This window comes from Myxocyprinus asiaticus, chromosome 22, assembly GCF_019703515.2.
Source record: "Myxocyprinus asiaticus isolate MX2 ecotype Aquarium Trade chromosome 22, UBuf_Myxa_2, whole genome shotgun sequence".
Classification (NCBI taxonomy): domain Eukaryota; kingdom Metazoa; phylum Chordata; class Actinopteri; order Cypriniformes; family Catostomidae; genus Myxocyprinus; species Myxocyprinus asiaticus.
In genome coordinates, this window is record NC_059365.1 from 36,173,917 (window position 1) to 36,462,274 (window position 288,358).

General features: G+C 39.1%; 3 protein-coding genes across 10 annotated transcripts; 1 reads left to right on the plus strand and 2 right to left on the minus strand.

Moving 5' to 3' along the window:
• Positions 1-2,518: 2,518 nt before the first annotated feature.
• LOC127413414 (nuclear factor NF-kappa-B p105 subunit-like) lies at positions 2,519-42,125 on the minus strand. Of its 2 annotated transcripts, XM_051650559.1 has the most exons (24): positions 41,805-42,124; positions 40,957-41,000; positions 40,325-40,421; positions 36,004-36,044; positions 35,663-35,761; positions 29,500-29,648; positions 29,222-29,385; positions 26,985-27,143; positions 22,913-23,017; positions 19,144-19,235; positions 18,463-18,601; positions 17,469-17,609; positions 17,190-17,285; positions 16,847-16,993; positions 15,201-15,342; positions 14,872-14,986; positions 14,028-14,229; positions 13,760-13,929; positions 13,466-13,568; positions 12,865-13,001; positions 11,865-11,925; positions 11,589-11,755; positions 10,469-10,595; positions 2,519-4,453 (listed from the first exon to the last, which is right to left on the minus strand). In XM_051650559.1, the coding sequence occupies exons 2-24, from the start codon at positions 40,993-40,995 to the stop codon at positions 4,359-4,361; spliced, it is 2,787 nt and encodes a 928-aa protein (XP_051506519.1). In that variant the 5' UTR covers positions 40,996-41,000; positions 41,805-42,124; the 3' UTR covers positions 2,519-4,358. The 2 variants fall into 2 exon arrangements, with proteins under 2 accessions (XP_051506519.1, XP_051506520.1); XM_051650560.1 differs by lacking the exon at positions 40,957-41,000 and having other exon boundaries at positions 41,805-42,125.
• A 990-nt stretch (positions 42,126-43,115) lies between these two features.
• On the minus strand, positions 43,116-67,179 carry LOC127413422 (ubiquitin-conjugating enzyme E2 D2-like). 3 transcript variants are annotated; one of them, XM_051650568.1, is made up of 8 exons: positions 63,555-63,632; positions 49,804-49,902; positions 49,285-49,348; positions 49,161-49,192; positions 48,977-49,054; positions 48,650-48,755; positions 48,411-48,504; positions 43,116-43,993 (listed from the first exon to the last, which is right to left on the minus strand). In XM_051650568.1, the coding sequence occupies exons 1-8, from the start codon at positions 63,615-63,617 to the stop codon at positions 43,948-43,950; spliced, it is 582 nt and encodes a 193-aa protein (XP_051506528.1). In that variant the 5' UTR covers positions 63,618-63,632; the 3' UTR covers positions 43,116-43,947. The 3 variants fall into 3 exon arrangements, with proteins under 3 accessions (XP_051506528.1, XP_051506529.1, XP_051506530.1); XM_051650569.1 differs by lacking the exon at positions 63,555-63,632 and adding an exon at positions 63,152-63,157; XM_051650570.1 differs by lacking the exons at positions 49,804-49,902; positions 63,555-63,632 and adding an exon at positions 66,829-67,179.
• Positions 67,180-91,985: 24,806 nt separating this feature from the next.
• On the plus strand, positions 91,986-227,064 carry LOC127413218 (transcription factor COE3-like). Of its 5 annotated transcripts, none has more exons than XM_051650163.1 (16): positions 91,986-92,663; positions 108,418-108,574; positions 111,998-112,061; positions 113,243-113,298; positions 116,097-116,170; positions 121,708-121,776; positions 182,255-182,336; positions 182,427-182,544; positions 183,895-184,028; positions 184,542-184,668; positions 197,642-197,730; positions 215,809-215,874; positions 216,312-216,486; positions 220,300-220,482; positions 223,509-223,724; positions 224,335-227,064. In XM_051650163.1, the coding sequence occupies exons 1-16, from the start codon at positions 92,530-92,532 to the stop codon at positions 224,364-224,366; spliced, it is 1,776 nt and encodes a 591-aa protein (XP_051506123.1). In that variant the 5' UTR covers positions 91,986-92,529; the 3' UTR covers positions 224,367-227,064. The 5 variants fall into 5 exon arrangements, with proteins under 5 accessions (XP_051506123.1, XP_051506124.1, XP_051506121.1 ...); XM_051650164.1 differs by having other exon boundaries at positions 183,898-184,028; XM_051650161.1 differs by having other exon boundaries at positions 91,989-92,663; positions 183,898-184,028; positions 223,635-223,724.
• The last annotated feature ends 61,294 nt before the right edge of the window (positions 227,065-288,358 follow it).

Below are 288,358 nucleotides of genomic sequence, written 5' to 3' on the forward strand. Positions count from 1 at the left end.
GATCCTCCGAGTATGCTCCCATGTTCTCCTTGAAATTATCAAGATGAGCATGAAAGATATGGACTTTGAGGGACATCCTACAGCCCATTGTGCCATGTTTTCGGCCTTGTGATTGCCCAGGAAGCCCCGAACCACTGCGACAAAGCTGTTCCAAGCCGCTTTCTCCTTACTAGTGAGCTTCTTGGGGAATTCATTGCACTCCAGGATCTTCTTTATCTGTGGTTCGACGAAGACTCTGGCTTTGACCTTTGCCTCAGACAGCTTAGGGAAGATGTCTTGAAGGTACTTATCTAGAGCTCTGACAGATTGTTTCATAAGGCCCAATTTGATGTGCAGTGGTGGCATCAGCACCTTCCGGAGGTCCACCAGTGGATCCCACTTGACGTTGTTCCTCCCCACAGATAACTTGGTCCGCTGTGGCCAGTCCCACCTGTGGTAGTGCGCCTTGGTGTCCCTGCTGTCCCAAAGGCAAAGATAGCAGGGAAAATTGGTAAAACCGCCTTGGAGTCCCATCAGGAATGCCACGATTTTTAAGTCTCCTATGACCTCCCAGCCGTACTCATCATACTTCAAGGCATCCAGCAAGGTCTTGATATGTATCCACTTAGGCAGCTGGAACTAAACTTAACTGGTGGGCTTAAGGCCCCTGTATTTATCCTACTATTTATATTACTGGAAAGTTCTAGAAAGTTCTAGAAGTTACTCCAAGTTTACTCAGCACTGAATCTATCTGAAATGTCCTGAAAAATAGGAATATATATATATATTTTTAGAACAAATTGTGGCTTCTCAATTATACACTCATTTCACTGTAAACAATCTTTTTGAGCCCCTTCAGTCTGGCTTTCACAAACTCCACAGCACTGAAACGGCATTAGTTAAGGTCACAAATTACTTGTTAATAGCTTCGGAATCTGGCTGTCTTTCAATTCTTATCCTTCTTGATCTCAGTGCCGCTTTTGACACTGTAGATCATTCTCTTCTACTCACTTGTCTTGAGACAGTATTTGGTGTTACTGATACTGTATTAAACTGGTTCAAGTCTTATCTCTCAGATCGTCGGCAGTTTGTTTCCTTGGGTGGATGTAGGTCCAAAGTTGGTTTGGTTAAATGTGGTGTTCCTCAGGGATCGATTTTGGGCCCCTTACTTTTTAGCATTTACATGTTTCCCCTTGGTCAACTCTTAAGATCTCCTGGTCTTAATTATAATTTTTATGCAGATGACACCCAGATTTACATCCATTCAAAATCTGGTGATTGTGTGGCTGTCACCTTTCTTGCACAATGTATTACTGAGATAAAAAAATGGATGTCCCTAAATTTTCTTTGTCTCAGCCCCACCAGCTTCGTAAAGCTGATTCTTTAACCTTAAATATGGATGGCTCTGCTCTGGAGTTTCAAACAAAATGGAAAAATTTGGGGGTGATATTTGATGCAAATTTAACATTTGATCCTCATGTCAAGAATACTGTTAAAACATCGTTCTTCCATCTCAGAAACATTGCAAGACTGCGCCCCATGTTATCTATCTCGGTGGCTGAAAAACTGATCAATACTTTTGTATATTCTCATATTGATTATTGCAATGCTTTACTTGTTGGGGTCTCTACAGCTACCTTAAATAAGTTGCAGTATGTGCAAAACTCTGCTGCTAGAATCTTGACTAGGACCAGGACAAGTGATCACATCAGTCTTATCTTGGAGTCCTTGCACTGGCTCCCTGTCAAGTTTTGTGTAGACTTTAAAATTCTCATGCTTACCTACAAGGCTTTGCATGGTTTGGCCCTTCAATACTTGTCTGAACTTTTAACACCCTACACTCCAATGCGTGATCTTCGCTCCTCCGAATCTGGTTCCTCCTACTCGTCTATGTTCTATGGGTGACAGGGCCTTCTCTTCTTTTGCGCCAAAACTCTGGAACTCTCTTCCCTCTGAGGTTAGACATGCTGAATCTTTTAGTATTTTTAAATCTTCTCTTAAAACTCACTTTTAAAGGGTTGCATTTCTGTGATTATTATTGTATTCTTTTTAAATTGTCCTGATTGCATGTTTTCTTTTTCTTTTTTGTATTTTAATGTATTTTTATTTTTCTCTTGTAAAGCGCTTTGAGATGCAACTTTTAAAGGTGCTATAGAAAATAAAGCTTTATTATTATTATTATTATTATTTCCCAAAACCGATGGATCGCTTCTGAAGACACTGGAGTCGTATGGATTACTTTTTTGTTGCTTTTTGGAGCTTGAAAGTTCTGGTCACCATGCACTTGCATTGTGTGGACATACAGAGCTGAAATATTCTTCTAAAAATCTTCATTTGTGTTGAGCAGGAGAAAGAAAGTCATACACATCTAGGATGGCATGAGGGTGAGTAAATGATTTGTTTTTTGTTGTTTTCTTTGGGGTGAACTATCCCTTTAAAGAAACACCCATACAGATAGAAAGATGGATGGATGGACAGATAGATAGATAGCTAGATATTCAATATGTGCACCATTAAAGATAGCAAAAGTTATACATCATTTCAAAAGTATGATCAATAATTTTATTATAAAAGTATCACAAAAACACCAGTTACAAAGCACACACATTTATCCCTCTGTACAACATTGTTTAACATGGTACAGACATAAATACCAATTTACAGCCAAAAATACATTACAGTGCCTATCAAACCTTTGGTTTGGGGTTTTGTTACTCTTATTAGCATTCACCATAATGTAAAAACATCACTATATCTAAAAGCATTTTGGTGTCACAAGTTCCCGTCAGTTCAAAGGTCAAGTCTAGAAAATTTCACAGAGCAAACAGAGAAAGAGAGACGATCTAGAATCAGTTCTACATTTCATACTGTGATGCATAAGTTTGAACGAACATTCTGGAACTGATCCTAGATATTATCTGAGTGATATTCTGTCCTATACAGCCTGAGTTCAAAGGGTCAGTTCACTCCAAAATTAATATTCTATCATTGTCTTCTGTATAACACAAAAGTAGATGTTATTCTGTCAATTCCAAACATTCTGTCTAAAAATATTTGTTATGTTCCACAGAAGAAAGTCACACAGGTTTGGAACAACACGAGAGTGAGCAAATGATGACAGAATTTTCATTTTTGGGCATCTGGTTATTCTGATCCCCATACACACATCCCAAACACACATCCCAAAAAAATCTGTATGAAACACACACACACACACACACACACACACAGTCCATATCAAACACGCTCTTTTGACTACAATTAATTCACACACTAATTAACTTAGAACCGGCAGATTTAACCTTCCCATTTTTATAAATGAATTAAATATGTGGAGATGAACGAGAGAATATCCTCTCAAAGCTTATGACGTTTCTTGCTTGTTTTATCAGAACACATGAGCAGAAAGTAGGTATTTAAAGTAGCACCACTAAACAATTTAAAAGAAATCCCATCCCAAACAATGTTCTACATCACAACTGGAAAAGGACAAGAGACAGCAGTTGAACAAGCTTTATGTTTTTTTGTGCTTCAGAGGATGAAGGGAAGGACTTTTTACACCATACGACACATCCGATTGGTCCAAAGAGTCATGATAATCCAGTAGACCTTCTCTCCTCTCAGGATGAGAATCAAATTGTCCTCCACACTTGGAGAAAAGCCTTTGCAAACTGGATTACATCTGGAAGTTTGCATAAGAAGTTAGCTAAATTGAAAACTGTGAGAAGTGTGCTGTTCCTGAATTAGATTTTTTGCTAAAAACAAAATTAAAAATAACAAAGAAAAACACTTGAGAACAAACCAACAAATGAAAATGCAATGAAACTCTTTTCTTATTTGTAAATGTTTTTCATGCAATAATGTTTAGCAAATCAGGCCCAAGAGAGTAAATATTGCGTTTCTTGAAGAGAGTGTCAAATGTACATTTGCACACAGATGTAACATCCGGGCTCAGTCAAATCCTCACTCAGCTTAACCACAAATGAAAACACAGCTACTTAGAAAAATTAAAAAAAAAATTGCCAAGTCAATATAGCTCTTATAAAAGGTAAAATAAAATGTTCATATAAGTGCTTTTTGGTACTTATTCATATTAAAAGCTAAAAAAACAAAACATAAAAGTCATTCCCCTTGGTCATAAAATTTGAGGACTCCTCATTTAACATCCTCAAAGTTCTCTTATTTGCATTTCGGGTGTGCCTGAGGAGTGTCTGCATTGGGCTGCTAAACATCCACCAATCAAAGAGTTTGGAGGCGTGTCCTGAGGCTGAGTGGCAATGCTGCTGTAGTGGGAGGGAGAAGCTGGCCTTCAGGGTCACGCCTGAGTTTGTGTGGTTGTGTTTGGAGACAAGAGTGTCAGCGAGACTGAGGCTGTGGTTTTAGAAAGAGGTCTCCACCCCGCTGTCGCAAACCCCACTCTCCTCGTGATGGGAGGCCAACATCAAACCCTGAATGGTCTTACACAGCCCTGCACCTGAGAGAAGAAACAGGGAAATTAGTCATCTGAATTATTATTTTTTTCCTTTCCTTTCCTTTTTTTTTTTTACATTATCTGTGTTCATTTGGAGTGGGGGTGGGGGACCAGCAGAATTCTATGGAAGAGATTTAGACATGGTAAAACGTGTTATATGGAGCTGAGAGTACTACAGTCTTACTGATAGCTAACAGCATAATCAAATTAGCCCAGATGGGACTGTCAGCCTCTGTCCCCTTTTGTTGTACAAAACAAGCTCAGATGGAACTTGTGATAGAAATCAATTATTTTTCATCCTATGTAAGTCAGATTTTAAATACCACAGAAGCACGTCAAGTCTTAACTATCACCAAAATGCAGAATGAGGCGTTGTTTACAAGTGCTTTTCATATGTAGTTCAAAGCGGCACCTGATGCTGGCGCTGATGCCCTGACACAAATCATGAACGCGGCTTCACGATGGCTGTAACAAAGCGTAAAGCCACAATCTGCAGGCAGATTAATATTGTAGAGGATGAGAGTTTAAGAGATTTAATGACCACTGCAATGAATATGCAACCTATGTGGAGACTAGTTCTTTCAATTAGTTGAACTCCCACTTTGACTTTAGGAAACGTTTAATGTTACTTGAATTGGAGCTATTTTAGTGCATTTATATCTTTATACTGTGGAAGGCTTTGTTTGGAAAATGATAATAAAGCATTATTGTTGCATAATGTTTTGTTTTCTTTCCTAAGATGGAAATAAGAACATTTTGACAGAAAAGGAGTATACATAGAGTAAAATTTTAGCAATTTCAAAATGTGCGATTAATCATGATTAACTATGAAAAACTATGCGATTAATTGCGATTAAAATTTGAATCGACTGAAAGCACTATTATATAACTAGCGAATATCATCACACCACAACACATTATGTAAATGTTAATATTTTACATTATTTTTTTCTCCCCAATTTGGAATGCCCAATTCCCAATGCGCTCTAGGTCCTCGTGGTGGCGTAGTGACTCGCCTCAATCCGGGTGGCGGAGGACGAATCTCAGTTGCCTCCGTGTCTGAGACAGTCAATCCGTGCATTTTATCATGTGGCTTGTTGAGCGCATTACAGCAGAGACATAGCGCATGTGGAGGCTTCATGCTATTCTCCGCAGCATCCACGCACAACTCACTATGTCCCCACTGAAAGCGAACCACATTATAGCGACCACGAGAAGGTTACCTAATGTGACTCTACCCTCGCTAGCAACCGGGCCAATTTGGTTGCTTAGGAGACCTGGCTGGAGTCACTCAGCACGCCCTGGATTCGAACTCGTGACTCCAGGGATGGTAGTCAGCGTCTTTACTCAAATATTTGACATTATTAATGTTTTACACCTTGTGCTAGCTTTTTTTTTTTTTTTTATACAATTGCTGTGATTTTCCCCCATAACAGAGTTGAAATATTGAGCTTGACAAGGCCAGTGTACGTATAATGAAATACTGATAAACTGTAAGAGAATCTTTCTTCCATTTGTACCATGTGCTCATAAAGCCTTTTACTTCCTCAAATATGATGTTAAAAAGTGAAGGGACAAAGACAAAAACCTGTATTTCAGAAAGCATTTCAGAAAATGATATAGACAGTGAAAGCAAGATATTTTCATTTAAAATAACAGCTTGGTCTCATGAAAATAATGTGACAATGGCAAAATATTTTGCAAACCAAAATAATGTGCTTCATTAAACATTTGGCTGCAGTTTCTCAGTGAAATGTCCAGTGGGGGGGGGGGGGGCATTATATTCATGATTGGCCCCCACAGTGAGCCTGGTTTCTCCCAAGGTTATATTTCTCCATTAACCAACATCTTATGGAGTTTTGTGTTCCTTGCCTCAGTCGCCTTCGGCTTGCTCACTGGAGTTCTAAATACAATTATGATTTAATTATTTACTTATTTATTTTTAAACACAATTCACAATCGTATTTAATCAAACCACACAATGATGACTCAAAGACATTATAGATATTACAGTTTTCATTTTCTATAATGCATGATTTTCTGTAATGCTGCTTTGAAATGATGTGTGTTGTGAAAGGCGCTATACAAATAAAAATCACTTGACTTGACAGTGTGCAAGTAATAGACCGAAAATAAGTGTTTATAAAGTCATAAACAGCCATAGTATATGTGATTTGTGTGAAAGTGAATAAAACGCAGTTGTTGTAGTGCTCCAGTGTTGATTTCCCCAAGAAACTGCAGCAAAACGTAGAAAGCTGCACGTAAAACGTAGTTTGCAAAAATGTAGTTATAGTAATGTCCATTCTATGAGACTAGGTTGCCAAATAATGTGACAAAGTTCTTGAGTAAAAAGTATCCTGTTAATCATATCAGTAGTTAGTCATGGGGAAACAAATAGGACAAAAATGGTACATGTCATGAGACTTACCCTAATACCATGATAAAAGCCTTAAAATCTTAAAATAAGTTTAAAATCTTATCACTAAACATTTTTTTTCCGTTGCGTTAAAAAATTCCTGATATATGCACACCTATGACTGTATGTCACGTGAATCCTATATCAATGCAGTAATTTGCTCTCTTTGATTATGACATTGTTGGCAATCATAAACTGTCCGCAGTTAGACTAATGAACTACACTATATTGCCAAAAGTATTCGCTCACCCATCCAAATAATTGAATTCAGGTGTTCCAGTCACTTCCATGGCCACAGGTGTATAAAATGAAGCACCTAGGCATGCAGACTGCTTCTACAAACATTTGTGAAAGAATGGGCCGCTCTCAGGAGCTCAGTGAATTCCAGCGTGGTACTGTGATAGGATGCCACCTGTGCAACAAGTCCAGTCGTGAAATTTCCTCGCTACTAAATATTCCACAGTCAACTGTCAGTGGTATTATAACAAAGTGGAAGCGATTGGGAATGACAGCAACTCAGGCCACGTAAAATGACAGAGCGGGGTCAGTGGATGCTGAGGCGCATAGTGCGCAGAGGTCGCCAACTTTCTGCAGAGTCAATCGCTACAGACCTCCAAAGTTCATGTGGCCTTCAGATTAGCTCAAGAACAGTGCATAGAGAGCTTCATGGAATGGGTTTCCATGGCCGAGCAGCTGCATCCAAGCCATACATCACCAAGTGCAATGCAAAGCGTCGGATGCAGTGGTGTAAAGCACGCCGCCACTGGACTCTAGAGCAGTGGAGACGTGTTCTCTGGAGTGATGAATCACGCTTCTCCATCTGGCAATCTGATGGACGAGTCTGGGTTTGGCGGTTGCCAGGAGAACGGTACTTGTCTGACTGCATTGTGCCAACTGTGAAGTTTGGTGGAGGAGGGATTATGGTGTGGGGTTGTTTTTCAGGAGCTGGGCTTGGCCCCTTAGTTCCAGTGAAAGGAACTCTGAATGCTTCAGCATACCAAGAGATTTTGGACAATTCCATGCTCCCAACTTTGTGGGAACAGTTTGGGGATGGCCCCTTCCTGTTCCAACATGACTGCGCACCAGTGCACAAAGCAAGGTCCATAAAGACATGGATGAGCGAGTTTGGTGTGGAAGAACTTGACTGGCCTGCACAGAGTCCTGACCTCAACCCGATAGAGCACCTTTGGGATAAATTTGAGCAAAGACTGTGAGCCAGGCCTTCTCGTCCAACATCAGTGTCTGACCTCACAAATGCGCTTCTGGAAGAATGGTCAAAAATTCCCATAAACACACTCCTAAACCTTGTGGAAAGCCTTCCCATAATAGTTGAAGCTGTTATAGCTGCAAAGGGTGGGCCGACATCATATTAAACCCTATGGATTAAGAATGGGATGTCACTTAAGTTCATATGCGTCTAAAGGCAGATGAGCGAATACTTTTGGCAATATAGTGTATATTACTTGGCTGAAGAATTGTTTATTATTAATTATATTTAATTCAGTTTACTGAACATTGGTGATGTTGATCATATAGCTTCATCTTTTGCATATCCTAACAACATCCCCATAGTAAAATCACTGTAAATGGTTAAAACACTGTAATGCACTGCCTCTTGTGACTTATTGCTTTATTGAACCTAGAATTGTGAGCTAATTTTAACAATATAATTTTAACATGGGCGACCACGAGAAGAAAACTGAGATGAATATTTCCCCTGCTGGCTTAAACACACTTATTTGCCCCTGCGATGACTGCGGCAACTCTTCGAATCAGACAGCAAGGTGGAAATACTAGTTTCAAAGAAACGGCTCAAGTGTTTGAGACAAAAACCAGAACTCCTGTATCAGGCTTTCAGTTCATTTTTCCTGGGAATCCCCTTCTGTAGTGCTCGCTTCCCCCTGAAAAATCACCATCACTGCAGAGAAAATAAGCAAACACTACCACAGTGTGACAGGTCACCCTGAGACCAAGGGGAACTCCCATAGAGTGCAGTGGTAGTGCTGTTTTGTTGACATCACAGTTGAGTTCACATGAGGTAATATCGGATCATCACAATGTGAGTGTGATACTATTGTTAAGGAGACGGTGAGGTTGGGGACAGAGGCTGACAGTGATTTATTCTGGGGGTTTTACAAACCATACTGTGGGCACCATAAAAAAGACACCTTATATAAAGTGTGACCAAAAAAAATCTCACTAGTAGCCTACTATGAACTGTGACGCAGTAGTGATGATGTGCTCTTGGGGAAACATCCGAAATGAGTCACTGAATGAACACTCACCACTAAGTAAAAAAAAAAAAAATGTTTTGAGAAGATATTGGAGAGTTGTGTATCCAGGTACACAGAACAAAATCAACTATCTATTAAAAAGCATTTGAGAGCAAATGAAAAATAAAGCAACAAGCCACCGGAAGCAATGCGTCACCATGATTTTATAATGGGTAAGGGATGTTTCTTAGGCACAATGCAAAGTAGAGTGCCTAAAACCTCCAAGAATGTTCAATATAATTTGTTTTTTTTGTTAATCACACTTGTTATTAATAATATTTAAGATAAACAATGCTTCCGTTAAGTAGTTTACTGGCCTAACTGTAAGGCTGTATATGGTTTCCAAACAACTCCGCAATTAGGCGCATTAATATCCACTCACTCTCTGATTCCTTATGAATAGGCCATACTAAATGAAAGGTGAGAATCTTTTAACATCGTAATGAACAAGATCACTATAACATATACACAAAGGATGGAAAGCATGGCACAGGAATCAGCTCGTCCGAAAACATCGCCAGATTGATCGACAGCTGGGTGTGCAGTGCAAGATATCCAGCACATGAGGTAGGACTGTACAAAAGTTACACACTTCACCATTAAAGTGTGGGTGATGACATGAAGCTATGAACTGAGGTTAGTTACGTGGATATCATTAACTACTTCGAGTTGTTATGACAGCCAACAACTGCACAAGTTGAGCCTGAACTAATTTTTTCTTTAACTAACCCTTAAAATGGTTGTTGTTCTTCGTCTGTAACGGTCGTATTGGCATTTTTAAAAACCTGTGTCAAGATAAACATAGAAAAACATCTCGAGACCCCTTGTGCTCCATCCAGCTGTTTTTTTTAACGCAAGAACGTGTCCTCATCTTGTGCCGCCTGCTGTCGGTAGTGGTTTGTTGCCTGTACAGCTGGAGTTGTGCTTACTGCCCCCTGCTGAAAACATGAAGGTGGTACTTCAAGCTTGAATTGCTCAGATGGTAGGAAAATTCTTTATTACGGTCCAGGGGCATGATTAATTTTGTTTTTTAACACTTAATGTTTTATATAATTAATCACACTGAATTAACATGTTAAATCGACAGCCCTATTCGGAAGTATCCATTTTAAATTTATTATCCAAATCAATGTACAGTAAACTTACTACAGGGACAGTACCCTGTACCCTTACTCAAAGGCATAATGTTGATGGTTAATGGATCACCCCTTGTGGGATTTGAACCAACAACCTTCCAATTACAAGCCCAAATCTTTAACCACTTGGCCATATCACCCTTCACAAATGAACATGTCAGGATGCCAAATAACATGAATCTCTATGAATTACCTGCGAGCTGAGGTGTGGTGTGGATGGCTTCAGTCTCTTTACACAAAGCCTGTAATAAACTGACAGCACTGCTGTTCCCAACATGCTTCAGTCCCTCCACCAGATCATGCACCGTTCCTCCAGAAACCTGCAGATAAGACAGATCACCAACAGCTGACTACAAAATGCAAGTGTGCATGATAAAAATATGTGCTGCTTGCTGCTACAGTTCTAATATGATGACAGAACTAAATGATATGCACATTTTAAGAAAAATGTGCATATAGGTTTAGTTTCAAGTTGAGGTCAACCGATAGTGGATTTTGCCAATACCGATAACTGAGTATGATAAAAGCTGCTGGAAAAGGCTGATAACCAATTCATTTGCAGATAGTTTTTAAAAACAATTTGTAGAAAGTTAATAAGGAATAAGGTTTATTATTATTCACAAGATATGAAGCTGGAGACAAAATGTATGTGCTGACAGGGCACGTTTCCATATAGTCACATTTTTCTTTGCATGCCCTCGCTTCAATTTTGAACACTTAATTTTCTAATCAAAATAACAAAATATGCATTGAAGTGAGGCTAAAAATATGGATGAATATTGTCAATGATGAAAGATTTAGATACAGAAAATCCCCACGAGATTGTTAATCATGGAAAAAATCACTATCGCTATAGATTTTTGCAGAAAACCGATAGTTCCGAAAGCAACTATCCGCACAACTTATAGTTTCAAAATGTATGTTAATGAATAACCAAATCATCCAATGAATACATTATTTAGAATGCTGATATTCGTATACTACTGGCAAAAATCAGGAAAAACTGTACACACTGCAGCTAAAATTGCTTGACAATTATAGGTCTCTGGTTACTAATGTTAGTTTGGTCAAAAACAACTTGGTTAAAAAAATTATAGGTTATTGCAGCGTGTATGTGGCTTTCTTTTAATATAACCTATTTGGTATATCTGTTTACTACGTGTTTAAAACACGGAACTGCAGACAATTAACGCTATAATTAAGATAAGAAAATGATTGCTGCGCAGTTGTGGACTAATACCATCTTAATAAACAGATTTATCCTTTCTTACTATTCTACAGTGTCCATGCAAAAAGGGTGCGAGTTTGTTTACCTCGTAGCTGTCCAGCAGCTTTCCAGCAGGGCAGGAGCTGACTTTGAAAGCGCTGGTCAGAATGCCGAGCCCCAGAGCATAAGCCAGACTTTCCCAGCCTCCTTTTTGCTCCTCCAGAGCCTGACAGAGATCCTGCTTCATCTCAGAGCTCAAGCTCATCATATCACCTGCCATCACAAATAAAATCCACAAATACTGTAATCTAGTGTCACACCATATGTCAGTGTGTATTCAATATACAATGTACATCAAAGTGTTACAAAACACAGTTCATACCTTGTGGTGGAACTACAACAGTGGTGGGTTGATACTCTTGTCCATTTAGAATATCATAAACCTGACAACACAGAATATAAATCATGTATTACATTCAGAACCAGTCCTTGAGTACCCCCAACAATGCACATTTTGGTGTCTCCCTTTAACTGACACAACCAACTGACCCTTTGCTAAGCTCCTCCCTCTTAGTTACCGTTGCTAGCTTTGACAAGCTTCCAAGAATTTCCCATAGGAATGAATGGGAGATTGCAGTGAACGGTGTGGTTTTTGGCAAAATACTGTATGCTCATAAACTAAATGGATATTATTCTTACGTGGGCTGTAATGAAGAGTGACATTGCAAAGCCTTGCTATCTGACATTTGTTTGTAAAAGAAAGTTAACTTACGATTAAAAACTGAACACTGTGAATTTGAATCGAGGCAAACCATTAATGCATTCGTTTGAAAAGAGAAAAGCGTCATTTGATAGTGATTACACATTATAATATTAGTATAGTGAACAGAACATCCCATAACGCGTATACAACATACTCACTATGATGCTGTGAACTCTTTATTTACTAATCACATATATGATGACCTGAATCAATACATAAATAAATTTACGTGAAGTTATTAGATAAAACTGACCTCGAAGCAAATGTAGGTGTCCTTGCTGATGTTGTTCATATTCATTTTGAATTAAGGACTGACACACAGTTTAATCCATCGCAGGCTCTACTCATTTTATTTATAGATTTTTTTAAAATAAATGTGAAAAAAAATACTGTCTGTGTCCTCTCTGGGTACCTTGTGCCACTTTTATACTGTAAGCAACCCAGCAAAAATATTTAGTTATTATTTTTTTTTTAACATATTTTTGGATAATTTCGGTAAAATTCCAATTAAAACTACTCAAACACACATGATTTCCATAGACTTTCACTCATAAATAGCAAATGAATGAAGTGATGAAAATGGACTATGGCAGAATTTGGTCAGTAACATCAAACCCACCTCTGGGCAGGTGGCCATGTTCATCGGGGTCGTCCCGGGAATATAGCCTTCATCCTCCTCCTCATCCTCACATGTAGCACACCACTCATCATCTCTGAAGAACAGTGGTTCAAAGTTCTCTTTATGAGGATCTGCTCCTAAAAGCAGAGAAAAGTACAAGACACTTCAAAAGGCAGAGCATGAGATGACACACCAAAATGACTAAGGTTTGATTATAAGGCAACACTTAACTTTCAAAAAAGTTCTAGCATCATTTGTTTACAAATGCAACTTGTTTTGATAAGTTATCTAAATCAAATCTATCAGTTGAAACAAATCTCTTAAATATAATCACAGATATATCAATTCTAACTTGAGATGAATGGTGGAAGATCTTCAATAAATGGATAACGTAGTCCTTTTCTTTTTGATTACATTCCACCAGACACAATCGCAGAACATTGATGACAACAGGAGATGAGATGTTTTAAATGACGAAAGACAGATAATCCTTATTACAGACAAACCAGTCATGTAAGTCATAAATATTTCAACACTACAACCCTTGTTGGCGGGTGACATGTATCTGCAACCCGCACATGTAATTCATGCACACACACACCTGCTGCGATGAGGAGCGCGCACAGTTTGGTGGAGCCCCGTCCTGCAGCAATGTGCAGAGGTGTTGAACCATTATAGGTGACACTGTCTACATTTGCGTTACCCTGCACAGACAAAAGGTTACACATACACACAAAAGATGTAATTTATCAACAGATCATTACAATTAACAATAAGCACATAATTCTGCTTTACAAGCACATAGCTTCATTCATTGTTGGCTGTTGTAAAAATGTGAAACTGTACAACTCTGACATATATAGTAGGAATCTATTCACTATAGTATTTGAAGTACCTCAAGCAGGAGGCAGCCAGCAAGGGACAGGTTGTCCTGCTCTGTGGCCAGGTGAAGTGCGGTGCGGCCACATGTGAGCTCCTGAACCTCAACATCTGTCCCGCTCTCCAGCAGGACCCGCACACAACTCAAACTGTTCGCCTGCACAGCCATGTGGAGCGGACAGAGACCTGAACATATACAAAACACCCCTGAGCACATGTGCATATAGGTAGTATGTAATTTTCTCTAATTCACGCATTAATGGATTGCACAGAGTGCAGTGTACCTGCTGTGTTATGGACACTAGCTAACTGCGTCAATGATTTGTGCTTTAGCAGCAATCGCAGCACGCTGCCCTCTTTATGCTGAGCAGCCAGGTGAAGTGCCGAGTTTCCATGGCGATCTGTGAGGGTGATGTCCACTTCGGCCTCTAACAGGGCCTCCACTGCCTCTTTCTGCTGTGTGACCACAGCTAGGTGTAAAGGAGTCTAGGATGATATCACAGGATGTCATTAAACACTGAACAAAATGTCCTTAAAATCCCATTGAAATGACTAATATCACCATAAACTGCATACAATTAATAATATGAAACTGAACCCATATTTAATGCAGTCTTGTCTTGTTCACTGATTTAAAGAAAAAGAGCATGTCATACAACCTGTCCATATTGACATCTGTGTTATTTGATTGACATCACCTAGTAACAGATGAGCTTGTGCAAACATACCATCGAGTTTGATTGGAGGAACAGCCTTTGATGTCAACAACAAAAGATATGGGAGGCATTTTCTTCTCTCTTTTAATCCTAACCCCAACTAACCCTAACTAACCCTGACCCTAACTAACCCTAGCCTAAACCTAACCTAACCCCCCAATTATCCCTATGCCCCCCCAAAGCGCAAGTGAAGCAAAAGGTCGAATTTTATCATCATGGCGCTAGCCCTAACAAAATGTGCTTGAAGTTCAACGCCCCCTCCATTATATGTTATTGCTCCCCTACTGTAACCATTCTAGATCTGGGCCTTTGTCTGCAACCCTATCAGTATAGACCTGGAAACCAATTTTGGGTCAATCCCGCCAGTTGAGAACTACTGATCTAATGTATTGTACATGTGTTTGTGATATACCTGGTAGAGATCATTCCTCATGTTCAGAGCATCCTCTCCGGGGAGAGCAGCGATGACTTGTGCTAATTTTCTCACTGCATCTGTCTGGCTGTGGATTACTCCCAGATGCAAACCCCTAAAATCAGACACAAACCCATAAGATCAGACATCGAAACAAACTCAACTGGTAAAGCTTCGATCTTTAGGGGGAAAAAACAAACACACATCTGAAATATTTTTTTTACTGTTCACGTGTAGGTGGGAACAGTTTTTCTTTTCTTGTAGAAGTGGGAGGTTTCTGAAAATAGAGCTTCTACTCCAGAAATGTGAGGTTGTTTTTTCTGACTTACGTGTCTCCGTTTTCATCCTGAGTGGTCATGAGGGGGCGCTGTGGAGCCAGAAGCATTCTGGCATCACCGCTTAATGCGTATTGAAAGAGAGCATGAGCCTGTCTCTCAGCTAGTTCAGCCAAATGGGGTTTGAACACACACCCTGAAAAGAAATCATATTCAGAACATATTTAGGGAGAGATATCCAAGTAGTTCCATTATATCATGTTTGGATTTGAATCTGGTTTGTCAAAAGCTAAAAACTTTGCACATTCTCAACACTTTAAGAGTCTACACTAGGAAGTCAATGACTTTCAGTTTGATTTTGAATGATGCACATAGCATATAGTCTTAAAGAGTTACTTCACCCAAAAATGAAATCGGAGTCAAAAGGAGAAATTTTACAGAATGTTTTCTAGGCTTGGGATCCATGCCTTTCTTACGCATGAATAATCGGAAGATTTTCCACAGTATTATCGATATATATCAGGATTTTTTCAGCTATAAATAGGGCTACCCGTTGCACAATAGTCTTTGTCTTTTCAAACATATTTCTCAACATAACTTTGGTTAATTAAAGGGGGTCGCACACCGGACATGTCTGCCGGACGACATGGCACTTTCTAAAATCGAAACAATTATTTTCTATGATGGTACGTGCACAGCGTGGGCTCACCGTCTCTGGAGGCTGCTCAAAAATCTGAAGTGCTACGGAGCATAACTTGCATAGTTTTCCATTAAATTCGATCCAAATCATTAACAAAGGACAAAGATTATTTACTCTAGCCATCAGTGGATGATTTACTGTGTATACGCACCTTTCATAGAGCCTACACAATGTATTTTCAGTTACAAGTATGTCTTTTTGTGGTTGCCATCTTGAATGAAACCTCTTCAAAGATACATTCTGGAAATTACATAATAATGTCTAATCATTCAGTTTGCGCAGTTAAACAAGTTTCATACACTAACCTGCAAACTCATCAACGTCACTTTCATTCTTGAAGTACAAAAACCTTTGTAAATTTTGTGTGTATGCATCCTGTGCAAGGAGCTCTAAAATACCCATCCTATGTTGCGGCACATGTGCCTTGCGACCTCAGTAAATGTTATATCACCCTCTTGTGGTCTCTTAACATTATTATGCAAGACATTAAACAGAAGCCCAACTGAGTGAATTGGAAAGCAAGCAAATTAGCCTAAATCAGTGATTCTTCCCCTTCTCTCTCAAATCTCATTTGTGTATTTACATATTTAAACTTGACGCATGAAAACACGTTGTGTCAGGTTTAACGGCATTGATGCTAAATGTCATTGGTGTGATGGGTCAACTTTGAATATGCACATGCATGAATGAGATTTAAAAAAATAATGACAAAAACATTATCGTATAGCTTAAGAGGACTTGGAATACAGTGCATAAGTCATTTGGACTTCTTTCATAAGCATTAAATGGTGTTTTTGTCCTTGACAGCCCCTGGTCACTGCTGCTTTCATTGGATGGGAAAAAGCTATGTAAACGTTCCTCAAAATTTCTCCTTTTATGTTCAACTGAAGTAAGTAAGTCATATGGGTTTGATACGACAATGATTTCTCATTTTTGAAGAACTATTCCTTAAAGTTGTAAGTCATCAAATGCTTTAAGCTAATAGTCCTAGTATGCTCACCTGTGGCTTCCGTGGGATCTGTGTCCTCACAAGCTACCCTCCCATCAACAGTTTCAGGTGGGGCACAGATTCGCACCACGCCACCTGCTGCTGGATCATCATCTGTATCACTGTCTTCATCACTGTCTTCCACAGGGTCTTGAGATGCTATAAGTGGAGAGAGTCCCACACTCACTGTTGAGAAACTGGATTTTCTTCAGCCAACCATAACCTTCTCTCATATGACTTTGAAAGCTGGAATTTACGGAACTGGGAAGCTTTTTTAGAGTTTTGTTTTAATTGTTGAGTGTATTGTCAAAGCCACTGCATTGAGGGTAGGTCGATTGACAGTTTATAAACTCACCATGCTTTATGGTGGTCCCACCTCCTCCCATTCCTGCAGAGAAGTTGTATCCAGACCCATAATTGTTATAGGTTTGATAGCCCTGGAAGTAATGTCCTAGAAGACAAAACCGCAAAACAGTTTGACCTAAAAATTTATCCACAACAAAAATGGTTTGGAAATATTTCAGCCAGCATACATGACCATTTCTGTTTTAAAGCTTTGTTGAATCTAAACAGTGCAATGTGGGATTATAGGCTTTTGAATTGATTTATTAAGTGAAATGCCATGTTGATATACCTCCTCCTCCACTTGGACCGCCCCCTGCTGTAGACCCACCCCCTCCTCCTCTGAACATGCCTCCAGCTCCACCTCCCGCTCCACTGTAGTCCTGAAAGTTTGGCAAGGTCTTCTGTCTCTTTCTCTGGACCTCTTCTTTGTCTAAACACAGTTTTAGAAGAGAGATTCAGTGGAATAGTAAGCCTACACAATATGGAAATAAGGATATGTATGTCAAAAGTTTGAAAAACATTCAAAAAATTTTAGAATAATAGTAAAGTCATCAAAACTATGGAATAACATAAATGGAACTATGGGAATTATGTTGTGACTAAACAAAATCCAAAATAAATCAAAACTGTGTTATATTTTAGCATCTTCAAAGTAGTCACCCTTTGCCTAGATTTTGCAGACATGTACTCTTGACATTTTCTCAACCAACTTCTTGAGGTATCACCCTGGGATGCTTTTTAAACAGTACTGAAGGAGTTCCCATCTATGTTGGGCACTTATTGGCTGCTTTTCTTTATTATTTGGTCCAAGTCATCAATTTCAAAAACTTTTTTTTTTTGTATTAAATTCTAGTTTTATAATGAAATAAATTAATATGGTGGCACAATTATATTTTTGTCTACAAAACTAATTTCAAACATTTAAGCATACGCCTTCAGATCAAAAGATTTTTAAGATCATGAGAAACATTTCAGTCAAGTCTTTCAAAAGTTTTGACCAGTAGTGTGTGTACATATATATATATATATATATATATATATATATATATATATATATATATATATATATATATATGAAAAAAATCATCGTAGTCTAAAATAACAATTTTAGGATCTTTGCAGAAGGAAAATTCCTAAAAAATACAGTTGATGTTGTATAGCCTGCCATGAGCTTTATCCAAAATATGGGGTGGTATTATAAATTTTAACAAGCTACAATAGCAAAGGAGAGTTCAAATCATGCAGTGCACAGCTGGCTTTAGTGAGCTGGATAAGTACTGTACCTATGATCTGTGGATGGTAGGTAAATGGCTTGGGTTCACTTGTTTCGTTGTCTGATTTCCGCTTAAGCTGCACAAATACAGAAATGGGCTTCTGAAGGTTCTGGTCCCGATATTTGGGCGTTTTGAAGACAATGGCAAACTATGGGATGGAAATGAGAGGTGGAAAACCCATTCATTTTATTAATCATAATAATAACACCATAAAATCACTTTTACTTAAAGTCAACATGAAACTGCATTCTGAAGGTCAAAATCTGCAAATGATCATCGGCATTAGATTATTGGCAAAACTACAGGCAAAAGTTTAGAAAGGCCACATTACCTAAAACAGTAGCCTAAAACAAAGCCTAAATAGCTATAAATGGTCATAACTACATACACTAAACAAAACTACTTAAAACAATACTATTTTTGGTAACATATATGGTAACACAACATTCTTTTTTTTTTTATTAATAATTTCTTAATTTTCATTTCTTACAACAAAACAATTTATTTTGCCATGGCGCTGTAGATTAAGTAGTAGTATTTTAATATGGTGTTCTATCTGCATCAGTGGAAAAATGCAGACATTCAAGAACTGTCATAATAATCATTCAAATAAAAATCAGCAGGGCCAAAATGAGTGCCACAGTGGGGTTGCAGTACAGCAGTGTGTCTAGACAGGAAGTCTGTGCTGACCTGTCTGTGAACGTCAGTGGGGGAAAAATCCCCATACGCTTCCCAGGTAAAACCTGAATCATCATCTTCATAAAAACGCACCTGGATATCATCTATCACAACAACAAAAACAATGACATCATCACATATGAGTATGTGTTACAAATGAGTAAATTACATTACTGAGAACCAACAGGGAAAGAGGAAACTACTTCTTACAAACATACATGCAGTAAAGCACACATTTTACTTCCGTAAAAGCCATGGTTTACCACACAGCAGAACAACTTCTTTTAGTGGTGCACCTGACATGCACAACACATGATCAGAAAGAATATTTTTAAAGATTAATTTACTATGACTATTGCTGACAGAGAAAATGACATCAGTAATGGGTAATGAAATTGCCCTGATATGGATTGACATCCTTGTTGAAAACATTCAAGAGCTTGCATTTAGTTTTTGTAAATGCTTCAGTGAAGTGTGTTTGTGTAGAACATTTATGTATATGATGTATTTCAGGTTTAACCCTTTTAACTTTTTATTAATTGAAGAGACAAGAGAACACAAGAGACAGGACAAGACTAGATGAGAAGAGAAGAAACAACAAGAGTCAAGAGGAGATGAGAAAAGAAGAAATGAGAAGAGGCAAGATGAGACAAGAAAAGAAAAGAGGGGGGGGGGGGCTAGGAAGCTCAGCGAATATTAATGCGGACTACCACCCCTGGAGTCGCGAGTTCGAATCCAGGGTGTGCTGAGTGACTCCAGCCAGGTCTCCTAAGCAACCATATTGGCCCAGTTGCTATGGATGTTAGAGTCACATGGGGTAACCTCCTCCTGGTCGCTATAATATGTGGTTCTTGCTCTCGGTGGGGCATGTGGTGAGTTGTGTGTGGATGCCGCGGAGAATAGCGTGTAGCCTCCACACGCGCTACGTCTCCGCGGTAACGTGCTCAACAAGCCACGTGATAAGATGCATAGATTGACGGTCTCAGACGTGGAGGCAACTGAGATTCGTCCTTCGCCATCCGGATTGAGGCAAGTCACTACGCCACCATGAGGACTTAAGAGCGCATTGGGAATTGGGCGTTCTAAATTGGGGAGAATAGGGGAGAAAAAAAAAGAAAAGAAGATGCCAGATGAGATCAGACGAGACAAGATGAGAAGAGAAGAAAGAAGAAGAGTCAAGATGATATAATAAGAGGCAAGAAAATTTAAGAAGAGGCAAAATGAGATTGGCGAGAAGAGGCAAGACAAGAAGAGAAAAGAAGAGGCAAGATGAGATCAAATGAGAAGAAACGAGAGGAGGCAGGACAAGATAAGACGAACCAAGAGAAGAAACGAAAAGAGGTGATAAAAGTAGAGAAGAAACAAGATGAGACAAGAAGAGATGAGACCAAAAGAGACAAGTTTAGACGAGAAGAAACAAGAGGAGGCAAGACAAGACAAAAAGAGAAGAGACAGAAGAGAAGAGATGAGATGAGAAGAGGCGTGATGAGATGTGAAGAGACGAGCAAAGAAGGGAAGAGGAGAGATGAGACCAGAAGAGTCAAGATTAGATGAGAAGAAACAAGAGCAGGCAAGACAAGACAAAACAAGAAGAGAAAAGACAAGCAGAGAAGAGGTGAGATGAGATGAGAAGAAATGAGACAAGAAGAAATGAGAAGAGGCAAGATGAGAAAAAACAAGACAAAAAAAAAGGCAAGAAAAGACAACACAAGAGAAGAGACAATGAGAAGAAGCGAGAAAAGCAGAAACGAAATAAGATGAGATGAGAAGAGATTAGACAAGAAGAGACAAGAAGAGAAGAGGTGAGTTAAGATGAGATCAGACGAGAAGATATGAGAAGAGTCGAGAAGAGATAAGATGACACGAGAAGAGATGTGAAGAGATGAGAACAGAATGGAAGAGGTGAGGTGAGATGAAAAGTGAATAGAAGAAATAAGAGATGACGAAAGTAGAGAAGAGGCGAGATGAGACAAGACAAGAAGAGATGAGAAAAGAAGAAACAAGATGAGAAGAGAATAGGCGAGACATTAAGAGGCCAGAAAAGATGGGAACATGCAAGAAAAGATACGATTAGATGATGAGAAGAAATTAGAAGAGGCGAGATGAAACAACACAAGAGAAGACCATGAGAAGAAATGAGAAGAGACAAGAAATGAAGAGAAGAGATGAGACAAACAGAGACAAGACAAGAAGAGAAGAGAAGTGAAGAGGTGAGGTGAAATGAAGTGACGGGCAGAAATGAGGCAAGATGAAACAAGACAAGAAAAGAAGAGATGAGAAGAGACAAGAAGAGAACAGAGAAGAAAAAAGGTCACAACAGCAGAGAAAAAGCAAGATAAGACAAGAAGAGAAGAGAGAGGAAGATAAGAAATGAGAAGAGATGAGACATGCAGAGGTAAGAAAAGAATGACATGAAAAGAGACAAGAAAACATGAGAAGAGGCAAGATGAGACAAGACGAGACAAGAAAAGAAGAGATGAGAAGAAACGTGAAGAGGTGAGAAGAGAAAACGAGAAGAAAAGAGAAGAGGTGAGACAAGATAAGAAAAGGCGAGAAATGCAGAGAAAAAGTATGATGAGATGAGAAGAAAATAGATGAGATGAGAAGAAATGAGAAGAGACAAGTAAAGCCAAGAAAAGAAGAGCAAAAATGAGATCAGATGAGAAGAAATGACAAGGGACAAGACGAGATGTAAAGACGAGAAAAACAAAGAGGGGAGATTAGTTGAAAAGAGACGAGAACAAATGAGAAGAGACGAGAAGAGGCGAAAGGAGACTAAAAAAACAAGAGGAAGTGAGAAGACAAAACAAGAAGAGACAAGAGAAGAGGTGAGATGAGAAGAGAAGAAATGATACGAGATGAGACAAGAAGAAATAAGAGGAGGCAAGACAAGAAAAGAAGAGGCAAGATGAGATCAGACTAGAAGAGATGAGAAGAGGCAAAAAGAGACCAGATGAGCAGAGAAGAAACAAGAAGAAACAAGATGAGACGTGAAAACACGAGAAAAGAGGGGAAGAGGCTAGATGAAATAAAAATAGAAGAGAAGAATGAAAGAAGAAAGAAACAAGATGAAAGAATAGTAATGCAGAGTAGGTTTGTTAATAACTGATATACAGCACACTTTTATTTAGCTCTCTCCTGCCCCCTGATTTACATATGAGATGGGGAATTCCCTACAGCTGGAAATATACAGTAAAAACTTCCTTTATGAGAGGACCAGAGCGTCCAGCATACGACACAGGAAAAAGTGGCTAATCATCTGTAGGTTAAAGGCTAAAATAATTTGAAAGAGGTTTGTTTATAGGTGGTTTCATTCAAAAATACAAAACTTTATTTCAGAGATAAAGTCAAGTAGACTGGAAAATATGAATCCTACATCTCACACGTCACTGAACTTTAAAGGGGCCATATTCTACACTTCTATACAAGTTAAGCAGGCTGTTTTGCTATCTTTAAGACCTCTTCACATGTTAAATAAAAACAATCCCACAAAGTTGCTGAACAGGTGCAGACATGTAAATGTGGGTGGTTATATGCTCATGTGCTTATTGTTATGACATCATAACACAACGATTTCTGAACATGCCATTTCCGTAGCTTAGTTTCAATAAATGGTCTCGGTGGACAGGGGACAGCTTTGCATTGGGAATGTTAGCATATGCCTACACCATACACCAAACTATTTTCTTTAAAATGAGCTTTCCATGATTTGTCCCCATTATATTTATCCCCTTTATGTCCCCCTAAATCTAGTTAAATTACTTATTCAGTGCTTTCTAACCTTTCTGGACTTTGTCACACAGCAGGTAGACCTCCTCTCCACCCGTCACACAGCCAGCAGTCCGATCCATCCGCACTATCTTCAGATTGGAGGCGTTCGGGGCCTCTGAGAAGCCACAAGAAAGACAGGTGTTAGAAAAGAAACAAGTCATATAATTATTTATTGTGGGTTGCTCTGTTTTTCCTTTCTTGGGAACATTGGCTGTCTTTTTTTATGAGCATAAACAAGTGCCGATAGTGCTGAGGAGAGAGGCATAAACTGAGAGAGAAATTATGAGAAAAGGGAGGGGAAATTGAAGAACTGATTTCAGTGTGAGAGAGGAAGCAATACTCACCTGTTCTCCTTCAGAGAGTGAGAGTACAAAGAAGAGAGAGACAGAAAGAGAAAGAGAGTGAGATCGAGAGTGAGACTCAAAAAGACAACACTCACAGTGATTACCGTAGGATTTTTTTCAGCAGTGGGGCTGTTGTGTGCGCGTCCACGAGCTCACAACACCAGACACATATTTACAAGCATCGGTGGAATAACAGCTAAAAATGACCTTAGAATCATTATAGATTGTTTATTCATGTTCGCTTATCATGTGTTTCTTCTCGTCTCATCTCGTCTCATTTCTTCTCTTCTCATCTCATCTCGCCTCTTCTCTTGTCTCTTCTTGTTTTGTCTTGTCTCACCTCCTCTTGTTTTTTTCGTCTAATCTTGTCTTTTGTCTCATCTCGTCTCACCTCTTCTCATTTCTTCTAGTCTTTTTTCAACTAATCTCCCCTCTTCTTTGTTTTTCTCATCTCTTCACATCTCGTCTTGTCCCTTCTCGTTTCTTCTCATCTCAACTCTTCTCGTCTGAGCTTTTGACCCTTTAAGGGCTCTGGAAGCCCAGACAGCTCTAGTAATAATGACGTGCCTCTACTCAAAAAAATTACTTGCACTATTTTTATTAAACATAAATACAGAAGAGTCAAGACAAGAAGAGGTCAGAAAAAAGGGAAGAAACGAGGTGAGAAAAGGAGAGATGTGAGTTGAGATGAGAAGAGACAAAAGAGAAGAAAGGAGGAGAGACAAAAAGAGAAAAGAAGAGAAGACAAGGAAAAAAACAAAAGAGAATATAGCTGCAAGCAGCGATCACTGGGGTCCAAGCACATGTGGAGAGATGACCAAAATAATCAGAATTGACAGAAATTATTCAGTGGATGCGAACTGACAATAGATCCTGCCTTAACTAAATTTGTTGAAAAGTGAACTGGGTACCAACATTTTGAAGCTGCAAAAAGCACATAAAGGCTGTGTAAAATGTATCCATATGACTCCAATAGTTAAATTCAAATCTTTAGAAGCAAAATGATTCATGTGGTTAAGAAACATCAATGTTTAAGTCTTTTTTTACTATAAATCCGGTGGCGATATGCACGATGAATGTGAATCGAGGAGAGGGTCTCTGATTTTATTACTGTATACACAGTCGAGGCTTGTCCATATGGGCAGGTAGGGCAGAGCCACAACTAAATATTCATCCATTTGAAAACATAGATCCATACTAGAAATGTAAAAATGTGCAGCAAATGTGCAGCAAATCAATGATTCTCTTCCCCAATCAACAATTCATTTGATTTTAAAATCTGAATTTCCATGCTCCACATTCAACCAATCAGACAACCAATCAATCAACTTCCACGAGAGTAGGACCAAGTTTGAAAACTGCACATTTAAGGATGACACAGCAAAATGATACCAAAGGTAATTTCACTTGGATATAAAGAGTACAATATTTAAGGCAACAAAAGTATTGCAACATGTACAAGCTGTGGTTCAAAATGTACAGTTGCTTCGTCAACAACGTCCAATTTTGTGAGGCATCTGAAAACTCACAGACAGAGATAAGTTGAAATTGATAATGGTTACACGTCAGCTATGGTTCGGAAGCATTTAACTTATCATGTTAGCTGGGTTAGCTAGCTAGATACTTAGTTTCACAGAGCTCAGTGCACTGCAACTACAGTTTTGGTGTTAATTATTTTGCATTCCTCATTGCTGAAAACAACTAAAAGATGCACTGTGGACCAGTGGTCAGATGGTGTCAAGGCAAAATCTTTCCAAAATGTTAATTTAAGTTAATTTAAGGGTAAGGGGTTGTCTGAAAAGTCCACACATTGTGCTAAAATGTGCAGATGCTGTGGAGGGTGTGGTAAGGGACTGCCTGAAAAGTCCACACATTGTGCTAAAATGTGCTAATACTGTGAAGGGTGTAATTACTATATTGATTAATACTTGACAACTAATTTAGGCAAAGAGCACTAATGACTTGTTTAAAGTTGCACTACGTAACTTTGTGCTCTCTAGCGACATTTGTGGTTGAAATTTAAAATTGCAAGCAATTTGTGGAAAAATACATCACGTCAGTCGTGTTTTAGCACTGTTCTTCTGGCGGATGAATCTCCCAATTTGAGTCACCTGGACATCGACTGTGTGTGATCACGACTGGAGCTGGAGTCATAACGTGCTATTTTCATGTTGATATTATGTTATACAATTAAACATTTGAAACTTACTTACTTACTTGAACGAATTTTACACTTAAATCACTTTTCTGACACTACACTCAAAGCACTTTTAAATAGAACAGTGGACTCTCCTCACGCCGTGCCTAACCAGACGGGACAAGATGCCGCGACACGCGATAAAAGGTACAGTATCTTTTCCATGTTAATCAGAGTTTTTGTCCTAACCAGCCGTAACACATGACGAGCAACATCGCTTTCTATTTTTGAAATGGTTTCTATTTCTGCTACGTCATGCTGGCCAGCACAGTCAACAAATGGATCTAAAATTATTGTTATTACAGTATATTAATGCTGAATTACACTAGCCGGTTCACAACAACTTGATTTTGGCCGAGGGTGTCACACCTACCAAATGTTGTGCTTGAGGTCTTGTTCTCTTTAGCCGGAGCTCTGTCACACACACATCACACACACACACACACACACACACACACACACACACACACACACACACACACTTGTTCAGAACGGTAGTGGGGAGACATACTGGCTCATTCTTACTTTCTCTCCGCTTCCTTATCTTATCTAATCTTATTGCGTTGCATTGCGTCTGGTTAGGACAAGCTGTCAGCCACCACCAGTAGATCTTAATATGATTATTCAAGTGTTTTATCTACTATTAATGTTTGGATTGTACTACTATTTTCAATTTAAGCGGTTCAACTCGTGATATGGCTGATATGAGTTCAACAGAAGACTTTATTATTTTTATACTATATTTTTATACTAAAATAGCACGTCTATGCAATGCACACAATCACACCGTGAACTAAAAATATAAAATGAGGATTCAATAATGATGGGGATAAAATATACTTTATTAAACGTAAAAATAATATGCTTAAATATGTAATATAATGATTACAAGAAGTCAATTTCAGAAGTCATACATATTAAGCATGTCACAGTAAATTCACTGGACAACGTAGATACATCGCGATCGGTTAACACCTGTGTGAGTGTTACTGAACTGAGTTAAACAGCATAGTTCGTTTCTCCATCTGTGTGTGCGGACATGACGTAATGATGCAAGGATGAATGTCATAAGCCAGCAATTTTGCGCCAAATCGAACTCAAAATCAATTCATTTTTATAGGTTTACCATAGTGAATCACGGTAAGGTAAGGACATTGTTTTGAACACTGATTGTTTATGTACTCGATCAATAATGGCAATTTTTACATTTTTAACCAAAAAAATCCTACATTGTGCAGCATTAAGGCTTGACACTTTAAGTTGAGGACCTGGGACTTGACTTGGACCTCTCTGTCTTGACTTGGGAACTGACTTGGGACTTGCCTGTCTTGACTTGTGTCTTGACTTGAATGCAAAGACTTGAGACTTACTTGTGACAAGCAAAACAATGACTTGGACCCACCTCTGGGAAGAGGTTAGGGGAGATGAGACGAGACAAAAATCGAAGTATACATTGGACTTTACTGCCAATTATGTACAGTATTTCAACTTTGTAAATTAAAAACAAAATGTTTTAAAGTTGAAAAGGTTGAGACACTCACTGCTGTCGAAGATGGGCTGTGATATTACTGGGTCCAGTCTACGAGAGAACCCTCCATCGCTGTCAGGCAGGAAGGCCGTAAACATGAGCCGCACCACGCTCAGATCCATCTCCTTGGCCTGATGAGCGGCCGCACTGCTGATCAGGTTCCTCTCATGATCTGAAATACATTCCGACTGATATGGTCAGGATATATTGAGGTTGGTTATAGTTGGTTGTTAATAGCTCTGAACCTCAGGCATTCCTTTAAAATAATCAAGGATCATTAGGCCTTTCTGTGAACCAAAACTTTAGAGCAATTAGTTCATCAAGAGATCAGCCATACAGTCCATCCAGAGTAGAGGTCGACCAATATATCGGTTTTGCCGATTAATCGGCACCGATAATAGATTTCTGGAACTATTGGTTATCGGCAAAAATAAACACTGATAGTTTTTCCCTGTTGCGTCCGGTGCTGGAGCAGCAGGGATGGGTCCGTTGTCATTATACAGTATGAGAGCAGCCTCTAGAGGCGATCACTTCACTTATGCCTTGTGGTGTTTGTTTTGACATGTGTGACTACACACTGCATGGAGCGGAACACTTGAGATGTGGATTTAAAACTTAAACAACGAAAAGGTATGTATACAGTACACTACAGTACATGTTGTCATTTCATTATAAAGTAATTAATTTGTTGGCTAGATGCTGCATTAGTAGAGAACAGCAGTATGTTTGCCAACAAGGCTGAGAGGACACTAACATTAAAACTAACCTCAAGCGGTTAGAACAATGTGACAAAAATATACACAAGTCCCACCCAAATGTTTAAATGTCATGATTGTTACCATTTATTACCATCTATTTGCATTAGTTTATATCCAGCTGGTCAAGTTTATGCATTCGTTAGCCAGCAAAGTTGCATATTTATAGCTAGTGACATGAGAAAGCAAACGAATATCTTCATGCAGCCAAGAGAAACGTGTAAACAAATCAGAAACAATTAATGATTTCAATTAAAAATTTGTATCCTCACTGTAATATGATGACTTCAGTTCGATCACATTCTTGCGCTAAAAAGGCTAGACACAGCGCAACAAATACAGTTTAACAGAAAGCAGGTGTCTCAATATGCTATTAAAGTTCTTTTTAATTAGACACATCATCTAAAAAACAGTGCCCCAGCACGAGACGCTGAATAAACAAAAACAAAGAGAAACAAAGTCATTCGTCTAGCATGCGTTTACACAGAAAAACAAATGGATGGTTGCAAAAGTGTTCGGTGTGAACAGCCCCTTACAATTGATGGAGGTCTTTGGCTGTTGCGTCTTGCTCTCTTATAAGCGTTTCTCAGGTTAAGCAATGAGATGTTTAAATGCTTTGTCAGGAAACTGTTAAACTTGAAAACGTGTGTCTTGAGATCCAGTCTGTTGTGTTCCATCTGTTTGAACAGCCCCTAGCCTGTGCTCATAGTCTGAGCCGCTTCACCACGAGTTCAGCTGAATACCACTGCTATCTGTGAATATTGCTACTCTACATACAACTGTACTGAATAAAAAACAATGTGGTATTTCGCTGTTATTATGAAGCTTGAGTCTGGAATAGTAGGAATCAGTGCAAGTGTAACCATGTCAACTGTCTACTGAAGCGTTTCCCCCCTCATTTTACTTTTGACTTAACATTTGAGAATATGGACCAACTTAAACTTTTTATTTATTTATTTTATGCACATTAGTTGAAAATGAAATGCTCTTTTTTAACAGCCAGGATAGAAATGTTCTATGCAATAATATAATGGTGCTGAATGGTTTATGTATTTATTGCGCCCTCTTGTGGACTAAGTGAACAATGTCAATTTAAAATTCTGCTGATTTTAAAATTCAAACAGTAGTTCATAGATATTAATATTTATATATTTATTTCATTTTAAAAAGTAAATACATTTTCATGGTTCAGTCAGTACTGGTTACTTTTGGAATAAAGTTCAGCACTATTTTACTTTGAGTGTTACTTTTTCTTTCAGTATCAATTTAAAAAAATATCGGTTGATTAATTGGTTATCGGCAGGTACTGCCCAACTTAGTTATCGGTAAAATCCACTATCGGTCGACCTCTAATCCAGGGATCAGTATTCTTATTACAAGGTTAGTCCCTCTAGAGTAAACCACCAAACTCCACATGCAGTATGAATGTAATCAATGTCACTGCCAAGTCTCACACACACACACACACACACACACACACACACACATTTCCTACCTGCGAGATCTCTGGGCATCCGGACCTCTCCTTGGAGGGTGTCTATGTCAGGATGGATGAACACACCATAGTTATATCCCATCCTAAAGGCCTCGATCATTCTTTCCTCCAGAACTTTACTCACGTTCTTCTTTGTCACGTGCAAAATACCCAGGTTAGGAAAACTGCAAGTCATTTGAAAGAAAACATTGATTATGACTATTAGCATCATTATTATAGGTACCAAGAGTGTTATTGATCTGAATTAGCTAAATGTATGTTGGGGAAAAAATTCTGACCTGATGCATGAATCTTTCGGCTGCAAGTCAGCGATGCAGATTCCTTTATCGCAATGTTTGCCAACCAGGCTGTGAGCGTGGAGATGGGGCTCCGGAGTGTTGGTCACCAGCTGAACTACCACTCGCGCTGCACCCTGGTAGTTACAGATCTGTTATCCCACAAACAAAAAGAACAAAAACAAAAAAGGATGACACATCACAATTATAAAATAAATAAGTTCCAGTGCTAAAATCTGACTGGACTAGCCAGATTCAAAGCGATTGTAAAATAGCCGACATGCATCTGTTACCGCACACTAACTGAATTCTATATTAATGCATAGAGAGCCTTAGAAAGCCTGTAAACTACTGACCTATCTTACTCAGTGGAAGAATTCCTCTTTATAATCGGGAGGGATTAGAAACTAAATCTTTCCAATTTGGTTCTTTCTGTGCAGAAACAGTATTTTTTCGTTCTGGCTACGGCATTCCGCTGCCTCCTGCCATGTGGTAACCAGTTAGAACTAAATAAAAGAATGGGTTATAACATTCCATTTAAAACGAGACTACATTGTGCTAGCGGTGAGTGATATACAAGTTGAAACGATAGAGTTCCAATCAGTTTTAAATCCCCGCAGGGGAGAAAATGAGGAAGAGCTTGCATCCTCTGGATAAAAATAATATAAGCAGGTCATCCGTCCCTCACTCCCTTAGTTACTGTTGCTGTTACCATCAGTGTCAAGTTTTCTTAGAACTGTTTGTTCTGTCGCTGGCAAAGATTGAGAGAGAAGTGTTCGGGTTAAATGAATTTATCTAAAAATTATTAACCTACTTTATGTAGTAATGTTCTATAGCTGTCAAAAAGGTCTCAACACTAGGGATGTTAATGATTAATCGATAATCGATTAACCTGCGTTAATAATTTGATCGATTAGGCTTATCGATTGTCGATTAATTAATTTCAGTAATCATGCCAGCAGTCTTTTATAATGCTGTCTATACAGTCTGCATGTCATGTCTTCTCTGCATAAGAAGAAGAAGATGCACAGAAGAGGATGAAGCAAGCTTAATGTAAACCGTGTTGGAGCGCTTCTCTATAAATTAACATTATGTTTTGTGCATACACCGTAATAGTGTGTTAAAGTATAACAAGCACTGTTGATCCGCTGGTCTCCTTGTTTCATCCCAACCTACTATTACGTCAGTGATCGCTGGGAAAGCAGATTCAGCTGACACTCATCAGCACAAGAGAAACGGTATGTTATACTACGGTATGTTATGTAGGCTACTGTGTTTATGCAGCGTGCTCTGATTTAACTTAATTTCAAATAAAAAAGGTCCAAAATATTCTGTGATCCACAATGTGAAGTTTTAAAGAAATCAAATATGAATACAAGTTATACATCGTGAATACAAGTTATTATTAACAGTAATTCATTAGCTAATTAAACAATTCACAAAATCATACTAAACATAAATGTATTCAAATTATACTAAAATATTTATATAAAATATAAAACTAAAATATTTTAAGGGGAAAATGCCAATACTTGCATTTCTTAAGTGTATTAATTTAAATTATATTTCAACTGTAGGCTACATGCACATATTATTTGGAGTCCTCCATGTGCATTTTGCGGTATTAATGTTAACGATGAATCAGTTCATTGATTGTTAATTTCCATGATGATCAATTATGAACATGTCTGAAAATTGAGATCCCTACTCAACGCTGTAAATAATGTTAGTAATTTCAACTGAAGAATAATGTAAAAATGCTGCAGTAAAAACTGTTAATTGGTTAACTGATAGTTACCTTATAATGTACAGTGAAACATATTTTTTATCAAGACAATACATGCAATTTTATAGTAAAACAAAATTAAGTTTTTTTAGAAGTAAACACTATGATTTACCTGATAGTTAACAGTCAAAATGTATATTATGTTTGACAACAGGAAACAAGAAATGGTGTAATTCTGAAAGTTTACAGTGATAAACAATTGGTGTTTGGTTTCATGGAAAATTATCGGAAAAAAATGATAACGTTACTAACTACCAGCATTTAACTTAAAAACTGAAAACAGTTTCTAATCCCTGATTGTAATAAAAATATTAAATAATAATAATAATAATTCTCTTTAAATGTTAAAATGATATTATTATAAAAAATAATTATAAATAATCATTAATGTTCTATCTTATTCTTATTAATAACAATCATAAGCTAAAATATTAATAAACAATAACACCAACGATTATTATATTATTAATAGAATATAAATTTATAATAATTATAATATTACAGGTAATAATAATAAATTATTTATACAATAATTATATCATTATAATTAATAGTTATAAGAAGTAATTATTATTATTAATAAGATAAAATACTGTATCAGTAAATAACACTAATAAATATAATTATAATAATAATGTTATAAATAATAATAATAACAATTATTATTATTATATTCTATAATTAATTAGTCTCTAATATTATAATTATATTATTATCATAAATAATTACAATTAATAATTAATGTTTAATCTTATTCTTATTATTAATAACAATCATTATAAGATAACATATTAATAAATAATAACATCAACGATTAGTATAATATTATTATTATAATATATAATTATAATACTACAAATAATATTACAGGTAATAATAATTAATTATTTATACAATAATTATATTATAATTAATAGTTATAAGAATTAATTATGATTTATTATTATTAACATTAAGATAAAATATCAGTAAATAATAACACTATCATAATTATAACATTACAAATAATAATTATTATTATAGACCATAATAATAATAAAAATTATAGTAAAATTATAGACAATAATTTTGTAAATACTGGGATGATTTTCAGAACAAATCTAAAAGGCAAACCAGAAGACATTAAAAGGTAAGGAATGTCACAGGTATGTAATCTCATTTCGGTGTGGGAATCCCCTGCTTTCACGGGGAAAGTGGGCGGACTATTTGTGAACTTTTCCACAATATAATTCGGTCTTTATTATCAAGAGAATCTCTAAAGCTAAATAAAGACAAGAAAGAGCAAACTCAATAAAAAAACAAAAGCGCTCATCCCTTCCGTGGTGACCTGAAGTACAAGTAAATCACAATCATTGATGAGAAAAGTTAATCATCCCTTCAAATTAAAATAATCCCTTTTTGACTCATATACAGGGCTGTGGTTTGACTGTGGTGGTTTCTATAGGCCCAGTTCAAATGTTGCTCATAATACGTATTCTCTAGGACAAAATTACTCATGCACATAGAAATATCAACCCCCAGAAAAAAATACCCAGCCGATATCAAAGAATACAAACACAAGCCCTCTAGAAAGATCAAAACGTCATACGATATCATGAAAGAATTGATGCCATACATAAAAACATACATGACCAATTATACCCTACATCACTCAGATCTGGCTGTGGTTCAAACACTGAAGCTATTGACAGCTGAGCAGACAGTTAATGTGCAGTGTGGGCAACAAATGAGCTAATTTCCCTTGGTGCGAGCAATAATATATATAACATAAAACCTGAAATCCATACAATAAACCTGTATGAAAATAAAAAAGGGCTCATTTCAGGAATCAAATTTTCCTTCATCTTTTGAAGTCAAAAATTCCTCCCCAGTCCAATATTTTTTATTTTATTTTTTTGTCATTTTGAAATGCCCAGGATTCTGAAATTAGCATACGCCTGCCCAAATTTACAGGTCAACAATGCTTATTCATTGTTCCGAAACTTGCGCCACCCAGTTACGGTAAGGTAATTTGTAAAACATTGGACTGAAATAAACCAATCATTTGGCATCTCAGAGTCCACAGCCCATCACTCAGAAGTGTATGTGGAAAGCGCGCGCACACACACACACACACACACACACACTTTACATGTATGTTTGTTGCATGTCAGTCGGAGTGTGTTGGAGTGAGAGGGGGCGAGCTGCCACACACTTCATTTCCCATCTCTGACACCGCATCACACAGAACGAGTCTTCCCACTAATTACCTCAGTGACACATTAAGGAAATTCCCAAACTGACTTTCATCATAAAGGAGAACATATTAACAGAGAACAGAGTCTTTCTTTCATTCTTTTCTGCCCTCTCTTTCCCTTTTGTTTGCTTCTTTTCTCTCTCTCTCTCTCTCTCTCACTTCCCCAACTATCAGCCAATGAGTGTCCAAAATAATTGACCTGACACAGATAGGCAGCCACTATTTTTAGCCGAGTGATCCAGAAGATACTGCATAAGCTTTATTTATCTGCTGAAAAGAGCCACAGTGAAAACCACGTCACACAGGTCTTTCTAGACCTGCATGGCAAAAAAGATTTGCATTTCCTGAAGGAAATAACCATGTGCAAGCAAAGAGTTTGTCCAGTCAGTTGGCCATTTGTCAAGTGATTTTAGTAACTGCAACATTGAGATCACTCACTGTTGCACCTCACCTTGCGCATCTTCTAATAGCGTTTATCTCAGTGAAAAATTTCCCATAAGAAGTATATGTATCTAGAATGCCTACATTTTTCTTTCCTCCAGAACTCCATGTGGCAATAGATATACCCAAAGCTATCATATCTCTTCAGAAGACATGGATTAAACCACTTGAGTTGTACAAATTGTATGTATCATTGTTTTAATGAGGTGTAGCATTTCACACAGAGACAGGCTAATAAATGAACTGCGCTCATTGGCGCAAATATCGAAAGAAAAATATTTCCACGGTCATAGGTGCAAAAATATATGATTTTTAATTAAAATGATAGTATAGTTTTATGCCCGGTAAGAAACATTTCTGTCCAGCAAATATAAAAAAATTTTTTATTATTCACCCAAATGGCAGGTTTGGAAAAAATAAGAAATAATTCTTAGACCCCGCTTGCAAAGAGCAATTTTTCAAAAAATAATAAATAAATAAATAAAAAATTGCGTTAAAGTTTTAGGTAGGCTTAAATTTTATGCTTTGGTTCTACATAAATTAAATGTTGCATTATGTGATACATGAATACATAAATTAATACTAGAGGTCGATCGATAGTGGATTTTGCCGATACCGATAACTACGGTGGTGGGAAAGGCAGATAACCGATAAATCTGTCTATAGTTTTTAAAATAGATTTATAGAAATTTATACAAATCTTTTTCTTTCTTTTCTATGTCAGGTAAAGGCAAAGAGTCCAAAATAGATAAAATCCAAGATACAGATTTTATACCAAAATCCCATAATGACATGCATAACGCAGGACTTTTAAGTATAAACAAGCCCGAAACACCGGGGACTCTTATTTTGAAATGACGGAAAACCTATCGGCATAGATTTTTGCCGAAAACGAATAGTTCTAAAAAGCAACTATCAGCACCAATTAATTGGTAAAACCGATATATCAGTCTACCTCTAATGAATACGCTTTTCCACAGACATGACACTCATTACGCATCTTGTTTTCCGTTGGCTGTACATGAGTCACAAACACAAAATGTGACATCGTCTTTGCATAAACATATGCAAGACAGAAAAGACCAATCGCAATTTAGTATGCAAATGAATGCAAGAAAGAACACTTCAATTCAGAATGCAAATATTAGAGTGACGTCATTGCTGTCAGTTAGATTTTGAATGGCGGACATTCTAACAAAGTAAGTCAATAGAAGATTTTCAATCTTAAACGTGAAGTGTGTAATTTTTTCCATGTTTAAATACTTTCTTTTATCCCAGCCAGACATAGTATAAACACTGGATCAACCAAAGGCATAGGTTTGGGGCGTGAATATCTATTTGTCCGACTGAAAGCATACACAAGGAATGTTGGGGAAACCTGTTTGAAAATAGGTATTATTTGCAATTCCGTTTGGTGCTGCTAGGGATACAGAAATTACCCACTTCACCTTGAAATTTCTCAAAATTATGATAGAATTAAAAAATAAAAAAAATACATATTTGCTTCAAGTATAATCGAAATGTTTAAATGTTATTTTTATTGCAATGATCAATATGGTTAATAATCAACTAAGAAGACAGTGAGCTGCTTTTTTTTTAATAAGCACTAAAGAAATAGCAAACATTAAGGTTTATCAATGTCTTAATCTAAACTTCATAAACCAACCACTGCAAACTGTAAGAAAATGGGTCATTGAAGCTACCTTCACTTGTGGGTAAGACTTCCTGTTCTTCTCACTTGAGGCCCCTGGGAGTCCTCCATGGGAGGGGCCCTCACATCCATAGCGGAACCTGAAGCCCCTCTGGAAATTAAAATGATAATGAGTTTGTTATTGTCACTGCCCATTGCCCAGGCAACCAGTTCCTGCCCAACCTTTTTTCCATTACTGTGTGTTTGTATCTGGAGTTTTTTTTTAACAACACAATAGAGCATGAGTGACTTACTGAGACCAAACTTTGCCAAAACACTAGCAAAATCTACAGAGAGTCTCAATGATGAAGTTGTCTGACAAATTAATGAGAAAAAAAAATCCATGTCCATTACCTGTTTTGGTTCTTCGATAATTCGCACAGAAGGTCCGTCGACTACAAAAAGAGAGATAGGAAAAACATAAACAAATGACACTCGAAATTGAAATAAAAACTGAACTTATTTACTTTCTTAATACACAATCCTCATCTTATTGTACATAGTTAATTAGTGATTCAACAACTTTCATTTTCAGCTGTTTCAGCCAACCTGGTCTCAAAGAATCTTTACCTACATTTTGGCAAAATGATTTTTACGTGCAACATTGTAGGTATCGCATCACTTACCTGTTGAAATGAACACTAGAGGCGCTACAACAACAACAACTTTTATTCATTTTTTCACAAATCACGAGTGAAATGGCAGATTATAGGTTCATAAACATTTACTTTTCGCCCTGTTCCTCACACAATGATATATTATGACATCTAAACACTTTCACGATAGTGCATGACTTGTAAGGTGACACATTTTAACATGTGCATTACATAACCAACAACTTTTACAAGCTTGCTCAACTGCAATCAAATTGTCTTCAGGATCGGGGTACGAGTCCTGAAGAGCACGCGAGCTGACATGTGAGCCAAAAGCCACAATCTGTTAGGTTTAGGGTTGGGAGGTAGATTTTATTGATTAAAAATTTGATTAAATTTAAATATCTGTTTCGGAGAATATTTTACTCGCTTTTAGCGCCACACAATGGACATTTGACCTTGGAACTGCCACAATACTTGTAAGGAACTACGTAATATCATTTTGCAAAAATGTCACTACAGTCGACGGGGAGCTGTCCTTCAAAATGTAATGTAAACTCTGGTATGGAACAGTCAGTTTCCAGGATCCAATCAATTCCTAATGGATAAAATCAAGCCCCGCCCTACATTTTGTTTTTAGTTGAGTATCCTGTTTGAATCAGAAATACATCCATTACGAATTGGTTGTGTGAATGTTGTTTTTATGTTGAACTAATAATCTGATGATAACCACATGATAACCTGTTTTGAAGCTGTCCTGGTTGGTAATTGCTGCTGGATCTATGGTTCATTTAGACAGTATGCTATTGTTTTTGTGTATTTTTCCATTTTTCTAGTAATCTTCTATTACAATGTCAGTGAGATGCAATGCAAACAGCAATAAGAGCAAACATGACTAGGAAGTTAATTCAACCAGAAGCGGGAAAATCAAAGGGACTTGAAATTCCAATTAAATCACAGAGACATTTTGGAATGTTTGTTTAGCAACTGGTTTTCTGTATATTCAAGGCTTTAGTTCTCGCTGTACCACGTGTTTCAACAGAAGCGTAAGCCTCTTCCTGTGCTGTACAGGGACTGATACCACATCCTTCGCGAAGCAGAGCTAAATCAATCCACGTCAGACCTGTAGAATTTAACCTCCTCCAGCCCAGCGTCACTGTGTCCACCAACACAATCACATTAGGAAACAGTCCAGATCTATGTGTGTATATGATGTGAATAGGTACAGTCTACAACATGATCCACCTATTATGGTCTTGATGAGATGGCGTCTCAAGCCTAAAACAGATCTCAAAACCACAGATGCAGTGGTTTTGAGATCTGAACTCAAATTTTCAATGCATTATTCTATCTTCAGATTGAATAAACAGCATCAAACCAAAGTAGTATGCCTGATGACTCTCAAATGACTTTCAGGATATTGGAACATTGAAGCTATAGAGCATTCACACTGACAGCATTTAATCGCAATAGGTCAGCAAGTCGCAGGTCTAGACGTTTTTACTTGACTGCTATATCCAACTGTAAAGACCGGAGCTTCACTGTCTGCTTTCCCATTGGTAGTCACTAGGGCTGCCCCCTGATAGTCGACCAAATGTTAGTCAGTGAGAAGAGTCTTGGTCAACCAAGTTTTGATTGGTCGGTTGGTTACAGAAAAAACAAACTCCACAGGAAACAGACGAACACCGGTATTCCCGCTGGTTGGATGCTAGGTGGTACTATGGGGTCATTTTCGTTAAGCAGGGTTAGGATTACGCCTACACAATAAAGCAAGACACCTTGATTTCAAACTTTGAACTTTATTTTTTATTTATTTTAACGAAAAATTCGAATGAAACTGGAAAAAAATTAAGTGCAATTAAAATGTGTGTTGTTCAACTTTTTGAAAGATGGCTTTACAACAGTTGTGAAGGACAACATCTCTCTGGCAAAGAACCTACTTCATCTGTGCATTCTCTACCGGTCGGGTATTTCGTTGTTCGGGAAAATACATCTTGTGTGTGAATAAACTGTTTTGTTCCCTCTGTCACGATATATATATATATATACACACACACACTACCAGTCAAAAGTTTTGAAACACTTACTCATTCTTTATTATAATTTCTTTCTTTTTTTTTTTTTCACATTTTAGAATAATAGTAAAGTCATCAAAACTATGGAATAACATAAATGGAACTATGGGAATTATGTTGTGACTAAACAAAATCCAAAATAAATCAAAACTATGTTACATTTTAGCATCTTCAAAGTAGTCTTATAATTTTCTCGTTACTTGGAACTTGACAAACAAAGTAAAAAACAAAAACAAAACAAAAACCACCCAACTTTGTTTTAAATCAACCTTACATTTCGCATAATGCCACATTTCAGTCTGATATGTTGTTGACCAATATTATTATTATTATTATTACTATTAACTTTCTTCAAGAAACTCAACATCTTCTTAGAGCAATGCAACAAATAAAAAATGAAATCCAACAAAAATAAACACTTACATAGGCTTTTAATGACTTAAGTCATCTCTATAGAGAATATCTGAATATCTGTCGGCAAACATGGCAGGTTTTTTTTCCTAATATCAAACATAATTGAACATAATTTTAGTAAATGTGGTGAGTAGTTTAAAAACCCTTTATTTTGGAACATGACACAGTGTTGTAGCTGTTTTCTTGGTCAGTGGTGGTTAGAATGTCGGGCTGTCTAGCCGTTTGAGTTGTAGGTCTTCCTTCAAAGAGCTTTGAGGCAAAAAAACTCAGTAGAATTCCAATGGGTCACGTTTTGTTGTCTGCGCCGCGAAATCGAGAGAAGCCATATTGAGTAAGGTGAGTGATTCCTCTCTGCGCTCTTGTCTCTGGAGCACAAATATCAGGAACCCTGTTGGACCCGTGCGTACTTGCGTGCTCCAGAGACAGCACGCGCAACACTCACATGAAACAGAGATGCGCTTGAGAAGATGACAAGTATATTTAGCGCTTATGAAGCGCAGAACGCAAGATGAATGTAATTGAATTTGCCGACATTTTCAATGCTGAAAAACCTTGTCCATGTCTCTTCACGTGAACCCCTGCCCACTAACAGAAACACAAACATGGATATTTATTTACATATCGCGATATACACGATATAGCAAAATCTCTATCAATTAACACTCTAGATCATCGCCACGAAATATATCGTCTTAATGCCCAGCCCTACCCGAAATGTACGTAATTTTTCAGTGAAAATCTTTTTGGCTGTCTTTTCATGAGCGCTATGACAGATGCTCGTTCACAGTGGCATGTTCACAGAACTTGCACTATTTTTAGTGCTAAAAGCTTAGTTACTCAAATGTAACGCCTACGGAAGACTTGGAACATGACACACGAGTCGCATGGAATACTTTTATGACACTTTCGGGTAGCTTTTTTTAAGCTTTAAAGCGAGTCCGTATCAACTGCCATTGTATTGGAAAGACGTGCTGGAATATTCGATGTTTTTATTTTTTCTGTTGTGCATAAGAGAGAAACTCATACAGATTTGGATTCAATTATGACAACATTTTCATTTTTGAGGTGAACTATTCCTAAACCAAAAGTGAATCTAAAATTAAAGTCTTCAAAAGCTCCAGTGTGGTTGTAGTCTGTTCTGAGCTCTACATGCACACTCCGGTAGATCAAGAGAGCATGTCGAAAGCTGCCAGCACCAAAACTACTTATCTCAGAGTTGGTTTCTCATGCAACCACACAGGTGAAGAGTGGTTCATGTATCTGCATTCCAATGAGGAAGTGAAACATGGGAAAAAATAGATCTGCTCCTGTAGTTCAAACCTATTCAATACACGAATGACTGCGTATGACATCACAAAACCAAAATCTGTTCAGAAACTGTGATGTTTCTGTGATCTTTACAGTGTTTGGCATCACCGAGCTACACTGCATGGTGTATTGGAGTTTCTGCAGAGTGCAGTGTTTCTTGAGAAAGGAATAGGACATGAAGAAAAGAGGAAACAAAGGCTAGTCTTTCCTCATCCATTCTGCAAGTCATTATCAAGACCTTGATTGTCAGAAGAGTCTGAGAACTCAATTGTAGGAAACTCTTACCTGCCCTCAGTGCATTATTGTTGTGTTGGATGGCCTGAAACTGGTCCATGGGCATCCATAGCTGCTCCTCTCTGAACGCGTCCAAAGAGTCCATGTACTTCAGAGAGAATATAAATACAAATGCAATGACACACATTGAAAGATCTGTACTGAACTTGAGCAACAATGCACTTCATCAACAGCTCCATGACTTTTTAGTATAAACACAGATGAGGGAATTTACTAAGAATGAATCATGCTTGCTATTTCAGAGCGATAGTGCCTGGTAAAACTGGATTATGGCAAATATAGCTTCAAAAGTTTTTGGTGCTGAGTAGAGGGAGTCAAAGTTGCAACCACAGAAGGCAGGAAAAAAGAAAACCTCCTCAGCTTTCTAAGAGGCACTTCCTGTCTGATGCTGTGGTATTTACACCAATTAATATGTCCTGTTTCAGATTTAATCATTTAGTATCAGGCTTATATGCCATATGTGTTAGAAACAACTCAGAAAGCATGGTACGCAGAGCTCGGATGTCTATTTTTGTCTTGTGAATGTAATTACAAGAGCTTTATGCAGTGTTATCCACTTCCTGCTAATAATAATAATAATTTCAAAAGTGTTTCCACATAAAACAGTGCAGAAAATTCCTCACCCCTCCATGAGCCGGGAGGTATGGATCTTCTCCAGCCATGTTTCCTGAAGGGAATAGTAAAATCCATGAAATCCCTCATAAGCTCTGATATTCACTCAAACAAGGGCTAGAAAAGTGAAGTTAGCTCTTGAGAAAAGCTCTAGCACCATTTGTTTGCAGCTTTGTTTCCACTTTTAATACGTGACTACATTAATACAGGGAACCATGGAATAATTACTTTATAATATTTACATTTTCTTTATGAAATATTTTGTGGCTACTGAAACAGTCTTTCAAATGATGCAAACACCTCATATGTTCGTCCAAGTTCAAACTCAACCCAAAAGTCTGAAAAACTCATGGTTTACCTCAGATTTTATTAGTTACATATGTATTACACAAATTAAACGCTGACAGCAGACTCGAGCATCTCTTTCCGCTCATATAAAACAAAATGTCACTGTAACATATTAGAAGAATCATAGAAACGTTTGTTTGGTTCGAATCAAGATTCGATGAATCGTAATTTCGATTCGAATTCTGGACGCGCCAACGATGCCCACAAATGCTGTTTAGGTCGTAGCTCACTAGGCTTTCGGACATTTCACCTTATATCTATTACATATCTCATAAAACGTTCTTCTGCTGGACCTTGAGTCACCTTAAACAAATAAGCATTATCATTAACATAATGAGATTGTATTACTCACCCAAACAAGCTTATTAAATGGCTGAAATGTGCACTTGGCCTCTGAGGCACAAGTAGGAAGTTCAGCAGCACTTGATACAAAGTATCACAACAACCTTTAGATGGTAACATGAGCAGCAACTCAAGCATGGCTCGATCTCCAAGGTTTTGGGTTGCTTACCTTTCCTGATAAATATCCGATGGTCAGGATCAACATCAAGCAGCTGGGAAGTTTTGTTGATGTTGTTACTACTTATTTCGCCATGTTACGTTGAAGTCAACTACTGTAAGCTGATAGAAAGTAAGTTCAAGGCAGGTTTCTTATTCACGATGGTGGTTGCGTCAGCTGGACATAATATGCATAAGATCCGCTGAGATTACACAGGCCAAAGGATCAATCGATTTTAATCTCCAGTTGTAAATTAGCGCAATAAATCATGCCGAGTTCAACACGTTCGTTTGAATAGACAGTTTGACTTCCTTACTGGAAATTCCCTGTGACGTCACTCGTGTTCAACACGTCTTGAGTTGAAAGCGTCCTCCTGCGCCTACTAGTGGACACCACTGGAAGAGCATGTAATACTGTACGTTTTACTGTAATAAAGCGAAAAATTTTTGAGAGATCTCAGCTGGTTGAGCAGGAATATTCCTGGTAAAAGTAAAATATAAATAAAAGGTTTAAATGAGATTGACTTAAATATGCTTCACATTGCTAAGTATAATTAGTTTAATGCAAATATAGGTACACCTGGACACAGTTTTTCTTGGTTGTTGGCAGATAGGATGTTCCAAGCTTCTTGGAGAATTCGCCACAGTTCTTCTATATATTTAGGCTGTCTCAATTACTTCTGTCTCTTTATGTAATCTCAGACTGACACAATGTTCAGTGGGGGGCATGACATCTGTTGCAGGGCTCCCTGTTCCTCTATTCTATTCTATTCGCAGAATGTTTGAGAGTCTAACATTTATATGTCCTATTGACACACTAAAACTGAAGATATAAATAACCATCTTAAGACAAATGTTTTGTGAAGCATCTTATGTGCCCAAGACTTTTGCACAGTACTGTATATACACAGTATATATATATATATATATATAAAATTTAATTTTAACACGACAATTTAATTTCAGAAACGTCTTAATATCACTTTTTTCCCTTAGAGACTATAAACGGGTTGATGTACGTATATGTATAAATGTTTACTGTAGGTATTACAGTACTTTATATTTTAGGAACAGGGTCCCTCGCAAGGGAAACATCATATTTGGGGGTCCTTGGCATTAAAAAGTTTGAATTTCCCTGCTTTAGAGAACTAATATAATTCTATCTATTCACCTCGTGTTTTTGTACAAGATTTGTGACCCAGATTGAATACGCAAATGATGACTGCTGGTAGGGACGTGTGATTATGTAATTACAGGTGCAATTATTTTAAATAAAATCATTTTGAATATTTACAAGATATACATTTTGCATTAAGACACCAAATGATAGTTTAGCAACTTTATTGAGCAAACAAAATCAACAGCTAGTAGAGCTATTAGTTGATCGGTCATCCACCAAGAGCTTTCAATCACATATGTTCAGTGCAATGAGAGAACAGTGTTTAGGAGGATAGACGAACTAATAGCTCACCTTTCTAAAAACATCAAAAGGAGGAGAGAATAGGAGTAACAAAATAAGTTGTCAGACTCTAAAAGTGGACGTGTATTCGCTTAACATCATCTGCAGATATTCATTTTCGGCAGACCACAGACCAATTACTTTAATTGTTCCATTAACATGCAAAATCTATATTTTCGTAATTGCTGATACAATGACGTGACTGATTCAGTAAGAAACAGTCAGTTATAAGCAAGAATATATTTCACAGACCATAGTTTTCATTACTATTGTAAAAGCATATAAAAAACATGAAGGCCAACCCAGCAACAGACTTTGAGGTAAGCTGGCACCTGCAGAGCCATTATATGCACCTTAAATAGCACCTCTAGCCAGTGGTGTGAGTTAAAATTGGCCGATGGTTTCACCTTAGTTTTTTTTTTTTTAACAATAAAAAAATGTCTGAGCTCGTAGTTAAAACATGCTTCTTTGACATGAGCTTTTTTTCTGAAAAAAGTTGTGGATCTTTGCACTGTGGTCTTTTTTTACAGCATGTGAGTGAATATTGAAAGGGGGCAAAATAACCAAGCAGAACCGATATGGTCTGAACACATGGGGAATTGTCAATTCAGTTAGGGTAAAGGGACAAAAAACCAAAACGTTTTAATGGTTTTTTTTTTCCAGCTATACTGCAGACTGGTCTGATTTTCCTCTGGTATCACATGGCATACTTTTGAGTCCATTCCCGAGCTATTCTGTTGTACCTGTGTGAGAGAAAGAAAGAGAGAAATTGAAGTGTGGCACTGGCGCAAATTCTATTGCAGAGACATCATCACACGTGCTGTGTAAAAGGATTGTCTGCCAACTCGCCTCAAGCCAACGCAAACACACAGCGTGCAGAAACAGCTCAAGGTCAAACACAGTGGCATCCTCTCCAACACTCACTACAGTTCAAACATTACCTTTGCTGTTTACTTTAATGTGAGTGTAAGCCATCTGAACTGTTTACTACATCAAACCTTTTGACTTCTCAAACCTTTACAGATTAGAACGAATTGTTGTATGCAAGGTTAGACAGTTTAAATGACACTAATCATGTTTCAAAACACTAGATCACAGCTGGATTGTATTTGTAAGAATTGTGCTTCATTTTAAAATAGGAAACATTTGTCAGGTTGTCTTTTTGGGCCATGTAATCTGCTGGTTTGCTGCTGATTGGGTACACTGGTCATTCTTTATCACAGCTAGTAAGTCTTTTTCAACATCAAACAAAAACATGCTCCCTTTTTGGTTATACACTTTTCCATGATGCCTAGCTCACCTTAACCTCTATAACATGGCATATTTCTCTGTCCATTCTCTGGCTAGTTTATTATACCTGAGAGAAGACACCAAGCTAACTAACAATCATACCATGTAAACTTCTCCCAGAACAATAATTATGACAGTTTTGTGCAAACATATTTTTATTAGAATGGAGCACAACCGTGTTCGCCCACTTTTTCAGACGTCATAGGTTCGGAAGTATTTTTCCCATAGGGATTTCATTATAAAATCCTTCATAAGAATTCTAAGCAATGAACCAGACCAACCAGATCTGAGGTGAATCACAACATTACAAACTTTGAAGCAAAAAAGTATTTGAAAATCGGACAAAAAGTCAGATCCCAGACCGTGTACTTTACGTCCTTCTTTCACAGGGGCATGAACTACAATCCCACGTAGCATTGTGAATGACATTTGAAATAAAAATGATGGAAAAATATATAATCTTTATTTATGGTTTTGATTACAAGTATATAATCAATATATTTGAAGTTAATTGCAAAATATTCAGATATATACACAGGGATGCAAACTCATGATGGGGCAAAAAAGGTGAGACAATCACTGGTCCACGAACATGTTTTCTGGGGATATTTTTTAAAAAGAATAAGCTAAAAGCACCAATTCCATCGATTTACATGATTCAAGTTTAGCAAATTAACGGCACAGTTGAGCAGAATTAGAAGCAAAAATAACAGGTATTTTAGTGTGGCTTGCTTCTGTTTCACAAAATTGTTCAGTTTCATAAACTGATTAGTTCAGTGACCACTTCTGGAGATGCCACTAGGTAGCCACAAATGAGCATCTCTGTGAGCCATTGAATCATTTTGAGTCGTTCACGACCGAAATCTACCAAGAGACTTTATAGTGTTTAAAAGAATATTCCGGGTTCAATAAGTTAAGCTCAATTGACAGCATTTGTGGAATAATGTTGATTACCACAAAAACTAATTTCAACATCCTTCCTTTTCTTAAAAAAGAAAAAAGGGAAAAAAAAAATCGAGTTTACAGTGAGGCACTTAAAATGGAAGTGAATGGGGCCAATTTTTGGAGGGTTTAAAGGCAGAAATATGAAGCTTATATAATTTTATAAAAGCACTTACATTCATTCTTGTTAAAACTCGTATTATTTGAGCTGTAAAGTGGTTTAAATCATCATTTTTACAGTTACTTTAGGGTTTCAAGGTTTGCTGACATTACATTTATAATTTTCTTTCAGTTTGTGAACTGCTGAGCCTGACATTTCATCCAAAAATACAGCAATAACAGTCTAATAATAGTGAGTTTCAATAACATCCTTCTCCTTTATCAAAATTTTCATGTCTACAAATCTACTAACTTAAGTGGAATGCTTAAGAATTATAAGAACAAAGCAGGTCTATCATTTTCCTTCAATATTTAAACTGCTGAGCATGACTTTTATCAGAAAAGACAACAATAATAGCCTAAAAATAATAATCATAAGTTTCAATGATGTCATTTCATCATTGTAAAGCACCTTTCACATGACTTGCATCAGGGCGGTGAAGCGCCGCTTTGCTCTCCACATGACAAACGTTGCGGAAAGTGTCACGGAGGGGCGATTTTACATGCAAGAAAGCAGGAGATGTGCACAATAAAAATTAAAACATATTTGGAAGAGAGAGAAAAAAAAATAAAAATAAAAAAATAAATAAAAAAACTGCCAATTGCTTTGATTGCGGAAAGTAATAAGTGGACTTGTTTATGTTAAGCTCTTAGCGTTTTCTTTGTGAATGTAATTACTCTAGTTCAATAACTGGGTTCTCAGAATACTTGGAAACGATAAAGTAATACTTAAAAGAAATTATGAGACATTCAATAGCTCTTCATAAATTTAGACGATCTTTTGAATGAACATTACATTTATATAGCACTTTTCTGACACTACACTCAAAGCACTTTACACAGTGAACAGGTGTGCAGCATCTACCTGGATGATGCAACAGCAGCCATAGTGTGCCAGTACACTCACCACACACCAGCTATTGGTGGAGAGGAGAGAGTGATACAGCCAATTAATGGATGGGGATTATTAGGAGGCCATGATTGAGAAGGGTCAATGGAGGGAATTTGGTCAGGACCCTGGGGTTACACCCCTACTCTTTAAGAGAGGTGCCCTGGGATTTTTAATGACCACAGAGAGTCAGGACCTCAGTTTAAGGTCTCATCCGAAGGACGGTGCCTTTTTACAGTATAGTGTCCCCGCCACTATACATGGGGCATTGGGACCCACACAGACCACCAGGTGAGCCCCCCCTGCTGGTCCCCTAATATCTCTTCCAGCAGCAACCATACTTTTCCACAGGAGGTCTCCCATCCAGGTCCTGACCAGGCTCAACCCTGCTTAGCTTCAGTGAGCAACCGGTCTTGAGCTACAGGGTGATATGATTGTTGGTTTTCAAATATTTCTGTTGCTTTGTACTCATTGTTAAACATCGTTGTAAGTCATCGTTTGCGAGGCAAAAACATGTGTGAAAAACACTTTGGTGTAAAGTCGGAGCCGAGGTTGCGTTGACGTGTCACTCCACAGACTTCAATGTATTTGGCAGCGCTAATGCAAGTCATGTGAAAATAAATGAGTGTGACATCATTTAGAACAAATCTGGCAAAAAAGAAAGTGTTTTTGCATTCATTTCGGTGGTTCGTAACAGCTCGCCTGGGCGAATTTTTAGGAAAACTTCTTACCGGCTGCTCAACACCTTACTGCCATTGGTCCACATCATCCATAAGTGTGACCTGGAGCTCCACCTACTTTGAAGCCGACAACTAATTTTGTTTACATTGTTCAGTCAGTCAAGATCAGTCAACATGAGCGTGCAGCGTTATTAGCGAGCTGGTGTAAATTTACCTACATCTGTATGATCGATTGTGTAGAGACATTTATACCATTTATAGACATTTTCAAAGAACATGTCATGCTATTGTTTTGTTCAATTAGTGTACAAAAGGAATCAAATCTACTCAAATACTCTCAGGTGCCCATTCACTCATGTGCCATCTGCAGCGAAAGCCATTAACACATTACGTCTCCCTTTAGATGTTTAGGGGTATAAGAGCATGTAACATATAAGTGATAAGGTTAACTAAATTAAGAAAATAAAATGAAAGAAACAGGTTCAGTTACCAATAACTTGCGTGATGGAATGAATCAGGCAGAGACAGATATGGGTTACTGCTAAATATAATTTCTTTCTTTTGTAACAAATCGTAACAATAATACACCCAATCGTTTTTAAATTCCCAAAGTAAGCTATGCCTCACTTACCATCATTCTTTTGTCTTTATTCTGCACATTAACACTTTTATACACTCATCTTTGCAATAGTATCAGTGTCATCATAAATGATAATAACAGAGTGTAACCGGCGCATATTATGGCCATGTCATGAATTCAAAATGTAAACAAGACAAATTAAAAATGTTCTACTCCATATGTATTACTTTAAATCATTATTGAGTGGTTAAAACAACTTCTTTTACTGACCTCATGTGAATTCATTGATAACACATATTAATGTCACATTAGTAAAAGAGCGTCCTCATATTTAAATGCTCCTCTAAACGCCTCCCACAGCGTTGTGGCGGATGTCTGAATTTTTCACAAACAGTACACCGTTGCTCAGCTGTTTAGAACTTCTTTTTACCCCTGAACGAAGAACAAAGAACTTCTCTGGAAGTATATCAGGCCTTTTTCATTAAAATCAATTCCCCAATTGAAAACATGAATGGGATTTTTATTTGTGGAACCAGATTGTTGTGCTCAATTAGCTTTTAAGGGAAAATTTTTTTTTTTATTTGAGTTATAAAGATTTAAACACATACAAATATACTTACTTTTCATTGTCTGTTTTATAGATACGTGCTATCTCTGGCACTAATGGATCATCTGGGTTTGGATCACATAACAGTGAGCAGATGGACAATAGAACTGCATTGTAAAGAAGAGAAAGGATATAGGTTAGCACATGGTATAAATAACAAGACTGTATATAGTAAAAAACCTAAAATTCTAAGAAGAAACACTTACGAGAAAAAGGTCAATGTTTTGTTTTAACACATTTTTGTCAGCTTACCTTTAGAGATAGTTAAAGCAGGGGACCACTGCGACCTTAGAATATCCAAACAGATGCTGCCGTTACTGTTAATATTTGGGTGATAAATTCTTGTGGTGAATGCAACCTGTGAGAGAGAGGGCGAGACAGCCGATCAGAACACACACACATTTCAAATCCACCTAATATTTTAGCGTAGATCTAAAATCTAGATCTAGTTCTATGTGCAAAACCTAGGTCAAATGCTAGCAAAGCAAATTGCCATGACACAATGTGGTCTTTAAACTGTGACAGTCACTACAGAAGAATAAACCTGTACGTTGCTTTTAAATTATGAATGACTCTTGCCTTAGGTGGTTTGAAAGGGTAGTCTGTAGGAAAATGAATGGTCAAGAAAAACACACCCCCTTGATATGGACTGTCATTCTGTAAGGAAAAAGACCAATCCACAGAGATCAGATAATGCCGTTAACTCGAAAACAATGAAGTCTGTGTTCATGCATATAAAAATGCGGTGCGTATATCCACTTACAGGTCCCATAATTGTTGCTTGCCAATGAAACACTGCGAATAAAGAGCAAGAAACGTCTCATTATGGTGAACATAGTGATGTGTTGAAAAGATGGGTAGTGAAAATGAAGAGTGAAATAACTCACAGTCATCTCCAACTGGCCCTGCTGAGCACTGTGCTGGGGGGTCTCTGCCCAGATCAGTCAGCTCCTATACAAACAGAGAGATATAATGTATCAGTACCTGCCATTTAAGGACAGTTCAGATTCAGAGCAGTGGTTTCCCCTTAGCAATCCATTACACCTTTCCCCTTCCATCCATTACCTTTACTCATTTCATTTAAATGCCTTTGCATTACCACAAAAACCACTAAAAATGTTCACCAGTTAATCAAAACACTTAAGCCACACTTAATGCATGAATGTCACTGCATTAAATAACAACACATCAAACCAAGTGCCATTTATTATACAGATAGATAGCACAAGCATACATTTCAAATGAAATATTTTACACGTTCTGGTTGTTTAAGGAATGTTGCAATACAAGTTAAGCTCAATAGACAGCTTTTGTGGCATAATGTTGATTACCACAAAAATGTATTTGGACTTTTCCCTTTTCTTTAAAAAAAAAAAAAAAACTCTAGGTTACAGTGAGGCACTTACAATGGAAATGAATGGGGCTAAAATGAACACATCCTCTTTGATCATGATTTGATGAGGCTTTTCATTTTGATCCAGATTTCGGACTGGCGAATTCCTCCTCTAGATGGACAACACAAGTCAAGAACTGTCACAACTAGACAGCTCTTCGGTCTCTGAGACCCAAACTATGGATTCTGGAGAACAATGAGATCAGACACTCATGTGTCGTAAGGATTAGAGAGAAACAGAGGACAGATCATCCTTAATTTCACTTCTGAACAGTCACTGACTCTCATTCTCACTGATGAAGAAACTGACAGCTTTCACAACTAAGAAAATACACTAGCAGGAAATGACAAGACTGTCTTTGTCATGTAATGCAACTATAAGAAGAAAAAGTATTAGAGCTAGACTGAACAAAATGTTCTTTGGTTTCATCAGTCACGTGAAAGTCACACCAGCAAGTTCAGTAAACAATCTAAGGATCATGTCAAACTGTTTTTCAAAAAGTGTTGCAATTTGCATATCAGGATAAGTAATTACGGGTCAGGAGCTTCAGTTGATGTTCACATCAACCATCAGAATGGGGGAAAAAATTTGATCTCAGTGATTTCAACAGTGGCGTGATTGTTGGTGCCTGATGGGCTGGTTTGAGTATTTCTGTAACTGCTGATCTCCTGGACAGTCTCTAGAGTAGTGATTCCCAACCCTGTTCCTGGAGGCCCCCCAACACTACACATTTTGGATATCTCCCTAATCAAACACACCCGACTCAACTCATTAGCTCGTTAGTAGAGACTCCACGACCGGAATTGGGTGTGTCAGATAAGGGAAATATACAAAATGTGCAATGTTGAGGGGCCTCTAGGAACAGGGTTGGGAACCACTGCCAGAATGGTGCCAAAAACAAAAAAACATCCAGGTTAGCAGCAGTTCTGTGGATGGAAACGCATTGTTGATGAGAGGTCAAGTTTCAGGTTCAGAGAGAATAGCATCTCAGAATGCACGTCAAACTTGAGGCAGATGAGCTACAACATTAGAAGACCATGTTGAGAAATTTATTAGGACCATAGTGTTCCTATTAAAGTGCATCAATAATACAATTTAAAGACTACTAAATAAATGTGCAAACTTAAACTACATTGCTGAAACAATTATTTTACTCAATTTTTAATCAAAATCCACTGCTGAATTTGAAATCATTAAACAGAAAATGTTTATCATCCTTTCACAAGGCTGTTGGTAGATTTTGAACTGCCACATGAGAACACTTCTGTTAATCGGGCAAGAGGGCATGGTTACAGCCACAGATGCCAATAATCTCAAAATGGATAAATATCAGCTGATTAATCAACATGGACAACATATTGGTTTATCACTACAAGTAAGAGAAAAATATGCATCCTTTTTAAAGGAATAGTTCATCCAAAAATTAATAAAGTAATCACCCTCATTTAGTTTCAAACCTGTATGACTTTCATTCTTACTAAATTAAAAATAGTAAAGAATATCTCAGTCCATCTATTCAATACAATGGCAGTTGATCATGACACCCTTCAAAGCTTAAAAAGCACCCACGTTTTAGGAAAGTAGTCCATGCTTCTTGTGCGTCATATTTCAAGTTATCTAAAATCATATTATAGGTTTCAGTGGGAAACAACCCGAACTGAAAATCATTTTTCAGTGAAAAATTAAAAGTCATCATGATGTTTGTTACGCATTCATAAGAGCTACTGTGAGAAAAGCTCGTTGACAGTGGCTTGCTTCTCCACGCAAGAACTTCTTTTTACTTTTAGCAGTAAAAAGCGTTTTTTGCACTTTTGCGTGAAATGTTTTTAGTTTCAGTTGTGAAACACTACATGGCACAAGCTGATATGTGCTTTGAACATGAAATCTATTAGCTCGCAACCTCTATTTTTGTCTAGCATTTAAATTGCCTCAGTTGTTAGCAGGTAAGCCGGTGTCACTGTTCACTGTGTTGATATATTATTATAAGAAAGAGGAACTGGTGTGCAACGCTTGACCCCTATATCAGCAACCAAAGTGTTTACGTGTCCACTTGCACTGGTTAAAGTAATAACAAAGGACACTGGCATAATAAATCCATCTGCTGATTTCTGTCACACCCTGACATTAAGACAATTAGGCAGTAACTATCGCTCTTGATTGTTCTCTTTCTAAACTGGAAAATAGTGGTACACTGTCACTAGGCCTATATAAACCCCTTCTCAGAAAATAGTACAGGTTTCTGAGAATTCACGTATATGAAGTGCTGGCAACCCTCTGGCAGTGCATGTCTGTGCGTGTGAGCATGAGCGTAGACAGGAAGTGGAGGTCAGAGGTTTCTTTGATGATGAGGGCGTCTATGGTTAAAACGTCAAAACAAACACCAGAAAGACTGTTTAGCTGACAATTTTTGTGACATGTTGCTCCTCTCTGAACCTACAAGAGGTTGACAAGTGCATATATAGTCCTGTGAGATTTAAACAAACCAAAGACATGAGAAGTGATTGTGGCTAAAAAGGTAAAACCATAACCTTTGGGAGCTTTGTGTTTGAAGAATAAAACTGATAAGATATCAGTTTCAGTTTTGTTCTATGGGAATCTGAATGATCTTAGCTCTCGCACAAAGCTCTTTCAACATTAAATCATATCAAGGATATAAATTATAGATATAACAGCAATGGAATTACTACTTGTGAAAATGCAAATTTTTAATATATAGTACTGTGCAAAAGTCTTAGGCACATAAGATGTTTCACAAAAATATTTGTCTTAAGATGGTTATTTATATCTGCAACTTTAGCGTGTCAATAGGAAATATACATTTTAGACTCCCAAACATTCCTTCTGCAAATAGAATAGAACAGAAGAACAGGGAGCCCTGCAACAGATGACATGGCCCTGAACATCGGGTCAGTCTGGGATTACATGAAAAGACAGAAGTAATTGAGACAGCCTAAATAAATAAAAGAAATGTGGCGAATTCTCCAAGAAGCTTGGAAAATCCTATCTGCCATTAACCAAGAAAGTGTACCTAGAAGAATTGGTGCTGTTTTGAAGGCAAAAGTGTTCACACCAAATATTGATTTAGCTCTTTTTCTGTTTACTGGACTTTGTATGATGTTAATTGATTGATGAAAACTATCTGTCATTATTTAAGAAATCCTCACTTTGAAAGTTTTTCACAAGTGCCTAAAACTTTTGCTCAGTACTGTAGTAATTATGTTTGCACAAGTAAAACTTTAATTCTTGAAATAAAAAAAGCGTAAAATGACGTACTCAGAAATTCCCATTCTTTACATACAAAATGGAATGTCAACAAGTCCTAATTTTTGATATCTGTAACTGCATTTTCACTAGTATAATTGTACAATTTGTCCTTTGTTTAAAATGCAATTACAGGGAGTCATGTGACGCCATGCGAGGTTCAGACGTGTGAATGGCGAGCTCTGCGCACTTTGCTAGTTTTAACACTATTAATGACATAAACCAGTGAGATTCAATATGTTCCATAACTGTTCTAGGAGGACAATGTGTCAAAGAACTCAAAATTCTTGGGCTCTGGAGACATTAAAACACACTTACGTGCTCAAGCTGACACCCCTGAGCAGGCCCCGAGCCCGGGAGTCAATTTGGTTAGAGAAATGAGGGAAATTCTGCAAGAAATGTTGAACATGTCGGCAATGTTGACGAAGGTCATTGCTGACTTGGAGGATCTTGCTGTAATATGTAGATCGATCACTGCCATGGGAGACGAAATTCACTGAGGTGGTTACAAGAGTGGGGGATGTCGAGAAATAGATTGATTATCTGGAGTCATCGGAGAAGGAATTATCTGTTAATCCGCTAGCGACCAAGGTGGATTTGGAGCGTGACTGGGAGAAGCAGGAGGACATGGAGAACCTTAGCAGGCGGAATATCGTCCGAATCATCGGAATTCCTAAGGCCGAAGACGGTCAGGATATGGTGAAATTCCTGGACAGGCTCTTTCTGAATCTGCTTGACATAACAGGCCACAAGTTGGAAATCGAGCGAGCTCACAGGGTTCCGGCTCGGCGATCCGCTGAGGGAGACAGGCCCTGATCAATTCTGGCCAAATTTCTGAGATCATCCGATAAAGACCTTCATCCGATGAAGAACCTCAGCATTTTCTTGTTCCCAGACTATGTGAATTCGACTAGAGAGAAACGTGATCGATTAAAGGAATGCGAGAAACTCTTACATCAACGGAAGGTCGCTTTTGCACTGATGTTCCCGGCCAAATTGAGAATAGATGCTAAGGATGGCCGTAAAACATTCACATGTCCCCAGCAAGCAATGTCCTTCATTAAGTCAATGGAGTAAGTTATTTTGTGGTACTCATGTTGCAGCCGAGTGGACCGACTCACTGAACATTCACTTGACTGTTCAAGGAAACCGAGCACCATTTTTGTTTCTTTTTGTGCTGGTTCCACCTAACGGCTGGAGTCTGTTTTGTGGAGTAACACTCCTTCGGGACAGTGTTGTGGATGAATCTGCACGTTCATTTTGTTTATGCCGCCTATTGGCTGGAGTTTGTTTTGTGGAGTATTTCTTGCAAGACATTGGAGTGATTAGGTCATTTGTTGCCCTTATGTAGCAGCCGAATGGGCTAGCTCACTGAACATTCCTTTGACTGTCCGAGGAATCCGAGCGCCATTTTTTTTGTTTTTTTGGTGCTGGTTCCGCCTAGAGGCTGGAGTTTGTTTTGTGGAGGATTACACCTTCGGGACAGTTATGTGGATGAATTTACACGTTCTTTGTGTTTATTCCACCTATTGGCTGGAGTTTGTTTTATAGATTATCTTTTGTTGTGTAATTCTGTCTCACAAAATTTGTATAGGAACACCGGACTAGAGCAATCCGACTGCAAAGTTGTCACGGGGGCTCTCGTAGGCGTACATGGACTGTTTGAGTTTAGAAGGATGGACGCCAGTTGGCACTGTCGTGCTGGGTTTAATGTGTTTGGTTCTAGGGGAAGTTTGGGGTTTGATTGTTGCACTAATGTTGGAATGTGGTCTTTATAATTTTGTTTTTGACACACAATCTATTTTTTCTAATGTGTCAAAATGTCAAATGTTAATATGAGTGTATTGTCTCTTACCACGTGGGATGTGAATGGTTTGGGACACCCCATAAATAGAAGGAAGGTTATTTCTCATAAGCGTAAGAAATATGATATAGTGTTTCTTCAAGAAACACATCTTTCCCTGCAGGAAGCTGAAAAATTTGGGAAGATATGGGGCGGACATGTTTTTTTAGTGCTGGCAAGAGCAATAGCAGGGGAGTCATTACACTGTTAAGTAAGCATCTACAATTCAAATGTCTCAAACAGATTAAAGATAAATTAGGAAGAGTCATTATTGTTTCAGCAGAAATTCAGGGGCAAAGTCTTATTTTGGCTAATATTTACGCACCTTACGTTGATGATCAGGGCTTTTTATAGATCTTGAAGGGATGTTGCAACCTGCTGGCACTCCTCATGATATAATATTGGAAGGAGACTTTAATCTTTTGATAGACTCAGTCCTTGATCATAGTGAAGCAAAAGTGTGCAAGGCCCCTAGAGCAAAACTGATGCTTCACAGGATATGTAAAAATCTTGGTCTTACAGATATTTGGAGACTTTTGAACCCATCTGGTAGGGACTATACATTTTTTTATTTTATTTTTTTTATCAGTCCATAAGATTTATTCTAAAATAGTTTTATTTTTTTTTTTTTCTTCCAAGTCCCTCATTTCATCTGTTGGTGATTGCTCAATTGGAAACATTTTAGTCTCAGATCACGCCCTGGTGAGTTTAGAGGTGTTGCCACGTATGGAGAAAAGGAAATCATACAGTTGCCGCTTTAATGTATCCCTTTTGCAAAATCCTGAATTCCAACAAATGTTAAAGGCTGAAATCAATGTTTATATGGAGACCAACTGGTCCTCAGCATCCTCTGTGGGCGTGGCTTGGGAGGCACTTAATGGCTTAGTTTCTTATGGGCCGGATCATACAGTATGCCTTATTCACCAAAAAATCCAAAGCACGAGAACTCGTGGAGTTAGAAGTGAATATTGTGCCGAGGCAGAGCTGAAGCGCCGAATGTCGTCTGATGGCCTTAGTGAATTGACCCAACCGAAATACAGATATAATACTATTTTGTCGCGGAAGGTGGAGTTTAGGCTATTCAGGGGAAGACAGTCATACTTTGAGTCGGGGGACAAGGAGAGAGTCTTTTTCTACCATTCCCTCAGTGAAATCTGCTGGTGGTGAAATATTTACCTCAGCTATTGATATTAACAATGCTTTTAAAGAATTCTATCTTGATCTCTATAGTTCCACATCTTCGTCTACTGATGAGGATATTAGAAACTTTGTGGAACCATTAGAACTTCCTAAACTGACGGCTGAGCAAACAAATTCTCTTGATTCTGAGATAACCTTGGAGGAGCTTGGGGAGGTAATTAAGGCCTTGCCTACAGGCGACGCCCCGGGGCCAGATGGCTTTGCTGCTGAGTTTTTTAGATCTTATGCTACAGAATTGGCTCCAATTTTGCTAGAAGTTTATACGGAATAATTAAAGAATGGAAGGCTTCCGCCAACCATAACGCAAGCCCGGATCAGTCTGATTCTTAAAAAGGACAAAGATCCAAGTGAGTGTAAGAGTTACCGTCCAATTTCCCTGATCCAGAAAGACGTTAAAACATTGTCAAAAAAAATTTACATTTTAAAACCCGGCAGGGTTGCCCTCTTTCCCCATTATTGTTTTGTCTTGCCCTGGAACCATTAGCAGCCACGATAAGAAAGGAGGATGATTTTCCAGGATTAGTGGCGGGAGGTGTGGCGCATAAGCTTTTGCTTTACGCAGATGATATTTTGTTATTCGTCTCCGACCCTACTAGATCTATGCCTTGCCTCCATAGAATTATTCATTCCTTTTCTAAGTTCTTGGGATACAGAGTAAATTGGTCTAAATTCGAAGCTTTGACTCTGACAGCGTACTGCCCGGTAACGGCTTTTCAGCCAGGCGCCTTCCAGTGGCCCAAACAGGGCATTAAGTATTTGGGTATTTTATTCCCAGCAAATTTGTGTGAGTTAATTTTGACTTTTTAATAAAAAGGTTTTCGAGCGATGTGGGCAGGTGGGCTTCATTACATTTATCTATGATTGGGAAGGTTAATGTTATTAAAATGAACTGTATTCCTAAATTCTGCTATAGGTAGATGTCCCCCTCTCTTATTTCAAGCAATTTGATAGCAGAGCGAAGTCCTTCATTTGGAATGGTAAATGTCCCAGATTACACTTCTGTAAGTTGCACAGGCCGACAGACAAAGGTGGGCTAGGCCTACCCAAGATTTTGTTTTATTATTATGCATTCGGTCTCAGACATTTGGCTCATTGGTCGCTTCCACCTGAGAGACCTGGTTTTGTATTGAACAGGAAGTTCTTGCCCCTATTTTGCCATTGCAAAGCCTTTCTATCAAACTAATCAGAGAAGTTAAGTTACACCCACTTATCTCGCATTTGCACTCAGTATGGACAAAAGTGTCCAGAGTGTTTAATTCGGACATTTATTTAAATGTTGCCTTGAGAATATGGCTGAACCAAAAATTATGTATTAATAAGTTCCCTTTCTGCTGGTCAGAGTGGATTGTGAGGGAGGTTAATACACTCGTTGACCTATATGAGAGTGGAGTGTTGAGATACTTTGAAAATTTGGTTCAACATTTTTTTGGATTCCCAGATCTTAGTTCTTTAGGTATTTACAGCTGCACCACCTGCTCTGTACTATTTTTGGGAGTAGCATACACCCCCCTAAAGTGGCAGATATTATGGGAGTAGTGATTACTGCTTTTGGAAAAGGTCATGAGGCATCAGTGTATTACTCCGTGCTAATTCAGAGTCTGGGGAATGGAGCTTTAACTTCTATCAAGAGATTATGGAAGAAAGATTTAAACTTGATATTGGAGGAGGGAGTATGGGCTAGGATTCTAAAAAAACGTCATGTCTGCATCTAGAGATGCAAGGGTTCACCTTATGCAATTCGAGATTCTATTGGACCCCCTATTTGTGTCTGTATACTATTACAGACACACCCACCTGCTGGCGATGCCAATCAGAAGATGGAGACACAACCCATGTTTTTTGGTGGTGTGTTAAGATCCAAGAATTTTGATTGAATGTTCAGAGTTTTATGTGTAACGTATTGGGCACTCAAATTTTATTTTGCCCCAGACTTTGCATTTTAGGCGATGGGGCGGTCATCAATAGGGAATAAACACATATAAAATTGGGTCCTAACCAGTGTTATGATCGCCAGACAAATTGTTTTAAGGGGATGGAAGTCGGCTGGAGCGCCCCCATTTCAGGAGTGGTGCACGGAGATGGGGAGGGTAGCTGCTTCCGAGGAAGTGTCATCTAGAAGACTGGAGAACTTGGATTCGTTTGTTGGGAAATGGGGCAACTATTTGCTGTTCTTAGAGGGCTTTCAGGGAGGGGCAGTGGAGAGAGAGGTATAGTTATAAATGTTTGTGATTATTATATTTGTGTGACCACAGATTGTTTGTTGAGAGTCAGGGTGGGGATGGGGATTGGGAGGGGTAATAGTGGGGGTTAAATGTTGATTCTGTGTATATATATGTTTTGCTTTTCTTTGTTTACTGTATGAAATCAATAAAAAAAATTTATCACAATAAAATGCAATTACAGATCTATATAATAAAGTTCTTCCTAGTTGAAATTCCAAATTCACATTTCAACAATGTACTAGTAAACTAGTAAATACAATAATTTTTCATATCAATATAATTACATTGTTACTACAGCAAATGTCCAATTCTGATAAATAATTGAATTATAACTAATGAACTTGCGAATTTTTTATATTTGTCATTTAGTTTTCACGAGTTGCAATGTTAATCTCAGATACCTATTTTATTGTAACCAGTAAGAAAGTCTTTTACTAGGGATGCAAGATACACTATATTGCCAAAAGTATTCGCTCACCCATCCAAATAATTGAATTCAGGTGTTCCAATCACTTCCATGGCCACAGGTGTATAAAATGAAGCACCTAGGCATGCAGACTGCTTCTACAAACATTTGTGAAAGAATGGGCCGCTCTCAGGAGCTCAGTGAATTCCAGCGTGGTACTGTGATAGGATGCCACCTGTGCAACAAGTCCAGTCGTGAAATTTCCTCGCTACTAAATATTCCACAGTCAACTGTCAGTGGTATTATAACAAAGTGGAAGCGATTGGGAATGACAGCAACTCAGCCACGAAGTGGTAGGCCACGTAAAATGACAGAGCAGGGTCAGCGGATGCTGAGGCGCATAGTGCGCAGAGGTCGCCAACTTTCTGCAGAGTCAATCGCTACAGACCTCCAAACTTCATGTGGCCTTCTGATTAGCTCAAGAACAGTGCGTAGAGAGCTTCATGGAATGGGTTTCCATGGCCAAGCAGCTGCATCCAAGCCATACATCACCAAGTGCAATGCAAAGCGTCGGATGCAGTGGTGTAAAGCATGCCGCCACTGGACTCTAGAGCAGTGGAGACGCGTTCTCTGGAGTGACGAATCACGCTTCTCCATCTGGCAATCTGATGGACGAGTCTGGGTTTGGCGGTTGCCAGGAGAACGGTACTTGTCTGACTGCATTGTGCCAACTGTGAAGTTTGGTGGAGGAGGGATTATGGTGTGGGGTTGTTTTTCAGGAGCTGGGCTTGGCCCCTTAGTTCCAGTGAAAGGAACTCTGAATGCTTCAGCATACCAAGAGACTTTGGACAATTCCATGCTCCCAACTTTGTGGGAACAGTTTGGGGATGGCCCCTTCCTGTTCCAACATGACTGCGCACCAGTGCACAAAGCAAGGACCATAAAGACACGGATGAGCAAGTTTGGTGTGGAAGAACTTGACTGGCCTGCACAGAGTCCTGACCTCAACCCGACAGAGCACCTTTGGGATGAATTAGAGCGAAGACTGCGAGCCAGGCCTTCTTGTCCAACATCAGTGTCTGACCTCACAAATGCGCTTCTGGAAGAATGGTCAACAATTCCCATAAACACACTCATAAACCTTGTGGAAAGCCTTCCCAGAAGAGTTGAAGCTGTTATAGCTGCAAAGGGTGGGCCGACATCATATTAAACCCTATGGATTAAGAATGGGATGTCACTTAAGTTCATACGCGTCTAAAGGCAGATGAGCGAATACTTTTGGCAATATAGTGTATATTGGTGGTCGATATATTATTGGCCAATAACCAGAAAAATCTAAATAATATTATCGAGCCGATAATAGAATTAAGTCGATATTTTCGCAGATAATTTGTTACGATTTATTTGCTTGCAGTTGAGAATCTCTGGCTGTCTGCGGCTTCATTCCTTCAGGCAGGGACTCTGGCTGTTGAAAGCGACAGTAGCTGGGTTTCCATCACACAATTTTTGTGCATTTTCAAAATAGTTCTGACCTTGACACACAATTCTTCATGCATAGTAATGCTTTTAATGCTTTTTTCATTTAGTTTAAAGTGCAATTTGAATTTAGAAATGTATTTTAATTTTTTCGTGTTTCAATAAATGAATACAATTTTTAAAGCAAAATCAATAAAGCAAAAAAAAAAAATTCTCCGACCCTCAGCAGGTGGTTTGACGATGTAAACTGGCAATTATCACCAAAATATTTTTTACCACCCAGCCCTAGTGTATTGTAATTTATTTGTCATTCAAATCAGCATTCATCTGTAATATAGGCACATTTATGGTTCAAGTTACATCCACCGTGCCTTAAATAGCAGCATGTCCAAATTCCAAACTTTTAAATGACATTTTTCAAATGAGAAGCTTTTAATCAATTAGCTATATTGGTTCCAGGTTAAAGGATTAAAAATTAAATTAAATGCCCAGCATAGATGGGAACTCCTTCAATACTGTTTAAAATGCATCCCAGGGTGATACCTCAAGAAGTTGGTTGAGAAAATATCAAGAGTACATTTCTGCAAAATCTAGGCAAAGGGTGACTACTTTGAAGATGCTCAAATATAACAGCTTTGATTTATTTTGGATTTTTTTAGTCACAACATAATTCCCATATTTCCATTTCTATTATTCCATAGTTGTGATGACTTTACTATTATTCTAAAATGTGAAAAAAATAAAAATAAAATAAAGAATGAGTAAGTGACCCTAAACTTTTGAATGGTAGTGTGTGTATATATATATATATATATTATATTTTTATATATTGGCCACAATGAGCTGTGAATTATTGGTATCAGCACAGAAATTACACATCAGTGCATCCCTATCTTTTAAGATATCTTTAATTACTCTTTAATTTAATGATAACTGAAATCCATTTTCAGAGAAGAATGGGTGTTCTGCGAATAATTATGTAATTTTTGATATCAAGAATTAAAATTTTTACTTACTAGTTCAAACATAATTACTAATTAAAAATAAGCATTTTCACAAGCAGTACTTCCATTGCTGATACCAAGAATTTGCATTTTACAAGTAAAATTTAATTATAGACATCTACAATTCATATTTAGCACATGATATGTCGAAAGTGCTTGTGACACCCACACAATTAAAATGGCATAAATTTAGCTGCATGAGGGTGAAGAGTCTTAACTGTGAGAATTCAAGTTTAAGTTATAAATTATATGTATTAGTATGTCAGCTTAATAATTATAATACAAATCAAATCTCTAAGGCAATTCTGAGATTCACTTAGCTCTATCTCTGATACTATATCTAAAACTAATAAGGAAACAAACCAGTCAAATTAAGGAGCTAACCAGTGTCACAAGTTCACTAATGAGAACAACAAACTCATGATGGCACAGATAAGACATCAAGATCATATTTCAATTTTAAGTATGTAACTTTTTAAAGTTAAAATACTTTCATCTATCCAAGCTTAATATGCAGAGACGACTATAAGTAAGCCATGCATAGGTTAATTTTCTCAAAAACTGTAAACACTGTCTCTGTGGCACTATAAAATTCCTGTGTTTCTTGAGCGACCCGTTTAGACCCGCCCCAACTATGTTTCTCAACCAATGGCATGAGTTGGGGGCAGGACTATCTGACTGTTTGAACAACAGCAGATGAGGGTGTATTCGGAAAGCTGTTTTGAAAATATTGTTTATTTGTGCAATTCCGTTCGGTGGTGCTAGTGTCGCAGAAGTGACATACTTCAGCTTTAATTTAGTTTGTAAACAATGTTTCAGCTAATTTAATTATTTTTGGCAGGGTAATGCCAGATCAACAAAATATCCAAGTTATGAGTGGTTCGGGAAGTGAGGTGAGTGATAATTTCTTTCTCCATCATCCTTAATTAAAGCAGCGTGGACGATGTGGGTGGAGAAAGCCTTTACAAGACTTAATGTACGACACCAATATAGGCCAGTGTAAACATCAGCACTAACAGTAACAGCTATCTTTTCGCCTGCATACTTCAGATGAGGGTGTGGGGAATATACCACCCCTACCATCACTTGAGAGATATGTAGCTGGCATTTTCAACCAGAAGTCTTTGTGCCCACCTGGCATGTGCTGCCCTGAAAATCTCAGCTCAACTTTCAGTTGCTGCCATACTTGACATTTTCCTATTAAAGAACCCATGACCCTCAAAACTGCTCGACACTGATGTAACAAGCCACAGACAATTGGTACAAACTAAGTAGTATTAGGGCAATTCCAGCATTATGGATGTGACATTTGCAGTGGAAATGTGAACTTTAACTATATATATATATATATATATATATATATATATATATATATATATATATATATATATATATATATATACACACACACACACACACACATACATACATACATATACACACTCTTTACTAGTTCATCAAACTATTTTTATGTATAATCATAGACCCCTGCAAACAGAGTCCAGACATCAGAAAATGTTCAGTCTGGACCAGTTTTATTTTTTCCAGTTTAGATCGGGAAATGAGCTTGCTTTTGGATGTGACAAAAAAGTTTTGGGAGACCAGCCACTTTGTAAAAACTCTGTGAATTGAAATGCACAATCCAGAAATAATTATAGCCACAGAATGTAGAAGATTTGGCGCTTTTAAGAACATGTAATATCTTATTTTTATTAATTGTCGTTTTAACATAAATGAGGAAAAATCAGCATTACGGATGTGACAGTTGTGAAAGCAGCACTTACATCATGAGGGGATACCATCAAAACGCTTTGAAATCTGCAGACTTTGACCTCTGAGATATATTTTATTACATTATAATACCCATCAAGACTGCAAGATGAATTGAAATTAGATTAAAATTGCAATTTTTCCATGGTATGATTGACATTTTCACATGTTAACTCACAATCAATCTGCTGTGTCAGTCTAATTCAAAGAAGCAATCAAACTCAGCAAAAATCCTCCTGTCGCAAAGATCAACAAGTATTGTGCAACATTAGGCTACTTCACATTGGTACAAGCCAGATATCTCTAACTAAAGTATCGAGTACTCATAATAGCTTTCCAGGAAGAACTTCCATCAATGATGCAAGTTCTTTTGTTTTGTTTAAAAAAATTAAGATCAAGAAGAAAAAAAAAAAAAAAGATACATTGTGATCCATAAGAGATAATGTCAACATTATCTGCCAATAGGATTTACTCTTATAAGCAAAGACTGTTCCAGACATGTCTGTAGCTGTGGAGATGATTCATAAATATTATTTATCTGAATCAACACAGTGAGTTACGGTATGAGAAGTCTCACTCACAATGAAGCTCTGCCTTAATATCTGACTCACAGAAGAATCACAATCACATAAAATCCTCCACATTCACCTTTTCATTTACAGATAGACAGACAGATACTAGATAGATAGACAGACAGACACAGACAGACAGACAGATACTAGATAGATAGGCAGACAGACACTAGATAGATAGATAGATAGATAGACAGACAGATACTAGATAGATAGGCAGACAGATACTAGATCGATAGACAGACAGAGACAGACAGACAGACAGATACTAGATAGATAGATAGATAGACAGATACTAGATAAATAGACAGACAGATACTAGACAGATAGATAGATAGATAGATAGATAGACAGACAGATATTAGATAATGACAGACAGATACTAGATGGATAGATAGACAGATACTAGATAAATACAGACACTAGATAGACAGACAGACAGACACTAGATAGACAGACAGACAGACACTAGACAGACAGACACTTGACAGACAGATACTATATAGACAGACAGACAGACACTAGACAGACAGATACTAGACAGACAGACAGATACTAGGTAGATAGACAGATACTAAATAGACAGACAGATACTAGATAGATAGATAGACAGGCAGACAGACACTAGATAGATAGACAGACAGACACTAGATAGATAGATAGATAGACAGACACTAGATAGATAGATAGATAGACAGACAGACAGACACTAGATAGAAATTTAGAGACAGATACTAGATAGATAGACAGACAGTCAAGATACTAGACAGACAGAGACAGACAGACAGACAGATACTAGATAGATAGATAGACAGATAGAGACAGACATATACTAGATAAATAGGCAGACAGACACTAGATAGATAGATAGATAGATAGACAGATACTAGATAAATAGACAGACAGATACTAGACAGATAGATAGATAGATAGATAGATAGACAGACAGATACTAGATACATAGACAGACAGATACTAGATAATGACAGACAGATACTAGATAGATAGATAGATAGATAGATAGACAGACAGACAGATACTAGATAGATAGATAGATAGATAGAGACAGACAGATACTAGATAAATAGACAGACAGATACTAGATAGATAGATAGACAGACAGATACTAGATAAATACAGACACTAGATAGACAGACAGACAGACACTAGACAGACAGATACTATATAGACAGACAGACAGACACTAGACAGACAGATACTAGACAGACAGACAGATACTAGGTAGATAGACAGACAGATACTAGATAGATAGATAGACAGACACTAGATAGATAGATAGACAGGCAGACAGACACTAGATAGATAGACAGACAGACACTAGATAGATAGACAGACAGACACTAGATAGATAGATAGATAGATAGACAGACACTAGATAGATAGATAGATAGACAGACAGACAGACACTAGATAGAAATTTAGAGACAGATACTAGATAGATAGACAGTCAAGATACTAGATAGATAGACAGACAGACAGACAGATACTAGATAGACAGACAGATACTAGATAGACAGACAGACAGATACTAGATAGACAGACAGACAGATACTAGATAGACAGACAGACAGACAGATCCTAGATAGACAGACAGATACTAGATAGACAGACAGACAGATACTAGATAGACAGACAGACAGATACTAGATAGACAGACAGACAGACAGATACTAGATAGACAGACAGATACTAGATAGATAGATAGACAGACAGACAGACAGACACTAGATAGATAGATAGATAGACAGACAGACAGACACTAGATAGATAGACAGACAGACAGATACTAGATAGAAATGTAGATAGACAGATACTAGATAGAAAGATAGACAGACAGATACTAGATAGATAGACAGACAGACAGACAGATATTTAGATAGATATAGATAGACAGATACTAGATAGACAGACAGACAGACAGATACTAGATAGACAGACAGATACTAGATAGATATAGACAGACAGACACTAGATAGATAGATAGATAGATAGATAGATAGACAGACACTAGATAGATAGACAGACAGATACTAGATAGAAATTTAGATAGACAGATACTAGATAGATAGATAGATAGACAGACAGATACTAGATAGATAGACAGATAGATAGACAGACAGACACTAGATAGATAGACAGATAGACAGACAGATATTTAGATAGATATAGATAGATAGATAGACAGATACTAGATAGATATTTAGATAGATAGACAGATACTAGATAGACAGACAGACAGATACTAGATAGACAGACAGACAGACAGATACTAGATAGACAGACAGACAGACAGATACTAGACAGACAGACAGATACTAGATAGACAGACAGATACTAGATAGATAGATAGACAGACAGACAGACAGACAGACACTAGATAGATAGATAGATAGATAGATAGACAGACAGACACTAGATAGATAGACAGACAGACAGATACTAGATAGAAATTTAGATAGACAGATACTAGATAGAAACATAGACAGACAGATACTAGATAGATAGACAGACAGATACTAGATAGATAGACAGATAGACAGACAGATATTTAGATAGATATAGATAGACAGATACTAGATAGACAGACAGACAGACAGACAGATACTAGATAGACAGACAGATACTAGATAGATATAGACAGACAGACACTAGATAGATAGATAGATAGATAGATAGATAGACAGACACTAGATAGATAGACAGACAGATACTAGATAGAAATTTAGATAGACAGATACTAGATAGATAGATAGATAGACAGACAGATACTAGATAGATAAACAGATAGATAGACAGACAGACACTAGATAGATAGACAGATAGACAGACAGATATTTAGATAGATATAGATAGATAGATAGACAGATACTAGATAGATATTTAGATAGATAGACAGATACTAGATAGATATTTAGATAGATAGACAGACAGATACAAGATAGACAGACAGATACAAGATAGATAGATAGACAGATACTAGATAGACAGATAGATAGATAGATAAACAATATTGACAGAGGCCTGTTAAAAAAAAAAAAAAAAAAAAAAAAAAAAAAAAACAATAAGCAACATTACAATAAAAAAATATTGTTAAAATAATAGTAATAATAATAAAAAACAACCTAGACTCTTAATCAATCCTGATATCCTCATAGCTTTTGCTAACATGTTAACCCAGCTAGCTTTCATTTATATCAAGCGAAACCCCCAAAGGATTTGGGACCTCCATTTAAGAGTATTGACATGAAATGAAATATTTTACCTTGTGAATTCGTTTTAATGCCATTCTGTGAGTGTAAAGGGCTCTGGAGGCCGAGGAAAGAGGAGATTTATCCGGCTAGCTGCGGTTAGCTGTGTGCTCGCTAGCCAGACACTACAGATCCAACAGAAACCACGACACCGAACCGGAAACGGACAAAATGAGCCTTTAAAATGGACTAACGGCTTCCCTGGTACCCGACCGATTATATATCCTGACGTAAGTGATAGTTATTGGGTATGAACGGGCAGGCCTGTGTTTCAACACTGAACACTTGTATAGGTATGTCTCTCTCTCTCTCTCTCTCTCTCTCTCTCTCTCTCTCTCTCTCTCTCTGTCTCTCTCTCTCTCTCTCCAAAATGTCCCCTTTCTTACTCTGTCTGTCCTCCTGACGGCTACACACAACATCAGTTTACTGAAATGCTGTGTGTAATATGCTGGAAGTAGTGACTAACAGAGGAAAAGAGGTTATGAAACAGTCCTACATAATATGTGTATTCATGCTAGGGTTGGTATTTTTCTATTTCTCCTTCTGTCTTTTTAGAGGCTGTTTCTCAAAAACTTCTCAAGGCAAATATATTTTCAGATTGTAAAAGGAAACCAAAAATGTAATAAATAGATAAAAGAAAAACACATATTTCCTGATGTACATATAGAGTAATAAAAATGGAGACAGTCAACTCAATAATTAAGAACAGCAATATTGAAGAACTGCCTTGGGAACAAAAAAGTTTCCTACTCTCTTTCACTCCTTACACTTATGTGTTCTGAAATAGTGACAAGAGGTCCTCTTTGCAAAATGCCCCATAGTGGAGTATTGATGGTATCAGTTTTCCTGAAAACTTGCCTCTCAAAAATGGCAGTATCACCCTGATAATTTAGCTAGCCTCTAAAACCAGCTTCTCTAATCCAGTCATTCTTCAGCTGGAGTGGCAAACAAGAGGCAGAATTTGTAAAAATGCTTCTTATTTATTTAATAATATACTTTATTGTTGCATACTGTATTTAAAAATAGTTATTATGTTTTATCTAGTAAAATGGAAGCTTAATTTCAGGTTTTAAATAACTTGAATCAAATACTGGTGACACAACTGCTTATGTCTATGGTGTTACCGGTATTTGACGTGAAATTCGGGGTTGTTCTAAAATGAGTAGGTAAATGCAACTTTAGGGATTTATTCAGAAAATTAAATAACTTAAGAATTCAGTTGAATTGCTTTATTGAAATTTCAGTTTTTAAAAAATGTGTGGAGTTTTTTATATATTTCTGTCAAGGGAGATCTGACATATATAGAGAAAAAAAAGACTATTTAGCAGAGAAGGACCACTTCAATAAAAATGAATGGGAGAAACTGGAATGCCCAACGGTCAACGGATGTAGATAGGATGTCCCGCCTTACAGGTAAAAGAGCCAGTCACCTTTTAGATACAGACTTCGCCTGCCAATCAACTCTACAATGCGCATGCGTGTTAGCTATACAAACCGGGATTACGTTTTTAGCGTAATCTCAGGTAAAAAATTCCAGTGTTGTCAGATGTTACTGCTGATTTGAAATATGTTATTTGATAGTATTCTTGACCAACCATTTTGGAGATTTCAGTCTTTCCCCATTCAACTAGATAGGAGCTGCACTGTCATGACTGGAAAAAGCTCCCCGAGAGCAACATGAGAGGGCCACCAGTGGACTGACTTGCTAGAAAGACTTTGACTGTAGTAACTTTATACAGTAGGGTTTGTTCTGCAAGGTTCAAATCTCTTTAAAAGTCAACATCTGCAGTATTGCACTGTCATGTTCTCAATGTGTCTGGAGTAGTATAGGAGCTAGCGTAGAAGACAGAGACAGACAAGTTTTTATATATATATATATATATATATATATATATTGTGAAATATTATGTATGCATTTAGTGGAGGGGGCCTGGGTAGCTCAGCAAGTATTGACACTGACTACCACCCCTGGAGTTGCGAGCTCGAATCCAGGGCATGCTGAGTGACTCCAGCCAGGTCTCCTAAGCAACCAAATTGGCCCGGTTGCTAGGGAGGGTAGAGTGACATGGGGTAACCTCCTTGTGGTCGCTATAATGTGTGGTTCTCGCTCTCGGTGGGGCGCGTGGTGAGTTGTGCGTGGATACCGCGGTGAATAGCGTGGGCCTCCACACGCGCTACGTCTCCGCGGTAACTCGCTCAACAAGCCACGTGATAAGATACGCGGATTGACGGTCTCAGACGTGGAGGCAACTGAGATTCATCCTCCGCCACCCGGATTGAGGCGAGTCACTACCCCACCACGAGGACTTAGAGCGCATTGGGAATTGGGCACTCCAAATTGGGGAGAAAAGGGGGAGAAAAAAAAATGCATTTAGTGTGGATTGGTTAAGTGCTCTCTAAACAGATGTGTTTTCAGCTGGTCATTGAATGAGATGGTTTCAGCAGATCACGTGGAATTTGGAAGCTAATTCCACCACAGAGGAACAGAGAAAGTGAATGATCGTGAAATAGACTTTGTGCCTCTATGCGACGGGACCACCAGGCGCCGCTTGTTCATTGACCGCAGAGTGCGAGTTGGCACATAGACCTGGAGGAGTGAATTGAAGTAAGAGGGTGCTGTTCCACAGGCTGTGCTGAAGGCCAGAGTCAAAGCCTTGAATTTGATTTGGGCAGCTACAGGTAATCTGTGTAGTGAAATCAAGAGTGGGGTGACGTGAGCCCTCTTTGGCTGATTGAAGACCAGATGCGCTGCTGCGTTCTGGACCATCTGCAGCAGCATAATCATCTAGCTGGATGGCCGGCCAACAGAGCATTACAGTAGCCCAGTTTTGAGATGGCAAAAGCTTGGACCAGGAGCTGTGTATCATATTCAGACAGGAAAGGTCTTATTTTCCTGATGTTGTAAAGTGCGAACCTGCAACTTTTCTAAAAATGGAGGTTGCCATCATGATAGTTTTAAGGTTAGGGGACCTTTTGGAAATATTAATAATATTATATTTATCAAAATTTAGATTAAAATCTATCAAATCTGCAAGTTGTAACACCACAGACCCACTGTAAAAAAATATATATATATTATCCACTCAGCTTAACTTAAGCTAGCTGTCTTTTTGCTTTGACTCTTTTGCTTTGAAGTTACTCTAACAAAAAAGATCAATTTCTGTCATCTTAAAAGGTTTTGTTGAGTAAATAATATAATAACTAAATAATCCATTGACAAAAAATGTTTATTTTTTGTTTTCTGGATTTAACAGGTTTTATTCAATTAACTTTAATATTGTGACACACTAGGCTACCCAGGATGCATTGCAGCACCTGAATTGTAATGTTTAAGTTCTGATTAAAGAACTCAACAAACACCATTAAATAAAATATTAACTTCACCACACAACTATTAACTAACAATTATGACAAAAACAGCACAAATAAAGTCCACAAATTGCAAAAAATAAAATAAAATAAAAAATAGGCCTACAACACTAACCTCATTATTTATTCATGCTGCAGTGCTTGCTGGGAGCTGGCAAATCTTTGCTTTTTCAGTCAACTTTCTTAAGTGAGTTGAAATGGCAAATACGATTGTTAATCCAATTTAATTACAAGTTAATAGAATCAAAACTTAGTTTTGTTAAGTTGGCATGAAACTTTAGTTGTCAACTCAGAAAAGCTAGTTGATACAACTAAACCTTAAAACCAGTTTTTGCAGTGCTGATTTAGTGACACATGAAATTGTCAAAAATGTAGTCAAATTTATTAAATTGAATAAGAAAGTATAAACATACACTCTCCAGATCAACCATCACCTAGAATGAATTTTACACACCAGTATAGTAGTACAAACAGAATTCCCACTTTTTGTAAAGTGGCAAATTCCAATGTTGTAGCACCATAGACATGAAGTTGAGGGACACAACGTTTTCTTAAAATATCACAAATTATTTATTTTTCTTAACAATATAATTAATATATACATGTTAAATTACATCTATTTTCGTAAAAAATATACACTTTATTTGTGTTAAAAAAATGGGTTCCACTGCTGCCATTACATTCCAAGATACCTATTTAAGGTATTAGAGGGACATGCAGATTTTGTTTTTTACACCGATATCTCTCAAACTCAACTGTGTTTTAAGACAAAAATGTAACTTTTAACAATGCACAAATTGCTTTCACTATACAGAATACAAATGTGAAAATACTGTATTTTAAGATTTATTAGTATTTAAAGTTGATTTCTATTGATGCAAAGTAGAGGGACACAGTTTGCTACAACAAATGGAGAATGACCCATCTATTACAAAGACTCACTTGACTGTGTAAGAATGAATTAATAAATGTGTCTGAAATGGGATTCAGCTCATCTCCTTGAAAGTATCGTCATGGTTACTTGTGTAACCTCCGTTCCCTGATGGAGGGAACAAGACATTGTGTCGATGTAGTGACACTAGGGGTCACTCTTGGGAGCCCGAGACACCTCGGGTCTTTGATAAAAGGCCAATGAAAACTGGCGAGTGGTATTTGCATGCCACTCCCCCAGACATACGGGTATAAAAGGAGCTGGTATGCAACCACTCATTCAGGTGTTATGCTGAGGAGCCGATATAAGGTCCGGTCATTTCAGCAGGTAGTTCAGCGTTGTGACAGGAGGGACACAACGTCTCGTTCCCTCCATCAGGGAACGGAGGTTACACAAGTAACCATGACGTTCCCTATCTGTCACTCACTCGACGTTGTGTCAATGTAGTGACACTAGGGGTCCCTATACAAAACCCACAACTGGCTGAACTGTGTTATGTGAACTGGCAGTGTGTGGTGGGCAGACTGCTGTGTGCCTCATAGCCAGCACACCAGGTCGACACGTAATCTCCCCCAACATAGTTATGAGTGTCGAATGGCCCTTTTTGGGGACAAGTCGACTACCCAAAGATAGAGACAGGCTTAACCCAGTCGTGGCCTCTTTTCTCCTTCTCTTTTTCCACTCCCTGAAAAGAAGGGGGATTATCCGACTGGGCCGCCAGGTCTAGTCGGGGTGTGTCCCTCCCAAGGGGAAGACACCGCAGAGACCACACCTCGCCCAAAGAGAGGGGGGGATATTTAAGTGGAAGAATACGTCACATGGTCTTTCCAACCATGTGGAGAGCCTTCAAGGTAGATCCTGCCCAATGGGGGAGGAGTTACTACAAACATGTAGACTGGGGCAGAGGGGTTCTGCCCAAGGAAGACGCAGTTTGCCAGCAGGGAAACAAACTAGCGGAAGATATATATCGCATGGGGTTAGCCTTACAGGGAACCGCCACATGCGGAGCACCTACCCCAGAACAGGGCTCTTAGTTAGCGCGTGTACTGGGCCAGCAGCGAGTCTCTCCGAAAACTCGACTGTCACAGGGCTCGGAGGAAGTCAACCAGGGAACAAATTTGTGAACACTACTGGGAATTAATGGCGCATGTCTTCAGCTCCAAGGGAGTTGGAAGGCACTATGTGCAAGCGATACACCCGGCTGGCTATCCCGGGCTTATCCACTTGTGTTGCGTGCCACTACCTGGGACGAAACCGTTTCCACCCAGAGGTTGTAGAACCTTGCAAAGGTGTTGGGTGTTGCCCAGCCCGCTGCTTTGCAAATGTCTGTTAGAGAGGCACCTCTGGCCAGGGCCCAGGAAGCCGCTACACCTCTGGTGGAATGGGCTCATTGCCCTACCGGCGGCGGGATATGCCATAGTTATGGCGTCAATGAGCCAGTGGGCAATCCTCTGCTTGGAGACAGTGCTTCCTTTCCGCTGTTCACCAAAGCAGACAAAGAGCTGCTCAGAGATTCTAAAGCTCTGCGTTCGATCCAAATAGATGTGTAAAGCGTGCACCAGACACAGCAACGACAGGGCTGGGTCTGCCTCCTCCTGGGGCAGCGCTTGCAGGTTCACCACCTGGTCCCTAAAATGGGTGGTGGGAACCTTGGGCACATAGCCCGGTCGGGGTCTCAGGATCATGTGAGAGTAACCCAGACCGAACTCCAGGCACGTTACGCTGACAGAGAATGCTTGCAGGTCACCTACCCTCTTGACAGAAGTGAGTGCAGTCAGGAGGGCAGTCTTCAAGGAGAGTGCCTTAAGCTCGGCTGACTGCAAAGGCTCAAAGGGGGCTCTCTGTAGACCCTGAAGAACTACGGAGAGGCGCGGTCTGGAGGGATTCAGCCTCCTGGCGCCTCTTAGGAACCTGATGATCAGGTTGTGCTTCCCTAAGGACTTACCGTCGACTGCGTCGTGGTGTGCTGCTATGGCGGCAATGTACACCTTCAAGGTGGAAGGGGACAGCCTCCCTTCCAGCCTCTCCTGCAGGAAGGAAAGCACTGATCCGACTGCGCATCTCTAGGGGTCTTCGCATCGGGAAGAACACCACTTAGCAAATAGACGCCACTTAAAGGCATACAGGTGCCTCGTAGAAGGGTCCCTAGCCTGAGTGATCATGTCTACCACCACGGGTGGTAGACCGCTTAGGTCTTCTGCGTCCCGTCCAGGGGCCAGACATGGAGATTCCAGAGGTCTGGGAGCAGGTGTCAGAGGGTGCCCCGTCCCTGAGAAAGAAGGTCCTTCCACAGGGGAATTCGCCAGGGGGGAGCTGTCACGAGGAGCGTGAGGTCCAAGAACCACGTCTGGGTGGGCCAGTAGGGTGCTACCAGGACGACATGCTCCTCATCCTCTCTGACCTTGCACAGGGTCTGTGCAAGCAGGCTCACTGGGGGAAATGCATATTTGTGTAGAACAGGGGGCCAGCTGTATGCCAGCGCGTCTATGCCAAGGGGAGCCTCGGTGAGGGCGTACCAGAGCGGGCAGTGGGAGGATTCTTGGGAGGCGAACAGGTCCATCGAAGCACTTACCTGGCTCCTTGTGACCACCCCCAGAACAGCCTGGGACGGGGAAGAGGCCTGTCCTCATAACCCGTGGAGACTGCCACATCGGGGGTGGCTGTGTGCCACAGCTGGGCGCTCAGGGGCGGAAAGGGCACCGCTGGAGCGCCAATCCTGCAAGAAAAAGCCCGTGGACGGTAGTCGTGGTGATGACCGTATGCACCGGGTATGTGACCCAGGGAGGAAGGCAGCCGCTCTTTTGCTGAACTGTTGGGTTGGGAACTTTCAAACAAAAAGGCAACAAAAGATTTTCCACCCGGCCCTCCACCGGGGGATGGAATGGTCTTCCTACCAGCTCCACATGAGTGGGTTCCCTCGTCCCTGGATTGCCCGTCTCAGGGGCGCTTCGAGGACCTCCGTGGGTTCTTCGGGCCGGCTGTGAGATGGGTGGCGTCGGCTTCCTGCGGTGGGCTCCACGCCAGGGCCAGGCCGAAGGGGTGGGCTGCGGCGGAGCCGGTGCAGTCACCGCAGGGGGACGCCCTTGGTGACGAGCAGACGGGGTGCGGGATCTTGAGCCGCGCCGGGGCATGATGTGCCGGATTGCCTCCGTCTGCTGCTTCACCGTCGAGAACTGCTGGGCAAAGTCCTTGACGGTGTCACTAAATAGGCCCGCCTGGGAAATGGGGTGCAGCAAGGAACCGTGTCTTGTCAGCCTCGCCCATCTCGACCAGGTTGAGCCAAAGGTGGCGCTCCTGGACCACTAGTGTGGCCATCGTCCGCCCGAGAGACCACGCCATGACCTTCAACAGGGCTTGGACGGGAGCTTAGGGCGTCCACGCCAGGTGGCGGCGCTCTGCGGGCATAGGTGCACCGCGAGCGCCTTATCCACCAGGGGAATCGCCGTATAGCCCTTGGCCGCCCCGCCATCGAGGGTAGTGAGAGCGGGGGAACTGCGGAGTCGGGGCCGGGCAGTGAAAGGTGCCTCCCATAACTTCGTCAGCTCATCATGCACTTCCGAGAAGAATGGCACTGGAGTGGGGCACGGCTGCTTTGAGCGGTGCCGCGAGCCCAGAAACCAATCATCAAGCCGCGAGGGTTCAGGGGAGAGCGGAGGGTTCCACTCTAACCCGACGCTCGCGGCCGACCGGGAAATCATGTCCATCATTTTGGCATCGGCCTGTGACTGGGCGATTGTCTCTGAAGGAGGAAGCCCAGCTGAGGCTTCTGCATCCGACTGGACATGCTCGCTCTCTGATGCTGCGCTCGAGAGCTCATCATCTTCGCGGGCTCCGAACAAGAAGCCAGACTCCCCGTGAGACGAGCCGGCGAACTCATCCGGAAGCCCGATTGGGGCAGACGAGCGTGCTGGGGAATGGGAGGTCCGTGGGGGGATACCCAGCGGAGACGATCCCACTGGGGTCCCCAAATCGTCCCCAGTGCTAGCCGCGCTGGCCTCATACCCGTAGGTTTCTTACGAAAGCAAGCCGCGACCGCAACGTTGCCATGGTCATGTTCTCGCAGTGAGAACATGAACCATTCACAAACGCTGCCTCCATGTGGGTCGTGCCCAGACACGAAAGACAGCGATCATGACCATCCGAAGTTGAGAGATAATGACCGCAAACAGGAATAACACACAATCGGAAAGGCATCTTTGAAAAAGGCGTTCCGTGTGTGCGCTCTTTTAGAGAAATATATACTCTTTTAGAGGGGAAAAAGGCTCTTTCAGAAAATATACTCTCTAGTTTTTCTGCCGTAGCGCCCAGGGGCGTTCTCTGCAGTGCACCAGTGCAAAGGAGGGAGAAGCCGCTGAAATGCGCCATCAGATCCAGCAGAGGTGAATGAACAGTAATATTCAGCTCAATGAGCATGACCGTTCGGCTCCGAATAGAAAATCTGAATGAGTGGTTGCATACCAGCTCCTTTTATACCCATATGTCCGGGGGAGTGGCATGCAAATACCACTCGCCAATTTTCATTGGCCTTTTATCAAAGACCAGAGGTGTCTCGGGCTCCCAAGAGTGACCCTAGTGTCACTACATTGACACAACGTCGAGTGAGTGACAGATAGGGAACTGTCATTAATAAGCAGTCAAAATTTTCCACAATGTCTACAGCACAAAACATACATTGTTTGCCATGTCCGTGCTTATACATTTTTCTCATGACCTGGCTAAATTTTTGTTTCATAAGTGTGATAGGATAGACCTTTTTTCCACTATACTTATATCAGATATATCACCATAAGTTTTAAAAGATTAGACACAAACTTATCTCTGGTAAGTTTTTACTTTGAGTAAAAATATCCTTTTAAGCACATTTTATGATAAATATTTGTTTTCCTTGTTATTTTATGGAAGCTGGGTTTCAGGCAGAGTTTTCAATAAGAGCTTATTTTAAACAGGTTGGTTTGAAGCGAAATCAGCATTTTACATCTGAACGAGGCCTGAGTTTGGTAAAATCTCTGTCACGTTTAAATGTGTTTTTGTTCATGTTTTGTGTTCATGTCTTTTATTTTGGAAGTTTAGTTCCTGTTTTATTGTTATGTGATTTCCTGTTCCCTCATGTGATCCTGTCATGTGTTTCCCCTGTTCATGTGTTTCCCCTGTTCATGTGTCTTGTTTATATTGGTAAATTGTTTGAGTATCTTGTTTATTAGTCTTGTTATCTTGTTTACAGTTCTGTCTGTTATTGGTTGTCATGTTACCCGTGTCCATGTATTTAAGCCCTCATGTTTGCTGTTGTCAAGTATTGTGTTAATGTAACATTGTTTGGTTGTCAAGTCAAGTCAAGTCATTTTTGTTTATGTTTGGATTTCACATTGTTTGGATATATAACTCATCTTGTAAATAAACTGCACTTGAGTTCTTCACATCATCATCGTCTTCATCTGCCTGTCACTGCCAGCATTGTTACAATCTCAAATAACTTTGTTGCCCTTCCCAGAAAATTGTTAACTGTAGGATTTTTTTTTTTTTAAATCAAGGTAATTTATACAGTATATAGATTAATAAAGCTTAATTCTTCTGAGCTGTAAACACTTACACATCTTTTACAGTACACTTTAAAAAGGCAAAGCAGCTCTATTGAAAATATTAAACCAGTACACTTGAAATCAACATAATACATTTATGTTTGAGATGAGAACATAATTGTCTTCTGTAAAGTACAATTGATATTCAACAAAGTCATTAAAGAAGTGTTATGATCACATTACTATGAAATGTTCAAATGGATTCAGACTTCTAACGGATGGTGTTCACTCAACGTGATTTTTACTGCTTGTTCAATTGCCTTATTTAAAATGAGCTAATGCAACAATTCTTTAGCATTTGGTCTCGACTTAATTTAATTGTGGACAATCCATCTATGTTCACTTAATCCAATTGTGTTGAGAATATGTGAATGATATTTGTTGCATCAATGTATTTCTAAATCCGGGCTTGGGATTTCCAGTTTCCAGCATGCTTTGCATGGGACTGGATTGGGTGAGTGAATTTTAAAATGAAGAGTTATTTTAATGGATTTCTACGCAAAATGAAACAAGTAGGAGACTTATTTAATGTTCTGTTATGTTGGGATTTAGAGGAGTTTCTCTAATGTTGAATTTTTTTGGAGGTTACAACTTTGGAGAAGAGTGGAGCTAAAAGTTAGGTTGAGGTTGGATACAGTGCTACTATAAAATCAGCATGTATTGATTTTCTCATGAAGCATATACTGAGAGATCATCAGTTATGACTGATTAGGGATCTGTAAACTCTCAGCAGCTGTCATGGTCCTGTCACTCTGTCAGGTTGGGGTTTTGTCTGATGAGACCGTGACATCATCATTCCCTGTCTGTCTTGTGTTTCGTGTACATTATTTGTGTGAGCGCTGGGTCCGGTTGTGAGTTGCCACTGTGCACTCTTCGGTCGGTCTTTTTCATGTCTGGAGCATAGTGTCTGGATCCTGACTTCCTGTCTGGTTCGGTTTCGGTCTGTGTCGTGATCCGGACACTCATGCTCCATGTTCTGTATGTTTTGGTCTAATTGTGTTGACGTTTTCCCTCATGTGTTTCAGGTGCAGCTGGCACGTGGAATCAGCGTTTCCATGGGAACCCTGTTGCATGTCATTCCTAGCATTCGCCACAGAGCTCTGCTGAGTGTTTGATCCGGCCCTGCTGCAGAGAGGATCAGCCAGTCATGCTGTTTCCGCATTGGGGGATTCTAGAACCAAAGGAAATGTTATGGATGTCAACGTGGTCTCCAAGTGGCAAGTTCTGATGGTCCAGTTTGATGAACCTGTGAAGCTGTGAACCCGTCACTGCCCGGAGGGGGAGGAGGAGGAGCCGGGCACCTGTTCCCCTGCCACTGCCAGCATCCTCGGCCACGGAGGCCGTTCCCCTTCCCTGCCTGTGCTTACGACCACAGAGGTCATTTCCCTGTCACTGCCAGTGCCCACGACCATGGAGGCCCTTTTCCCTTCCCTGCCTGTGTTCACGACCACGAAGGTCGTTTCCCCTTCCCTGCCTGTGCTCACAACCACGGAGGTCATTTCCCTGTCACTGTCACTGCCAGTGCCCATGACAATGGAGGTAGCTCCACTGGCACTGTCTGTGCCCACGGCCATAGAGGCCTATGTTCATGACCATGGAGGTCATTCCTCTGTCACTGTCTGTGCCCACAGCCATGAAGAATGTTGACCTGTCCCTGCCGGTGCCCACGACCATGGAGGTTTGTCCCCTTCCTTGCCTGTGCTCACGACCATGGAGTTCGTTCCCCTGTCACTGTTTGTGCTCACAGCCACGGAATCTGTTCCCCTGTCACTACCTGTGCTCACAGCCACAGAGGCAGTTTCCCTGTCTCTGTTGGTGCCCACAACCACGGATGTCATTTTCCTGTCACTGCCTGTCCCTGCCTTTTTGCAACACAAAGTATTTGAGTAGAGCCTACATTTTAATTTTATATCAAAGAAACTAATTTTAATTGTGTGGAACCAATGTCCACAACTAAATTAAGTTGAACCAAAAAAAAAAAAAAAAAAAATGTCTCAGTGTATAAATACTATAACATTTTCTACTGGTTTGATTCTGTTACATTTGTGGAAGATAAGATCCAGAATAAATGTGTTAATTGAAGTTGTTGCTTTGAAGCATTCTTAATATGTTATCATAGGATATTACGTTTGAGAAGATTAATACATACATACACTCACTGAGCACTTTCTTGGGAACACTATGGTCCTAATAAAGTGCCTGACGTGGTCTTCTGCTGTTGAGCCCATCCGCCTCAAGTTTCGATGTGTTGTGCATTCTGAGATGCTATTCGGCTCACTACAATTGTACAGAGTGGTTATCTGAGTTACCATAGCCTTTCTGTCAGCTCAAAACCATCTGGCCATTCTCTGTTGACCTCTCTCATCAACAAGGCATTTCTGTCAACAGAACTGCCGCTTACTGGATGTGTTTTGTTTTTGGTAAAAAAAAAAAACTCAAGAGATTGTTGTGCGTGAAAATCCCAGGAGATCAACAGTTACAGAAATACTCAAACCAGTCCGTCTGACACCAACAATCATGCCATGGTCGAAATCACTGAGATAAATTTTTTTCCCCATTCTGATGGTTGATGTGAACATTATCTGAAGGTCCTGACCCGTATCATCGTAATTTGATGCATTACACTGCTGCCACATGATTGGCTGATTAGATAATCGCATGAATAAGTAGGTGTACAGGTGTTCCTAATAAAGTGCTCAGTGAGTGTATATAGTTGCATATTGTACAGCATTAAGATTTTCACATGAATAATGTGTTACATTATTTGTGCTTACCCTGAACATCTATAAAATATTAATGTAAATTTTGCAGATTGCCTTTGCTCCCGAACATTTATTGACATTTGTCAAGCCGAGTGTTCAGACAAATGTATTAGATAGAGATAATAAATTACTTTAACATGCCTTCAAAGAGGACAAGAGAGAATTTTTTTAATATTTGAGTGGTTACCACTGGACCATTAGAAATAAAATATATTTATTACAAAAATCCTGTTTGTATATAGAGCAAAGCAGGCAAATAACAAATCAATCCATTTATTTTTTATTTTTTTAAGAGTGTGTGTATTATGCAGTGATGAGGCATATGACTGAATGCCTTTACAATTTTTTTGAACTTCTTAATCTGGACTCTTTCTTGTTAACCCGAAAACTTTTAGTTAGTCAATTTTAGTGTTCTTCAGAGTCACTCAGGGACTGTGTTGAGCTAATGCAGGGGTGTTAAGACCAGTACCAGGAGATCTACAGTACCTTCCTACACCATTTAAATCCATCTCTAATCAAACACACCCCAACCAGTGAATCAAGGTCTTTGAATTTACTTGAAAATAACAAGCATTACAAGCAAGCAAGATTTGCAGTTGGACATACCTGCCAACGAAATACTCCCAAAACACAGAACAAAAGAACACTATAAATTACAAAATAAACTAATGACAATATTTCACATTGAATATTTTATATTTTTTTCTTTGGAAAAAATATATGGTCTTTCGAGCCTTCAGCTGCCCTCCGGGCACTAAGACCCCTAATTCTGCCCCTCGAGCCTCTCACGGCTCCACCTTCCATGGCTCCACCCGACTTCGTCAAGCCTCCCTTGGCTCCGCCCACTTTCATCAAACCTCCCTCGGTTCTGCCTGCCTTCGTCGAGCCTCCCTCACCCCCCTGAGACTGAGGCTGATGGCTCCGCCCACTCTATCTCCAGACCCATCTCCAGCTCCGCCATCGGGATCTCAAGTCCCCACTCCTGTTGCTCTGCCTCTGGTCCGCCCTCTAAGTTTCCACCTCCTTTGGCCAAACCTCCTGACCCTATCCCTGCTCTGTGGTCGCCTCCCAGGCCTCCTGACCCTGTCCCTGCTCTAAGGCTGCCTCCCAGGCCTCCCGACCCAGTCCCTGCTCTGAGGCCGCCTCCCAGGCCTCCTGACCCTGTCCCCAGACTCCTCCCTGGCCACCGGAATGTCCGCCAATTCCTCCTGGACCCCATAATCGTCCCCTGGATCCTTCCTCATCTGCGTCTTCCTGCCCTCCTCTTCTGTCTTGGGGGGGGGGTGGGGGGGTTTCTGTCACAGTGTGTCACTGTTGTGTTTTCAAGTACTCTTATTTTGATATAGTTTTTTGTCTTATCAGTTTGCCATAAACTACATTTCCCATGATTCTCTGCCCTCATCACTGTCATCTGTTCCCCATCTTCATCACCTGTTCTCCATTCCCTCATCAGCACATGTTTGTATATATATACAAATACTCTAGTTTTATTCCCACATGGTCAGTTCTTGTTTGTTGTTACTTGTGTTCAAATTGATTTGTATCTCCATCTTCATCTTCATTAAAAGCCTGCCAATAAATCCATTGCCTCCTGTCTCATCTCAACTACAACACGTGACACTTATATTGAAAGTATAATGCCTTAATTACAGCTCTGTAATAATTTTCTCCAATTGCTAACTTTAAAATCCTTTTAATATTTTATTTTTTCTTTACATTTTGCTAATATTTTTTGTCTGTTGTCTGACTATTAGTATATATTAAGACATTTCCTTGTCTCCCATATGCTGTCTGTTCTTATCCAGCATTATTTGAAATACACATGATTATTATTTTCAACCTTGCATCTGTTTCATTTCTGCTGTTATTCTCCAAGTGTTATACAATAGGTAGATCATTGTCTTTTTTTTTTCTTCATCCAGAGGACAAATTACAACCCATATCACTTAACATGTCTGTCCAAGGTTATCTCTTGATCATTGTGACCAGTGGCGGTTCTAGCTTGTATGGTGCCCTGGGCGAACCCCCCCTTCAGCACCCCCATTAAAATGAGTTCACTCGCCCTCATTTTGCTTTAAACCTGTATGACTATCTATCTTCTGTGGAACACAAAAGGAGATGTTTAGCAAAAGACTAGCCTCAGTCACCTGATTTCAATGGATGGAAAAAGATGCAAAGAAAGTGAATGGTGACAGAGTCTATCTTTCTGCCTAACATTTTATTTTGTGTCCCATGGAAGAAAGAAAGTCTCATGGTTTTGGAATAACATGAGGATGAGCAAATTATGACAGCATTTTAATTTTTGGGTGCACAATGTATTTGTATATTTATTTCCTCGAATTGCTAATGCAACATTGCAAATTACTGCCAATGTTTCACAAAGAGTATTTTGCTTTCTTGCAGCTTACGACCATAAAGGTGACACCGATGTCTATCGTAAGTTCAAAATTTGTGACATTTGATACAAACAGTATTAATCACATGTTTTTCCCTTTAAAGTATAATGTGATGTCTCTCTGTCTTTCTCTGTTACTGTATATTCAGAGAAAGCTCACTGTGCCATTAAAAGCCTGCAGATGGAATCATGAAATCACTACGCTCTGATGATTACAATGATGATAAATATAATGATGATGATAATAATGATAGCTTACTTGGTGTACTTTCAGGTAAAGATTCAGCCTAAATGTGTCCAGAACATTCACTTCAAACTTTTTCCAATTTGTTTTGAAGTCCTCTTATAGATCTTAGCTCTTAAACTTTAAAAGTGTATCAATTCATAAAATATATATATTATGTACTGCCCTTTGTCTTACTAACTTATCAAATCTCAAATTATACAGCCTTTTAATTTCAAAGAGCATTCTGTGCTATATTGCAAACTTCTAGGCAATTAAAGATTGCCTGAAAAACCGGATTGAGGTGAGTAACCGCGCCACCATGAGGGCCTACTAAGTAGTGGGAATTGGGCATTCCAAATTGGGGAGAAAAAGGGGATTAAAAAAAAACAGAAGGTCGAATTGTAGGTACAAAAAATAAATAAAAAAATAAATAAAAATCAACATGCCGATAAAAATAAATCTGAAATATTTACCTTTATCCTCTATTGTAGTGGCCAAATCTCTCTCTCTCTCTCTCTCTCTCTCTCTCTCTCTCTCTCGCTCTCGAAATAAATCATTTTGGGAATAGAAGAATGTGAAATGATTCTATTCTTGCTTGCAGTTAAAAGACACATTAGGATTTTCTCCCTATATGTGATTTAACAATGCATGCATTAGAAGGTTAATTAAGTTAATCGTTTTTACACTAGATGGCGCTCTTTACTGGGGTTACATCCCCCTGGAATCTACGCCCCTGCATACTGCTGCCAATCTTTTTGCAGAATTTTATTTTACGCATTTCACAGATGATGTCTTAGCTGGACTTAAATCTTGTACTTTCACTCTTGATAATGTAGAGGAGTTAAGAAGAGTTAAGGGTGTTTCGCAGCCTTGGCTAAATGACGTCACCCGTGCTCTCAGAAAAAAGTGCAGAAAAGCTAACTAACTATCAGAGCGAAAGCTACGTTTTTCTCTAAATTAATCTCTGATAACGCAAATCGACCAAAACTATTGACTTTTCTGGCTTTTCTGGACGCCACCCAAGAGACCTGTGAAACATTTTTAAACTTCTTTACTCACAAAATTGAACATATTAAAGGTGCTATTGTACCTTCACAATTTAATCAACCACTAATACCTTCCCCGTCCAGCTCCCTGACTCACTTTGAACGAGTTTCGTCAGCACGGTTAGCAGATGTAGTCTCCAACATGAAATGTTCCAGTTACAAGCTGGATATTCTTTCTCCTTATGATATTCGTATTCTTAAAGAAGTTTTCATAACTACCAGTTCCTGTGTAACAGCTATAATTAACAGCTCCTTAGCAAGTGGAGTTGTTCCAAGTAGTTTTAAACATGCAATTCTACATCCTTTGTTAACAAAACATTTTTTGGATCCGGTAACACACAACAATTACAGACCAATCTCCAAACTGCCTTTTATTTCCAAGATTTTGGAGAGAGTTGTTTATTCACAGCTCTACTCCTATCAAAATACAGTACATTTAACATTTTAGAACCATTTCAATCTGGTTTCAGACCCTTGCACAGCACTGAATCTGCATTGCTGAAGGTCACTAATGATATTTTACTCTCCGTGGATTCAGGTTCACCTGTCGTCTTAGTTTTATTAGATCTCAGTGACGCGTTCGACACTATCGACCATAATATTCTTCTCAATCATCTTGAGTGTATAGTTGGCATCCAGGATATGGCCCTCCAATGGTTTTCCTCCTATCTAAAAGAAAGGACATTCTCTGTAAATGTAGGTAATTTTTCTTCTACATCGGCTCAATTACAGTGTGGTGTCCCTCAGGGATCGATTTTAGGACCCTTGTTATTTTCCCTGTAAATGCTTCCACTGAGCTCTATTTTTCAGAAGTACAGCATGTCTTATTACTGTTATGCTGACGATTTACTCGTTTGAGAATGCCCTAAATTGCTTCAAAGATATGAAACATTGGCTGGCAAACAAAGTTTTACAGTTAAATGAATGCAAAACTGAAGTTCTGATTTTAGGTTCATCCATGTCCTCCTTACCTGGCCTGGTTGCCCAGTTAGGTCCTCTGACGTCAAATGTACAAGATGATGTAAGGAGTCTTGGAGTGATTTTAGACTCCTCGTTACTTTTCAATAAGCAGATCAATCCTGTTGTCAAGGGTAACTTTTTCCACCTGAGATCTATCGCTAAAATTCTCTTTCCCATAAAGATTTGGAAATTGTGATCCACTCACTTATTTCATCAAGGTTAGACTACTGTAACTCATTGTATGTTGGTCTCCCCCAAACTGTGTTATCCCGCCTACAGCTGGTTCAAAACGCGGCAGCTAGGCTTTTAACAGGGTCAAGAAAAAGGGATCACATTTCTCCTGTCTTAGCCACTCTACTCTGGCTTCTTGTGAAATTCAGGGTTGATTTTAAAATTCTGATTTATGTCTACAAGGCACTATCTGGTCTCACGCCCCAATATATCAGTGACCTTCTACACCCTTACTTCCCCACCAGAGTGCTCAGGTCTTCTGATCAACTTCTATTGAGGGTTCCTCGTTGCTGCTACAGATCTAAGGGAGACCGTGCATTTTCAATGATAGGTCCTAATCTATGGAATAGTCTCCCTTTCCATGTGAGGTCAGCTTCATCATTAGCCATTTTAAAATCTTCTTTGAAAACATATTTTTATTGTGTAGCTTTTGAACAGATCCTTGAAGAGTTTGAAATGGATAAATACATGATGCTGTATTTAAAGGTTTTTATTTATTTTATTATGTTTTATATTTAATTTTATATCAGTTTGTTTTTATATCACTCTGTCATTATTTATTTATTTGTTTGATATGTAAAGCACTTTGGGCCAACTTCTATTGTTTTTAAATATGCTCTATACATAAAGGTTGACTTGACTTGACTTAAAAAAGTATGTAGATTCATGTTTCAGTCCTGATTATGTATGTACAGCTATACTTATTTTATATACTGCTGAGTTGTTATTGACTTGTGGGACCATCTGTACAGTCCTCACAAGTTTAAACTTTACAATTATATATATTTCTTTTTGCACAGATTGTCACTAATGGTGTCTGTTCAATAGTGTGTAATACAAAAAACTAGCACTCAATCTATTTCTCAGCAGACTATGCACATGTTTACTTCTCTGCATCATGTCTTTCAAACAAAAGTTTTATTTTTTTTATTTTTTTGGCAACACTTTACAATATGGTTCCAGCTGTTAACATTAGTTAATAATATTAGTTTACATACTTTTACAGCATTTATTAATCTTAGTTAATGTTAATTGCAACATATACTAATACATTTTTAAAATAAAAAGTTGTACATGTTAACATTACTTAATGCACTATGAGCTAACAATGAACTAACAATGAACAATTGAATTTTTATTAACTATGACTAATAAATATGAATAAATGCTGTAAACAATATACTGTATTGTTAATTGTTTGTTCATGATACCTAATGCATTAACCAATGTTAATGAATGGAACTTTATTATAACGTGCTACCATTTTTTATTACCTTTTTATTACCTTTTGAGTATTCAGCATGTTTTTGAATTGTTAGATGGATTAAATGTGAATAGATAAATGAATAAAAACAGTAAAGGACTGACTAAAAGAATGTAGTGGCAGAATAAAAATAGGCAGTTGCAAGACTCAAACAAAATGACTGCTAACATTATGAAAACAAGTAGGCTTTTTAAATTCTTGTTGGTACATTTCTTTGGTTAAAATCTTCCAAGTCTTAGAAGTTCATGGTGATAAATTCTAAGCATCTGACATGTAAAGATCAATTAAGCAGTCCTCCTGTTTAAACGGATTTGAATGCATAATGGTTTAAATCTTTTGGAAGGGCTTGTAAGCTACACATGGTCTGATTGTCATTTAGTCCCTACTAAAAACTAATTTCTGCTGTCGCTCTCAAAGGCTTACGGGTAGATCATTGTTTTTGTTTCTTCACCCAGAATACATGGAGCACAAGCACTGCCCAAAATATGTGAGCAGAATATATATATAAAAAATGAACTTTAGCAAAGTTTAGGAGAAATGAGGACTACTATAAATTAAGTGTTTAGTGGGCAATTTATTTAGTTAATTACAAAAACATTCTGTGCATTAACTACTATAAATATGTGATATGGATAATGGGTGTAATTAAAGAATGTATGTTGCTCTAAACAGACTGTTTGCTAACAAAACACTGTACTTTCACATGTTGTATGACCCGGTAGTGTAACATTTTATTTCAGGTTTTACAGGTTAGATGTGCCACTCAGAGCAATGACAACCTTTATCAGACTCTGCTAATACAGGCAAAACTTTTTTGCTGTTACAAACTTTCCAAATGTCTGTCCTGGCTTGTCTCTTGATCACAGTGACCATCTCTGGCAGTTGTTTACCTTTGAGTAAAAATCTCTTTTGAGTTGCAAACCCTGAGGGTCATCATTTTCTCAACTTCATATTGTTTGGAAATCTATATTCTGTAGAACGTGCCAGGTTTGCATGCTAACCATTTTCATTTGTGCAGGAACTTTTGCTTTAGAAAATATTATTTTGATACTAGTTTGATGTGTTAAATTTACATGAGTTTATATAGAGGATACATTTCAAGCAGAGTTTTAGGAACTTATATTTAAACAGGTGGGTTTGAAGAAGTAGATAGTGAAATACTTCTGAGGTCACAAGTGAGTATAATCACAAATAGCTTTAATTTGACAGTTTAACCAATTGTCTTGATGTTGGTGGATATAATAGTAGCAAGGAAAACATGTTAAATTGATGTTTCAGAACTTTTCAAATGATCACAGCAAATATATCATACCAAAAATCCTTAACATTAATAGTAGAGCAAAAAGTCCAAAAGCATAATTAATCTAAGAAGTTTGTGTGATTACATTTGTGTACATCTTTAACCAAACTGCACTTTTGTAAACAATTACTGTAATTACTGTAGTTTTCAGGACGTAATGGTGGAAGCATTATTTCAACATGACCAAAAAAACGTCTGGAGGTACTTTTAATAATAATAATAATAATAATAATAAAGGTGAATTAGTGAAGTTGAGATATCATCCATATTTGCACTTTAACTAAAAACACAGAAAACAACTAATTTATTTTAAATATTGTAAAAATGTAAATACATGGAAAAGAAGGTTGTTTCTTTTGTACACCATTTTCTTTATAAAGAAGGTTTACCCATGACATGTTACTTTAACCTTAAATCTGAGCATTTCTTATAGCATATTGCAAATACCGCCTTTATTTTGCAAATAATATTTTTTCTCTTGCACGTGACCACATGGTTGAGTCTGAAATCTATTGTCAGTTCAGAACTTGTGATATGTAATACATACAAATCTCTCTCTCTCTCTCTCTCTCTCTCTCTCTCTCTCTTTGTCTCTTCTGCTGTCACCTTCCTGTGCCATTTAAATGTGTAAAGATTGAATAAACAAGGCACTGGATTCTTATGCACTCAGGGTGATGATGGTAGCTTTAATGGCACCTTTAAAGGTAAAGGACAATTTACACTAATTGCTACTTTTAAGTTATTTCATTTCGTCTGATTTTATTTATTCAGTAACACTTTATTTTGATGGTCCCAAGTAGATATTTAACTGACTATACAGTGACTTATCAGTGACTTATCAACTGGCTTGCTATAGCTAGTAAACAGTGTTTCAACAAACATTCAGTAGACTTTCAGTAGCCTGTATATAAATATTTATTAGTGACCTTTTAATGAACTGATGTTCTCAACAATAATGTAAGTAGGTCATTAATAGAGATCTATATACAGGCTATTGATAGTCTACTGAATGTTTGTTGAAACACTGTTTACTAGCTATAGCAAGCCAGTTGATAAGTCACTTACTGTATAGTCAGTTAAATATCTACTTGGGACCATCAGAATAAAGTGTTGCCATTTCTTCTTATTGATCTTAGCGTTGAACTTTCATAAAGCATATCCATTGAAAAAAGATACACATTTAAATGTAATTAATTTAATACACACTTCTGTTTAATCCCTACTGAATGGAATGACATTCTGTATTATGCTGAAAATACTCTTTTTTTTTCTATGTACAGCATTTATAGGGGTAATTCAATTTTGCATTTATGCAAAGAGTAAACAAACAAACAAAACAAGTTCGCATTTATTTACTGATAGTTTCCCTTCTTCAGTAAGATCATCAAACATCTTGCAGGTCATTCTGTAAACATTAGATGGTGCTCTTTGCCTTGAGAAATAACGATGAGTCTATTAGTCCTGTTCTTCAGCTCTTCAGCAACACTTATTTAACTGCTCAGTTGTCATTGACTTCCGAGGAATATTTTACAATCTTTACAACTGAAACTTTACAAAAATACTTTTATATAGGCGTATATATTGTTTGCTTGAATTGCCACCATTAGGCCTACTGTATGTTCAATAAGCACTCAGTCTGTTTCTAAGCAGTGTATTTTCTATTTGTGTTACATTTTCGGTCCTGTGTAGGTAACATGCAAGTTACCGTGATTTTATGAATGAATAAAACAGAGCTGATTTCAAATATTTTAAGTGCCTTTCTTTCTTTCTGCCTGTCTATTTATTTTATGACTAGTTTCAGTGCTATTCCAAAGAAACCTAAACTATGCTCATTCAACTCAAATATCCAGTCATTTATATTTAAACTGTTGGGATCTCAATTTAAAAATCAATCCATTAATATAAAATGTGATCTAAAAGACTGCAGGAGATATTATTTTCAGGGTGTGATGGAAAAAGAAAGAAATAATCACAAATATTAGCTGTTGCAGAACACCATAATGTAAGTTAGATGACTGGACATCTGCATTCTAGCTCGTGATGATTGGATTTATTTGTTGATTTATTTATTATAAATAAATAAACTTTTTTTTTTTACTCGATGGCCACTAGGTGGAAACAACTGCATTAAGCTGACACAAAGCAGCACATGATAATTTAGATCTTCAATTAACCTGTACCAGAGCTTCTAGGAAACAAACTGCCCATGAAGGCTACCACATATGAGTTTCTTTCGGTTTTTTTTTTCTTTTTCTTTTTTTGTTAAGATAAATTGGCGTTTTAACATATTCTTTCATTAGGCCTGAAAAAATGTCATTGCAATTATAGAATATTTTCACCCTACATAATAAGTGTCTGTTCAGAAACAAAAATAACCACAAATTATTTACTCAATTAAACTATGTTCATGGGTTTTTCAAATTATGCCAAAATGTTGGCCTTTGATGTATTATATTAGCTCAATGAATATGACTCGAATTGCAAAATACACTCAGTCATACAACCCAGCTGGGCAGCTTAACCGTGCTGTTGGTTTACCACTTTTCCTTCATCTTTCGGGGGAATGCAAGATATTAAATGGGGCTGAAAGTGCCTTAGCGATATGATGAAAAAGTTAGGCTACATGTTTTTGGCTTTCTATGATTATCTGATCTAAAGACTTTCAAACAATCAGAAGTGACTGAAATAAAGCATTCGATTTTTATTTTATTTTTTTGTTATTTATTGGATTGTCCTAAAAATCTATCAGAAGGAGCAGAAATATTTCCCAGACCAGCTCGGGAGAGTTTGGGATTTGGGATTTGGGAAAATGCCTAATAGCTTGACGCGAACAGTAGGCTATATGGCAGGGGATTTCTAAAGGCCTATGTACATTTCTATATAGAATAGAATAGAATAGAATCTTTAGAGATGTCCTTGGATTGTGTCTAACATAGTATGAGGTTACAAATGGTTTGTTCTGGATGTTGATCTTCAATATAGAATAGAATAGAATAAACTAGTATAATATAGAACAGAATAGAATAGAATGTTTGATCAGAGTTGTCATGCTCCATTAGTGTCAGTGACGGGCAGACCGGGCTTGTGTCGTTTCGTGGATGCCTTTCATGAAAAACGATTGCTTTTGTACAGCTTCGAGTGTTTTTCCTGCCTTTGAGTATGAAATGTGCGCAACGTTTTCTTTCCCCCAAGAGAGTTTTCTGACCATTTAAGCAAAATAATAATGCTATTTTGACTGGAGAAATTAGCGCCCAAATTTCCGAAGAAGAGTGAGGGATTTGTGGGCATGCTTTTAAAACAGAATTTAAATAAATGACAGTAGTGTCACGTTTAATTATTATTATTATTAATAGTTATAATAATAATAATAATAATAATAATAATAATAATCACTAAATAAACCAATGATGATGAAGATAATTTGAACAATGGTAATGTTTGTAAGACAAAAGTAAAAACATACAGCCTGCGCTCCTTATAGGAAAACATCACTACTCGCGATATGATGGTTTTATTGCAAACACAAAAGTTTTGTTACACTATAAAGACTGTTAGCTTTATCAGGTCAACTAATTTTTTTATTTGATTTATTTAGTTGTTGTTTTTAGATAAAACATTAATTTGCTTGAGTTTTACTTTTTTCTGAAATCCCATGGGAGCGTTTTCGGGCTTTGAACTCTGGAGGGCTATCTTCAATAAATATTTAATCAGCCTTGATTTGGTGGAATTCAGAATAAAGACAAAAGCGCCAGACACTGTTTTCTAATAAAAACGAAATTGTACACATTTTTCAATATATTTGGGTAAATATTCAGTATGATCAACAGGATACTTACTCCGATGAATTCGATTTAATTACATAATCTAACAATAATTATACATTTTATTTCACGTAGGCTAATAATAATAATAATAATAATAATAATAATAATAATAATAATAATAATAATGACTTATAATAATGGCTAATAATAATAATAATAATGACTTATAATAATGGCTAATAATAATAATAATAATAATAATGGCTAATTATAATGGCTAATAATAATAATAATAATAATGGCTAATAATAATGGCTAATAATAATAATGGCTAATTATAATGGATAATAATAATAATAATGGCTAATAATAATGGCTAATAATAATAATGGCTAATTATAATGGATAATAATAATAATAATGGCTAATAATAATGGCTAATAATAATAATGGCTAATTATAATGGCTAATAATAATAATAATAATAATAATGGCTAATAATAATAATGGCTAATTATAATGGCTAATAATAATAATAATAATTGCTAATAATAATGGCTAATGATGGCTAATAATAATGGCTAATAATGGCAAATAATAATGACTAATAATAATGGCTAATAATAATAATGAAATGATACTACATTAATTAATGAATAGACCAAATGTTTAATGAGATAACGTTGAACTATGCAAACAACTTCTTGGTCTTTTGAATTTAAATATGCTTCTATTCTACTTGATCAGTATGTTAAGCGGGCAAGATGAAACAGTCAACATATGACTTTGACTTCTTTACCGTATAGAACGATCACGATTAAAACCAGGAAACTCCTGCAGAGTTCAACGCATCATTCAATACTAAATGCTTTGTATTCGCATTCATGGCAACTGGCGTAACCTCGAATCAGATCCCAGATGTATGCCACTGTCTATAATCTTTTAGCTACTTATGATGAGGTATTTTAAACTGAAATGTACTGTGAATGGCTCTTTACATTAAGGACATATTTCGGGGGAAATCGCGTACGTGTGATACAAAACATGTTCATGTAAAAGCACAGCCACATGATCCACTGCCTTTAGCGAGTGCGCTCAGCCCATCTAACATCTGCTGCGCTCCACACAGTCGAGTTTTTGCGGCGAATTTTGAAAATGACGCAGGGGATGACTGCGGCCAATCAGAATCCTGAACGAAGATTGACATTTAAATGACTTTCCCTTTTAAGGGCAAGTCTCCGCCCTCGTGAAATCCACGCTTGTCCCCCCTGTGAGCTCCAGAGCTTCGGAACCCGAGAGAAGGTGCGCTCCGTTGGGACAGAGGAGGCATAAAGAGACGGGGAGGGAGGGAATGAGATTTCTTGCTACCCAATCCCTCTTTCCCCCAGGGACGGCAAGCCTTCCCTGGTCCATCCCTCCCTCTTGTTTGGTAATCATTTCATTTGACTCCTTTTTGAAGCAGTCGCCCGTTTTATCCCACTTTTCATTTCGCAATCCCGTGCGCGTATGCTCGCCTTCTTCTTCAGAGCAAGTTCGCGCTCACCCCGCTCTCTCCCCGCGACGAGAAAGTCTTCTTGATCCCGGCTGATCGTTCTCCTTTGAGATGCTCCACAGCTCGAGCGCTCGCCTTCTCTCCACCCTCTTTTAACTAGAGACAGTTTAATCTTGAGTGAACTGAACTTGGGTTTGGAATCTAAAAGAAAGAGGAACACCCAAAGGGATACGGTAACACGTCTCCGGATAAGGACCTCTATCGCTTTCCCCTTGTTGCACTTTGGGGAAGATTTTTTTTTTTTCCCCCTTTCACTTGGTTTTTGTTAATCCAGGTGGCCTTGTTCTGAAAGTGCAGGAGGATTATTCCACTCGAGCTGGTGTAGAGAGACTGTTCTCCATGTTCTCCATCCAGGACGGTCTCCCGCGGGGAGCCTTGACCATGAAAGAAGAGCCCCTCACGAGCGGCATGACGCCGGTCCGCTCGTGGATGCAGAGCGCGGGGATTCTAGATGCCAACACAGCGGCGCAAAGGTAAACATCCGCAACAAGCTCCAAGTTTCTCGTATTGCAGCTGGTTGATCGCGCAGCGTAAACCGCAGCACTGAACTCCAGCAATGCGTGCGTGGATGCGCGTTAAAGGAAGCGTTGCGCAGTTATTCGTGCTTACATGTAAAACATTTTGACTGCATAAATATCCACGCAACGACGTCAGTTTGCAGTTACTTCTTTTTTAGTTATAGACAGATAACATGATTGCGCGATCCTTACGCGTTTGAACACCCAAGAAAACGCGATTCGCGACGCTCCAGCATCCTTGAGTAAGCCATCGTTTCACCTGATTTCTGTTTAATCCATGGTTGAAAGCGGGTTGGCAAGCTCAGAGACTGTATTTGGCTAGGAGTGCCCAACTCGTGCCACGAACGCGCCTCTGTGAAAATACTGACACTTGTAAATCGTAATAATCTTGATAACTGAATGTTTACTGCGCCTCGCGGACAGAAAGGTCTAGTGAGAATCAATGACAAGCATGCGCTTATAATGGGGTTTTATGTCCTATTGTAAAATCAAGGATAGCCTATAATAATCTTTTCAGCTCTTAAAAATTCTTCGGGGTGATTAAAAATAATCAATCCGTCTGCTAATTTATTCGGATGCATCTCACATGTGATGTGATGATGAATATGACATATTGGATAAATGCTTATGAACCTTATGCTAAATGTTATTGCACTTGCGTATAAAACTAATATGAAAAAGTAGAATTGACCACAGCTTCCTTTTCTATCTCAGTTGCGTAATGCACACAAAATCAACCATCTGCGCATGAATCAAAGTTAGTTTTTGGAGTCAGCATGTACTCTCCCCTGGGCTGCTGGGATCATGAAGTGTTTGGAAATGTGTGCTGTTCTGTTTCACCCAACAAAAAGAGACCTGGGACCAAAGGAAATGCTAGGCATATAGGTTAGACTCAAGTTGACTTGTTAAAAGTTTTACGCACTTGAAAAAAAAAAAAAATGTTTGAGCACCTCAAACTCGGGTCATTTCCTTTTCCAAAAAAATAAATAAAATAAAAAAAAATAAATAAAATAAAAATAAAAAAAACCCCTGATAACAGCATAGACATAGTGATCATATATTATTTCTTACTGTATTTGCTGTTAAATAAAAATAATTTTTTTTGCAGAAAAATATATATTTTATTTAGTTTTTCTCACTTTATAAACTCTTTGAGTGATTTGGGAAATATTGGATTTGCAAATTTAGCCTCATTGAGTATTTTTTTAAGGAAAGGGAAAAACTTTATTTTGTGTTGAAAAATTAATTTGGCTTCATAATTCAGGGCCAAACACAAACATATGGGCCATAATAAATTAGCTTTAATTTCTTTAGAGTAAAGCTTTTAAGTGAAAGTAAAACGCAGTAAAACGCAGTAAAACGCACTTAATGAGACGCATACTAAAACCAATGAAAGGTCCTAAGGATATACTGGGGAAAGCTTGCTTTGTGATTTATTTATTTTTTATTATAATTTTTTTTTAATGTAAAAATAATCGTAGACTTCATTAAAACATGCACACGAGAGAGAGAGAGAGAGAGAGAGAGAGAGAGAGAGAGAGAGATAAGGAGCTCCGCTGCGTTTACATCTTTTCATGGTTCACAAAAATGTGTTCAGATATGAATCCCTGTGGAATATTAATATTGCATATTGTGTAGACTAGATCAAGAAAATGTTTCGATCTTACCACAAAGGTCAGCTGTCAGGTTCAAGTGGCAGAAATCACTTGCCCACCCGCTGCCTTTCAAATGACTCTTTTCATATCACAAACAGAGAAAAACACCAGTGTTTGCACTGGGAAAAAAATCAAATAAAAATAAAAATAAATAAATAAAAGAGGGAAAGTCTTTGAGAATAATTACCCCACATGAGATACAAACTCACTACCTGAATTATTAATTGAATGGAGAAAAGTCGCACTGCATTTATGCAATATAACACACAAACAAGCCTGTAGAGCAGTTTATTTTCCATAGTTGCTTTCTGTTTCTAATGTGACTCTGATGTGTGATTTAAAGTCCGTGCGCTAAATGCGGCTCTGCGCGGAGGACCCGAATGACAGAAGCGTCACTCTAAGATCAGATCACATATAGGCTACTGCGAATGATCCACAGGTGGAGTTGATTTTAAAACCCTTCGCATAAACCTGTTAATGACAACAAAAGAGATCCATTTGATCTGCATTTATGCAGTTCATTTATTTGTGGACAGTTAAAATAATCACAAGTATACAGTAGCAGCGCCGCAGAAAAAGAGCCATTTGTAAATGTTAATACATGCCTACAGCAGATCCCCTCATAATAAATTATTTGCACGAGCCTTAAACCTCTGCAATTAACCTCAATTATCAGCCTCACACTGAGGCTTTTTACCCTGCTGCTTACAACCGCGAACTAAACAAATGTGACACAATGCTATCTTTAACTAGGCCACTAAAGGGTTTAAAAAGGTTAGGTAATACAGTTAAATAGTTTTCAGACATACTTGTGCTAAACAAATGGTTATTTAATTCTTCATTTGTTAGGAAATACATTTCTATGTGTCCCATATGAATGATTTAGATCATTGCTCATGTCAAATACATATGCACCTCTTGTACTTTTTAAAATCTGTGCTCTCTCACTCTTTATTTTAAAATTGTCTTGATACATTTTTCAACTATTTTATTATTATTATTTTTTAATCATTGATCCATTTAAATCTAAAATATACACTGCTGGTTAGGATAGTTTAATGGATGCAGTGCAGTGTGTTCACAAAGAAGGTACATCTGAGTTGGATGAATGAAGCAGAAGATTTCAAAAAAGCTGTTCTGTTAAAAGAATATTCTGGGTTCATTACAAGTTGAGCTCAATCGACAGCATTCATGGCATAATATTGATTACCACAAATATTAATTTTGACTTGTCCCTTCTTTTCTTAAAAAAAAAAAAGAAAAAAAAAGAAAAGAAATAAAATCTGTGTTCCAATGAGGCACTTACAATGGAAGTGAATGGGGGCCAACCTGTAAACTTTTAAATACTCACTGTTTCAAAAGTATAACCACAAGACGTAAACATTATGTTTGTTAACAGGATTTTAGTGTGATAAAATCACTAACTAACCTTTTCTGTGTAAGGTTATAGCCAATTTTACAGCCAACTTTGTTTTTTTTTATAGCCAACTTTGTTGCCATGACGATAAAATGACTGTAAAAATTATGATTTAAACAATTTTACAGCTCAAATAATACACAGTTTTTAACAGGAGAACTAATGTAAGTGCTTTTATAGAATTATAAGCTTCACATTTCTGCCTTTAAACTCACCAAAAATTGGCCCCATTCACTTCCATTGTAAGTGCCTCACTGTAACCTCAATTTTTGCTTTTTTAAAGAAAAGGAGGGACGAGTTGAAAATACATGGTAATCAACATTATGCCACAAATGCTGTCGATTGAGCTTAACTTGGATTGAACCTGGAATATTCCTTTAAGCCAAGTGAAAGTATGCACTTTTACCTTGTGTCTGGTGAGAGTGAGCCCTTAATTACATTTGAATCCTTCATGTGATCCTGTAAATAATACCATGTGTTGGCTGTAATGGTGATAGGTAGCTGTCTATAGACTCTGGAGAGCAGGTGGGGGTGAACTTGGTAGACTGCGTTTCCTTTTTTACTTGGCTCACTATGTATTGTCGCCTGTGGTGTTGCAGTAAGGAAAGTCATTATTGGGACACTACGGGAATCTGTGCATTGATTTTCACCTCTAAATAGCATTCATGCTTGGACTCATGGTGTTATTTTAATATCTAATCACAGTTTAGTCCCGCTGTGGGAAATTGCACTGAACAGTGTGCAGATTTTTGTCCAGTGTGAACGTGTTTGCTCTGAATTCCAACATGATTTCAATTGATGTAGCTGTAGATAGAGTTGGCTGAACAGGTTTGTGATGCTCAGGCTGCTCGGGGGTACGTTTGTGGGGTCCATTTCCCCCCAAGCATTTCTCTCTCTCCGGGCCTAGGGGTGAGTGAGAGGGCCGCACAGCTGGGGAACATATTTTGATTGACCCTCTCACCGATTCTGTACCCCTACACTGTAAAACCTGGCAAAGTGAATTATGTCGACTGTGTTTTGTACACGGGGGGGGTGGGGGCTCTAATGAAGTCCAGACCCCCAGGCTTTAGGATGAGAAACTGAAAAAATCCTGTCCTGTTTGAGGTTAGAATTGCACATAAAATATCAAATGAGCATGCATTTCTCTACCCTTGCCATCCTAGAGTGCAATGGCAGATACGTCTTTTTTTTTTTTTTTAAGTTTAAAATTTGACAAAATACATGACATCGACAATAATGAACAAGTAACAAGAAAGGGCAAAACAGGAATGGCACTTTCCAAGTTTGTACAGTTAAGTTCCACTTTAAGAAACATTTCCGTATTGAAAAACACTTGTAGAATCAGAAACACACCTGATTTACGATGTCTTGCTCTGTTCTGTCTCTGTTGACGCCTGCTCGCTGGAATGTAACACAGAGAAACAAGTGTTCGAGAAACAGCTGCCCCATAACATGCTAGCGATTAGTGGCCGACTGCAGGGCCACCTCAGTAATGACCCCATTAGAAGCGTACAGGTGACCAGCTAATGATTTCAGCTGTAGGCCACTAACGATTTTAGAAATGACTGTAAGTTTTTTAGAGCACAGAGAGTGAGAGAGGGCAAGAGTGCCATATTTGTAGCTTGTGTGGAGGTCTGGCAGGTGCAGTCAGGCTGAACCTACAGCAAACATTCACAAGTGCAACACTAATAAAACACAGACACACACAATACAGCAGAGACTCTTGTAAAGAACTTACGTAGAGCTTTCAGAATCCAGCTGAGAGGAGACATGCATCAGTTACAACGAGGCACAGCTCAGAAAAGAAAAAAAATATTCTGTTATTTAGATTTAACCAAAATCAAGCAATTATGGAAGAGGAGTTCAATGTGGTCAAGGCAAAAAGAATGCAGTTGTTAAGCTGATTAGGAAGTAACACATGTAAATACCTGTTTCCTTCATGCCTTATGCACTTGGTACACTTGTTGTGCATCAGACAAGCTGCTCTATTCTGTGTCACATGCTCAATTAGAGTGTCCTAATAGCATGAAACATTTGCTTGTAATTTAGCCATCCAGCTCCAGGAAATAACTTCTCACTGCGCAGTGGTTTACTTGTCTCTGCGCAATTACGAGCAAATTAGAAATTAGCTGGAAGCATTTAGCACATTTACCAATAAAAAAGTGTATTACATTTCCAACATGTTGCAAAGTCTGACAATGCCGTCAGCTGTATGTGTGTGAATCTTTTTGTTAGTTACGACAGTCATTGTGTAAACAGCTATTCTTTGCAAGTTATAAAACCCTATTGTAATGGAGATTGAAAACCATTCTGTCCATAGCAAACTCTTAAAATAAAAAGATTTTGACATTTTTAGCTGTCCAAAACAACATTGTTATTTGTACATTAAAATGTACAAATAGCAACAAAAAGTAAACCTGTGAAAGTCAAGGTCAAAGGTCATAAGCGTATGTACCTCATGTGATGGATCCTCGCTTTGTCATAGCTGTGAAGTTTTCCATGCTGACGTCTAATAGCCAAAGACTACGAGCGATAAACAATCGGGACTGAATTTGATTAGATGTCTAATCTGTGAGCGAGCAGCGGGTCTATTGACTCAGATCCTCTCCTGTTGAGGAGCACAATCAGTGAGCAATGATGGCACATCAACCCCTTTGACCACACAGGGGCCATTCAGCAGAGTGCCTTCTTTCTAAATTCACACTGTACATCAAAAAGACGTTCAGTGAAGTATTGATGGCAAAAAATGCTTATTGTGTGTGAGAGATTGTTGTCTTGACAGTGTTGCATTGTTTTCAGTGTGCATTTAGGTTTTGTTTAAGGTTTATCATGAATGCATTTATAATTGTAACTTTTTTTTATAACTTTGTTATGCATAAAAGTGTAAATTTGTTTGAAATATACCTGATATTTAAACAGCATGGTTTGGAACCACTATAGATATATTTAGGGGGGCACGTCCCACCAAATTGTTAGATTAGAGGTCGTTCAAAATAGTTTTATCAATGATTGAATCAGTAAAGTTATTGTTTCTCCCTTGAATATTTGGTTAAATCCTTGTATTTAAGTAGGCTTAAAGGAATATTACAGGTTCAATATAAGTTAAGCTCAATCGAAAGCATTTGTGGCATAATGTTGATTACCACAAAACATTTATTTAGACTTGCCCCCCTTTTTCTTAAAAATAAGCAAAAATCGAAGTCACAGTGAGGCACTTACAATAAAACTAATTGAGCCCATTTTTTTTGAGGGTTTAAAGGCAGAAATGTGAAGCTTATAATTTTAGAAAACTAAATCTTCAGTTAAACATTTTCTGTGAATATTTAAGTTTTAGGGTTTGCGGCGTAATGACGTCAAGGCAAGGACGTTGTAAAACTGGATATTACTTTACACACAGAAAAGGTTAGTTAGTGATTTTATCACATTAAAATCATGTTAACACACATATTGTTTACGTCTTGTGGTTATACTTTTGAAACAGTGAGTATTTTAATGTTTACAGATTGGTGCCATTCACTTCCATTGTAAGTGCCTTGCTGTTACCCAGATTTATTTTTTTTTTTTAAAGAAAAAGATAGACAAGTCAAAATATATATATATTTGTGTGTGTTTATTTTTGATAATTCACATTATGTCACAAATGCTGATGATTGAGCGTAACTTGTAATGAACCCAGTATATTCCTTTAATGCTGGTATTTAAACCACAAGTGTAAAGTTATTCTGTTCAGCACAAAATATTCCAAATCAATGGAATTATGAACAATGATCACATGATTAATGAAACTGAAAAGTATAATCATTAAGGCTTTTTGACTGACTTAAATAAATTCTCCAAATGCAACCAGAGACACGAGACACATCTTTTAGGATGTCTGTAAAAGTGTTAGTGTGTCTATGTGTGTGTGTGTGTGTGTGTGTGTGAATAAAGCAGTGAGCAGGCGATGGCAGTGGTGCACGCAGCTGGTGATGTATGTGCCAGCTTATCACTGGGAGACGTGACAGACATGCCGTTTGTGTTTGTGTGGCAGAAGAAATCATGGAGAGATGACAGCCCTTTCTTTATGCAAAGATCCTCTCTGACACATTGGCTTTGACTTATGGCCACCCGTTCCTGTGCTGCGGTGACAAATGCTTCTATTACTCTGTGCACTCTGTCACTCTGCGAAGGTTTTGCCATGATTTTATGTCGTAATATCCAATTAGTGCTATAGAAACAAAGACGCAGAATATCCATAAACGCGATCAGCACATCTGGCACAGAGCTTTAACTTCAGATAACAGCCATGTAAAATACACATTTTCATACTTTAGGGAGATCTAAACAGCCCAAATTGACAATTTACAACACGCAAGGCCTGTGTTGAACAATTAAATCACCACATACTTGAAAAGAGAGCGAGAAAAAGTCTGTGCTCACTTTGAGATTGGTGAGACTGGAATTGAGGCACACTTTAACTGTAAAGTTTAGAGATGTAAAAGAGAGAAAACGCTCAAACCTTATTCTACATTTTCCTAAACTGTCTGAAAGAGATCAATCAATCATGCATCTGTCACAGCCAAATGTATATTTGTACCCCATACCCTCAGAAACCAACCACTGCTCTAAACTCAATACTGAATAGTACATTTATTTTCTGTACAACAGTGTAGTGTTAATGTCCATGAAGCTGAAATAGGTGATTTTCAAAAAACCTGTCAAGAAGATGTCATTTTTAATCCCAAACCAATACAAAAAATATGCAATTGTATTTTGCATTAAGAAAATTAAGCCTACATTTAGGACCTTTTAATATTTCTTTGCATTGTGACATTATTTTTAGGACACTTGAATACATTTTATCCTCCAATTCCCATTACCGTAAGACATCCAGACATTTTACTTTTACTATTCCTATTGTTTTTAATGATAATTCTCATTAACGTAACACAATATGTTGCTGTATTACAGGGGCTGAAAGTGCTGAAAGTGTATTTTATTCTAATAAATTGTATCTTGTATATTCCAATTAGATTTTTAATTAAAATTACTTGCCTCATTTTTTAATTTTCTATATTTTTCTTATTTCGATTACTTTATTTTTGTGAGTGTGTAGTGATGCATTGGCAACATTGCATGCAAAAAAATCATTTCAATAAATCACTTTGAAATTGAAATTGAGAAAGAGAGAACGAGAACTACATAGATGACATTGAGAGACCTGGTTTGACCACATTGGCATTTGGGTTTCAAAACAACCTCTTCCACTCTTTCTCTCTCTCTCTCTCTCTTCCACTAATCCCAATCTGCTGGCCGTGCTCCTGCAGCGCTTTAGTCCTCAACTCATTAAATCTTATTACACAGCTAATAAGCGCTAACCAAACATACCGCTGCCATGCTGACTGCCTGCTGCCGCCCCCCACCCCCAACACCGCATTTCCCGCCCAGGCACACACACACATACACACAGGCATGGGCAAATGTATGCCACAGTAATTGTATCTCTCTGCATAAATTACTCCTCTCCACACGTAAACACAGAGTATGTGCATATCTTAGTATCTGCCTTCCTCAAACTACTTCCACAAGGACCCTGATGAGCTGGAGAAGGCAAAAAACACTCAAGCTCCCTCCTCCTCCTCTCTCATTTAGTCCATATTGGACATTTATTAGAGTAAAGGTCAAATTAAATATGATTCCCTTATGTAAGTTAATTTAGAAAATGATCTCCCATTGCAGATCTGTGATGAAGGCGGTTGCTTTATCGACCAAACCTCAGATGATCTGTTCCAGCCGCGTAACATTTCTTGTCGACGAGACCTTTTTGAGAAAGAAACTGTCAAGAAGGAAGCAAAAGAGAAAAAGAAATGAAGTAGAAATACAAAATGTGCAATCGAGGAGAGAGAGAGAGAGAGAGAGAGAGAGGGAGAAAGAGATTTATATTTACTTGTTGGATCAGCACGTTGGCTCTAAGCCAGGGCAGAGATGATTTTTCTGCGTCACATTTGTATAAACAGAGCGCTGTTGTACGGCTCATTAGTTCGATAGTGAGAGAGAGAGTGGAGCTGTAGTTAAAGACTTCCCTCTGTCACAGTCCATCACAGGCGTGATTAATGTCACTGAGATGTAGGGCTGAGACTGTGATGCCACCCATAACCCACACACACCCACACAATCTGTGTCTTATTTCTTTATTCTGCAGACATTTTAATAAAGACCTTATGGTAAAATATACATGTACACCTTTTGGTTTATTGCATGTGCATTCCATACGACTCTTCAGTAAATGTTGGATTTTGGATTTTGGACTCAAAGCTGCACGTTTCTTTAGATTTTAAACCATTTTGTTCTTTGGACAAGGTTTGCAGATTGCCTTTTTTATTAACTTAAAATATATACATTAAAGACAAAACAAACCAAAATCTAGTATAATTCAATTCAACTTTCTTAATAAATGTCCTGATTTAATTTTTGGATGACTCATCAAAGCACTTTTTTTTAGAAGTTGAAAAAAAACTTTTTTTATTGCATTTTTAATTTTTTATCAAAATGTAAAAATACCCTCCATTTAAACAACATTTCTTTCCTGCTGATGTAACCAAGTCTGCCTGGGTGAATATAAACGAAGTATTTTCACAGACTAACAATCAACATCCAATCAAATCCCGATAGTTGAAATCAAATCCTGCCCTACAGTATTTTGCAACACAGTCTCGTGACCAGTGTTGGGCAAGTTTCTTAAAAATAGTAATCCACTACAAATGACTAATTATTTATCTAAAATTGAAATCAGATTACTTTACTAATTACTTTATTCAAAAAGTAATCAAATTACTATTTACTGTACTTTTAAGTTACTTTATAAAAAAAATTTCTGCTCAACAAATTCAAAATAATATCTATATTTCTTCCTTGTTCGTTGTTACACTCAAGTCATACACTCAGCACCTCATATTTCTCCTTCACAATGACTTGTTATCGGGCCATAATTAATGTATTCTACATAAAAAATATATTAGAAATACGCATAACCCTATAATGTACTTAAAGTAATAAAATTCATTGAAAGTCAGTAACTGTATCCTGATTACAAGAATTAAAAAATGTAATGCATTACAGTACTTTTTTAATGAACTAAAAAGTAATGTTTACAGTAACTTATTACTTGTAATTGGATTACACCCAACACTGCTCATGACAACTCATAATAATTAGCACGAGATGGCAAAATAGTAAGATATCGAATGACTCGACTAGGATGAATAGGTATGACTTTTATTCCCATAGAGACCAACCAATCAGCAAACAAAATTTCAAATCATCTCTTATCCATGGGCATCACTTTGATTAAAAAAGTGGTGGGGACAGTTTTTTTTTGGGGGGGGGGGTCGTCACTTATAACACACACGGATGAAACTGAAACTCCTGCTCAAGAACTGGCAATGTTTCTTCTGCATTAACCACTTACCTGATGAAAGATATTTCAAAAGGAAAAGCGGTAGGGACAAATTTGGCCAAGGCAAAAAGTGGTAGAGACATGTCCCACCCGTCCCACACATAAATGATGCCTTTGCTCTTATCCAACACATTATTTTAAGAAAGGAAACTTCAGTGAACAAATTTGGTTATTCTATATTTATTTATGCAATACAAATGACTGATGTATGTCAATAATCTGTAATACGCTTTCCAAGTCTCGTTTCAAAAACAGATGTTTTCGTTCTTCCGTGGAACACAAAATTTATTTCCCTATTAAAATCATGGTTAGGGTTTGGGTAAGGTGTTCGACTTTGTGGTTTGTTTCGGGGTTAAACTTGTAGAAAATTGTAGGAACACCCACTGAAAACTGTGATGCTTCTCTTTATTCCGTGGTACACAACAGTGATACTCCTATTAAAATCATGGTTAGGTTTAGGTTTGAGTTATGGGTTAGACTTAGGAAAAAATCGTTATAACAAAGTTTGTTGGTTCATTTGTTTTTCTCTATGGGAGTAAAAGTCATGCCTTTTTGTACAAGCCAACGTGTACGATTTTACCTTCTATTTCACTTTCAACATTCAACATTTTCCCTTAAATTTAAGTCTTCCAAAATTATCTTCAAAAAGAGATTGTTTTATTGAGATGTACATGTGAAGGCATGTCTGCATGCATCTAAACTCTCTTTTCCGCTCACACACTTGCACACATTAAACAGCTAACTCTTAATATCTCAGTAGAGCCTGCACCGTGTCCTGTGTATTGACAGTTTCTTCTGCTCTGCATGTTCATTAGCAGATGATTTCAGAGTTAGAGTTTCTGTGCTTAGTATCTATTTCCCTCAAGTGTTCAGACCCTTGAGCTGCGAGGATTTTAGCCTGGGGTTACTTTTTTTATTTAACATAATTAGACTTTTCTGTATGGCATTAAGCCGGCAGTGTGCAAAGGGGTGCAGACTGGAAACACTGGCTGCCGTTGCATAAACGGAGACGGAGCTCTTGTATTCTTAAACATCATCATTACAAATCCCTTCAGCTCCTGCTCTCTGAAAGGTTTATAGTTAAATTGGCTCTGTGAGAAAGTATTTATTGATTTAAATAATAGTTTCTTCAAGTGGAGGTATTATGTCCAGAATTGTGTCAGAACTGTCGTTGTTTCTGGCTTGAATGGTCTTTCCCTTTTCTTTTCCCTGGGTTTGTGACGAGAAGATGTCAAACAGTGTGTTTAACGGAGTCAGATGAAGACAAGTGTGAGAGTAACAGTTGTTGAGCTGTCCGTTAGTGACTGATTTACACAGCTCTGCTATGTATGTGTGTGTGTTTGTCACCTCGATTGCTTTTTTCCAATATAGAGCGTGAATGAAAGCAATGCAGTCGGCCTTGTCGCTGACTTATAACTGCTGGAGTGGATATGGCAGCAATCAACATAATTAAAATAATAACACTAACAAGTTTTCCAAGTCGATCGTTTCCTGCTCGTAAAGATCCATTCCTTGTGAGAGCATGCGGGAAAGCTCTCTCTCTCTCTCTCTCTCTCTCTCTCTCTCTCTCTCTCTCTCTCTCTCTCTCACACACACACACACTTCATCAGAAACATGACGCCTGGCCTCCTAGTCGTAACTGAGCTGATGGGGTAATGGTGAGGAACTCATGATGCAATATGTATGTGTGTTTGTGTGTGTGTGTGTGTGTTTAAGTGTGATGTCGTAAAGCTGTTCTTTTCTTTTCTACCCCACAAATGTGTAATTTAGTAATTATGTCGTCCTTTGTGAAGGTGATAATTTGTGTTTATATGTGCTTGTGCTTTTCATGCAGTATAATTATTATGCTGCAGCTTTTATAACCTCTTAAAATTGAGAGATTACATGGAATATTTGTACTTTTTTACATTTATTTGTCACCACGGGACCATTTAAAATGAGCTAGTGTAGGCAAAAAGGTGATTGAAAATGGGGAAAATCTCAATAGAAATAGTGACAAGTCAATACACTTTCCCTTATACATTCATATAGATTTTATCTTTAAAACTTGATGTTGATAAAGAATCTAGTTGGACACATTTTGCATCAACTACAGAACATCTTGTGGTGTGAGATACTATACTTTTTCTAAAACTACATAAGACAGCATTTTGCTAATTCTTTTATAATTATAATGCATGCTTTCATGACAACATATTAATTGAGTGTCTACATGGAATTTTTGTGCTTTTAAAAAAATCATTTGTCACACCACAGGACCATATAAATTTAGATAATGAAGGCATAAATGTGATTAATAAGGATGCACCTAAAATACGTTTCCCTTTATAACTTATAACTTTAAATCTTGAGACAAAAAATCTAGGTGGACATGTTTTGCATTAACTACCCATTAATATCAAGAGTTGTTTAAAATGATTAAGACTCTCATAGTGTTCCATAATGTTATTTCTAATATTTAAAGCACCATTTTACTGTAGAATTTTAATGTCTTGTTTGCCTTTTTGTTATTGTATTTTAAGGGCCTCCGTCAGACTTAGCGCAGTCCTGACCAGTCTGGCTGCTAAAGATCTTCAGTGCAAATCAATAACTACAAATGAACAAGATCATATTTCCCATTTATACTGAAGTCATCCGCTTTTAAAAGTGCCCCTCCCAGAATCCCCCTCCCATAGCTGCCTCTGTGAAAGCTGTTTTTGCCTTTAGTGTAGTACCTTAACTTCACGAATGAGATTTCACCAGGCTAGGATACAAATGAGGCATTAAGCCCTGGTAATAGGACTGGGGAGGGGTCAGGTTTTATTAATGTCCTATCAGGGGAATATCTCAACGAGCGGAGACAGAGAGTAGGCTGCTTTCCAAAACACTGAGCTCTCCACCCTGAGCGTAGCAGATGAACAAATATTTATGTATGAGCATATTTTTGAGATTTAAATGCATTTCAGTCCACCTCATCAGGGTAATGAGTAAATAACGAACAGACTTAACAATGACGGCTGCAATTTATGGCCATACAATCTTTTATTTAGTGGTTTAAAAATATTACAGGCTACTTGCTTTGACTTCAAAGTGATGTGTGTAATTTTCTTTTATGTAAAAATACTTGTATCATAGTTTAATATGCAAAGACAACTATGCGTTTCCAAAGTTGATTTCCCCAAAAAGTGTAAACACTATGGCTCCGTAGTGCTGTCAAAACATTGCTCTGTTTTATATGAGCATACTGACCAGCTCAACACAGCAACATTGGCTCACCCAGTGATGTGAGTTTAGGTCGGGATTATCTGTTGCCGGACCAATGGTTAAAAAACATAATTTTATAAATTATTATTTTTGTTAAACCGTTTGGTTTGCACTAATGGTGCAAAAATCACACACTTCACTTTTAAATACTTAAAGCATTCATTTATTTTAATAAATATTAGGTCTGTCAATCGATAAAAAAAATAAAAATGTAAAAATAGTTACATGACCTACTCGAATTAATCACAATAATTATCACTATTTGAAGATAAAGGCCCCCAAATTAAAATAATTAAATATATGATGATTAAATTATTAGAAATATAATATATATAATTATTCAGATAATTAAAATACATTACATTAGTGTAGCAGATGAGTAAAGCATTGATAGACAATACAAAAAGTGGCTTAAGAAGGCAATATATTGTTTGTTTCCATATCATAGAACATAAGCCCATCATTGGCCTACAGTTCACAGCAATCCATTTTGCATTTGAATTCCTCAATCTGTCTAAGGTAGATTTATTATAAGGGCTTTACTAAGGACATTTCAATGTACACATGCTTCAGACGGACACTTGTGGAGCATCTCACTTTGGTTGAGTTGCGTCATAAACACAGCGTATTTAAGACGCTGTGTCAAGTTAAACATAACGGGTCTCGAGACCCCTGCATTTGGGGTTGTGCTCCATCCAGCTGTGTTTGAATGCAAGAAAGCATCCTCATCTTGTGTTGTCTGCTGTCAGTAAGTCAGGTTTGTTGCCTGTTCAGCTGGAGTTGTGCTTAATGCCCCCTGCTGGCTGGGACTCTCAAAAACATGAAGCTGGTACTTCAAGCTTGAATTGCTCAGATGGTATAGGAATGTTCCTTATTACGGTTCAGAGGGCATGATTAATTGTGTAATTTTTTTTAACGTGTTATTATTTATTTAATTAGTCGCACTGCCCTAAAAAATATAAATAAATGTAAAAATTATATGTTAAATGGTTAGGCAGTAAAATAAAGTGTTGAGTTTGACCGTGTGCTTGTCTTCGTTTTCTGCTTGAGGGAAAGGATGCATGCATTAAAACCCTATTAAAAATACAGACCACCTGCATTTTAATCTTCCTTCCCTGACTTCAGGCCTTCATTTCGATCTTCTTCTCCCTCTGCGGCCCATGTGTCTGCTGGATAAGGTAAGGAAAGATGATCAGTGATGTTTATGAAGCAGGGGAGCAGGGCTGAAGGTTTGATTGATAGGTGGACGTGTAGGGTTGGTGTGGAGGTAAGGGCTGCACAAGGCTCCCCGGTCTCTGTCAGTCCTCCGTTTGCCACGCGTTCTAATCGATGCTCAAGTGTGAGAGTCAGGATGGAGGCTTTCTATTGGCTGAACCCTGGGGAGGCCCAGAGGAGAGCTGAGCAGGTTTGACTGACAGGTCAGGGAAAGAGAAACGCAGCAGTTGCCAAGGCGAGCTGTACCCAGTAGTGATTGGCAGCCGCAAAGGCAGACGGTGCCTTCTGGGTTCCCCCCGTCTGCGCCAAATTCCAGTTGTTGAGGTGGCAGAGCGGAGAGAAGCACACAAAAGAGTTCATGGCACGCACAGGGCACGAAATAAAAAAAAGCTAAATATCTCTTTCCTGCTATCTTTCTTTTTTCCCGTTATACCTGTATTTCCAGTTAGTCTTTTGCTGTCTTCATTATCTGAGCAATTTGGAATTCTTAATCAGCAAATATATGCATTTTCTGCATACTCCCATTATTCACATGCAGAACTTATATATTATAGGTTTTGGTGACTTTTTAATGGTACAACATTATATTTGCAATGTGATATTATTTGTACAAGTTCATGTGAAACTGCCATTCATCTGTCTACAAGTATAGTGATTTAAAATGTAATTTCCTGGAAATTAATCTCTCTCTCTCTCTCTCTCTCTCTCTCTCTCTTTTTCTCTGTGTTTCTCTCTCTCTCGTAGTGGTGTGGGTTTGGCAAGAGCCCATTATGAGAAGCAGCCTCCTTCAAATCTGCGCAAGTCAAACTTCTTCCACTTTGTCCTGGCCCTTTATGACAGACAGGGGCAGCCCGTTGAGATCGAGAGAACCTCCTACGTGGACTTCGTGGAAAAGGACAAAGTAAGCACGCTGCACAAACATACACCTCTTTACAGCACAACAAGGTTTTGGGATATGCTGGGGTGAGGCATACTGAACTTAGAGAATGTGAAGATGTGTGAAAATAATGTGTTATGGGGTTTTTTTTTTTAGATTAAATTTTTTATAGATCCAATTTGTAAATTAAAACACATTTTTCCTCATAGACATTTAGATATCTCCATGAGAATCTAAAATGTGGGACATATCCCAAAATGGTACATCATCTCATGCTTTAAGTAGGTTTATGTTCACTGTAAAAAAAAATAAAAAAAAAAATAAAAAAAAACACTGGAAACCTGCAATTGTTACCTTAAGGAGCTATTTCTACCTGATCTTACACTAAAAATTTGTTTTGTTGGTGTTACCTAATGTAGTTAGTTTGATTCAGGGATATCAAATTATATTTGACTCTAATTAAACCAGTTAAGATGTTACCACTGTATACCAAGCTGTATTCTGGCCAAAGTTATTATTTATAATATTTTCAGAGGTTTGTCTGATTTGGTGGGTTTCAGTGGGTTTCTTCTTTTTACTACATATTACATAGTTATTATCATGTAATTAAATATGTTATAAGCTTATTGTTAAAATAACAGGTTTCAAGTTATGCTTATAGATACACATGTACAAAAGTTGAAAAAAAAAAAAAAACACACAAAAAACCCTTTCCATTTCTGAAACCCCAGCAATGTCTAAAATTCTAAAAACTGTAAAAAAGAAGAAAAAAGTGTCATCTCTTCATAACTGTAGATATATTTTCTATTCTTTAAAACAGACATTTATTTACCCATTTTCTCTATTGTGTAGCTGCAGTGTGTATATGCACTGAAGGACCTGCACTAATTACAAAGCTTGACACAGACTGTCACACACACACAGTCTTGATTCTCAGTAGTAGCTTTACCAAAAACTACATGTAGGGGGCAGCAATGAGGCCAAATGTACATACACTAAAATAGCTCTTTACACTAATAAATCACTAATAAAATAAGTATTTTTTACATTACAGTACATTTAAAATATTAATAAAATATATAAAATATTCTTAATAACTTTCAAAATAATTTTAAAATATTAACTTTGCAATATCTAACTTAAAATTATATTAAAAGACTATGTTTATTTTATTTTTACCCCACATTCTTTGCCACTTTGTTTATCTACTGTGCATAATTGTTATGATAAACATCCTGGGAATACATTTCTGCCACCCTAACCCCTCTCCTCTTGTGCTCTCTTTCCCAAAGAAAAACTCTAAAAATCACCTCTCCACGGTACCATTGGCACAATTCTGCAGTGTAGTCATGTGTTTGTACCTGCAGTGTGTGCTGAGAGTGTGTCGGAGGGTAGTCCTGATCACCCCGCAGTGTGTGTGTCGGGGGGTTGTTCTCAGTAAAAGGTTACAGAGAACAGCTCCGCCTACGGTCATATGGGACGAGGTCCAGCTGGCATGGTCAGCATTCTGTCCTCACTGTCCGTTCACCTCCACCATAACCCCCTCCCGGTGCCCCTCCACACTCTTGCACTCCACTTTGGGATGCTGCCAAGACAGTACCACTAAACTTGGCAATGAGATGTAGAGAAGATAGACAACAGAAAGACTGATGACACGTGTGGGTGTGTCATGACCCTGTGTTTTATTGGATTGATGTCCAGGGTGGACGTGCTGTTTAAACAAAAACCTCATACAATCTAAGGAGTAAAATCAAACTGGGATCACATTTTATTTGGCCAAACAGATAATTTTTGGGATAGTTAACCTAAAAAAAATAAAAGGGCAGTATAAAAGTAATCCATATGACTCCAGTGGTTAAATCCATATCTTCATAAGGGAGATGAAACGTGTGGGTGAGAAACAGATAAATCTTTAAGTCCTTTTTTATGATCAGTCTTCATTTTCACGTTCACTTTCTTCTTCTTTTGTTTTTGGCAATTCAAATTCTTCATGCATATCGCCACCTACTGGGCAAGGAGGAGAATTTATTGTAAAAAAGGACTTAAATATTTACGTTTCTCACCCAAACCTATCATATCACTTCTGAAGATGTGGATTTAACCACTGGAGATATATGGATTACTTTTATGCTGCCTTTATATGCTTTTTGGACCTTCAAATTTGGCCACCATTCACTAGCATTGCATAGATCTACAATGCTGAAATATTCTTCTAACAATCTTCGTTTGTGTTCAGTGTTCTGGTTTTATTCAAGGCAAAAATAGTATTTAATATCATTGAATCAACCCAAATATAATAATTACATGGTCAAACTTTATATTAGGTGGCCTTAACTACTATGTACAAACATTAAATACATACAAGACTATGTATTTACTGTGTAACTATATGTTGTTCTGCAAACTTCCCATATTTGCTGCTACTGAGGTTGAGGTACAGGTAGGTTTAGGAGTAAGGATAGGGTTAGGGTTAGGATTAGGGGTTAGAGTTAGGTTTTGGGTTAAGGGTTGGGTTAGGGGTCAAGTTAACAGAGTAACTACAAATGTAATTAAATGCAAGTTCTTTAAATGTAATTACAATGCAACAACATGTATGTACATAATAAGTACATTGTATCAAATGGTTAAGTACATAGTAGTTAAGGCCACCTAATATAAAGTGTGTCCAGTTACACTAACAAAACTAATTAGGGTTAGATGAGAAAGAAATAGCTTGTTAAGGTAACAATCACAGGTAGCCACTTGTTACAGTGCAGTTCATGTGTTGTGATACAGTATGTGATAGAGTGAGTAACAGCAGCTTTGTGTATGATAAAGAGAAAAATTTAAATTTAATGATATATATATATATATATATATATATATATATATATATATGTGTGTGTGTGTGTGTGTGTGTGTGTGTGTGTGTGTGTGTATGTGTGTGTGTGTGTGTGTGTATAAAAAAGTTTCTAAAAAAAATAAAGCTGAAATTCTGACTGGTTTCATTAAAGCCCTCTTGAGTTTTTGGTACATTTATCTAAACCTGTGTAAACGCATAAACTATTTTATGGATAATGCGACAGTACAGCATTATAATATATTTGCAGATGTAGTCTATATGTGCAAATAAAGATGTATTTAATATATTTGGAATACGTTACCATATGCTAAATTACTGAAAGACTGCATAAAACACTGAACAAATTCAACCCACTATAATGGAAGACTTTTGCAGTTTTTGTACCCTCTAACAATGCATTTTTGGAACACTTTGCATCTTGCTGATGAGGGAAACTGAGTAAAAACTCATACAATTAAATAAAAATAATATTATTATGACCAATATGTGACGTGTTTTGAATGTAGATTGTGTTTTTGAATGCTCTTTTATATGTATTTTTCCACTAATTGTAAAGTATAGCCACAGATAAACATTCCACCTCTCTTTCTTTTGATTGCTTTTAGGAATACAATGGCGAGAAGACCAACAACGGCATCCACTACAGGTTACAGCTTCTTTACAGCAACGGTAAGACCCGTACTACTCCTTTAAACCCTTTTCATATCCCATCAATAACAAAGACATATTGCGAGGCAGAGCTAGGCCAACTGTAAATGATATGTAACCACAACCATGCAACATGCCTCATCACATCTGGAAGAGTATTTGAGAGCTCCATCTGTTTATCCTGAGAGGAGTTCATGGTGTTGAACACATTTGCCACCCTTTCACAGTTTACGCTCATGTCTAATGTCATTCCACGTTACTCACCCACACAGATATGTTAAACACAGCCTCATTTGAGCTCACAGTTCTAAGTAAAGGACATACAAGCTAGCTGTATCAAGCTGTTACTAACTGGTAGAGCATGGTGCTTGCAACGCTATAGGCCATTTGTTTGATTTACAGGGAACACGTGAACTGATTAAACTGATATCTTATGCACTGGACAAAAGTGTTTGCTAACTGCGTAAATGAAATGCATCAAAAACAGCTAGTGATGTTACACTTGTCAATATTCTTTGGCACCACAGTTTTAAAAATTACACATTTCAAGTGATTAAAATAGTGTTAAAATATATTTGTTCTTTGCATATGAAATATACAAGTACAAATACTCCCCTTCAGATCCCCCCTATTCTTCTTAGCATACTGCTAACAGGTAGTGATGAGTTTTATTTGATTTGTCTGTAGTTTGTGAATTCCCTGTTGTTCTATGGCAAAGAGGCAGCAGGGCAGGAGAGCTCTCGCACTTTTAGGCGGGAAGATAATAAATAATGAAAAACTCCAAAGCTCATTCGAGTTTGTTTTTGCTAAGAGGCGTTAGCAGAATAGCTCAGTCAGCATGACAAGCATAACAGAATGTGCATAAATATACTGTAGGGAAAATAATAATAAAACAAATTAATTTTTCAAGACTTTCCATAAGAAATTAGTCTCTTTATGTTGACTTTTGCAAAGAAATTGGACTTTACATGTTGGGTGGCTCTCTTTTATATTTGCTCAAAGAGGCTTTTAATTTGAAAACAAAATTGATTCTACTAGTATTTGTGTTGAAATCTGGTACAACAGTTGCATTTAGGGTAGAACTGAGCTGATTTTAGTATATGCAGAGCAAATAAGAACATTTTTGGTTGTTGCTTATCTATTATACTCAAAGAGCTACATGTTTTTAGTCTAAAATATGTATATTCCATTTAAATCTGCAGGAATCAGGACAGAACAGGATCTGTTTGTTCGGTTAATAGACTCCATGACTAAACAGGTGAGTACTGTTTAGATGAATAATTTTGAGTTTAAACATGTTATAATGCTCTTGATAGTCAGTTTGATTTTTTTCTTCATTAAAATTTACCTAAAAAAAACAAAAAACAAAACAAAAAAACAGTTTAAAGTGGTTTGTTGGTCTAACAGAAGCTGGTTTAGCTAGTCTCCCAGACTGGCCAAGCTGGTCTTCAGCTAATTCATCTGGTCTCCCAATCTGGCTTAACTGATGTTTAGCTGGTTTAACTGTTCTGCCAGCTGGTCTCCCAGCTTAACCAGCTAACAGCCCAAAACCTCTCTAAAACAAACAAAACAGACTAGCCTTACTAGCTTGGCCAAGCTGGGATACCGGCTAACCTTTTTAGCAAGTTTAAAGTTGTTTTTCAGCAGGGTCTTTTATTATAATTGCAAGATCCCCATATTAGCGCGTTAGATATTATTTGTTCACTTAGAAAGTTCCTCCTCTGCATTGCAGAGCACATATGTTGGACTCCAGTTCCAACAAAAAGAGTCAATTGCGATGCTTCTCATAAGCTGAACTCAATTCGGCACCTGCGTTCTGCATTCCATCATGAAATAGAGCAGAGTTCAATCCCTCCACTCTTCCTATATTTTCCATGGCCCAGTAGGTCCCACTGTCACTGCATGTCAGCCTGTCTCAGATCAATATGGCAACCGGTTCCTCAACAAAGCATCAACCCCAGAGACCAATCAATAGGCCTTAATGTAGATGCAGAGCAGACACACTGGAGACAATAATCCTCCCAATGACAAAAAAGGGCTGGAGCTATGCTCGCCCGTAAAATCCTTCCCCCCCCACACACGCAGGCTTTACATATGTGCATCAACAGCTAAGGTGCAAATATTGATCAAAGGAGACCTTGATTTTTCCTTCTAATTGAGAGTGATGAATGAGAGAGAGAAGGATCTTCATTGAGTTACAGTGCCTGGTTTAAATCCCGTCAAAATCAGCACGTTTATTCAAAATTAATTTATGAAATAATTTTGTTCTACAAATATATACTCACTGACCACTTTATTAGGTACACCTGTACACCTACTTATTCATGCTTTATGCTTTATTATCTAATCAGCCAATCGTGTGGGAGCAATGAAATGCATAAAATCATGCAGATATGGGTCAGGAGCTTCAGTAAATGTTCACATCAACCATCAGAATGGGGAAAAAATCTGATCTCAGTGATTTCGTCAGTGGCATGATTTTTGGTGCCAGACGGGCTGGTTTGAGTATTTCTGTGACTGCTGATTTCTTGGGATTTTCAAGCACAACAGTCTCAGCTTTCTATTCTTTGCTGACAGAGGTGGAACCCGATGTTGTCTTCTACTGTTGTAGTCTATTTGCCTCAAAGTTTGACATGTTGTGTATTCTGAGATGCTATTCTGCTCACTACAATTGTACAGAGTGGTTACTGTAGCCTTTCTGAAACTTTTGTGTGTGATCCCAGGAGATCAGCAGTTACAGAAATATTCAAACCAGCCCGTCTGGCACTAAAAATCATACCATGGTCGAAATCACTGAGATCACATTTTTTTCCCCATTCTGATTGTTGATGTTAACATTAACTGAAGCTCCTGACCTGTATCTGGATGATTTTATGCATTGCACTGATGCCACATGATTGGCTGATTAGATAATTGCATGAGGTGTACAGGTGTACTTAATAAAGTGCTCCGTGAGTTTATATCCTGTAAGGCGAGACAACTTAAAGGGATAGTTCACACAAAACATGAAAATTGTTGAATGTTGACAGAATTTAAATTTTTGGGTGAATTATCATTTAATTAAAGTATCAGGACAGACTGGGAGTATATTTGCTCCTGGAATTCGTAGAAGAGTTGTAACACTATTCCATATTGCTGGAGTCAGACATGCTTGAAGATGTGGGGTGGCCGGACTACTTTGGCGCCAGCAATGTGAATAAAAAATGGTATTTAAATATCGACCCGCTCCCCTCCTGCCCCCCTCCCCCCCAACTCCCCCAAATCCCCTCCCCACTTCAACAAAATTGGAGGATGGTGATGAAGAGGAAAAGACCTCCATAGGCAGGCTAGTAAAAAATCAATAGTGTAGAAGTGGTCGTTATCCTAAAAAGTATTGTTCCCCATGGCATTGGGTCAACACTGTCTGGCCGACTGACCAGAAGCAAGTAAGATGGAGGATATTTTGAGGTGGATTGTGTTCTGTGTTCCATGTGTGTGTGTGTTTATGTGGTAGTGTTATGATGGATTAATCTTTGGCATTGATGTTTGGTGGGGATTGAGAGCCTGGTAGGAAGGGGGGAGTGAGTCCTTTAACTTCCTTGATATGCACTGATCATCCGTCATTCAGGCCAGGCATGACAGCCCAATGACGGATGCCTGGGAGGAGTCCTCTCTTTTGGGGCCTGGCTGGCCATCTGTCTGCTCAGGGTGGATGTTGATGGGGAGAACGGAAAGATTGTTACTCCACATGAGCCCCAGCAGAGTCTGGATCCCCCTCGGATCATCACATACATCCAGCCGCTAATGAACAGATTTAGCTTTTAGCATATGTTAAAGTTGTCAGCATGGTCCAAACCAAAAACATGACTAATGACCAGGTGTCAGCATCCTGAACAATTATCTTGAGCAATCACTGCTTTCACTATGAGCTAAAGGATGGGTCTGCCAAGTCTCAAATCTTCAGCCCTATGATACACATATTGATATTTGCATTTCATAGATAAACTGCATAACTTCTTGTATTAAGAATTAACACCAATTGTTTTTTCTGCCTCTGTTTCTCTCTCTGTCTTATAGCCAATCCTTTATGAAGGCCAAGACAAAAACCCAGAGATGTGTCGTGTTCTTCTCACCCATGAGATCATGTGCAGGTCAGTCCATTTCAATGAGTTACAACATATATACTGTACTTCACAAGTCCATACTAAATCAAAATGGATCTTATTTACTTTCTTAATACATTTTCTTGGTCTTATTGTGAACAATTCATTAGTATATATTATTCCAAAAAAAAAAATATATATATATTATCTTTGAAACGACTTTGCAGACAATCTACTTTTCACAATCCAAACAATTCCCAATGCATACAAGTCCCGTACTAAAATTAGTTTTACTGTTGAATATCCTGTTTCAGTCTGACAAATTTAGAAATTCCCAAAAAAGTAAAATGGGTTGTGAATGCTGATTTATGTTGAGTTTAATATATGGAGCAGGATTTTGGACTAATGAGGTTGCACTGTAGACGAGGCTACCCAGCACAACCAAGTGACAGACAAAATTTACTGTTGATTGACTTGGTTGTTTAGGACAACAACATAGATGAACAATTAAGAGATTTATAGCGCAATTACAATGTTACTTTTACAGAGCTTTGAAACTTTAGAACAAGCACTGCTCTGTTGATATTCTAAGCACCAACATTCTGAACACAGCGTAACATGCAAGCTACATTTTTAAAATAACCTTTAATACCTTATTAATTCCTTTTTTATTATTATTTAATGTGAAAATGTATTACGCCTCATATTACTGGTCATGATTCACCATCACTGTGTGAGAGTGGCTTTAAAAGAATATTAACATATGGTTTGGGAGTTCAGCTCATGAGTGTACCACAGGGTTGCATAGGTGGGCCTACACATTTCTCTCCTCTCCACTGTGAAGTCCTACGGTGCTTTCCTCATTAAATTGACCTTAATACAGTGTATTTATGGCTTCACAGTGGGTTTGCATGACTGGGGGCCTGGGTAGAGGTGTCTAGTCCATGAAGTTTTGCCTGATGGCCATTGAAGGGGGATATGGACCAGTAGGGGATCAAGACTGTGGGAGTCTAGGATGTTTGGGGGGCTCACATGTGCACGTCTTGGGTGATGGGGGTGGGGGTGGGGGGGGGGGGTTGGAGGGGAGACCAGGTGGGTAACCCAGAGTTAATAATGCAACAAGGGGAAATGATTGGGCTTCCTTGGCCTCCCAAGTGCCAATGGGAGAAGCAAATCCTTCACTGAAGCACTAATGGCAAGAGGGGAAAAAAATCTGAATACTGATGCAATGCACATATGATATGTTATATATTTTATGCCAACACTCTATGTGTCTGGCATTAAAGTGTAGCTGAGATTTGCCAAGAACAGACACAGTCAATTATTATGGGATACCTGTCAAGTTATTAAAGTGTTGATGGGAATTTCAACACATTAAGATGGACTTTGCTAATTAAGCTCATCACTGAAGTGTTTCCATCTGGCAGTCACCAATGCTACATAAATCTAATAAATGCTTCGCTGTGTAAAGTGGACATCATCACTCCTAGCAAACTCACCTGCTTTACACCACATAGCAATGGATGCTGGGTACTCTGTGCTTTTTCTCCCTCAAGGAACCAGGCTTTCTCTGAGATGATTTCGATACAGGTTCCATTTCCATAATGATGGCTCAGTTTGAGTTGGTCATTATGTGATTGAGTGTGATTATTAACTGCCTCCCCTGATGAATGGTTGTTTCCATCTGCTAATGAGAGAGAGATGAGAGATATTTCCCCTGTCTCTCACTCCCAGGTGATAGAGCTCTTTATCAGGGCCCTGACGGAGTCTGCCTCACTTGCAACACCCATGAACAGACTGAGCATTGCTGAAAGCACAGCAGCTGTTCTTGACAAACTTGATGTTCTTATCCCAGATGTGAGGATGAGTGCCTGTGGTCCCTTTCAGTTTTAATAAATAGCAGTTGTCTTTGAGACCCATTCCTTGGTGTAGTAAAAGAACTTAGCAATCAACTTTGACAGATTGATTGGCATTTCTTATTAGCTGAGTTACAATATTGCCACATGAACGTCATAATCACAATCAAGAATGAAACCAAATATTCAATATCAGAGGGGACCAATGGCAAAATTTAAAAACTTGGTAATTTGTAGCAGGATAGTCAGTCACCCCCCCTTGTAGATAGCTTGAATGGTTGATCCCTTTCCTTCTAATGTGCCAATACATTGCTGCTGGTGTTCGATGAGTCTCTTTGGGAGTCGTGTAGTCCGGGTCATTTGTTTCCCTCTCTTCATAGTGAGCTGCAGTTGTGTGCTGAGGTTTAGTAGAATTCAGTCAATTTGCTTGTGTGGTTCTGGCACTGTGTATATGTAGGTCTGAGGCATGTGTCTGCCGATCACCTCCAGTTTCGAATGATGTGTGTATGTCTGCAAGGGAACGTGGACCTGGGCTGCACTGCTGTTATTTCTTTTCTTTTTGTTCTATCCATGTTTCTCTTAACTCATCTGCAGTAACCGACTGTGGTATTGATGCTTACAAATTACTGTAATTTTGCATGTTCATTGTCTGACCTTTAATATTTATTCCTTTCAGGAAGTGCTGTGGGTCTGCCCCAAGAGTATGGTGGTCTCCTTCCTCACGGCTTGCTGTGAATTGTGTGCACTAGACTATTATTTAAGTTTTTGTAGTGTGGGTGCTCTTGTAGACTCGACAAGTGGTGTTTTGGGCCTCCTCCAGTGTGGATTGCCTTCCTGGTGGTTAGCCCTTGCCTTCAAAGGGTTTTAATGGATTATTGTCTCAAGGTTTAAATTGTTATGTAGAAGGTACGTAATTGTTTGCATTTTAAGACTCCTGTTTTATCTAATGGTAACTTTTGAATAAAATGTACTTTTACTATGGAAGACATTGTCTTATCTTCACTGGGTATGACAAACCTGTGAGTCCTTATGACTTCAAATGTTTCCAGTTTAATTTAAATTTTAATCCCTTGGGTGGAAGTCCCAAGGTGGCATAGTTGGCTACATTCTAACACCTATTTAAGTTGCTCTTATGACTGCTCTACACTAATCCTGCCACTAATTGAAAAACACTTGACCACTTATCTACTATGATAACAATTAGGGTTGGGGGGGACATGTTTGGGGAGACATTCCCCTCCATGTTTGAACATGGGGGGTAAAAGCCTTGATCGCAATCATAACCAGGAACTCTAAGGACATGACTAAAAAACAGCTTACACCAGTATGAACTTCGATGCTGGTTTGGTGCTGATCTATGTTGTAAACCTGCATAGCTATGCCATTCGCCAGCAAAAAAAAAAGCTGTTTTACAAGCATGGTCTTTTTTGTGATGCTGGTTGACCAAAGAAGTCTTGTTGATTAAGGTGGTTTAGTAGTCTGTTGGGGACACTAGCGCACAAGCATCCAAAACACAAGTTCCTGAGCTCAACTGGCAGAGCATTTCAATTTTTCAGGGAACACACATACTCATAAAAGGTGTACCTTCTAGGCACTGTTGGATAAAGGTGTCTGCCACATGCATGAATGAAATGTGACATATGCTGCTAGTGTTTTCAACAGGTCAGTGTTTATAGTGTGTTCTGTAAAAGAGGAAGAAAGGTATCATGGTCAGTCTTCAGACATTCAAGGTCCTTCCTGGTCCTCCCAATTACTTGGATCTGGCACTCTGGAGTCTGCAAATGAGGCATCTCAGCAGTCAGCTGGCAAGGCACATCTACAAAATCATGGCACATAGTGCACGGTGGGAATGGACTGGTCTCTCTCCGCCTGCTCTGCTGCCAGTCTGGATGAAGATGCTGCTTTGGAGAGGTTTGCCATGGGCTTTCACCCTCCAGCCAGGCAGCCTGGTGCATATCTTTAGCCCTGGCTACAGCCTCTCTGTGCTGGGCTGGATAATTACAACACTTGCCCTTTGAAAACAAGCCCTCTATTGACTTCCTTCACTTCCACCCTCTCTTTTGTTTCATGTCTTATCTTACTTATTCAGCATGTTCCACTCTATCTGATGTTAGTCTTAAGATTCCCCCGGGAGGCTTTGAAGGCTGTTTTTTTATAAGCCCTGCTCTGATATTGCAGTCTCGTCTTGATAAACCCACCTTTCTTGTTTTCAAGTGAATCTACTTCAGGATACTGAAGGTCTGTCTGGTGGGCTATTGAGGGCTGTGGTGGAGATAGCAAGCTGTGTAGGTAACCCTTAAAGCGTCTGTTCCTCAATCTATGACTAATCACTCGGAGCGACCAGAGTTGGTGCCTCTCCACAGCAGCACAGCTTGTCCTATGCTCATTTCAGGGGATTGAGGTTGGAGCCACATTTGTTTTCGTGGTTCTGGCCCACCATCATTAGCCATGCCAGGGCTAGCCTGTACAGATCCTAGAGGGAATGCCATTAAGGCCACATTACAGACGCTCTGCCAAGGTTTGTTTTTGTGAACGGGGGCCTCAGGCTCCCTCCGGACTGGGCTGTGCTCTTGGGGTCCAGTTTGTTTAAAACACTTCTTTCGCAGTTTGAGGAGGTTGTCACCACAGCCTCACCATTGGGTTTCCAATGCTAATTGGTCTCCTGGAACTTTGCTAATGGTTCCAAGTAGCTGGGGGAATAAATTATGGTGGCATGCTCTATGGCAACAGTCACACACACAAAGAACAGGAAAAAAAAAACAATGCAAGATTTATGTTTTTTCAGGTTCTTAAAGATCAAACTATGCAATAAATTATTCATAAAGTCAGATCATTTTGCATTCAGTAGCTCTAAGTGAGGATTATTTGTCAAATGGCAATCTAATGCATGACAGCATGAAGCAAGTAGGATGAATACATCAGGAGTCTTAGCCGTCTGCAAAATCCATACAATGTTATTTGAAGTTATTGCTTAGCTAATCTTAATCGAGCATAATGATTTTTTTGTTTCAGCATCCACTTTATCATTTCATCAAACTGTGCAGAGAAAGATGCATAGGAGTAGTTACTGCCACTATGTTTCTCTAATGGGAATAAACTGAATTGGAAACCAGAGGCCTCACCAGATTTGTTGGCGAGGGCTGAATGGGCTAGGCGGAATGTATTTAGGGGAACCACATGCCACCAGATGAGGTGCCAGCCTGGGGCGAGGGCACGGGCAAGGGCAGAGGTGATGACAGTGTTGGAGAAGAGCATTTGGGAGAGAGCCGCTGCACCAGGACTTCTCTGGGTGCTGTCCAAACTGTCAGAGGCTGGCTGAGTGACCTTGGCGGGGGCCCAGCCCAGCTGGAGCACAGGGCAAGAGGAGAAAGAGGGCGACCTGTCAGGCAGCCACCAGCTTGAGCAGGCTTTGCCGGTCACCACATAACTCCATCCCTATGTCTCAAAGAAGAGAGCAGAGAAATATCTTCTGAGCACAAAAGAAACCAATGACTTCTTTCGTAAATGCAAACATAATTTCTTGGTCAATCAGACAACTAACAATATGGTTTTCTTTGGTTCCAATTCCAGTCAATGCTCTATAAAATCTAGTTGAACATCAGACTGGACAACTGAAGATACAGTCACCTTTATGAGTTGCTCTCTAAAACAAGAGTAAACCCCAATAATAAAATGATTACATAGATACAGTATGTAACTTGTCTTTTGTATGTCTTTTGTTCATTTCAGTCGATGCTGTGACAAGAAGAGCTGCGGGAACAGAAATGAGACACCATCCGATCCTGTCATCATCGACAGGTAAGAACATCTTTTATCTTTTTCCCGTTCTACAAAAATGGAATGACACCACACACCCAACACAACAACCTACTAATCAATCAATTAGTCAGTCAGTCAGTCAGTCTGTCTGTCTGTCTGTCTAGGTTCATGTGTAGATGTGGTGCTAACATCTACATATACTTTCAAGTGTGAAAGCACCATCCTATTTGAGACACTATAAATACAGTTATCAAACAATCTAAGCATTCCTTTGTTTTGGGCCTTTTACACATATTCTGGTTTTCTAACTCTGAATTCTGTTCCAAATACTAATCCTCAATCTGTTAACCCTGTTGACTGGGCTTCTACCCGCTAAAATCATCTGTAGGGAGCTTCTTTAATGACTGGAATGGAGTGGATATGATTGTGTGAGATAGTGTGCACTTCCAAACAGGATACCAGTGCGAGTGTCCTCCTAGGGCTCAGGGGTCATTACCAAATCCATGTTGGCTCGTTAGACTGGCCTTGGAGCATATCCAGCGGACAGAAGTGAAGGGAGCCGGAAATCAGTGACCCTCCCTCTTTCTCAACACACTTACAAATGCGTATACACACACTCACCCACACACAAAATCTTCTCACCTCTAGCTGCCATGGAGTGCATCTGATTGGTGTAAGGTCCAAACCTGCAGAGATGATGTCACCTTTCATGCTCTCCATGTCGTTTATGGAATGTACCATTATTTAGCCTCTCAGTAAATGACAAAACCCTGCTCCCATTATAGTGGCCCTACCGGCAAACAAACTACCAATAATACCAATTTACTAACAACCATCAGGGCGAGAGAACCATCAAAGGCACCACAAAATACGACAAAAGCGGGTAAAAGAGCGTTTGAATTTTTCATCTCTCTACAATGAGGCTGATATTGCCGTCTAAAATGTTTCCCTTGGGAATAGTCGCAATGAATGGTGCTATGTAGCGGCTGAATCACTGATGTGTAGTGTGTGTGTGTGTGTGTGTGTATATATATGCGAGTGTGCCTGCCACATCTGAACCCCTCATTATGCTGACCAAAACCCATTCAAAAGTGTTTACGGGTGACAGCAGATGCCTCTGATTTAGGACAGACTGGTCCGTACGACTGCATTTTAGCGCCCTATTAAGATGGGCAGTATTAATAGGAGTGCTGCCCTGAGCTCCTTAAACCAACAGATCAATCAGTTTGGCACGAGGGACGGCCGCCAGCCCACCATGCAAATCAGCTGTAGCACCCGTCACTGTAAAAGGCTTAATGACGGCCATTCATCCTCCCCTCCACAGTCCCTACCTTTGTTTCAAGCACAGATCTGCTGTGTAAATCAAGACCTGCTGTGCATGGGTGAGTGGCTCCATGCATCACAATCACACACAAATAAGAGACCACACACACACATGAACAAGCTTGCATTACTACAAACGCCTTGCACGCAGCTAAAGCTGGTGGCATTCTGAGGAATAATTTTTCACGCCTGCCTCTGTTAGTTTGATCTCATCAATTTTGCCCCATTGATCCCAACGTTTACCACTAATGGAAACAATAAACAACAATAACAAAGAGGTTCACTTGATTCTTTTGGACTAGAGTTTTCTCCATTATCGGCTGTCACAGGAAATAAGGTAATTACGATGACACAGTCAATTCTTAAAGTTTGACTCCAACCATAATCAAACACACCTAATAAAGCTCTTTAGGATTACTTGAAAATTACATGCCGTTGTGTTTGATTAGGGTTGGAACTAAACTCTGGTGGACGGTTACCCACCAGGACCGGATCTGAAAATCCCTCTAGTAGGTTGTTCCATTTGTCATTTTATGATTCAAGAGCGCTGTTTTGGACTACATAGTGGACTATTACCCAACAGCCCATGATGCAAAGTGTAGACTCGGAGGAGGACCACAAGCTGAGGGTGCCATTTGCGACAAGGCCACAAATGCAAGTCCTTTCTGGAGTCCGCTTATTCAGGGGTTAAGTACAGGTCAAAAAGGTCAGGAGTCGTTTCCTAGGCCCCTTACTTACATGAAGCACTTGCATTAAAGAGATTGTGCCCTTAAAAGCGCAAGGTTTGCATAGGCAAGGGTAAAGCCATGATGGGATGGGTGAAATATCACTTGCAGAGCTTTAAAACAGGTGTTATTACAAACTAATATTGCAATTAGATCGTCCAGAGAGTTCTCCCAGTTAGGCTATAAATTGTTCGGTGCTGTCAGTGCTTAGAGGTGGTTGGGGGGTGTTGGTCTAATTACCTCCTTTTGCCTCCCACCCATCTAGTCTCGAACATGATCATCATGGGTTTATAGCTCTTTTGTGCTCTTCATTTTAAGCCATGCTTGAAGAGTAAGGTATGGAAAAGAGGGAAGAGATAAGCTCTAATGTCCATTTCCGCATGACCTTCCTGACCTTACATCCATGTCTACAATCTCTGGCCTTTGCCCCATGTCTACTATCTCTCGGAAGATCTATTCATCAGCATGTTTTCATGACAGTCTTGTACAACACTGACTTGAAGTCAAAGCCATTTTTTTTTAGACATAGTGTTTGTGTGTTAAAGACCACATGAAATCATTGACGAGCGTAGTTTTCTTTCCTATGTTGACATATTTCCCATTGAAAAAAGAAAAGGAGTTGGGGGCTTATTAAAGGACTAGTCCCATTTTAAATAGCCTTTATTTTACATCTTAGCATTGCTTAGAATGAGGGACATTCTCATTCTAGAGAGAATTTTACTTTACAAAAAGTTTGATACACCTGCGAGTGCATCATCAATATTTTTGGTCCGTTTTCCTGGAAGAGAAAGACGGTAAATTTTAAATGCGAACATCTGCTGATAGATAATTTTGTTGACTTTTAGGTGCACACTAGCATACATATGGCCTTACAGCTGCTATAAAACAAAGGCCACAAAATGTAAATTTTGCTATTCTATATTTGACTTTGAGTTGATCAGGTGTTAACCCTGTTTTTTATTGTTTTTATGTGATTGTGTGTCAGAACTTAACACTGTATTTAATTGTTTGTGCATATGCTTGTTAGAATTGTGTCTACATCTATGAGCTTAACCCTGTGTTTGAGAGCTTGTGTGTGTGGATTTGTACATAAATGTGCATGTGTTTGACAGAGCTTAGCCCTGTTGGGGGGTGGTGGCTGGTTTTTGGTTATCAGCTTCTCTGGACTCTTCCCAGCAATCGCGTTCTATTGATCGAGCTACGCGCCCATCGGTGCCGGCCAGATTAAGAGTATAGATTTGCAATAAAAGAAGGACATTACTGGGCAGCCTGGGTAAAATTGACAAAAAAAAAAAAAAAAATGATGAGCTCCTGGAAGTGGAGATGAGTCATAGGCAGAAGAGAAGGGTGTTAAAGAGGCAGATTTGATGTATGTGTGTGTTAGAATCTGTGTAGGCACATTCCGTACATGTATGACAGAACACACTCAGGCCAGGAAGTTTTTGAGATGCAACTGTTTTTTTTTTTTGTTTTTTTTATTTATTACTTTTTGTTTTATGATTTCTTAACCGCTTTTTTCCCCCCACAGTAGCAGCATTTTATGATCATATGAAATCTTTTTTAATTATATATTTGCCAAATATTGTTAGAATATTTCAGGTTATTTCAGGCCTGTAATTTCTGCGCCACTAGCTGTACCAAATTACAAACAGGTTTCCTTGAACACTCCCACTTTCTGCCATTGGTCGCTAAACAGATAGTCTCGCTCCGAACTCACACCGTTGGTTTAGCCAATGTTGCTATGTTCAAACACACTGGAATTTTTTCATAGTGCCATAGAGCCACAGTGTTAAAAGTTTTTGGGGAATCAACCTACAAATATGTAAAATGGGATAGGAGAACATATTATATTATAATGACATACTTTACCTTTAATGAAGGTATGTTGTAAGTGTGTGGGTGTTTGTGTATATGTGTGTGTAAAACATGGATGATCATGATGGGTTGTAGAGGCAGGTGGCCTGTTTGGCTGGTTCAATAATTCAGTGTCTCTTGTCCCTCAAAAGGGGGTCTCCCTCCACCAACTCCTCTTTCTGAGTTTAGAAACACAAGGCAAGGATGGAAAGAAACTGAGAGAGAGAGAGAGAAAGAGAGAGAGATGGAGAGAGAAAGAGAGAAAGTGAGAGAGAGAGAGGTTGAAACAGTGCCACTGCTATAGCCCTGATGGTGGCACTCTCATAAAAACAGTGACAGATGCAGGTGAAATGAGGCCAGTCGCCATGACGATGTGGAGCGTAAACTTCCCATAGCGATTCTAGAATGGTCATCTCTCATTAACCCCAAGTCTATTGAGCCATTTTTACCCAAAGCACCCCCATCAACTAGAAGCAATTGCGTACTGTTCAAAATTACCATTCCTGCATTTTTAGCCTGGACTCTGAAATCGATCATGTATTTCTTGTGCTCTTTGCCATTTATATCAATAGTAAGAGGGGGGAATATAATCAGGACAAGATGGGATTCAAACCCACACGAGTGCCACAGCTCAATGTATCTTGAGCATGTGTGCCAAGCAATAGGCCAATGGCACCGAAAGTTTCCCATAAAATAACCGTCTGTTGCTGCTGTTTTTATCAAAAAAAAAAATAAAAAAAATGTTTTATTAAAAACGTGTTTTTATCGTAGCTGTTATAATACTGCAAAAATGACCTTAATTAGCCGACTGCGGGATGATTGAAGGGAAATACAATAGTCGCTGTTTGTGCTGCAGACCTCTCATCTTTCATGCACGCTATCTGTTTCAATTCTCACTACAGCAGCTACACAGTCAGGCCTGCAAATAGAAAGCCACAGAACCACAATCACCTTCCCTCTCGGTTCTGTTGTTACAGGCTCACCCTCTGCAACACACAAGCCTCCAATAGAAGGTTAACTGTAACTTATCTGGAGCACCAATGTTCACATGGACTGGGATGTTTATTGTCTTGTTGCTTTGGTATCATCCACGTATGCCAATTAGGGTTGTCTACAATACATGGAGACTTTTCCTTTAGAAAAAGCTGCAGAATTTGTAAGTCAGAATGCACTGTAGAAATGTTTTATGTGGATTGTTGACATAAAAACTCAAACAAACTTCTGGAGTGTCCTGCGGTGTGACGATATAATTTATCTAAAACTATTTTGAAACACATTTTTTCCAACTTCTTTAATTATTTTATGTGTAGTTTTATGACATATGATATATTTTATGATATATTTAATTGAGAAACTACATGAAATTTTTGCACTTTAAAATTTTTTTTTTTAATGAACTAGTTATGGCAAAATGGCCTTATGGCCTTAAAATAATCCTCTTGCCAACCTAGATATATATGACTTTCTTTCTTCTGCAGAACACATACGAATATTTTTAGAAGAATATATCAGCTCTGTAGGTCCGTACAATGCAATTGAATGGAGTCCAAAACTTTGATGCACCAAAAAGATAATAAAGCCAGTGTAATCCATTTCTTCTGAAGTGATCCAGTCGGTTTTGGGTGAGAACAGACCAAAATGTAAAAAAAATTTCATATACTGCAATTGTAGTATCTAGGTACGATCATGATTTCAAGCTTGATTGCACTTACTAGTGCTTGATGCATGCATAGAGCGCTAGATGGTGCTAGGAATTGTAATCGAGCTTGAAATCATGATCGCCAAGGAGACTGCTGATGTCAAGATTAACAGTGAAAAAGGAGATATATTTTAGTATGTTCTCACCCTATACCAATTGAATCGCTTCAGAAGACATGGATTAAACCACTGGAGTCTTATGGATAACTTTTATGCTGCCTTTATGTGCTTTTTGGAGCTTCAAAGTTCTGGTCACCATTTTCTTGCATTGTATGGACCTATGCATATTGTATGGAGATATTCTTCTAAAAATCTGTCTGTGTTCTGTAGGAGAACGAAAGTCATACATATGTGGGATGGAATGAGGGTGAGTAAATGATGAGAGAACTGTTCTTTTAAGTGATGATTATTCATATTTTTGACTTGAAACAAACCAGTTAATTTAGATGTTACCACATTTTTTTAGGTTAACATTTTTTCAGTGTAAGAAATATTCCTTATAAATACTGTACAGTACATGTACACAATGAATAATAATAATAATAATAATAATAATAATAATAATAAAACACTGTAAAAACACTGTAAAAAGTGGCAACCTGCAATTGTTTCCTTTAAGAGCTACCTCTACCATATCTTACCCTCAAAATTAGTTATGTTGGAGTAACCTAATGTAGTCAAGCTGGTTCAGACATTTTTAATAATAGTTTGGACTTGAATAAACCGTTAATTTAAATGTTACACATGAAGCAAAGGTTTTATGTTAATATTTAACTTTTTCAGTGCACCATTGTGCTTTCTGTGATAACACCTCAATTAACTGGTTTTAGCCAAGTCAAAAATATTGTTTACTATACTAACTGAATCAGCCTGAATAAATTAGGTTACACATACAAAAATAACGTTTAAGTGTCAGGTAAGTTATAAATAGCTCCTTAAGATAAACAACTGTATACTTTCACTTTTACAGTGTGTTTTACAGTGTGTTCTGGGTAAATACTCCTGGATATGTTTTTGCTGCTGTAGTTTTTTCCTACATACAATACTCTTTATGTAAAAGGTATTCTAAGGTATCTATTTCTTTACTTAAAAATAAATGAAGCAGTTGGGGAGGCCAGCAGGAGTTATAACAGAGCGAGAGGCAGGTGGAGTGCCTGTTTACATCTTTCTATGGGCAAGTTGTGTTTGCATCTAGAGCCTGAGGTGAGATGTGTCTGGAAGCCTCTGGGGCAGACAGCATTAGGCCTGGGCTCAGTCACAGCCTGCAGAAAGGCCCTGGGGCCCGCTCGGATGGATGTGTTCCTGAGGGCCCACTCTGATGGAAAAATAGCAAAACAGAAAGGGGCAAAACAGAATGGGAAACAGAAAGAGAAAGAAAACAACAACACATCTGTGTGTTGTTACTCGGTTCTGCTGGTTTTACATGCCTTACATTGAATCTTATTTTGGGATGCTGTTATGCTCCAAGCATGAATCTCAAAACAGCCAGGTGAGCATCGGACCTTCCACAGCATGGCAGAGTGTGTTTGGGGTCATGGGAATCTGGCTGATAGCCCCCCAGCAACTGTGGAAGTGTTGCAGCTAAATCCATACCTCCAGTGCCTGTCACTAATGCTAGCATTATCCCTCGCTACCCCTCTGTGAAGGAAAAGCTATCGATCATTTCCCCTCATCCCTCTGTCGACATATCGCTGCCTCCTGCGGAACTCAAAGAAGGAACCCTGGGTGCTGTGTAATCTGGGAAAGTGAACACAGTCAGAGGCCTTCGTAGCCATGCCCCAATATTGACTAAGATCATGTACTTGTCTGGGATACCACTGAACTGGGCCTGAACCCAGAGTCTAGCCAACATTCTGATGACAACTCTAAAATCTGATTGGATGAACCACTTTTGGAGCTGTTGTGTTATAGCTAGCAAAAGCTACAGTTAATTCATTATTTTACTTGGTGGAAGAACAGTTTGTTATGATTATTATTAGAAATACATTTGATGAACATGAAACAGTGTTGCACCGTACATGTATTTTACTTATAATTTTGCTGGTAATGTGTCGCATTGTACCTAACAACACCCCTATACTGTGGTAAAATTCTTGTAAAGCATATCCTCTTGTGGCTGATCTTTGATTAAATAATTAAATAAATGGCAATTTTTAAAGCTCTCTAACAGCAAATAATTTTAAATAATGAAAAAAATAAAAATGTAATATCTCTCGCAACAGATAATTGATTAAATAATGAAGAAATATATATTTTTTAATATCTCTTGCACAAGATAATTGATTAAATAATAATATAAATGGCAATTTTTAAATACTTTAGCAATAGATAGCTGATTAAGTAGTGAAATAAATGACAATTATTTAATATCTCTAGCAACTTATAATTGATTAAAAATAATGAAATAAATGGTCATTTAAATATCTCTAACAACAAATAATTGATTAAATAATGAAATAAATGGAAATTTTAAATATCCTAGCAACAAATAATTGATTAAATACTTAAATAAATTGAATTTTTTTAAATATCTCTAGCAACAGATAATTAAGTATTAAAATAAATGGCAATTTTTATATATTGCTTGCAACATTTCAAAGATTACATAATGAAATAAATGGCATTTTCTAATATATCTTGCAACAAATAATTGATTAAATAATGAAACAAATGTTTTTTTTTTTTGTAAATATTTCTAGCAATAGATAATTGATTAAATAAGGAAAAAATAAATAAAACATTTGTAGACACATTTTCCAGCACTGTATGGTAGCGATTCCTTTTAACACTTCACTGGACCGACACGTTCTACATACCCCCTGCTAACTTTTCCCTCTCTCACCTTAGTTACCAGTATGTCTGCCCAATTAAAAACATCCCTAACGAGGCCCCGCTGTTTTGCGTCAGAGGGTACAGTGCCATGAGCTGGTTCATTAAGGCAGCACTATCCATGGTGCTGATTCTGGCTAGCAGATGTGAAGGGGATTCACAAGTTCCTCCTTAAGCAGCTGGAAGAGCAGAGTAGTCCTGTAGCCTCACAGAGATGCTGATCAGCATGAGGCTCTGTGCAGGTCATGGTCTGGTCAAACTACAGATGTTTATCTAGAGAGGTGCTCCTGGGTCTTTCATAAAGATGGCTTTGAATACAGGATTCTATTGAACATATCAAACATAGTTCTCAATTACCTGTTAATCACAATATATGTACAGTACATTATATATATATATATATATATATATATATATATATATATATATATATATATATATATACAGTGCACTGTATATACAATACACTCTAAAACTGAATGATGCAATTTTTAAATAAATAAGTAGACCCTATTCACATTCTTATTGTAAATGATTCTGTACATGATAAGGTGACTACCAGTTAACCAATTAACATTGTATTCTTTTTCCAAATAATATATACATATATATGTATATTTTATTTTAATTTTTTATTTTTTTACAGTGTACTGTAGGTGGGGCAACACAGCAAATGACAAAATATATTGTCAATGGTTGTGTTTTAAAACTTAAATTAACAATGAAGGGAAACTAATTTATTACTTGTCACTTTGGTGCGTCACACCTGGTGTTAGGCAATTGCATACAATAAACAGTAATTATTTTCTCATCACTACCAAGTGTTCTTCAGATTCCACATCAAAACGTGAACAGAAAGAAGGCCATTCCACCTTGCGAGCTTGCAAACTCTACAGGTCCAAATCTAGTGAACCTCACCTCCTAAATCCCACACAGCTGAACAACAGGAAAACACAGTGGTACAGAACGTCCTTGATGCAATTTTGAATGAGTGTGATTTTTCCTCTACCACTTCATCTAGGCTTTCTTTCCTTGCCTCCTTTTGTCCACTGGGTCTCTTGCTGTCTAAGGGTGCAATCTGGTTTTGACATGCCCAGACCAGCCCATAAGCAGAGAAAGAGAATGGGAGAGCCACGGAGAGGGGTGTGGAGGACAGAAATGATGGTGTGGATGAGGGTAGAGGTGGGGTGGAGGGCAAACAAGAGAGAAAGTAGGTGAAGAAATAGAAGCAGGAGTGAGAATGGAAGAGGGGGAGGGATGCAGGCCAGAGGAGATTGCGGAGAAAGAGGAGCAGATTAAGAGGGTATTGATTTCTATATAAAGATCCATAAATTTGATGTGGGCGACCATGGCAGAGTAGTAGCCAGCCTCAGGAGACTGCTTTAGGGACTGACCATTACATAATCACCTACATATGGACACGCACTCACATAGCTTGTCGGATCCTGGTCATTGAGACTTTATATTGTTTCAACAAACTGCTATACGAGATATACTCAGATTGTAATGTAAAACAGCAATCGTCTCATATCAGTTACATCTATGAGTGTTTATTCAACTTCTGGCACTTTTAGCACTGTGGACTTCTAGATAAGCCTGTAAAAGCCTAGATAAGCCTAGATAAGCCTGTAATGTCTTCTTAAAAATGTTTTACACTCTTACTTTTTTTGTCTACCAACAATGAGAGATTAGTCATGCTTGTCATTTTTTCTGAAAGTCATGAAAATTCCCACCACAGTGTCATTTCCATTTTTTTAATTAAAATTTGTGGTGGAAATGATGGAAATGACACTTTTAATATTTAATGTTTTTTTAAATAATGTGGCCGACTCCCTTGTCTTGTTAAAACTAATTTCATAGCTAACATTTTATTTATCATAAATGCACACAAATAAATTATATTTGAATAAAAAATACAACAAAATTACAGCTTGATTGGAAATTATGCCAAATAAAAATATTCTTCTTAAATGTGAAATTTACCTTAACTCTCCTGTTATGTTTAAAAATAATGACAACTGTGATGTTCGGGTCAAAAATGACCCATATAGAGTTCAATAGAATCTCAGTAGATTTATAGCACACTATTAATTAAAAACATGAAAATTGGCATAGGCTTACCTACACGTTTTCACAGTGAACACAGGATTAAATAGTAGCATTTTGACTGGAAAGAGCGCCACCTATATGTCGGTTTTGGTACTACTCGTGTACAGAAGATATACAGTAAATCCTTAGATTTTACTGTACATGAAAGGTGGAGACAAAAAGTTTGACATTTCGTAAATACAAACAAATATTATAAAAACCTAAAAGCATATTCATTTAGTTAATGTTAAGGATAACCCAAAGGCATTTTGACCAAATTTAAGATTAAGATTAGTTTTTAACTCTTAAACGGGACAAAAATGACCCAAACATAACAAGAGGGTTAAATTTTCTTTGTTTTCTTTAAACATCCCTTGTCTCATATTTCATCACAAGCATGATTTTCACTGACAGTTTTGTTGACTTAGTTAGCAAGTACGATATGTACGTAAGATATGATAGATATGACTTAGTTCCTTTTGCAAGTCTATGTTTTTTTTCCTGCTTTTTTTTTTTTTTTTTTTTGCCATAAATAATGAAATGAGTGTTATTTTTTAAATATCTCTAACTTAAAAAAAAACAACAACAAAAAAAAAACAATAATAATAATAAAAAAAAAAAAAAAATCTTCTAAAGGGGCAAAATTGTTTGGTGTGCTGAAAATGATGCCACAGAAGTCATACATTTTGAATAAATGATAGAAATCGAAAATGAAATGGTTCATGTTTATTACACTCTTTGTTTAGATTATTATAGTTTTAAAAATTAAATTTATATATATATATTTTTAATGGATTTTCAAAGTTTAAAAATGGAAAGTCCAGGTCTAGCTAAAACAGTAAAATCTATACATAAAAGTAATTTGAAGAGTACTGAAAATATATGATGAATGCCTAGTAAAAAGTTTCCAAGACAGTTTAATGAGACCTTCATATAAAAAAATAATAAAGAAAAGAAAAGAAAACAAATCGGTTAATTTTAATAAAAATCTATAGCCCAAATGGTGCAGGACGAGTTATGCATCAAAGTTTAATACTTAGGGTTAGTGCAATGGTAATAGTTTTTCTTAACAGTGACAACTAATTATTGGTCACCATTACATGAACTGTGTTTCCTATCTATGTTTATGTGGGATGAAGCATGTCTTGTCTGTTATTTATGGATGTGTACTGTAGTTTATCTTTGTGTTGGTGTTTGTCTGGGCCGGTCTGGCATTTGTGGTGTTGTGCAACTAACATAGAGCTCTAGAGCTGGAGAATCATGTATATTTGATGCTTTGTTGTTGTCGGTAAGACCTACACACACATGTATACATACTGTATGTGGACGTCACAAATACACCTACATGCATTTATAGTATGATATACATAAATTCTTGTATAGCTGTGTTCATTTTATCTCTCTCTCACACACATTAATGCACACACTGTTCTATACACACACATGAAAGCCTACCTGAAGCTAAATACACCTCTTGTTAGAATTTTATCGGCCACATAAAAACACACCCTCTCTTGCTTTCCAAATGAATACTGCCTCTACACGCAATCACACACACACTCTTTCTCTCTGTCTGTCTTTCTTACACACACACACTGTTTCTACATTTCTGTCTCTCTAACAAACACACACACACACACACACACACACACACACAAACACGCACACGCACACACTCACACAAAACACAACACAAATCAATACCAATTTATAATTCAGGATTGCAGGAGTTTGGGTTTTAGGGCAGGCCAGCATCCAGCCTTCATAAATATTACAGTGTTATTGACTGGATCCGAATGAATTGGAGATTTCTTTCCTTCTTTCTCTCTCTCTCTCTATCCCTCTCACTTTGCCCCCTTTCTTGTTTCAGGGTGCCGAGCAATAAAGCCTGCTTTTATTTATTCCCTTTGAGTTGGAGATGAGAGGCCTAACTGGATAACAAATGTGATCCCAGGAATGAAATAAAGTGGCTAATGGTGGACAGAAGGGGTGCCCCCCAAATCTTTGCAGAGTAATGTAGCGTGTGTTGGGATTGGGATAAGTGGGCGATTTGTCTGAGCCGTGTCCCCTCTGTTAGCTAGAGCCAGGCACACTTTCACATGGATTTACGCCCTAAGTAAAAATACATTGTCTTGTAAGACATTTATCACTCGCAACAGAGTAGCCAGAAGTGCAATCTTGACCGAACAGAATGTGTTGGCTTATCAGATCCGTAGATGATAAATTCAGTAAACTGTTAAAGTAAACAACAACAAAAGAATAATAATAATAATTGTAGATACACTGTAAAATTGAAAACAATTGCTTTTTTTTTTTTTTAAATAAAATCAGCTTGTGTTAAAGAAAAAAAACCTGCATAGATAAATTCATTACAATTTTAAAACTACTTTGAATTAAATTTTAAAAAAAATCTGCCCTTGCAGTATAAATGACATACATAAAAATTTGTATGTAATTAAAATGAAATTAACTTATTTTGTAAATGTAATTAACATTTAGATTTATATATATATATATATATATATATATATATATATATATATATATATATATAAATGTATGTATGTATGTATGTATGTACAACTATAAATTCACATCAGTTGAGTTATATTTAATGCGGCAAGTTGCAGTGTTGCTTGGCAACCATAAACAGCCTTCTGTCAGGCTAAATAACTATATTACTTGGTGGAAGAATTGTGTATTGTAAACATTACCGTTACTGCTAGACACGGCATGAAGCAGTTAATTATTAAAACTTGGCCTTTTAGTATTATTACTCAATATTACTATTAATACTGCTACTGCTACTACTACTACTACCTCCACTAATAATATCATTTTCAACAACAGTTGATCAGTACAGAGCTATCATGCCCATAGAGATAAATAGATTGCAAGAGGAAGACAGTGTTTGTGGAAGATGATGTCTCTTACTCTCATCAGCTTGTATTCAGCTTGTATTCCCTGGTATGTTGTATAGATACACAGTGTGAAGTATTCAACTTGTCCAACACACATGGAAAGAGCTGGGGTTGGTAAAGTACGGTGGAAATACACTCAAACACACACACTCCCACATAGAGTTGTGCTCAAAAGTTTGCATACCCTGCAGAAATTGTGAAATTTTGGCATTGATTTTGAAAATATGACTGATCATGCAAGAAGTCTTTTATTTAAGGATAGTGATCATAAGAAGCCATTTATTATCACATAGTTGTTTGGCTCCTTTTAAATCATAATGATAACAGAAAACACCCAAATGGCCCTGATCAAAAGTTTACATACCCTTGAATGTTTGGCCTTGTTACAGACACACACAGGTTTAAATGGCAATTAAAGGTTAATTTCCCACACCTGTGGCTTTTTAAATTGCAATTAGTGTCTGTGTATAAATAGTCAATGAGTTTGTTAGCTCTCACGTGGATGCACTGAGCAGGCTAGATACTGAGCCATGGGGAGCAGAAAAGAACTGTCAAAAGACCTGTGTAACAAGGTAATGGAACTTTATAAAGATGGAAAAGGATATAAAAAGATATCCAAAGCCTTGAAAATGCCAGTCAGTACTGTTCAATCACTTATTAAGAAGTGGAAAATTCGGGGATCTCTTGATACCAAGCCAAGGTCAGGTAGACCAAGAAAGATTTCAGCCACAACTGCCAGAAGAATTGTTCGGGATACAAAGAAAAACTCACAGGTAACCTCAGGAGAAATACAGGCTGCTCTGGAAAAAGATGGTGTGGTTGTTCAAGGAGTGAGTTTCATGGTCGAGTTGCCAAAAAGAAGCCTTTACTGCGCCAATGCCACAAAAAATCCCGGTTACAATATGCCCGACAACACCTTGACACGCCTCACAGCTTCTGGCACACTGTAATTTGGAGTGATGAGACCAAAATAGAGCTTTATGGTCACAACCATAAGCGCTATGTTTGGAGAGGGGTCAACAAGGCCTATAGTGAAAAGAATACCATCCCCATTGTGAAGCATGGTGGTGGCTCACTGATGTTTTGGGGGTGTGTGAGCTCTAAAGGCATGGGGAATCTTGTGAAAATTGATGGCAAGATGAATGCAGCATGTTATCAGAAAATACTGGCAGACAATTTGCATTCTTCTGCACAAAAGCTGTGCATGGGACTCTCTTGGACTTTCCAGCACGACAATGACCCTAAGCGCAAAGCCAAGTTGACCCTCCAGTGGTTACAGCAGAAAAAGGTGAAGGTTCTGGAGTGGCCATCACAGTCTCCTGACCTTAATATCATCTAGCCACTCTGGGGAGATCTCAAACGTGCGGTTCATGCAAGATGACCAAAGACTTTGCATGACCTGGAGGCATTTTGCCAAGATGAATGGGCAGCTATACCACCTGCAAGAATGTCAAAAGACTGTACGCTGTCATTGATGCTAAAGGAGGCAATACACAGTATTAAGAACTAAGGGTATGCAGACTTTTGAACAGGGGTCATTAAATTTTTTTTCTTTGTTGCCATGTTTTGTTTTATGATTGTGCCATTCTGTTATAACCTACAGTTGAATATGAATCCCATAAGAAATAAAAGAAATGTGTTTTGCCTGCTCACTCATGTTTTCTTTAAAAATGGTACATATATTACCAATTCTCCAAAGGTATGCAAACTTTTGAGCACACTTCAGTTTTCACTGACCTCCCCCCTTCACCCCCCCCAGTCCCACCTTGGTTCTCCTGGGGAGTCTCGACCGATGAAAGAAAATCAATCATGTCATAAAACAGAGGAAAAAAGACAATAAAAAAAGAAAAAAACAGTTTTACCTCTGCAAGTAAAACCACCAGCATCTATAAGCTTTCCTGAATAAACCCCAATACCAAAGATTGCACTTTATACACAAACACACATGCAGTACTAACTAGATTTCTATATTTCTGAAGCAAATGTGAGTGGTGCTTGCCCGTACAAAGCTCACTGCAACAATGCTGAACATGGCATGACAACTTTCCCAGTATTTGAAGGAGTTTTGAATGGTTTCTGAGGTGTTGCCAGGGTGGTATTGATAATTTCAAAGTGGTTGCTAAGGTGTTCACAGTAGTTGCTAGGGCAATTGCTTACTATCTCAAGTCAAAAGAACCACCCTCAAGTCTCCTTGATATTATGATCCCTGAATATGTTTGTGGCAAATGTGGCCAAGACTTTCAATGCAAGTCTATGGATTTTGTTTTGCCTGTTTTTCATCCACCATACGCAAACTGCAAGTCTGATCACTTAGCAAAGTAAAAGCACACAGAATAAGGTATATTTCTTTGTTTTGTTTCAAGTCTGTAGCACAAAATGAGCATTACACAATGAAATTTTGGAAACAAAAAATAATGTGTAAGAGCAATAACAAGCAAGCAACAGAAATATAACACATGAACACACCAATACACAGATACATAAGCAATACACATACTGATCCAAAACACATTTACACATTTTTCCACAAATACTCACACACATACACAGACTCTTACAGGGCAAGTGGTTCAAGAGAGAGGGGGGATTTAGGTTCGTTCGTTCGTTCTTTGTCTCTCTCCCAGCAGTCAATACTGAACTCATCAACCACCCCATTTTAATCCCTTAATCAACCACAGCGACTGACGTTTAATTGGGCCGAGAGTCCAGTAAAGATCCCTTCCTCCACCTCTGATCCCATCAACACTTACATAAGGGCCACCGCTCACCCCTCACGCATCTTAACCATGCTGCAGAATCCGCTTGTAAGACCCAGTCAGCTGAGAATAAGAGTTTTTCGATCAGGGCTTTACTGTCCAAGTGATTGACTGGAGTTTGCTGCAATACTAGCAAGCTTACTAAAAGATCTCCACATGTGTTAAGCTAGACCTTAGAGACATTTAAGCCAGGATTGGTAAATGTACCTGCTATTTTGTATCCCTCATTTAAGGTCTGGTTTTCTTAATGATAATGGATACACATTGAAGCCCAAGTAGAGCTGAGAAAAAATAGAAAGAAATCTACTTTTCTTACAATGCAGCTTATATGATACATAGCAATACCATCTCTGGCAGTCTCTAGCACACAACCCTCTTTTACTCTTACTAACTACCCGAACAAAAAATGAAGTTATTGATTTCTCTCTGACCACAAGCAGAATTTTTCCTATTTTTCCCCCTCACCTGAGCCGAGTGATCTATATGTCCCTTGACGTGGCGTAATGGCCAGGCTGACCACACAAGAAATGGGGACTCTGGCTAGCGTAAAAATTACCACTAGACAGGTTCACTAGTTCAGGCCTTGTGGTGGTTAAACCAGTGGTGCCTCACTGTACCTGCAAACTTCTTGATTGGGTTTCCAAATGAGCCACGTCTAATATACCTGGGGAGAGCATTGCATTTGCATTTCCATGCATCTCAATGGCAGTTGCTCAGCTGGTGCAGAAGGAAGTATGTAAACTGGATGGCTCCATCACTGTGGCATTGCTTCATGAGCTGTAAATATCTTGTGACCGATTACTCTATAATAGGCCAGAAATGTACCTTTTATGTAAGTATGTGTACACAGTTTTGAGCATTTGGCCAACGCATTGCTAATGTGCGGTCCGGATAAACATCCTTGCCATGCGTTCTTGTGTTACTGTGGTGGTAACAAACCTCAGTACTCAAGGGGACAACAGAGTTACCTTCAAAAATTTGTCCTAATTCACTGGATGTAAGTTGCTATAAATATATTGACTTTACTGTACTTGCTCAAGAATATTCTCTTTAAACTGTTGCTCAGCCATGACAGTAGTTTAGGGTTACTAACTTTTCGTCATTTGACTTGGGATGGTATAAATACAACATTTGAGCATGTTTCCGCTTGAGCATTTTTCCAATTCAATACAGGGCACAATGCCTTCAAGATGGGACTTTTTGCCATCCAATGGGGTGTCCCGCTGCTATGAGCGTCCTGCTGCTAAAATGTGTTGGCATCCCGAATTGGACATCTTCATTTCTGCCAAAATATGTGACAGAACAGTGGGCTATACCTACAATAGTTGTTTTGAAAGAGAAATCTCACATAGAAGCGGACAGTTCACACTAATGTCCACTATACTGTTACCATAAATGAAGAACTAATTTAATATATTTTTTTGTAGTATTTATTTGATTTGGCTAACTATCCCATTGAAAGCAGCTCTTGCGTAAATCGGTAAATTATTTTTTTTTTTATTTTTTATGTTCAGAATAGTGAAAGTAATACATTTTTATGTTTTATTTATTTAGATTTATTTTTAATGAAAGTTTTATTTCAATAATTTTTTTTTCATTTTGGCTGCACAACTGGATATTATTTTTTTTAAATATTTAAAAATATTTTAACTTTAAATATGTCGTATTATTGTACAATTTAACGTCCGCTCTAGCTCCCCTTGTGGCAACACTGAGAATGCAACGCATATAAAAAAAATTGGACAATATTTTTACATATTTTAACTTTTTAAATATGTATTGTTATTGCATTATTTAACGTCCACTATAGCTCCCCATGTGACAAAGTTGAGAATGCAATGCGTATTTCTTATGAATTGCACTTGGACACACTTTGAAATGTAACAAAGCACAAAGTCGAACTTTCATATCTAGAGGCATCTGCATTCACATGCTTGCGTAGAGAATGTTCCGGTCTTAAGAACTCTGCAAAATACAAGGAAAATCTTACATCTATATAACGCTGTTAAATGCCCTCCAAAAAAGTTAATAAATAAATAGTCAATGGTGAAACACTGAGATTTATATGTTGTTTACAAAAATAAAAAATAAAAAATAAAATACACACACACATACAGTATATATATTTTGTCAGCATGCACAGCAGATTTTGAATGGTAGAAATGGAGAAATAAGCTTTTTACCTGCATAATGGTAGTTACGGCATTGCTTAACTGACAAAGTTAACCTGCCAAACTTGGACCCCCTGAAACAAGCAAGAAAAGGCATCCATGCTAGCAGTAGTTCGTCACGTTTCAGAGTGGCTTGATTTCATGTTTGCTTATATTTACAGTCACCCTATTAAAGCCTAATTATTTAAGTGTGACAACTTTGATATGTTGGTATTGGAGGACTGGCGACACTTTTAGCTTTGCGAGTCAGTGCTGCCATGTGACGCAACTGTGACCAACTGTAAACCATTGTAGGAAAACAAATCCAGTGCTTTATTAAGCAAATTCAGGGGTTGGTTCTCATCAAGCACAGTCTGTAAGCAGTTAACAACAGCTTTATGATGGGAGCAGAGAGATCAGTCTCCACAGAGTTGCAGTAATGAAAGGCAGGCCATTTGTCTCTCTCTCTTTCGTCTTTACGTAAAGGCTTTGGCTGCATGGCTCTGTTCAGCAGGCCCTCGTGGATGCTAAAGGATTGTTGGTTGCCTGCTAATCATGACCGCAGTGTCTACTGAAGGAGCATTTGGCATGGCAAACAAGGAAGAGAGAGAGAGAGAGTGGGCACTGCTGCTGCCCAGGCATCTTTAGCGGCAGTAAAACCCTCTTATTGGGCAGTGCCATCTGGCTGAGCCCCTTGTGGGGGCATAATGTGCCCGAATCGCGGGGTCGAGATGCTTTACTACCCAAGCCTGCCGGCTGCAGATGGCACAGGCAGAGGCACTAGAAAACGCCAAGGTCGGGCACGCACTGTGGCTTGGGATTCACACCGCTAAATGGCATGGAAAGCATTTGATGGTGTGCTGGACAGACAGAGAGGCATCTAAGGACCTGGAATTCATCTCTCAGTCTCCATCAGCACACAAGATCAACACCCCTGTGTGTAGGACTGGTCCTAAATGAACATCAGGGCGACTGCTGCTTTATTGGATGCAAATTAAGCACATTGTCACTGTAGTGTTGTTTAAATGGAGTTGAAAGGTGGATGCGTGTAAATTTCAAGTCACAGATTATGTTAAAAGTCAAATCAGTGTCTGCCCTTCAAACTTGGGCTTTTTTAAGCCAAGTGGATTTTAAATGCAACTTAAAAAAAATAAAAATAAATAAATAAATACAAATAAAACAATGAAAAACACAATGAAAAAAATTAATAATTAAGTTTGCATGATTATTGCAGGTAAAAATAATAATAATAACAATAAAAAAAATAGTCTACAATGCTATAGCTGAAATCACCCATTCACATTCTCAGTTCAATCAAGTCTGCAGATCATTTTGATAAAATTTTGTCATCATTTACCCACCCTCCTGTTGTTTAGAACAAGTTTTTTTTTTTTTTTTTTCACGTGGAACATAAAAGTAGTTATCAAAATGTCTAAGCTGCTCTTTTCCATACAACGAAAATGCACTGGCTGTCACTGGCTGTCAAGTTTGGTTCATGCAAAATGAAAACTATACAACTAGACTATCATGTCTCACACTTATATGGTGAACAGTTAAGTTGTTAAAAAATGTTTTTCCCCTTTGGTCATGTCTTAGCTTGCCTAGGGCACAAAGTGGGCCAGAGCTGTCACTGGTGCCCCTTCAAAAAAAAAAAAAAAAAAAAAAAAAAATAGGAGCATGACACCACTGATTCATAATATTAATGTGATGTTTGAAATTAAAAATAATATGTATGCTTTGCCATAAAAGTACAATACAATTGGCATACATTACAGGCTGTGTGCAGTGCCATTGGCTCAGTTTTTACACATTGGTCTGTGTGTGTATGCATGTGTTTGAGTATGTGTATGTTCTTGGCTCACTCCAGAAATCCCATGTCACCGTACAGTTCTTGGGGACTTTTTATATTCTAGTGGGTGGCAGCTGGCAAAATGAATAGCCATTTTAAGAGCAGTGAGAAAGGAACAGGCACAACGCACAAAGGAATTTAATAAGTGTGCAGTCACCATCCAAAAGAAATTACTGATGAAATAGAGAAGAAAAAGTGCTGGGGGAGTAATATTCTACACCACCCATCCATACTCGTTTTCCCTTTACCCTCCATCCCTGGACTCAAACCGACCCCGGCCAGAGATGAGACTAAAAATGATTGTATTTTTTTTTGGGGGGGGGGGTTTCATTAAATTCTTTTTTGGCTCATTTCCCTGAGTGGTCCCTGAGCTGATCACCCTAGCATCAGTGGCGTCTGTGCCAACCCAGCCCCCCAACGCCCAGCACTGCACCCAGAAGAGTATAACCAGGCCCACAGCCCAAAGAGAGAGTGTGGTAAAAAATTGTGTACAGCAAAGGTAACACTGAGATTAGATAGACACAACATAAGCAAGTCTTGAAATGTCTCAGTGTCACTTTAAAGGAATAAATTCACTCACCTCACATGCCATCTCAGATGTGTATGACTTTCTTTCTTCTGCTGAACACAAATTAAGATTTTTAGAATAATATTTCAGCTCTGTAGGTCCATACAATGCATGTAAATGGGTAACACAATTTTGCATAAAAGTAATCCATAAGATACAGTATAGTTAAATCTATATCTTCAGAAGCGATTTGATAAGTGTGGGAGAGAAACAAATCAATATTTAAATCCATTTTTACCATAAATTCTCCTCTCTGCCCAGTAGGTGGTGAGATGCATGAAGAATGCAACACACCAAAATCGAAAGAAGAATGTGGTAGTAAAAGTAAAAGTGGAGCTTGATGGTAAAAAAGTACTTAAATATTGAACTGTTTCTCACCCACACCCATCACTTCTGAAGACGGATTTAACCACTGGAGTCATATAGATTACATTTATGCTGCCTTTATGACCTTTTGGAGCTTCACAATTTTTGTACCTATTCACTTGCATTGTATGGACCTACAGAGCTGAAATATTCTTCAAACAATCTTAGTGTTCAGCAGAAGAAAGAAAGTCATACACATCTGGGACGGCATGAGGGTGAGTAAATGATGAGAGAATTTTCAAGTCCCTTTGAGCAATTTATCATTCACGATACCTACTGTTACTGTAAATGAAAGTACTGTATAATGATACTAATTACTTGTGTTGTATTTATAGCATGATTTGACTATAGTTGGAGTAATGATTCATTGTTATCCAATTGAAAGTGGTTGTTGTGTAACTCAGAAAATTTTAAATGAGAAAATCAACTATTTATTTGATGTTCAGAATAGTGCAGGGGTCTGCAACCTATGGCACATGGAGGGGTAATCACTGGCATGCCAGCAACGGTGAGAGAGAAGTAGACTGTTTTATACATACCTGCATTCCAGTGTACATCTTGATGTAATCCTTCCTCATGATCACGCAGCATGTTTTCATGAGCTGAATGGGAGGCTAAACAAAAAGTAAAAATGTGACGAGACTGCAGTATACCCAACAGACTCTTGCAGCGTGTGCAAGCCATTCAAGCATCACGAGCAAATGGCTTGCACACGCAGCACAAGTCTCGTCACACTCCCATTCAGCTGATGAAAACACTGCGTGATCACGAGGAAGGATTACATCAAGATGTAGATTGGAATGCAGGTGCGAAAAACGTCATATAAATAAAATAAACTGCCCCTCTCTTGCTGTTGCTTGCATGCTAGTAATTACCCCTCTGCGTGATTTAGAAAAATGTATGACATAATATAAGGACATATTTAAGATTCCACACAATTTGGTGATCAGTAGGCTAATCAAATAAGCAGATTTGTGACATTAACTGTAACTCATTTTGTACAAAAGGACAGGTTTTCTTTCATTAAAGCACTTTCATAAGATACTCTGTGAAAATTCACATGAAAGATCATGATTATATCATAATCATCGGGTTTTGCATACATTTTTCAGTCAAACTGTTATGCTGGTAATATCATTTGTAATGAAAAATAAACGATTAAATTAGAAAAATGCAAAATAGAAACATTTTCACAAGTGGACTCAAACTTCGGAAAATCACATACATGCACTTATATATACAGCTCTGGAAACAATTAAGGAGAGACCACTCCAAATGTTTCTTAAACAAGCATCTCTACATGTATGGCAGCCATTACATTCCAGTGTCTGTTGAATTCCTGCTTGAATCTTTGCACCAGGAGTGGCATAAAATCACCAAACAGCAATGTGAAAGACTTGTGGAAAGCGTGCACGTGGGGTGGACGTCGGCACAGCCATTAACCAGGAAAAAAAATAAATGGCACTCCATGTCAAAAAAAGGTTGCCGACCCCTGTAATAGTGTTTTGTGACTTTCCAACATGACTGAGGGAACAATTTGGGAACTGTTTTTCTTAATATTATTATGATTATTATTATGATTCTTTTATTCTGTATTATTACAAATAATTTTATATTAAATATTATTCAAATATTATTTAATATGAAGCATACATATTATTTTAATATTTATTTTAATATTATTGTAATATTTATTTTTAATTCATTTACAATTTCAACCATTTTTAGCCATTTTTGCTGCTCAACTTGATATTTTAAATATTTTTTGACAATATATATATATATATATATATATATATATACTTTTTTACATTTTAACTACAATATGTAGAATTGCCCACTATGTAGTATTATATATGTAGAATTATTACACTTTTTATTCCAATGAAGATAACAATGAAAGTCACATCTAAGTATTTAATTTTCTTTACTCTGAGAATAACAAATGAGCTTATTTTAGTAAATAATAGTTACTGTTGCTTCCTGCGTATGTGTGCTTGCTTTCTTACCTCCAAGCATCTTTCATGCAGTTTACACTGTCACTTTCTGAAAAGCTATCAGAAACCATCTTGCCATTCTTTTATTTTTACAATATATTTTTGAGCAAAATCCTACCTTTTTCTCTCAGATGGACTCGGGAAAATTGAGTTTTCAAGGTGAACATCCCATTACTGGAGAAGGTTGACAAATTAATTTGGTGTGCGCCTTGTTGCAGTGTGGGTAGTGATAGAGACCAGCCTGTCAATTTGAGAAATGAGGGCCTGCTCAGGCAGCCAGATGGGAGTGAAATTGAACAGCACATTAGCTAATTACTTATGCAAATCACCCGGTCTTGCACCTTAACTTAAGCATGGTGGATGATACTCGGGGTGGCTGGAGAGTTTTAGATAATACTAATCCTACTCCCATCACCCACGCGAGCACATCCTCACCTGCTGAGAAAGCTCTATGAGGAATTGTTCACAAATGGCTGAATGCACAAACATACAGACACACACACACATACACGAGGTGCTCTCGCTTGCGAGTGTACAGGCGCACACACATACACGCAAAAACAAAGAAGCACTTGTGAACCTAAGAGGAAACAAAGTGCTTCTGGCGTAAGGGGGAGAGAGTTTATTAAAACTGTTGAACTGGTCATGTACAGTTACTGTGTGTAAGCGTCTGCTTTTTAAAAGGTGAAGTGTGTAATTTTTCCTATGTAAAAAAAAAAAAAAAACCTTCTCCTTTCCCAGCTTAAAGGGATAATTCACTAAAAAATTAAACTTCTGTCATTATATATTCCCCCTCATGTCGTATCAAACCCGTATGACTTTCTTTCCTCTGTGGAACACAAATGGAAATGTTATACAGAATATCAGGGACTGACAGCCTTAGTTCACTTGCACTTTCAAGGCATTTTTTCTTCCATATAATGAAAGTTAAAGGGTGTCAGTCCCTAACATTCTGCATAATATTTCCATTTGTGTTCAACAGAAGAAAGAAAGTCACACAGGTTTGGACCAACTTTAATATGCAGAATCAACAATAATTAAGCCATTGTAGGTTAATTTTGCGATCAAAACATCGTTGTTTGAGCATCCCGACCAGCTCGATAAAGCATTTTGAGACAGGACTATCTGACCAACCAATGGAAGACAGGGGGAGCAACAAAACAATCAATATATTTGCAGTTCCGTTTGGTGACATTAGTGGCACAAAAAATGACAAACGTCACCTTTAAACTCATGATGACAACATCACAGCCGTTCCTTTGGCACTGAGAGGTGGAATCTCAGCTTTTCAAGGTGTCATTCACCCTCTCTTCCCACCCTCTCCTCTTTCCCAAAACCAGCACTGAATGAGCATCCCATCAACAGGTTGTCAGGGGTCTGCATGCATTGCATTGCTCCCCGTGTTGACGAGGGGCTTACGGTGGGCTTAACCGCCTCGAAGTGGCCTCTCCCCTAATCACAGTTTGCTAAGCCCACCTGTCAAAACAGGCCGCCACACCAGCTACAGATCTGCTTCAGTCCCCCTTAATTAGCTAATCTAGCTAGGGCAATGCACTGGGAAAACAGGCTTGGAGAGGGAAAGACTGGCAGCAGTCAGAAACATCCAGCATGGTTGAGCCAGGACCCCCTATAAAACCGATCTTGTGTGTGTGTGTTTTTAAATGGACATGGACTTATGTTGTACAGTGGAAAGTGTCGATGTATTGATTTGTGTGTGGCTGACAGGCCCAAGGCACAAGCTTAAGTATTATTAGCGAATTTGCAGTTTTGCAGACGGTCATTAATTAATGCCGTCTTTCTCTGACAAACAGACACTTTCTCAGGCCATGCAGACCTTCTTCATCAGATCTCTACTTCACAAGCTCCCTGAAGTTCAAATCTCACCAAGTCAATTCACATTACTTTACTGTACATTGTGTTTTTCCAAAAGAAATGGAAGTGATAGCCTTTGACTCTTGGCTTTATGGCGGGAAGTCTTGCATCAGGACTTGAGCTTGTCCGCCCACAGTCTTTGTAACTTGTGAGCCACATCCTGTCTGATTAAAAAAATAAGTTGATTTCAATTCATTTCAGTTTGATAGTGTTAACTATCATTAACTATGTTAATGCTTTCCATATTGTAGATCAGTAGTTTAGATCATGGTGTAATGTTGCCCATCTAAGCATTTGGTTGTATTTTTCATACATCTTGTGTACAAAAAGGGTGTATTCTAAAGTCTAGGTGATGGAAGAAGATGTAAATTTACAAATAAGGCACAGACACTTTTATCCAAAGCATTTAAGTGCATTTATGGTAAATATTTTATCAGATTGTGTGTTTTTGGATATCGAACCCATGACATTGGCATATTTACAGGAACCCTGTTGGTTGTGCAATTATGTGTCTGTTTCATCTTCACTTTTGGCAGTAGTAATAGAGTAGATGTATTGTCTTATATTGTCCTGTACTATGAATGTATTGTACATAAATAAATGTATATATACGTGTTTTACTACAGTGTTTCTCAACCGGAGGGCTCAGAAAACTTTCAACGGGGCCTCCAGATGACTTACATTTCTTTAAAATAAATAGCCATATTAGAATAATCTATCTTACTATAATACATCAAAAAATGCCAAAAAATATGTACATGTAAAATCTTAATTTAAAAACTCCCTTCAAAAACTGTTTTATTGAAGAGAATACTGTACTTAAAACTTCTGGAATCACAACATTAATCTAAATTAATTGTTTTATCTGTTGGCGTTCCTACTTTTTGTTAACAAAGTTTGAAAACAAGCAGCTTTGCCATCATTACCAGAGGAAATATATTTCTATATTTCTTGGAAAATTGAGGATTTTTGAGTCAGAAAGGCTTAGAACCTTGGTTTTACTTTACATATAAACAGAGTTCCCACATTCATCGAAAAACTGAAAATATCAGGGAATTTTTAAATTAAGGCTTCCTAGACCTGAAGAAGTAATGGAAATTAATAAAATCTTAAAAATCATGGAAAAGACTTAAAAATTTCTATAGTTAATAAATATTTTTTCTACTTATGCTATGCTCTAAATTTTTTAAAAAGCTAGAATTTGTTTTTCAATGTATCACTCAAACCAGTTCAACCTTATCAAATAGTAAAAAAATTCCTGGAATTTAAGTGGGGGAACCATGTATAAAATATTGTACCATTGTACATTTTCACAAATCCTTGGAACTAATTATCAGCTGTGTTTTATTTAGTTATAATACACATATAGTTCATATATGTTATTGACCAGAGAGACATTCACATTCCCAGAAGAATGGGGACAGAGGAAGTGGCTGTACATTCCCAGGGGAGAGAAATGGACAATTTCAGTGGACTTCTAATGACACCCTGGCGTTCACACAGTCAGAGCCAAAGCTGCTGTCTGATTCAGCAGTGTCTTTCATCCCCGTACACTCAGCTCTAGAGGAAACCCTTACTGTGACCTATGACCTCTACAATGGGCTATTTAACTCTCTCATGTCTGACAGACGCTCGCCTCTAAGAAGCAGCCCTGAGAAACCCCATTTAACTTCCTCCCCTAAACAAAACATCCCATGCGTTTTGCAATCATGATGAATCGAGAAGTTAATTAAAAGCAGTTGTGTGAACAAATTTGAATCATAAGAATAAGTTTGTGAATTGTAAATACAGAATACTCCCAGAGAGCAATCATCAGTAACAGATACCAAGACACTGGCAACAGCAAGTGTTTTTTTGGGACTTTTCAACATGAAACAGACTTTCGGCGAGAATGTCAGAAATACGAGGAGGGCAGCATCTGTGCCGCGCTGTCTAAAGCTTTAAAGACCATTTTGCTTGAAGTGAACTCCAACATAAATAATCCAAACGTCTGAGAAATAGTAGAGTGGAATAGGTGTGCACATCCTGCGGGAAAAACAAATCATTATTCAGACCAAGATAGATCAGTTTACAGCTCGAAGATCTGCTTTTAAGATTATCTTTTTTAAGCTCAAAGAAATAGTGTTTACTTTGGATAAGAACTCTTGTGTCTTTTAGTCTAAAATAATACTGAATTCGTATTATTCAAGAGAAGAAGGCAGGTTCTAATCAGTCTGTTTATGAATGTTGTCATAATACCTATTAAGTGTATTTATGGTGCAAACAAGCATAACATTGTCATTGGAAGTTGGCAGAAATGGAAATGGCAGGGAGCGAGTGAGAAAATGCTTTTGGCAGAGCAGCACTTCAACTGGGCAGCACGCGAGAGCCTTGGCAGCGTTTAGTGTTTTCTTTCAGTGGTGAAGCTGCTATGCCACCAGGGAGGAAAAAGGAGTTTTACTGGCACTGAGAGCTCAGGTGCATCCACAAAACAAACACACTCCAACATCCATCTGGAATATCATACCAACACACAGAATATTGTGTGTTATATACAATAATATATGAATATTATTAAAATCAGTTCTATCATGCAAAGTCCTCACACATGTTCGTTAACAAATGGGGGAAATAAATGAGAATACAATAGGACAGGGGTTTTCAAACTTTCTTAATGCCAAGGACTACGAAATATGATAATTCCCTTGTTAATTACCCCCTTCTTAAAATATAACCCATTTATACTGATTCATAGAATAATGAAAATATCTCCATCTCATGATTTTTGTAATATTCTTAAAAAAAAAAAAAAAAAAAGAAAGCATGTATTTATGGCACTTTTAATAACACTTTTTTGTGTAAAGTGTGTTATAAAATTAATGTGTTAATTTAATTAATCTCTTATTTTACAAGAACAGTTCACCCAAAAATGAAAATTCTTTCATTTCACTCTCCTTTATGTAGTTCTTAATATGTTACTTTCTTTCTTCCATGGAACACAAAATTATTTATTATTTATATTTATCAAAAAGGCTGCTTTTTGACATCCAATGAAAGAAATTGGGACCAGGAACAGCCACTGTCATTATTTACTTTTATTTATAGAAACAAGTAGCTTGGGATATGTCATAGATATCTCCTTTTATATTCCAACCCCAAAAAAAAAAAAAAAAAAAAAGAAAAAAAGAAATCATAAAGGTTTGGAAAAACATGAGGGTGAGTAAATGATGAAATAATTTACATTTTTGGGTGAACTATCCCTTTTGAAGCTTCACTGGCTCATAATTAGAATTACATGTTTTATTGACTGTAATAAGGGATCATATTTGAGCACTAATTCAAGGCTGCTTTTAGAGAGAAAATAACTGTCATTAAGCAAGCTGTACTCTATCAAGAGCTGCCTCTAAATTATCGGGTCAGGCCACACGTACAGAAAAATGCAGAAGAAATGGGTGTTAGGTAACATTGGTAGAATAAAGGTAATTAGGCAAAGCTGTTCTCTTTTTATTTGTTTGCTATGTGTGTGTATGATAGATTATTTGATTTAGGGATAGTTAACCCAAAAATGAAAATTCTGGTGAGCTTGTTAAAACAATGGCATAGCAGTTATTGAACATACACTGATACAGTAGGTGGCTCACAACAATAACTCTAGCCCTACCCTAACCCTAACTACCCTAACCCTAACTTAACCCTAACCTAACATAACCTAACCTTACCTAACCTAACATCTCCTTTAGTGTTCCACAGAAGAAAGAAAGTCATATGAGTCTGGAACAACATGAGAGTAACATAAGTAAATGAACATAGAATTTACATTTTTTTTATAGAAGAACTATTTAATAAGAGAGCATTTAGAAATGAAATAATAATAATAATAATAATAATAATAAATGAAAAGATAAAAAATCAACTAAATAATAATCTACCAAGCAATATATGTCAAGTGTCCTCAGCCATAACTAACTAGAAAGTGAGCATAATGTTACCACTGGCAACCGGAGAGCAGTTCTGGCCTGACATCAGTGGTTACTGTACACTTCTGAGATCTAGACGCCCATCTGTCCAGGGTCCTTCTCCAGGAGCGATGTGTCCTTGGACGGGCCCCCCATCCTGGGCACACTGCAGTAGTGGACTACAGTATTCACAGAGTAGTGGAGCCAGAGCTTCTCACAGACCTGCCAGCTCACACTTAGCCATGGCTGGGCTAGAGTACGATTCTGGCGGGCGTGGCAGTGGCGCCGTGGGTTACTGGCTCCCCTGGTTGGCTTTAATAGAAGAGAGATGGAAATTCTCCCTGTGATGAGATTTCAAATGCCATATAGAGAAATGTTCCATGAAAATACAATGTTCCTGTATCTGGACTGGTACATAATGACACTAGCAATGCCAAGGTTATGGGTTTGATTCCTAGGTGGTAATAGGTGAATATGCGCTAATGTGAATATGTTTAAAGCATGTAACAGCGAAGTGTATGGTGCATAATAAAGGCCCGTCCTGTATAACGGAGATGGAATGGTAGGAACTGCGATCTCAGCTCATTAAGAGCGCCTTCATCTGTGAGGTGCGCTGTCATTATGCCTCATGCAAACACGCATGCACACATCATCACCTCTGAAACAACCCCACCTCAGGTTGTAATTAATCTTTACCTTTAAAGGGTCTTATCAGCATCTAAGGTGCATTAACAGTTTCACAACAGCACTGCAGTTTTAAAGAATGTGTCAGTTTGCGCCAAATTGTTTAAAGTGGAAGAAAATGTCAATTCATTGCTTTACCATGAATGATAGAAATTAAACGATACACGCAGTCAAAAGCGTACAATGCTTATACAAAAACGTACAACTTTTTTCCCAGAGAAAAAAAACAAAAACAAAAACAAAACAATTAATAATGTTTTTATGCTTTTCTGAAAGGTTAAACTCTGAACTAATCTGAAACTACTGTAGTCATAATGTGTAACCTCAAACCCTAAACCTAAACCATGATTTTAATATGAAAATTACATTTGTATACTTCGGAAGAAAGAAAACATTGGAGTTTTGAACGAGACAAGGGAAGTGTAATACAGTACTGTATTTGTACTGCATAATAAATATGGAATGAGGAACCAAAATATGTTCACAGATGTTTCCCTTCTTAAAATAAAGTGTTGAATAGGAGGCTAGCTAAAATTTGATGCTTGCATTGTATCGATTTAAAATTGTGTTTGTTGATTGGTTGGACTCTATGGGAATACAATAAGGACCTTTTTGAACACGCCAAGTCATACGATATATTACGATTTCACCATCTCGTATGAGTTAAAGCGATTTGTTATGGGACTATGTTGCAAAAACCTAAAAACATTGTGATTTTGTTCCTCATATTTTCGTTTTGGTGGCTTAATTTAAGCCATGTATTTCTGTAGAAAACCACTTTAAGCATCCTAGATAAACTTCTGATGCTACATTTTTTCACTGAGGTAAAAAGTGGAAATCAGTGGAGTCCACGAGTGAAGACGTGCAGTCACAACAGTCTCTTACATAGCGAGGATCGGAATATCATTCTTACAATTGGTTTAAATAAATGAAGTTCAATTTCTCAAACCACATCATTGTTCTACTCTCTCTGTGGCGAAAACTCTCCTTCTATCTCCTTTTGAAGAATCACTCCTTTTTACATCTGGAAACTGGCTTGGGACAGAGCCAGGTGGTAAAACAGAATATGATACCCATTTATGCATCTATCTTGTTTTAAACTGATCCTAATAAAACATTGTACAAATGTAATGACAATGGAGATCAGGCTCGGGATCTGGGAGTCTTTGTATTCTGATTCATCTAGAGCAGACCTGGGCAACTTACGTCCCATGGGCCGGATCCGACCCTCCATATGATTTAATGTGGCCCGCGGCTCATTTATCCTAAAAGCGTTTTTTTCATTGGATATTTCAGTTATCTTACATTGGGACCTAACACGCCTCCACAAGCATTTAACATGCTCAGGGTTGCCAGATAAGAGACGCAACACCCCCAATTTGAGAGCAAATTGGAAATATTCCGCCTAATGTTATACTTATTTTGTGCAATCTGGCAACCATGCACATGAGTGTGCTCTTTCTAGCTCTCGCTTTCCCCTTTGAACAAACTTAGCGATCTCTAGTGCAATATTCTGCTCAAGAAAAAGTGTTATACGGCCACAGTTATACTGTGTCCATTCTTGAGGCTACTTGCAATGTTTGGTGCTACTAAGTTTGCAGATAAACCTTCTCAGTGATGAAATTAAATATAAAAGTAGATCTCGGCATCTTTGACACACGGAGGGGTAATCATTGACATGTGAGCAAAAGCAAGCGAGAGACGAATATGTATATGTATTTTTTATTTGTGCAATTTAGAAATGTTGAAGTCCCCTCGCACATATATGTTAATCTAACTCTTGCAGTAATCATTTAACATAGTCATGCAGCCTGTTTTATTCAGTTGTGTGCTGAATGGAAAGTCAGACCATTTACGAGACCTGCATCATGACCCTTTTAGCGTGTAATGTTTTGAGAATAAAATAAGTAAACTCGCCTCTTTGCGACAAACATTAAAAGTTCTATAATTGTACATTTATTTTTTTATTAAAACAGACCGCTGATATAAAGAGTGTTAAATTATAAATTAACAGGGAAGTAGAGATGGTAAAATAAATAATTTATAATAAGCTTAGCCTTTATTCAGTTTATTAATGCCTGATAGAAAGTATCTACCTTTGTAGAGCAATACAATACTTCAGGCAATTGCAGAATAGACCCATTAGTCACATATACACTTCAGAAAATTGAGTACACAACTATTTCTGGGCTTAAAAGATACAAAAACCAAATCAATGCGGAACATTGCATCTCAAAAGGATGCAGTGTGGCCCCCTATGCACTACTTAAAGCCCGATGTGGCCCCTTTACCAAAATAGTTTCCCACCCTTGAACTAGAGAGTCAGTTTTTCCATCTACCTGTACTGGGATGCTTCACCTGAAAGACTCTGCAGGGATATGAATACACTGTAGTTATGAGAATTTGGTTTTGAAGTGTAGCTCATTGTGGCTAGATATGATCTGAAGAAACAGTAAGTCACTAGTGGGTAATGAAATATTCTCAAAATGCTTGGTTTGTGTCTGGCTCAGATTTTGCGGACGGTGCTCATTGTGTGGGATAATGCAGACTGCTATGTTGGCCACATGGCGGAAGACGTCTGCTGACAGGGCAGCTCTGATGAGATGAATCAGACCCAGAAACAAAAGATGATACAGGAAGAGATGGACGCATGGGACTTCCTGTTTCCTGTTCGGCTGCATGGCTGAGTATGTTTACTGATGGCAGCATTGCCGTCTGTAATCAAAAGACAGGTTGGGAAAACTGAAAAAAACAAAGACTGACATCGACCATACAGCCCTTGACAAGCCGCCTCGACAAGTTTGTTCAGCAAAATTAAACACTCCAGACTTTTTTCACCTGCTCTGGCAAGCAGCGGCGCATATGGCCCGCGAGTTAAAAATAAAGACAATGCGCATATATTATCATACATAATGCAGAACGACCCCCATTTAATATGCAAATTCCCTGAAATATTACTGAACACCTTCTGTTCGAAACGAATACATTTGAATTTGCAATTAGAATTATCCTGTATAATTAATGAAAAGCGTCAATTTTTGGCTGCTTACTAATTTGATTAAACATGTTGATGAGGCATTTAGCAGGCCGACTGAATGGAGAGTGAAACCGGACTGGAGCGGAGGAGAGAGAGACCCAGAATCAGTCCAGTTCCCTTGTGATCTTTCTGACCTGCCTGCCTGGCTCAAATACGCATGCATTAGTGTGTGTGTGTAGTGTGTGTTTGTTTGTGTGTGGTGTGGCTGTGGAAAAGGGTGGGGGTTACAGGCAGAGCAATTAGTTGGGCTGCGTTTTGTCTGGCCATGTGTCGTAGATGGCAAAAAACAAATTGCTTCAATTGCGCAATGGCTTTCCCAACAAATCAGGGCTGTTTATGTGTGTATGTGTGTGTGTATGCATACTTCTCTCTCTCCACCCTTCCCATGTTTCCTTTCTCAGCAAGAACATTGTGACATCATAAAACGATAAGGAGAAACAGGTGACCTGAACAACTGTGACCAAATCTGTAAAAGGCCAGATGACGCATTTACAAATGAACCAGGGCTGGAGCTAATAATGTAGCTAAGCTTCTGGCTTCTGCATTTGTTTGTATTCGTATTAAGCACAAATTGCAACTTTTAACCCTAAAACACATAGTTAATAATTTAAATCGCTTAATTTTTCGTAGTTAATTGCGATTAATCGCAGCTTTTGAAAGTGCTGAAATTTGACTAAATATAATTATTTTTCTTTCAAAATGCATTTATTGTCTTCTTTGGAAAGAAAACAAAACAATTTGTAACAATACAGTGCTTTATTAACATTTTCCAAACAGAGCCTTCCACAGTTTAAAGATAGAAATACACTAAAATAGCACCAATTCAAGTAACATTATACACTTCCCAGAGTCTAAGTGGGAGTTTGACCAATTGAAGGAACTAGTCCCCAGTGCTGGGTGGAAATACTTGTGAATTGTAATCAGGTACTGATTACAAATTACATGACAAAAAATGGAATCAGTAATGTAATATCATAGATTACATTTTTGGTGTAATCTATTACTTTTGGATTAATTTAGGATTACTTTCAACATAATTCTTTTTTATTTTGTCACATGCATTTGATTAGGATAATTATTTTAACATAAAAGTACAAAGAGGAAGAAAATGTATTCCATTCTTCATTACTAACAAAAAGAGCCTTAAAAAAAAGTGCATTAAACATTACATGAATGAAATAAACATTAAATCTAACAGCAATGACAGTGCATGGCCAGATGTGTGAGCTGCACATCATTGGTGAGGTAGTAAGAAATATTACATATTTTTTAAAACATATCTAGTTCATTTTAAGTGCAGAAAATAATAGAAACATTACATGAACAAACAGTAATGAATCTGAAATCAACAGCAATGGCATTGCTAGGTCAATGATAACAGCACAAAATTCTGACAAACTTTTAACCCTTACTACTTAGTAATAGTCCATCACCTATTCCTTGTTGAGGTGCATATTTTACTGTTGTAACATAAAAGGAGCACATGCTCAAAATGTTCATCTGTGAGACTTTTGCACTTTGTGGTAAGAATATGATGATATTGATATGAAAATGATCTATAAATTATAAAAAAATGTACTTCTGTTGCCTTGATAATATGTAATCATATAATCTTTAAAAGTAACAGTAGTCTGATTACAAGTATTTTAAAATGTAATTTAATCCAAAAAATAATCCAGAATACATGTAATCCGTTACTACCCAGCACTGCTAGTCCCCACATAGGTTGCATATTCATTGCCATGGGCATTAAATCTCTTAAACTCTCATACTCCACAATATTAATCTGCCGGCAGACTTGTGGCTATCCGCTTTGTTACAGCAATCGTGAAGCAGCATTCATGATTCGCGTCAGGGCGTCAGCATCAAGCGCCGCTTTGAACTCCACATGAAAAGTGTTTGCAGACAAAAACATCACATTCTACGTTTTGGTGACTTGGCGTGCTTCTGTGGTAATTAAAATGTTCCTTACTAGGCTGAAAAATACTTAATTTCTGTCACAAATTGAATATAGGCTTGTTTTATACAACAAATAGCGTTATTGGGCAAGTATTGTATGAAAGTCGCCATTAAAGGGAACATTAAAGTAAAGTGTTACAAAATGATCTGAGCTGTTTTACCTGCGCTACTTTTATAGCTCTATGCTCTTTCTGCATGTCAACAAGTGTCTCTTTTTATTTTTCCTAAGGTATTTTAGGAGAAACATCTATTCTTGAAAAGTCAGATAAAAAGACTACTTCGATGTAAATATAGCAAAAAGTAGTTTACTCATGTATGCATTTTTGTGTTGAAAGCATTCCATGACATTCTTAAAATATCAGCAGGTCCAACTACAGTATCATTGCTGCTAAATAATGAATTCCTGACTGCAGCGATTTCATTTATCTTTCAGCTAGCGGCTTATATTGCTGGAAGTCCCCACGCTGTTCTGATGAGTCAGTTATTCCATTTGGAAAACTGCAAAATCTCAAACACAAAGTATAATATATTTTTGTTGTGTTGAGGCAGTGAAATGACATTTCTCTTTGAACGGATCCAGAATTCCACGAGAAAGAGAGTTGTGTGATTTCTCATGCACTCTGCTTCTCTTCAACCATCACACCCATCCAATATCCAAAATCCCCCATTTTAGCCAATCGAATCGGGCGTTAAGCCCATTCCCAGGAAATACTCATCTTGTGCATGTTAGTGTGCACGTGTTTGTTTATGCTGACCGTTTTGATCTCAGTTCAGCTCTCGTTGCTATTTGTCATGGCTCTGTTTGTTTTGTGCTGTATACAGTATCCATATGATACATAAACAAACTCGGTTGCTAAGATGGCACTGGATGGGATGGAAATCTTGAGAATGAGAAAATGAGAGTGTGCACGCCCAGCAGCTGATGCTGAGATAATTCCTTTGTCATGAGAGGTATTTGGCCAGATCAGTGTGTTGGAGGGTGTGTGCACGGGTGACCTGCATGATTAAAAGTGTGTGTGTATGGAGTGTGTGATTCCAGAGTGTGTTCGGCAAGGCCACGTTCCAAGTTTCGCACCTGCACCATTCTCTTTGGGGCCCTTCTCTCTCTCTCTTTCTGTCTTTTGGCACCCCGCCGCACTGAAATATTGGCTGTTTTTATAACAGTTCAGAAGCACCTATGGAGAACTTTTCCTTCCTTAAGAGTCTAAATGACTCTGCACACATGAAAGGAAAATCACAAATAAGGTCTCTTTAATATCTCAATTGTTTCTGTAAGGCAGCAGTGAGATTGAAAGTAGAGTGAATGGAAACATTTGCCTAAAAGTGAAGTGTGTATTTTCTGTGCCACTAGCAGCACCCAACGGAATAGAGGAAATATAGCTCTCTGCGAAGCAATAATGGGCGTTTCCCAATCTGTGACCGTTTTCAAACCAGGATGGTCTTTTTCCAACTATCCAATGAAAGTAGGGAATCTCAGTGTAGTAATCAGTGGGCGTTTCCAAACCAGGATGGACATTTCTCAACTATCCAATTAAAGTAGAGAATCACAATGTAGTAGGCAAATCGTTTAAAGCAGTTGAAATACACACATCACGGTTTAAAAATGCCTACATATTGGGAAAGGCCAAATTTTGTTCTGGCTCTTTAGGCCTATTCTTGCTGTACTGTTTGTCAACAAATGACTGACGTGTCACATTTTAAAGAAACATCCAAGACAAAGTTAATGCTTCAGTGAAACATAACTGAAATCGGCAATAAGTTTCCTAAGCTTTAAACATGCAATACAGTGTTCCTCTGGGTGATGAAGTCCTTCACAGTCATGTGGGCTGTGTTCACTCCTCTATGACTACTGAGGAGGTGCTGTCACACCGTGAGGCCTCGGGCCTCATTGCCGGCCCGTTTTCCTCAGCGGTTATTAGTGCCAGAGAGACCAGCTGCTTCCCCAGCTGTAAGGGACGAGGTGAGTTATTAATTGAGTGACAGCTTATTTTAATCTCACACGTTCTGATGGGACGTGACAGGAGCTGTTAACTCTGTGTCCTCCTCAGGAAGTGGCACCTTCCCCGTTCAACATTTTTTCTTTTTTGTGATATGGGGACTTGTGTGGAACAATTCCAGTCCTTGCCATCTCAATAACTTAATATATAACAGATGATGAAATAAAGTCTACTAAACTATACAAGAGCGACCAATTCAGGTTCAAGTCTGGCCTGCAACATTTACGATTTCATTCCCCTTCTGTCCTCTTCCAATAATAATAATACAAATTATATATATATATATATATATATATATATATATATATATATATATATATATATATAATTTTCTAAAAATAAAATAAAATAAATTGGATGTTTTTAGTTAATTAAAAAAATATAACTCTAATAATAATAATATAAATTATATATCATTTTAATTATATACACTTTATATATAAATAATATTAAAGTGCATTTAAAGTCTAGGCCTTCAGTGTGATTCATGCCATTAAGAAAACACAGTTTCACAATGAATAAGACACCCTATGCCTTTGGGCATCATACATTATGTCACAGCTAACTAGTAATACCAATTGACATTTTAAAAACACATCCACGCACGAAAGCCGGAAATCGAAACGACACTTGATGGTCAAGCAAGCCTAATTTTAACCGTAGCATGACTGTTTTGTGAAATGAATGTCTCCCGAACAGACATTCAAAAATCATAATTTTGCATCTGAATCTACCAAGGAGGTCTATAATACCTGGAAAAATCTATCTAATAATATTTGCGATTTAAATGTTGCTTGCAATACATTTCGTTTCGTCAGGGTACACGGTTATGCTGCGTTCCATTCAAGTTGGATGTGGGATATTCCTACTTGATATCTCTGACCATAAATGCATTCCATTCCCCGATATTCGGAAGATGACGTTTAAGGAAACAAAACTGCAGCGCTCCCATTATCTTAGCAGAGGTTTGACTCTCATTAGAGATGTCTCCTAGCAACCCAACTGATAAACAATGCTGCAGCGCTAGCATTTGTGCTTCAGGTGTACGATTATCAAAAGAGATTATAATGTTATATACATCTGTTTCTGCAGGTGTTTGTTAAACAAGCTTCAATATCATGTAATGTGGAAACGAACTCATTTATCAATATTACTTAATAAAGTGAATGTTTATCACTTACTTTGTATATCTCCCTGAGTGTCGACATGTTTGTGTGACATCATGCCCCTGCATCTCGGCGAAATCAGAGTTCAGAATTTCTGCACAAGCCTACAAGTTGATAATTCTGACTTCAAGATGCATTCCATTGCACTTTTCCTAGTAGGAAGTTGTAAAATCCGACTTCCCGAGTTGAATGGAGCGCAGCACTACTTTTCAAAACTTGATCCGACACTGAATGCTCCAGCAGCCTAATTTACACTTAGAAAACTCCTGATGTTGCTATAACAATCCAAAAAGAACTTACCAATTTACTTGAAGTGAAAATCAGCTCTCCTTTCCTGTTTAATTAATTAAGCAATACACGGTCATGCAGAACATCTCGTGTTTTTAAATCCATAAGGATCTCTTTCTCAACGGTAATACCAGCAGTGATGACAGCTGACTCATCAGCAAGATCTCACGCTTTTCGCTCTTGAATTACAGACATCGCTTAAAGCGTGATTTTGTCACTCAAGGCCAGCTAGACTTAGACTTAAGTTGCTCATTCATTTGCAGTGTTGAGGGATTCTGAAGAAATTTTGAAGGCCTGACGGGGTGGAGCTCAGACTCACGCGCTGCTTCGGGCATGCGATTTGTGAAACAGTTGTCACATTTTGCTTGTAAGCATTAAGGAATAAATTCTGACTGGATACATTTTTTTTGTTTTTCTCTGTTTGTAGATTAATTAAGAGTGGAAAGCGATTAAAAATACATAGGCAAAAAGGTAATTGAGAATGAAAGGATGAAAAATATTTCTTTATTTGGCATGTTAGTTCAGCAGAGAAGGCTTTGTTGGCCCTGAGATTTTGCCACTGATATATATATATATACTGTATATATATATATATATATATATATAAAACTACTTTATATACATATATTTTATTAAAAATAATTGTAAAATAAACCAAAACCAAACAATTTCAGATAAAGCTAGCTGCCAGATGTTTAACACAGCTCTTCATGGTGTCACAGTTTTTCCTTCACACAATTTAATAGATATTTCTAAATTCGCCTAGTGAATTACTAACGCAGTGAAACCACAATATCATGAAATGAGCACCAGATTTGAGATGAAACTTTTCCCTGTTATTTCTTACAGTAGTGCTGGTGGTGTCAGGCAGCCTGTTTTTCTTTGTAATCACTAATAATATCACAACACCTGTTTATCAACACAAACCAAACAGTCTACTTTTGTCAAGCTGAATTTAACGATGTACAAATCACATGACTCCAAACTCCATAGCCCACCACAGTTTAAATCGACAATCCCAAGTGACCAGCCTCTGATAAATCAATACACTATCTGAGCATAACTCCCTTCTCCGTCTACATAGAGTAAATCCATTCTGCTGTTAAACAAAGAAGACAGTTTGTGTTCAGTGGGTGTAAGTTTGCAATCTGGAGGCAGTCATGGCTAAATGCTTGACCTCTCTTCCCAGCGTTGGCAGCTTTCTATCACGGTCATACGGATACTCGTTCACTTCATAGCTCACACATCACTTTTCTTGCAGCTTTGAGCCTTGCCAGACGAGATGCTGATTTGAGAAATGCTGAAAAAGAGCCGTGGACCGGCATTCATCAAATTTCCATGGAATGTAAATCAAAACACAAAGTCTTCACCTGCCGGGCTGGCCACAGGAACCTGGATTCTGAGTAGTGCTACAGAACAGATTCTCAGTAAGCCAAACTCAGCACAGCTGTGTATACTCAACGCCCGCCTGAGTGAACAAGAGACCAAACTCTCCTCACTCACACACACAAACTAGTTGTGTCTCAAATAATGTACTATACATTGTGCACACTATGTACTCGGCCATCTAGTATATGAATTTTCAAAGGGTCGTATTGTCTCATATGGAATACAGAAGCATTTGGCATCTGTCAGTTCAACATCACACAGGAAATCGAAATGTCGCTTCCGAAAGTTCATGTACCCTGAAATCAACTCCATTCAGCCAGATTTCTGACAAGTGCCATCCCCCCTCAGACAATTTAGTATCAATTCACATGTAAACAGATTTCCTTCTAGAGCTAATGACACCACCAAACATGGGCTCTGTTCCCATGGAATTCAGGAAGTATTCGCGTTCATATAAACAAAGTTGAATGAGATTCTGAGGTTGTATTTTTACTCTAAGATTACATTTTTACTACTAAATTTAGGTTTAATGTTGGGGATTGGGTTAGGTTAATAAAATATAGTACATTTGTGTTGCCTGAATTACATCAACTACAAATTCAACTCAACTTTGGAACCACTCTGTGGACACCCGGAAACTGGAGCTCACAAGTGTCCATATGTTCAGCAACACTTCCATCTTCGGCCACTGGGGACAGTGATTAAAATTTTGGTAGGCACAGACTGATTCTAGCAGCAGAACTTTCATCATACTGTTGCCGAATTAACATTGTGATCTGTTCAGTTGAAGGAAGTAACATTTCAAACACACTAGCTTTAGCACATTAGTCAAACTCTGTCCAAGATTGTGTCTCAATTGGTACATATTCACACAGTGTGGGGTATGATAGTAAATCATTCTATCATTCAAATATGAAATATCATTAACATTTCACAGAAGTTTCGGTAGTGGCTTTGTTCACAATTGTTAAAAGTTTTTGTCAAGAAGTGAAGAAGATAACGATTTTTTTTTGGCATGATATCCTCTTACCTTCTGCAGAGACTGCTTAGCTCAAGACACTTGAATTAAAATGAATGGGAGAATTTGGAATGCCCAATATGGCGGATGTAGAAAAGCAAGTCCTGCCTTACAGGTGAAAGAGCCATCAGATATTTTGCGAATGCGCACACACATTAGCTGGACCAGCCTGAAAAATAGTGTGTTTTTTTGTTTGATCTGGCTTAAAGAAGCACAATTTATAACACCATTGCTGTCCAATTTTACTGATGATTTGAAATATCTTCTTTGAATGTAACTTTGACCAACTGTTTTGGAGATTTTGATCTTTCCCTGTTCAAGTAGATAGGAGCTGTAATTATATGCCAATTGTATCTATAAAAAAATAGCTGATTGGGAGTGTTCCCAATATGGTTGACATGTATACTGCCTTGCTTTGAAAGGGACTTTGCCTTCTGCTATGTAGGGAAAGGTGCAAACACTGAGTATTTAAAGTGTCCAACATTTCACACTGCATTTTTTTTTGGTAGACTAAGCACATCATCCAGGTACTGTTCTTCTCATTATCTTTTTCAGTGTGAACACACTACTCTTACTATTACACTACAAAATGGTGTAGAAGTATATGAAATGTGAAAGACCTACAGATTTTAACGGTGTACAAATCACATAGTGCCATCAAGAAGGAAAGAGGAAAACATAAAAAACTTGCACATGATTTGCTAAACAGTGAGGCCTTTAGAAAAGTGTGTTGTTCATTAGGCAATATACTTAGGAAGACTCAGAAAAGATACTGGCGGTTGCATGTGTGTGCTCCTCTGGAGTGTGTAATTGTCCTCAGTTCTGTCCAGGCCAGCACACAGCCAGATGGTGATGCTGGGTTCACCTTGTCCATGACCGTCTCCTCAATGCAGCCGAGAATGAGGTGTGCCAAACAGATGGATAATATCGGTCTGCTCTGTGATTTTAAAACCTGCATCTGGATATTTTTCTTTACCACTTTCTCACTTGCACTCTTTTCACTCTGAGTGAAGAACAAACTTTCATCTTTTCTGGCAGCCCGGCCCCATTTTTGGTAATTTGATTTTGTTTTGTGTGGTGTTCTTGTTCAGAAGACGTTCTCTCTCTCCATTATTTGTGTTGCAGTCATGTTAAATTAAACCCAATGCTGATGTGCCCCAAAATGGCCGCCGCTTTCTAAACACTTCAAAGCTCTCACAAATTACATTTACTATGTAACCATTGCATCATGTTCACATTTCATCAACATACTGTATCTAGGGCTGATACATCTCACTTTTACTAGTCTTTATTCCCATTTTGTTCTCCCCTACTTCAAAAACAAAACAAGCGAAAAAAGTACATTGACCTAGAGGTATTTGTCTTCCTTGCCTACGAGGTGGCAAAAACACATGGTTCTGCAAGCTTGTTTGAGAATCACTCCGACTCTGTAACTCTCCGCAGTTGTGTGTGAGTGCAAATTTCTCTCAATTGACAAACAAACGACAGACGTTGTGCTTGAAAAGGTTAAAGTGGCATGAGTGATATTAAAATGAGGCGTAAGAGAGGCAAGCCCCAGGCGTTATTCAAATGGAGGAGTTATTTTTAATTTTGGTTCAATAAAGCAAGACGCTCAGCCATACCTACCCAGATACTTAATTAAATACTTCACACACTATATTAGTTTTGTGTTGCCTGCTGCCGGTTTGGAATGGTAATAGCCATAAAGAGAAACATTTGTCTGACAGATAAAGTGAGGTATAAATCACTTTCCCCTGAAGAACGATTTTGGAATAATAAAATACTTGTGTTTGCTAGCGTGAGAGAAATTATATTGGTTTCTACATCGAGGCAGAGGCTATTTCACCGACTGACTCTCTTTTATTTTCCCAGTCTTAAGGAACTCTCACATGTATTGTGGTTCACTTACTTAGCCCTGATTTACCTGGCGTTTGGCTTCGGTTCAAACTTTGTGATTCTGTGATCTTATGATCACTTTGAAAATGGTTCAAACATCTGACTGTGTAACAGAATTTCAGAGAGTCTATGAGTATTTACAGTCTTAGAAGGCTTTGAATGAGTCCTGTTACTAGTGCTTTAAGGGTTAGGGACAGTGTTGTGGAAGCTACTTTGAAACAAGTACAAGCTATGCTTTTAAAAAACTAGTTAGCAACACTAAGCTACTAACAAAAATTTGATAACTACATTTAAGCTAATTAAGGAAAAATTTTTTTGTAAAAGCTACACTTTTGTGAAAATAGCTTTGCTAATGGAGTGGTGGTGGCGTAGTGCACTAAAGCATTGAACTGGTAAGCAAAAGGTTGTTGGTTCAATCCTCACAGCCACCACCATTTTGTCCTTGAGCAAGGCACTTAACTCCAGGTTGCTCCAGGGGGATTGTCCCTGTAATAAGGGCACTGTAAGTCGCTTTGGATAAAAGCGTCTGCCAAATGCGTAAATGTAATGTAAATGCTAATGTCATACTACTGAAAACATTTTGTTAAGTTAGAAGCGTCGCTACTTTTAGTTAACCTCTTTGCACGTGAGCTCTTACTGTACTGAATAATCCCCCAGTGTTAGTTTTTAATGCATGCTGTATTTTATATATTTTTTTTAAATGATACCTTACACTTGACAGCAGACATACTGGAGGAAAGATTTTAATATATTTAAATATATAATGTGATTTTAAGATGTTTAGAATGTTTTTTTTATGATAGATTCCAGGATTCTGAATGCGATTGCCATGTGCACCGCCATTTTGTTTACATCGCAATGCTGCGTGGGATTCTGAGTCACAGCATAGGTGGTTCTAAAAAAAATAGCCCTTCCACTTTGTTGCATCAGAAGTGGTGAGAATGAGTAATGGGAGAAGGCTCAGGTGGACTAACTAGTTCATACAGTCTTTGTTTAACATCAGAAAAATGGATGCATTGCTGCATCAAAACAGCCAGCTCAGACAGTAATGGCTTTAAACTTTTATTTTGTTATTGTTTAAATGTTTAACATAAAAAATAAAGATATTGTGATGTTGAAAATGCTATTTGATTAGCTGTTTCATTATGACACCCACTTTAGTCATTTTCTCCTAGTAAACAGCAGTGCAAATGCAAATCATACCAGTTTGATCGCACGCGCGAAGAGGACTACTTCGCCAACATTAGCTAGGGATTTTGAAAACACAAAACCTAATTATTATTTTTTTTTTCTCCCCAATTTGGAATGCCCAGTTCCCAATGTGTTCTAAGTCCTCATGGTGGCGTAGTGACTTGCCTCAATCCGGGTGGTGGAGGACAAATCTCAGTTGCCTCTGTGTCTGAGACTGTCAGTCCTCAAATCTTATCACCTGGCTTGTTGAGCATGTTACTGTGGAGACATAGCACATGTGGAGGCTTCATGCTATTCTCTGTGGCATCCACGCACAACTCACCATGCACCCCACTGAGAGTGTACCACATTATAATGACCATGAGGAGGTTACCCCATGTGACTCTACCCTCCCTAGCAACCAGGCCAATTTGGTTGGCTGGAGTCACTCAGCACACCCTGGATTTGAACTCGCAACTCCTGGGGTTGTAGTCAGTGTCTTTACTTGCTGAGCCCCCCATAAACCTATTACTAAACTTCAGCATGTAACTCGACCTGCACCGTTTGTGCTACGGACATGAATGATACCTTAACTCATGTAGCTTCTTGAGGGGAGATGTGCACTTATTTTTCAAAGCAATCAGTCTTACGATTTTCACCTGGTGTATGATAAAATAGGCAAAAAAAATCCCATAGAATTATATTGAAGGAGGCGCCCGAGCCATATCAAACTTGATTTTAATAATTTGCGCATTTCATATCTTATGCCCATGCTTACAAATGGTACATTACAAGGCATATTACATTTGTGCATTTGAAGACACTTTTGTCAAATGCAATTTACTGTACAGGGCATTCAAGTTTTACATTGTATTATTTTGTTGATTCCCAGTTTGTAGGAACCCCAGTTTAGCTACTTGAAAAGTTATTTTCTACTGTACTGAGGATGATTTGAACTCATTATGAATTGTGAAAGTATGGATGGTATAAGCCCATAACATGCAGTGACCTCACGGCTTCATTCATTCTCTCCGCTGAGTAAGATATGTCCCCACGGATGGCTTCCACCAGCCGAGCGGTGCCGAATGGCCGTATTTCTCACTCTGTCTCCCATTCTACAGGGTTTTAACTGGTGGCATCTGGTGGCATCTGGTTGCCTCTCTCTCTCTGTTCTCAATATGCTCCCAATCTGTCCACAGGGCCTTCACTCGCTCTAATCTATGTCTTCATCTTTAGTGAATATATCTACTCGCTCGTTGGGCTTTGAAAGGGCCGCTGTTGAGGATTAGTGCAGTATGACAGCGCAGAGCACTCCTGATTCCCAGGACTTTAAGATATTCTTTTTACAATGTGTTGTTTATTTCCTCTTATTTCTGATGATACATGCACAGTGTAAGGTGTTTTCTCAGAAATTAGAGACACTTAAGCACTGTTCCTAAACCTAGTGAGCTACCTTGGTGCCTACTGCCTTTTAAGTGACCAGGAACCTTGTTAGTCTGATTTGGGTAACACTTTACAATAATGTTCCTTTTGTTAAAGGAATATTCCAGGTTCAATACAAGTTAAGCTCAACCGAAAGCATTTGTGGCATAGTGTTGATTCCCACAAAATAATTTTTTGACTGGTCCCTCCTTTTCTTCAAAAAGCTAAATTCGAGAATACAGTGAAGCACTTACAATGAAAGTAAATGGGGCCAATTTTTGGAGGGTTTAAAGGCAGAAGCCTATAATTTTATAAAAGCACTTACATTCATTCTTCTGATACACCTTGTGTTATAAACCTTGATACACCTTGGATATACTTTTTAAACAGTGTGTATTTTAACGTCTACGGATTGGCCCCATTCACTTCCATCGTAAGTGCCTCACTGTAACCAGAATTCTTGCTTTTTTATAGAAAAGGAGGGATTGAAAGTCGAAATTCATTTTTGTGGTAATCAACACTATGCAAGAAATGCTGTCGATTGAGCTTAACTTGTATTGAAGCTGAAATATTCCTTTAAGGGGTTCATTAATGACTAATAAATTATTTACAGAAGCAATATAAATCAGTACTATGCGGTTATAACAACATGAATAAAAACAACACTTGCAATACTTGCTATATAGTGATTATTTTAATAGTGATCATTCTGAGATTGCATTCTTCACAAAGGATACATTCTATGCTGACTTGAAATTTGGCTAAACGAGTTATCTTAGAAGGCAGCATAGTTAAGATGTCAATCTTTTGGAACAAACTTGCTGTTGGGAGGCTAGGCAGCTCACTAGGTTTTGAAACTGAGCATTACAGTACGCTTCCACGAAATGTCATATTTTTTCTGCAGTGCTTTAATGAGGGAATATTCCAGACATCAATACTCCATGACAAATACTCTCTCTTTTGCTGTTTTTATGGTTCTTCCTGAGATTGAGTGGCCTCAGAGAACACCTACCATTTCTCCTTGTCTTTCCACCTATGAAAAAATCCTTCCATGCTCTTGCTCTCTCACTCCATCAGTAGTGGTTCCCTCTGTCTGAGGAAAAAACAGCAGGACTGTGGGTGAAAAATGGGGCCATTTGGGCTTGTTTGTAAGTTCTGTCAAGAAGCAGCACCCCTGGCCTGGCCCGGTTAACAAATTGGATGTTTAATCTGGTGACATTCCTATCTGGGCCAAGGGCTAATGTATGTGTCTAAGAATAACCGGCCAGCCAGCCTGATAGATGGGAAGCTATTATAGGCAGTATTTAAATCTGAGCGCACAATTCCTCTATTTCCATGGCAGAAGAGTGACAGCTTGATTTCAACACTGGGGGGCTTGGATAGAGCTGTCAGCCTACACACATCAAGCAAGGATTTTCTTTGTTTTCCTTTCTTTTTTCACCATCTACTCTTCCTTCTCTGGCTTGATTGACTGGACAGGCTGTTAACCATGATGGTTGAGATGGAAGACAGTGTTGTAACAGGATTCGGGAAGTAGATATACTGCTTCCAGACAGAGATCTTTCACTTGAGTTCTTGACTTTGGAGACAATGAGGCAATGGTCTATTGAACCAGGATATTTCTACAAGGAGATTCTGCTTTCAATATCTGTTTTCTGTGATCCTATAAACTTGTCCCACCTCGCTTGTGCTACAGAGGCTTGTTGAGGAGAGGTCAGCTTTTACTTTTCTAAATGATTGGGCTCACGATTATTTCCGATGTTACCAAATCCATAGACTTACAATGAAGGAGGGACCTGAGCCATATCTAGGGACCAGAATATTATAGAGACTTGGTTGTGGGCTCTTTTGACCTGGGCCATTTTCTTTAAAAAGTATTAAAAAAAAAATAATAAATTAAAATGGGTCATGAAATGGAGAATCAAAATGTCCTAGATATTTAGACATATAAGAGGTAACTGTACTATAAAAACATACTGTAAATTTCAGAACTCTTTACACTGTTCGTGACATCATGACACATTGCTCATTTGTATTTACACATCCCACAACATGTGTTATCGCACCCTTGGCCCCGCCCACTGGTGCGCATTTCAAGTCTAGAGAGCAGGCCTTCCGTGGCTGCTATTCCCAACATAACACCTAAGGATGTTTGTTTTGGACTATTTGGACTATTTTTAATGATTTTGTATATGAACATGAACTACACAGACACTTTGACCACTGCCATGTATCTTGCCTCTTTTAAAAGATGCAGTGTCAAGTTACAACTCTGAAGAGGAGAAGGAATTCTCTTTCATTCAGCTGCTGCCTGTATTGCTTTGAGCACAAATGTGTCATGGATGCGTTCTTTCACCCATGTGCACTATTTTTAATTGTTGGTGTATGTAAACATAGGACGTTTTTGACGATGGACTTCTTTGACCGTTTCGGTGTGTTTCCGGCGATGTGCGCCTCAGTGCACCTACAGTATGTGTGTGCGTCATTTCACCGGTTTTGGACAATTATGCGTTTGGTTTTTTCGGCTCATGTCAGTGTTGATTGTTTGTGAACCATCATAATACGATTCCAGCTTTGCAAAGGAACTGTTATTGAAAGATGGGACAGTTAAAAACACTTTAAAAATGTAAGTAAACTATTTCATTCATGAAAATTTCAAATGTCATGTCTGTTTGATAGTTTATGGTGCTGAATGTTAACAGTTGTTCTTGAGATGAACAGTTTAATATATTCAGATGCAGTGTTGGGTAACGTTACTTTTAAAAGTAACTCGTTAGAATATTGCGTTACAACTTAAAAAACTTAATTAATGAATAAGTTAATTTTTTATGGAAAGTAAAGCATTACATTACATTTGCGTTATTTTTGTGTTACTTTTTTTCTCACAGCCACTTTCTCTTCTGCTATGCTATGTATTCCATGCAAATAAGCCATGCGTTACATACAAGAGACATTACAGGTCATGCTAGCTACTGTACAACACCAACATAGTAAACAAACAGATATTTAGAAAGTAGGTCTTCACGTCATATTTATAATAAAGAATCAATAACATGACTACGCATGATTTGTTTTTCCATCAACATGGCAGCCAGTATGAATAATGAAGAATAACCACTGTCTTACCTAAAGCAGCAAAGTCCAACACTTGAACCTGCATCATATACGTCATCATGTGCTGTGCCCATCGACAATGTCGGTCAACTTAAGATGTTTTTCAAAAGTCAGGATAAAATTCAGTGGGGAATGCCAGCCTAATATGTTGAAGGAATGTGTCTGATAAAGAATATTTTTTACTTAAGTCATCTCTGTGCACGCTTGTATTGAGTTGTTCCACAGTGCGTACAGATGCCACTGGTTGATCGCATACAACATCAAAGGCGCATGTTGATACAACTTGAATGGAATCTTTTTTAATGCAACCAAAATGTCAAAATAATGGTTTGTTTTATGAATCAAACTACTTTTTATTATAAAACAAAAATGTAGAATATTTTTAGAAACTAAGACATTTTCTCTGCATACACAATCGATGTAGAACGTTGCTCGGAGCCACTGATCCAAGTCAGCTTTTCTCATCCCATTCTTCCAGTTACGGGGAGCTGTAACATGGAGCAGTTTCACTCAACCAAATGTTGACCTCATATTATGCTTAAACGTGCAATTTTCCCGGCTTGTATAGCTAATGCGCATGCGCGTTAGCGAGTTGATTGACATGCGATGTCTGTATCTAAAAGGTGATTGGCACTTTTACCTGCAAGGCAGGACTTGCTTTCTACATCCATTGACTATTGGGTACTAGAGCTTCTTGGTTGAGTGTCCCAATTTCTCCCATTAATTTAAATAGAAGTGACTGGTATCTGCTAAATAGTCTCTGGCCTCACATTCCATAGAACTACAAAGCCCGTCATGCACTGCGTCTTCTCCCCAAAGTTTGCACACTTTTACTCCTGATACAGGGAAAGTAGAGGTGTACAAAAGCAACGCGTTACTTTATTTAAAAAGTAACTCTGATATTATGGTCTAAAATAAAAAATATTGCATTACTTTACTCATTACTCAAAAAAGTAATCTGATTATGTAATGCGTGTAACACTGTTCGGATGCCATGTGTTGGATGTGCGTTATGTGTAAACACTGCAGTTTTGTTTTATAATGTTGAGGCGCATGTACATAGATGATACAATTATAATAAAATAGCACTTCATGGACCCTTTAATGCAAAATGCAAAAAGGTTGGGATCAGGCACTTTTGCAGATCTAATGGCGTCAGACCATTTTGAATTAATATGCATTGCAACTTCCTATGTTGGAGCCATGAGTGGGCTTGAGACACATTGAGCTGAGATGCTCATGTTAGAGACACAGATTCAAATCTGGCCTGTGCAATAAAAATAGCAAAAATCCCCAAAATAAAATAAAACATGAGGCTTTAAAACCCCTAACCATTAGTAGCTTGATTTCCCAGTGTAAATCAGTGAACTCACCTGGCATCATAGTCTTGCAGACAGACACATTGTTTTCAGTGCATAACACACTGTGCAACCTCCCCCTGCTGTTTTACTGACAAGCCTAACAGTTTGATCTTCATGTAGAGCAAAACATTGTCTTAACACTGCCTGTTTCATTCACCCTATCCTTCCCACACATATCTGCTACTGTAAGCCCATTTCACACTTTTAAAACTACTTCTCCAGCCTGAGCAATGTCATTTTTGACATTTTACACCAGCCACAGTCAAATAAGATGTATGTTGTTTCATAAAATATTGTATTTATTTTGCTAAGTGTAATGATTCAAAGTTCACAAGGAAGTGTGCAGGTTCTGTCAGCATAATGGCTTATGTGAGAGTATTGCAGGTTTCTGGGGTTTTGGTTATGGGTGTAATAAGTGACTGTGCTCTGTTCAGGAAGTGCAGCTTGCAGTAATTTCTTATCCATTCCTCCGTTCTGAGGTCAACGGCGCTCAAATTTTTTACATGCTCTCAGCTAGTTACTGCATTATGTCATGGACTGATTTCGATTGGAGTTACAAATATGTACTTTGCCATGGCAACAGGGGACAAAATAAAGCTGAGGAGGGTCCTGAGGAAACTTGATCGCATGGGAGGAGCATGTGTGTGTATGGGTGTGTGTGACTTGTATTGCCGCATCTTCAGTCTTTGCTGTTAAGTACAAACAGACACAAAGACACTGTTCACATGTCCAACAGACTGATCTCACAGTGAAATCGGACACAGTAGTTTGACTTTTCTTTTTTTGCTAAAATCAGTCTGTGCAATGATTTTCTTCCCGAACGCTCCCGTTCCCACAAACCTGCATGATGTTATCAGATGACATGAAAATTATGCCTGACTTGCTTGAAGTTGTTATCTTGACACTAAATTGACCATTTTCGAGTCTGAGTTTCACATCCTTTGATGACACAGTGTGTGTGTGTGCTTTGCTCTGCCATTCTTCTAAAGCCCTGCTGACTACCTGCCTGCTCTTAATATTGGATAATTTAATGCACAAGCTGTGTGCACATTTATTTTAAGTTATATTATATATATATATATATACAGGGTTGGGGAGTAATGGAATACATGTAATGGGATTACGTATTTAAAATAGAAAATATAAGTAACTGTATTCCACTACAGTTACACTTTAAATAATTGGTAATTAGAATACAATTACATTCAAAAAGTATTTTGATTACTGAAGAGATTACTTTGCATTTTTATTGTCATTTTTTTCATTTAATATTTAGTGCTTTCAGATGGAAAACATTTATACATATAAATGATGCGATCCAAAGTGCATTTGAACAGCGGTGAAACACTTTCTTATGATGTGTTACATTCATATGAGCAGACAGAGAAGTACGTTTGGAACTGTGAAGTAAGTCACAAATAAACCTTGTGTAAATTGTCAGCTTTATGCTAAGCTAAAATGCTATTTCTAGCCATTTTACATGCGCATGATACCAGGCACAATCATATTTTTTTATCAAGAAAATTCACGTTAGATCATAATTTCTCTTTTTTAGTAAGACCTTTGATATTAGGGCAAAAATCATATTCTTGATAATATTTTTTTTATTGTTTTCCTGTAAAAATATCTAAAAATCCTTAAAACAAGATCTTATAACAAGAATTAGATTTGTCTTGTTTTAGAAACAACACTGCATAAGATATTTAGGCTTTTCAGAGAATGTATTTTTAATGTGTATTTTGTCTTACTGTACTGGCAGAGTTTTTATAGTCAAAACAAGTGAAAAAATCTACCAGTGCTGAAGAAGTAATTCAAAGTATTTAGAATATGTTACTGACCTTGAGTAATCTAACGGAATACGTTATAAATGACTATAAATTTCAAAAGTAACCCTCCCAACCCTGTATATATACAGTATATATATATATATATATATATATATATATATATATATATATATATATATATATATATATATGACGTTTTTCTTTTTTTGCATTCATTAATAAATAAAATAAAAAAAGAGATCCACATCAGATTTTTCAGTCTCTGACCACCCGCTCCCATCCACATCTCATGGAAGTACCATCTGCTACCGCCTTCCAGGGGCGCCTTAACGCATGGGCTTAAACAGGCTGAAGCACAGGGGCCTACAACTCCCATGGTGCCCAGCTTGTGGCCAAGGGGTCCATTTTACCCTATCCTTGAACCCCCCCCCCCCAACAAATGAAAGGGGGCTCATGGGCCCAGGAGCACCTTAAAGTGCCCCTGCCGTCTTCAACTCGAAAATGTAATCCTGTGCCACAAGAAATCAAATCGGGTCCCACAAATCCTGTGGGAGTTCCGTGGGAATGCAGACCTCTAACACAGGGGAAGGTGAACATGCTGGAGCTGATGAAAAAGTATATGGTAGGAGATGCCGCTTGTTGGTGAGTTGGCATAATGTGGCCGATCTTAGTAAACCTGAACTCTTGGAAACAACATGCCGAGTTCCCGTATGATAATTTTGCATCTAAATAAAAACATGCAACCATCACTGCTGGGTCTTCCAGCATCTGCCCTTTTCTTTTCCATTTCTTATCTCTCTGTACCTCTGTTTCTGCTGCTCTGTCTTTCCAATTTCTTTCCCAAAGACCAGATGGTTTGGAAGAAGTCATAGCCTCGTTTCCCATGCTTAACTCTAGGAATTCTGCATCTTTGTTAAAGGACTGATCTGTAACAAAGCAACTAACTCAAAGTATTAAACTTTGACACATAACTCAGTTTAAGCAATCCGACTTATGATTTTCATAAAATCCCATAAGCTGTGTCCCTAAAGACACACTATACACTATGCACATACAAAATATACTATGCACTCAGCCATGTAGTGTATGAATTTTCAAAGTTTAGTTTCGTACCAAATGGAACTACACGGAAGCATTTGCCGTTTAACAGCTGACGGAAGTGACGTTTCAAGTGCACATGATGTGTTGCCGCTACCTTTAGTGTTAGCCAACCTCAGTTCAACACTTGTACTGTATATTAAAAAACGTACATATTCACACAGCTTGGGGTGATGGTAAAGCATTCAGCTCACATTTGTAAGGTACTGTATCCACTGAAGTTTCGCTAGCTGCTACATTCTTTATTATTTACAACTGTTTTGTCAGACCAGCAGACCAGGGGGGTTGCCATCTTACTTTAGGCCAAAATATGGAACGTCCCGACTACTATTCACAACCCTAACCCAGAAGCACCCAGCAACTGCATAGCAACATGCTAATAACCACTTAGAGCTACTCCTAGCAAATGCATAGCAATGCATTGGGAACCAATCACAACGCCATAGCATTTTGGTGATAACTTTTGCATGGGCAAGCATCGCTCTAAACCTAAAACTCTAGTTTGATTAATAATTATTGATTATGTTCTAAGCACTTTCCTTGATCAGTGGTTAAAAAGTGATAGTTTTACTTTTGTATTTGTTAACATGATATATCTAAATAATTTAAATCATACTTTTACAGGTTGATTTTTTTTTTTTTTAAATACACATGAATTCCCTTCTGTTTATCACCCCTTAGATGTTTTACAAACTTCCTAGATGCATCTATCCTGATTAGGGAGCATTATTTAGAATAAAATGCATATGAAGTGGTTTCTCAGCTACCCTAAAGCAGAGCTCATTATGAGTGTCTCTGATACGTGCAGGAGTCTGTGAGCTGTATAAACTGTGTTTGTGCTCATAACAAAGGTAAGAAGCCAGGGGAGCAGTGTAAAGGATGAGACAAAGGAGAGAGAGAGGGAGAGAGAGAGCGTGAGAGAGACAAAGATCCATTCTAGAGACTGTTTGAGTGCCTTATTAATTATTTACTCTGATTGTACACGGTCCTGTAATTGCCATCTTGGCTAGTGAATAATTGATGACGTGTAGGAGAGCCCAGTCTCTCTCTCTCTTTCTCTCTCTCTTTCACACACACACACACACACACACACACACACACACACACACACACACACACCTTGCCTTTTTGCACACCTTTATTGTTAATGTTATCTTTTCCTAATTAACCAATGATTTTGAAATTGGGAGAAAGTCAATGATATGATTTTTCAACCTCAGGTCACTTCCAAAACATTCTTTATGCTATTATACAAAATAAATTAATGGACATTATGACAGGAAACTCTTACATGGCTTTAAAATAATTACACTACAGCTACAACCAGTTCGTCCAGTGGACCAATAGCTGCAGCGCAGTCAAATGTTTGTATTTTGATTACGCTTTTTGTCGCTCTGTCACTCTTGTGATGTAATTGGATATCTGTCTAGCAGAATTACAGTGTGTTAAGAGAGAGGGACATTGTGAATGGAACAAAATGCAGAGTGCTAATCCGATGCAAGGTCTATAATAGAGATCGCCCCTTTCTACCCATTTTACCTGTCCCACAGAAGAGCAGCTTTTCATAGAAAGCAACAAATGCTCACTGCGAATGGTTGCCAAGAATTGGAGCCATGGCAGCTTTTAAAAATACCGCTGCTGAAATATAGATTTTTTTTTTTCCTTCTTTTTGTTTTTTGTTTAACATAATAAGTGAGAGACTCTAGGGATGTGTGCGTATGTGTGTGTGAGACGATGGGTGAGCAGACAGAGATGCTCTTTTTCACACATCATGTGAAGACGTTTGTTTGTGTGTATGTGCATGAATGTATGTACGTATGCCTGCACATATGTCTTTATACATATTCTCATAAACTCAACACACCAGATACAACAAGCTGTACTCTGTGTTATAATGAGGAACTATAGTATCTCATTCTTGGAGAGTGTGTATGGAGAAAAATGGCAAAAGAGATCCATTTCATATGTTATTTTTGTCTCCTAGACAGCAGTGAGATTGAATGGAGATATCTTCTGCTTCTCAGATTTCTCTTCTGAGATAAAGAAAACATAACTGTGAACTTCATTATGTCTTAAGTTAAGAGCAACCTTTGAGCAATGACATTTTCTTCTGGGACTTCATACACAATCAGCCACAACATTAAAACACCTGCTTAATATTGTGTAGGTTCCCCTCGTGCTGCCAAAACAGCACCAGCCCACATCTCAGAATAGCATTCTGAGATGATATTATAGATATATTATAAATGATAGAATCTGAGTAGACTTCACATGAGGTCAGTAACATAAGTTGTTTTAACCACTCAATGATGATTTAAAGTAAAATAGCCTATATGTAGTAAAAAAAAAAAAAAAAAAGGTCTTGTTTACATTTTGAATTCATGACACTAATGCGCTAACATGCTTCATGCGGCCATAATATATGTTGGTTACACTGTTATTATAATTTATGATAACACTGATACTATTGCAAATATTGGTGTTTAAAAGTGTTAATGGGCAGAATAAAGACAGAAGAAGGAGGATAAGATTACTTTGGGCAGATGTGTGAAGGGCTTTCGCTGCCGATGAGTGAATGGGCACTTGAGAGTATTTGAGTAGATTTGATACCTTTTGTAGACAAATTTAACAACAACAACAACAAACATTTGCATGACATGGTCTTGGAAAATGGTTCTACGTGAACGATCGTACAGATGTAGGTAAATTTGCACCAGCTTACTAATAACTCTGCATGCCAGTGTATTCATGTTGATTGATTTTGACTGACTGAACAATGTAAACAAAATTAGCTGTCGGCTTTAATGTAGGTGAAGCTCCAGGTCACACCTACGGATGACGTGGACCAATGGCAGTAAGATGGTGTTTAGTAGACGGTAGGAATTTTTCTGAAAAGTTTGCTCAGGCAAGCTTTTATGAACCACCAAAATGAATGTAAAAACACCTTCTTTTTGGCCAGATTTTGTTCTAAATGACATCACATCCATTCGTTCTTCGATTTTGTATGAAGTATATTGGTGTCTTAATGTTGGACTTTATACTCTGTGAGACTTAAAAGTAATTTTTTCATGGAAATGTTTGCAAAAAAATGTTCCTACTCCCTTGAAAATATTAATGAAATAAGTGTCCTGAGATATCTCACCATTCTCTGTGACAGCTGTAGACTCTGTAAACAGCAAACAAAAATGTGTCTGCGGGCTGTGGACAATGACGCTTTCAATCATTTTGCGTGTTCTCGTAGTATTGTAGTTGCAGTGAGTTATTGAGGCTTACTGCCATTTTTGTGCCATGTTGCTCATAACAGTTGTCAGTTGAGGGTGCTATGTTGCTGCTGTTCTCAATAAAGCTCATTTGGTATCTTTGGTGTGTGGAGTTTTGGAAAGGGGGCGTGGCTAATCCAACGGCTCAGCTTGGGGAAATTCTAGAATGGCTAAAATCACTTACAGCGCCTTTAAGTTAAAAGGAAACTCACTGCTAAAATGGTATCCTTGTCCATTGTGAATATTCAGTGTAGCTGTGTACGAAGCATAGCCCACACAGAGGTCACTGCCAAACCAAGCAACTTCCTATTGGCCCATGCGGCAAATTCACCTGTCAAAGTTCACCAAACTTGAAATCCACGTGAAATCCGTGAGAAGAAATTCTTCGCCACCAGAAGTCTATCGCGCAAAATACACGATTGCGTGGATTCCCATTGACGTGACTGTATTTTGGGATTTTGCCATGTGATAGTATGTGTGACCATGCCTTAAGTGATGCTACAATAGTCTCTTTTTTAAAAAAACATGTTTTATCCCCTTTTCTCCCCAATTTGAAAGCCCAATTCCCACTATTTAGTAGGTCCTCATGGTGGTGCGGTTACTCACCTCAATCCGGGTGGCGGAGGACAAGTCTCAGTTGTCTCCGCTTCTGAGACCGTCAGTTTGCACATCTTATCACATGGCTCATTGTGCATGACACCATGGAGACTCCCAGATGTGGAGGCTCATGCTACTCTCCGTGATTCACGCACAACTTACCACGCGCCCCACTGAGAGCGAGAACCACTAATTGCGACCACGAGGAGGTTACCCCATGTGACTCTACCCTCCCTAGCAACTGGGCCAATTTTGGTTGCTTAGGAGACCTGGCTGGAGTCACTGGCTGGAGTCACTCAGCACACCCTGGATTCGAACTTGCGACTTCAGGGGTGGGAGTCAGCATCAATACTCGCTGAGCTACCCAAGCCCCCCTACAATAGTCTCTTTAAGGTCTGCAGTACAGCTCTTCACAGAGCCTTAGGTGAGGGACCATGGCCTTCACTTTCTGAAGCTACCTGTCCAGCCTTTCTGGTCCCCATGCCAGTCCCCTGAGTTACAGACAGAGACAAGTGCAGCAGGTGCTCTAGGCCAGCAGTAATTCCTGACTCTGAGTTGGAGGCACATTATGAACTGACAGGGCCACACATCCCCCTGTAATTGATTGCAGGCCAGCGTAATGAGGTGATGGCTTACAACAGAGACGCCAACTCCCTCATTATCTTTACCCACTTTTTTAAGAGAGAGAGCGAGAGACAGCCTGAGAGAGAGAGAGAGATAGAGAGAGAGAGAGAGAGAGAGAGAGAGAGAGAGAGAGAGAGAGAGAAAGAAAGAGAGACAGAGAAAAGGATGAAGAGAAAGAAACACTAAGACTAATAACCGAGCCCTGGCTCTAGAAGGCCATTAATTATTTATGTTGTTTTAATAAGTTTTAGATTCAGCATGAGAGTTAGTCTTACTTGCTCTCACTCTCTATCCACACCTCAATTTTGGCTCTTCCATCATTCTGTCGTTTCCTATAGCTGTCTGTTCATTTCATTCTAGGGTTTTTGTATCACAGGTCAAATATACTGTATATCATTGCAAGGGCCGGTAGGGGACTTGATGGTGACAAGTGTCCACACTAAGAGTTAAAAACACTTGTCTCTGTGAAAGTGATAATCATATCACATAATTAAGTATATATGGTTTGTAATGACTGTAAAAAAAAAATGCTGTGCTAATCAGTACACTGCAAAAAAATAAATAAATACAAATAAATAAATAAATAAATAAATAAATAAATAAATGCCAGGTTCAACACTAAGTTCGATCAAAAGCAATTGTGAAAACATTGTTTATTAACACAAACAAATATTTTGAATTGTTGCTTGTTAATCTATCACAAATAAAAAGAAAGCAAAAATCATGGTTACAGTAAAGCACTTACAATGGAAGTGAATGTGGCCAATCCATAAACATTGAAATATACACGGTTTCAAAAGTTAAGCTATAAGAACTAAATATGATACATGTTAACATGACTTTAGTGTGATAAAATAGCTTACTAAGCTTATCTGTGTACAGTAATATCCAATATTACAACATCTTTTTCATGGCAATGTAACGCCTGTAAACCCTGTTATCTGGTAAATGCCATAACGCTGGGAAATTCCTAATTTTATCATACTAAAATCATGTTAACATGTATAATGTTTGCATCTTGTGGCTATACTTTTTAAACAGTGTGTAATGTAAGGTTAACTGCCCCATTTATTTCTGTCGATTGAGCTCAACTTGTATTGAACCTGGAACATTCCTGTAATCAGTATTTTGACTTGGTTTACTGTAAAAATATATAGACATTCTAAACACAAGATACCTTTACTTCAGAAGCAAACTTTTGTATGATAAAAAAACTACCTAAATTTTGTTAGATTTATGATTAAAACAAGAAATAACTTAAATTCAAATAATTAAAAAAATTACTCATTTATTTATGTCACTTTTATTGGTAGTTATATCGAGGGAGGAAATAAAAGAGAGAATGAAGCGGGATAGAACTGGGACATGATGCAAGCCACGATCAAACTCATGTTGCTAATATGAGCACCAATGCTCAACGTGTTGGAGCATATGCGCAAACTACTAGGCCACAACAATCTTGTATTCGTAAAACTGGCCAAAAATGTACATACAGTATAGGTTATGTCAAACTAATTTTTAATGACACAGTCCAAAAACATTTATGTTTGACATTTGAATTTTGAGTTTGCTAAGACAGCAATGCAGTTAAAATGGATGTCTATGGGGCAAGCATACAACAATTGGCCCAAAGACTTCCTTTGTATGTTCATTTATGTCATCATAATGGGCAAATCGAAATTATTTTCAGTGGTACTCAACAGCAGACCACAGATGCTGTGGTAGAGCTTGCACTTGTATTTAACCCAGAATATTCCTTTGAAGTCTTTTAGTTACACTGGACCATTTTAGAATCTGCCCTGATCGTGTCTTTCCTCTCGCCCCTGTTTTCCTGTCTGAGATCTCCATTCCACCCCAAGTCTTGTCATCTAAAAGCAACCCCATACCCCCCCCCCCCCCCCACACACACACACACACACACACTTCCAAACACCAGGCTAGTCCTGCCCCAATCCAAAGGGAGCTGACCTGCTTTGAAGTGCTGCCTCTTTTCCAGGATGAGACCTGGAATCTCACATTCCCTGTCAACTCCTGCCCAGTGGCAGATGGAGAAGTCTAGACCTACGAGACTCTCTCACGTCACGTGTCACACCCCCCACCCCACCACGCCCTCTCTATTTCCCTCTTTCACCCTCATCTATCTGTTTCTCTCTTTCTTCCCTGTATTCCGTGTCTCTGACGGTAGGGCAGGTTTCGGCGCTGATCCGTGCAGGATTCTCTACTTTCAAATGGTGACTGGGGTGGTGATGAACACAGTACTCCCTCTAATATCTGAGAAGAGCTTCACTTACAGCCCTTGTCTCCTGCTGTGTTTTAATTCAATCCTTATTGATCCATATCTCTCCTTCCAAGGTCTCCAATATCATATAAATGGAGCTCAGGGATGGGTTCCCCATATTATTGTATTCCATGGCCATAAAGGGCATTAGCAGCCAACAGAGCAACCCAGATCAAGTATCAGTCGATACTAGCTAAAGAGAGCAGGCTTTCTCTCTCCTTGTCTCTATCTTTCTTTCTTAATTTCTTTCTATCCGTCTTTCTCGCTAGATTTCTCTCTATTTCTCCTATCTCTTTTTATCTCTCTGTGGGCATTCGCTTTAAGAGTGCTGATGGGGTTAAAGTATATATTGTGATTATTTCACGCAGTAAAGTGAGGTTAAAAAAAATAGCTTGAGTTAGCACTGTGTTTTTAAAGATATTGTTACTGTCTTATTAGGGAGAAATCAATGCTGTCTGCAAATGCCGAACATTTATATCACAGACAGGGCTTTTCTTACCACTTTTTCTCCCAGCATTCCTCTCTCCGCGCACTCTGTGGGGCAGCAGCGCGGAGGTTATCCTGTGGTTAATGTGACATGGCTGTCTGCGACCTTGCTGATTGTTAACTGCCCGGATTATTATTGTGATAATGTGGCAATTAAAAGGAAAGCACTCCATCAAAATAGTGGGGCTTATGGTCCTGGAGATGAATGCATAGATATTACCAGCCAGGGGAAATGCATTAAGACTGCAATCCATTTCTTACTGTAGCCTACCTCCAGCAGAGGAGGCTATTACGTCTCATCTTCATTGATATCCATTCCCAATCAATAGTGCCAGGCTGAGGTAAAAATATGAGTAAATCAACAAGGCAGAGTTAGTCTTCAATATAAAGGATGAAAAATCAAAGCTCATCTCTAATTACACATCATACGTCTACACAGAGTGTCTTCTCAGAGTCTGCATTGAGACTGGGCTAAATCACTCTCTGTCGGCTGTTAGCGTGCTGCATAAAACACATGGTTTTATTTTCCTGACTGTGAAAATTATATCAATGTTTTTTTTCTTGTAGTTTAAAACTGAAGTGTGTCATTTTTTTTATTTATTTAATAATATGTTATCATATATATATGCAGTCAACTACTGTATAAGTAAGCCATCTGAAGGTTGATTTCCCTGAAAATGGTAAACACTGTGGCTCTATGGCACTATCAAAACATTGTGCAGACTCACAACATTGGCACAAACAACAGTGTTAGTTTGGGGCAAGACCATCTGCTTACTGGCCAATGGCAAATGCAGGAGTGTTTAGCGAACTCTTTGAAAACAATCATTATTGTTGCTATTCCTTTTGGTGACACTAGGGCACAGAAATACTCTATTCAGCTTTAAAGGCTTGTGAATGCATGTGTTTTCATGTGGTCAAGTCACTAAGTCTTTTTTCTTTCTTTGTTTTCCAGATTTTTCCTGAAATTCTTCTTAAAGTGTAACCAGAACTGTTTGAAAAATGCAGGGAATCCCAGAGACATGAGGCGATTTCAGGTGAGAATACAGATATACAGAAAAATGTTTTGTTTGGTATGGTACATTTGGACAACCAACCAAAATAAACATGTTTTGGTGTTTCCATAGGTGGTGGTGTCCACCACAGTTAATGTGGACGGCCATGTCTTGGCTGTTTCAGATAACATGTTCGTTCACAACAACTCCAAACATGGGCGGCGGGCACGACGCCTGGACCCCTCTGAAGGTAAGATGTAAACCTTTCCAAATTACCATATTTACCACAATGTGAATTAGAAAGTTTATTATTAGACTGGTGATATTCATTCATTCAAAAAAAAAAAAAAAAAACATGCATATGTTGTGTTTTAAATGCTGGTCTCTAGCATGGGATGCTAATATGCTACCATCCCCAAAAGGCTTCTTGACTAGTTTAACCTGCAAGTCAACCAGCTAGACCAGTACCAAACCAACACTAACCATCATAAACCATTATGATTGGAAACCTGCATGGAAATTGCATTGAAACTGATCTAAGCTGGTCTTTTCAACAGAGAATAAAGTAAAAAGACAAACATCTTAATCAGTTCTCACCTACTTTTCAGAATACAGGTAAATCAGATCATGTTTTCACTTCCCAATGATGCTTTGATGTGATGTGATGAAAGTTTACCTAGAATAACCTCTTCCCAGCTGACCTCAGAACAGTTCCTTTATGTAATAAATTGTTATTAGCTCTGTGACTTTTGTGTGAGAACCGTTGCTGTGGAATTACCACAGAGCTCCTGTTTCCAAACTGAGGGAAAGCAGTCATTGCTCTACTTTTAGTAACACTCAGTAATCCTCTGGAGAGCAGAACATGAAGAGGAAGTCACAGACAACAGTGCATTATGGGAAATGGGCAGCCTTTCATCTTTAACACTCTAGAATACCCATGCAGAAATTAAAAAGGGAACAGCTGTTGCATTACACCTCAACAGGTGAATGCAAATCACACCCAAAGGTTTTGTTTACTTTGTTCTATTAATCTTCACAGGTACCAAACTCCCTGTTTACAGACATGTTTACCTCCACAACAAAGAGAACATTTAAAAACAACTGGAAGTGATTTTGAGTCAAAAGTTTGGAAACTTTGCAGTCCCATGATGTTGTTTGAGTAAAGTGGCGACGAGTTTACGGCACTACATGCATTAATGGGGTCTGAAGTTGCTCCAAAACCCTTTGTTAGCTTACCAGGCTGCGACCAATCAATTCCCGTGCATAGCCAGTGGAGACTGGGGCAGTCACTCAGTCAGCCTGTCTGTCTCCATACCGCCTGCTCAAAGACGGATTTACGAGAAAGACAAAAAACAAAAAACAAAAGTAATGGTTTTATTGAGCTGAGTAATGTGCAGACACCAAAGGAAAAAGGTTCAAATGAGCTCTTACAGTCATCGGGTTTCCTGTTAATAATGTTTTTTTCTTTTGTAATTGAGGATATGTGGAGCAGTGTAAAACACTAGTAAATGTAATTCATTTTTCGATATGTTTCCCAAACTTTGTAGGAACGTTGCCACTGTCCTGCTGTAACTCTGTGTTGTGATCTTGTTTTCCGAAGCAGCCACTCCATGCATTAAGGCCATCAGTCCCAGTGAGGGATGGACGACTGGGGGGGCCACCGTCATCATCATTGGTGACAACTTCTTCGATGGATTACAGGTGGTCTTCGGCACAATGCTGGTTTGGAGTGAGGTAGGTTATGAAGTTTATAAAGTTAAGCTTTGAACATCTATATGAAAAGGTCTGACCCTAATCATCACCTATATTTAGTAATTCTTTTATTATTATTATTATTATTATGTTTGCTCCGTTTATTGTTTTACCAAAAATAGACATTTATTTATTATTTAACTATTTTCAATTCATTATTATATTTTCAAATTATTATTATTTAAATAAATGTCACCCTACTATGAATATAAAAAATATTATATATAAAATTATTATTTCTTATATATCATATCTAAAATAATTATACAGTAAGAATAGTTATATAGTGCTTTTTGATTGAGTACATTGTTTCAAATCCAAGGTACCCCAGCGGGTCCGTGGATATTTCGATTTTCTGACAATATGGCTAAAATCTATAACTGTCTTCTTGAAGTAATGATCACTCTTTAGCTCCAATATTAACTGTTCTTAAATTGGAGACAGTGCTTGTAAATTAAGTGTTAACAACTGAACGTGTGCTCTGATGCCCTCTAGCTCATCACACCTCACGCTATCCGGGTGCAGACGCCCCCAAGACACATCCCTGGGGTCGTGGAGGTGACACTCTCCTACAAGTCCAAGCAATTCTGCAAAGGAGCTCCGGGACGCTTTGTCTACACAGGTATACAACACTTGTTTCTGCCTGGAGCTTTACCCAGCATCTTCAGCATCAGAATACATTTATATCACCATTTTCAGAGGTTGATTTTGTCGTCTTTGTCCATTTTCTCGAGTGCCTCACCTGTCTTTTTTTTAACGTAAAATGAATGTGACTTAGATTCTTTGTGGTCCTCAAAGATGGTTTCCCAAGATGGCATAATGTTAGCAGATCATTTTTGACCATAACAGTTGTGTCTTTACCTTTGTTCGATATCTGTTCTCTTGTGTCCATCAGGCAGGACGAGTATCATTTAGTCAAATTGATGCTTTTCATACACTGATTATTCCATCAGAATAATCCAGATGCCAGTCAAGGTAGGCAAAAGGTCAGATCAAGGACTGTTTGATGCGATAAGAAAATGTCACAGCAATGGTCATAAAAGAGAGAGAAAGAGGGGACTGTGTTCAGGCTTTCTGTTATACATCAGCTTTATCTCAGTGTATTTCCCACTTTCTTTGTTGAAGGCGCCTCTCATTCAAATGCATTCGCCATGTAAGCAGCAAAGAGAGACAACTTTACAATGGAGAGGACAGCCCTGTCTTACCTTCGACCATTCCTTTGCAATGCTAATGTCTGCTCGGACCGACAAGATGATTTGACTGACAGCTGTATGGTGCATCGCTTTTTTATGAATCCTGCATTGTGAATAGCAAAAATTTTCCTTAAAGTTCAAAAGAATATTCTCAACGCGAAGCAAGTGTTTTGCAAATTGTAAAGATGAATGAAACTGCACCTGTAGAATATCTTTGAATCGGAAAGCAGAGATAAAATTAAGGTCATACAAGATAGAGAACAATGTGTTGGACACATACACATGCTTGCTACACCATTTTATAGAAAAGTATTGTTCTGGTCCTCAAATTTGATTGGTCAAGCGGTGTTCCAAAAGTGCTGATTTAGTACAGCAGCACTGGAATGCTTTACTATTTGTATCAGACTGCTTGTCTGTGTTTGCGGCTTTCCGAATAGTGGTGGGGAATTTGATTAATCACAGTGAATCACCAAATCCAAATTTGGTGATCCTTTTGAATCACCAAAAACATTTGTTCACTGCCATGAAGTTTTGTTTATCTGTGTGCAAGAATGCGCTAAGTCTAGGTACAAGTGGGTTTGGTGAAATTGCGTGCACAAAGCGCTTATGGGCTGGATCAAGTGCAGTTTAATTTGTAGGTTATTCTCCAGTTATTGCATCATCTGCGTCCTATTATATTGTCCATTTCTTCAAGCACCAGTGACATAAACAAAGACAGCGCATTCATAAGAAGTTGGTAGTGTAAATAGCTATATGCAATGAATAAGAAAAATAGAAATATGGACGTATGTTTTTTTGTGTGTGTGTATTAACTGCGTCCTTGTTGAATAGCAGGCATATTTCTATGACAGTGACACGCTCCTTTTATAGTCATGGGAAATTTGGTTCTCGTCAGGACTTGGACATAGGCTCTGTTAAATTATAGAGAAAGTATGTATTATTTACTATAATTCTACCGGTCAATTTGCCATCTTAATGCAATGACCTATTTCTCAGGAAAATAGCAAACTGCACTTTGCGCCACTTCATTAACGTACAATACACCCACAGTTTGCATGCATACCCCCAAAGATTGCCAAACGAATTACAGCCGTGATGATATTCAGAACAATAGCACTCTTGCATGTGTGATATTGCTCAAATAGCAATTCCTTTAAGACACAAAATGCCCTATTTCGGACACTGCATGTCAAATCTTTCCCAGAATACATTTTCATTGTACACTGCAAATAAGATACACACATGCATATTTTAGATTGTGGATGCACTGACGTACAGCCAGTAACTTATTTACTGTGCCAGAGATGTGTGAAATTCATGAATGTGAAATGAAGCAGGTTTTTAAATACTAAATAGGCAGACTGTGTATAATTGAAGACGAATGAGAGTGCATCTAACCTCAATGATGTCTTCTCCACCAGGGATTTCCCATAAGCCCCAGTGAGCTCAACTTTTCACTGCATTCCAGCTTGAACCAACTCACTTCTTATCTTTAGGCATTTTCAAATAAACTAAAGCCAGTTTGAATATTTTAAAGGTAGGGCTTTCAGTCGATTCATTCAAAGTTTTTAATCAAATTAATTACATGACATGCCAATTAATTAATAAAATGAATTGCAATTAATCACATATATCAATATTTGCTGAGAAAGGCTCTCAAATTAAGATAATTCAATATAAACAATACAAAATACTTAAAACAATTATACATACAGTATATGTAATATTATAACACAGATTGAAATATATTGCATTAATATGGCAGATGAGTAAAGCACTGATTAGTTAATACAAAAAGTTGCTACAAAAGTCAATAGATTGTTTATTCCCAAATCATTGAACATAACCCTATCTACATAGCAATCAATTTTGCAATGGAGTTCCTCAATCTTTCCTGTTCTGATAGGGCACATTCTTGCTTTCTGTCTGTTTGGTCTACGTACATATGCGTCAGACGAATGCATTTGTAGCATCTTACTGGTTTTTAGCATAATAAACGGCAGGTTTTTTAGGATGCTGTGTCAAGTTTAAAGAAGTTGAACCTCTGAAAATCACATCTCAAGATCCCAGCATTCTGTTGTGCTTCGTCGAGCTGACAAAAATGCGTCCTGGTGACCAGCTCTTATTCTGTGGCTGTGCTGCCTGTGAGGTTAGTTGAGGCACGCTTACTGCCCCCTACTGACGAGGCTCATAAAAACAAAAAGTCAGGGAGCATGATTGTGTTAATTTATTTAAAATAAGCATTTGGGCAACAGGGATTTGGACAGGGTTTCAGTGGAAAAGTACAGTGGTGGATGAAATTGGCATCTTGGTGCAGACACAGATTATTTTTACTATAGTCCTTTTATCTGTCTTTCATTAGCAGTAATGGACACCAGAAATGCATAAAAGACGGTCAGTGGGCCCATTCCACTAACTGTAGGTGGACTGTCTTATCTTTAGTGGGGTGTAGTGGAAACACAGAGCTGTAGTGTTTAGAGGCATGTCTTCTCCGATACCACTGTGATCGCAGTTTTAATGACACCACATCACAAAATGAACCACTGGGGCTGTTACAGTGAAATTTAATCTCTCTGCAGCTGCTCGCTGTGGCTTTACCATTGCTAGCTCCAGTGTTGGTGAAGCTACTTTTAAACTACTTTAGCTTGCCAAGCTACAAGCTACTCATAATTTAAAATAGTTCAACTACAGTCAAGCTGCCCATTTGAAAATGTTAGTGTCACTATAAACTACTAACTAAAAGTAGCTAGGACACACAGAGGACAGTTAAGCCTAATTTAAAATGGCAGAAGCTGAAATTTTCTTCCTGAACAAACTAAAACACCATAGGCAAGCAATGACTGTGTTTATATTACATGCTGCATTATTTTAAAATTAGTTTGTTGAGGGTGATGTAAAAAAAAAAAAGTTGTCAACAGATGATACATTAGTGCATAAGCCAATCAGCAGTGCTCTTCGACTAGCCAAGATCTCCTGTGTCAAAAATTTCAGTGATGCGCATGAACAGGAGAAATATCCAGCCTTATTTCATTAAAATTACGTTACTGTGGCAAAAGTTTTGCTAAACAAAATTGCTTGTTCATTACAGGTTTTGCTGCAGTTTCCCAGTGAAATGTCCAGTGAGGAGCACCAAAAGCGAGTGATATGGTGTCAATCAGAGGTTTTTAAGGTGAATGATAGATGGAGGTTTTAATGAGTAAAACGTATCTACCTAACCTAAGATTTTAAACTAAAGCTAAACAATTGTTTCCTAAAAGCAAATTAGAGCTAAACAAAACAGACATCCTTACCCTAAACCAACACCTAAACCTAACCGATAGTGTTTTAAAAGCAATCATATCATTTTGTTTAGCTTCTGTGACATTTTTGGATTACGTGCCAGCTCGTGCCTCAGTCCTCCGAGTCCAAAGTCCTACACTATCAGGTGAGCTACTGCGAAAACTAATCATGTTGGAATACATTTGTAAATATAGGTGGGTCTGTAATTTGAGCGTTAAAATAAAATGTTTTTCAAATGATGCGTTAGAGTAAAAGTGTTTTGATATAATAATATATCAAAACAGTAATAGAGTAATAGAGTGAAAAATAAGTGTTCATGAAGTCTAAATCATCCGTTGTACTCTTGATTTGTGTGAAGTGAATGAAACGCACTGTTGTTGAAGCTGTAGCGAAAAGAATGTGGCACGTACAACTCAGCTTGCAAAAATGTAGTTATGGTAATGTACATTCTATGAGATTAGGTTGTTGGCAAAAGTAGCTTGTCACTAAAAAAATACTTGGATCTCTCCATGTTCCCTGAAAACATTTCACATGTGGACGGGCTAGCTAGGACATCTTGTTAGATTAGCAGAATGCTAAGTCCATCCTCACTTTCAATGTTGCAGCTGGTATATGATAACTATTACCGCTCTCTTTCTTTCTCACATTTACTCTGTTCTCTCTCACTCTCCCTTTGGAGAAATCTTCACTCTTATTCTATGTTAGTTCTGCTTTCTGCCTGCATGCATCATTAAGTCCTTCAGTCCACCAGCCCTTCTCTCTCTCTCTCTCTCTCTCTCTCTCTCTCCCTCTCTCCCAGTCTCTCTTGGGGTTAAGACTCCCAGGTGTTGGGTTAGAGGAAGGAGGGCGAGATGAGTGTGAAGAGCCTGAGGGTATTGACTTTCCTGGGAAAACACAGCTCTCTAAAATCAGTAGCCAAATACTGCAATAACTCAACAGTCATTGATCCTCTTTCCCCCACGGCCACATTGATCTATACATTACAAGCTCTGAGACTGGCGGCATGGATCCAGCCTACGCTAACACAAACCTCCCAATCGCTAGTAACTTACTGCATCTGCCATAATAATCATAATAATAATGCATGTGGTCAGATGTCATGTATTCAATATGATACACCAAAGCGATAGCAGAGTAGCAAATCATTGCCTCTGGTTTTCTAGCTCTGGCAACTGACTAGCCACTCCTGTTGAAATAAAAAAAGAGCATAGCTCGACATAAAGTGGTTTGCTGTGCTTAGCTGGTTTGGCTGGTCTCCCAGCCTGACCAAACTGGTCTTCAGCTGGTCTATCTGGTCTCCCAGCCTGGCCAAAAAGATGTTTAGCTGGTTTAGTTAGTTGGCCAGCTGGTTTCTCAGACTGACAAGTCCCAAAAAACCCTCAAACATCAACAAAACAAACCAGCCTAACCAGCTTGGCCTGGCTGGGAGACTAACTAACCACCTTAGACTGGCATAATCTGTTTTTAGCAGGGAATAAGCATTTGAATTAGCAGCAAAAGTGTTGTTTTTGGGCAGTTTAGAGATGGCAGTGGATTCAGCCTTTTGGGTTTATCATTTTATTTGATTGCTTCACTCAAAGAGATGCACTAGAACAAAACAGACTTGTATTTCAAACATCCTCTCACCTTCTTGAAAGGGTAGGGCTTATTTCCCTTTCAGTACTACATGCATTCCAAACAATTGCACAATATCCTGGAAACAAAGGCTGAGAGAATACTGGAGGTGCAGGATTTTTAATATCAGAGCACTGTTCTCCAGGGTGGCAGACTGCCTGTCAGAACTTGCCTGATATCTTCCAGGCTGACAGCCTTTGACATTGCAAACAAGAGCTATAGCATCTTTGCTGGGCTAGACCTTTTGTTTAAAAGACTGGAGGGTGCCTAAATAGGGTGCTGGGTGACAGAGTTGGCATCGGCAGGATGGACTACCTCCCTGACCACCTGCTCAGCCAATTTCTCCTTGTTTGAGCAGCAATTGTTGGACAGGGATTGTTTTGTGACTGTTATGGCCTCCATAGGGTTGTACACTAGGCTGCAGCACTCCCAGAGTTTAGGCTAGGTGTACATGTTTTGTGGCGGCCTACATTTTTAGTGTTTCCTGCCTCTGAGTACACAAGCACACACTTCAAACATTACGATGTTGCAAAAAGTGAATGTAAAACTTGATATTGCTTACTATAAGTCTAGAGAATATTATATTGAGTTGCAGCTCTGTTAAGAAACTTGTGGAAATGTAGGAACGCAGAGCTGGAACAGACATTGGGCAGTGGTGCAAGGTTGAGATTTGATTTCAAAGCCCAGGGCCAAGAAGGTTGATTGGAAAACCAAGGAGCTCCCAGCTGGTACGCAACTTAAAGTCATGGGCTGCTCTTGGAACCTGCTGCTTGTGTTCTCACATCAGCCAGGAGTTCTGGCGCCATCCAGTACATAAGCTCTTTAAAACTGGCACTAAAGCTTTATTGCACCAACGTAATGGCTGATGTTTCTCAAAGACCATTCCCAATGCAAGAGCTCAGAAAGGGACCAGGAGCAGTTCACTTGTCGCCCAGGCCGAGGAACAATGGGCCACTTTGTTACCTTTTTATCCTCGGCACGGGCAGATGGAACACATTAGCGGAACGTTCCATTGGATGAGTTCTGTGGGGCTACTGAGCACCTAGAACAGAACCCGGCATGATATCATCATTTCGTTAGGTTATTTCACAGCTTGGACACTGATGTGTTCAGGAGTCTCACTCTAGGAGGTGGTCTTTCAACAATATCCTGACTATGGCATACAGTATATTAGTCAGATACTTTAACAGTAGCTAGTCTTGTAGAGGAATCTATAACCAGTAAAATGGTTAGATTTATTTGCATCCATTAAAACACACAAGATGCTCTCTAGAACATTCTCAAATTATGCTGAGATAACATGGATTATCAGGTTTTGCACAAACTTGCAGAGTCCATGCCAGCTTGAGTACATGCTGTCATTAAAGCAAAAGACCAAATACTAAGACATTCTCAAAATTATGCACATTTTCAATTCAACATCCCACTCATTTCTCATTTGTTATGCTGATGATATACACTCACTGAGCACTTTATTAGGAAGACCTGTACACCTACTTGTGATTATCTAATCAGCCAATCATGTGGCAGCAGTGCAGTGCATAAAATTATGCAGATACGGGTCAGGAATGTTCACAGTTAATGTTCACATCAACCATTAGGATGGGAAAATAAATGTGATCTCAGTGATTTTGACTGTGGCATGATTGTTGGTGCCAGTTTAAATATTTCTGTATCTACTGATCTCCTGGGATTTTCACACTCAACAGTCTCTAGAGTTTACTCAGAATAATGCCAAAAACAAAAAAAACATCCAATGAGCTGCAGTTCTGTGGACGGAAATGCCTTGTTTATGAGAGAGGTTAACGGAGAATGGCCAAACTGGTTCGAGCTGACAAAAATGCTACGGTAACTCTGATAACCCCTCTGTACAATTGTCGTGAGCAGAATAGCATCTCAGAATGCACAACACATCGAACCTTGAGGCGGATGGGCTACAACAGCAGAAGACCATGTCGGGCACTTTAGTAGGACCATATAGTTCCTAATAAAGTGCTCAGTGAGTGTAATTTGTAATTAATTTTTTTTTTATTAAATTAGAAAAAAGCACAAATAGAAGGATTTACACTAGTGGTTTTTGCCCCCACTCCACATGGTATCAAATTTTCAGGTCTTGAAATTGAGATAAATAAAATCATAGCAAGGTTCGGAAAGCAGAAATGTTTTCTCTCTTTCCAACATCAATACTGTCTATTTAGATTTGTATCTTATTTCTGCATAACTAGACACACATCCAGAAATAGTGCAAACTCTTCCATGTGTAGAAACTGGGCTGTAACAATTTGACCACAGTAAACATCAAACAGATGCAGAACTCCTGAGCAGAAAGAGTGAAGTGGAGAGTAAAGTCTCTTCTGTTACCCCCAATTTTTCACTCTCTCTCTCTCTCTCCTTCTCTCTCCTCAGAGACAGAGTAGTGACGCAGCCCAGCTGATTACCGCTTACATCCGTTTGTCTTGCCGGCTAGATAATCATCTGCTGGGTAATTGCCTCTGTCGTGCCTTGATTAAGTTGGGTAACACCACAAGGAAGTGTGCCTCAAAGCTAAACTTCCCCCACCTGAGGTGCCTGTTATTATTTTGGAGTCACAGCCTAAAGTGTCCCCCCGTGAAATGACTAATTATCCAACATTGGTTCCACAGGTCTACTCTTAAAGTCAAAAATGACTCCTTTGATAGTGATATGAATCTCTGCTCTGTAGAGGAAAGACACATTCCCCTGGTGGAGAAAAGCCTTCCGCAGCTTATCAAACACTCATCCTCCTCTTGCATTCCACTGATCTTGCACACACGTTCCAAATGACTGAGTCCAGTGTAGTGATATAACAGCCTACACATTTTCCCAAAATCAAGGTATCCCTTAACTTAAAGGCACAGTTCATCTAAAATGGAAATTATTTTTGGGTTTGGAACAATAAGAAGGTCAGTAAATTATAACAGAACTTTAATTGTTGGATGAACTATCCCTTCAGTGCATTGTTTGACCAAAAGTGAGAATCATTTGTTGATTATCCACCCCTAAAAAGCCAGACAGTGCTTCAAAGCATGTTGTCACACTGGGGTAAACTGAGGTCAGATCACGTAGCTCAGCTTTCGTAATTGCTGCCATAACAGCGAAGTGCGTTTGCGCGGTAATTAAAAGTGTGTGGTTTTCAGTGTGAGTCTGTGTTGTCTGTGTGTTTGAAGAGGCACGGATGGGTTTCCCTTCATCTTCCCTGGTGGTTCTCCACTTTAAAGCAGCCTGCGCACCCTGCCTCTACTGTCAATCACAGTTTAAAGTTCATGAAATTTCTATGAGCATCGATCCAGGGAGGAGGAGGTGGGATGGTTTGGGGGCTGCAGGGGTTAGGAATGGGGGAGTAGGGTGTAATCATTGATCAGAACTTGCACTCTGAATCTCACTTCTTGTTTTTTCCTTGAGAGTGATTTTGTGGGTGAAGAAGTGCATTATGATTTTTTAATCCATGAGGCTTTTTCGCGTCCACATAGGCAACACATTTGTGCGTATTTTCATGCGCCACTCCCTTTCCAATGCATGGACTGGAAAGCAGACGAGATAGACAAGATGGATGGCTTGAAATCAATGGCAAGCAACAGGGGGGCTTCAGACGTTTGTCAACAAGCCAGATCGGTGACCTCACAGCGACAGCCGGACAGCGCTTGACAGACTAGAGCAGGAAAACAAATCACTTCCTTTTGTATCACACCTCTTGTGCATCTCTAAATGTCTTCCCCCAAAAGAGTAGAAGGGCATATATGTGTGAGATACCTATCTGCAGGTATAAGAGCCGCTTGAAACCATTCTCTCCCATATCAATCATGTTGCACATGAAAATGAGAAATTGAGGCATGTTGTGTTGGAATCCAAACAGGCATCAAATTCCCCATTCCATCAAAGCGCCTCCCACGGATGGAGCAGGGCTTGATCAAGTGTTTTAGATGGATCGTGGGCTCCATTTGAAATCGTTCAGTCTGCGTTAGAGAGAGACTGCTGAAATAGCCTCTATCTCTATCTCTATCTAACACGGGATTGTGGCCTAAAGGGGCATGACTATGCTTACAATCACACCATCACAGGTGCAAAGGAGGAGAGGACGGGAATGGATATGGCACCTAAAGAGCTCCCATGTTGTAAAGATTGATGCCATCAAAGAAAAGGGAAACATGACCAGCCAGAGGGCCTGTTAAACAGTGGGAACAAGAGAATGTAAATAGAAAAACAGAGGAGGGTAAATAGATGTAAACCCATTGGAGAGCATGGATGTAAACAAGCACAGACTGAATGTATACATGTTTGGCTGGAAAAGAGTTTGAGGATTTGGGGGGTGGGCATTTTGGAAAACTGTGAAATTATGTGTTTTGATTGTTTGTGGAGGTTTGTTTGAGATGCAGACCAACTCAAAATAACAACAACAACAACAACAACAACAACAACAACAACAACAAAAAGATCGTTTTAATAATTTAAGATGTATTGCATTTATTTAAGAAATAAGTCTACCATTCTAAGAAAGGGATAATGTATTGTTTTTATTTATATATTGTTTTAAACAAAGAAATATAATTTACTTATGGATGGTAAAAAGATAAAGGTATTACACTGGTTGAAGATGGAAATCAAATATTCTATTTAAGATGCTTGACGGGGTCTTGGTCACCTTGTGGGGGTTTCTTTTGGGATAATGACTGTATATAATTTCATGGCTAAATATTTTCAGAATCTTTTTGCTATATATATATATATATATATATATATATGTGTGTGTGTGTGTGTGTGTGTGTGTGTGTGTGTCTTTTAATTTTATTTCACTCAAGAACATATCAGATTATTAATGCATTAGTAAGCATTGCACTTATTAGGTCTGGCTATCTTGAGTCGGTGCGCGTTGAGTGGTTTCCCAGTATCGTTTGATATCTGACTTCTGTATCATGTGTAATAAGAAGAGAGAGGTATGCTGGGATTGATTTCAGGGTTGCACGCACTACCTCTCATTTGCTAGATAGATAGAGCCACAGCGAACTCATGTGTGGACAAATGCAGGTGTGCCATGCAGGTTAATTGTGTGCCAGTGGTCAAATACACAAGTTTTTGCATGAGAGGATTGTCATGTGTGTCGATAGTAATAGATGTGCAATTAGCGAAAACAATGCGATTGAAAATTGTGTTATCTTGTCATTATTTCACAGTACACAGTCTTATTATCTCATTTCATTATATCAATTCAGATGGCAAGCTTAGGTAAAATATGACTTCTTTTGCTGCAGCCCTATAGATTCAGTGGCAGCGCTCCGAGCAATAAAGCAACCACTGGTATGTGACCTAGAGGATGTGAAGTTTGTCAACAGTAATAGATCTAGTTATACAAGTATATGAGCTATCTTTTTTTTTTTTTTTTTTTTTTCAGTTCTATTGTGTGTATGGCTGCTCATTGTGTTGTCCTGTCCCACTGGATATTTGAAAGTGGAAATCATGTTAATCTTTCACTGTAAGCTCACACTTAAAAGCAACATTCTATTTAGCATTAGTAGATCTCAGTGGAGAGTTTGATAACCTTCAAATGTGAAAAAGCGAGAGAGAGAGAGAGAGAGAGAGAGAGAGAGAGAGAGAGAGAGAGAGAGAGAGAGAGACAAAGACATGCAGCCCCACAGCGCCTGCAATAAGGAGATGATTAAATTAATAATAAATATACATCCCTCAATTCGTCTTCTCTACCCTGACACACACACATACTTGCCACCTCTTCACTGAACTGCATTATCTTTCCCTTTTCGAAATCGCACGTCAGGCACCGCAAACACGTGTGGATGGCTGAGAGGAAGGGAGAAAAAAATCAATACAAATTACGACGGAGAAAGTGGCACTGATGGCTAGAATTGCAGCATATGTTTACACTAAATCAGGCAATCCATCTTCATATGGGCTGTGTAATGCAGGCGGGGTCAGGGTTCGGCCCGCGCACACACACTCTCCAATTACTCCCACTTCTCTGCAGGAGGCAGCCATATCGATTGGCTGAGAGGACAGAGGCCCTGCAGGCAGCCAATGGGGCGCTGGGGTTAAAGTTCAGGGGGATTTTAATAAGAGAAGTAATGGGCTTAATTTCTCGTGGGTGTGATATAGAGACAAGCCCCTCCTCCTTGTGTCCCCCTGTTCAACGGTTCATTAAAAAGCAAGTTTTATGTGATGGCTTTGTGAAATTGCATTCTTTCATTGTTATTCCAATCTTTCTTTCTTTCTTTCTTTCTTTCTTTCTTTCATCTTTTCTTTCGTCCTTTTCTTCTTTCCTTCCTGTCTTCCTTCCTTCCTTCTTTCTTTTCTATCCTTCCTTCCTTCCTTCTTTCCTTCCTTTTCTTTTCCTTCCTTTCTTTCTTTCTTTCGTTTCCTTCCTTCATTCCTTCCTTATTTTCTTTTCTTTCCTTCTTTTTCTTCCTCCCTTCCTTCCCACTTTTTGGTTGTAATCACACTGCTGTGTGATCAGACCACAGTTCTTCTGACCTAGAGGAGGAACAATATAGTTTCCATGCCTTTCTCAGAACATCCAGAGAAGCATTTCCTCACTCTGACAGGGCCGCCAATTCACTCCTCACACACACAGACACACGCACAATGGCCCTCGCACACCCCCTGCTCCACAGCCCCTGTCGCTCTGCGATCTCTTTTCTCCTCCTCACCATGAAACCTGCTCAAACAAATTTGATTTAGCAGTTTGCTGAGACCCATTCCTGGGGAAAGAAAACAAATATTGTTATAATGGTAATAACATCTATTTGCCGCGCACGACAAATGACACCGGGCCCTTTAAAAAGAGGCCTCTGCTCCTGTGCAGCTACCTTATTCTTATTCATGAAAGCACTGCTTATGCATATTGGTGCAAACTAGGTATTCTACTCGCTAGCATTTGGACTGTCAATCATCCTTACGGAATACAAGAGGCAACGGTGACAAAAGCAGACTGGGCAAGAAGGCTGACAAATTGTCCCCAAAGTCAAATTTGACAGCCTTTTATGATTAATGGGCTTGATTATGGAGAAATATCTCCCTAACTGCTTTCAGGGCATTTCTTTCTGCGTTTCGTATCATGACGGGGAGAGATGGAAAGATGGGAAAGAGGGGTTAAGCAGAGGTGCTGTTTGCAGCGAGAGAATGAAATCAAACGTGAGGAGGGTTGAGTAAGGCGAAAGGAATTAAATTAGGCAGGAAAGGTTAGAGTTTGTGAAAAAAAGAAGTGTACAGGGGGACAAGAAGGCCACAGGGCCCCACTAAACACTTCATAAAATAAATTCACACAGGGGGATGCCTGGATTGATGCCATGGGGACAAACGTAAACAAATATACAGGGACACATGTACAGGCGCATGTACACACACACTGATATTTAATCCTGCTGAACTCTGAAGTGTCATGCCAGGGAACTCGGGGAAGTGACAAAGATAACATAATTGCTTGTTTCTGAGAGAACTGTAATCAATTAAATCAAACAAACATAACATTTTATATTTCTCCTGCAGCTCTGAATGAGCCCACCATAGACTACGGCTTCCAAAGGCTTCAGAAGGTCATCCCTCGTCACCCTGGAGACCCTGAGAGGTTACCTAAGGTAAGTGGTGTCAGTGTTACAGGGCAGAAGTGATTTCTGTTCATTTCTATTTAACATTAAATCAAAATCACACCTTTGAAATGATTGTTTTCCCTGGCTGCGTTTTAGATTTACACAGCCTCAACAGCATAAGAAAAAAGATGCTTGGCGTAAATTTATAAATGGGTGTAAAACGTTTGCGAAACAGGTGTAAAATATATGTTGAATGTTTCATCCTCAGATTTGGTGTTGTGTACTTCAGCTCTGCTTGCTGAAAAAGATGTTTTCTCATGTCTGCAATAAAAGATTGCGCATTCAGTTTGAGCCCAACCTCCATTCTAAAAGCCTGAGGCTTTTCTGTTTGATAGCATAGAAGAACAGTGCATATAGGCTTGTGAATTAGACTTTTTGTGTGATGCTGGCTTTTGAATGAAAGCGTGAGAGAAGGGAGACAGAGGTTAGATTTGTGCTGTTATCCATGCTGGTGGCACATTGCAGCTTTGAGGCAGCAACAAGCAAGCAAATCAAAGGACAAAAGATACACGGGTGCAACTAAATCAATATATATATACAAATCACACATATGCACAATCTGAGTCAAGTGAAAAAAAAGTGCTGTCAGGTGCCCTGGGCGGTTTTCCGCCTGGTTAGTATGAAAAGATTATTTTCCCCTAAAAAGGCAGGAACCTAAGTGAGAGAGATTCTTTCGGGCAGGGCGCTGGTGTAGGAGGGGATCAGATCTGATGCGGACTGACACTTTAAAAAAGCTGCCAAATTGAAACCATTTATCAAAATCTGACATCTGAGATCCAGTCACCAAAAAAGCAGTTTATTTGTAAATTGATACTAATAGTGAGCATACATTGTCTGGCCGCTTTGATGCCGTGATTTGTGGCAGGGGCAGACCGCCAGCTATCACCTCTTATATACTTATACATTCAAGAGGAAAACTCAATAAGAATTTAAAAGTTTTTTTTTTTCATTCCCCATGCCAAGCCACACAGTCCTATAAATAAATACATAAAGCAGCAAGTAGGTAAATAAATAACTAAGTGAATGAATAAGTAATTGAGCATGGAAATAAATAAATAAACTATATGTCATATCCTCTGGTTAAAAAAAAAAAAAGTTGCTGCTGCATAGTTTTCTTCAAGATGACTGTTTTAGCAAATACTTGACTCCCTCCAAAACAATAAATAAAAAATGTAGTAAACAACTAAGCTAGACGTTTCAAGCAGTGCATGAAAATCTTTGTTTTTGTGTTTGCTGCCATGACGTAAATTGGATTTGATTGTTTTCTATTTTGCTTTTTCAATATTAGGTATAATCCATTTTGGACTATTACTGGTGGCTATATTTCATATCTTTTGGTTTAAAAAAAGATAAAAAGGTTGCTGCTGGATAGTCCTTTCTAAAGTGTTTGACAGTGTTTCAGCAAATATTTCACTCCCTCCCAAATCCTAATCAGATCTGCAGTGTGTGTGATATGTGTGCCAGTGATGGTCCCAGCATTTAGAAACCCAGCTGTGTTTGCCTGACGACCTTTGCTGGGGCCAGACATGTATCAGGTTTATCTATAATTTCATTTCCAGTTGTGGGTTTGGCCGTGAGCGTACACCTCTATGTCCAGAGAGATGAGGAATCTGTCCTGCAGGCAGCTGCGGTTCTCACTGGCATTCGGGACACAAGTTCGCAGGCAGTCCTAGGTTACCACGAGGTTAACGGCCTGTGAGATCCACTCTGTTGGACATCTGGATTACACCTAGTCTTATAAACTTAAAAATGGATTGTGTTCCAAACACATTAAATTAACAGAAAAGTTTGGGGAGGGGAGATCAGGGCTAGTCATCACACTTTTTACTCCAGTGAAAATTTCTCAGGATAGGTATTTGGATTTTCTCCCCTTTTCTCCCCAATTTGGAATGCCCAATTCCCAATATTCTCTTAAGTCCTCTCGGTGGCGTATTGACTTGTCTCAGTCTGGGTGGCGGAGGACACAGTTGCCTCCGCATCTGAGACAGTCAATCTGCACATCTTATCATGTGGCTTGTTGAGCGCGTTACTGCTGAGACCTAGTGCGTGTGGAGGCTCACGCTATTTTCCGCAGCATCCACGCACAACTCACCACGTGCCCCACCAAGAGCAAGAACCACACATTATATCGACCACGAGGAGGTTAACCCAACATGACTCTACCCACCCTAGCAACCGGGCCAATTGGTTGCTTAGGAAGCCTGACTGGAGTCACCCAGCATGGCCTGGATTCAAACTTGGGACTCCAAGTGTGGTAGTCAATGTCTTTACTTGCTGAGCTACCCAGGCCCCCTAGGATAGGTTTATTTTTGAAAATCAATGTTCCAGGTTCAGTATTACTTCAGTACAAGTTCAATCGACAGTTTTTGTAGCATAATGTTCATTAACATACAAAATTATTTTAATTTATTGAGTTATTTATTTTAGTTTATTTAACAAATGCAAAAAATTATGTTACAGTAAGGCTCTTACAGTGGAAAAGAATGGGGCCAGTCCATAAACATTAAAATACACACTGTATCAAAAGTATATCCACAAAATGTAAATATTATACATGTTAATGTGATTTTAGTGTTAAAATCATTTACAGGGTTTATCATCGTTAGGTTGTCATTGCAATAAAGTTGTAATATTGGATATAACTTTACACAGATACATTTAGTAAGCTGTTTTATCACACTAAAATCATGCTAATACGTTACAAATTTTATGTTTTGTGGCTATACTTTTGAAACAGTGTGTATTTTGTAAAGTTTATGGTTTGGGCCCATTCACATACAATGTACTGTAACTTAAAGAAAAAAAGAATTAATGAAAAAAAAAAAAACACACATGTATGTGTGTGTGTGTATATATATATATATATATATATATATATATATATATATATATATATATATATATATGGTCTATTGTAAGCTTCTCAGCAAAATTTAAAAAGTAAAAGAATTATGAAAACACAACAATTCATGAAAAGGCAAAAATTTAAAAGTTAACCTACAAAAACACCACTATATTTTGGCCAACAAATTACAAAATAAAATTACATATAAATAATTTTCAGTTAAAATCTGCCTTTCTTTGTACTTTAGTTGACATAGAACTTAATAAATTATACTAATTAACTAAAGTTTTCAACTAGATATTTGAAACCAACACACATTTGCATAATTGGACTTTTGACTCAAAACCATATAGTTACTGTGATATAGCCCTTGTGACAACTTCCCTGTGTGACAGCTAACCCCGGTCTCCCCTGTAAGCCCTGTTTATACATCTGTGTATCCTCTTTAAGGAGGAAGTAGAATCTGTTGTTTTCCCCTGCATTGTCATGTTGGCACATTTGACTTTATTAGTTGTTCTTTATTAGTATGGTAAGCTTGTATATGTGTGCCAGTGGCAGGTTGCTGCTATAACGTTGTATGTGTGTGTGGTGGACCATTGCTCACCAGACAAAGTGTGTATGTGATTTATCATTGTTAGGGGACCTGTCGGATGGCTTGCACTCCCGGGTCAGCTGATCTGCTCTCGCCGGGCGCTTGAGAACCACCTCCCATAATTGAGCCCCTGGAAAGAAAGCAAGGGGAAAACAGGAGGAAGAAAAGATAGAAAGGAAGATAGAAACAGGCTTGTCCAGAGACAGCCTTCAGGGTGAGAGAGCAGAGAGCCGGGACAATCTAGAGTCAAACAGACTTACCTTGTTACCTGTGCTGAATGAACTGCACAGTGTATGAGCAACTCCTTGTGACCCATTCACCCACATACACTTCACAAGCATACTCAGCCAGAATCAGACAGCAGGGGTCAGAGAGTCTTGAGATGATTTCATGCTGTGAAGCTGTGCAGTGGAGGTTATGCAAAGGAAAAGGAGAGGAACACAGCATCTTGATGCAGCCTAACATGTGCTTTCTGCCTTTTGGCAATGTGGACTGAAGAGATTAACATATAAGACATGAATTCAGCTCACCCAGAACACCTCACAAGGGAGAGAGCAACTCACATGCCTCCCAGAGCACATCTCATGTAGGGTCTGAACCCTTACCGGCCTGTCTCTTAAAAATAAAGGTCCCAATTAGATCCAAAAAGGTTTTACAGCCTGATACCATGTAGGAAAACCATTTCAAGTTTCACAAAGGGCTTTTTATTTTCTAGTACTTTAGAAAACCATCCATGTTCTGATGCTCTAAATAACACAGAAACCAATTTGGGGTTTCTTTTAGGGGTTTAAGGTGAATATTACTTGGTTGTTTTAATGAATAAAATGTACCTCCATAACCTAAAAATGTAACCTAACCAATAGTGTAAAAAAAAAAACATTAATTAGAGGTGAACAAAAAAGACATCCTTACCACCCTTAACCAATGCCTAAACCTAACCGATAGTATTTTAAAAGCAAATTTGCTCAAGCAACCAATCATTTCGTGTCACTACTATGGCACTTTCACTTCACTTTAACTTTCGTTTCAAGCATGCTTGGCTGGGCTCGAGGCTCGGTGTCTGAGTCCAAAGTCCAACACTCTATCAGGTGAGCTACAGCGGAAGGTAATCATTGGAATAAGTGTGTAAATGTAGGTGGGTCTTTAATACAAGCGTTAATATACATCGTTTTTTCAAATTATGTGTTAGAGTAAATATGTTTTGACAGTGTAACATAGCAGTTTGTGAGTAATAGAGTAAAAAATAAGTGTGTGAAAGTGAATAAAAAGCACCTTTTTTTAGCGCCTCTAGTGTTCATTTCACCAGCAGCAATTAAAACTCAGTTTGCAAAAATTTTGTTATATTTTTTTTTTTGTAATTAACATTTTTATTGATTCATATGCACATGACAGTGAAAAACTCAACACATATATAAAGAATCAACATTTTACGTTTAAACCCCACTAATACAATCCCACCCTGACCCTTAACGAACACCCCTGTGGTCCCACATAACATACACACACACAATCCCAAAAAAATATAAATAAATAAATAAATAAAATAATAATAAGCATACATGATTAAACTAAACTACACTCTCCACATCCCCTCCCCGAGAGTCCCCCCAAAAAACTAAATATTTGCCCCATTTTTTAACAAATAAGTCCCTAAACCCCAGCCTTCTACTTTCTGCTTCCTCAAATGCAGCTACCTTCCCCATTTCCACACACCACTCCGAAAAAAAGGGTGCTCCACTTGACTTCCAACCCCTTAAAATTACTTGCCTGCCGATCATGAGACTGGCCAGAACCCAATTTTTAATGTGATTATCCCCTAAATTCATGACCGCCCCATCACCCAAAATACAGAGTCTGGGACAAAGCAAAACCTGAATGTTCAAAACATCACACAAATAACTCCGAACCCTCAACCAAAACTCCTGGATCTTAACACACCCCCAAAAGACATGGGTAGTGTCTCCAACTTCTGACTGGCATCGCCAGCAAGTGGGTGTGTCTTTAAGACCAAGCCTATATAATCCATCATATCAATAAATCAATAAAATCTATGTAAAATCTTAAATTGCATAAGACGAACCCTTGCATCTCTAGATACATACTTGACATTTTTCAGAATCTTAGTCCACACTACATCCTCCAATACCAAATTCAAATCTTTTTCCCATACTCTCTTAAGAGAAGTCAAGGCTCCATCACCCAGACTCTGAATTAGCAGGGAGTAATACACTGATGCCTCATGACCTTTTCCAAAAGAAGCAATCACCTCTCCCAAAGCACCTGCCGTTTAGGGGGGTGTGTGCTACTCCCAAAAACAGTACAGAGCATGTGGTGCAGCTATAAATACTTATAGAACTGAAATCTGGGAATCCCAAAATTATGAACCAAATTCTCAAAAGATCTCAACACTCCACTCTCATACAGGTCGTTGAGTGTAGTAACCCCCCTCACAATCCACTCTGACCAGCAGAAAGGGGACTTGTTGATACATAATTTGGGGTTCAGCCATATGCTTGAGGCAACATTTAAATAAATGTCCGAATTAAATACTCTGGCCACTCTTGTCCAAATCATGTGCAAATGTGAAATAACGGGGTGCGATTTAACTTCTCCGGTTACTTTGATAGAAAGGCTTTGTAGTGGCAAAATAGGGGCAAGGACTTCCTGTTTAATAGAAGACCAGGGAGGGGCTCTTTCAGGTGGAAGCGACCAATGAGCCAAATGCCTGAGGCCAAACGCATAATAATAAAACAAAATCTTGGGTAGGCCTAGCCCACCTTTGTCTATCAGCCTTTGTAACTTATTAAAATGCAATCTGGGACGTTTACCATTCCAAATGAAGGACTTCGCTATGCTATCAAATTGCTTGAAATAAGAGAGGGGGACATCTACAGGGAGAGACCGTTGCAGGTAGTTAAATTTTGGAATACAATTCATTTTAATAACATTAACCTTCCCAATCATCAATACATTTAATGAAGCCTACCTGCCCACATCACTCGAAAACCTTTTTATTAAAGGGTCAAAATTAACACTAACTAAATCAGACAAATTTGCTGGGAATAAAATCCCCAAATACTTAATGCCCTGTTTGGGCCACAGGAAGGCGCCCGGCTGGAAAGCCGTTACTGGACAGTAGGCTGTCAGAGCCAATTTAGACCAATTGACTTTGTATGCTGAGAACTTGGAAAAGGAATTAATAATTCTGTGGAGGCAAGGCATAGATCTAGTAGGTTCAGGGACAAATAATAAAATATCATCTGCGTAAAGCAGAAGCTTATGCGCCACACCTCCCACAACCACCCCTGGAAAATCATCCTCCTTTCTTATCGTGGCTGCTAATGGTTCCAGGGCAAGACAGAACGATAAAGGGGAAAGAAGGCAACCCTGCCGAGTGCCCCTATCCAGAGTAAAATAATCTGAAATTAATCGATTTGTTTGTACCGCTGCTACAGGGTGTCTATAAAGTAACTTAATCCAACCAATAAATGTACTCCCAAACCCATACATTTCCAAAATCTTAAAAAGATTATCCCATTCTACCATATCAAATGCCTTTTCAGCATCAAGTGAGATGGCAGCAACCGGAGACTGATCATTCGCTACTGACCACATGATATTGATGAGACGCCTGATGTTATAAGAAAAGCTACGGCCCGAATAAACCCCACCTGATCTATATGTATTAGAGATGTCATAATCTTACTTAATCAGTTAGCCAGAATTTTTGACAATATTTTGACATCGCTTGGATCTTTGTCCTTTTTAAGAATCAGACTGATCTGGGCTTGTGTCATGGTTGGCGGAAGCTTTCCATTCTTTAATGATTCAGTATAAACTTCTAACAAAAGTGGAGCCAGTTCTGTAGCATAGGATCTAAAAAATTCTGCGGCAAAACCATCTGTCCCCGTAGCCTTACCAGTAGGTAGGGACTTAATTACCTCGTCAGGCTCCTCCAAGTTTATCTCAGAATCAAGAGAGTTTTTTTGCTCAATCGTCAGTTTAGGAAGATCTAATGGTTCCACAAAGTTTCTAATATCTTCATCAGTAGACAAAGACGTAGAACTATAAAGATCAAGATAGAACTCTTTAAAGGCATTATTAATATCAATGGCTGAGGTAAAAATTTCACCACCAGCAGATTTCACTGAGGGAATGATAGAAAGAGACTCTCTCTGCTTTATATATCTAGCCAAAAACTTCCCTGCTTTGTCACCCGACTCAAAGTATGACTGTCTTGCCCTGAATAACCAAAACTCCACTTTCCATGACAAAATAGTATTATATCTATATTTCAATCAGGTCAATTCTCTGAGGCCATCAGCTGACATACAGTGCTTCAGCTCTGCCTCTGCACTTTTAATATTCTCTTCCAACTCCATGAGTTCTCGTGCTTTAGATTTTTTGATGAATGAGGCATACTGTATGATCCGACCCCTAAGAACTGCCTTAAGTGCCTCCCAAGCCACACCCACAGAGGCTACTGAGGACCAGTTGGTCTCCATATAAACACTGATTTCAGTCTTTAACATTTGTTGGAAATCAGGATTTTGCAAAAGGGACACATTAAGGCGCCAACTATATGATTTCTTTTTCTCTGTATATGGCAACACCTCTAAACTCACCAGGGAATGCTCTGAGACTAAGATATTTCCAATTGAGCAATCAACAACAGATGAAATGAGGGATTTGGATATCAAAAAATAAAAAATAAAAAATAATCTATTCTAGAATAAATCTGATGGACTGATGAAAAAAATGTATAGTCCCTACCAGATGGGTTCAAAAGTCTCCAAATATCCATACGACCAAGATTTTTACTCATCTTGTGAAGCGTCAATGTTGCTCTAGGGGGTTTACACACTTTTGCTTCATTGTGATCAAGGACTGAGTCCATCAAAAGATTAAAGTCTTCTCCCAATATTATATCATGAGGGGTGCCAGCAGTTTGCAGCATCCCTTCAAGATCTATAAAAAAGCCCTGATCATCAGCGTTAGGGCATAAATATTAGCCAAAATCAACCTTTGCCCTTGAATTTCAGCTGAAACAATAATGACTCTCTCTAATTTATCTTTAGTCTGTTTGAGACATTTGAATTGTAGATGTTTATTAATCAGTATAATGACTCCCTTGCTCTTACTTGAGCCAGCACTAAAAAAAAATCTTCCCAAATTTTTCAGCTTCCTGCGGGGAGAGATGTGTTTCTTGAAGAAACACAATATCATATTTCTTATGTTTAAGAAAAGTAATAACCTTCCTTCTTTTTATGGGGTGCCCCAACCCATTTACATTCCATGTGGAGAGAGCTAGTACACTCATATTAACATTTGACATTTTGATATAGTAGAAAAAATAAACTGTGTGTCAAAAACAAAATTATACAGACCACATTCCCCATTAGTGAAACAATGAAACCCCGAACTTCCCCCCCGAACAAAACAAACAGAAAAAAGAAAAACGTGCGCATTAACCCCGTGCACGAAAGCGGCAACCTGCGACAATCCCTCTAAACTCAAAAGGTCCATGAATGCCCACGAGCCTCCACGACAACTTTGCCATCGGATTTCTCAATTTTGCCTCACAAATTTGCGAGGCAAAATTACATAACAGAAAATACTTTGTAAAATAAACCCCAGCCAATAGGAAGAATGAACACAAAGAACATGTAGATTCATTCACAGAACTGTCTCAAAGGTGTGATCTTCCACAAAACAAATTCCAGCTGATATAAAACTGTTCAGATTCCTCGGACAGACAAACGAATGTTCAGTGAGCCGGCTGTTATGAGTTCAGCGGATATCGTAATCATTCCAATGTCCTGTAAAAATACCCAACAAAACAAACTCCAGCCAGCAGGAGGAATAAGCACGAAGAACGAACAGATTAATCCACAGCTGTTCCAAAGGAGTGTTATTCAATAGAACAAGCTACAGCCGCTAGGCGGACCAATACAAAAAGTAACAAAACCGGCATCCCAGATCCCCGGACGGTCGAGTCAATTCACTCGGAGGCCGCATAAAAGTATATACCATGACTTACACAATCCGTCAACTCTATAAAAGACATCCTTTGTGTGAGCATGTAGATATTTTGCAGTCATCCGTAGTGTCCACTCTCAATCTGGCCGGGAACTTCAATGCAAAAGTAATCTTTCGTCAATGCAAAAGTTTCTTTAAGGAAAAGTGTTATTCGCAAAACAAACTCCAGCCGCTCGGCGGAGCCAACGCAAAAAGAAAAAAGAAACCAAAATAACGCCCAGCTTCCTCAAAAGCCAGAGTAAGTACAGCGAGTCAACCCACTCACATGAGAAACACCCAATGGTTTACTCACCCATTGACTCAATAGAAGACATTGCCTGATTGGGACATGTAAATACTGTGTGACCGTCCTTCGTTTCTATTCTCAGTTTGGCCGGAAACATCAGAGCAAAAGTGATCTTTCGCTGATGTAAGAGTTTCTTACATTCTTTGAACTGATCACGTTTCTCTCTTGTCGATCTCGCAAAGTCCGGGAACAAGAAAATATTATGGTTCTTCCAAGAAAGCTTCCCTTTGCTCCTCACCTGGTGCAACACAAGATCTTTATCGGATGATCTCAGAAATCTGGCCAGAATCGATCAGGGCCTATCTCCCTCAGCAAATCTGTGAGCTGGGTCTCTGTGAGCTCGCTCGATTCCCAGCTTGTGGCCTGTTATGTCGAGCAGACTTGGGAAAAGCTCGTCTAGGAATTTCACCATATCTCTGCCCACCTCATGCTCAGGAATTCCAACAATTCGAACGTTATTCCTGCGGCTTCTATTCTCAAGTTCTTCAAGCTTTTCAAGGAGAAGTTCCAAATCAACTTTGGTTGCGGGCGGATTAGCGGTTAATTCCCTCTCCGAAGATTCCAGACAATCGATTCGTCTCTCATTATCAGTCACCCTTGTAACTAACTCAGATAATTTTATTTCCATCGCCGTAATCGATCGACATATTACAGCGAGATCCTCCAAGTCAGCAAGAACCTTCGTCAACATCACCGACATGTTGGACAACTGACGCTGGATCACCTCTCCCACCGCACCATCCAAATCGAGTCCTCGGTCTGTAGGCCTGTCGGGGCTTTCATCCTGAACACTTAAGTGTCTTTTAATGTCTCCAGAGCCTGAGGATTTTGACTTCTTTGCCATGTTTTGCCTCAAAGAGCAAATGTGTAACTGGGTGTATCAAATTTCACCAGATTATAACATGAAAATGATAAAAAAATTAGCAAAGTACGCAGAACTCGTTGCTCACATGTCTGCTTCTTGCATGGCGTCACGTCACCCCATCAAAATTTTGTTATATTAAAGTTCATTCTGTGAGACTAGGTTGGTAATTTGATTACATTAATACTGATTGCTTTGTATATTCCATTAACGATTACTTTGTAATCAGATTACACCCAATACTGCATATTATATAAGGAACAATTTAGCAGCGTTTTCTAATAACGCTTCAGTAACCACCGAAGTTTAATTACAAATTTGTCAAAGTGCGCACTTTCACTTGGTGGCAAATAGATCCTTGCTAATGGAAGGAAGAGATAATAATCAGTTGAAACAGACAGACCATCAACAAAATGTAAGCATTGTCATTACTTATCATTTTATTACATTATAGATTATAGAAGTACAATATATCACAAAAAGTATAAAAAACAGTTGACATTTGGCTAACGGCATCAGTGTTGCCAAAAGTAGTGCAAGAGATGAACCTCGAAAGATTAAACTTGGAAAATTGCCTAAAAAATTTTGCCCCACAGAAATCCCCTCACTGATCTGAAAAATCTATATTGTAACATCAATGACTTTTTGTTAATTTCCTAAAAACCATACAGTCAACTCAAGATTGTTTTTTTATAAGCTTGGGATCGATGCCATTTCACACATCGATAATGTAAAGATTTTCCAGATGACCAATTCAATGCTACATACAGAGAAATTGCATAATAGACGTTGCGCAGTTACACCAGTTTCACTAACCTACAAACTCACTTTGTTCATTCTTGAAGAAGTACAAAAGCCTTTGTAACTTTGGACTGCCATCTGCGCCACTTCAGCTCGTCCTGTGTGTGTGTGTGTTTGTTTGATTGTGTGATCATGACCGTGACCGGCTTCAGTAAATGTTATAGCAACCTCTTGTGGTCTCCCAACACTATTACACCAGACTGTTAAACAGAGGACAACTGAGTGAATTGGAAAGCACACAAATTGGGCTTTTAATTTAAATGTTAGCTAATTTTAATATATTGATGCCGTAAAAATATATCGATAATATAACGCGCCGATCAATATTCAATATTTTATGACATTCCTAGTTTTTGATAACAAAATGGTTTTTGCTAAAGGCTTTGCAAATAACCAAATGTATGAAGCAACCAAATTCCTCCATCTTCTGACACAGCAGAAGTTTGCTCACAGTCCTCTTAGTAGCACCCTCTCTACTACTGCCTTGTCCTTAACTTGTGATGCAAGGGACCCTGTTTGAGGTCCCATTACCTGAACCCCAGCAGTGCCTGGGAGTCCTGGGTGAGGAAGAGAGGGTGTCAAAGTGGAATTCTGGTAAGAAAGACCACCACCCTAGAGTAATAAAGATCACAGGATGACTTATTGTATGCCTAGCAGGTGGCAGATCTTTACACCTCAGCAGTCAGCTAATAAGACAAAAGGCCCGGTGCCTGTCTCTCCCAGGGCCAGGTGGCACACCTCTGGAGCCCAGAGCAGGGTCAGGTGCTCAGGACGGCCGGCTGTAATCATCAACGGGTCTACTAGAGGGCAACTGCCACCTTATCAATCATTGATTGCATTTCATTAGGGGTTCAAGAAAGTGAAAATTGAGCCTTGAAGTGATATTGAGGTTATAGAGCACCTTGACTACAGGGAACGCAGCCCTGATTTGTGCTGGCAGACTTAATTTAATAGGGAATGTGCAGGACTTTTTGTTTTTGGAGAGAAAGTGTGATGTGAAATAGTTTGTAGAGAATTGAAGGGGTACGAGTTTAAAATAGCCGCCGGTGCTTCTGTAGACGGCACATAAATAATAAAGTAAAGCTAAATCCACAGAGCAGATCTGTACAGTCTATTCACCTTTTGGCTGTTTGAAGCCATTTTATGCCTCTCTCTCTTTCACTTTCCTTTTTTTCTATACACCTCACTTTCTTCTATTTCTCAAATAAACAACTCTTTCTTGTGTACATTTACAGTCACACAGTATGTAAACGCATACCAATTCTGGTCAGCATACACACAGCACAAGATGTGTGTGTACATACTTAGCTAGCAAAATTGTCTCCAAAATCTGACCAAACCTCCCTTTGGGGACATCTGGGGGTGTCCAGATTTGGAAAAGCCATTCCTAAATAAATATGTTTTTTAAAAGTCTAAAAAGACTAAATATTTTCTTTTTGGGCTATAGGGTAAGGGTTAGGCTTGTGTTAAATAAAGACAGTAGAAGTCTATTGTACAACATGTCCTCATTTAGATAAGTAAATGTGTGAATATGTGTACAGTATGTGATTATGTATTTATATGCTAGCGATCAAGTGTGTATTTGTGAATGGGTATATGGGTGTGTTTTATGAATAGCTAAGCACATGTGTGTGCGTGTGTGTTTTTGCACTAGTGCATGTGTGTGCATTTGTGTTGTGCCAAAGGGCCCATTGCAGGGTGTCGTAGCCAGCAAGCATCAGAGACATTAACTAACTTCTGTTTTATAATGGAGATTAATGAACTGAGCCGTGGCCAGAGGGAAGAGAGGACAGGAGAGTAGAGCAAAAGAGAAAAAAGGCATGAAAAAGAGAGATAGAGAATGGGAGAGAGGTGTTCTGCCAGTGCCAAGGCTATGTTGGTGACAGATTGCCCACTGGGTGTGGATGGCAGAGCACTGTTGAACCAGGGACAGGTTGGGTGGCTGGGGCCAGACACAGGGAACTGCAGTGGGCAGGCAGCCTGGAACAAGAGCCCCATACCTGGACAGCATCGGGCGAGAGAGCAGGGGAGAAACAAACCACAGAGACACATACAGATGGGAAGAGAAAGGGAGGGAGGACTGGCATTTATGATAAAGGGATATCCTAAGGAAGTGACTGAAGACCAGACACACAGTAAGACAGGAAATACTTTTATTTTTTAGTGATCAGACACATAGATAGGGATTTAACTGTATTTTTAAAAAAGTACTGAATGTCAATTTATACACACTAACTCACAAATACACTGTATATTAATAAACTGTATAAAACAGAGCATTATATTATTCTTGCAAAATAAGATTGATTAATTAAATCAAATGAATTAATAATAATACAACTATGCATTTATTTAATTTTAATAAAATTAATACACTTTGTTTTAATTTATTATTATTATTATTATTAATAATAATAATCATATTTTAATAAAATTATTAATACACTTTGTTTTAATTAATATTAATAATATTAATAATAATAATAATAATAATAATAATAATAATTATTATTATTATTATTATCACTGCAGTCTTTTGAACTTTAATTACAATAGTAAAAATAATCTGTGTTTAATAAGCAGAATATAAAGTGACTGGACACCTGCCATAAAGGAATGTGTGTGATTTCAAGATCACTTCAAGATGCTCCCTCATCCTTAAGGTCGTTATATCATACCTGCACTATATCCCATCTTTTCTTATGTACTGTTACTTTATGAAAATGAGGTTTAAAGGTACAACTGATCAGAGTACTACTAATGTAAAGGTTGAATGAATAAATTAAATACATTAGATTAAATGGTAAAACAACATTGCACAAGGTCTCCTCTCTCTCTCTCCCTCTCTCTCTCTCGTCCTGTGTTTGTCATTGACTTGAGCCATCTGTGAGGATCGTTACTGCTCATAGCTGATTGGCTGGGGGAGGACTGTTAGTCTTAAGGTCATATTTTGTCATGGGAAATGCAAGTTAATGAGGATGAGGAGGAGGAGAAGGAGGAAGCCTAGTTGCCCCCCCCCCATCTCCATATGCCCCTGAATCCTCACTTGCCAAAGAAACAAAGTCCCAAATGAGCTGTTGAAGTTAAACTCCAAAGAACATCAGAATATTTGGTGGTTTCCTCAGCCTCTCTCAGTCTCTAATCTTAAAGCCACTGTTGTTCTCCATCATAAATGTAGCAGTTTCAACAGTGTATTCAGTAACTCGGTCAAAGAAGTTTCAGGCTCTCTGGTAAATCATATAGGCCTTGCAGTCTGGCATAAAGCAGTCATAAAGAGACGCACATCAACGATGCAGGTACTGTAAATGTTTGCATGACAACAGTATTTACAGAATACTGTATGAGCAATCTGAGAGCTTCCAGTATGAAGTTTTTGCTAGTATTGAGCTATATTTGTGTATTTTAGTGGGTGTATTTTATGGCCTATACTTTTGGTGACAAAACTGTTGAAAAATGTCTCATGTAAATGTCTACTTGAAAAATAAATAAGTAATAATGTATTATTATTATTATTATTATTATTATTATTATTACTATTATCTTTTTATGGATATTTTGAAAAGGAAAAAGGCTCATAAAGACCCTAAATTGCATCTTCTATATAAATAATAATCATATTAATACTACTACTACTACTACTACTAATAACAGTACTTTTGTGATATGTTCAAAAGAAAAATGGCTGCATTGATGTATTCTCATGTAAAACTTCTCAACATCTATTCTCAAAAAAGTTGTATTTTGTATGTGTGTGTGTGTGTGTGTGTATATATATATATATATATATATATATATATATATATATATATATATATTATATTTAAGGCTAGGGTTAATATTTGGTAATTATAATTAAAGAACAATAGAATTTCTTAATTTAGGAACAATAGAAGTCAATAAGAAGACCCCATTTGAACAGCCAGGTAAACATGTGTGTGCGTGTACAGAGTCAGGCTGTTGTTCTCACAGTACAGTAATCACAGGTTTGTAGGCAACCGCAGCTGCCTCTTGGTGACTCTTGAGAAAGCAAAACAACTCAAACTCCCCCTCTTCAGCTCGTTCCCTCTCTTCCCTCCTCTTTCTTTCTCACTCACTTTCTCACTCTTTCATTCACTTACTTACTCTTTTTCACTTTATTTGTGCACATTTCCTTCACTTTGTCTTCCTCTGTCTTCTCTATCTCCCTAGAGTCTTTTTCCTTTGTTTTCTTCCAACCATTTCACCCCCTTGCTTATCTTTCAGTGCTGTTTTCTGTCTATATCTCTCTCCTTCACCTCTCGTCCTGAGATTTACAATTGCTTTACCATTAATTCTTTTTGTCCTGTTCACTGTATCCAACCTGGAGTTTTTTGTGCCACTTTATCATGATTTATTTTATTTTCTCTCGCAGGTTAACTGCATCTTTAGTTCTTTGGATCAGTGTGTTGTCTGTCTTTATACTTTCATCTTTCTCTATTTCTTTGTTTCTCTTCCCTCCCCATACAGTCATGTGAAGTGTGTGTGTGTGTGTGTGTGTGTGTGTGTGTTGGGAGGCCCACACCTTGTCTCAATGTAATACCCCGGGGACCTCCAGTAGAGGCTGCCATAATACCAGCTCTGATTTCTTCTGTATCACACCCTTACCTCTCTCTGTCTCTGAACACTGTGTGTGTTGGTGAGAGATTTCCCCTCTTCAGTTTGATAGTACTAGCTTGAGAACGCATTTATCTGTTTATTATGTCATATTTATGAAGAAACAAAATATTCAGCTGGGAAAATGTAAAATGTTCATGTGGGACTTGATGTCATTTATTAAGATTAGATTAGATTTTTACAGGTTAAGCTATGATATTATTGGCATTGTTGGGTAAATTACTCACTACAAATTACTAATTTCTTCTCTAAAGTTGTAATCAGATTACTGACTTTTTTTTTTACTGAATTTACTTCAGTAAAATCAAAAACTGTTAGTAATTAGAACATACTTTACATCATTCATGTTTTACATGTATTCTGAAAATAATATTATTTTAGAAATATGTATAACCCAAGTAATCTACTTCAAAATAGTTAATTTAACTGTAACTATAATCTGATTACAGTTGTTTAAAATGTAATGCATTGCAATACTTTTTGTACTAAAAAAGTAATTAATTAAGTTGTAACCTAACGCTGTAACCTAATCACCTAACGCTGATTATTGGTTAATATTATTTTTCCTGCAGCCTTATTGATTTTTCTAATAAATTTGTTCCAGAGGTGGAGACAGGTAATTTTAAAATGTTATTTTGCAAACAGACATTTTTTTTTTTTGAGTCAATTATGATTCAGTGATGTCTTTAAAAGGGGATGAACGGCTGGGAAAGAGTAGTGATTTGATAAATGTTAGAAGTTAATTCAGTACAGATGAAACAGATGGAAAATAATTATGCATAAGAAGCTCTTAAAGCTGTATTCGTGTCCAGAATAGGAGTCTGTAGGCCAGCGGAGATGTGTGACTTTCACAGGAACACTACAAAATAGCACACACCCACACAAAAAACCACAGTTACACACACTGTGTGAAGAATGAGAGTGGAGCATATGTGTACATTCTGAAAGGATCGCAGCCCTGGATCACTGCTTGTGTGATTTGGCACAGGTTGGGTGTGTTTCTGTGTGTACACGTGTGTACGTATGTGTGTGTGTGTGACAGGTTGGTGTAAATGAGATTCAGACAGCTTTTTTTTTTTTTTTTTCTGTCTGCCTCATCACATGTTTAGTTTTTAGAGCACATGTAATTTCTTGCTTATATAAATTAAATAACTTTGGTGAAACTTCAATAATAGTTAATTATTTATTTATTTAATAAAATGAGTAGGGCTGTTGATTTAACACATTACTGTAGTGCAATTAATTCTATGAAATATTACAAGTTAAAAATATTAACACAATTTCTTAAGCCCCTAACCTGTAGGTAAATTCCGTAATAAGGAATGTTCCTACCATCAGAGCAATTTAAGCTTGATGTACTACCTTGAATTATTTTCGATTCTGTGGCAGTTTGGGGCAGTCAGCGCAACTACAGCTGTGCAGGCAACATGCCTCATCAAACCAATGAGAGCAGACAGCAAAGCCTTCCATAGAAGATGCTCTTTTGCATTCAAAGAGAGCTGGACTGAGCACAACAGAATGCAGGAATCCTGCTTTTCAAAGTTTTAAACTACGTGTAACTTGACACAGCTTCCTAAAAACACAGCGCTTATGACTAAAGATGCTGAAATCTATTGAGATGCGATGCAACCGAAATAAGACACTCCAAAAGCATCCATCTAACGCATGAGATGAGTACTGTACATAGATCAACAAATAAAAATAGCTAAAATGGAATTATGCCAATAATAGGGTTATGTTCAATGATATTGAAATAAACAATATTTTGACTTTAAATCCACTTTTTATAGTGTCTAATTGCTTTTTTATTTTGTCAACATTGTATGTATATGATGTAACATATTTCAGTGATCTGAATTATAATATTTATTCATTCTTTTAATTATTATTTACTAAATTATTTTTATTTGGGGGCCTTTCTCAGTAAATATTGATATATACATTGTATAATTATCGCAACATCACATAATATATTAAATACGTTTTTTATTACATCTGTTTGTTTTTAGGAGGTACTGCTGAAGAGGGCAGCAGACCTGGTGGAGGCACTGTATGGGATGCCCCATAACAATCAGGTATAAAAATTCAGGAACATTCAGCTTATAATTTATATATGTACATTATAAATACACAATTAGCAAAATTACATCAACTATATATTATAATTATTGGTAACACTTTACATTATAGGTTTCTATGTATGTACAAAAGTACAAATATGCCTATTACTAACATATTACATTTAACTACACATTTATTAAACAATATTACAATGTAATTAATATGTAATAACTGCATATTAATTTATAAAACATTTAATGTGTAACACGGACATGGTAAAACTGTAAAAGTTAGAAGAGGACAGGGTGAATGGCAGGGTGAATGAGAAATTTCAGATCAGATTTTTTTTAGGGGGTATATTCTATATCCTGTTCTTACACATCTCTCTGCTCTATGTATCACTTCAACACCTTTTCTTTCTCTCATTTTCTCTTTTCTCTGTCTCGATCAGGAGATCATTTTAAAGCGTGCAGCAGACCTGACAGAGGCGCTGTACAGTGTGCCACGGAGCCATAACCAGTTGCCTTCGCTGACGGGATCCAGTGCCCACTCAGGCATGATGGGAGTTAACTCTTTCAGCAGCCAGCTTGCCGTCAACATCTCTGAGGCCTCCCAGGCAGACCAAGGTTGGTGGATGTGTGCGTGTTAAGTTATATTTATGTCTTAAATCACACATGGAATTACATTAAACACTTGCAGGAGTGTTTGACTGGGCCTAATTCAACTCAAAGCTACTCTAAATCCTCACACACATGTCCTCTTAGTCTGGGTCTGGATCTGTTAGTCTGTTTTTTGATGGGCTTCACACACACCCATCAGTTCTGTACATGATAATCACATGGCTGTGTTTTGGCAAGCCTTTCACCCACATCACTCAAAACTGCCACTCATGTTTACCTGTTTATAGTAATGACACGTTTATACATGTGTGTCTGCATGTGTACACACTCTCTGTCACTCCTGAGAAAAGTGTGAGGGGCACAAAAGTGTGAACTAAAACGTGTACTTTTAGTTGCTTGGGATAAAAGCTTTTGCCGAGTGAATAAATGTAAACGTTTAATTTAAGGATCAACTTTGTCTCAGAATTGTCTCCTAAAATTCCTTGGGAGATATTATGATATTAACAAATGAGCCAATCTGACACATAGTATGTATATAAAGATTTAAAATTAAAGTGTATATAACACCACAGAAGAATTTGGTCTTGGAAAAATGTGATGAAAAATGTTTGAGTTCATATTAAAATCTCTGACTTACGACTTTGACATCTTGGCCAATCTGAGTACAGTTTTAGCCTGATAAAATTAAGTGACTATGGCAACATTTTTGAAAAAAATTAAAAAAACTTAAACCTAAACGTAACTGATAGTATCATAAAAAAGCAAATATGGTGTAAAAATGCAATGGCTGAAGCAAACTGTCGACTCGCGATGCAAAGGACCAGGTTACCAGTCCTGAAGAGCATGTAAGTGCAACGCTTTATTCATTGAGCTACCACAAAATTTGACCACGCTTGAACATGCTTGTAAATGTAGTTGGTTATGTAATGTAAATGTTAAAATGTATTGCCTTGCAAATAATGCATTATAGTAAAAGAGTTAAGATGTCATAAGATAGCACTGTGTGAGAAACAGGGCAAAAAGTAAGTGTTTATGAACTGATAATCTGCTGTTTATATGTGAAGGAATTAAAAGTAATTGTTGTTGTAGGGCCTCTAGTGTTCATTTCACCAGGAAACTGCCTCAATACTGTATGTACAACAAACCATGTAAAATTCATCTTGCAAAAATGTTGTTACAGTAGCATGATTCTATGAGACCAGGGTTGTGTTTCCCATACAACTCACTGTTTAACCACCATAGTACCATGTATCTATGTTTACTATGTAAAGTAATTAGCTAGTCACGACTGTTTCCCAAAACCGTAGTATGTCACACATCCATCGTACGAACAACGTTGGTTCAACAATATAGAGCTGTCAGTAATGACGTTACACAGGGAGAGTATAGAATAACTTCTGCGGATATCAAATTATAATAGCTCATTTACACCTACGCCAGAAAGACGTATAATGCACGAAAGTTTCTGAAGACACGAAAGCTGTTAATTTGACAGATGCATTGCAATGCAATAGTGGGGTTGCCCTTTACATCAGACTTTGGGATTCCCCTGACGAACTTGAGCATGTACGCACATGCGCACTCTTCAAAAACATGTAAGAACTTCACTTATGCGTTAACATGGACACATAAGCCGTGTTCTCCAACAGAGTGTGTTAAAGCGCTTTCTCTTAACAGTTTTTAATCCCTTAAACGGCTGCATTCACATCTAAGTGATGTTTCAGAACACCATTTTCTGCAAAACCTCAGAACAAGCCGTTTTCTTAAATGCAAGTAGACGTGGTCAAAATCTTGACAGAATGAAAGATAGATATGAAATGAAAGATATAAAAGCCTCTGCGAAGTCAAATGATGTCCACACAGCATACTAACAAGAAACTATGCTTCTAACCACAGGTAAAGAGCAGTAGTTCAAACCTCACAACTTTGTGATTCTGTTTGCAAATGTTGGAACTACGGTTTCGTGAAACACCAAATTGTTGAACTATGTTGGTAACGATAGAACTTGTAACCATAGTTGGCTAACAATACTTTTGGTAAATGCACCCCAGGTTGGTTTAAGACATTGCTGTAGAAGAGACACAAGTGAGATTACCAGATTACTAAAGGAAATTAGATTTTAAAGAGATCTCATTTGTCATTTTCTTTCCTATGGGAGTTCATGCATGCATCTTGGCACATGTATATGAGCATCTCCATGCATGAGTGTGTTTTCAATATCCACAGCATCGAGCCATGTTTCTCTTCACCCACCAGCTCTGTCACTCATAGACAGGAAGTGGGAATGTATGTGAAATGAACAGATCACTCTCCTTATATCAGAGAAAGAGAGACACAGGAAGACAGGGACACTCTCTTTCCCTTGACACCCCTCTATTTTCTCTCCTCCTAGCATTCATCCCCTTCTCCTCTCATCTGTTTTCCTCATTCACACAGGAAAAGAACACCTACAGGAATCTATGAGGTCATGGGAAAGGGCCGTTAGCCATCATAGAAATATTACATTCCATACTTCATGCTTGTATGCAGTGCAACTACAGCAGGCTTTAATTCAGTTACCCTGCTCTTCTCGTTCATCCGTCAAACTAATTATTGTTTCAAGTTCTAATTACGAGTTGCAAACTGATTTACAAAAACATCACCTCTCTCCTGCAGCTCATCAAACCACATAGGAACACAGTTTATTTATAAAAAAAAAGCACACACACACACCCTGGCTTAACCAAAATCAGCTCTATGCTGAAGAACGATATTTGCAGCCTATGATCTGTTTGGTGTATGACTGCAGCCATGTTGATGCCCATGTGGCTTAGACGTGTAAAGAGCACTGCACACACTCATAAGTTTGTCTAAGGCTGTATTCAAAGTTAATATTTTCTCTACTTTCCTCTCAATTGTGATCTGATCAGCAAATTAGGCTTAATGTCCAGAGAGTGGATAAGGATGGATGCCAAGTGGTACATTCAAAACTCTCTCTTTACACTTCCTGTTTAGTTTTGGGAGGCAATTGACAGGACATTAGCTAAAATAGCTTAGAAAAATATCAGCCAACCTTGTCTCATAGAATCAGGTTACTATACCTATTGTACATTTTTGCAAAATTATTTTTACATGGCTCGTTGTATGACTTTAATTCTCTGTCAAACAAATTACGAGTAAAATGGCAGATTGCCCTACTTTTCGCTCTGTTCCTCACACAATGCTATCTTATGACATCAAAAACCTTTTACTATAGTGCATGACTTGTGAGGTGATACATTTTAATGTTTGCATTAAATAACCAACTATTTACAAGCTTATTCCAGTGCAATGAAGCTGTGCAGAAGGGAACATTTAACGCACTTTTAGCGCCACACAGTGGACATTTCACCTCAGAACTGCCATTATACAGTATTGTTAATGAACCACTTAATGTCATTTTGCAAAAATGTTGCCACAGTTTCATAATTTTCATGAGATCAGGCTGGAAGGATGAGTAGAATGTGTGGCAGCAATGACACATCTTCCCATTCTCTCTCGATCTCAAACATAAACACACTTACACATGTAATAATACACACACTGCAAGCTCTGCTGCTTAAATGGGACATGGACAAAGTTTTGCTTGACTGCTGTACTGAGTGCTTTTATAACCACCGCACGTCTTCAAGAGTTTCTCACTTACAGAGGAATCCTACCCACTAGAAACACAAACCCAGTGTGTTACAGACACACATTAGTCCAACTGCAACATCTACAAATCACATCAAGTGCTTTATTACTTACAATTTGAGCAACAACTCATGAGGTTTTAACCCGTCGCAATGTCTTGTGTTCCAGGTTACTCTCGCAACTCAAACAGCGTGTCTCCTCGTGGGTACGTGCCGAGCTCCACACCCCAGCAGTCTAACTACAACACCATCACCTCCACCATGAACGGATACGGAGCTGGCATGACCAACCTGGGAGTCCCTGGATCCCCCAGCTTCCTCAATGGCTCTGCTGCCAACTCTCCTTACGCAAGTGAGTCTCCTGTTGGTCAACTACATTGCACGATAACAGTTCCTACAGATTCCCTGCTGAAAATGTCCCTGCTGTTTTGGGAGCAGGTACCCCTGCATGTGATGCTGGTGTGGTCACAGGCTTCTTAGATAGCTTAACCAGCAAGACTTTTCATTGTCATCCCTCTTTACCTGAAAGATCATGCTGGTCAACTAGCCTTACCAGTTAAGTTTTGCAGAATGGCTATGCTGAATCACTAGCACCAAACCAGCAGAAACCAGCCTGAAAATTCACAGTGATCTAAGCTGGTAATTTCAGCAGGGTTGTTAAAGGTGAAGTGTGTCATTTTTCAATGTTAAAAAACCTTTCTTCTATTCAAGCTTAAAGCAATGTTCCTTGGTTCAATAGAAGTGATGCTCAGTATTTGTGGCATAATGTTGATTTCCACAAAATTTAGACTCATCTCTCATTATTTAATTAAAAAAATAAAATAAAAAAAAAGTACAAATTGTGGTTGCAGTAAAGCACTTACAATTTAAGTTAATGGGGCCAGTCCATGATAATTAAAATACACACTGTTTCAAATGCATAGCAACAAGATGTAAACATTATATGTGTAAACATTATTTTAGTGTAAAACACTTTTACTGGCGTTGCGTCGTCATGACAGCGAAGTGGATATACAGTAAATGTACACAAACAAGGTTAGTAAGCATTTTTATCACAAATCATGTTAACACATATAATGTTTATTTCTTGTGGCTATACATTTGAAACAATGTGCATTTTAGTGTTCATGGACAGGCACTGTTCACTTATATTGTAAATGCCTTACTGTAACCGGAATGCTTTTTTTAAAAATAAATGAGGAATGGGGGGCCTGGGTAGCTCAGCGAGTATTGACACTGACTACCACCCCTGGAGTCGCGAGTTCGAATCCAGGGTGTGCTGAGTGACTCCAGCCAGGTCTCCTAAGCAACCAAATTGGCCCGGTTGCTAGGGAGGGTAGGGTCACATGGGGTAACCTCCTCGTGGTCACTATAATGTGGTAAGCTCTCAGTGGGGGGGCGTGGTGAGTTGTACGTGGACGCCGCGGAGAATAGTGTGAAGCCCCACATGCGCTATGTCTCTGCGGTAACACGCTCAACAAGCCACGTGGTAAAATGCGCGGATTGACAGTCTCAGACGCAGAGGCGACTGAGATTCGTCCTCTGCCACCCAGAGTCACTACGCCACCATGAGGACTTAGAGCACATTGGGAATTGGGCATTCCAAATTGGGGAGAAAAATAAAACAAAATAAATGAGGAACGAGTCAAAAGTATTTTTTTGTGGTGTCAATTGAGGTTAACTTGTATTGAACCTGGATTATTCCTTTAATGTGCAGAGACAGTTTTAAGTAAGCCATTCAAGTTGATGAGCAGATTAAAACTCTTTTTGTTTGAGCATCCCGACCAGCCATACAAAGCAACATTGCCTCAACCAGTGGTGCAAGTTCGGGTGAGATTATTTGTTTGCTGACAAATGGAAGATTGGGGGAGTGTTTGGGGAAAGCTGTTTGAAAATGGTCATTATTTTTGCAATTCCATTTCGTGAAACTAGTGGCACAAAAATTACACACTTCACCTTGACTCATCAGAGCATGTTTTGGATGTTGATTGGTCGGATTTTACAATCTCAGATAAATTTGACTATTGTCAGTGTCAAAGTTGATATCACAATTATAATCAGCGGGAACTCTGTTGACATCATGTGGCTATCTGTAAAAGAAATGCTGAGGTTATGTGTTAGTCTTTGCGTGTTCTGTGAGGGAAAGAGTCTTGTCTGTCTGCTGTACCATTCCCTGTGAATGTCTCCATCAGAACTAACTCCACAATTGCTCATATTTTTCATCTCCTTTCATGTCTAACACATTAACAACACTTCCATGCCACTCACTCACACACTTGCTTCCTCACTGTGGTCAGGATAGTCAGCTTTCTGTCTGCACCTTCATCTAGATACGTCTTTTACGCAACCAGGGGTATTTATAAAAAAAATAAAAAATAAAAAATAAAAATACAATGCTGTCCTCTTGTTTTATATACCAGGGTTACTATACAAGACTGTTCATATGTTCAATACACTGCAGCTGTTTTCTGTGTGACTGGCACTTGTTTGGCAGGCCAAGCTTTGTGCAAAGCTGTCATGGCAGGTTTGATTTCCATTCATTATTAAAATGGCAAACAAGTTGGCAAGAGTTTTCAATTGGAATTTCATTAAAGAATTCTGTGGGTTTTACTCTAGTTTGGTGTGAAAGCTCAAGCTTTCTACTCAAGAATATGAGCCTGATCTCGTGGAAAAAATTTACTTTTGCTAAAAGATATTACGTGGTTTATTACTTGTATTGTGGCAGTTCCGAGGTGAAATGCTGACTAAGTGGTGCTAAAAGCAAGTAAAATTTTCTCCCAAATGTATCACCTTACAACTCATGCACTATAGTAAAAGTGTTTAATAATAATCTGATTTTTAATAATAATCTTTATGTGCATGGGAATAAAATTAATTGTTGTTTAGCACCTCTAGTGTGCAATACATGCAACGAGCCAAGTAAATATAATTTAGCAAAAATGGAGGCATAGTAACATGTTTCTAGAGTAACATGTACCAGGTGGAAGAATTTGGTTGTTTTAGGTCGTTAGGTAGTGTAAAGTGTATTGGCTATTATATGTCCTGATAGCATTGTCCTCTGGCATGCTTTACGTGTGACTGTGTGAACAAATAAAATGGTTTTATGTTGGTGTTTCTGCGAAACTGCACAAAAATAAGGGCCAAATGTGTAGTGCTATGACCTAAATATAATATCATCCACAAGAGTTCTAAGTTATGGATCAACTTTGCCATGCAGGTAGCACACTTTTTCATTCCCATAATGCCTCAACCATTGCCCCTTCCCTTCAATTAACCCTCACAAACTAACAGTCGGCATGACCCTCATAACCACCTGCTCACTCACAAGCATCTTTGTGTGTGTGTGGGTGTGTGTCTCTGTGTGTGTGTCTGTTTCAGTCACCCCTTCCAGCCCTCTATTGGAACCTCATGCCACCTCCTCTTCCTCCTCTTCATCCATCCCTTCTTCCATCTCTCTGTCTGCGGGCCCTTTCTCATTCTCTCCTGTCCATATGATCTCTGCAGTCAAACAGAAGAGCGCCTTCGCGCCTGTCGTCCGGCCACAGACCTCCCCGCCCCCCACCTGCACCGGCACCAATGGGAGCAGTCTACAGGGTGAGCACCCCACCCCTCTCCTGCCGCTGAGCCAATCGGGGGAAAGACCCTCCTCTTGAACGTGTCACAAAGAAATAAAAAATGAGTCTCACTAAATTTTTGAGGTCAAAGTTGATCCATAACTTTCTATGCTTTGGGCTGGTTGCTTTTACAATAAAAAAGCAAGTTTACTGGACTTATGGACTACAGCACAATGATGATATTGCACTTAGTATCATTGCTGCTTTTGTATTTAATAATGGTGCTTGGATTTCTCTAAAATGTTAAATAAATATAGCAGGATATTACATCTGTTAGATGATATTTGTGTAAAATAGTAAGAATTTAAAATTTTAAGATTGAAATTACATCAGTTATATTTACTTAAAAAGGCTTCTCGTCCTGTTACTCTCATGACCTCACTTCTGAAACCACAAAAATACTCACAGCTTGTTCTGTAAGTATTCTCTCAAAACATATGAAGTATATTCACAGCATATCATCAGTCCAGTCCAAGTATGGCAACAAAGTGATTCAATATTCAACTGTCAACTGTCATGTCATATGTCAACATATCTTATGTCAACTGTCTGTTATTGTTGGTTGACATCTTGTTTCTCTACTTTTCCAGCTATGGCCGGCCTGATTGTCCCTCCCATGTGAAGAGGAACCTGATAGTCCTCTTCACAAAGGCTTCATTGAGCCCACAAAAAACTCACTGGCTCACCATACCTGTCTGACAATTTCTTATCAAACATCACCAATCGTACGAGGAGCTGCCTAAAAAGATAATCGACACCTGGACTGCTAAAATATATAATAATACAAATAAGATAAAAAATCAAGTATACCTGGCCTGAAAATGTCCCGTGTCCTGAAATGTCAATAGATTGTGTTTGATTGCCCAATACAACTTCATCCTTGGTGACTTTGTGAACACTGATGTCCATACACACAGCTGCAGGTGGTATTCTGAGCAAGAAGCCGAGAAGCTGTCAGGAAAAGGATATTCATGAGATTATCACAATGTGAACTACGAGCCGGTGTTTTGAAATGGAAAGGGGCTTCTCACTACGGGGTCAGTCCTTGCCTGTTGGGGCTTCTTTGCATGGCCCCTCTCTGTTCAATTCATATGTCTTTCTTGTTTCGATGGTGAGAGTCTATAAATCACAGGAGCAAACTAACACAATCAGATGGGACTGGGACTGTAATGCCAATCAAAAATGATTCATTCCTATTTACGAAATGTAAAGTCTTCGGTTTTTAACATCAATGTAATTGTAGTTGACTTTTTTTTTCTTTTTACCATCTGAGTAAAATGTACAGCAGGTGACCTCAATCAATGTGGGAATCAAATAAACTGAGTAATGCACAAATACAAAATGATCCCAGATGGAAAAACTCCAGCCAAGACGGATGGATGTCAGTCAGTTTTAAACATACTGTTTCTGTAGTTCCAGTGTAGTTCCAGGTGTATGGTAGGTAGATTTAAGCCAGGAATGCTTTCTGCAGTTTTAATCAAATTCATCAGACTTATTGTTGAACTTCTTATTGTGCTTTTTTGTATGTATTTATAAAGTTCGTTTTGGGATTCCTCTGGTGAGTTAGGCCTAATTAATAGTATCAAATATCTATGTCAACACATTTGATGTCTTAATACCTTTTAGATATTGTAAAAAGAGCGAAACATTAAAGGGATTAAACAGTTTTTGTAAAAACAAAAATGACAATGAAAAAAAAAAAGGTCTGGACATGACTAGGACACCTGTTTTTTAAAAGCAGGGTGCAAAACTTCACCACATTTGTAAAAAAAGACAAACTTTTTTTTTCAATCGTATATTTAATGTTTTCTTTTTGCAAAAAGCATTTGTGTTTGTTCTTCCTCTTGTCTTGTGTGTTCTTGTGAAATGTGTATGATCATAGTTCTTTCCTAATGCACTATTTTTGTTGGGGCACTTACAAGAACGATGTATCTTAGCAAGCAGATGAAAATGATGCTAAAAAAACAAAAAAAAAAGAAAGAAAAAAAAGAAAAAAAAAATTGAAAAAGAAAAATTTATCCAAATATGCACCAGTATGTTTTCAGATTGATTACTCTTTGCTTTGGTCATGATAACTGAAATGGCTAATTGTTCATCATGTGATTTTGTTGATGTTTCTAAAATGTTTCCATAATATTTCTCTGTCCTTGTGAGATTTATTTTACTTGAGATATTTGTTGTTTTCGCCACATAGCGTTGACTGGTGAAAAGTCAGCATTTCTATGCTGTCACATCTGATGTGCTGATAAATATACAACATGATAAATGTATCACATGTTCCCAAATGGATCATATCAGAGAAGTCCAAACCTGCACAGCACTGCACATGCAATTCGTTTTGACGTGAAATAATTCATTGTCATCAGTTGCTGGCGGTATTGTTATTGTTGTCGCACACACATGCACAAGTTATGCAATCTGTAGTTATAATATTGCAAGCAACTTGCTATCCACATTTCAGTGGAATAGCAGTGAAATTAAATAAAAGTAGGGGTTATAATGATGCCTTAAAATATAATGTGCTCCAACACAATGTATGTCTCAAATCACAAATCAAAATAATAGGGACCAGAGTGATGTGCTTTGGCAAAATATGATGTTGGTAATCATTACAGATTGTTACACTACCAGAAATTCAGTTTCTTGGTTATGTTTAACACACCTAAATATCACTTGCTGTGACCACTTGGAAACAATGTAATGTTAATATTCCAGTCAAGGTTTTTCCTATTTTCCTGAAGAGAGTGAGTGAAAGTGAATGAAATTGTGTTTTCTGAAAAGCTCTTTTATTTCACAGGTGACCTAATTACTTTACATTCATCCTTGCGGGGTTTAGACTTAAATGGCGTAAAGGAAATACAATTTGACAGTGTCCTATTGTACTGAAACAGCTGAATTTAATCTCAAAGTTAACAAGAAAACACACTTCTCAGAGATCCAGCCTGACTGGAAACATATACACACACAAACACACATTTCTATCCATTTCATTCAATTTCTAATAGCTTGTGAAAGTGTTTTTTTTTTTTTTTTTTTTTTTTTCATAGACGTAGAGAGCTGGCTTCTTTGGAAATGTTGAACTCCACATGAAATGGGGAAAGGTACTGCATCTTTGTGAAATATGAAATATTATATCTAAATATATCAAAGCACAATGTTTAATTAATGTTTTTAGAACTCAAATAGGGAGATGTATTCTACTTTCCTTTCGTCTCTCTGACCATGCTGTAAATAAATGCATGTTTTTTTTTCTCCTTTTTGTTAATTTTTTTCCTGTGATCCCGTGCTTTTTGTACAGAAACAGAAAAATAAAGATTACATTTGGCTTGAAATCCTTTTGTCAACTCTCAATGCTTTATCACGTGAAACGTTATCACAGCCTCTTTTTCACTTTCACAATGTTTTAAAACATCAACAGTCCGTCTAGTTATAAAAGTCACATTTTATGCTGTGCTTCTCAGCATGGGGTGGCCCATCTCGGGCCAGAAATCTCAAGATCTGCTCCAAACTTCACAGCGAGACTCATCCTTCCAAGGTCTCGACCTTTTGGTCTACTGCGTCTGCCAGCACTGCTCAGTTGATGGGATATATTTTTGAAACCTTATCCAAAGACCACATAATTTTTTTTTTTTTTAGAGTTTTGGCCTTCAAACCGAAGCACAGAACCAGCATAAAGACACCCTGACCCATGCAGATCAGAATCAATCATTTCTGGGATTCTTCCAGTGCAGTAATTTTCCTGAGCTCTCTGACTGGATGTTAAGTCAGGGTGAGAGAGATATTCAGAGTGTGATTTGTGCTTGTGTCTAAAGAAGAGGGATATATCTGAGCTGTAAAGCTGGTGTCCTCTTGATTACCTCTAGTATTTGACAGCCTCACAAATTGCACATGCAACACTGGCCAGTTTACAGCATGTCTTCTTTCTCTTGATGTCAGACTGATTAACTGTCTGGTATATCTCAGACCAAAATTTAAATGGAAAAACTCTGAAGTTGGGAAAAATTTGGGAAAATAAATGCATGGATGTCTTTACAACATGTAGCTTTCTATAATGAATGTGCAATTAGAAATATGCCTATATGTATATATACTGTATGTGTATGCCAGTTTTGGAGACGATACTTTGCAATTGTACAACAGGTTCCAAAGCTACATGCTACTCACAATTTAAAGTTGTTAAAGTAATGTCAAGTTACCTGTCATAAAAGTAGTTAGCTACACTACAAATTGCAATCAAGAAGTAGTTACACTGAACTACACTGAAGCCATTTAATTAAATTATATATATATATATATATATATATATATATATATATATATATATATATATATATATATATATATTAGCATTTTAGCATATTCTTTGGCATTTTAGCATTTGATTGTTTCCCATTTTATTTGTTCTTATTTAAATATTACCTCAGCTTGCCCAATTGTAAAGCTGTTTAACTTCCATGAATATTATATTATAAGAGCTAATTTACACATACACCAGAAAGCCATTTAATGCGAGAAAGCTGCTGAAGACAGGAAAGCTGCATGCACTGTGAAGATAAATACGCTGCAATAGATGGGTTTCCCTCAACATCAAACTTTGGGGTTCCTCCAACACACTTGAGCGTATACGCACATGCGCACTCTTCAAAAAACATTTAAACACCACTTCTTAACATAAACAAATAAAAGCCGTGTTCTCCGAAAGAAACCGTGTGTGATCTGCATTCGTGTTTACGTAACGTTTAAAGAACAGCTCCCCGGAATAAGAAATTTTCTTAAGTGCATGTAAATGTGGTCAAAGTCTTGACAGAATGAAAGATATACAGTATATGGAATAAAAGATATAGAAGCCTCAGCGAAGTTAAATGATGTCCACACAGCAAACTAACAAGGTACTATGAACTATGCTTGCTTATCGAGCAAACAAGTCTGTGGATGATGCAGTCAACATGGGATAGCATCATATTCTGCAGCATCTGGACAGACTGGGGACATATGCAAGGATCCTTTTTGTGGACTTCAGTTTGGCTTTCAACACCATCATCCCAGCTATTCTCCGGACTAAATTTCACCAACTCTCTGTTCCCACATCTATCTGTCAGTGGATCACCAGCTTTCTGACGGACAGGCAGCAGCTAGTGAGACAGGGGAAATTCACTTCCAGCACATGTATGATCAGCACTGGTGCCCCCAGGGATGTGTGCTCTCCCCACTACTCTTCTCCTTGTATACCAATGACTGCACCGCCAAGGACCCCTCTGTCAAGCTCCTAAAGTTTGCAGAGGACACTACTGTCATTTGCCTCATCCAAAATGACGATAAATCTGTATACAGAAGGGAGGTTGAACGGCTGGCTCACTGGTGCAGTCAAAACAACCTGGAGCTGATCACGGCCAAAACAGTGGAGATGATAGTGGACTTTAGAAGGAACACTCCAACACTGAACCCGCTCACCATTATGAACAGCACTGTGGCAGCAGTGGAGTCATTCAAGTTCCTGGGCTCTATCATCTCACAGGACCTGAAGTGGGAGACCCACATTGACTCCATTGTGAAAAAGGCCCAGCAGAGGTTGTAATTCCTTCATCAGCTGAGGAAGTTCAACCTGCCACAGGTGCTGCTGATACAGTTCTACTCAGCAGTCATTGAGTCAATAACTGTCTGGTTTGGTTCAGCTATAAAATCGGACATTAGAAGACTACAAAGGACAGTTCGGACTGCTGAGAGGATAATTGGTTGCACCCTGCCCTCCCTTCAAGAACTGTACACTCTTGTGTATCAAAGTTATTGCTTGTACAGTTTACGGAACACCGAGTCCGCTCATTGCTGCTAATAGTACTCAAGGTATTACTGTAACTTACTGTTACCACAAAAGAAATTTGCTTTGTTGTCATCCAACCACGTTGGGCTGTGTTTGCATTACCATGAGACGGGCACACTGAGTTTATCCATTAAAGAACCAATGACCATGGTGGACGGATTAAGAGCCGTTCACCGCGTCTCTGAGTGATAAAACTAATGGTTGCCGTCTCTCCCACGATCGCTAAACCAGCTTCGGTGCCTTCACCCTGTTCTTTCTCTCTCTCATAATAACCACACACACACACACACGACCCCTCACAAACACACCCGCACACACATTTGGCAACAGATAACTTGGTGATAGATCCCAGCTTTGTCCCTAAGTTATCATACCAGCGGAGACACGTGTTAAACGGGCAGACACCATTAACCATTCTCTCCGCCCACATTCATGGCCAGATTCTCTGGCCGGAAACCTTGCATGACGCACTCTCCATGAGAGCCACAATTTTGTGCACTCCTTCTCTCCTTAAACACACACACACACACACACACACACACACACACACACACACACACACACACACACACACAGACATTAATCTTTTATAATGATTAATTATTGCTAATAACCAAACCCACTCCTGAACGAAGCCCCAACACTATCCATCTCATGAACAGTTAAAACTGCCCTATTGAGCAATAATTATGTGCAATGCACAGCTTAGTCTATTTATATTTATCCAACATTGCCTACCTCTTCTGCCATACATTCCCTTGCATCTGTATATAACAGATTTGTATTTGTACATACGTATATATATTTTTTGTCTTATTGTGAATTTCTATATATACTTATATTTTCTATTCACTTTTTATTTTTATTCTATTTTTTATTATTATCTCTGTTTTGTTGTTGTATTGTTTGTGCACTGGAAGCTTCTGTCACCAAGACAAATTCCTTGTATGTGTAAGCATACTTGGCAATAAAGCTCATTATGATTCTGATTCTTTTAATCACGGGTAAAGAGCTGTAGTTTTAACCACACAAATTTGCGAAGCTGATTGCGAATATTAGTTGGAACTATGGTTTCGGGAAAATCGTTGAACTATGTTGTAACGATGGAACTTGCAACCATAGGTGGCTAATGATGCTTTTGGGAAACGCACCCCAGGTAAGCTGCTATAAATATATTGACTTTAACATACTTGGTCAGCAATATTCTCCTTAAACTGTTGCTCAGCCATGACAGCAGATGCCTTGAAAGACAAAACACGCCACAGAAGTGGACAGTTCATACTCATTCATAGTGTCTTTTAATGCACCTCTTGCCACAGCATTGAGGATCCAATGTGTACTTACGTTGTGTTGAGTCTGATACATTTTGGAACATAAGTACACATGAAATCAAGCTTGCATAGCCAGAAACGTCTGTGTTCACGGACTTGCATAAAGTATGTTTCTTCCTTTACGCTACACTGCTAATCATAGGAAAAAGTAGCTTGTAACTGGATAAGTTATCCTATAGTTAAGTTAGTAACGGCACTACTTTTAGTGAGCTAGTTTGTTGTGTTAGTTGTACACTGTTGTATGCGTATGTTTGCATGTGCACATTGATATGAGCATGTTCATAGTGTAACTACGTAAATGTGTGTTTAATGCACATCTACACCGAAACACCAGCAATGGAGTCATTTGAAGATTTGTATTTTTATCTTCTGTGTCTTCACTGAGCCTTTGATGCCACAGCTCATATCAAAGCAGGAAGTCTGCTTGGTATCTCTAAAATGTGTGGGAGTATCATAGCTTTGTCTGTCTCTCCGTTCATGCAGCCGAGACCAGGCACACGGCATTTCCAGACTCCCCAATCCTGCGGAGATCACATATCCATTCATACCAATGACTCCCCTAATGTTTCTCAATGAAAATTCAGTTGTTTGCATTTAATGAATGGGTGAGTGCCTTTTCACAAAGATGCCAGATTGTTATCAGTTTTTGGGTCTTGCCATGGCAAATTTTGTGTGTTACTACCATTCTTCTGGTCAAAAATCAGAGTCACACTTCCTCATACTTCTACCAAGAAAGGGTTGGTGCATCAAAATGGGGAAAAGCGCATAAAAATAGGCAGCATTTACATCTGGTTTGTCAAACGTTGAAGCCATCAGCTTGTCTGTCACTCTTTATGGGAAGACTCAATAATTCATGTTTCATGGTTTCCTTTGATGGACATTTAAGAAGAAAAAAAGACCTTGGTTGAAAATAAAATCACAAGTGAAGAGTTTGTGGTAGGAGAGTGAAAAATGGTGGCCTGACTGAATTTTCGGTTGATTTAGCAAGAACCACAAACAGAAACTTAATGTATGTGAAAGTGGATGGAAACCGGAGAGGAAACGTCCCAGTTACTTTCGTAACCTCCGTTCCCTGATGGAGGGAACAAGACATTGTGTCGATGTAATGACACTAGGGGTCACTCTTGGGAGCCCCAAACACCTCTGCTTTTTTAAAAAAGGCCAATGGGAATTAGCAAGTGGAATTTGCATGCCACTCCCCCGGACATACGGGTATAAAAGGAGCTGGTATGCAACCACTCATTCAGGTTTTGTGCTGAGGAGCCAAGACAATGTCCCTGCCATTTCAGTGGGTAGTTCAATGTTGTGGCAAGAGGGACAAAACGTCTCGTTCCCTCCATCAGGGAACAGAGGTTATGAAAGTAACCAGTACATTCCCTATCTGTCACTCGCTCGACGTTGTGTCAATGTAGTGACACTAGGTGTCCCTATACAAAATGCCACAACTAGCTGAACTGTGTTACATGGACTGGCTGTGCGAGATGGGAAGACCGCTGTGTGCCTCGTAGCCAGCGCACCAGGCCGTCACGTAACCTCCCCCAATGCTCTTATGAGCGTTGAACGGTCCTTCGGGAACAAGTCGACTGCCCAACAAATAGGGACAGGCTAGCCCAGCCGTGGCCTCTTTTCCTCTTTTTTCTCCCCAAAAAGAGTGGAATTTGTTAACCGACTGGGGGCCATAAATGTCTACGTCTGAGGGGTGTCACTCCCAATGGGAAGACACTGTGGAGACCACACCCCACCCAGAGAAGGGGGGGTATTTTGAGTGGAAATACGTCACATGGCCTTACTGAGTTTTGTCGGAAGTATGACATCTGGAGAAATTGCATGGTAGGTCCCACCCGAGGGGGGAGGAGTTTCTACAAGCATGGTGACCGGGGGCAGAGGGGACTCTGCCCAAGGAAGATGCAGTTTACCGACAGGGAAATGATTTAGCGGAAGATATATCACATGGGGTCACCTAGGGCGATCCAGCGCATTTTGAGCACATACCCCAGTACAGGGCTTAGTTAGCACATGTTCTGGGCCAGCAGCGAGTTTCTCTGCAAACTCGTCTGCCACAGGGCTAAGGAGGAAAGTCTTCCAGGGATAACAACTTGTGAACATGACTGGGAGTCAAAGGCACATGTCTTCACCTCAAGGGAGCTATACACAAGCAGTGCACCCGGCCAGCTGTCCCGGAACTTACCTGTTCAGACCTGACAACACACGGATACGAAACCGGCTCAACACAGAGATTATAGAACCTCACAAAGGTGTTGGGTGTCGTCCAGCCCACTGCTCTGCAGATGTCTGCCAAAGAGGTGCCACTGGTCAGGGCCCAGGAGGCCGCTACTCTCCTAGTAGAGTGGGCTCGAAAGCACCATGGGGGCGGCACGTCCCGAGTGTGATATGCCATCACGATGGCTTCAATGACCCAGTGGGCGATCCTCTGTTTGGAGACAGCACTTCCTTTCTGCTGTCCACCAAAGCAGATGAAGAGCTGCTCGGAGCTTCTAAAGCTCTGCGTGCTATCCAAATAGATGCGTAAAGCACACACTGGACACAGGAATGCCAAAGCTGGGTCTGCCTCCTCCTGGGGCAGTGCTTGCAGATTCACCACCTGATCCCAAAACGTGTTCATGGAAACCTTGGGCACATAGCCCGGTTGGGGTCTCAGGATAACATGAAAGTAGCCCGGACTGAACTCCAGGCACATTTTGCTGACAAAGAACGCCTGCAGGTCCCCTATCCTCTTGATGGAAGTGAGCACAGTCAGGAGGGCAGTCTTCAAAGAGAGTGCCTTAAGCTCAGCTGACTCCAGGGGCTCGAAGGGGGCTCCCAATCCTACAGAGAGGTCCCATGAGAGGATGAGATGCGGTCTGGAGGGATTCAACCTCCTAGCGCCTCTCAGGAACCTGATGATCAGGTCGTGCTTCCCTAAGGACTTACTGTCCACTGTGTCGTGGTGTGCCGCTATAGTGGCTAAATACACCTTCAAGGTGGAAGGTGACAGCCGCCCCTCCAGCCCCTCCTGCAAGAAGGAAAGCACCGATCCGACTGCGCATCTCTGAACAGACGCCACTTCAAAGCATACAGGTGCCTCGGTCTCAGGCGCCCCTGCCATGTGGCGGCGTTTTGCGGGCACAGGTGCACCGCAACCACCTTATCCACCTGGGGGATCTCCGAGTACCCCCTGGCAGCCCCACCATCGAGGGTAGTGAGAGCGGAGGAGCTCAGAGTACGGGTCCAGGCAGTAAAAGGTGCCCGCCACGACCTTGTGAGCTCCTCATGCACCTCTGGAAAGAAAGGGACCAGGGCAGGGTGCGGCCGTGAGTGGTGCTCCGGGCCCAGGAACCAATCGTCAGGCTGCGAGGGTTCAGGAGGGGTGGAGGTTTCCATTCCAGCCCGACACACAGCCACCTGGGCAAGCATGGCTGCCAGCTGCGCATCAGGCTGCAACTGGGCGACCACACCCGAAGGTAGAGTCCTCAACGTCAGACTGGACAGCCCGCTCTCTGATGCTGCAGTTGAGAGCTCTCCCACTTCACGAGCACTGAAACAAGATCGTGAACTCGCTAGCCAGCGGTCTCATCCCAGCGGGGCAAATGAGTGTACTGGGGAATGGGAGGTCCGTGGGGAGTTACCCGGTGGAGTGGCTCCCATTGGAGTCCCTAAATCGCCCCCAGTGCTAACCGATGCGGCCACAAACCTGTAGGTAGAAAGACCGAGGCATGGAGCCGCTGGAGTGGTCTTTCCTTCTAACGAAAGAAAAACCGCGACTGCAACGTAGCCATGGTCACACTCTCGCAGTGAGAACATGACCCATCCACGAACGCTGTCTCCGCGTGGGTAGCGCCCAAGCTCGTAAGACCGCGATTGTGGCCATCAGAAGCGGAGAGATAACGAACGCAACCAGGAAATACACAAACGGAGAGGCATCTTTAAAAAGACGCTCTCCATTAATGCCACTCTTTTAAGAAGGGAAAATATACTCTTTTAGTAGGAAGAATATACTCTTTTAGCTGCTGAAGCGCCCAGGGGCGTTCTCTGCACTTCACCAGTGCAAGAGCGGGAGAAGCCGCTGTAATGCGCCGTAAATCCAACAGCTTTTCGAGGTGAATGGATCGACAGAGTAATTCAGCTCGCTGAACACAACCGCTCGGCTCTGAATAGAAAATATGAATGAGTGGTTGCATACCAGCTCCTTTTATACACGTATGTCCGGGGGAGTGGCATGCAAATTCCACTCACCAATTCCCATTGGACTTTTTCAAAAAGCAGAGGTGTTTGGGGCTCCCGAGAGTGACCTCTAGTGTCTCTACATCAACATAATGTCGAGTGAGTAACAGATGGGAATGCTGTGTAAAAGCCATAGATAATGACATTTCAGTGAAAAAAAAAACTTCCTCAGTCTGTTGTGATCTTCATTCACATAGAATGCATAGCTTACCACAAAACACATAGACTACCAGACAAAGACTGGACACACTTGACAAATTATGGTTAACCTCGTTTTAAAAAGCTTTTGATCTAAAAGATAATGCTTAAATGCTTCAAATTAGTAGACAACTATACATTGTGCCTACATATGAATTTAAGCAACATGCAACACAGGGAATCGACATGTAGCTTCCGAAAGTTCATGTACCCTGAAATCAACCCCATTCAGTCGAATTGCTGACAAGCACCATCTCCCACCAGACATTTTTGCATCAGTCTAAGTTTGCTAACTTTGTTCTTCTGTGGTTCGGTGTTGTGTCAACAGAGTCATTAGCATTACAGACCAGGATTTGCATCTCACGTTAAAACCAGGAAGCAATTGCGTTTACATAAACAAAGATGAGCGCGATTCAGAGATTCCATTTTCCCTCTAAAGGTTCATTTTTACTTACTAGGTGAACAGGTTTGCAACTGCGATGACATTTTTGTTCGGCCAAGGTGTTCGTTTGGAGACATTTCTCCTGTTCACCCACTTCTCTGAAATTCTTGACCTAGGAGAACTCGGCTAGTCAAAGAGCACTGATGATTGGTTAAAACTAATCATGGCTGTGGGTTTGACGTGACATTTTTTATTTAATTTACAATGACGCGTGCCAGCTGAGGAGTAGTTAACTTTGAAGATAACTTTGAAATCTGAAAAACTTGGAAACTCCCTATTGTAAAAATGTTACAACAGAGACAACTTACCTGATGTGTCATCTGCTATTGAGTTGACAGCCGTCCATGACGTCACTCTCCATTAACTAATTTTAAAACGACACAGCGCGTAGTATAAATGGTGGCTTTGTTCGCCTAGAGTGCTCTATTTCATCCAGAAGAAAAATCGTTTGGCTTCTTCCATAGTATAAATTAGGCTGTAGATTATACTTTTATGCTACTGATAGTTACATTTAGGGTTGAGGTTTGGGGGTAAAGTTAATTAAAATATGCATTCCTCTTCACTGTATTACAACATGTAAAACTAAATTCAACTCCTATAACAACTCCCCTTTGGTGCCCTTCTCTGGACATTTTACCCATACGTTCAACAACAATACCTGCTTTGCCACTTAGGGCAGTAATTTGAATTATGGAAAGCACACATAAGCAACATAAACAGTTTGTTTTCCTTGAACAATTTTGACTTTAAAATGACATTTTGATGGAAACGCAACCTCAAGAATTTCTGTACTATGCTGCATATTGAAAGTTCAAATCCGAGTAGGTCGAGTCCGAGTCAAGACCGAGACCAGAAGAGAAATGAATGTGTTTAAAGTATTGATAAAGATTAAATAACTATTGACTCATATATTATTTGCTCCAGTTTTTGTTGTTTAAAAAATATTACCTGTTGAGTAGTAGTGCAGGAGTGTTGATTATTCATGTTTTTGAATAAAATTGAAATAAATGCCCCATCCTAGGTTAAGTGAACACAATTGTATTACAATTATGACATGTCAGTGTTAACAATATTACACAGAAAGTGAATCTAAACTTTTACTTTCAAATTGTTCAATAAATACTTTCAATTTCCTCATTATAAGTCAGTGTAAGGGGGTTCAGTGGAAAGGAGGAGGCGAGAACCGGCTTGACAACTTAAATAACAATTTATTAAACAAAAAACACAACCAAAAACACACAACTAAAAACACACAGTACAGCTGCCTGCAATTCTCTCTCTCTCGAACCGTCATCCCCGGCCGCCTTTATCCCTCGCGCACCCCATCAGGCTGATCGGGGACCGGGTGTGTCTCATTCCAGCCCGGCCCTGCCCTCCTCGGCTCTACACTCCACCCAGCGTTGCCTCAGGCCGGGGAGCCCCCGGCATGACGTACATCCCCCCCACCCTTCCTCTCCAGGGGGGGGCGTGCATTATGCCCCGACTGCCGGCGGGTCCTCCCCGCCTTCCTCGACCTGGGAGGAGACAGGAGGGGAAAAAACAACAACACAAAATGGCAAGGGAAAGGCCAACACGGAGCGACAGAGAGAGAGAGAGGAGAGAGAGAAAAATGCGCCGTCGCGTGGTCCTTGATCACTACTCCACCCTCTCAGGCGGACTGCAGCCGCTCCTCAGTGGGCGGACCGGAGTCAGACCTCCGACCCCCAGCGGACAGAACGCCCCTCCGCGTTCCCGGCATCCCGTGGGGACTGTCCTCCGCCCCTGGCAGCGGCCCTACCACTCCAGGCAGTCGGGGAGTCGCTTCCCTCCTCCCCCCACGGACGGCGGTCTTCTCTCGACCCCTCCGCATTCCCGGGGGACGGCAGGGCACTCCTCTGCCCCCGGCAGTGGCTCCCTCGCTCCAGGCGGTCGGGGAGTCCCGTCCCCACTCGCCTCGCGGACGGCGGCCGTTCCCCGCGTCCGGGAGGTCGGGCTACTCCGTCCCCCGTCGGACGGCAGCGGTGCTCCCCTGGGTGGACGGCAGTGTCGAGGACCCTGCGACGGGAATCCCTCCTCCTTCCCGGGTTTCGGCACCAGTGTAAGGGGGTTCAGTGGAAAGGAGGAGGCGAGAACCGGCTTGACAACTTAAATAACAATTTATTAAACAAAAAACACAACCAAAAACACACAACTAAAGACACACAGTACAGCTGCCTGCAATTCTCTCTCTCTCGAACCGTCGTCCCCGGCCACCTTTATCCCTCGCGCGCCCCATCAGGCTGATTGGGGACTGGGTGTGTCTCATTCCAGCCTGCAGGATTTCATCTTGAGATATGCACAGAAGCCTCTTTTTTCTCTTTCTTTCTTTCTTTCTTTTTTTTTTTTTTTTTGCAAAAACAACACCAAACAATTCAATTCGATGGCGTTTAGAAAAGTGATTTTTTTTCTTCAGTATGTGTAGCATTACACAAACACGTAACGAATAGAGCAGAAAAATGTTTTTAACTGTTGAAGTTCTTAAAAATTGACAAAAGAACTTTTAACCCTTCTGTTATGTTTAAAAATAATGACACCTGTGATGTTCAGGTCAAAAATGACCCGTATTGAGTTCAATAGATTTTCAGTAAATTTACAGCACACTTATCTATAAATTTTGAACTTGAAAATTGGCTTAGTATGTGCAGGTCTGTGTATAATATCTGCAAATATTTGTAAAAATTATGGCGCTCCTGTGTGAGATACTGGAAACACAGTAATATGCGGTGCAACGATCAAATATGTCCATTTAAGTACACGTTTACAAAGAAAAACTGAAAAACAGCATGGATGGATGCAAAAATGTGTTGTTGTGAACGGCCCCTAATTCACATGACACAGCACCAGTTGAAGTTTCTCAGAGTTACCGCTCAAAAAAGTAGCCTTTTGTTTCAAATGACTGTAGGTTAATATCCACTTCATCCAGCAATTGGTTGATCTCCATGTTCTTAAATATCCCATTACTTTACGTTTTACTAAGTGAGAATCCGCTGCAAATGATTCAGTGAGATAGCAGTCCGATCTAATCGGATAGCAAATTGATTCAGATCTTTTTGCTAATGCTTTTGGCCAATTCACTGAAAAGAACCAACTCAAAAGGATGATTAATTTGTGAATCGGGCATCACTAGTTCTGATTCTACACTGCGGACAGGAATACACATCATAATAGCTGATATTGTCAGTCAGAGAAATATTTGATAAGTCAAAGCTCTCATGGAATATTTTTTGAAGGGACTCGACTGGTCTTGGTGTAAAGTCCGAGTCCACACTTGTTTGAGTCTGGTCTCAAGTACTTTAACACTGTCTCCAAATAATACTAGAAATAGGTTTAAAATTATCTGAAAAGAAACTGCCAGAAATTATTTCCTTTCCAGGTGTATGTGTGGGTGGTAGTTTGGTTGAGTGAGAGAATTTAATGCCATGATATCACTCCTCAAGTACGGCCCATCTGCATATCTACAGCACTGAAGAGTAGCCTAAGGAATGCACATGCTTCCTGTATGCTGGTGATATCATAGTGACAGTGCTGGCCTAGTATTGGTTCAGCAAGGGGCTGGGCGGCCATAAACTGGGCCCAAAGGACTGACAGGGAACTGTAAGTCATCCTAAACAGGAAGTGCCTGAGGCCTCAGGCTGCGATGACATTGGAGCCCTCCACCAACTCTGCACAGTTCAGATGGTGCATAAATCACCCATGTTAAAGTTCACCTCCAACCAGAGAAGCTTTCCCTGGGAAGCCAATTGTTGAAGGAGCACTGGAAATATCACACTGGCCCATCAAAACCATGTGTTGCTACAGTCGGATCTTGTCTTATGGAACATATATTTCAGGAAGAGCAGGAATACCTCAAGCTGTATGTTGCGGTTCCCTCCCAGATTGGATGATTTTGTTATAGTGTGGCACTAGCAAATGGCCTCTGCAGGTGTGTGTTATTTAAAAGTCATCCATCATTCTTGTCAAAACTAATCTTGATTTTGATCATGAGATATGTTAAAATGTCTGTTAGGGCTACTAACAAAGAGAATTCCATAAGGAGCCATATATGAAGAAAACAGCATATTTTGTGTTTTGGATGCTGGTGTGCTGGTGTCCAAACCAGGTCTCTTAACTAGAATAACCAGCAAGGCTTCCTTGGTGAACCAGAAAGACCATGCTGATTGACCAGAATTTTTAGCATACTGTAAATCAACCAGCTAGACCTGCAACAAATTAGTTTAAACCAGCCTTGAATGGGGGGTTCTAGGAGCAGTAGATTCATACGGGGCCCTCCTTTGATGAAATAATGAAAAATATTACACTTTATAATAAAAGTTTAAATGTAACATCTGTAAGGTTTCATTGATATATCCTCTTGAGACCCAAATGTGAGTTTTGAGATGTTACAGCAATCTGATTTTGCGTAAAGCTGCTTTGGAACAATGTGTATTGGGAAAAGCACAAATAAAAAAACTTTACAAAACAATATTTGACTTTTAGGTTACAATGTTTTTTTGGCAACAAAATCTCAATGTTCTCTCTTTGCACTGCCAAACAAACAAGTGATAGCCAGTGCTGATGCATTTTACCAATTAGAAATTAGCATAATTAATTCTGATACAAGTAATGGCCAGCATTGTCCAATCACTGCCAACCATGTTAAAATAAAATTCAACATTATAAATTCTGAATCTAAGTACTGATTACCATTGTCCCATGCCTGCCAACCATGTTGAGTGGTCCAAACATCATCTGCAGCCTGAAACTGAACTTTAAATAGGAAGTTTGGATTTAATGCACTGAGATTCATAGGAAAGCTATGGGATGTTCCCTATTTAGTGAATTATCCAGTGTGCTATCTGTCTGCACTGGTCTCAGAACAGTTCCATATTTTCATCCTAACTCCATATAAAGCCTCTGAAAGCAATTTTGTTTTTTTTATTTTAATATTTTTAATTTTTTTTTTTTTTTTTTGTCAATTTGAAAATGCAGAGTAAATATAGGATTTGCAATTCTACACATTAGTGTACATTTTGTTTAGCAGCGTGGCGTTTTTTACAATAAATTGCTAAAATTTTAAAAATGGCATATCGGATGAAACTAGAGACTCTAATCTTTTGACTTAAATAGATTTCAATGTAAAAACTTAATTAGGTTTCTTTCCAGATGTAGTTGTGTTGGCATTTCTTCCAAAGACAAACTCAGATGTGATCAACGCCATGTTGTTTTATCACATGCCGCCTTCCGTCAAAAGTTTAACCCTTTACCGGCAGCCCATAGTCTCCTGAACTGAGATCAGTCGCTTTAAATTAAATTAAATAAAGAGTTGCTGGATTTGCCTAAGGTTCATGGCATTATAATAAGAGTTTTACAAAAAAAAAAAACAACACAAATATCTTGGCTCTTCACTTTAAGTATAAAAATTCCTCGAGCACATCTGTATAATGCTCTTTGTTTTCAAGGTTATGTATCTAGATATTTGGTTCTTATGGCATCTGGATGGACTTAGTCAACACAGTTTGCAATATCTCACCAAGACAGGCATTTTGACCACTCAAACACAGCCACAGCAGCAAGTCAAGTGCACCTCTCTTACATGTGCGCACATAAGTGCCAGAGAGCAGCCACCAGACAGTGTGTTGGTTCCTAACTCAAATAGTTTTTTATATTACCGATACTGCAGAAAGACTGGTAGCATTACTTCTATATTGCTTAATATTAAAATATATTTATACTCAATATTTAGACTTATATTTAGACTTAATACTGAAGTACTGGTACATCTTTACAAAATGATAAAAACAATCTAAGCTTTACTAAAAACATTCGGGCTTAAGCCCCAGTAGCCACCCCTAAAACCTCCCATGTCATGGACCAGCATGGAAATTTTCTGGTCCATGCCAGTCTTTTCTGCAAGGTGGCCAGAGAGAAAAATATCTCAAGGTGAAACTGGAAGGTCATATGGTGATCTAATGTACTGTAAGTGGTGATTCAATTGATGTGGTTATAAAGTAAGACATCCATTGCCGAACACTTATTAGTCTTGATGAGACACTTGCGGTTCCTACACCTGTCATTGACTATGACAAGTGTTCCCAGTCTTTCACAGCCTAGGTGGAGGCAAAATCACCTGTCAGAATAACTTTTCAAACCCAATCATAATTTTCTCCTGCTACATGTGCCTTTATTGCAAAAGTAGCAGAGAAGAGAGAAAATCTCCCTTTAATTATAGTGAGGTATGTTTAAAAAATTTAAGTATTTAGTATCCAGTGACCACAGTGCTTTTCTTTCAGATTTCTCAATGCCGTTAGTTCCGCCTTCCTGTCATCAACTCCACCTAAAACCACACCTCATTCTCTCACCACAATCTCTCCATCCCAAAACCTCTCTCAGTATCAGCTGAAGAAATATTATCATTTCCATTGCCAATCGGACCTTGTGTGGCCCATGAAGTTTTCTCCAACAGCACTAACAGAGAGAAAGGCGTGTGGGGAGTGTGACCGGGTCACCGAGACGAGTATAATTCGAAGTGTCACTGGATGTGGTCGTAAACCCAGGCCGTAGGTCCGCTCTGTTGGGGACCGACCCTGTCACACCTCCCTCGACGGGAAACTCAATCCTGGCAGCTGAGAGGCGAGTCGCAGAAAGCCCCATTACTTCTGCAACATCCCAGAGAGCTCAGCATCCCAGGAACCCTGTTTGTGTTGAAAGAAGAATAACATCCCTTGTTTTGTTTTGGTATGCTTTTTTTGTTTTTTTGCTAGACAGGCTTCCTTTGGTTTGAAGACAAGTGCTGCATAAAACGCCTCCTTGAGAAAACATACAGAAAAATATGAAAAAACTACACTTTACACCTGTTTCCTTTTTTCATCTGTCTTCATTATTCTGTAGGAGGCAGGATGTTTGGTTTGGCTGCGACGTGCCGCATGACTTAATCCCTGGGTGCTATTGTAAAAGTTTCGAGAAAAAGAATGAAAACCAAATGTGGTGCAGGAACGTGGATTGAGTTTCAAGTCTGTGCTTTAACAATGTTATATTTCTAGCCCATTCAGGCCAAATAATTCACTTATGTTTCCTTTGTAATATTATGCCAAACATGAGATCTTTACTTTGTCAAATCACCTCTCACCTGGAAGCGATTAAATAGCACAGGAAATGGATGCAGGGAGTGAGTGCTTTCCAATAATGTGAATCCCCCGAAGAACAAAAATATGCAAAATCATCATAAACCATTATCGGAGAGTAGATAAAATCACTTCAGACATCTTGGGTACAATGCATATCCAAACAAATACTTTACATACACCATAACCCTAATCTGTTGTGAGACTTCTAAATATCTTGAAAGACATCCAGTATGTGTTTATGAGTTGCAAAAATGCATTGGCACAACTTTGGTTGTGGACTAAACCATTGTTCACTGACTTAACCAGACTGATCTCACTGTAAATTTGGCAACAGTAGAATTAATTCTTCAGTTTAAATCGATCTGTGCTTACTGAAATTAGAACCTCAGTCCTTAGTGGCCAAAGCTGGAAGTGTTATTGAAAGTATGGGAATATGTGAGTTTCAGTTTGCGGGTAAAATGTCCACAGATTGGTGCCAAAAGTGAGTTTTTTGTTGTAAATGATGTAATACAGTCAGCAAGAATGCATATTTTATTAACCCTACTTCCTAACCCAGACCCCAACCCCAAACCTAACTGTCAGTGAAGTAAAAATGTGATCTTAAAAGGAAAATGCAACCTCTGAATAGCTCTCATCATTGATTATGTGAACAATATTGCTTCCTTGTTTCCATGGGACCAAAATCTGTCTCTACAAGGCTGCAACACAGAAAGGTAAACACATTTAAATTGATGCAAAGATATCTGATGGGAGATGGCGCTTGTCGGTAACTCGTCAGAATGGGGCCAATGTCAAGGAACCGGAACATTCAGCAGTAACACGTCGAGTTCCCATGTGATAATCATGTTGTTATAAACTAGAAGGCAGTTCACAACAACCCAAAAATTGTGTCGCAGTTGTGTTCTCAAAGATTGCAGACAGCAGGGGAAAAAAACTATGTTAAATGCAAATAATAAAATGCAACAGGAGTTAGGAAAATAAATAGATGATTCACTTTTAAAAGAGAGGAGAAAACGCTTGCCATATCTTTTACTATTGATGTCAAAGGCTGTGCATTTAGTCAACCTCCACAACATGAAGATGCAAATTCACCTTTCATTTGAAAGAAGCTAGTCAAACTCGTAGCATCCCCTCATCTTCAATAAATAAATAAATAAATAAATGAACTAAAGTATGCAAGGTAACAAATAAATACAAGTTTGGTACCGTATTATGTCATCACTCAATGTCCACTGTAAAATCAGTGTCCTGATGCAAAACAGTCAAGAACCACTGCTTTTTTTTTTTTTTTTTTTCAGAAGATCACTGGTAAGCAGAACAGCTCTTCCTGATTGAAATTCAAACAGCAGAGACACTGTGATCAACTCCCAGGTACAAATCAGAGTTAATAAATCAATCTGTACCCTTGGTGTGCTCAGAGTCCCTCCCTCAGCTGCTTTGTAAACAAATGGATTCTGCATGCTTAATGAGGACACAGAGAGGGGATGAGGATTGGTTGAGGTAAAGTAACTAATACCTCTGATGGAATCAGCAGACCTGAGCTTAAACCACCTGCCAAAAAGCAAAGAGCACAGGCTAAGTCAGGGATTTGGCTAGCGAGGCTGGGGCAGTGGCCGCGTAGGAAAGCTTCTCGATCTGTGGCATATTTACAGTGGACCATAAGACTATTCTCAGAGAGAAAATGGGCTGTCAGAGCACCCAAATCACACAGAGGATAACTAGAATAGCAGATCATAAAGAAGGTCATATAGTGACTCTAATCCAAGCTTTTGTATAGATGTCAGACTTATCTAGCTTATACAATGTGATGAAATGAACAGATGACCAACAATCAGCACTGCAGCTGCTTTCCATCATAAGCAAAACAAAGACGCACACACACAACACGTGCATCTCTCTCTCTCTCAAACTGGTGTCCCGGCCGCTCCTTCTCTCTGCCACTGATTAGTCAACTCAGTGCCAGGCCGTGCCCTCCAGCCACGCCCTCCTCCTTGTCACATAGTATAAAATCATTCCCAGACAAACTATATCTGCCATGTTCGCATGGACCTTTGACCCAATGTTTTCTTTGATACATGACAGACATACAACAACTACATATATGAAAAGAACCCAAGCCAAGATGAATCCAGCAACACCAGACTCAAAATGATTTACATAATTGTTATGGTTTTCTTCTGCGTATTGATAGCAGAGTACAATTTAACCTCGAGGAACAATTTTCTTGCCAGTTACACTTAAAAAGAGACATCTCACACTCCTCCACCTTAGGTCCCATATAGACTTATGGTATACCAAAGTGTCCTCTGGTTGCACACTTCAGAATCTCAGCAGTTCCAATACATCATTTGGGTATTTTTCACCTACTGTATCATTAATATTATGTACTTGGATATCCTACTCATTTGACATTCTGATTTTTGCATACTGTGTAGCAGGAAAATATGCATATTCGGACAGAGGGATCCCCTCGCACATGCCCAAAATCTGCCGTTCACACGGTTCGGGTAGTGTTTGAACCATTGACGTCTACCAAGTGTTTTTGGTCAATCCACATTTTTCCAGACCAACCACTGGACATCACCATGATGATTCTGATTGCCTCTAGACTGTTTTCTAGATCTGGTCTCTATAAGAAGCAATATAAAAGGCTCAGGCTCAACTTGTGCAGTTGTTGGCTGTCATAACAACTCTAAGTAATTAATTTCAACATAACTAACCCCGGGGCATAGCTTCATGTCATCCATCCACTCCTTTAATGCGGTAGAAACTTTAATGGGTGAAATACTGTCAAATGACGGTCATCATGACTCTTTAAAGTATTGGCACTATGGAGCCACATCTTTTTTTTTGTAATTTGTAAAAATGTACACATTTAACATCACATAATCCGCTAAGAACATATACCGATGTGAGCGAAAACACCGGAAAATGAAAATAGGTTTCCTGAATCAGGGGACACTTCTGCCTTCAGGATAATATGTCATAAAATATTGATGTATTGATTATTGATCAGCAATTTTTTTTAATAGATACATTTAATTGAGGCATCAATATATATATAAACATCAGCCGACATTTAATTTATAAGCCTAATTTGTGTGCTTTCAATTCACTGCCAGTTGCATTCCATTCAATCTAGTCTGATGTAATAGCTTTGGGAGACCACAAGGGGGCGACATAACATTTACTTAAACCGGTCGCAGCATGGACAAGGGACAGATCACACACACATTACAAGCTGATGGCAGTCCGAAGTTACGAAGGTTATTGTACTTCTTCAAAATTTATAAAGTGACATTGATGAGTTTGCAGATTAGTGAATGAAACTGGTGTAACTGTGCAAACTGAATGATTAAAAATGGCGACATTTATTATACAATTTCCATGTATGTAGCATTGAAAAGCACTTTCATTCAAGCTGTGAAACCACAAAAAGACATACTTGTAACTGAAAATACAATATGTAGGCTCTATGAAAGATACTTATATACAATATATCATCCAGTAATGACTAGAGTAAATAATCTATGTCCTTTGATTATGATTTGGGTCGAATTTAACGGGAAACTCTGCGAGTTGAGCTCCATGGTGCTTCCGTGGTGTGTGCATACGTACCTTCAAAGAAAATACTTGTTTTGAATTTTAGTATGCGCCATGTTGTCTGCCAGACACTTCCGTGAGCGACCCACTATAATTAACACTGCCGCTCATACTTTACCAAAGTTGTTTTGAGAAATATGTTTGAAAAGACAAAGACTATTGTGCAGCGAGCAGCCCAATTTATATCTGGAAAAAAAATCTATATCGATATAGATATATATCAATAATCATCTGGAAAATCTTCCGATTGTCGATACGTGAATACGGCATCGATCCCAAGCCTTGTGGATACAATTAAGCTTTCAAAAGCAAAATTCAGGCATTTTCTTTGTGAGATTTAAGATTTTGTGAGTGTTTTTAGAGCACTAAAACGGTTTCTACGATTTCAGCCAATATTTGACGTGACTTTTTTAATGTATTGTTTCCGGCTCTCAGAGGAGGATGCAAAAACCTGCAAACACACACTCTTCCCTGCCAAGGCCTCCATTGCCGGTAATGGCTCAAAAACATCCTAACATATGTAAACCAGCATTCACTCAGCATTTCATCGTCTTCTCTCTCCATGAATATTTATCTATTTGATGCAGTTCCAGATGCCTTTTGGGTAAAAGCGTTTGTTTGGTGACAGACTAAATGAAAGTGAATGTGTGCATGCAGTAAACCAGTGATTGAACTGGGACTATCCGCTGGGTTGTAAGAACATTAGAAGGGTAACATGAACAATCTGAGATGTCTCAGGAGAACAGATGCCAATTATCTATAAAATGTATAATCTTCCTCTATGGTACAGGAGTGTACAGAACAGATTGGTGTCAGTTTCACACATTATATTCTTCAGTCTGGTCATATCATGACTCTACCCTGCTGAACAAAAAACCTTTAAACCAGCCTAATACAGTTAGCTGGTCTCATAGACTGGGCACGCTGGTTAAGCTGGTCTGTTTTGAAGATTTTAGAGTAGTTTTGGGCACTTATTAGCTGGTGAGGCTGGGAGACCAACTGGCCATACAGCTAAACCAGACAAACACCACTTTGGCCCAACTTGGAGACCAGCTAAACCAGCAAAGTTTAATAGTGTATATTTGACTAATTAATGTGATATATCTTGTACTGTAATAAAATGCATATGTGGAAAAGCAAGTTATGTGTATCTATGTTGCAATGGCGCTTCAGTGCATACATATGCATGAAAGTGTTTTTGTGCATAAGCATTGAAGAAAATATTCCATATAGGGTTACGTCCAATCAGAGCTTTCATGGGTCATCCTGGATGTTCACACCCTATCTGAACTTAAGTCAGTTCTCCGGTAACTTGCGAAGTAGCTCGTGGTGAATGCTAGTTGCGAACGTTCCCCATCACCATGCGTCGGTTCCTGCTCTCATATATATTTCAGCTAAAGCAGATTGTTGAAGGACATTTGAAACAGGAGACTTGAGATGACTCAACTTTCACTGCAGCCGTGTAAACATTCACAGCCGCTCTGCCCAAGATCCATCAGTCTGCCCTTAGTGAAAGCAGCCGTAAAAAAATCCCCTCCGGGAACACTGAGAAACGAACAAGAGTTCCAGCCTGGCAAGGACTAATATTAAAACAACGAAGCCCCATAATTATCATAGAATTCCAAAGAATGCCGGCCCTTAATTAGGCCACACAGGATCCTCTTTATAAAGTATGGAAGTAATAAATAAGCCATTAGCCGTGCACTAAAGGCGCAAGAAATAAAACCCAGCGCAGGAGAAGGAAGAGATTGGCCTGAGCTCAAAGACTAATGGTGAATGATATACTAAAGCCCCTGGGTCACAGATCTTCATCACTATTCCGAAACACAGCTCTGAGTTGAACTCTTTTCAAACTACACCATGATTTACAGACCGGCCAGCTATGGGCAGTTAAGATAAGAAGCTCCGCCCACACCTGTTAGCTGATATATGACAGTCAATAGCACAGTAAACAAATAAGTAACGCACACCATTCTACCGTTATTTATTGTTAGTCATAACACACTGCTGGTTTACTTTGCCCTAGTCGATGAGTGTGGGATTATTTATAGCTAATATTGCACTTGTATCCAATATGTGGTCAAGCTCACCGCAACGGCCTTGTCAAGGCTGCTTTGGAGGTTGAGAAAAATTTCATATCTATGAAATTATGAAACCTTTCCTTTAGGAACCGTACAGTTTTATTAGTTTTACAACTGCTGCAGTTAATGAATGGCCGCCTTCACATAGCAAGTAAAAAAAAAAAAAAAACAGCAAAGTTAATGGCTAACAAAGGAAGTGAGGAGCAACTCTAGCCTGATTATGGCAATAATTCTCTCAAATACTAATTACAAATGGCTGTAAAATAAGTCAAACTGGTCATCCTAATGAGCACACCAGAGACCTATTGCTAAATTCCATTAAAAAGATCTATTCTTTCTCCTTCATCTTTCCATTCTTTTCCACAGTATCAGTGTCATGTTATCAGACGTAACACAACAAATGTATCTCTTAAAGGTCATTATGCAGTAAAAGTTTCCTGAGGTAAATTATTAATGTAATTAACCAACTTAAAATTAAAAAAGATATGAAAAAGTAGCAGAAGAAGCCGCATAGTGTCGACATATATAAAGAACTGTGTAGACATATATAAAAAAAAATCTGTTTCAAGTATAGTTAATTAAATACTTTTGGCCCAGATCAGAGAGTTGAATCAACTTGCTCTACAAAAAAGGGAATATGAATTGTGTCTAAAGAAATGTGATCTTTCTGCTAATAGATAGAATGATTCTTCTGATATGATCAATTTTCATAGCTTGGATGCTGTGCAGTGGTACATTGACTCCAAAAAGCATTTGTACACTTCAACTACACTTAAAACTGTATCAAACAAATAATTACTTTTTGAAAACTAACTTGACTTGTCTGAGCCAATTACTTTAAACCAACTAGTCCCAAGGTCATTTTTAGTGGATGTACTGCATGAAGTCAGTTCCCCTAAAATGGATAGTTCACACAAAAATTAAAATTAATTAATCATTTACTCACCCTCATGCCATGCCAGATGTGTTTGACTTTCTTTCTTCTGCTGAACACAAACAAAGATTTATAGAAGAATATTTCAGCTCTGTAGGCTCATACAATGCAAGTAAATGGTGACCAATATTTTGAAGCTTTAAAAGGACATAAAGGCAGCATAAAAGTAATAATAAAATAAATAATAAAAGACTCCAGTGGTTAAATCTATGTCTTCAGAAGCGATATGATAGGTGTGGGTGAGAAACGTCATGGTTACTGGTGTAACCTCCGTTCCCTGATGGAGGGAACGAGACGTTGGTGTCGATGTAGTGACACTAGGGGTCACTCTTGGGAGCCCGAGACACCTCTGGTCTTTGATAAAAGGCCAATGAAAATTGGCGAGTGGTATTTGCATGCCACTCCCCCGAACATACGGGTATAAAAGGAGCTGGTATGCAACCACTCATTCAGGTTTTACGCTGAGGAGCCGATATAAGGTCCGGCCATTTCAGCGGGTAGTTCAGCGTTGTGGCAGGAGGGACCAACATCTCGTTCCCTCCATCAGGGAACGGAGGTTACACCAGTAACCATGACGTTCCCTATCTGTCACTCACTCGACGTTGGTGTCGATGTAGTGACACTAGGGGTCCCTATACAAAATGCCACAAGGCTGAACTGTGTTACGTGAACTGGCGGTGTGTGGTGGGCAGACTTGCTGTGTGCCTCATAGCCAGCGCACCAGGTCGACACGTAACCTCCCCCAACACAGTTATGAGTGTCAAACGGCCCTTTTTGGGGACAAGTCGACTACCCAGAGATAGAGACAGGCTTAACGCAGTCGTGGCCTCTTTCCCCTTCTCTTTTTCCACTCCCTAAAAAAGAAGGGGGATTATCTGACTGGGCCGCCAGGTCTAGTCGGGGGGTGTCCCTCCCAAGGGGAGGACACCGCGGAGACCACACCTCGCCCCAAGAGAGGGGGGGATATTTAAGTGGAAGAATACATCACATGGTCTTTCCAACCATGTGGAGAGCCTTCAAGGTAGATCCTGCCCAATGGGGGAGGAATTACTACAACATGGAGACTGAGGGGCTCTGCCCAAGGAAGACGCAGTTTGCCAGTAGGGAAACGAACTAGCGGAAGATATAGATCGCATGGGGTTAGCCTTACAGGGAACCACCACATGCGGAGCACCTACCCCAGAACCGGGCTCTTAGTTAGCGCATGTACTGGGCCGGCAGCGAGTCTCTCCGAAAACTCGACTGCCACAGGGCTCGGAGGAAGTCAACCAGGGAACAACTTTTGTGAACACTACTGGGAATTAACAGCGCACGTCTTCAGCTCAAAAGGAGGTGGAAGGCGCTATGTGCAAGTGATACACCCGGCCGGCTATCCCGGGCTTATCCGCTTGTGTTGCGTGCCACTACCTGGGACGAAACCGGTTCCACCCGGAGGTTGTAGAACCTTGCAAAGGTGTTGGGTGTTGCCCAGCCCGCTGCTCTGCAATGTCTGTTAGAGAGGCACCTCTGGCCAGGGCCCAAGAAGCCGCTACACCACGGGTAGAATGGGCTCGTAGCCCTACCGGGGGCGGCATGTTTTGGGCGAGACATGCCATAGTTATGGTGTCAATGAGCCAGTGGGCGATCCTCTGCTTGGAGACAGCGCTTCCTTTCCGCTGTGCACCAAAGCAGACAAAGAGCTGCTCAGAGATTCTAAAGCTCCGCGTGCGATCCAAATAGATGCGTAAAGCGCGCACCGGACACAGCAACGACAGGGCTGGATCTGCCTCCTCCTGGGGCAGCGCTTGCAGGTTCACCACCTGGTCCCTAAAAGGAGTGGTGGGAACCTTGGGCACATAGCCCGGTCGGGGGTCTCAGGATCACGTGAGAATAGCCCGGACCGAACTCCAGGCATGTTTCGCTGACAGAGAACGCTTGCAGGTCACCTACCCTCTTGATGGAAGTGAGCGCAGTCAGGAGGGCAGTCTTCAAGGAGAGTGCCTTAAGCCCGGCTGACTGCAAAACTCAAAGGGGGCTCTCTGTAGACCCTGAAAAACTACAGAGGTCCGATGAGGGAACAAGGTGTGGCCTGGAGGGATTCAGCCTCCTGGCACCTTTTAGGAACCTGATGATCAGATCATGCTTCCCTAAGGACTTACCGTCGACTGCGTCATGGTGTGCTGCTATGGCAGCAACGTACACCTTCAAGGTGGAAGGGGACAGCCTCCCTTCCAACCTCTCTTGCAGGAAGGAAAGCACTGATCTGACTGCGCACCTCTGGGGGTCTTCCTGATGGGAAGAACACCACTTAGCGAACAGACACCACTTAAAGGCATACAGGCGCCTCGTAGAGGGAGCCCTAGCCTGAGTGAACGTGTCTACCACCGCAGGTGGGAGACAGCTTAGGTCTTCCGCTTCCTGTCCAGGGGCCAGACATGGAGATTCCAGAGGTCTGGGCGCGGGTGCCGGATGGTGCCCCTTCCCTGAGAAAGAAGGGCCTTCCTCAGGGGAATTTGCCCGGGGAGAGCTGTCACGAGGAGCGTGAGGTCCGAGCACCACGTCTGGGTGGGCCAGTAGGGTGCTTGCCAGAACGACCTTCTCCTCGTCCTCCCTGACCTTGCACAGGGTCTGTGCGAGCAGGCTCACTGGGGAAAATGCATATTTGCGAATGCCAGGGGACCAGCTGTGTGCCAGCGCATCTATGCCGAGGAAGGCCTCGGTGAGGGCGTACCAGAGCGGGCAGTGGGAGGATTCTTGGGAGGCGAACAGGTGCACCTGTGCCTGACTGAATCGACTCCAAATCAGCTGGACCACCTGAAGGTGGAGTCTCCACTCTCCCTTGAGGGTAACCTGTTGTTACGGCGCGTCCGCCGAAGTGTTGAGGTTGCCCGGGATGTGAGTGGCTTACAGCGACTTGGTGCTGCTAACTCCGTTGGAGGAGACGGCGGGCGAGTTATGACATACAGCGGGAGCGCAGACCGCCTTGGCGGTTGACATATGCTACCGCTGCCGTGCTGTCTGTCCGAACTAGCACGTGCTTGCCCTGGATCAACGGCCGGAACCTCTGCAGGGCGAGCAGAATTGCCAGTAACTCGAGGCAGTTGATGTGCCAATGCAGCTGCGGACCCGTCTAGAGGCCGGCGGCTGCGTGCCCATTGCCAACAGCGCCCCAGCCCATTTTGGAGGCGTCTGTCGTGACCACGACGCACCTGGAGACCAGTTCTAGCGGAACACCTGCTCGTGGAAACGAGAGGTCGGTCCAAGGGCTGAAAAGACGGTGACAGACCGACGTAATGGCCACGCGGTGTGTCCCATGGTGCCATGCCCGTCTCGGGACTCGAGTCTGGAGCCAGTGCTGAAGCGGCCTCATATGCATCAACCCGAGCGGGGTGGCCACCGCCGAGGACGCCATATGCCCCAGGAGCCTCTGAAAATGTTTCAGTGGAACCGCTGTTTTCTGTTTGAATGCCTTCAAACAGGCCAGCACCGACTGGGCGTGCTCGTTCGTAAGGTGCGCCGTCAAGGAGACTGAGTCCAACTCCAAACCGAGAAAAGAGATGCTCTGAACCGGGAGGAGCTTGCTCTTTTCCCAGCTGACCCAAAGCCCTAGTCGGCTGAGGTGTGAGAGCACCAGGTTCCTGTGTGCGCATAACCCGTCTCGAGAGTGAGCTAGGATTAGCCAGTCGTCGAGATAGTTGAGAATGCGAATGCCCACCTCCCTTAACGGGGCAAGGGCAGCCTCTGCGATCTTCGTAAAGATGCAAGGAGACAGGGACAGGCCGAAAGGGAGGACTTGTACCGATACGCCTGACCCTCGAACGCAAACCGCAGGAAGGGTCTGTGTCGAGGAAGGATCGAGACGTGAAAGTACGCATCCTTCGGGTCTACCACCGCGAACCAATCTTGATGCCGGACGCTCGCTAGAATGCGTCTTTGCGTCAGCATCTTGAACGGGAGTCTGTGTAAGGCCCGGTTCAGTACTCGCAGGTCCAAGATTGGCCGCAACCCACCGCCTTTTTTCGGTACTGTACCGGTGGGTGGAGCCTCGCGGCAGGGCGGAGCTTGAGGTGCCACACCACATCGTGGCCGTGCTGAGTCTGAGGACATCGAAGCACTTACCTGGCTCCTTGTGACCACCCCCGGAACAGCCTGGGACGGGGGAGGAAGAGGCCTGTCCTCATGACCCATGGAGACTGTCACATTGGGTGCGGATTTGTGCCACAGCTGGGCGCTCAGGGCGGGAGACCGCCACTGGAGCGCCAACCAGCCAAATGGAGTGGTGGACGGTGGTCGTGATGCCAGCCGTACACACCGAATATGTGACCCAGGGAACAAGGAAACCACTCTTGCGGAGCTCGAGTACTGCAGCCACTTGGGCATGCAGCGCAATTAAAATGCAAAAGGTAACAAAAAGAAGATCTGCTTACCAGCTCCAGAGCAGCGGGTTTCGTTGTCCCTGGGTCGCCCGTCTCAGGGGCGCTTCGAAGACCTCCGTGGGTTCTTCGGTGCCGGCTGTGAGACGGGTGGCGTCGGCTTCCTGCGGTGGGCTCCACGCCGGGGCCGGGCCGGAGGGGCGGGCTGCAGCGGAGCCGGTGCAGTCACCACAGGGGGATGCCCTCGGCGATGAGTAGATGGGGTGCAGGATTTGAGCCACGCCGGGGCAGGACAAGCCGGCTAGCATCCATCTACTGCTCTACCATCGAGAACTGCTGGGCAAAGTCCTCGATGATGTCGCCGAATAGGCCCGCCTGGGAAATGGGGGCAGCAAGGAATCGTGTCCTGTCGGCCTCACCCATCTCGACCAGGTTGAGCCAAACCACTAGTGTGGCCATCGTCCGCCCGAGAGACCGCGCCGTGACCTCCGTCACTCGGAGAGCGAGGTCGGTCGCCGAGCGCAGTTCCTGCATCAATCCCGGGGCGGAACTACCCTCGTGCAGTTCCTTTAGCGCCTTGGCGGACTTGCAGGAGAGCCATGGCGTGCAGGGCGGAGGCGGCTTGTCCAGCAGCGCCGTAGGCTTTGACCGTCAGAGACGACGTAAACCTACAGGCCTTGGATGGGGGCTTTGGGCACCCGCGCCAGGTGGCGGCGCTCTGCGGGCATAGGTGCACCGCGAGCGCCTTTATCCACCGGGGGATTGCCGAATAACCCTTGGCCGCCCCACCATCGAGGGTAGTGAGAGCAGGGAAGCTGAAAAGATCGGGACCGGGCAGTAAAAGGTGCCTCCCGCGACCTTGTCAGCTCTTCATGCACTTCCGGGAAGAAAGGAACGGGGCGGGGCATGGCTTTGAGCGGCGCCGCGAGCCCAGGAACCAATCACAGAGCCGTGAGGGTTCAGGGAAGAACGGTGAAATCCACTCTAACCGACGCTCGCGGCTGTCTGGGAAAGCATGTCGTCATCTCTGCGTCAGCCTGTTACTGGGCGATCGACCCTGAAGGGAGGAGCCCAGCTGAGGCTTCCGACTGGACGAGCCCGCTCTCCGATGCTGCGCTCGAGAGCTCATCACTTTCGCGGGCTCCGAATAAGAGGTCGAACTCCCCGTGAGACGAGCCGGCGGACTCACCCGGAAGCCCGATCGGGGCAGACGAGCGTGCTGGAGAATGGGAGGTCCGCGGGGGGATACCCGGCGGAGGCGGTCCCATTGGGGTCCCCAAATTGCCCCCAGTGCTAGCCGCGCTGGCCTCAAACCCGTGGGTAAAAGGACCGAGGCGGGAGCCTCTGGGGTGGCTCGCTTCCTTACGAAGGCGAGCCGCGACCGCAACGTTGCCATGGACACATTCTCGCAATGAGAATGTGACCATCCACGAACGCTGTCTCCGCGTGAGCAGTGCCCAGACACGAAAGACAGTGATCGTGACCGTTAGAAGGCGAGAGATAACGAGCACAACCAGGAATAACACACAATCGGAAAAGCATCTTTAAAAAGACGTTCCGTGTGTGCGCTCTTTTAGAGAAATATATACTCTTTTAGAGGGGATAAATGCTCTTTCAGAAAATATACTCTCTAGTTTTTCTGCCGAAGCGCCCAGGGGCATTCTCTGCAGTGCACCAGTGCAGAGGAGGGAGAAGCCGCTGAAATGCGCCGTCAGATCCAGCAGGTGAATGAACAGTAGTATTCAGCTCAATGAGCATGACCGTTCGGCTCCGAAGAGAAAATCTGAATGAGTGGTTGCATACCAGCTCCTTTTATACCCGTATGTTCGGGGGAGTGGCATGCAAATACCAGTCGCCAATTTTCATTGGCCTTTTATCAAAGACCAGAGGTGTCTCGGGCTCCCAAGAGTGACCCCTAGTGTCACTACATCGACACCAACGTCGAGTGAGTGACAGATAGGGAACAGATAAATATTTAAGTCCTTTTTTACTATCATTCTCAATTTTCACTTTCATATTTTTTGTTTGTTTTTGGTGATTCACATTCTTCGTGCATATTGCCACCTAATGGGCAGGGAGGAGAATTTATGGTAAAAACGGAGCTTCAAAATGTTAGTACCCATTCACTTGCATTGTGAGGACCTACAGAGCTGAAATACTCTTCATAACAATCTTCATTTGTGTTCAGCAGAAGAAAGAAAGTCATACACATCTGGGATGAGGATGAGTAAATGATGAGTTTTTTTTTTTCAATTTGAACAGAATATCTATTGTTTCATAATTTTAAACCAAAAAAACAAACAAACATATTTTTGTTAATTGTTTTGTTTTGTTAATATAATACACGCCACTTGGTTTGATATTTTGTTATCTAATGCAATATAATTTTAAGTGTCCAAATTCTGTTTGGAGCCACTGTCTGTGCTATTTACTTAATTCACATTCAGATTTGATATTTTTGACATTTTGACATTCATTGTATTTTCCATTCTCCATTTCCTACTGTAGTTGCACAGCACAATAGAACAGAGCAGTCCTTCACCACCTCCATGCTGCAAATGAGCGAGTGCTTGTGCTAAACGTGCCATCATAGCACTAAAAACATGACTAATCCTTTCTAGATTATTTAAAAGGGCTGTAGAAAACCACTCGGGAGACAAGCTACATGCTGGTAAGGCCAGTCCACCTCTCACGAGTGAAATATGAGGACAGGTGGTAGATTAAACTTATCTAAGGAGGTGCCAGATTGTTTGTTCTCCTTCAGCTGAAACTCCTCACTAATTTTGACGGTATCCTTTTGCTGTGCCATCCTTTGACTGCCTGCAGTGGACTCTAGAGGATGCTGAGCTCTACAGGGTGGGCAGATTCTAATAAAAAGTAGTTGACATTTTAATTGCATTTTTCTCATCAAGGACTAATATGCAAGATGGGTCTGACATCTCTTTGGAGAGCAATGTGGGTGATGTTATGATCAGTAATTTCTTTGATAAACACTCAGAACCCCCATCGATACGAATCTCACAACAAGCTGCTTTGTGTAGAAATGTTTCTCAGCAGTATTTGTTACCAACTTATAGAGACATTTGATTGGGTTAGAGTGTTTTTTATGCCTGCATAATGTTTGGTTTGTGTAGCTAGTAGATAACCATGTTAACAATGACTATGCGGTTGAATCTTATGAAATTAATCAAGAACATGTCATATATTGTCATACTTCACCCCCAAATCAAAAGAAAGAAACAAGAAATTATGTTATGTTTAAAGAAAATGAAGTCTGTTTTTAGGACAGTTTTTCATGACAATTAAGGACATTTCCACACATATTAAAGCATAAAAATAAAAAAATAAATCCATTCTCATTAGGCCTACTGTGTTGCTAAAAAAATAAAAATAAATAAAAAAATAAAAACTACAATAATGAATTAAATTCTATCTTTTCCATAAAGTATATATATATATATATATATATATATATATATATATATATATATATATATATATATATATATATATTATGCACTGACTGATTAATGCTTATAATGTATTACAGTAATGAAAAATCTAATGACAATCAATATTGAGTCTAATGGAATTTCACAATTAAAATATCTTGATGAATTACACTAATTAAAATTTGGTTGTTATGCTTAATTGTCATGAAAATAATTTCACAATGCAAAAAAAAAAAAAAAAAAAAAAAAAAACATTCCAAACAGTAGGCTTTGTTTTCTTTATGCAAATCGTGCTTTATTTTTTTTCTTTTGATATTTATTTTTACTTTTGATTTTGGGGTGAAATGATACTTTTAGACATGTTTTCATGTGATTAACCCATACAGCTTGACTAATATGTGGATGCATTAAATGATGTGCAAAATAAAGTTTTGAATTTATATTGTTGTGGTAAAAGGATTTATTGCTTTAATTAAGGCCAAGGAGAGGGAGGTCATATACTCAATTTAGTTGTTTAGTATTATGCTCTAAGCTTGTCAAGCTAAATGAAACCATGTCCAAATCATGTATCGTGTATCCAAAATGAAGTGCTCTTAGCGTATATAATGCCTTTATTGGATTATTTTGTTACACTAATCTGTGAAGAACATAAAGTCAGATTAGCAAGCTCCCTCCTGATGTGAGAGTCACTGAAGACCTCTAAAATCTCAGCCTATTGGCTTTAGCATTTCCCAAAGGCCTGGCACTGCAGTTTAAACAAATATCCTAATGGCTTTCAATTAGGAGTTCCATAAACATTTCAAACTAAATGTCTTTGTCCACTTTTATATTTTATACATTTACTGATAGAATGTCACAGTAAGGTTTCTTTCTGTCTCAAAAATCTCTTAATTAAAATGTAAGAACCACCTGGATTAGCTCTGTTTTTCATTGGGCGCACATGAACGAACACACATACAAACTTCAGCAAGTTGAAATGAATTGAGTCATTGCCATGCCATAATTCCCTGCAAACACGTTAATTGTTTCTCATTACATGCCTACTCATTTCCACTGTCTCTGTGTTCCATTCTGAAATATAATTGAGGTTTTCATTTAATTATTTGGATTTTGTGACCAAGATTTTTGCTTTTTTGGAAGAAAAAAAGGGTAAGGTTTTTTTTATTTTTTGGTAATCAATATTATGCCACAAATGCTGTTGATTGAGCTTAACTTGTGTTGAACCGAGAATATTCCTTTAATATCACCAACTTTTGAAAAACTAAAAGGTTTGAAGTTTGTGTTTGGTTTGTAAATATCTCTTGAATTTTTATGGTTTCATGCACTTGGTAGCCAGTAATACATTGCACAAAAGACATTATGTCCAGACCAAACCATGTTTCTCCTCTTTTCAACCTTAATGTATTTAAAGAGTCGTATTTTCTTTTACCTTGCATAGTTTTGTTAATGATAATAGGATGAGAGCATGTCATACAACCTGTCCATCTGCCTAATTTGTTTAGTTTCAACCAAGTCACACATTAATTTACAATAACATACTGTAGAGTTTGACTGGACACATGGCCTTTGACATCAGCAACAAAAGACATGTGAAGAATTTTCTCCTCCCTTTTAAAATGTTGCATTTTATTATTAGTATTTAGCATTGTTTTTTCCTGCTGCCCTTGAAATGATCAGAACAGACTAGGACCTCATTTTTTCGGTCATGTCCCCAAGTTGAGAACCATTGCTTTACGATATGTCCTCTTATTTTATTTTCCTAATTTCATCAGTTTCTGAAAGGTCTTAAATGTGACAGTTTCTCTTTTTAATTCACTTAAAGCAGACTTGAAAATTTCTTGCTTTCACAGCAGAGAACCACTCCTTAAAGAGGGGGTGGAAAGTTTTTTATCGTGGTTTATGGTTTAAAGGTGTAAGCACTTTCACCGATGGGCTCTAAATGGATTAAACACCAGAAAAAAGAGAGGTAATTGGATCTATTCGGCATAGCTACAAATAAGAAGTTCTCTCAGAAGCTTTAAATTTAGTGTTTGACTGGCAGAAAACTCAAAGATTTTTCAATTACCAATTTTATTCATACTATTCCTCTTTTCTTTTTCTCTTATGCATTTAAATTGGATATGATCTCAGAGGAAATGGTAATCATTTTAATGACACTCTCCATTCATTAAAGGCTCCAGATCTCAAGCCCTTGCACTCTCAGGGGGAACCACAGAATAAGAGGCAGACTCAGAAAAAGAGAGAGAAAGACGCGCTGTTCAATTACCTCTGTGTTGGCCCTTCCTCATGGGGCCTGCTGTGTGGCCCTTAATCCTATCCTTGGGAGTCATGCCCAGGTGTGAAGAGAACGAGAACTTTTTTGTACACTTTAAATAGAACAGGATGCAATTGATTGATAGATCTGTAACTTGTCAACATTTCTTTTGTTTAATCACCTTTATTTAACCACCTTTTTGCCTTAAAGGTCCTGCAGTGTGACAAATGACAAAACAATTTAAAAGCACAAATATTCCATGTAGTCTCTGAAATTGCTCTTCATAATATGCACAGATGGAGTGTCACACAGCATATTCTATAGCAGGTCACACAACAGAGCATTTCAACTTCCCAAAATTATTTCATGTCATCTACTCAGATATTGAATCACATATGTATATAGATTGTTATGATTATTGAAGAAAAACAATGCTGCAAAGAGTTATAATCATATTGTTGTAAACTTGAATAAAAATTAAATAACTGACTGAGTACTGTTACCTCATTGAGAGAAATGAGAATAATTTGGCTTTAGTCTTTGTGGGCCTCATTAATTGGGCTTAATCAGAGAATTTCAAAGAGAATACAAGATCAAATATCAAACATGTTCGGCTGTCGTGATACACACAAAAACTGTTCATTCGTTTGTTCCTCTAAATTTCCCTACAAACACAAGTTGAATAAAATTAATTGAGAGAAAAAAAAAAAAATGCAGCCACTTCTTCGTAATTTGCATTTTAAGCTCGGAAATGTGTTCTTTTTGTAAATAAACCTACACACCAGATTTACATCTCACCTCAGGGGCAACAAAGCAATGCGTTTTAAACGGGGAGAAGAAACAACATTTGATCAGGGACTAATCACAAATTTCACTCTACGATGCTTTTAATATTTCAAGTTCCTAAGCAATATGCAAATCAGAACCGCATTAATCGCTGGGTGCATTAGTAAGTCAAGGCACACAGTGCAGCTTCAGAGATCGGCTTTATTCATTGTGTAATTAGAACCCAAATGTTAATGAATTATGCTAATTCTGGACAATTAGCATATAATATTGAAGACAATCAACAATTAGCATATGCTATTGGACACAATCAAAAGGGCTGCAATCCCATATGGATCTTGCACCCTACATATAGGAAGAGGCCGTTATAGGGGACATGAAGGGTGTATATGAATCATCTTGCTTTCTTTCTTGCTCTCTTTTTCTCTCACCCCCGTGTGGCAGACATGACCTCTATAACACACAGCGTATAATGGCATGTGAGAGCTTGTGGCTATGCCTGTTTGTGAGCAGAAGGGGCTTATTTATTGCTTTATTATTTTTTTTTAAACATGTTGTGTGTCATTTATTATATGCTGAAATATATTCTTCTATCCCAGTTTAATATGCAGTGACAATTATAAGTAAGTCATTTGTAGGTTGATTTACCTGAAAATTTTTAAACTACAATATGTATCTGTGGTGCTGTTAAAACACTGCTCCTTTTGTGTGAGAACCCCAACCAGGGGTGCATTTCCCAAAAGCATCGTTAGCCAACTATGGTTGCAGGTTCCATCGTTACCAGCATAGTTCAGTGATTTGGTAATTCCCGAAACTAACATTCGCAAACAGCATCACAAAGTTGTGTGTTTGGAACTACAGCTCTTTACCTGTGGTAAGAAGCACAGTTCGTTATTAGTTTGCTGTGTGGACATCATTTGACATTGCAGAGGCTTCTATATCTTTCATTTCATATATATCTTTCATTCTGTCAAGACTTTGACCACGTTTACATTCACTTAAGAAAACTGCTTATTCCAGGGTTTTGCAGAAAGTGGAGTTCTGAAACGTCATGTACACACAAATGCAGTCGTTTAAGGGATTAAAGGCTGTAAAGAGAAAGCGCTTTAACACTTTCTGTCAGAGGACACCACTTATGTGTCCATGTTAACGCATAAGTGCCATTCTTATAGGTTTATGAAGAGTGCGGATGTGTCTATGGGCTCAAGTGTGTTGGTGGAACCCCAAATTCTGATGTTGAGGGAAACCCCACTATTGCAACGCAGTCATCTGCCGCATTACATAGTGCACGGCTTCCGTGTCTTCAGCAGCTTTCATGCATTAAACAACTTTCTGTAGTACATGTAAATGAGCTATTATAATTTGATATACTCAGAAGTGATTACTCCACCCACTGCACACGTCATTCATGACAGTTCTATATTGTTGAACCAATGTGGTTCGAACGATGGATGTGCGACATAGTTACTAAGTTTTCGGGAAACAGTCATGTAATCATAGTACAATGATCGTTACTATGGTGGTTAGGCAATAAGTTACGTAGTTCTACAGGAAAAGCACCCCATCCCGACACAGCAACATTGGCAACCAGTGGTATGAGTTTGGTGCTGGACCATCTGTTTGTTGACCAATGGGAAAATATTGGTCATTATAATTTCGTTTTGACACTTGTGCGCAGAAATTACATACGTTACCTTTAACCAAAATGGTTTGCACAATAATAATAATAATAATAATAATAATAATAATAATAATAATGTAAAGCTTTCTTTCCAGATAACTTTCTTTTATATATATTTTTTAGTAGATAATTCAACCCTAAAACAGATTTTAACCTTCACTGTTGTGTTTCACTGCTGGACCTGAACTATAAAAAACTCCTAATATTTCTATCAGACTCTGAGTATGTTCCATTTTAAGACGTTACAGCAATCAAGACTCTCCCATTAGAAAGGCTTTGGTATTTCATGTTATGCTTAGTTTTCTCCAGTGACCTTGGGCAGGTTGCTCCAGGTGTGCTAGTCAGTGGGCCCTACCGATGCCCAAGAGTATTACCATTTCTGCCTCCCTGAAAGTTGCCTCCTTGAGTGTAAAGGCAGTGAACAGCCTCTGAGATGGAGGTGGAGGGGTGCAGAGCCGATCAGGAATGTTGCAGCCAGGTCGCCCATTTGGAACTTATTAAAATGGTGAGGCGGGGCGAGGCCTAGGTTCTGTGGGGCCCCAAGGGGCCCCGCACTGTCTGAGCTCATTTGCAGAGTGTCCTTCCCACTGACAGCCTTCTAATTCGCATTTGAATTTAGGTCACATTGATCTGGGCCTGAGTCCAAAGCTTGCACTCCCAACAGAACCTCCTTACACAGGCAGGACTTTTCTCTCCTCTTCTGCCCAGAGAGAGAGAGAGAGAGAGAGACAGAGAGAGAGCTGAGAAACTGCCTGCAGCGTTATGAGTGTGAGATCTATTGGTAAGCGTTCTTTCTCTAGACTCAAGCAGAGAGGAAGTGTAAGTAAAGGACAATGGCTAGATGGATGGATGGATGGATGGATGAATGTATAGAGATAGGAGAAAGGGCAGCATCAAATTATAGAGGGTTATGAAGAGAGAGAGAGTTCTCAATGAAGAGGTGCTCTCTGATCTTGTCCAGATGTTTAGCAGGTCTTTGGCTGTAACTGTTATATGTGGCGACATGTGTTATGATATAAAGCTGACTTCATACATTAAGAATATAGCTAGGAACTTGTCATCTTTAGTTGAAACATAAGGCAGACTTACTTATACTTATTACAGAATCTGAGTTCTAGAAACTGAATGCAGGTGTGTGTGTAATTGCTTCGAGGGCCACATGGTCTTCACAACTCCAAGTATTAAAATACGGCACCCGACCTGTCCACTACAGTGTTGTGAAAGACTGATATGTATATATATATATATATATATATATATACTACTATATTGTTTGTTTTATTCCCATATCATTGAACATAAGGCTATTGTTGGCATACTTTACTCTCGACAGCAGTTCATTTTCAACTGAGTTTCATTCTCTCACAGGATGTATTCTGTAAGTGCTATTTAAAAGGTGTGTCTATGTACACATGCATTACATGGACACTCTTGGATTGACTAATTTTGGGTGCGTCCAGTGCTCAATATTATAGAACTGGATTGCTGATGACATCATAAAATTTAAACTACTGCGCTGCCATATTTGTATGCCCAAACATTCCAGTGTGCCTATTGACTTAATTGGAAAGAGTGAGTATATCTGTATCACAAAGTAGCTCTAATAAACTACAGTGGGGAACAGATCAAGATGAATGTAAACAAGTTCACTGGAACTGAGGGAAGATGCAGACATTACAGACAAATGTGTTGCGAACATCGAAAGTGTTCATTCTGAGTTACTTTTACGTAAATTGTTTCATTTAAAAGTGCCCTTTTCACACAGTGACTCGCACACTCTGTCTCTCTTTCTATTTACATGCAATGGGTGGAGAGAGGGAGACAAGCCATGCAAATATTAATAAAATTAAACTGAGACACTAGGTTTATTTATTTATTTATTTTATTTATTTTTTTAATGACAAACACAAATAGAGAATGTATGACATGCATGACTATAGAGAGCATGCCTGTGGCAGTGTGGGCGTGGTCAAGCATCTCTCCGGAGAGAGAGAAAGCAGTAAGGGCGCTTACACCTGAGCTAAATTATGTCTAACACCTGTCTCTAATTTCAGTGAGCACGGGGAGAGCGGCATAAAAGAGCCACACCGCCAGTAGACGGGGAGAGAGAGACCGGCATAAGAAAAGCCATATCGCCACGGAAGTTATTGTGAAGTTGTGTGTGTGTGAAAGTCAATAGTTTTCCTGGAAAGCTGTAAAACTTTAAACTGGATAAATTAAAACACCCACCTGAATTGGGAAACCTCGCTTCTCGCCTCCTCCTTTCCTCGAACTCCCTTACATTGGTGCCGAAACCCGGTATTAAGTTTGCTTGAAGATGGATGGAAGTCGCCCCGTAGAGTCCTCCCAGTTGGCGGAGATCCTCCAAGCCCTCGCTGGCCTACATCGGAGCCACCAGCAAGCACTGCTTGAGCTCCGACAAGATCAAGATCGCCGGTTTGTCGAGCTCCTACGTGCTTAAGCAGAAGACTGGCAGGCGATCCGGAGCCTCCTCAGGCGGATGACCCCGACGCCTTCCTGGATTTGTTTGAACGGACCGCCGAGATCTGGGGCTGGCCACTCGGCCAGTGGGCGGCCCGACTTATCTCGCTGTTGTCCGGGGAAGCCCAGCTCGTGGCTCAACAACTGCCAGCGACGAGCCTCCTGGCTTACTGGTTGCCATTCTGCAACGGGTTGGTCGGAGTCCGGAAGAAAGTCGTCAACTCTTCCGGAGCCTGAAGTTGGAGAGCTCTGACCGCCCGTTTGCCTTCGCCCAATGGCTCCGCGAAGCCTGCCGAAGATGGTTGCTAGCGGTGGACCGCGGCGTCGAAGGGATCATCGACCAGGTGGTACTGGAACAATTAATACATCGTCTGCCAAAAGGGACAGCGGAGTGGGTCCAGTGCCACCGCCCGGCATCGCTGGAGGAAGCCGTCTGGCTTGCGGAGGACCACATGGCGGCGATCCTGAGGGCGGAAGAGCCCTCCTACACTCTCTCTCCTCCCTCTGTGTTTTCCCCTTGTCTCATCCCCCTCCCCTCTCTCCTCTCGTTCTGCTCTCTCCCCAGGGCCCGTTCCTGCCCCACGCAGGCGAGGAGGACTTCAGCCACCGAGACCAGCTCCCCGGGTGTGGGAGGCGACACCTCCCCCTACCCCGATGTCCCGCTGCTCTCCCTCTCAGGTGAAGGCGCCTGCCGACGCAAGTGTGGGCCAGCCTGCTGGAGGTGCGGGGACACGGACCACTTCCGGGATCAGTGTCCTCTGATGGAGCTGGGGATGGTGGTGCGGGTCTCCGACCTCCCGCAGGCTGCCCCTGACCGGGCCGGAGCATACCGGATACCGGTAAGTGTCAAGGGTGGTACTCACCAAGCGTTGGTGGACACCGGGTGTAATCAAATCACTATCCACCAACGCTTGGTTCAACCCGAGGCTTTGGGCACAACTAAAACGGTGAGGGTGAAATGTGTGCACGGGGATATTCACAAGTATCCGGTGGTGACACTGACGATTAAATTACGGGGGAAAAAGCATAGAGTGGAGGCCGCGGTTAGTTCCCGCCTCACCCATCCGCTGATTTTGGGAACTGATTGGCCTGACTTTAGAGTTTTATTAAAGGGAATTTGTGCGGATGCGTACTGTACAATGTGCGATGCTCTGGCAGGGGAGGCGGAGCCGGGGCCATCCTCGACAGCTCCACGTCATAATGACGAGAGAGGGGGAGAGGCTGCAGCCCCTCCCCTTCTCAGGGAATTCCCTGAGGGGGATTTCCCTTTGGAGCAGTCGCGAGACGAGACCCTCAAACACGCCTTCGACCAAGTGAGAGTCATCGATGGTCAACGACTCCAGCCTGACATCGTGAGCACGGGGAGAGCGGCATAAAAGAGCCACACCGCCAGTAGACGGGGAGAGAGAGACCGGCATAAGAAAAGCCATATCGCCACGGAAGTTATTGTGAAGTTTTGTGTGTGTGAAAGTCAACAGTTTTCCTGGAAAGCTGTAAAACTTTAAACTGGATAAATTAAAACCTGAACTGGGAAACCTCGCTTCTCGCCTCCTCCTTTCCTCGAACTCCCTTACAATGCCAATATGAAAACTGGCATTTTAGGCAATTTAGAAATCCTGGTTGGACTTTTTAAGGTCCAAAAAAGAGGATGGCCAGGGAAAAGGACATGTTGTCATCCTAAAACAAGCAGACATTACAGCTTTTTCTACTTACATTACAACTTGACAGTTTTGCCACATCCCTTGGTGAACGTTGTGCTGGACTGATAGGCTGCACACTGGGGCAGGTGGATGCTCTGACATCGCACCCTGTGTATATCTCCTACCTTGCAGAGAATATTATCCAAAATGAGCTAATTAAAAGTCAATCATTATTGTCACTAGGGGCGAAATGCTACTGTTGTATAAGAAGGTCGGAAATGGTGAAACTGCGGCGGTATCTGCTGTCAGCCATTGAGGCTCTTTGGCAGCTGGGGAATACCAAAATGGCCGCTTGAACACTTCCGGTGTCTTCATCTCCTGCTGTCAGTTTTCTGTTGAGTCAGAAATCTAGATCTATATATAGGTATTTATACTGTATATCAGTGGGTATGTCGTTTTTCAGTGTCTCATGCCATGAACGCCATGTTTTATGCTATGTCAAGATAAAAGTAATTGAAACTCTGTCCAGCTGTCACTGAATGCAAAAGCATGTCATCTGTGAAAGGCTCCTTTTTCATTTTGTGCTGCCTACTCTCATTGGTTTGATGAGGAGCATTGCCTGTACAGCTCACTCTTTCCTATGTTGGGTTTATATCCATTTTACAGAGATACATTTATGTGGCCAAGTGCAAATAAAATGTGTATACCCAATCAGATAGCAATCCAATCCAATCACTCTACTTCCTGTTGTCTGAATCTTTTTTCCCCAAATAATTATTTTTCCTGATTTTCTTGTTTATGTTAATGTTGACTAATAAAAAATAAATACATTTAAAAATAAATAAATAAAATGCAAACATGCAAATACAGTGATTAATTTGACTGATTTCTAATTTAATTTCAAGATTAGTACAGTTTAATTTTAAACGTTCTTTTATTTCATACTATCTGGCTACCATTTGGAAAGGAGACCACAGACTGTCAGAACCAGAGTAAAAAATAGTTTCTGCTCATAACAAATCAGAAAGAAAAACATTTCATTTCTACATTTAATTTAAAACACACTCTCCAAATAAAGTGAAGTCAGAGAATCTGAGAGAGACTTTTCATGGCGTTCACCAGTGTTGTAGTACTCGAGACCGGACTCGTTTGAAATATTTTCATGGTCTTGGGCTCGTCATGGACTCGTGAGCAATTTGGCTTGGCCTTGACTCGAACTCGAATAAGTGTGGATTCGGACTTAACCCCGAGTTCAGTCGAGTCACTTTGCAAAAAAATAAATAAAATACACAGTGAAAGCTTCAACTTATCTGACAAATATTTTTGACTGACAATATCATAGATCTTGATGTTTATCCCGCATTTCAGCATGCTGCATAAAATCAGAACTAGTGATGCCCAGTTCACAAATAAATCATTCTATTGAGTCAGTTCTTTTCAGCGAATTGGCCAAACGAGTTGGCAGAAAGGTCTGAATCTATTGGATATTCAGTCTGATTAGTTCGGATTGCTATCTCACTGAATAATTTTCAACAGCTTCTCACTCATTAAAACAACATTGGGATATTCTAAAAATGGTAAACAAACTAATCGTTGGATAAAGTGGATATTTACATACAGTCAACAAAAGATTGCGTTTTGAGAGGTAATTTTGGGAAACTTCCATTTGTGCTGTGTCTTGTTAATAAGTGGTTGTTCACACCAAATGCGTTCGGTTCCACCCATGCTGTTTTGCAGTTGTTTTTCTACATGCTATACAAATGTCTTTGATGGTTTCTGTGCATACCCCAAGATGAAATCTTGCAGGCAAAAGAAAGCAGAAATAATTACTTGACTTACAATGAATAAAATATAGTAGTGCATTTGTTAAGAAATTGAATGTAAATGCACTTTCTGTGCAAACATTTTCATATTTAATACATTGTTTGGTTTTTCAGGCCCATTTGTATAGTACAGTAATACTGTATTTTGTAAAGCAGAAATGTTTACTTGACTTGAATGGAATATAATAGTAGCCTATACAGAAGCTTGTAGTTTTTAATGCCATGCTAAGCCACATAGGCACTTTGAACCTTTAATTTGGTTTTGCACTGACATTTGGTTAACACTGACAAGTCATAATTGTAATACCAATTTGTTCACTTAACCTAGGATGTGTCATTTATTTAAGTTTTATTCTCAAATGGTAATATTGTTTAACCAACATAAGCTTAAGAAAATAATGAATGAGGTTTATTTGATATATGAGCCTAGAGTCAATAGTTCTTTAAACTAAACATTTAATACATTAATAAAAAAACTCTTGTCTTAGACTCAGCCTTTATACTGGTCTCGGTCTGGACTCGGAATCGGCCCTCTCCGGTCTTGGTCTTGACTCGGAATCGATCCTCTTCTGGTCTCGGCCTTGACTCGAACTTGACCTACTCTGGTCTCGGACTGGACTTGGACTACAACACTGGCATTCACAGTCTAAAGGTGCCTTTCCCCTTCAGAACGAAGGTGATAGTCTCAGGTACGGCTGCATAGAGAGGTGTGAATCTGGCTCTCCCCTCCTTTCTGCGGGGCTCTCTCTGGATAATTCACTCCACAGACTGCTTGAGAGTTTTTTCCTTTGTATTCATTACCCTTTTTTTGCTTTTCTCATAAAATTTGCGGATATGGAGGAGGCTCTGACCTCAGCAGCATGGATGTCTCGCATTCCTCAAGAACTCAATTAATCACAGCATTTAAAATAAATAAATTAAGGGCGTCGTGTAGCAGCGAAGAAGCAGCTGCATCCTTACAAGTGCTCCTGAGAGACCAAATTAAGCCACAGAAATGTATATCTAATACACCGGCCCACTAATGATGCCCGTTAAAAGAGCGGGTATGTAGGCACAGCTTAAAAATTACACGGGTCATTACGGCAAATTGAAACCAAGATTTATCTGCTGCCAGAGGAGCGCATAATTTGTTTTACCTGGTAATCACAGAAGCCATATAATTAAACATGAAAACAAAAACGCACGAAAGCTGTGAATTGAGACACTAAGGGATGATCCAGTAGGACAGGAGAGGGGCTGTCAAATACAAAGTAATCTGAGTGGCAGCAAGTCACTTAAAATGGACTGAGCATTATACAAGTGTGTCAAACAAATATTATTGGGGTAGTGCAGCATACCTAGAAGAGGAAGAGGCAAAATTGTTAATATTTGGGGAATTATTTAGTAACTTTATCATAAAAAAGATGTGGGCCTCAAAACCAGAGATTCTGCAGTTATATAATGATGAACAGAGCAAAGGTTTCCACTTTAAAGGGACCATATCATGGAAAACAGGATTGTTGTGTGTGTGTGGTATTTTGAAAAAAAAGTTGAATGAACTTTAACTTTCCCAATGCAAATTAACCACAACCAAGACCATGCATGGAAACTAAGCTGCAAAAACAGGTAATTGAGAAATATTAATGGTTGTGACATAATATACTCATTCGATATTCAGTAACTTAGATTACGTCATGGTGAAGTAATAAGCAGAAAGGATATATAGGCCTTCTACTATATTTTTTATAAACACCAGAATAAGATGTTATCATATCAACCTAGTCTCATAGAATGAATGCTACTAAAACAAAATTTTTGCAAACTGAGTTTTACATGCTGCTTTCTATGTTTTGCTGAAGTTTCCTGGTGAAATGAACACTAGAGGCGCTACAACAACCATGCATTTTATTCACTTTTACACAAATCACTAGTACTATGGCTGTTTATGACTTTATAAACACTTATTTTTCACTCTATTACTCACACCCTGCTTTGTTATGATATCTAAACACTTTTACTCTAACGCAACATTTGAAAAATTATAAATTTTGAATGCTTGTATTACAGATCCACCTACATTTACACACTTATTCCAATGTGATTTACTTCTATGGTAGCTCATCTAATAGAGTGTTGGACTTTGGACTTGGAAACTGACCCTCGAGCCCAGCCAAGGATGCTCAAAGTGAAACTGAAGCAAAAGTGCCATAGAAGCGACACGATATGATGTGGTTGCTTCAGTAAATGTGCTTTTCATGTCGAATTTGCTTTTAAAATACTATTGGTTAGGTTTAGGTGTTGTTTAAGGGTAAGGATGTCTGTTTTGTTCACCTCTCAGTTATCTTTTAAGACAGTATTGGTTAGGTTTGGGTTAAAGTTATAGGTTAGGGAGGGTCATTTTACTTATAAAAATATCCATCTAATATTCACCTTAAAAACCTCGTCTAATTGCAACATCTTTTCACTCGCTTTTGGTGCCCCCCGCTGGACATTTTACTGGGAAACTGCAGCCAAATGTGTAATGAAGCACGTAGGGAGAGGGTGGAAAATGTAAAACTAAATTATTATTTTTGGTGAAAGAAACCTTGACTAACATTACAAGTGGACTTCAGGGTGGAAAAAAGTAAAAGATATATAAGATATAGCCTTATTGAATTGCAAGAAAGTGGGATTGGTCACATTATTGCAACAGACTGATCACACTGTGTATTCGGCAACAGTATGGGATTACTTTTGTGCCAATTGTTTTGAATGTAACTTTTTGAAAAACAATTAAAAATATAAACTGAGAATGAATAAATGCAAACGAAAAAAAAATCAATTCAAAGGCAAAATTTACACAACTGCAAACTTTATTAATTAAATTCTCTGCTTGAGTTCACTGATAGGACTTACGAATGCGCTGCTCGCATTTTCAGTCACGCTTTCAGTTTTCATTCCTCTGCACTTCAATAACTGTCTGGTTTGGTTCAGCTACGAAATCAGACATCAGAAGACTAAAAAGGACAGTTCGGACTGCTGAGAGGATTATTGGTTACCACACCCCCCCCCTGCCCACTACCTTTTTGAACTGTTGCCTTCTGGCCGACGCTTCAGAGCTCTGAGCACCAGAACCGTCAAGCACAGGAACAGTTTTTTCCCCCAGGCTATCCATCTCATGAACAGTTAAAACTGCCCCTTTGAGCAATAATTAATGTGCAATACACTGCTTAGTCTTTTTATATTATCCAACACATCCTTCCTCTTCTGCCATTACATTCTCTTGCACTGTACATAACCGATTTGTATTTAGATTTGCACTACTTGTGTGTATGTGTGTGTGTGTATGTATGTATGTATGTATATATATTCATAATGTGTGTATGTGTATGTGTGTGTGTGTGTGTATGTATGTGTGTGTATATGTATGTATATGTATGTATGTGTGTATGTATGTATATATAAATATATATATATATATATATATATATGTGTGTGTGTGTGTGTGTGTGTGTGTGTGTGTGTGTGTGTGTATCTATCTATCTATCTATCTATATATATATATATATATGTATATGTATGTATATGTGTATGTATGTGTGTGTGTGTGTGTGTATGTGTGTGTGTATATACGTATATATATATATATATATATTGTCTATTGTGTATTCTATATATACTTTTTTCTTTTCAATATTTATCTATTTTTTATTCAATTTTAATTATTTTTTAAAAGTCTTGTTACTGTTTTTGTATTGTTGTACACTGGAAGCTCCTGTCACCAAAACAAATTCCTTGTATGTGTAAGCATACTTGTCAATAAAGCTTATTCTGATTCTGATCTACGCTCCCGGAGTTTTCATTCGCAGTTCTGACACAAAACTCTTGTGTGGGCGGGGCTAACAAAGAGGAGTTCTCATTGGCTTGTGAGATTGTGAGTGACAGCTCTTTGACCTGGAAGTAGAGTTGACCAAGAAGGGGCTCTGGTTCAGGTTTTGCATGTAAAAGTGTGAAAATCTGTTAGCGGCTTCATAATTAATTAGTGTTTAGTGATATATTTAGGCGCTTGTTTTTGTACATTATCTGTATTTTTTTCCCACCACTATTTTGTCATGATTAGCTTTCAGGAGCAGCATGGATAAATGCTGTCATCATGAATACCCCATTGTTAGCGCATATGCTGCACTTTTTTTCCCGTTAATTCTGAAGAATTTAAACAATTTATGAAAATCTTAATCAAGCATGGAGCTTGTTTTCACAGTATTGCATTGCATGGGTGTTCACTGCTTCAAATGTGGCTTCTATAAAACCAGCTGAATGATTGATTTTAAAGTTTGAAAGAATTTAACTTAATTAAAATTGTTATGGAAATCAGATCACTTTATTAGTGCAGTTCCACCAACATTGCATCTCATAGATACAAGATAATATACAAGATATACTGAAAACACAACACTCACTGAACAATATGCATACACACTGTATTACACAATATTCATATTACATAATACACATTGTACACAATATACAGACAACAAAACACAATATACAGTACATAATATACACATTGCTTTTTAATGCATTACACCATTTAACATTTACATTCACGAGGACACCAACACAGGCTATACTGTACATTTCACTGTCAAGTACAATTTAATTAATCAGGACAAACCATTTATCATTTGAAATGTCTTAAACTCAAGCATCAGTAATAGACCACTGTTTTACAACTAATCAAATAGCTAAAAAAGTGCAAAATCAAGCTAGAGAAATATCATTTACGTTCATTTTCAGACATCAATTGACAATCATAATTTATCATCCAGAAAACTCACATGTGTCTGGTCTAGAGATTAAGTTTCATATTCTTTCTCTTAAAGCAGCTGACAGATAAACAGATATTTACTTTTATTTTAAGCCAACAAACAGACTATAATGATTTTTCTATATCTTCAAGTGGTCTCAAGTATTTTTATAAGCATAAAGGATGTTAATATAAGAAACGCCAAAAATTAGCCTGAATTTGAAATGGAATGTGCCTGATGCAAGGGTCCTTCCTAGTGATGTACTGTATCTGTAACATAAGCAGTTTCCTTTCCAAGTATGCATTCTATAGTATGTGGTACTGAGTGCAATATCAGGCATTAACATTTATGTGTCGGGATACTAGTCAGAGACTTGTGTAAATAAAGAGTCAGATATTGACTAATAAAGTGTAACTGCTTGTGTACTTGTGAATTGTGTTTGTTTGAATCTAGAACTCAAAGCAAATTTAGTAGAACATAGTCTGCATAATATCACAGTAAAATATTGTCTGGAGCTCCAGGCCTTTCAAAGGTGATTTCAAGGGATTCATTAATCCATGCAGAATAACAAGATCCTAGTCTGATAAGGGACAATGTATCTCTGCTACCACCACTCCATCCTCTGGGTCATCTGAATTTTGTTTGTGGAAAAACTGTTAAATAAAAAGGGAAAGAGAACATAGTAAAACACTACAAACTGCTTTGAACAATTTTCTAAAAAAATGTCTAGAATGTGTTTGTGGCTACTCTCAAAAATGGTTAAATTTTAGCCTCATTTTATTTCAAGCCTATATATTTGACCTTTTTTCTTTCATGGAACACAAAAGGTAATGTTACTAAAGTCTACAATATTACTATAGTAAAAGAGCATGCAAAACTATTTCAGAAAAAATCCCTCTCAAACAATAATTTTTATTTATTTATTAGCTTGTCTTAATTACACTGACTTACCTCAGGCTGCCTCGAGTGTCCTGCTTATGACGATTAAGGCATTCAACTGTGTTGCTCCTCAAATTATCTCGACAAAATAGTCGTAGGAAAAAAATACAGATAAAATACAAAAACAAGTGCCTAAATATATCACTAAACAGTAATTAACTATGAAGCTGCTAACAGATTCTCGCACTTTTACATGCAAAACCTGAACCAGAGCCCCTTCTAGGTTAACTCTACTTCCAGGTCAAAGAGCTGTCACTCACAATCTCACAAGCCAATGAGAACTCCTCTTTGTTAGCCCCGCCCACACAAGAGTTTTGTGTCAGAACTGCGAATGAAAACTCCGGGAGTGCAAATGAAAACTTTGGAAGCGTGACTGAAAATGCGAGCAGCGCATTCGTAAGTCCTGATCAGTGAACTCAAGCAGAGAATTTCATTACCAAAGTATGCAGTTTATTTGAAGACTAAGTGTAAATTTTGCCTTTGAATTTATTTTTTTCAGTTTCCGTTTGCTTTTTTTCATTCTCAGTTTATATTTTTATTTGTTTTTCTAAAAATTACATTCAAACCAAGTGGCACAAAAGTAATCCCATACAACAAAAGGTCAAAAGTTCGATGTGTGCTTAGCGAAATTTAAACCACTGCCCCCAGTGGCTGAAGCTGGAAGTGTTTTTAAATGTATGGATTCATGTGAGCTCCAGTTTCTTGGTGAAATGTCTGCAGAGTGGCGCCAAAAGCGAGTTGTATTTTTAATTGTAAATGATGTAATGCAGTCAAAAGGAATGCATATTTTAGTAACTCTACCCCCTAACCCAAACCCTAAACCTAACCGTCAGTGGAGTAAAAAATTATTTTAGAGCAAAAATGCAACTTCTGAGTCACATTCCATTGTTTGGTTGAACGTGTTTACTTCCTGATTTCCATGGGACAAGAACCAGTGTCTCAAAGGTTGCTCATGCAACGTGTTATCATAAGCATTATCATAAGGTGATGGGGGATGATGCTTGTCAGTAACTCAACAGAATATGGTTGAATTCAGGGTACATGAACTTTCAGGTGCAACATGTAGATTTCCTCCGTGATCATATTGTTTGGAGACACTGCTGGCAGGGCAGTGTCTATGAGAAGGCCCTAAGTTTCAACACTGATAGGGACATTTTAAAATCAATCAAACTATATAGATGCAACAACTTTTTTCCTATACTGTGAAATTGCCTGTTACAGCTGATCAGTTGTTCTTGTTTAGAAAGATAATTTATATACAGTTATTTTGTAAGTTTTTTCCACTACAATGAAGATGAATTTATTAGAAACAAATACATTCTTTTGCCTGTGCTGTCTGCGGTGGTTCATGCCAAAGCAAATGCGTCAAGCATAAACAAGAAACAATTGTGTGCTACACAGCAGCTGTTAATTTAACGTATGAAGGGAAATAAAGTACTTTAATTTTACAAATGTCACAACTGCAATCACTTCTGAAGGATTATTCTCTTAACTTTAGTATAGAGGCATGTCCCTACTATCCATATCTACATCTACAAAGATGGTCACACTGAGGATATCAGAGATGAGTAGTTCGGATAATCAGAATGATCCAGAGGCTTAACCAAATGTAAGAGCCTGTGTATCTCTGCAGCATTCACAGAACTCATGCCGAAAGAGTCACACAATCACAGGGAAAAGAAGGAAACATCTGCATTTTAATCCATGTCTTTCAACATCATTAACTTTATTACGCCGGACACTCCTGTTGCAAAAACAATTCAGCATAATCATTTGCGGTGCATCTCCCCAGTGAGGGCATATATCCACCTCCCCCTCTTCCTCCTCTTCTCTCTGCCTGGCAATTATCGCCGAGCCACAGATGCATATCTCTGTCTGCACAAACTAGATGCAGCAGATAATGTGATTACTCAGTCATTACATATTGGAGTGCATTCATTATGGGCAAAGACCAAAAATCTGTGCATTGTTGACAATGCCTGGGCAATGCCCAAGATGTACTAGGCTGTGGAAAACATAATGTCCATAATTTAATGTCAATAGTTCAAGACGATCGTACTGAATCGCAGAGGAGATTCAAATGCATGCAATTAATTCATTATGCAAGCTGAATTCTGATGGGATGTGAATGCGTAGTTAAAAAACAGGAGAGAGAGAGAGAGAGAGAGAGAGAGAGAGAGAGAGAGAGATGTTTGTTTTTTAGATGAAATGGTAATGTGTGAATACAGACACGAAGACAATGACAGTGAGTCCCATTGGTGGAGATGGGAGGATTGTGGGAAAACAGGTTACAAACACAGTAAATGGCTTTAGCAGCCACCTGCAGAACGTCATTAAATCGGTTTAGGCTTAACATTAATATCGCAAAGTTGTTAACAGAGTCATGATAATAATCTAGGACATTATAATCCTATAATGGGGCTTACAAGTGAAGAACACACTACAGCCAAATCACTCTACAGAGAATCCCTGCTCTGCAAGACTGCCATAAAAAGCAGTTGAGGAAATCTTGCCAAATTGTCTAATTTAAGCGAGATAAAAAAAAATTGGTCAATTCATGAATCATTAAAGCAGAGTGTTATTTACGCACAAACTTCAAGGCTCTGTTTTCAGACTGAAATTATTGTACAGTAATTATTAAGTGCGTGCTGTCGTATTTGTGTATGCTGAAAGCAGGGCAGTGCTCTACAGAGTGAAGGAGAGCAGATGTTGATTATTTAGGCCCAAGTGATATGATCTGCACATATCCAAATGGGAACGCCCAACTGTAAGGAGCAATTTCATTCAGTAATTTACTGCAATATGTAAATGTGAAAAAAAAAAGAAAAAAAAGGGGGATTAATCCCTAAATGTATTCAGTCAAATTAAATGAAATAACATATATTTGAAAGTGTAATTTTTAACGCACCTTATTATTTTCAATCCTGGTAATTGAAACTGCAATTCCGGCAACTTGTATTAAATTAATGCGTTGCAAACGGCACCTTTCGTTTGCCAAGCCTGACTGAGTTCCTGCATGAAATGAATTTAATTATTCCTCTGGCCCAATATATTATTAATCATCTATATTGATTTCTGAACTCCCAAGCTGCTTGTGGATATGCAAATCCGGCCATAGCAATATTGGGGTGGGATAATTTGCATGGAAGCCCATTATCATTTTATAAGTAAATTTTAATGTGGACTCAATTAAAATTCAGTGAGTGGAACAGTTAAATTGGCCCAAGGTATGGGCTTCTTGCATACAGGCGCAGGACTGGGATGTATCAATTAGTAAAGATCAAACTTGTGCTGCGATCTGCAGTGAGAGGCGCTGCAATCCAATCTACCGACGGCCAGTTTAGTGATTTTCTCTGCAGAGCGGCCTAGGTTGCAATGCAATGAAATAGGATCATCTGGTCATTTGGACTAACTTAAACAAGTCTTTGAAGTAAACTACGTATAATTGAGATGTGATCAAATTTTGTAGCACATTTAATTTATTGATCAGAAGAATCGTTGAGATTAAGGTTGCAATGTTATTTGCAAACTCTGTTATATATATATATATATATATATATATATATATATATATATATATATATATATATATATATATATACAGTTGTGGCCAAACATATTGGCACCCTTGGTAAATATGAGCAAAGAAGGATGTAAAAAAATATGTCTTTATTGTTTATCCTTTTGATATTTCATTCAAAATATTCACATAAATATGTCCTCTAATGGACATAAAATGATTGCAAACACAACACAAGTTTTATCAAAAAACAAAGATTTTTGTCAAATATATGTGTGGCACAATTATTGGCACCCTTTTATTCAATACTTTGTGCAACATCCCTTTGCCAAGATAACAGCTCTGAGTCTTCTCTTAAAATGCCTGAAGAAGTTGGAGAACACCTGGCAAGTGATCTGAGACCATTCCTTCATACAGAATCTCTCCAGATCCTTCAAATTCAGAGGTCCATGTTAGTGGACTCTCCTCTTCAGTTCACCACACAGGTTTTCTATGGGTTCAGGTCAGGGAATTAAAATGACCATGGCAGAACCTTGATTTTGTGGTTAGTGAACCATTTTTTGTTTATTTTGATGTTTGTTTTGGATTATTGTCCTGCTGGAAGATCCAACCACGCCCTATTTTAAGCTTTCTGGCAGAGGCAGTCAGGTTTAGATTTTTTTATCAAAGTCCATGATGCCATGCATCAGAAAAAGATGTCCAGGACCTCTGGCATAAAAACAGCCTCACAATGTTAAAAATCCACCACCATATTTAACTGTGGGCATGAGGTACTTTTCTATATGGCAATCTCTCTGTGTGGGTCAAACCCATCTCTGGTATTTGCTGCCAAAAAGCTCTATTTTTGTTTCATCTGACCATAGAACCCGGTTGCATTTGAAGTTCCAGTAGTGTCTGGCAAACTGAAGACGCATGAGTTTGTTGTGGGATAAGAGCAGAGGCTTTTTTCTTGAAACCCTCCCAAACAACTTGTTGTGATGTAGGTGACGTCTGATTGTAGTTTTGGAGACTTTTTGACCCCAAGACCCAGCTAATTTCTGCAATTCTCCAGCTGTGATCTTTGAAGATTCTTTGTCCACTTGAACCATTCTCCTCACCATGCTTGGAGACAATATAGACATGCGTCCTCTTCCAGGTCGATTCTTAAAATCTCCAGTTGATTGGAACTTCTGAATTATTGCCCTGATGGTGGAAATGGGTATTTTCAATGCTTTAGCTATTTTCTTATAGCCACTTCCCATTTTGTGAAGCTCAACATAATTTTGCTGCACATCATAACTATATTATTTGGTCTTACCCATTGTGATGGATGACTAAGAGAATTTGGCTTGTGTGTTACCTCATATTTATACCACTGTGAAACAGGAAGTCATGGCTGAACAATTTCGTGTTCCTTGTCACCCAGGTGTACTAAAAACTTTAAAATATGAATGAGAATATACTTCTGATATACTTTACTCATAAGAATTTCTAGGGGTGCCAATAATTGTGGCAAATGCTTTTTTGAGATTAATATTTATTTAATTATGAGAATTTACAAAAAATCAAAAGGATAAGCAATAAAGACATATTTTGCACAGCCTTCTTTGTTTATATTTACCAAGGGTGCCAATATTTTTGGCCACAACTGTATATATAAGAACCAAAGCGAGAACTCACTCACTACTCACTACCTGAACCATGTTAATAAAATACAACATTGTTGCTTTGGTGTGTAGTGATGAGTTGCTGTGGCAGCGGGGGCATGGTCAAGCGTCTGTCCGGAGAGAGAGAAAGCGGTAAGGGCGCTTGCACCTGAGCTAGATTATGTTTAACACCTGTCTCTAATTCCAGTGAGCATGGGGAGAGCAACATATAAGCAGCCATGCTACCAGCAGAGGAGAGAGAGAGTCTGGCACGAGGAAGACCACGGTGCTTCTGAAACTGTTGTGTTTAATCTATTGTGTTTGTGAAACTGATATGTTTAAGTAACTGCGTGCCTCTGAAGCTGATGTGTTTAAGTGACTACGTGCCTGTGAAGCTGATGAGTTTGTGAAGTTGAAAAGCACTGAAGTGGCTGATTAAAAGTCTTACCTGAGTCTGGAAAACCCGCTTCCCTGTGTTCTCCTTCCCTTCCGCTGTGAAGTTCTTTACACTGGTGCCGAAACCCGGGATCAAAGTAGGAGGAAGTACGCCCCATGGAGTCCCCCCAGTTGGCAGAGATCCTCAAATCCCTCGCTGGCCTACTCCAGTCCCACCAACAATCCCTGCTTGAGCTCCGGCAAGATCAAGATCGCCGGTTCTTCGAGATCCTTTGGGCTCAAGCAGAGGATTGGCACATGATCCGGAGCCTTCTCAGCCAAGAGCTCTCAAAGATGGGGGTGGAAGACAACTCAGAAGTGTTCCTCGATCTATTCAAGCAAACCACTGAGATCTGGGGCTGGCCGCATGATCAATGGGTGGCCAGGCTCCTCCAGTTGTTGTCCAGGGAAGCCCAGCTTCCACAAGCAAGCACAACAACTGCTGGCGGCAAATCTCCTGGCTTACGAAGACCTGAAGAAGACCATCCTGCAGCAGGTTGGCTGCAGTCCGGAGCAGCATCGCCAGCTCTTCCAGTTGATGAAGTTGGAGATGACCGGCCGCCCGTTTGCCTTCACCCAATGGCACCGAGATGCCTGCCAGAGATGGCTGCTAGCGGGGGATTGCGACATCGAGGGAGTAATCGATCAGGTGGTACTGGAGCAGCTCGTCCATCAACTACTGTGAGGAATAGCTGAATGGGTCCAGTGCCACCGGCCGGTGTCACTGGAGGAGGCGGTTCGATTGGCGGAGGACCATATGGCAGTGTACCAGAGGGCAGAAGAGCCCTCCCACTCTCTCTGCCCCTCCCCTATGTTTTCCCCCATCTCTTCCCTTTCCCCTCTTCTCTCTCACTCTGCTCTCTCCCCAGAGCCCGTTCCTGCCCCGCGGAGGAAAGGAGTCCCGCCACTGAAGCCAGTTCTCCGTGCGCAGGGGTCGGTACCCCCAACATCTACGATGCCCCGCCACTCTCCCCCTCAGGTCGAGGCGCCTGCAGACGCATGTGTGGGCATAGCGCCTGGGCCAGCCTGCTGGAGTTGTGGAGATCCGGGACACTTCTGGGATCAGTGCCCTTTGATGGAGCTGAGGACGGTGGTCCTGATCCCCGACACTCCGCAGGCTGCCCCTGACCGGGCCGGAGCGTACCAGATACCGGTAAGTGTCAAGGGGGGTACTCACCAATCATTGGTGGACACGTGTTGTAATTAAACCACTATCCACCAATGCTTGGTTCAACACGAGGCTTTGGGCACAGCTAAAATGGTGAGGGTGAAGTGTGTGCATGGGGATATTCACAACTACCCTCTGGTGACCATTGTGATTAAATTTCAGGGAACAAAACATAGAGTGGAGGCTGCGGTTAGATCCCACCTCACCCATCTGCTGATTTTGGGGACTAATTGGCCTGAATTTAGAAATGTATTAAAGGGAATATGCGTGGGTGGGTCCTGCACTAAAGCGATGAGATGTGAAATGTGTGATGCTCTGGCAGGGGAGGCGGAGCCAGGGCCATCTTCGTCTGCTCCACGTCAGGATGACGTAAGAGGGGGAGAGGCTACAGACCCTCCCATCCTCAGGGGTTGTCCCGAAGGGGATTTCTCTTTGGAGCAGTTGCAAGACGAAACCCTCAAGCACGCCTTTGACCAAGTGAGAGTGATCGATGGTCAACAACTCCAGCCAAATGGTGCACTTTCATATCCCTATTTCGCAATTTTAAACGAGCGGTTGTATAGAGTGACGCAGGACGCTCAAACAAAGGAAGATACAACCCAGCTTTTAATACCGTGGAGCCGCCGGGAAATGGTGTTCCAGGCGGCTCATTATAATCCCATGGCGGGTCATCTAGGGGAAAGGAAAACACTAAACCTTCTAATATCCCATTTTTATTGGCCGGGCATTGGCAGCGATGTCCGCAGGTGGTGTGTGGCTTGCCGTGAATGTCAGCTGGTGAATCCACTGGCCACCTCAAAAGCGCCATTGCGCCCCCTTCTGTTGATCGAGGTCCCCTTCGAGAGAATTGGCATGGACCTTTTCGGGCCATTAGAATGGTCAGCATGCGGACATCGCTTTGTATTGGTCCTAGTGGACTATGCAACTCGATATCCGGAAGCAGTGCCCTGCGCAACATATCAGCATGTAGTGTTGCGGAGACACTCTTCAAAATAATCTCCTGGGTGGGGATTCCAAAAGAAATCCTCACCAATCAGGGCACAACCTTTATGTCACGGACACTACGCAAGCTTTATGAATTATTGGGCATTAAATCAATCCGCACCAGCATTTACCATCCACAAACAGACTGATGGAGCGATTTAATAAAACCCTTAAAAATATGAATCAAAAGTTTGTGCACGAGGATGCTAGAAATTGGGACAAATGGCTCGATCCTCTGTTATTCGCAGTGCGAGAGGTTATTCGAGCTGCTGTATGGGCGACAGGGACCTTCAAACAGTAAGAATGAAATTCAGTATGTTCTTGACCTTAGAGCAAAACTCCACACCTTGGGGCAACTAACACAGGAGAATTTGCTCCAAGCTCAAGAACGACAGAGCCGACTGTATAACAGGGGAACTCTGCTAAGGGAATTTGCACCGGGAGATAAGGTACTCGTATTACTCCCCACATCAAGCTCCAAAATACTCGCCAAGTGGCAAGGACCCTTTTAGGTCACACGACGAGTGGGGGATCTCGATTATGAGGTTAAGTGAACCGATAGAGAGGCGCACGTCAAATACAGTTGTGCTCAAAAGTTTGCATACCCTGGCAGAAATTGTGAACTTTTGGCATTGATTTTGAAAATATGACTGATCATGCAAAAAAAAATGTTTTTTATTTAAGCATAATGATCATAAGAAGCCATTTATTATCACATAGTTGTTTGGCTCCTTTTTAAATCATAATGATAACAGAAATCACCCAAATGGCCATGATCAAAAGTTTACATACTCTTGAATGTTTGGCCTTGTTACAGACACACAAGGTGACACAAACAGGTTTAAATGGCAATTAAAGGTTAATTTCCCACACCTGTGGCTTTTTAAATTGCAATTAGTGTCTGTGTATAAAGTCAATGAGTTTGTTAGCTCTCACGTGGATGCACTGAGCAGGTTAGATACTGAGCCATGGGGAGCAGAAAAGAACTGTCAAAAGACCTGCGTAACAAGGTAATGGAACTTTATAAATATGAAAAAGGATATAAAAAGATATCCAAAGCCTTGAAAATGCCAGTCAGTACTGTTCAATCACTTATTAAGAAATGGAAAATTCAGGGATCTCTTGATACCAAGCCAAGGTCAGGTAGACCAAGAAAGATTTCAGCCACAACTGCCAGAAGAATTGTTCGGGATACAATGAAAAACTCACAGGTAACCTCAGGAGAAATACAGGCTGCTCTGGAAAAAGATGGTGTGGTTGTTTCAAGGAACACAATACGACGATACTTGAACAAAAATTAGCTGCATGGTCGAGTTGCCAGAAAGAAGTCTTTACTGCGCCAATACCACAAAAAAGCCGGTTACAATATGCCCGACAACACCTTGACAAGCCTCACAGCTTCTGGCACACTGTAATTTGGAGTGACGAGACCAAAATTGAGCTTTATGGTCACAGGGAATCTTGTGAAAATTGATGGCAAGATGAATGCGGCATGTTATCAGAAAATACTGGCCTATATGACCCTAAGCACAAGGCCAAGTTGACCCTCCAGTGGTTACAGCAGAAAAAGGTGAAGGTTCTAGAGTGGCCATCACAGTCTCCTGACCTTAATATCATTGAGCCATTCTGGGGAGATCTCAAACGTGTGGTTCATGCAAGATGACCAAAGACTTTGCATGACCTGGAGGCATTTTGCCAAGACAAATGGGCAGCTATACCACCTGCAAGAATGTGGGGCCTCATAGACAACTATTACAAAAGACTGCACGCTGTCATTGATGCTAAAGGAGGCAATTCACAGTATTAAGAACTAAGGGTATGCAGACTTTTGAACAGGGGTCATTAAATTTTTTCTTTGTTGCCATGTTTTGTGTTTTGATTGTGCCATTCTGTTATAACCTACAGTTGAATATGAATCCCATAAGAAATAAAAGAAATGTGTTTTACCTGCTCACTCATGTTTTTTTTTTTTTTTAAATGGTACATATATTACCAATTCTCCAAGGGTATGCAAACTTTTGAGCACAACTGTATATCACCTCAACCTCCTGAAATTGTGGAGGGAGGCGGTCCCTGTGACATTGGCTACGGTAGTGCCGGAGAGGGTCGGAGCTTGGGCCGGAAGTGAATACAAAACACAATTGTTTCACCCTGGTCATTTGCGGAGATCACCTCTCACCATATCAACTCGCAGAGGTTACCAAATTGCAACAGGAGTTTGCAGGCGTGTTTTCCCATCTACCAGGTCGTACGAACCTCATCCAGCACCACATCGAGACTGAGCCAGGGGTGGTGGTACGTAGCCATCGCTACCAATTGCCCGAGCACAAAAAGAAAATTGTCCGGGAAGAATTGGATGAAATGCTCGATATGGGGGTAATAGAGGAATCCCACAGCGACTGGTCCAGCCCGGTTGTTCTAGTTCCTAAGAGCGACGGGTTTGTACGGTTCTGTGTGGATTATAGAAAAGTCAACGTGGTGTCTAAATTTGACGCATACCCAATGCCTTGCGTTGATGAGTTGCTCGATCGGTTGGGCACTGCTCGATTTTATTTGACACTGTATTTGAAAAAGAGTTATTGGCTGATCCCCTTGACACCAATTTCCTATGAAAAAACAGCCTTCTCCACACCGTTTGGATTACACCAATTTGTGACACTTCCGTTCGGTTTGTTTGGAGCCCTGGCTACGTTTCAACGTCTCATGGAGCGAATCCTCACACCGCATTCGGCTTACGCCGCTGCCTACTTAGATGACATCATCATTTACAGCAATGATTGGCAGTGGCACATGCAGCATCTGAGGGCGGTTCTGAGATCGCTGAGAAAAGCGGGACTCACAGCAAACCCCAAGAAGTGCGCGATTGGGCGGGTGGAGGTATGGTATCTGGGGTTCCACTTGGGCCACGGGCAGGTGCATCCCAAAATTGACAAGACTGCTGCGATTGCGACCTGCCCAAGGCCCAAGACCAAAAAGGGAGTGAGACAGTTCCTGGGGCTGGCTGGCTATTATAGGAGATTCGTGCCTAATTATTCAGATGTCACCAGCCCGCTGACTGATCTCACTAAAAAGGGAGCTACAGTCCCGGTCCAGTGGACGGAGCAGTGTCAACAGGCATTCATGCAGGTTAAAGACGCACTTTGCGGGGGGGCGCTTTTACATTCACCCGATTTCTCTCTCCCTTTTGTCTTGCAGACAGACGCTTCAGACAGAGGGCTGGGGGCCGTACTCTCACAGGTGGTGGAGGGGGAGGAGCGCCTGGTGCTGTACATTAGCCGCAAGCTCTCGCTGAGGGAGACTAAGTACAGCACCATGGAAAAGGATTGTCTCACCATCAAGTGGGCGGTCCTCACTCTCCGGTACTACCTGTTGGGGCGGGCCTTCACCCTCTGCTCAGATCACGCCCCACTCCAATGGCTCCACCGCATGAAAGATACCAACGTGTGGATCACCCGTCGGTATCTAGCTCTTCAGCCATTAAAGTTCAAGGTGGTCCATAGACCGGGAGCACAGATGGCTGTCGCTGACTTCCTTTACAGAAATAGGGGGAGAGTGGTAGACAGGCCGGATGTCTCCCCGGCCTGAGTCGGACGGTGGGGATATGTGGCAGTGGGGGTGTGGTCAAGCATCCGTCCGGAGAGAGAGAAAGCGGTAAGGGGACCTGAGCTAGATTAAGTTTAACACCTGCCTCTAATTCCAGTGAGCATGGGGGGAGCAGCATATAAGCAGCCACGCCACCAGCAGAGGAGAGAGAGAGAGTCTGGCACAAGGAAGGCCATGGTGCTTCTGAGGCTGTTGCGTTTAATCTACTGTGTTTGAGAAACTGATTTTTACCTTGAAAAATACGTTTAAAATGTTTTTTTTATTTTTTTTATTAATGATTAAGTTGTGTACATTCACAGATATTTAAGGTGCAAGGAAAGTATTTTAAGTCCTTTTTTTACTTTATGGTTAACTTTTTTTTATTTATTATTATTAGATTAGAAAATGTAAGAAAAAATTTTACACAAATATTTCTGTTCTATGAACTTGACACATTTGTTTTAACCTATTTTGTTTTAAAAATGTCTCCATCGACAACCTTATTTGTCAATGATCCATTTGTGATAACACACTCCCTGTTGTGTTCTATTGCTTAAACCTTCCATGGTAATTACACAATAGCATACCTAATTAAATGACACTGCTTTATCTGATTCTGAGGCACCTGAGTATATCCGCACGGGCCACACCAATCAAAAGGATTCTTATGGCACAAAAGTTACCTTTTTAAAAGAACTCAGGGCATTAAACAACCTCTCCACATGGGTGAATGCCCTCTTAGTTTCCTCACAGAAAGCATGGCTGGGACTAGAGGTGGAAGGATGTCTGCTACAGTGCTAATTGTGCACAGTAGAGAAAACAGATTAAGCATTGTTCAGGTTGACCTTTATCTTGGAGGTCAATGTGAGCACAAATCTTTATTTTCCTTTTTCTGACCCCTCCTTAATACTCACTCTCTCACATTATGGCAGGGTACTTTCTCTACTCTCACTATACAAAATTAAATAATATTTTCACTTTTTGCATAATTTGACACAATTACAATTTGAGTGGAAACGCCCCAAAAAACACATTCGGTCACACTTTATATTAGGTGGCCTTAACTACTATGTACTAACATTAAATACATACAAGACTAAGTATTTACTGTGTAACTACATGTTGTTCTGCAGAATTCCCACATTTGCTGCTACTAAGGTTGAGGCATGCATGGTATACAACATGTATGTATATAATAAGTACATTGTATCAAATGGTTTAGTACACAGTAGTTAAGGCCACCTAATATAAAGTGGGTCCAATTATTCTGCTCACAAGGGTTATTTAGCTTGACTTTTCTTTGTTTTCTTCAAACATCACTGCTCTCATATTTCATCTCAAGCATGCTCTTCACTGACACTTTTGTCGACATGGGGCAATATCGTTTGCCATGGTATATTGTCTTAATTTTGGAAAAATTTATAGAAATCATTTTCACACAATACATATTGACATAGTTTATGTTTATTTAACTCTTTTTTCAACTAACATAATTTTAAATATGTAATCATTTGAATTTTTATAATTCATTTTCGTAGTTTAATATTGAAAGTCTGGGACAAGGCTAAAACAGTAAAAACTGTACATAAAAAGCGTTACCAAATAAATGATGTGCACATTGTAAAAAGATTCCAAGTCAGATTTAATGTGTTCTTTATATTAAAAAATCTGTAAGATTTAATAAAAACCAACATGAACATGAAAGTTTTAAAAAGTTTAAGAAACATTCTAAAACATTGTTTAGTACGTTTTTTTTTTTTTTTTTTTTTTAAACCGTTTGAATTACGGGAACAGTTGGGGTGTCCTCATGATGTAGTCTATCTCAGGTTGTCCAAAATTGTGAGGACATTTTTATCCCCATAATGTACTGTAGGTAAACCTGAAACACACACACACACACTAACAAAAAAAGTTAGTCCCAGGAGGTCCCAGGAAAAGATTGCTCATGTAAGAGGAAGTGATGTCACTGTTATCAGTGAGCACAGCTCCTGGCAGAAGTAGAAAGAGTGATAAGCAGTGGAAATAACAACCAGACAACATTAAAGAACAGGCATAGTTTTCTTTCCTTTTCTGAAACACTCTAAACATGTTTAACTCAATTGTCTCAGCTGGTAAGAGGACCAAAGACACTTATCTGTAAGATGAAGCATCATGGTTAATGTCTTTCTGTATATTATACAGGCCCGGCTCCAGCTCTAAGATCTAAAGTGGGTCATAGGTCTCTTAGGGTGGGCCGTAATTTGTCACTATCAAAAATAACCATGGTATTAGCCTAATATATACGGTATATATATGGTACCGTGGTAATTTAATGGAATTCTTTAAAGCATCTTGGAGTACTATTTTGACACATTAATCATTCACTAGCTTGGTAGAGATATTTAATTAAAGCAGGTCCAGTTTCTACATTTCCTTCCCAGCAAAGTTTCAGACAATCATAACTTGAATACTGTATGAGTAACTGTTTGAATAAGTAGCCAGTATGGCTTGTGCAGCTATGAAATGATAAAAGCAATGTGCATTTCTAGAATTGTTTTTTTTTTCTTGTAAATTCCCAAGTTGGCAGCAATAGTTCTTTGTTAAAGAAAGAAACAATAAATCCTAAATAGTTAAAATAGTCTTTCCTGAACTGTTGCTTTGTCCAGTATATCCCAGAGCCAATGAATGGGGGCCCAGAGACACAGTCAAAGCAGTAGAGTCTGAGAGATCGTCTACCTAAAGAATAAAGATTTAATTTGACTTTATCAATCAAATGCACTTTGATATGAATTTTAAAATAAATAACAACTGTTGATTTTGAAGCTGAAAGAGCAGTGCGGTTTTTAATATACAGTATACGTATAATATAAATAAGAAATATTCAGACACTATATTTATTCATTTAAATAATGTACAGGGCATACTTTAGGATGCCTTGTGACTTAGGAAAGATACTTTATATGGCATCCCTGGAGTTACAAATTAGACAATGTGAGTATGAATGAACCAATTTTATATTTTCCTTAATGTGAGGCTCTACCAACAGCAAACAAAATCACAATTTAAACTACAACAGTGCAGCATACACTGCTCTATACTAACTCTATAGGCCTTTTATTAGTAATTTTAAAGTGTTGGTTGTCTTTCCATGTAATACATGAGATGATGCCATCTTTGAATAAATAAATTTAAAAAAAATTACAAACATTCCTTTTTTTTTGGAAGACTGTTAACATGTTGCTTAATAATGCTAAATTTACAAGGAAAAACTGATTGTACTATTAACTGTTCATTACAATAGGAGTGCCCTTCGCTACCATCACTCTCCACCGGCATGTATCAAGCCTTTCACCTGGCAACGCAGAGCATCCTGCGTGCTCACGACGGACCGAGGCACG

What these genes read in the sequence shown, in the direction of transcription:
- LOC127413218 (XM_051650163.1), top strand. Translation starts at nt 92,530, where the DNA reads ATGTTCTCCATCCAGGACGGTCTCCCGCGGGGAGCCTTGACCATGAAA. An exon ending in GATCCTGTCATCATCGACAG is followed by an intron (nt 121,777 to 182,254) that starts GTAAGAACATCT and finishes TTTGTTTTCCAG; the next exon opens with ATTTTTCCTGAAATTCTTCT. An exon ending in GGCCTCCCAGGCAGACCAAG is followed by an intron (nt 216,487 to 220,299) that starts GTTGGTGGATGT and finishes CTTGTGTTCCAG; the next exon opens with GTTACTCTCGCAACTCAAAC.
- LOC127413414 (XM_051650559.1), bottom strand. Translation starts at nt 40,995, where the DNA reads ATGGCTGGAGAAGATCCATACCTCCCGGCTCATGGAGGG. An exon ending in ACCTCCCGGCTCATGGAGGG is followed by an intron (nt 40,422 to 40,956) that starts GTGAGGAATTTT and finishes TTCTCTCTGAAG; the next exon opens with TACATGGACTCTTTGGACGC. An exon ending in TAGTGTCCATAACACAGCAG is followed by an intron (nt 13,930 to 14,027) that starts GTACACTGCACT and finishes GTATATGTTCAG; the next exon opens with GTCTCTGTCCGCTCCACATG.
- LOC127413422 (XM_051650568.1), bottom strand. Translation starts at nt 63,617, where the DNA reads ATGTGGAGGATTTTATGTGATTGTGATTCTTCTGTGAGTCAGATATTA. An exon ending in TATTAAGGCAGAGCTTCATT is followed by an intron (nt 49,903 to 63,554) that starts GTGAGTGAGACT and finishes TTGTCCATCTAG; the next exon opens with AGGAGGAATTCGCCAGTCCG. An exon ending in ACCCTTTCAAACCACCTAAG is followed by an intron (nt 48,756 to 48,976) that starts GCAAGAGTCATT and finishes TCTCTCTCACAG; the next exon opens with GTTGCATTCACCACAAGAAT.